The 287,741-nt window shown below is 46.7% G+C and overlaps 11 protein-coding genes across 18 annotated transcripts; 5 read left to right on the forward strand and 6 right to left on the reverse strand.

Annotated features, from left to right (window-relative positions):
- The first annotated feature begins 1,918 nt into the window (after positions 1-1,918).
- Positions 1,919-12,677, forward strand: nudt4a (nudix (nucleoside diphosphate linked moiety X)-type motif 4a). Of its 2 annotated transcripts, XM_056599463.1 has the most exons (6): positions 1,919-2,364; positions 7,719-7,829; positions 9,299-9,343; positions 9,509-9,596; positions 10,832-11,087; positions 12,155-12,677. In XM_056599463.1, the coding sequence occupies exons 1-5, from the start codon at positions 2,266-2,268 to the stop codon at positions 11,080-11,082; spliced, it is 594 nt and encodes a 197-aa protein (XP_056455438.1). In that variant the 5' UTR covers positions 1,919-2,265; the 3' UTR covers positions 11,083-11,087; positions 12,155-12,677. The 2 variants fall into 2 exon arrangements, with proteins under 2 accessions (XP_056455438.1, XP_056455437.1); XM_056599462.1 differs by lacking the exon at positions 12,155-12,677 and having other exon boundaries at positions 1,921-2,364; positions 10,832-11,540.
- Positions 12,678-12,941: 264 nt separating this feature from the next.
- On the forward strand, positions 12,942-46,254 carry eea1 (early endosome antigen 1). Its single transcript, XM_056599460.1, has 29 exons — positions 12,942-13,078; positions 14,485-14,568; positions 14,809-14,921; positions 20,430-20,484; positions 20,878-20,943; positions 21,847-21,877; positions 22,000-22,104; positions 22,367-22,488; positions 22,772-22,927; positions 23,543-23,659; positions 24,208-24,546; positions 25,807-25,956; positions 26,351-26,470; positions 26,739-26,942; positions 27,201-27,401; positions 35,769-35,882; positions 36,281-36,436; positions 36,618-36,757; positions 36,876-37,206; positions 37,481-37,582; positions 37,671-37,856; positions 38,106-38,288; positions 38,849-39,034; positions 39,600-39,731; positions 40,946-41,131; positions 41,240-41,478; positions 41,899-42,019; positions 42,201-42,299; positions 43,181-46,254. Exons 1-29 carry the CDS (start codon positions 13,055-13,057, stop codon positions 43,301-43,303), a joined length of 4,185 nt encoding a protein of 1,394 aa, XP_056455435.1. The 5' UTR covers positions 12,942-13,054; the 3' UTR covers positions 43,304-46,254.
- Positions 44,783-64,788, reverse strand: plekhg7 (pleckstrin homology domain containing, family G (with RhoGef domain) member 7). Its single transcript, XM_056599461.1, has 17 exons — positions 64,492-64,788; positions 62,378-63,264; positions 60,695-60,717; positions 59,160-59,278; positions 58,760-58,800; positions 58,359-58,460; positions 58,003-58,152; positions 57,558-57,653; positions 56,732-56,833; positions 54,449-54,562; positions 52,165-52,336; positions 47,997-48,112; positions 47,747-47,834; positions 47,435-47,514; positions 46,875-47,013; positions 46,561-46,658; positions 44,783-46,385 (listed from the first exon to the last, which is right to left on the reverse strand). Exons 2-17 carry the CDS (start codon positions 63,260-63,262, stop codon positions 46,275-46,277), a joined length of 2,436 nt encoding a protein of 811 aa, XP_056455436.1. The 5' UTR covers positions 63,263-63,264; positions 64,492-64,788; the 3' UTR covers positions 44,783-46,274.
- A 13,893-nt stretch (positions 64,789-78,681) lies between these two features.
- itpr2 (inositol 1,4,5-trisphosphate receptor, type 2) lies at positions 78,682-159,972 on the forward strand. Its single transcript, XM_056599035.1, has 57 exons — positions 78,682-79,061; positions 82,803-82,873; positions 83,460-83,578; positions 83,677-83,763; positions 85,728-85,886; positions 93,500-93,598; positions 94,462-94,545; positions 95,418-95,564; positions 96,459-96,554; positions 98,268-98,312; positions 99,892-100,043; positions 101,336-101,435; positions 102,521-102,681; positions 102,837-102,978; positions 103,378-103,536; positions 106,325-106,497; positions 106,825-106,944; positions 108,191-108,376; positions 109,676-109,927; positions 110,533-110,680; positions 110,773-110,920; positions 111,180-111,367; positions 111,684-111,807; positions 111,955-112,012; positions 112,729-112,894; positions 113,344-113,511; positions 114,639-114,719; positions 114,824-114,949; positions 116,195-116,317; positions 117,205-117,405; positions 117,606-117,857; positions 118,536-118,661; positions 118,831-118,959; positions 120,547-120,667; positions 120,956-121,137; positions 121,288-121,430; positions 121,909-122,017; positions 127,914-128,031; positions 128,829-129,016; positions 129,727-129,910; positions 131,769-132,025; positions 132,282-132,482; positions 132,753-132,863; positions 133,120-133,215; positions 133,587-133,706; positions 134,626-134,757; positions 140,316-140,508; positions 141,010-141,135; positions 142,600-142,775; positions 143,254-143,418; positions 144,015-144,198; positions 146,463-146,549; positions 148,911-149,035; positions 149,373-149,538; positions 151,515-151,675; positions 156,375-156,536; positions 157,817-159,972. Exons 1-57 carry the CDS (start codon positions 78,958-78,960, stop codon positions 157,913-157,915), a joined length of 8,100 nt encoding a protein of 2,699 aa, XP_056455010.1. The 5' UTR covers positions 78,682-78,957; the 3' UTR covers positions 157,916-159,972.
- A 1,859-nt stretch (positions 159,973-161,831) lies between these two features.
- sspn (sarcospan (Kras oncogene-associated gene)) lies at positions 161,832-166,233 on the reverse strand. Its single transcript, XM_056599036.1, has 3 exons — positions 165,666-166,233; positions 164,442-164,528; positions 161,832-162,412 (listed from the first exon to the last, which is right to left on the reverse strand). The coding sequence occupies exons 1-3, from the start codon at positions 165,906-165,908 to the stop codon at positions 162,050-162,052; spliced, it is 693 nt and encodes a 230-aa protein (XP_056455011.1). The 5' UTR covers positions 165,909-166,233; the 3' UTR covers positions 161,832-162,049.
- A 1,274-nt stretch (positions 166,234-167,507) lies between these two features.
- On the forward strand, positions 167,508-171,275 carry bhlhe41 (basic helix-loop-helix family, member e41). The gene is made up of 5 exons (XM_056599042.1): positions 167,508-167,646; positions 167,809-167,875; positions 168,115-168,222; positions 168,306-168,417; positions 168,561-171,275. Exons 1-5 carry the CDS (start codon positions 167,585-167,587, stop codon positions 169,622-169,624), a joined length of 1,413 nt encoding a protein of 470 aa, XP_056455017.1. The 5' UTR covers positions 167,508-167,584; the 3' UTR covers positions 169,625-171,275.
- A 679-nt stretch (positions 171,276-171,954) lies between these two features.
- LOC130388772 (ras association domain-containing protein 8) lies at positions 171,955-198,361 on the reverse strand. Of its 3 annotated transcripts, none has more exons than XM_056598286.1 (6): positions 198,103-198,361; positions 182,699-182,877; positions 177,987-178,765; positions 177,541-177,738; positions 177,275-177,458; positions 171,955-174,913 (listed from the first exon to the last, which is right to left on the reverse strand). In XM_056598286.1, the coding sequence occupies exons 2-6, from the start codon at positions 182,799-182,801 to the stop codon at positions 174,792-174,794; spliced, it is 1,386 nt and encodes a 461-aa protein (XP_056454261.1). In that variant the 5' UTR covers positions 182,802-182,877; positions 198,103-198,361; the 3' UTR covers positions 171,955-174,791. The 3 variants fall into 3 exon arrangements, with proteins under 3 accessions (XP_056454261.1, XP_056454260.1, XP_056454262.1); XM_056598285.1 differs by having other exon boundaries at positions 182,699-182,881; positions 198,103-198,359; XM_056598287.1 differs by lacking the exon at positions 198,103-198,361 and adding an exon at positions 183,102-190,860.
- Positions 198,362-215,188: 16,827 nt separating this feature from the next.
- Positions 215,189-225,407, forward strand: LOC130388771 (GTPase KRas). 3 transcript variants are annotated; one of them, XM_056598284.1, is made up of 7 exons: positions 215,189-215,443; positions 218,437-218,554; positions 219,197-219,375; positions 219,821-219,980; positions 220,998-221,113; position 221,866; positions 222,886-225,407. In XM_056598284.1, exons 2-7 carry the CDS (start codon positions 218,444-218,446, stop codon positions 223,000-223,002), a joined length of 684 nt encoding a protein of 227 aa, XP_056454259.1. In that variant the 5' UTR covers positions 215,189-215,443; positions 218,437-218,443; the 3' UTR covers positions 223,003-225,407. The 3 variants fall into 3 exon arrangements, with proteins under 3 accessions (XP_056454259.1, XP_056454257.1, XP_056454258.1); XM_056598282.1 differs by lacking the exon at position 221,866 and having other exon boundaries at positions 220,998-221,133; positions 222,886-222,976; XM_056598283.1 differs by lacking the exons at positions 220,998-221,113; position 221,866 and having other exon boundaries at positions 215,190-215,443; positions 222,886-225,404.
- A 6,317-nt stretch (positions 225,408-231,724) lies between these two features.
- Positions 231,725-259,391, reverse strand: ampd3b (adenosine monophosphate deaminase 3b). 3 transcript variants are annotated; one of them, XM_056598329.1, is made up of 16 exons: positions 256,936-257,207; positions 251,790-252,093; positions 249,581-249,794; positions 248,200-248,347; positions 247,476-247,641; positions 246,553-246,772; positions 245,320-245,449; positions 242,097-242,291; positions 241,032-241,163; positions 239,982-240,145; positions 239,171-239,297; positions 238,578-238,741; positions 237,695-237,815; positions 237,203-237,376; positions 236,108-236,218; positions 231,725-234,792 (listed from the first exon to the last, which is right to left on the reverse strand). In XM_056598329.1, the coding sequence occupies exons 3-16, from the start codon at positions 249,790-249,792 to the stop codon at positions 234,610-234,612; spliced, it is 2,247 nt and encodes a 748-aa protein (XP_056454304.1). In that variant the 5' UTR covers positions 249,793-249,794; positions 251,790-252,093; positions 256,936-257,207; the 3' UTR covers positions 231,725-234,609. The 3 variants fall into 3 exon arrangements, with proteins under 3 accessions (XP_056454304.1, XP_056454303.1, XP_056454305.1); XM_056598328.1 differs by lacking the exons at positions 251,790-252,093; positions 256,936-257,207 and adding an exon at positions 258,987-259,391; XM_056598330.1 differs by lacking the exon at positions 251,790-252,093 and having other exon boundaries at positions 256,936-257,208.
- A 2,001-nt stretch (positions 259,392-261,392) lies between these two features.
- On the reverse strand, positions 261,393-263,035 carry admb (adrenomedullin b). Its single transcript, XM_056598331.1, has 4 exons — positions 262,918-263,035; positions 262,375-262,533; positions 261,906-262,040; positions 261,393-261,806 (listed from the first exon to the last, which is right to left on the reverse strand). The coding sequence occupies exons 2-4, from the start codon at positions 262,479-262,481 to the stop codon at positions 261,572-261,574; spliced, it is 477 nt and encodes a 158-aa protein (XP_056454306.1). The 5' UTR covers positions 262,482-262,533; positions 262,918-263,035; the 3' UTR covers positions 261,393-261,571.
- Positions 263,036-275,822: 12,787 nt separating this feature from the next.
- Positions 275,823-280,898, reverse strand: LOC130389788 (intron Large complex component GCFC2-like). Its single transcript, XM_056599726.1, has 2 exons — positions 280,815-280,898; positions 275,823-277,478 (listed from the first exon to the last, which is right to left on the reverse strand). Exons 1-2 carry the CDS (start codon positions 280,896-280,898, stop codon positions 276,387-276,389), a joined length of 1,176 nt encoding a protein of 391 aa, XP_056455701.1. The 3' UTR covers positions 275,823-276,386.
- Between the last annotated feature and the right edge of the window lie 6,843 nt (positions 280,899-287,741).

The following is a 287,741-nucleotide window of genomic DNA, read 5'->3' on the forward strand; positions in this document are numbered from 1 at the left end:
CAATATTGTCTGAGTACTATGCCGAGAGGCATTTACAACATAAAGTATAAAATAGTCCTAACGGACTTGCATCAACTGGAGAATGTTCGATCGTAGCCGGCGGCTTCATTACAAGCAATGATCCATCTTGATCTGTGAAGTTGATGAATTGTCACTTTTAGGTTTTCTACCCAGTTACCAAAATAAGAAACATTTGGAATAGTATGCGCTGTGGCAAGCACACGGTTTGCATGTGTTACTTCGAAGGCAAAAAAAATCGAAAATACAAGAAAACACAAAAACCTACATTCAACCAGTGTGGGGTATGGCCCATGACTCTCTGAGGTGGTACTAGGTACCTCCAGGTACCCCCTCCATGCCAGGGCGCCCTGAATTTATGTTTATTAACAGCTCCTCCACCGGGGTCAAGACAATTTGAGGGCCAGATCCAGTCTGCCGACTGTCGGCCTTTTCACGATTGGCTTAAAAAAATGGCTTATTTAAATTTATACCAATACGATGGTGGGAAAAGCTTACCAGTTTGTATGTTTTTTATACTTCATTTTTATACTTGATCCTCTGACCGCTTGGAAGCAATCGGAGTACATATTGTTTTAGAAGAAAGGGGTTGTGTGGTAGGATCTTTAAGAATGCTTAACTGGGATATTTATATATTCATGGCTCAAATATTAAGGATCATGCTTTTGACGTGTAACTAACGCATTTACGCGGTCAGCGATCCGCTACCAGGCTTTGGTTCTCCGGGTTCCAGAGGTTTTAGCGTTCCCTTTTCTTGTGATAATGTCCTTCTCCTCGTCATAGCTCTCCAGGAGAACCTGGAGTTCCATTTCATTGAAATAAGCGGCCCGTTTCGCCATATCGATCAGGGTTTCCATGATCCATACATCACGTATTTTTAAGTTTGGCGTGGACGCGCACAACCCTGTGTTAACCAACCCCGAGTTGATTGAACTAATGCATAACCGCTGCTGTGGAACCGAAAACTCTGGGTTGGTCGGCACAGGGTCAATCAACCTAGAGTTCAGCGTTAACTCAGTGTTTGTTAAACCTCCGTTCGTGGAACACCCCTCAGCTGTCAGGGTTGCTAGGTGACAGGAGCAGCGCGTGGTCACGCAAGTGAAAGGGCGGTAACGGTTTGTTACGTAAACCAGAAATGCACCGTAGGCTAGACCGTCCCATTTCTTCGGCCTTCGGAGTGTCCTTCGCGGTCTACGAAGGCCGCATCCTTCGAAGGACGCGGTCTACGAAGGATGCGTCCTATGAATTGGGACACAGCCGGACGTTGGCCTGTTGCTTTAAATATTGCCACCGCAAAGGATTATGGGATACCAATATCTCCTTTCCTTTCGTAAAGGTTGCTCAGGACAGGAGTAACCTATGCTAAAGGATGGTTACAGGATGCATCGAGGCACCTTTCCTAAGCAATTTTAGAATTCAACCCACTTTTCCTCCAAGTACTTCTGGGTCATCTCGTTAGGAAAATACATTTCCAATGCAAAAAAGAGAATCGTAGAGTTGTCCCTGGTTTCACTTTGGCCCCTCACTGTGACCCATAGAGGGAGACCTGGTTCCACTGTGGCCCCTAGAGGGAGACCTGGTGCTGTTTCACTGTGTTCCCTAGATGGAGACCTGGTACTGTTTCACTGTGGCCCCTAGAGGGAGACCTGGTTCTGTTTCACTGTGGCTCCCCCTGGAGGGAACAGAGCCACACAGTATCAGTAATGTTACAGCGCTGCTTAACCATACCATCTCTACATGAAGTTATATAATACAGGCGCAAGGTTGAACACCTCTGCAACCATACTGGACAAGGAGATGACCACTTGTCAAGTTGTCATTGTGAATATAAGCTCTCATTCCTTTTTGCGGGGGGGCTCATTTCAGCCCTATGATCAGATCCATCATCTACGTCACGGAACTAACGCGCTGACGGGCGCGCGGACCACCTCTTCACCGCACTTCATAGCGCCTCGCCTGTCGTCTCCTCTTCAGTGTCACTACAGCCTCCTGTTGTTACTGAGCAACAACTAGAAGATCTATTCCGGAAACATTACAACCGGTCCTGCAGATGCAAACATGAGTCGTCTCCTAGGAATGAGTCGAGTGCAGGTGTCCCATACTGAGGGGTGAAGATCTGCATGGACGAGTTCCTGGGATGAACCGCACTCCCATCACTGATCAACACCTGAAACTGTTGGTTCTTGTTGTGGGCCGACGCGTTTCTATTCGTCTGGCAGCTGATTTGAATTCAAGACTTTGGGATTTATGATGAAGTTTAAGTCCAACCAAACCAGGACGTATGACGGAGAGGGCTTCAAAAGACGCGCCGCGTGTCTGTGCTTCAAGAACGAAGGAGAAGATGAGGTGAGCCCAGGTGCTGGAGACCTGGATATAGATCAGAATCAAGATGTAGCCCTGTTTCTAGATGTAGAACTGGATCTAGATGTAGCCCTATATGTAGAACTGGATCTAGATGGTTCTAGATGTAGACCTTCTCCTAGATCTAGCGTTGAAAGTTGAATGATACATCGTTAGGGGACCCATTTCATGAGCCTATAAAAAGTATCACATTGGTGTAATAAAAAAAGCATTGTGAATCGCTGAATGTGGATAAACGCCAGGTAGGGGAGACTGGGCTGGTTAGATCACTTTTCCATCTCAGTTAGTTTTCTCCGTCTAAAAAATGTTTAAATCTGTCAAAGTGTGATTAACTGCAAGCTTGGGATCTCAGCTAAATAACTAGTAAATACAATGTTGACAAATAACCCTTGGTTTTGAGTAACATATGAATAAAGTGGTGTTGTGCACTTGTGCCAACCTGCCCCAGCACGTGGTTGGTTGGCACATGTAAGCGGGGCTGGTTGGCTGACATTTAAGCTTGATCTAGATCAGGGGTCTCAAACTCGCGGCCCGGGGGCCAATTGAGGCCCGCGGGATGATATTTTGTGGCCCCCTACTTGACATCAAAGTTTAGTGTTAGTGCGGCCCGCGCGTCAAACACACATTTTTGCTGAGTGGCTTGCCACGCATTTTTATCACTTGTGATAGGGTGACCAGATTTTCACGGTTTTGCCGGGACAGTCCCATTTTTGAGTTGTGTGTCCTGAGTCCCGACAAAAGCCAAAGGTCGCTGAAATGTCCCGGTTTCCACTAACGGCTATGAAATGTCCCGTGTTGTCGGCGATTACATAGCCAACGGGATCTAATTATAGCCCGATCATTAACTTAGATTGGGTCAGTTGTGCTCTTTTTTTTTGTGGAATACTTGATGCGGCCCAGCCTGACCCAGACTCTACCTCCAGCGGCCCCTAGGTGAGTTTGAGACCCCTGATCTAGATGTTTGTTCTGCAGTAAGAAAAAACGCTTTTTGATTGTAATTTCGTTTTTTTTTAATTAAATCGCTTCAGCATACCCCAGGGATGCTTATTTGAGGGATTTATGGATTTTTTTATGCTTTCAAAAATGATAAGACGTCAAGAGAATACACTCCAAGCAATTTTTAAATGAATACCCTGATAATTCCTGATCACTAAATTAAGTTAATCGACTGCTACCACCATTGCTATTGCAGGACAAAGTCTGTCGAGGTACATTTCAGTATTGAACACTACAAGCACCAGAGTGCTTATGTGGGACAGGTGGAACCTAAAGCGTCACATCTCTGCCTGGTGACCACAGCCCGTCTCAATGGCACACCACATGACCCGGGGGCTTCTGGGGTGGGGTGACGAGTGCGAGGCTCTGTGCTTAACACCCACTGACCTACTGCAATTTATAGAAGCAGGGTGTAGGCCCAAGCTGTCCCCTGACAGATTGACTTTCTCACTGGCATCCAGCGGCTTCTTCCAAACCATTAGGTCAATGGTCGCTTGGATATCGTCGGATATTGGTGTCGAGAATATCTTGCATTTGAAAATAATATCCAAAATCGAGAGATAGGTGGTCAGAGATTAATAAAATATACTTGATTTGTTCTGCCTTATAATGGGGCCTGTAGGCAGGATGAACTCCTGGCCCAATGCTAGGAGGACTATATAATTGACTTGTCTAAAGATGTTGTAGACTACACAATGGGACAGGGGCCAAGCAATAGGCCTTCAATGAAATCCATGTACGAATCTTGATGTTGTTCGTCGTCGGCCTGCCAGCTTTACATTTTCCCTGATCAGCTCTGGGTCAGAGTGGTGACATGTCCTGCACAGGAGCTGTTGGTGTGATTCTCCTTCCTCAGACCCATATGTTTCTCTCTGCTCCCCTCTGGCAAAAAAATGGATTAAAGCTTTTGACTGTCTGATAAATTGCACCTTCGAGCCTGTACATCACTAGCCTTGTGAGGAAAAATGGGACATTTTGTTTATTTAATAATAAAAAGGCTGAATTTAAGAAGGACCTGTGAGGCCATAATTCGATATTAAAATGAATTGGTGTCGATGATCAAAGATAATTAATCCTGACTTAAAGAACACCCAGTTGACATCCTCCTCTCAATGTTTGTGTACCTCTGTGAAGGCTGTCTGCTTGAGATACTTCTACAGCTGCTGGTCCACAGGTGGTTTGTGTTTCGTGGACTGGTGTTTGGGTGTGTTACATGTTGTCTAGAGGCGGTGTGTGTTTCCTGGTATTTGGGTGTGTTACATGTTGTCTAGAGGCGGAGTGTGTTTCCTGGTATTTGGGTGTGTTACATGTTGTCTAGAGGCGGAGTGTGTTTCCTGGTGTTTGGGTGTGTTTCATGTTGTCTAGAGGCGGTGTGTGTTTCCTGGTGTTTGGGTGTGTTACATGTTGTCTAGAGGCGGTGTGTGTTTCCTGGTGTTTTGGTGGCTGGCCCTCTGGACTCTGTTAAGCTGTTTTGGTTTTCAAGCAGAAATGTAACTGCTGATCCAGTGTTTTTTGTTAAGCTTGTTTGGCTGGCTGGGTGTGCAGAAAAACATCCCGCACACACACAAACAATTCGTATTCACAAAGTGAATATGACTTGTTTGTGTGTGTGTGGAATGTTTTTTTGTCTCTGTGTGTAATTCTAAATAAGGACACTGGTTGTGATAGCATTTACCCGTTGTGTGTAGTTCTTCTGGCGACTCTGGCTACTTGTCTGTAATTTATTTGTAAATATTGACATTGTTTTGCTTAACAATTATTGTTGGCCTTGTTTGCTTGTTTTCCAGATTAATTATGAATTATGTTAGTAATAAGAGAAGTTGAGTAGTTTATTGACATATTAAAACCTTGACATAAGTCCTTGATTTATGTGAAGATGTTATGTGAAGATCTCCATATTCTCACTCACTCACTCAAACCTGTACAGTTCATGCAGTGTCGAAAGGGGGCGGGGTCCGGACTGAGCCGTGATCAGCCATACTCATCTTGCAGTACTCCTCCGTTGGGATGCTGAGACGTCTAAAAGGGTGCCAACAAGTTTGAGCTACACACGCCATCCGTTGATTGGTAGACAGAATCATCACTTCCGTGCGACAGGAGGATAACGGCGAAAGCTCAGTTTATTGAAGAAAATGTTCCGCAAATTTTGACGTCCTTCTTGGACGTCCTACATTGTTGCTCTTTGTTGTGTGACAACAAGAAAAAGTGTGAGGTTAGTTACTGCAGGCTGGGAACGATGTGTGTGGGTTTGCAATGTCGACACTAGACTGGTAGATCTCGGGAGGTTGGCTACTTGAAAAGTAGATCTTGGGTCCAAAAAGGTTGGGCACACCTGTAGAGGTTCATAGAGGGTGTAGTAGTTTGGTGGTAGTTGTACTGTGTAGAGGTACATAGAGGGTTGTAGTAGTAGTTTGAATAATGAAAGTATCGGTATTGGTATCAATATCGGCGATTCTGATCTGGTATTACTTGGTATTGGATCAAATCGGCCACCGCTAAACAAATCTACGAGTACAAACCAAACCTACGAGATTAAAATATGTACCCATTGTTGAAGGGATGAGTAGGATGGGATGTAAGCTAGTACCTTCATGAGTATAAACCTTTTGATGACAGATAGAAATGCCCTCCCACCGTGGTGTTGCACTCAATGTGTTGGAGAAGCTGAATCTCTCGGACATCAACATGAACGCAGAGCTGAACCATTTTCTAGATAGATTAAAACTAATACAGCGGTGGAGTGAGCCTCACTCAGTCTGTACAGACACGAGCTTGACTCCATTGACTGACCAACTAGTAGAAGCAGCATCATTTCTATTTAGCAAGGACTCTACCAATCCACATTATCAGTGGTCTATAACAGGGCTAGGGTTAAACTATATCACAGTCCGAACCAAGGGGAGTATTCGCGCCCACCTCAATAAGTGCGTGAAACAGTTCGTTTGCGCTCAAACTTGACTTTCGTAACAGTGTGACGCCAGTGGGTGCAGCTAACTTCTCGGGGGTGTGAATTTGCCAACACATGCGCAAAGCATTCGACCAATCGTAACAGAGTGGGCGTGCTGGCCAATCACAGCAGACTTAAAGCGACTTGATACAAAACAGACCGTTTTGCAGAAATGAAGCGTGTGAGTATAATAAGGGGTATTTCTAAAATACAGGTATGTAACCCTATTCTAGGACTACCCAAAATGCTATTATTATCCCTAAAAAAAGCATAATATGGTATCTTTAAATTAACTCTTATTTGTGTAATTACAAGACTTGCAAAAACTTTTGTTTGGGCTTGGAGGATCAGGCCAGTTATCTGAAGGTGTCGTTGTGCCGCAGGATCTCTCACGACCTGAACCTGCTCCCAGTGTCTCCAGCCACATCTCCAGACACCAGGACCTTAAAATGGCCTCCAAATCTCCTTCAGCTTTAACCAAACAAGACATCTCATTTAATTTGGTCAGACGGAAACTTTGGTCAAGGGTTACTGTTGATTTTTTTAATGTTCCTTTCTATTTTGCTGCTCTACTGGTGATATTTGCTGATATTTCCATCATATTGCCCACAGTGCCTGTCCCAAGTGGTTATGTCAGAGTTCCTCTTTGGAGTTATATCCCAATGTCTACTGCAGTCATGTGACCCCCAATAAAGCAGATCTAACACCATTATGTTTGCTCTGTAATCGTAATTATTTTATTTCCAATGTATTAAAAGTAGTTTGCTCTGTCAAAGAGAGCGAGGGTAGCTTCCGTTTACACCTTTCTTTTTATAAATGTTTGCATCTGTATGGTTCTATGTTGGGCAGGTTATGCTATGCATTCTACCTGGGGGAATGACACCATTGTACATGTGGAACTCAAGGTATTGAATGTTCATGTAAACAGCTTCACCTAGAATAACAAAAATATGGACAGTACCCAGAAGGGGAAATTGTTACATTGATGTTTAAACCAGCATATGTGTGATCTGCTGTTCTTCCTCTGCAGTACATACTGGACCTGGTCGATCTAAGGCTGATGAGGGGTGGAATGGGGGACAAATATTTTGTACTGCAGTTTTTTACTCATATATTAATTAATTCATGCAAACTCTGTATTCAAACGCACAATTGAATTCTATGTAAACGTTTTTCACCCACAAACACAAAGATGTCTAACTGCAAACCTGATGTGTAACTGCAAATTCAATCTATTGTTCAAATATTTTTTACAGATTCACACACTTGAATGCATTGACACAAAAGGTTTCCCCACATTTACATATGGTGTTACAATACTTTGACCCCAATCTGATTCCCTACATTGTCTGGGGTTGGCCTTCTCTCGGAACCTGAGGATCTTTTCTGCTCGCAGGTGCTGCTAGTGAGCAGCAGTCGGCACCCAGACCAATGGATCGTTCCAGGGGGGGGCATGGAGCCGGAGGAGGAGCCTGGCGGAGCCGCCGTCAGGGAGGTGTATGAGGAGGTGAGGAGGAGACAAACATGGAACATACAAAGATGATGGTCAAAACAATCAATATTTAGGTTTTGTTTGAACTACTACAGTTACCTGATATGAGATAATAGGTAAAATATATAACGATATGCATGTGTGTGTGGTTTAGTTCTTCTCTTGGGGACAGCAGTAGCTGGTGTACTCCAGAGTGTTTAGAGATGAGTGGGCTAAGAGGCCCCAGCTGGGACATCAGTGTGCTGACAGCTTTAAGTTATGGAGCTGACCTTTAGAAGGCCTGTCCAGTTATACAACGCCTATGTCCTCTTAATGACAGACGTCCCTGGGTAGGATTGTACTGCAAAAATGTACAGGTATTGTTTTAAGTTATATAAAAATTCAATTTCTTATATTTTTCCACACCTTGCTGAAAAGTCGGTACAAGAAACCTCCTCCCCAAGAATTGTTTTATACCTTGTTACTACTTGGTTAGTTACTGAGTAAGCCTTCATCACAGGTGTAATCCCAGACGTACATCGCAGCCACATCGAATGCTGCCAGCTGCCGCCCCATGCTGCGTTAAGAGAACAAGCCCGACCTGGAAACTGATTTTAATGCGTGGTTTTAATGTGAACATAAAAATGTATAATTTTGATTGGTTGAGAAATGTAAACCGTATAGTGCTCTTTGGCCAGACCAGATCCCCTGTTTACTTTGGATTGTTTACAGTCCAGTCGTTGCCTCCGATATGGCGGCCTTGTTGACGTACGAGCCAAAGGCCAACGTGTCTGTGTCTATATGTCTATATGTATGTCTATATTTGGTATAAAAGGTGAGGGAAAAGGGGTGAACACAGGTTTATCACATTACGTAAATTAGGGGCTGTTACATGCCTACAGTACAGACCAATAATTAACTTAACGAGCTGCCTACCGCCGTAGCTCATTAACCGTCTTTGTGATAAAGGCCTAAAGTCTCTGTGATAACCCTCTTTGTGATAAAGGCTGATACCTTGTTTAAAGACAAAGCTTACAAACTTTAGTATTAGCTCATGCTTGTTGGGAGTTAAGGTTTGGGAATTTTAGGCATCCTATATTATGACTTATTATATATGTTTAGTTGACTTATAATTTGTTATATTCGGTTGAATCATTATTATATTATTATATTATGTTAAAGATAACCTATCTTCTAATTTGAATGGTCTTGTGTAGCAGAGGAACCAGAGAATAGATCTAACCCAGACCTCATGGCCACGTTGCTGTTCTCGTTGATTTCGCCCATTGTAAATGCATCCCCGTGGCCGTCTGTCTGGTCATAACCTCATAACCTCCTGGTCACAACAAGCTGTGTTTTTCACATGATCAGACGATCCTTGGCACCCAAAAAGGGACTTAGGGTCCAAGAGGGGATCAGGAGCCCAGACGCCTTGAGGACAGAAACCTGAAACCCAACCGGGACTCTCTCTGTATAAACGTCTGTTTTTCTATCTCTCTACGCAGGCTGGGGTAAAGGGGAAGCTTGGAAGACTGCTGGGAGTTTTTGAGGTCAGTAAATCATTTTCAGTTATGGAAAGTATAAACTGGCATATAGTAAATCATATGGGGTCAATCAATGGGGTTCCAGGTAAAGAAATTTGCCTAAACCGTTCCATCTGCGCTCACACTGGGTGCAGATGACTCATACTGTAGTCCTCTGCTTGCTCTCATTAGCACAACCAGGACCGGAAGCACAGGACTTTCGTCTATGTTCTCACCATAACGGAGACGCTGGACGACTGGGAGGACTCCGTCACCATCGGTACGGCCTCTTGTCACCTCAACATTCAGATTCAGATTCAGCTTTATTGGCCAGGTTTGCGAACAAACGAGGAATTTGACTTCGGTCCCTTTGCTCTCTATGTACAACACTCAACATTTAACCTATTGTTAATATATAAAAAAGAAAAAACACAAAACACAAAACAGTACAAAAAAATAAATAATAATAAACATAAATAAACAGTTAAGTATACAGAATAACAATACAATAGATAATAATAATTATAATAATATAATAAAATAGTGGGTGGGGGCTAATTCTGAGCGTTCAACAGCGTGACGCTTGGGGAAAGAAGCTGACTTTGTGTCGGCTGGTTTTGGCAAACAGTGCCCTGTATCGCCTACCCGAGGGAAGGAGGTTGAACATTTTGTGACCAGGATGTGAGGGATCTAGGGCGATTCTTGTTGCCTTTTTCCTGACCCTGGACTGGTACAGGTCCTCGATGGTGGGAAGGTCAGCTGCAATGATCTTCTCCGCAGCCCGTATTGTCCGTTGCAGTCAATAGAGCTGTTGGTCTGAGATTATTTACATTTTTTTACCTAATGCCTATGAACTCAGCAAGTGAAGACTTTAAATATACCCATTCAACCATATAAATAGAGTTTAGCCTGTTGTGAGGGCAGCCATGTTGGCTGTAGACAGTTGTTGTGGTCACCCACACCCAGCAGCCCTGCCTAACCCTCTCTATAAGCTATGGGCTCTTAGTGTATTTTGTTTGTTTTCCATAACACTTACTCTAACAGGCTAACGCTAGTTCACTATCGTGTGGCAATTTATAGTTTAGTTGTCACCCTCAAGCAGACCCTTATTCAAATCACCACTTTTAAGGGGAAAGGATAATCCTGCTTTTGATGTCATGTAGCCTTTAAGTTAACCTGTCCTAGCACATTATATATTTATATATGATCGACATATGAAATATGTCTTGGTTTAATTATCCCAATACGAGCTTAACGGTGTGAAGGGCTTCAGTCTACTTTTCTGCCCATATTGTATTATTATAAGTTTTATTAAGTTTAATATATTATAATACCTTATTTATTCCATACTTTGAGTTAAGGTCTAGTTAGTAAAAAGGCTCCTGTGAATGTGGGGGTCTACTGTCTAGGTCTCTGGTGGTCAGGTCCCTTTGACTAGATCTTTTTCCAGCAACATGAAAATGTGAAGAGAAATGGAAATAGCTTTTGTCCTTGTTCACATTCTCGTTCTAACAGGAAGGAAGCGGAAGTGGTTCAAGATCGATGATGCCCTCCAAGTGCTGCAGAATCACAAACCTGTCCACGCAGAGTATTTGATCAGACTCACCACTGCGGCCTGTGGTGCCCCCTGCAGTCCGAGCTGTGCCGACAGAAATGGCAATAGCCCTGTATCCGCCCTGACCCACAACAGCAGCCCGCACCACGGCCTCTCCACGCATATAATCGATAAAACAGAAAGCCACCAAGCAGGACTTAACTGGACATAGCCTATGTAGGTCTTCAAATGCAAATATTGTCTCTTGAAAATATTTATTTACTATTTTGACTTTGGTTCAGTTCATCTAAAACAGGGGTGCCCAACCAGTCGATCGCGGTCTACCAGTAGATCGCCGACAGATCCCAAGTCGATCGCGAAGGGGTGAAGAAAAAAAAAAATAAAAAAAAAATTTTTTTTTTTTTTTTTTTTAATGAAATTAAATTTGCGCGGTAGCATATACGCGCGGTAGCGCATGTGCTGTTAACAGCAGTTGAAAGCCGTCAACAGTAGTTACACACTCCTAAACGTTGGCATGGCTGAGGGGAAACAAGCTAAGACCTACCATTTTCACCCTGAGTGGGAGGAAGATTATTGATTATCGTTGAGAAGGTGCCGTGCGCAGACGGAATGAAACCCCCATTGAAGTCCGTAGGTTCACGATACAACCCCCCCCCCCCCGGTCAACAATTGTTCTCTACCCCCCCCCCCCCCCCCCCCCCCCCCGGCTTGAAGGTAGGTTTGCTGGTAGATCTCGGGAGGTTGGCTACTTCAAAAGTAGATCTTGGGTCAAAAAAGGTTGGGCACCCCTGATCTAAAACCTTTCAATGTTTAATACAAACACACATACTATCACCTTTATTAGCTATTACAACACATTCTTCTTGGAAAAATCAAGTGTGTAGAAGAAAATGTGAAACTCGATATTGTTTTGTAAAGGTCCTATGTTTGAAGTGTAATGCAATATCATACAAAGCATTCAAATTCCTATGCAGTCGCTCTTCTGATAACTCACTGCCAGGTAGTGGCTACAAAGGGATGCATTGATACAATCAGAAAGGGTCTATATGAATGAATTTAGCAATGTAGTAAGTAAGTAAGTAAGTAAGTAAGTAAGTGAAATAACACTGTTTTTTTAAGACAGTAAAGGTTTAAAGTTAAAGATGTGTACACTATATGTGAACTTGCTGGATTTTTCTTGGAAACATAAATATATTTGAGATTTGTAGTTGAAATGATAGTAGGCTGATCTCTATGTCAGAGCTTTACCATTTCAGTTTGAATTTGAGTCGATACTTTTCTAGCTGCTTGAGCTGCTCCCCCCGCGACCCGACCCCGGATAAGCGGATGACGATGAGGATGATGAGGACTTTTCTAGTTCGATATGGAGCAGAACTATGGGGAAGAAAAATAGCTTCAGTTTTTTTAATGACCTAATTTTTGGTAAGAAAATTAATCGGGGAAAAAAGACCAAAGTTATAACAGAAATGTGCCTTTTGATTACAAAGTGCATTATTATGAAAAGCCAAGAAATACCTATTTATAGGTTAATTGTGGTTTAAAGTGCCTTTTACTCTGTATTTAAATGTGTTCTGATACATCACAACGTTTTATATTGAGAATATATTTAACCATACATTAACATTTTTGAAATATGAACCATGAAATGGTGTAAGGCCTGAGTTTACACATTCCAGAGGAGAACGTAATAAAGGATGGGATGACGTCACCGAGTTGCATTATTGTAATTTTGCTGGTTTTATTAAGTAGCCTATGATATAATTATAAACACATGTCAACAAAGCAATGCATCACATCATGGTCATTTAAATATTGATTTAGTAGAGGTAGTGGTAAACAGGTGATGTATATAATATTTATTCACGTATCATGCCTTTCCTCAACGTTTTCTTCTTTCATTTGGGTGAGCGCTGAGGGCTTGGTCCTCACCAGTCCTCCCAGTGCCCGCCCAGTCCTCCCCATCCTTCGATCGCTGCCCTTCCTGAGCCCGGTCAGGTGCTCGGTTCTCACCAGTACTCCCTGTCCCGCCCAGTCCTCCCAGTCCCGCCCATCGCTGCTCTTCCTCAACCAGGTCAGGTGCTCCGTTCTCACCAGTCCTCCCAGTCCCGCCCATCGCTGTTCAGCGGCGTTACTTCGCTCGTAGCAGATCGATTCGTTGTGTGTGGAGACGAAACATCGAGGCGATGTTCCGGAGGATCCTCCAGATGGTAGGACGAGCCCCGTCGAACTGGTTTTATGCACTGGTTTATTCTTAAACCAGTGACATTCCCTTGCCAGAGGGCCTAGGTTCTGGTCTGTACGTGGGCGCTCGTGTTCTGACCACCGCTGACGCGGGCGGGAGGAGCGGTCCTTCCATCCAGTGGAGCTCGGCTCCCGCCCCGCTCCGACGGACCGGCCGCTCCGAACGTGGAAAACGAGCGCTGTTTTTTTGTTTTTTTACTTAGCACCACATCTAGCACAATGCTAACTGTTATGAATGTCTGATTGTAGAATGATGTTGACTACGTAGAAACGTTGTAGAGATCCATATGGCCATTATCGAATAAGGACCAGGGCTAGACAGGCTTTTTGAATGGGCACAGTTTACTTTCATTTTGTTTCACTTCTGAGTTTCTTGGTTAATTCATTGTTTGCTAACGTTGCCTTTGCCATTAAGCAAGCCACAGGTTTATTACCGGGAATTGGACCCCCTGCTGTCCTTCCTCACAGACCGTCTTGGTGTATATTTTAAGGCAAACGGTGTCCTCGGGCAGTACTGGGATGCTGACAAAGCATTTCCACATAAACGAAAGCTTATGGCTGACAGACAATATTTGTGTAGCCCCTGACTCTCTTAGCCAAGAAGGGTGACTGTATCTCCGTGGTCCCTGACTCTTACCCATGGAGGTTTTTGCTGCAGACTGTATCTCCGTGGTCCCTGATTCTCCTACCCATGGAGGTTCACTGCAGACTGTAACTCTATGGTCCCCGGCATGGACTCTCTTACCCATGGGGCGAGGAGGTTTACTAGTGCCGACTGTATCTCTGTGGTCCCTGACATGGAGGTTTACTGCAGACTGTATCTCTGTGGTCCCTGACATGGAGGTTTACTGCAGTCTGTATCTCTGTGGTCCCTGACATGGAGGTTTACTGCAGACTGTATCTCTGTTGACCCTGACATGGACTCTCTTACCCATGGGCCCAGGTGGTTTGCCCACTGTAAACATCATTCACTGATGTTGAAACGTCCCCTTCATGGTTGATTATGTTTATGAAGACCCCGACATTATTAATGGCAAATAAATAGTAATGGAAAATAATACAAATGATATAACATTATAATTTACCATATAATAATTTATGAGAATTATGTCACTTAACTGGGAATGTACCTTAACCTAACTATTTCTATAATGGTTATGAGAAGGTTGAGGGTTTGAGTCTAACAAACCAATTGTATCAGTTGTAAAGGTTCAAATATTGGATTAGAAATAATGTATAAATTGTGGCAGGATGTTTTTGAACACACTACAAACATCAGGCATAAAAGCAGGACCGTACTCTGATCCTCTTGTCTGTTGAATGGATGACACACGGTGAGATCCTTCTTGTGGATCCTCTTCTTCTTCAACAGACTCCTGGCATAGGAGGCTCTCAGAACACTGAGTCCTCAGAGCAGCAGCCCGGAGCCAACCTCAACAACGAACAGACCTCCGAGGTAACCATGCATCCTGTTGATCACTGACCAATGACCAATCACCAATCACTGACCAATCACTCACCTGAAAGGCTTTCGGTGCTTATTGTTATGTTGTATGTAGATCCTTAACTTGAAAGTTAACGTGTGTGTGTGTGTGTGTGTGTGTGTGTGTGTGTGTGTGTGTGTGTGTGTGTGTGTGTGTGTGTGTGTGTGTGTGTGTGTGTGTGTGTGTGTGTGTGTGTGTGTGTGTGTGCGCAGGGCTTCATCTGTCCTCAGTGCATGAAGTCTCACAACTCGGCGGAGGAGCTGTTTAAGCACTATGACCTGTTCCACGATACTGGGGATCTGCCGTCTAACATGGCCCCCACTCGGTGAGACCCCCCGCCTCCCTCCCTGGGGAAGTCAGCCACCAGTTCAGGGGGTATTTATTAGGGCCCGCCGATTCATCGGCCTGCCGATTTAATCGGCCGATTATAGCCTTTTTGAAAATAATCAACATCTGCCGAAAAGACGCAGATTACAACCGATTTTTAAAAAAAAAAATTTTTAAATGTTATTGCGCTTAGTATCCTGCAGATTACGCTCCTACTCGCCTTGCTAACTAACAACTTTAGCTGGAGTAAAAATGAGGAGATTGAATTTTACCGTACAACATGAAGGCACGCTCGCTCAGGCAGCTGCGCGCTCACCTCACCAATGTACACAAGATGCGTTGTTTGAGCATGTTGTGCCTGTTTTTCTTTAGGTCCCAAGCCATGTTAATTTGTTATACTGTAGACTCTAACGGTGAGACCATACTGCTCAGCACGCACGTGTTAGTCACTGCTCACGAGCGCAGCACATTGGGAGTTAGTTATTTATTTTACATTTTACATTACACTAATTTTTGACTGTAAATGTATTCTAAAACACTCAAAGGTTCTGCATTCAATTCACATATTCGTCAAAAGTGTTTAAAGTATATTTAAGGTGTCAAAAACGTTGTTTTATATGCTTTTTTTTGTTTTGTTTTTAATCGGCCGATTAAATCGTAATCGTAATTTTTCTCTGAAAATAATCGGCATCGGCACTAAACAATCAATATCGGTCGGGCCCTAGTATTTATTGAGTGTGTCCCTCTGTGGCCCTCCTTCTTTGTCAAGGAGGATATGGTTAGCTGGGGTTCTTGGGTGGGCGACCCTATTGATATGCATGCTGCAGACCGCCGCTTAAAGGAGAAATCCGGTGTAAAATGGATCTGGGACATGTTTAGTACGATAACGAGTTGGAATGTTCGTTTGGGAGCAAAAAAGCGCATATAAACACGTTCTTCAGTTGGCTGTTTTTAGCAGATTCTACCAAAACTAAATAAAATAGTTTTGGTAGAATAAAATTGGAACGATGGGGCCATAAATGGTAAAAACTAAATAGTTATTTTAAACCACTTAAAAGGCTAGAAGTAGCCTGACACTTCTTTGGTAGTAGTTCACCCGTTGACGCCATCTTGTTTTTAAGACTCGATAAGTAGATTGAAGAAATCAGAGATTGTGCCATCCGTCAACAACACGCAAGCTCTGTGTTCGCCAATCTACTTATCGAGTCTTAAAAATAAGATGGTGTCGATGGGTGAACTACTGATTGTATTGTGTGTATAAAATGTCCTTTTTAATAAACAATCTGTACACTTACAAAGTTATCAATGCCTCGTTTTTTATGTTAAGACCCTTATTATACTACCAAAGAAGAGTCGGGCTACTTCTAGCCTTTTAAGTGGTTTAAAATAGCGATTTCGTTTTTACCATAATGCATGCCCCTATCGTTCCAAGTTTATAGCGTTTTGATAGAATCGGCTAAAAACGGAGGAATGCGTCTGTGCGCTTTCTTGCTCCAAAACGAACATTCCAACTCGTTATCATACCAAACATATCCCAAATACATTTTACACCAGATTTCTCCTTTAAGGCATCAAAAAGAGGGCCCCATAGTGGGCGTGGCCTAGGGAGGGCTGTCTCTGATGGATAAGAGAGACCTCTCCTCCTGATGGACATCCAGAGTGCTCATTCATTCTGCTCTAAACAAGTTTTCAGAAGCTCCCAAAACGTTGTCTTTGTTTAACCAGCACCAGTAAGTGCATTCAATCTTCCCAGGCTAGGTAGCTTTCTGCAATAGCGCCAAGAAACGAACAAATCCACCGGTTTGGATTCTGTGTTTAGGGGGAGGGGTCAGGACATTTAACGTGTGACCCCAGACGAAGAGCAGCACGGAGGGCCAGTACTGACCTGCTCTAAGAAGAGGCAGCACAGAGGGCCAGTAATGACCTGCTCTAAGAAGAGGCAGCACAGAGGGCCAGTAATGATCTGCTCTAAGAAGAGGCAGCACGGAGGGCCAGTAATGACCTGCTCTAAGAAGAGGCAGCACGGAGGGCCAGTAATGATCTGCTCTAAGAAGAGGCAGCACAGAGTAATTTATTGAAGTAATTTAATACTTAATCCACACAGGGGCAAATCGAGATCGCGATTTTATAAAATTTTATCGTGCAGGCCTAAATTCTACTCACGCAAACACACTTAGTTTGAGTTTGATTATTTGAACCTTCCCATGAATTTCGCATTAAATCTACGTCTTGACAGCCTATCAGCGATTCAGCGTCACTCCCTGAAGTCCAGAGTGAACCGCAACATGGAGGACAGGAGGAAGTGTTTGTTTCGGTTTGCGGACTCCCGGAGCTCTATAATATGTGTGTATCTATTATATATAGGCCTTTATATAATATATATAATGTCACGGCCAATAGCTGTGTGCGCCTCCGGATAATATTATGAACCCATATACGACGGCGTTTGGTTATCTAATGTCTCTGGTACTTCCACAACAAGTAAAGACTCAAGATGGTGGTAATCTCGGCCATTTTTGAGAATGAATTGGCGGTAAGCCCTTCCTCCACCAAAAGGTAAACCCCTCTTCCTCCAAGAGGTAAGCCCCTCCTCAGATATTCTTCAAAAACGTGAAATTCGCACAAACTTGCGTAAAACCTATCACGGACAACGCTGCGGTATGGTCCGTGCTGTGGAATTGATGGCGCTCTTGCACATTGGCTATTTCGTGCACTCAATTTAGCCTCACAAGCAGCTCAAACCTTATTTATTTACCCTGGCTGCCTGGTTAAAATGTGAAGTTGTTTATAATACTGAATATATGCATACATGGTTAATGTATGGGATTTGTTAACCTATTCATGGTTCTCTCTCTATCCCAGCGTGCTTCTCAGATCTTCAGATTTTATTTCCTTTCATTACATTCCTTGTTACAGAACATAGTTGAATCCTGTACAGAATCTGATACAAATAAGATATAATGTAAGCCTGACAGGCTGTTCAGCATGTTTGATAAAAAGTACATTCATGTAACTGCTTTGGGGTCAATTCTTAATGTAAACATTAATATTTTTAATAATGCACCATTTTAGAGGGTTCCTTGTACAATTGACAGGATTAGTTATATGAGAATATATTTAATTTCGAAGCAAAATTGGTATTGAATCGGATCGAATCTGCAATTAATCAATTCCTGACCTTGTGAATCTGAATCAAATTGATTTGGGAAATCAGTGGGGTTACCGAGCCCGAGTTGCTAGTTCAATCCCTGGCTCCTCTTACCTGAGTGTCGAGGTGTCCCTGAGCAAGACACCTCACCCTGACTGATAACGACGGGCTAGCTGTCGCCCTGCATGCTCGACTCACGTCGGTGTGTGAATGTGTGTATGAACCGTTAGAAATCGCTTTGGATAGAAGTGTCTTCAAAATGCCCTAAATGTAACAATCTGTAACAGTGTCGAGTTCATATGCTATAACGTAATGGAACAGCCTCGTGTTCAACCTACCTAAATTCTCCAAGGTGACCCCCTTTTCCGGCACCTCCACTGGCTCCCTGTAGTAGCTTGTATCGAATTCAACATGATGGTAGTGGCCAACAAGGCGGTCAATGGCATTGCCCCTGCCTAGCCTACCTCCAAGCGTTGGTCAAACCACACACCCCAGCTTGAGCGCTCCGCTCAACTACTTCAGCTAGGCGCTGGTACCGCCATCCGTAAGAGCAAACAAAAGCCGATCATCAAGCTCTTCTGTTTTGGCACCGCAGTGGTGGAACAAGCTCCCTGCCGAAAGTACGCACTTATCGTTTGTCGTACATCCTGGCACAAAAAAGAATCATCTCTGACAGCACTTTAAATTACAGGATCCTGTTACAATTTAATTAGGCAAGTACAGTGTAATGCACTGTGCCAATGTAACGGCGTGTAGTTAATATGTAATGTTATTAAAATAGTACTTGGCATAGTGTAGTGTCTTATTCTAGCTATCTTTGTTGCATACGGGGAATGGGTTAAACAAGCGATTGTAAGTGCTTGGCACTTGGTTCTATAAACATCCTTACTGTACAGACAGCGATATATTGTTTCTCCTTCGGACAAATGTACTTAATTTAAGTTGCTTTGGTTAAAAGTGTCTGCTTAATGTCCTATATGTTAATGTAAATAATGACACGGTGTGGTTGGGATAACTCGATTTTTCATATTTTCCTCACCTTTCCTGACTTTCTTAACATTAATCCTTAAACCTACCCTAGCCCTTTTTAGCCTATTCCTAACCCCCTAAATCCTAACACATTATTAATGTTTTAACATTAGTGATTAATTAATAACTAGTAACCTGCTATTCAGTAACATTGCATTAACATTTAGTAGACACTTTTATCCAAAGCGACCTACAAAAAGTAAAAATAATGTGAAACAATACCTTGCTGTCGGTACAGTAAGGATATTCATAGAACCAAGAGCCAAGCTCTTATTACATATTGACTACATACCGTCACGTTCTGTCACAGTGCATTACAGTGCACTTCCATGCCTAATTAAATTGTAACAGGACCCTGTAAGTGTTGTCAGAGACGATTAGAAAAAAACCCAACTAACAATCTAGAGCTGCTGATGTTTGCTGGAGCATTCATTATGGTATTTCAGTTATGTAGGTGAGACTTTCCTGGGATTTGAAATTAAATGAAGTCACACTTTGAAGTGTGAAGAGCCATTGTTATATAAAAAGGAGGCAGAGAGTGAGAGAGAGAGAGAGCGCGCGTCCGGCCATTGACCTTTCTTTGGTAAATACTGAAAAATCTTTAAATAAAACGGTTCACATTTCAGAACAAAGTGCCATGCTGTGTCGTTCTTTAACAGTCTCCCTCATCCCATTAAAAAAGAAAAGAAAAAAAAAGAACCGCCACTGGATTAACAAGTGCGCACTACCAGGTATAAATTCAAACGGAACTCATTGGGCTTTTTGGAGCATTAGTGCTGCTGCAACTACCGGCTGATGCATGCTTAGGCCACAGTCAGCTACTGAGGCTCGTGTCACCAGGTAGGCATCTCTGGTATCGCGACATCTCTGGTAGCTTACTCCCTTTTTGTATTAGCGTCACCTTTTCAATAAAGCTAAACCCTTTGAAACAAAAATACATTTGACATGTCTGTGTCCTTGCAACAGTGTAATTTAACTTGTTATAAGCAGTGTAAAGATGTCAGCTTAGCTCAGGAGGCAGAGCTGGTTCACTTAACCGGAAGGTATCAAACCCTGTGGTCGTTTTCTTTCTAGGAACTAACTTCCAGGCCAGGGCAGTTTGACTGTACTTACTGGTGTTGGATTAAACTGAGATAACATTTTGAGGGCTTCTGAAAACCGGTTTGGAACAGGATGAATGGCCGCTCTTGATGTCCATCTGTGGAGTTGTCTCACAACCGTCAGTGACGACCCTAGGCCATGAAGGCGGCCATCTTATGGCGGGCCTTTGGCTGAGGTCTGCACTACTGAGCATTAATATGTTTTTAATGCATTGTTTCCTCCTGGCAGGGAAGACCTGACCATGTTGAGGCAGGAGGTCCAAGACCTGCACGTCTCTCTCAAGGTGTGTAATTGGAACCGTCATGTGTTGAAACAGGAAGTGGAACTGTCCTGTTTGTTGAGACAGGAAGTGTAACCATCCTGTGCATTTAGACAGGAAGTGGAACCGTCTTGTGTGTTGAGAAAGGAAGTGGAACCGTCCTGTGCATTTAGACAGCAAGTGGAACCGTCCTGTGCATTGAGACAGGAAGTAGAACCGTCCTGTGCATTGAGAAAGGATGTGGAACCGTCCTGTGCGTTGAGACAGGAAGTAGAACCGTCCTGTGTGTTGAGATAGCCGTACGCTTTGCTAGTATATATGCTGCCTGGTAACAAAGTTTATTCTTATATGCTCAGTGCAAAGTGGTATGATTAAGTAGAATGATGTGTGTGTTTTGTGTCTGTCTGTGTGCGTCAGGAGGAAAGATGGTTTTCCGGGGAGCTCAAGAAGGAGTTGGACAAAGTACAAGGACACCTGAAGCAAGTAATTCCTTTAGGATACTACGTTATCCCTGTGAACCTCACCTCATTATCCATGTGAACTTCTTCATTATCCCTGTGAACCCCTCTACATTATCCCTGTGAACTACTTCATTATCCCTGTGAACAACTACTACATTATCCCTGTAAACCCCACTAGATTATCCCTGTGAACTACTACATTATCCCTGTAAACCCCACTAGATTATCCCTGTGAACTACTACATTATCCCTGTGAACTACTACATTATCCCTGTGAACCCTGCTACATTATCCCTTTAGGATACTAAATTATCCCTGTGAACTTCTTCATTATTCCTGTGAACCCCACTACATTATCCATGTGAACTACTACATTATCCCTCTGAACTACTACATTATCCCTGTGAACTTCTTCATTATCCCTGTGAACTACTACATTATCCTTGTGAACTTCTTCATTATCCCTGTGAACTACTACATTATCCCTTTGAACCCTACAGCTCACAGATTCTGAATACATGAGGTGATATTCACAATGAAGGAGAAGGTGTTATTGTGTCAAAAGCGTCTTATTGCTGGAATTACCAATCAAATGACTGAACGCAAAACCCTTTCCGTAACTCCATGAAGGCTCAGAGAGACATTCAAACTGAGTTGGTTTATGTACTTCACGTAAACATCTGTTAAGTGGAAAGGATCGGGATGCTGAAGAGCGCTTGTTGCTAAAGATGGGTGGTGGTTAATGATGAAGAGGAACAGGATGGCCTTACGTATAGTTAGATTCTAGATTCTGAAAGATGATCGTTCCAGAAGACGCAAAAGCACTGGTGTCTTTTCATGGGGATGTCGGTAGGATATCTATTGACAGTGGCCATGTCCTCTTTAAGACTGTCGATGCATTCCTATATTTGCTCTGGATCCACAGGGCGACGGACCAGACACCTCTGAGGACTCAGGTCGGTAGTGAAAACTAGAACCTAGAAAACATTAAAGCGCCAATCCGCTGTGTCGTCTGCTTCTAAACATTTATAGTAATAATAATAATAATAATAATACGACATGTATGCTCTTCTCTCAGCACTGGAGCAGAAGCTGAGCGAGGCGGAGACTGAGAAGTTCCACATCAAGCAGATGAGAGACCTGTTTGAGCAGAAGGCCGCCCAGCTGGCTACAGAGATAGTAGGTCAGTATGCCACTGAGCATTCTGGGAATTTTGCTTTCTGTTTCATAAAACAACAACTGTTTCCAGATGCCGGGAAGAAGACTTTTTTCATTCTCTGTTGCAATATACCTATGGAAGTTAGTTTAAGATTGGAATTGATAAAGTCAGCTGAGCTGGTCGTGATGGTAGTACAACAAAACAAGGAGCATAGGATGGAGGTTTTAGGTGGTTAGAATGTCAAGAGTGGGTAGTTAGCTGCTCACTGATCTGTCAAATCCACCAGACATAAAGTCCCGCTATGACGAGGAGAAGAGTCTGAGGGAGGCCGCTGACCAGCGGCTGGCCTCCCTGGGCCAGGACCTGGAGAGGCAGAGGCAGGACAATGACATACTCAGCACGGAACTGGTGAGCTACTGGTGTGTGTGTGTGTGTGTGTGTGTGTGTGTGTGTGTGTGTGTGTGTGTGTGTGTGTGTGTGTGTGTGTGTGTGTGTGTGTGTGTGTGTGTGTGTGTGTGTGTGTGTGTGTGTAAAAAACAAAAACAATGAGAACTTCTGTTCTCATACTTCTGCCTTCAAATGAGTTGTATCAAATGTATGTCCAAGTGTTGGTACTCCCTGCCTCCTAGTGTCCTTAAAGCCCGTAGACGTGGATCTCTGTTCACTCTGTCGCCCCTCTGTCGCCTCCTAGCTGCAGCGGCCGGGGGTGGAGGACGTGACGGTGCTGCAGAAGGAGCTGGTCCAGGTTCAGACGCTCATGGACTCCATGGCTCGTGAGCGGGAAGAGGAGTCGGAGCGCTACAAGCACCAGTACCAGGAGCTGGTGGAGAACCACGCCACTGCCGGGGTAAGGTCTCCTCAAGGCTAACGTCTCCTCAAGGCTAACGCTCCTCAAGGCTAACGCTCCTCAAGGCTAACGCTCCTCAAGGCTAACGTCTCCTCAAGGCTAACGCTCCTCCAGGTTCCATCGTTGTGATACCATTGGTCTCATAGTGTTCTCTCCCATGAGTCAGCCCCCTGACATTGACAATAATAAAGCGATTGACAGGTAATAAAAGGCAGTGGCCCAATAATCAAATCAACGCTGTCACTGGCTTTTGATATGCTGTTGAACCATGAGTAGTTCTCAACAAGCATCCTGAATGTTCAACCAAACCTTTTAGAAGGTGATCAATGAGCAGCACAGCTAGCCGTGTGCACAAAGCTTCATCACTACCAATATTGCTCGGCCTTCCATTCTTCGCTCATGGCTTAAAAATTTAGGAGGTTGAAAACGGTTATCTTTTTATCTTTGGCTTCTTCAGTTCACTCTGTGAACCAAGCTATTGTTGTATGGTGCAACGGAAGTCTGGCTGTTCTATCATTCTGCTTTGTGTTTGTTAGACCTAGAGGAACTTTATAATGAATCTTTGATGTGTTCCTCAGTGTCTCCTCCTTCTGACTTTATGTGTTCCCCATGCAGATTACCATCAGCCAGCTGAAGGCGGAGCTGGAGAAGGGCCCTCAGGAGGCGGCCGTCTACACTCAGCAGATCCACCAGCTGCAGAGCACCGTCAACAGCCTGCAGCAGCAGAGCCAGGTACTAACCCTAACCTTAACCACACACCCTGAGGCAGCAGAGCCAGGTACTAACCCTAACCTTAACCACACACCCTGAGGCAGCAGAGCCAGGTACTAACCCTAACCTTAACCACACACCCTGAGGCAGCAGAGCCAGGTACTAGCCCTAACCTTAACCACACACCCTGAGGCAGCAGAGCCAGGTACTAACCCTAACCTTAACCTCACACCCTGAGGCAGCAGAGCCAGGTACCATCCCTAACCCTAACCACACACCCTGCCCCACCACACAACCTGAGGTACCGCCCCCCCCCCCACACACACCCTTAGGTACCGCCCCCCCCCTCAGACAGCCTGTGTGTGTGTGTGTGTGTGTGTGTGTGTGTGTGTGTGTGTGTGTGTGTGTGTGTGTGTGTGTGTGTGTGTGTGTGTGTGTGTGTGTGTGTGTGTGTGTGTGTGTGAAGATATTAAGTGGACTTCGCCTTCAATAGTCAAATCTCGTTTTCATACGTGTGTAGCGTCCAGGTCCTCTAAACACAGGCTCTCTCCCTCTCCTCCACCCCACAGAGCCTCTCAGACAAGCTGTCTCGCAGGGAGAAGGAGCAGCAGCAGCTGGGGGAGACCCTGGCTGCAGAGCAGGCGTCCGGCAGGGCCCTCCACAGCAGCCTCCAGGCCCGCCTGCTGGAGCTGCAGGAGGCCCAGCTGCGGGCGGCGGCCGGGGAGGCCTCGCTGCAGAGGGCCCGGGCCGAGCTGGGGGAGACGGGGCAGGAGGTGGCCCGGCTGAAGCAGGAGGCGCTGGAGCTGCAGGTGAAGCACGGGGAGCTGAAGGCGGAGAGAAAGCAGCTGCTGCAGCAGAGGGAGGAGAAGGAGAGCCAAGGGGCTCAGCAGCAGACTGAGATCGGCCAGGTAAGGCTCGTCACTGAGCTTCTTGTATTCTGCAGTAGACACTGACTCTGTCAGGGATGGGTGCTGGTAAATCTATATCGGAAATGTACTAGTATTGATTCATCGTCCAGTTCTATAAAGTGACTGGTTTGATTTGAGTTAGAGTTTGTGTTGGCTACACAAGTAAACGGACCATGAAATTATTTTAGTCAAGTCAATGTATGTTATACCCATGAATATGACGATGTATTTGTTAAGATTTCGTGTCTGTGAATATTAAAATGTGAACCTCAGATCACCAGCTTGACACATAAAGCTGCAAAAATAAATTATTTTCTAATAAAGTTCTTGAAAGCAGGTCGCAGGCCCCCTGGGCTGGCAGATAGCTAACGGTAAAGTATCTGGTATGTCTACCAAATCATGTAGTTGAACATTATTCAGAAGCATGTGTTTCATGTCTCATCTCAATAGTCCAATGTGTTTCCCTTCCCTTGCTCTATCCAAGTTAGCGAGGCCCTCTGCAATCTTCTCTTTTCCCAATCCTGGTCTCGGCTGATATTCATAATGATGCTCAATAATTATATGTGTTGAGTGGTTTGGTGTAGATGAAGTGGTACATGAGGAGATGGGGGTGTAGATGAAGTGGTACATGAGGCGATGGGGTTGTAGATGAAGTGGTACATGAGGCGATGGGGGTGTAGATGAAGTGGTACATGAGGCGATGGGGTTGTAGATGAAGTGGTACATGAGGCGATGGGGGTGTAGATGAAGTGGTACATGAGGCGATGGGGGTGTAGATGAAGTGGTACATGAGGCGATGGGGGTGTAGATGAAGTGGTACATGAGGCGATGGGGGTGCTGAGGTAACAATAAACCGAGCTGGGGAAACCCTGCTCTACAGTGTGGTGCGCTAACCTCCTCTCCTGTCCTCTCCTCTCCTCTTCCTGTCCCCTCCTCTTCCCTCCTCCTCTTCTCTCCTCTCCTCTCCTCTCCTCTCCTCTCCTCTCCTCTCCTCTCCTCTCCTCTCCTCTCCTCTCCTCTCCTCTCCTCTTCCTCTCCTCTTCCTCTCCTCTCCTCTCCTCTCCTCTCCTCTCCTCTCCTCTCCTCTCCTCTCCTCTCCCTCTCCTCTCCTCTCCTCTTCCTCTTCCTCTCCTCTTCCTCTTCCTGTCCTCTCCTCTTCCTCTCCTCTTCCTGTCCTTTCCTCTCCTCTTCCTGTCCTGTCCTGTCCTGCCCTGTCCTCTTCCTCTCCTCTTCCTCTCTTCTCCTCTTCCTCTTCTGTAGTTGCATGCTAACCTCCTGGAGGCTGAGCGCCAGCTGGGGGAGCTGCAGGGCCGACTGAAGGAGCAGAGGCAGCTCTCTGGGGAGAAGCTCAAGGACCGCGAGCAGCAGGCCGCTGACCTCCAGCTCCAGCTGTCCCGTGCCGAGGAGCAGGTATTATATATCAGTGGACCGTTGTATTAAAGGTCCAGTGTGTAGACCCTCTTCAGTGGACCGTTGTATTAAAGTTCCAGTGTGTAGACCCTCTTCAGTGGACCGTTGTATTAAAGGTCCAGTGTGTGGACCCTCTTCAGTGGACCGTTGTATTAAAGGTCCAGTGTGTGGACCCTCTTCAGTGGACCGTTGTATTAAAGGTCCAGTGTGTGGACCCTCTTCAGTGGACCGTTGTATTAAAGGTCCAGTGTGTAGTAAGTGTCTGTCAAGTTAAAGGGATGCTCATTAAGTGTCTGTCCAGTTAAAGGGATGCTCATTAAGTGTCTGTCCAGTTAAAGGGATGCTCATTAAGTGTCTGTCCAGTTAAAGGGATGCTCATTAAGTGTCTGTCCAGTTAAAGGAGGCTGGCGTTAAGACCACGGATCTCCAGCACCTGCTGGACAAGGCCAGCAAGCAGCAGCAGGAGCTGCAGACCCAGCAGCAGAACACCACCTCCAAGCTGCGGGAGGCACAGGTAAGCTCCTCCCAGGTTCACTGTGTGTTCACCTGTGTTAACACAATGAGTCACATCTCAGGGAATGACCTCCAGCCTTTGCAGGATGCATTTAGTATTTATTCATAAGGTGCCAATTATAGTCATGAATTCAGACCCAGCCAAAGTGATGTTTGCATGTCAAACATCCCACAAACACCCATCACACAAAGTTTTGATGGGTGTCATGTTGCCTGGGTTACCACCCCTTCTCCGATGACCTCAACCTGAAGGACCTTGTGTTCTACAGAGCGACCTGGAGCAGGTGCTGCGTCAGCTCGGGGACAAGGACCAGAAGATCCAGAACGTGGAGGCGCTGCTGCAGAAGGGCCGGGACGGGGTGTCCCAGCTGGAGGCCGAGCGCGACGAGCTGTGTGCCAAGATCCAGGCAGGGCAGGGGGAGACGGCGCTGCTGGGGCAGATGAAGGAGAAGAACCTGGCTCTGCAGGAGCAGGTACAAACGCCCACGCCCACAGCCAGTGATGGATGAGGAATGATTAAGGAATGGATGAGCTGATCTCGCAAATAATTGTTTTGTCTTAACGACGCACAACCTCAGTTTTATCAATTATTATGCATAATTTCCTCACACATGGACGCCTCATTAATCAATGAGTTTGATGTCGCAAACAGGCACACAAATAGAACGGTACATTTTTGCATGTCAAAACCTTTAGCTACATATTTTCTATGTCTGCGCTGTGATTTCAAGGTTTCCCAGCTGACTGACAAGTTAAAGAACCAATCGGAGAGCCACAAGCAGGCTCGGGACAACCTCCACGAGCAGGTGCAGGAGCATAAGAGCCTGCTGCGGGCCGCCCAGGACGCCGCACACACCCTGGAGACCTTCGGGGGGGAGCTCAGCGCCCAGCTGGCCGAGAGCAAGGAGAAGGGGGCCCAGCTCAACACCCAGGTACCAGCTGCTCCTGTTGTTACCTGTTGTTACCTACAGGAGGTCTGGTTCCTCCTCCTGTTGTTACCTACAGGAGGTCTGGTTCCTCCTCCTCCTGTTGCCTACAGGAGGTCTGGTTCCTCCTCCTGTTGTTACCTACAGGAGGTCTGGTTCCTCCTGTTACCTACAGGAGGTCTGGTTCCTCCTCCTGTTGTTACCTACAGGAGGTCTGGTTCCTCCTGTTACCTACAGGAGGTCTGGTTCCTCCTCCTGTTGTTAGCTACGGGAGGTCTGGTTCCTCCTCCTGTTACCTACAGGAGGTCTGGTTCCTCGTCCTGTTGTTACCTACAGGAGGTCTGGTTCCTCCTCCTGTTGTTACCTACAGGAGGTCTGGTTCCTCCTCCTCCTCCTGTTGTTACCTACAGGAGGTCTTGTTCCTCCTCCTCCTGTTACCAGCTAGCATCAACCTGGTTGTGGTGTATTGATGACAGGTCAATTCAGGTGGTTATACATTAGGGCCCGACCGATATGGTTTTTTCAGGGCCGATACCGATATTTATGAAAATGGGAGGCCGATAACCGATATGTGCAACCGATAAATAGAAGAAAAAAATTCTCAAATAAATTAAAAATGGCACACACTGACTCGAACTTCCATTAAGTGTTTTTAATAGTAAACATTTTAAGTACAGGGAGCTGCCAGCAGCATTTGTAAAATAAAGCCGAAATAACTTAGACATAGAACTAGAATTGCAATCCCTGAAGGTATTGCGGTGTGAATGCTAACGCTGAAATGCTCCGCTCTACTGCTGAAGCTGCACGTTGAAAAATAAATACCCTGAATCTAGGACATCTGCTGAAAATGTTGAAGGTAGAATGAAGTCTGTAGAATGAACTATGAATGAGTTGAATGGTTTTGAAGTCATACTGCTAAAGTCTGCTAACGCTGAAATACTCCGCTCTACTGCTGAAGCTGAATGTTGAATCAATACCCTGAATCTAGGAAATCTGCTGAACATTTTGAAGGTAGAATAAAGTCTGTAGAATGAACTATGAATGAGTTGAATGGTTTTGAAGTCATACTGCTAAAGTCTGCTGACGCTGAAATGCTCCGCTCTACTGCTGAAGCTGCACGTTGAAGAATCGTTGCAATGAATCTAGGACATCTGCTGAACATTTTGAAGATAGAATGAAGCCTGTAGAATGAAGACGCTGAATCTAGGAAATCTGATGAACATTTTGAAGGTAGAATGAAGCCTGTAGAATGAACTATGAATGAGTTGAATGGTTTTGAAGTCATACTGCTAAAGTCTGCTAACGCTGAAATGCTCCACTCTACTGCTGAAGCTGAATGTTGAATCAATACCCTGAATCTAGGAAATCTGCTGAACATTTTGAAGGTAGAATAAAGTCTGTAGAATGAACTATGAATGAGTTGAATGGTTTTGAAGTCATACTGCTAAAGTCTGCTGACGCTGAAATGCTCCCCTCTACTGCTGAAGCTGCACGTTGAAGAATCGTTGCAATGAATCTAGGACATCTGCTGAACATTTTGAAGATAGAATGAAGCCTGTAGAATGAAGACGCTGAATCTGGGAAATCTGATGAACATTTTGAAGGTAGAATGAAGCCTGTAGAATCAATACCCTGAATCTAGGAAATCTGCTGAACATTTTGAAGGTAGAATGAAGTCTGTAGAATGAACTATGAATGAGTTGAATGGTTTTGAAGTCATACTGCTAAAGTCTGCTGACGCTGAAATGCTCCGCTCTACTGCTGAAGCTGAATGTTGAATCAATACCCTGAATCTAGGAAATCTGCTGAACATTTTGAAGGTAGAATGAAGCCTGTAGAATGAAGACGCTGAATCTAGGAAATCTGATGAACATTTTGAAGGTAGAATGAAGCCTGTAGAATGAAGACGCTGAATCTAGGAAATATAATAGCAAGATGGTACTAATGCAGCTGAACGTTTTAATGTTTGAATGCTAACCTCAGCGCTAACGCTAAGGTCAACTCAAATGTCAGCGCTAAAGGCGGCTGCATGCTTCAGCGTTGGTGTTACGTTGTTGCGCAAAATTTACTCAAAGCAATTCATGCTCCCTTTTAGGTTGCGCGTGTTGCGCGTGTTGCCAAGCAATTTACCGCCAGAACAGTAGGTGGAGTAATATGTGGAGGAAAGTTTTTCGTTGAAGACGACCTCGAGAATGACGTCTTTGTCTGTGGGAGTCGTTGGTTTGTTTATGTGCCAGATCGTGTTCTCCCCATACACAGTGAATGATGGCAACAGACAGAGGAACAGGGGTGATGAAGTTGTTGATCATTGGGGTTGTATAAATGTGCATATCTCTCTACATTTTAAAACGACATAATGTGTTGGCAGCAAAGTTAACTTCACTTCAGGTTAATGCTTTTGTATATGAGCCTGCCGGGTGATACTCCAGACAGGAAGTAGTAACCAGACCAGCAAACCAATCACAGCCTTGCAGGCTGGGCGGCTCGCGTAAAAGCTTACGTAAAAAATGACGCAAGTCTAGAAAAATCGCCCGACGCACGCAAGACGTGAGAAGTCGCGCAAGGGGGGCGCAAGGGCGCGCAAGGGCCTCTTGCGCTTGCGCTTACGCTTACGTAACCGAGCATAAACCAGCCTTAACGCTAACGTCAACGCTAACGTCAGCGCTTATGGTAACGTCAATCCTAACTTTAGCGCTAATGCTAACGTCAATGCTAATTCAGCGCTAATGCTAACGCTAACGTCAACGCTAACGTCAACGCTAACTTCAGTGCTAATGCTACCGTCAGGGATAACGTCAACTCCAACGTTAGCGCTAATGCTAACGTCAATGCTAATTCAGCGCTAATGCTAACGTCAGGGCTAACGGTAACGTCAACTCTAACGGTAACGTCAATGCTAACTCAGCGCTAATGCTAACTTCAGCGCTAATGCTAACTTCAGCGCTAATGCTAACTTCAGTGCTAATGCTAACGTCAGCGCTAATGGTACCGTCAATGCTAACTTTAGCGCTAATGCTAACGTCTGCGCTAACGTCAACGCTAAAGGCTGGTTTATGCTCGGTTACGTAAGCGTAAGCACAAGCGCAAGAGGCCCTTGCGCGCCCTTGCGCCCCCCCTTGCGCGACTTCTCACGTCTTGCGTGCGTCGGGCGATTTTTCTAGACTTGCGTCATTTTTTACGTAAGCTTTTACGCGAGCCGCGCAGCCTGCAAGGCTGTGATTGGTCTGCTCGTCTGGTTACTACTTCCTGTCTGGAGTATCACATTTCCTGTTTTCATACCGCCACCTACCACCCGATCTGGCACATAATTATGCGAACCCTTTATGCGAACCCTTCCACAGGGGCAAAGTGCTATTTTGATGCGCGACATCAAACAGCTGATGCGGGATTGTGAGCCATTTTAATGATCTTGTCACCCGATATTCGTTCTATTAGGCCTACTGGCCTTATTTGTTTTAGTGTTAGCCTATTTGAATTAATTACGTAATGTTTTGTGTTCACGTTCTATGTGAAACATAAGTGTTCATGTTCTGTGGGAAACATAAGTTCGGTAGCCTCTTTGAGTGAATGAAATTTGAAAGCGTGAGTGTGTAGTGAATGAAAAATGTGTGCGTGTATGGTGGGACTATTTTCTGTATTTGATAAATAAACCCCTTTTCTCTAATAATGCTGCCTACCATATAATTTATGTGGACATTATGCGCTATAGCTTAAATCCTTTGGCTATAGGCCTACACTTAAATAATTCATTCATCTGTCAAGGCAGTAGCTGTTGTATAAACATTTTATATGGATATGAATTAATGAGTTTGACGTAAACCAATTAGGTAACTTGTGTAACATGATAACTAATGAATCAAAAGTCATGCTTCCAAGTGACCAATGTATATATATTTATTGGTCAGTGCGCATACCCAATCGTAGCACATTGTACTGGTGGGGAAACACGCCAGCATCTGAAAAAAAATAATCTGCCAGCTGCTCCCTGACAAGGGCCGGTTTTGGTGAGAGTCGGGAAGATATCGGATGACTCGCGAAAGGAGATCATCAAACTTTGGCACATAAACAAACCAACGACTCCCACATACAAAGACGTCATTCTCGAGGTCGTCTTCAACGAAAAACTTTACTCCACATATTACTCCACCTACTGTTCTGGCGGTAAATTGCTTGGCAACGCGCGCAAAACGCGCAACCTAAAAGGGAGCATGAATTGCTTTGAGTAAATTTTGCGCAACAACGTAACACCAACGCTGAAGCATGCGGCCGCCTTGTTGCCAAGCAATTTACCGCCAGAACAGTAGGTGGAGTAATATGTGGAGGAAAGTTTTTCGTTGAAGACGACCTCGAGAATGACGTCTTTGTCTGTGGGAGTCGTTGGTTTGTTTATGTGCCAGATCGTGTTCTCCCCATACACAGTGAATGATGGCAACAGACAGAGGAACAGGGGTGATGAAGTTGTTGATCATTGGGGTTGTATAAATGTGCATATCTCTCTACATTTTAAAACGACATAATGTGTTGGCAGCAAAGTTAACTTCACTTCAGGTTAATGCTTTTGTATATGAGCCTGCCGGGTGATACTCCAGACAGGAAGTAGTAACCAGACCAGCAAACCAATCACAGCCTTGCAGGCTGGGCGGCTCGCGTAAAAGCTTACGTAAAAAATGACGCAAGTCTAGAAAAATCGCCCGACGCACGCAAGACGTGAGAAGTCGCGCAAGGGGGGCGCAAGGGCGCGCAAGGGCCTCTTGCGCTTGCGCTTACGCTTACGTAACCGAGCATAAACCAGCCTTTAACGTCAACACTAACGTCGGAGCTAACGTCAGCGCTAACGTCTGCGCTAACGTCAACTCTAACGTCACTGCTAACGTCCATTGTTGTAGTCCATGACAAAGACTACACTACCCTCCACCACACTGGCTTTAACCAGACTCCAGAATGGTGCGCTCGCCACTGATTGTCAACGAGCAACAGCTGTGGAAAACGGTTAACGAATCCGGAATAAAACTAAAACTGTGAATCTCAAAAAACGATAAATGATATCGAAATTATGTTTGAATATTATTGAAGAGACAAATGTGTAAATCTGTTTAATGCTTTGAATGATGGTAAACGGTTGAAATTTGACCAAGTTATGAAGGTTTGAATGTTGGAAGGGTTGAATCGAGTCAAGGATGAATCAGCCTCATTTGAATATCGACTGTTGGAGACCACTGATTGGTCAACGAGCTGTTGCCATGGCAAACGGTTAGAGTGAGAGCAACTGAAAACGAATCCGGAATTAAAACTAAAACTGTGAATCTGAAAAAACTATAAATGATATCGAAATTCTGTTTGAAGATTATTGAAGATACAAATGTGTAGATCTGTTTAATTCTTTGAATGATGGTAAACGGTTGAAATTTGACCAAGTTATGAAGGTTTGAATGTTGGAAGTGTTGAATCGGATGAAGGGTGAATCAGCGTTTTTTGAATTTTGAATGGGAGTGAATGGGGGAATTTTCGGTGAATAAAGTTGAATATCTCGGGAATTATGAATAATATCAATAAGAAAAATAATAGCACAATAGTACTAATGGAGCTGAACGTTTTAATGTTTGAATGATGTTTCTACGTTGAAGTATGTTGAAGGAGTTACTTGCAGAAAAACGGCGGAAGAACGAAAATAATAAAATTAAATATGTAGGATTTCAAAGCTGTGAATGCTACAGCATTCACACCAAAAATAAATATGTAGGATTTCAAAGCTGTGAATGCTAGCAGCATTCACACCAATTAAATATGTAGGATTTCAAAGCTGTGAATGCTATAGCATTCACACCAAATACGTAGGATTTCAAAGCTGTGAATGCTAGCAGCATTCACACCAAATATGTAGGATTTCAAAGCTGTGAATGCTACAGCATTCACACCAATAATAAAAATAAATATGTAGGATTTCAAAGCTGTGAATGCTACAGCATTCACACCAAATACGTAGGATTTCAAAGCTGTGAATGCTAGCAGCATTCACACCAAATATGTAGGATTTCAAAGCTGTGAATGCTAGTAGCATTCACACCAATAAAATTAAATTTGTAGGATTTCAAAGATGTGAATGCTTGTAGCATTCACACCAATACATTTATAGGATTTCAAAGCTGTGAATGCTACAGCATTCACACCAAAAATAAATATGTAGGATTTCAAAGCTGTGAATGCTAGCAGCATTCACACCAAAAATAAATATGTAGGATTTCAAAGCTGTGAATGCTAGCAGCATTCACACCAAATATGTAGGATTTCAAAGCTGTGAATGCTACAGCATTTACACCAATAAATATGTAGGATTTCAAAGCTGTGAATGCTACAGCATTCACACCAATAAATATGTAGGATTTCAAAGCTGTGAATGCTACAGCATTCATACCAATAATAGCATAAGCAGTTGCAATCTAATACAGACATATTTAGAAAATAAATATTTGATACAAACTAAATCTATTTTCAGACATTGTAAAAAAACAAACAAATAATAATTGTACATATAAATTGTAAATAATTTATAGTATGTCTCTATATAAAAATAATCAAAATCATATAGATAAGCCTGTATATTTCTGTAAATATACGGCACTAGTAGTTTACTTAAAGTAAAAAAAAAAAAATGCAAACTACAGCACGTATAACCACCTCCTGCTCCAAGAGTTTATTTTACGTCTAGTGGCTGTGCTGGGCTGCTTGTCTGCCTCTGGGTGGCGAGGTGAAACGAAAGCATTTAGGTATAATGTTTTCACGTCACAAATAAAGGCGAATTACAAAGAAGTATTTGGATCATTGTACCTAGCGCACATCAAATGCCAGCACTTTGAGATCACACCAGGCGTGATTAAATGGTCAAAGGGCCTGGGAACGCACAATAAAGAAGCTAATAGACTGAACGTACAATGTGCCTTTAGGGCCTGAGTCGCGTAGCATAGTGTTCATGAAGTTGTTTACCTAACACCAAGTTAGTTAGCGCAAGCCAAAATTAGCTACCAGAGATGCTGTCGTATCTCTGTAGCTACTTGCTGCCTGCTACTGCTAGCCTGTCTGTCTACCCGTAACAAGATGTTACACCAGTTTGAAACGCAGCGACTGGCGAAAACTTAATTCTATTTAACTTAATTTGAGGGACATTGCGACCAATCACCGTTGGTTCTACCGTGCTGGGTAACTTGTTAGGGAGCAAGGCTCTCACCAGAGCCGTAGATGGGAATGTATATAAGGCTCTGGCTGCAGATACTCGACCCTCTATGCTGGCTCTTACTCAGGCAGGCTATAAAGTAGCTAACAGGCTATCAAGTAGCTAGCAGGCTCTAAATGGTTCGTCTCGGGAACAAACACAAACACGTTTTATTTGGTCTTCATTGACCATGGCTTTCAGTCCACCTTTCGTGTAGAACTACAGACACGTTCACGTTTCCATGTGGGGTTTTAACAATAACTGTAGTAGGACTATACACCATGTTGAGACTGCTCTATGGACAACCTTTTCAGTGAGGAGTATTCGCTGTCATTCTGGTTGTCCTTGCGTGAGCTAAGGTTTGTGTCGTTATTACACAGATCAAATGGATCGGTTTCACAAATTAATAAACACCTTGTGGTGCCGTGCTTCTGCAACGTTGGTGTGTTTGTGACATATTGCAGGGGATATTGCTTTGTATATGCTTACCTCGAAGGAAATGTGTTTTCTCTGCTTTAAGTTGTATTCGCAGCAACGTCCTTAGCCCCACTTGGCCGTCTAGAAACCGCTCACGAGTCACAGGGAGCGTGAAGGCACCCCTCCCCGCTTGCAGCCTTGCGTGTTGATTGGTTGTATTCCGTGTGCCAAACAAATCAGATGCTGTGACGGGCGGGGCAACTTGGCAAGGCTCATGAATTCCAAGTGGCAAGAGCGGAAGGCGCGTTCAGAACGAAACGGCTGCAAAATTGGTTGTGAAAATTATATGAACTTATCGGTGGGAATTTATTGAAAGTATGGCCGATACCGATATCCCTAAAATGTTAAATATCGGCCCGATATATCGGTGCGGCCGATAATCGGTCGGGCCCTATTATACATATCAGTGAGGCGTAACCTGGTTAAGTGAAGGTGAGGTGACCCCCCCCCCCCCCCCCCCGTGCCTGTACTGGTGTTATTTGGTGGAATGATTCCTAGTGACTGTGTTATTTGGTGAAGTCATTCCCAGTGCCTGAACCAGTATTATTTGATGAAGTCATTCCCAGTGTCTGTGTTATTTGGTGAAGTCATTCCCAGTGCCTGTACCAGTGTTATTTGGTGTAGTCATTCCCAGTGCCTGTACCAGTGTTATTGGTGAAGTCATTCCCAGTGGTCCCGGTTGGTTTCAGCTCAAGGCGAAGACGGAGATGCTGCTGTCCTCCGAGGCGTCCAAGGCTGGCCAGCGGGCCGACCTGGAGAACCACCTGGAAACGGCCCAGAATGCACTTCAGGACAAGCAGCAGGTCAGCTCCTGGCCAATAGGGTCACTCTGAGAACCGCATGCTGTTTCATTGAATTGATGGGGTCGGTTCAGGGTTTGTGCTGTTTCAACCCTTTTTTCAACCCAACTGATAGCGTGTCCCAAGTACAGATGAACAGGCGGAGGTTCATCTCAATGTGCAGGAGCATTAGCTCCACTAGTCAGCCTGATACTCCTTCCAGATAAGGCAAACAGGAATCAACCTAGATTCCTGAAAAAGTGGCATCACTTCTCTTTCCTGGAGATGGCGATGGAGCCTGACAGAAACGGGGCAGACCAACAAATGTTGTCCTGTTTCCCCCCTTTCTCGCTTCTCACTTGTTGTACACACAAACAAACACACAAACAAACCAACAAACAAACACACACACACACTGGTAGGAGCTGGTGAAGGCCCAGCAGAAGGTGGAGGAGCAGGCTGGGAGGCTGCAGGAGAAGCAGGAGCAGGGCAGCCTGCTGGAGGCCGCTCTGAAGGAGACTAAAGAGCAGCTGTTCTCCTCGGAGCAGCGGCGGGAGCAGCAGGAGGTGCTCCACCAGGTGAGCCCCGATAACAGCGCCAGCAACCGACCACCTGTGGTCTGGTAGTAGTGGTGCATTTTATTAGAAAATAAATCTGTGAAGTAGTAGAATGAGGAACAGGGAGGTGAGGGTTGGACTGAATGACTCTATTCAAGTGTGTGTGTGTGTGTGTGTGTGTGTGTGTGTGTGTGTGTGTCAGAAGGTGCAGTCCGAGGTGGTGGAGTTGAAGGCGGCCCTTGAGCAGGGTCAACAGGAAGTTCAGCGGCTCCAGAAGGAGGGGTCAGAGGTCAGGAAGAGGTTGAAGGAGCTGGCGCACCAGATGGACTCCCAGGAAGCGAGGTGAGACTCATTCCACATCAATAACGTCATGTTGGATTACCAAGATGGCTGACTTGGCTAGAGGGGATTTGATAAACGATGACTGAATGTGTAACATCAAAAAGTTGTGTTGTTGAAGCTCTGCCAAGCTGCGAGACCAGCTGAAGAGCGTGAACGCAGACCTGAGTCACACTCGTCAGGAGCTGCAGACGTCTGAGAAGGAGCGATCCCTCCTGCAGCTCAGCCTGGACACACTGACCCAGGATGGGCAGGCACAGCGGGCAGACCTGGAGAGGAAAGCCAAAGGCTTGGCCGCAGACCTGCAGAAGGCCCAGCAGCAGAGAGACGCTCATGGGAAGGATCTTGTTTCGACGAAAGAGAGTCTGGGGAAGGTGAACAAGGCCATGAAGGAGACCCAAGGCCAGCTGGACAGCGAGAGGAGGGGCAGCAAGGCAGCGCTGGAGGAAAAGGTGAGCGTCGGGATCCCTCGAATGGTGCTATATAGGTCGCATTAACTAAGGAATCCTCGTGTTTTTAATAGTTGTATTGAAATGTTGTTCTGGTTGTTAGACCTATTGTTTATGTGTATTGTACATTTGTATTCCTTTTTTTTATTGTATGTGGTAATCTGGGCATCATTGAAAAAGAGAGCCTGCTCTCAACGGCCTTCCCTGAATAAAGAAAGGTTAAATATATATGTTGGTGCTGACCAATATATGATGCGTATACAATGATGTCACTCAGGAAAAGTCTCACGAGAAGACCAGAGTGGAGCTCCAGAAGAAAGTGGAGGTGATCACCAAGGAGAGCCAGGAGACCAAGGGGCAGGTGGACAGGATGAGAGAGGTGAGGTGACCCCACGCTCCACGGACTGGGTGGTGGTGTGGTGAAACGGTTCCTGAAGTGGTCCCTCTGCCTCTGCTCCCTGGTCCAGGCGGAGAAGGGGCTGAAGGCTCAGCTGGCTGCGCTCACTGAGCAGAGCTCCAAGAGCCTGCAGGAGAAGGAGAGGGGCCTCCAGCAGCTGCAGGCCCAGCTCCAGAAGACCCAGGCCTCCCTGGAACAGGAGAAGCAGAAGCTGGAGAGCCAGGTGTCTGAGCTACAGGAGACCATCACCAAGAAGGTATGCAGGGCTGAACGCAGCCATTCAGCAAAGGGCTGCATCTTTTTGTCTTCCATAAGATTAGTTATTTTATACCTAATGAGATCATATAAGCAGTTATTAAGTTTGGGTCGTGGATACAATGGATCCCTCCATAGTGACGTCAGCATGGCTTCATGGAGACATGAATGGGGCAGAGGGGTGTGCATAGTGGCTCCCCTCGTTGTCAGTGTTTGACGGCGTGTGTGCCTGGTGCTGCCCCCCCCCCAGGCGGAGGAGCTGGTCCGGCTGCAGGACCAGGCCTCAGGGCTGGGGCAGGAGCTGGGGGCGGAGAGGACGCGCAGCACCGGGCTCCAGGAGGCCTTGGAGCAGAGCCAGCAGGCCAGGAGCACGCTGCAGGAGCACGTCTACGGCAAGGAGTCGGAGGTGTCCGCCCTACGCCAGGACCTCAAGGTAGGGCCCTGAGGACGGCCTCAGGCCTCAGACCCACGCTCACCAGTCCTGTTCAAAGTGCTCTGATCAAAGTGAACAATGTACTGTGAAACATTAGGCCACACCCCCAGTCCGAGCGTCGACTGATCATAGGATCATCGATCATATATGTTGTCATATATGGGAGGAAGCAGACCGAGTCAGTTCCCCGCACCCAAAACAAACTTATAAGCTTTACATTGTGGCGGCCTAGCAGTGCTGTTGTTCGCGTCTTTCAGCCCCCCTGCCTTTTGCCGTGTCCGCTGTTACACACGATTTACCACACACCTCAATTCAACTGTTACAACCACGACTAAATGTCTTTCTATCGAAGAATCGAATCTTCAAAGATTAGAGGTCATCCCTATCAAATATAGAGAATATACATTTCGTGTATATTCTCAAAACAAAAGCTAAATAAATGTAAAGTGAATACTTAACTGTTCCCACATACATTAATCTGTACATGGAGAATCTGTTCCCCCCACTTTCATGTGAAAGGGTTAACGCGTGTCGTTGTGCTGCCTCCTGGTTGATGGCAGGTGTCAGAGGAGAAGCTCTGCTTGGCGCAGGAGGAGCAGGCTGCCAACCGGAGCCACCAGGCGGGCCTGGAGGGCAAGGTTCAGGACCTGAGTCAGAGCCACGCCTCCCTGGAGCAGGAGCTGGGCCGACGGGACCAGGCGCTCCAGCAGCAGGCCCAGGCCCTGAAGGAGCTGCAGAGACGACACGTAAAGGACTCGCCGTTAGACGGGCTCTACGGGGAGCCTTCTCAACATCATGGGCTCTCTTTAGCCAAAGAGAAATTAGTAGCACATATAAGCATGCCATAAATGACTGAAGGAATGAAGCCTGGCGTTCTTTTCTTTGACAGAGCCATGAGAAGTATCAGGGCAGGGGAGCACCTTCTTTTAAATTCAGGGCATTTAGCAGACGCTCCAAAGCGACTTACAATAAGTACATTTGTCTGAAGAAGAATTCCCCGTACACAACAAAGATGGCTTGGATAAGATGCTAAATTATGCTAAGTACTACTTTTAAGTGCCAGGACGTATAACATACAATAAGTGCGTAAGAGGAGGGGCTAGGCAGTGTCTAGGTGAACTCTTTCCGGGCAGTGGAGAACCTTCCAGTGAAGGTGGCCATGCAGGACCGACAGGGCCATGCAGGAGACAGGAGACCGGGCCATGCAGGAGACAGGAGACAGGGCAATAGAGGAGAGAGGGCCATGCAGGAGACGGGGCACTGCCATGAAATGCAGATGATGGTTGTCATCGATGTATGTCTCCCCCCTAGGGGGATGCTGAAGAGGAGTTGGGGAAGGAGAGGAGCCGGGCGGAGGAGCTGATGAAGGCCAAGAGCGCGATGGAGAGCACCAGCGCCCGGCTGACCTCTGAACTCAAGGTGTTCACTGAGAAGAGTGAGAAGGTCTGTGTCCTTTTTGCACCGTTGCTCTTCCTTATAATGAAGACTGAGTCTCCCAAAGCTCCCTTCATTGTCATTTACATCAATACATTTGAATTGACTCTTGAGAGATACTCATATGCCGCTTTTCCACCGCACATGTAGCTCGACTCGACACGACACGACTCGACACGACTCGACACGGTAGCAGCGCGGGTCCTTTTCCACCGCAAATAGTACCTCCGGGACGTGGGCGGGGTCGTCTGCGCAAAAGGGCCGTGACGTATTTTTGTACGCGACGCAAACAACACCTACGTAACCCACACATGGACAGAACCCACATAACAACAATGGAGAACATCGATGCGATGGTATTCGTGTTCGTATTATTAGCTGGCATGTTGAAGAAGTGGAATATGTTGGCTGCTATGGCTGTTACCGGCATGGTTGCCATGTCGCTCTTGTGACTTCGTCACACTCCCTGGCCAATCAGTGGCCGGCCGTCTGCCGACGTCACCTTTTAGCATCGGCTCAGCCGCTTGGAACCTAGAGCGAGGCGGTACTAGAAAAAGCAGCCACTTGAGGTACTAGATCGCGGTGGAAACGCAAAAAAGGCGAGCTGAGTCGAGTCGAGTCGAGTCGTGTCGAGCTGGTACCATGCAGTGGAAAAGCGGCAATAGATATCCATGCATGTATCAAGTCATCAGAATACATGCAGGTAACACGTTTCCTAGCGGCCATGTGAAGGCCAGAGTCTGTGTGTCCCGGGTTTCTTAGTCCATGAAGTGTTTTGGGTGCAGGGTTTCTTAGTCCATGCAGTGTACTGGGTGCAGGGTTTCTTAGTCCATGCAGTGTACTGGGTGCAGGGTTTCTTAGTCCATGCAGTGTACTGGGTGCAGGGTTTCCCGCAGAAATGTCAGTTCAGGGGTTGTGTCACGGGTTTGCCGTCACACAATTATCATTTATTTTTTCTGATGTCGTAGTCAAGGCGGCAGGCGTGTATTGCTTAGCCTAAGCTGTGAAGTGCTGTGGTGGGAAACCCTGGGGTGGATCGATGGACTGGTAACGTCTCCTGAATTGGGCATTTTGTGGTGTGCAGTAAAATTACCCCTTGTTGGTTCTAAATATTGTATACTATCCCGTCCCCCCGTCCTCCTCTGGGTCCCCCCGTCCTCCTCTGGGTCCCCCCGTCCTCCTCTGGGTCCCCCCGTCCTCCTCTGGGTCCCCGCGCCCTGCAGGAGCTGTCCGGGCTGCAGGAGGCCAAGGCGCTGCTGATTCAGCAGAAGCTGGAGGTGCAGGGCCAGCTGGAGGCAGAGCGGGCCGTGCTGCAGACGGAGCAGCAGGCCCACCAGGCCACCAGGGACAGCGTGGCCCAGCTGGACCAGCAGCTCCTCAGCCAGGCCACAGAGCTCCAGGCCCAGCTGGTGAGAGCCCAAAGGCACAGGAAACAAACCTCTTGGAAAACCAATGTTGTTTTCGTCGGACTGGATGAGCCCGCGTTGTTCATGATCCTCCCCCCCCCCCCCCTGCAGGCGGCGGAGCGGCGGGGCCGGGCGGAGCAGGCGAAGCAAGCGGAGGAGGCGCAGGGCAGGCTGGGGGTGCAGCTGGCGGCGCTGGGGGAGAACGTGGCCACGCTGAAGAGGGAGTGGCAGGGCAGCCAGCGGCGCTCGGCCGAGCTGGAGAAGCAGACGGACGAGCTGGGGGGGGAGATCGCCGTGCTGGAGGCCACGGTGCAGAACAACCAGGACGAGAGGCGCGCCCTGCTGGAGAGGTTAGGGGTCAAGGGTCAGGGGTCGCCACGGTGCAGAACAACCAGGACGAGAGGCGCGCCCTGCTGGAGATGTTAAGGCTTAGATGTGAAGAATTAGATGTTAGGTGTTAGGGGTTAGATTTGAGGGATTAGATGTCACGGTATTTGACAGCAGCGTTCAGCCAACAGGAGCCAGGGACAGTAGCTCTCCTTTATGTAACAAAGGGCTCGAGGAACAGGCTGGGTATCTCTAGATCTCCCTGTGTTCATCTCATCATGATGATAATATCTCTATAGATCTAGTTGTGTATGAAGAGACTGTCCAGCGTTCCAAAGGGTCCTGAAACAAAGACAGAGCCGTCGGTGAGGTCCCAACCTTTTGAGAAAACAAGCCAGTGGACCGAAGACACCTGATGGTGTCCTGCTGTGTGTGTGTGTCAGGTGTGTGAAGGGGGAGGGGGAGATGGAGAAGCTGCAGGCCAAGGCGCTGGAGATGAGGAGGAGGCTGGACGACACCACCGCCGCCATGCAGGAGCTGGGCCGAGAGAACCAGTCGCTGCAGGTCAGTCGCATGACCACGCGCGCGTCCTCTGACCGTCACGGCCATGTCTCAGTAAAGCCAGGATGAGGATGGGAGGGCTTGGGGCTTTATCTTCGTCCTCTCTACTCTATGCCGGTTCATGTAACATACAAACATGGGCTAGGCGACGTGGGTGGTGAAAGGCTTTCCTGTTGTGTTGCAGATCAAGCAGTCCCAGTCCCTGACCAGGAAGTGGGCCGAGGACCACGAGGTCACCCACTGCCTGGCCTGCGGGAAGGGCTTCTCAGTGACCATCAGGAGGGTAGGCACCGCATCGCACCGCGCCATGTGCAGAACGATGAGGAGATCGATGATGTATCAGTGTTTGTGTATTCCCTAATTTTATTATATAATTCAGTAATAATCTCAAAAGTGTTTGTGTTGTTGGTTTGATGACCTCAGTGCCCGGTCCCGTTCACACCCAACACGCTTCACTCTCCCCTTGCTGCCTGCAAGTGAAGCCCGGGGTTTGAAGGAGGGAAAAGTCCTATTGCATCCAAAATGCATCATTGTGCTCAGTAGCAGGAGATCTAACATTCGGCCCTCCTCTCTGCTCCGTCTCAGTCCCTGAGCCTGCGCTGTGGCGTGAGAACGCACAGCGTGCATACTGCGTTCACACCACTCAAAAAGTGCCACCCTTTACACTCACCCTCTACACTCACTGAGATGGGTCTCTGCACTCAGACTCAGTATGCTCCCAGAGCAGCCACTACTGTCACTCAGAATCCTAACTGCTCCTCGGGCCTCTGAGTCCGTGAGCATGCACAGGGTCGTGGAAACACAGAATCAGCCTTGTTGATCTGTTAGCTTCTGGGCGCTACTGGAGAAAGCTAGCTAGCCAGGGCAGTTAGTATGAGCTTACCTCGGTTGGAGAAAACGAAGTTAGAGCCTTAGAAGCTTCTGAACCCTGGTTTGGGACATAATGGAGGTCAATGGACCTGGTCTCCGCCGCAAGGGGAGGTGAGCTGAACACAATCTCAGCTGATTGACGTCTGGAAATAGACAATGTCAGCGATGAACCCGGGGTCCTAACAAACGCATACATCTACTTTTCCGATGCAGCCTTTAACCTCATGAAGTCAACTATTTAATCTTTCCTTCAGACAGTAACCATTGATATTAACATGCCCGTCTCTGCCCCAGCACCACTGCAGACACTGTGGAAACATCTACTGCGCCGAGTGCTCGTGCCGCAACGCCCTCACGCCCTCCTCCAAGAAGCCCGTCAGGGTCTGTGAGAGCTGCTTCGACGAGCTCCAGGGCTGAGCCCCCCGGGCCGAAGCCAGCGAGGAGCCCAGAGGATGTCTAACTTGCACTAATGAAAGGGAACAGATTGACTGAGTGGCAAGACCCCCTCATCCACCTCCTCTGGTGCTGAGGGGCCCGCGGTGGTGTAGGACGCCCCCTGAGGTGTGGTGGGACGGCCCCGGAGCCTGAGGGGGATGGAGGGGTATGAGGAAGGAGATGAACTCTGTCTGTTTTGTGTATTGTGCCTTTGGCTAGCGTCTGGTCTGTGTGAGAGCAGAGAAGGAGAGCTTCAGCGCACCGCTGTGCTTGTCTTTGATTTCTTTCTCATGTCCACACGTTGGAGCCATATCTCTGCTTGTCCTCATCCTTGTTTCCATCGCGGCCTGCCGTAAGTGTTTAATGTACAGAGGTTGTCAGCGAGGGGTTGGACATTGGAGGGTGTTGGTGAAGAGGGGTTCATATTGGAACGGTAAAAAGAATCTGAAAGTGAAGTCTGCCCTTCAAAGATGATTTAGTTTTGCCTTCTGCACTTGTTTTGTTTTTCCTGCTGATGCCAACACTGAGACCGAGGTGATTCATTTCAAAAGTGAATCAGTGTCGAAACGGATTTACTTTCACTTAATAACACTTAGTTTTACGGCGAGAGATTAATGCCTTTCTATTTTATACAGGAAATATATTTGCAATCATTTGAATGGTGGAAATATTTTTTAAGAATATTGGGTAAACAAACATTTACATTCAGTTTGCAAACCTCTGAATACTTAATAACAATTGAGCTTTTATTTATTTTTATCCAATGCAAGACATTATTTTCAATGCGACCATTAATGTAACCGTTAATAGCAGAGTAACAGTACAATTCCTAATTATAATGGGTCAAATTATTTTTTATTAAGGCTTAAAGTTCATCTCAAAATTCATCTCGCTTGTCTTTTCAAATGTTGAAAGTGGCAGCCTGACTCAGTTTATTTCATTTAAACATTTGATGGAGGCCTAAATGTATTCTTCACAAGTAAACCACAGTATTCAATTTTCTACTCCCGTGCTATCGATACCAAGCAGAAGCAGTACATTGTTGGGTTGTTCTCTGTGGATATGACCTGTAATCAGCCTTCATGTTGCTCACCTCTAAAGTCAGAGCAGTGGTCTTTAGGACAGAAAGAGATGTTTCATGAATGTGAATTCAGTGACCAAAGAATGTCTCAGTCTGGTGGTGGAAGATCAGCAGATGTCCTCGAGGGGTTTCACCCCAATGATTTTATTTGTGCAGAAATTTCCTATTATTTATTTTTTTTGGAGGGGGGTTTTATCTGTAAATTGTTTATTTTCTGAAAACATGCATTCATGTTTTTTTCCCCAATGTTAATAAAAAACAAATCAAGCCCCATTCAGCAGCACATATACACCATGCTCTCATTAAGTTAGTGTTATTTAAATACAAAAAATACATGAATCTATTACTATTAACTACATTGTTGAGCTCGCATAAGACAGAACTTGTGCAAACTCCTACTCGTCCTATTGATTAATATTAACACTCATATCATGGTGCTTCATTCTGAACAATGTGTTTGTGTCTGAACACGAATAACACATTGAATTATTTTATTTTCGCTACCCAACTCAAATCCAACTGTGTGTGTGTGTGTGAGACGTTGCTGTAGGACTGGTTATTGGTAGGAAAACAGGATGTTATAAATTAGGGAATGCCGTGTCGTCTGCTTCTTCGGATCCAATATGGCCGCCCCTTCACCGTGTCCGCTGGGTTGGTAAAGTATTGTACATTGTGACACGGAACACGAAATAATCCAATGCGGTCATTCATTTTTTCACAGAACGGGGTCCTGGTTGATCTGTAGTCGTCCAGCAGAACTGTGTTCACAGGTCACTTTTTAGCATTTTACCAATAATCGTCCGTGATGTACGTGATGCTTAACATCTTAATGCTAAAATTCCTCAGAATACAGATGTCCATCTCCTATTGCTGTAACCAGGGCAACCGTTCCCCATCGTGTTGAGTTGGCTGTTTCTACCTCAGATTGGATTCTAAACCTTGAAACATCACAGAACACGTTTCCGACTGCTTTGTGATGAGCAGGGAGGAGAGATGTCTTTGTGTCGTGTACTTCTGTTTCAGACACACTGCAGCGTGTGAAACCACGGCTAACTATGTTAATACACTTGATGGCCATTCATTCATTTAAAGGCTAACTGTAAAGTATCATAATATATTGAACAGCTCGCTATATATTAAATACATAACACTTGTGGTCCCAGAAGGGTGTCACCACGATATTGTACAGTCACCGCTAAAGACAAAGGGCCGAGAACGGCGCTCTCAGCGGGCCCGCAGTGTTGGGGACGCCGTCGGCTGGTGGACCCCCAGTAACCACTAGTCTGGGGGGTGCCTGTGTTCTGGGGTGCGAGCAGGCTCTTACGGGTTTGTCCCAGCCGGGTCTTACTGGTCTAGCAGGGTCTCACTTGTGTGTCCCAGCAGGGACTCACTGGTGTGTCCCAGCAGGGTCTTACTGGTCTTTTACTGGTTTGTCCCAGCAGACTCAGTGGATGTGCTGGTTGTTATTTATGTTCGGGTGTGCTTGTTTTCTTTTGTTGATATTCATGAAGTTAATAAAACATTCTATTTGTCACTTTGTTTCTTTCGTTACTGAGGAGACTAGAAATGAAGCAAAACAAAAACAAGGCAAGCAATTATTTTATAAAACAAATCTAGTTATAGAACCAGTATTTACAGGTCAGAACAAGTCTTCAGGGGCTCATGTTAACAGGTCTTCAGAGGCTCATGTTAACACAGGTCTTCAGAGGCTCATGTTAACACAGGTCTTCAGAGGCTCATGTTAACAGGTCTTCAGGGGCTCATGTTAACAGGTATTCAGGGGATCATGTTAACACAGGTCTTCAGGGGCTCATGTTAACACAGGTCTTCAGGGGCTCATGTTAACAGGTCTTCAGGGGCTGATTCTAGGGCTCATATCTGGGAGGACTCCAGCCACCGGGAGGCATTCTTGACCCGCGGCTGCTGAGAGTCCAGTTTCAGCAGTGCCGTCACAGCGCCCTCTATCTTGGACATCCACGCTTTCTGTAGAGCGCACAAAAATACAAGCTCTAGGCATCGTGTGTGTGTGTGTTTGTTCACATGGAGCCTGGATCGACTCTTAAGCTACAGTAGATTCAGTCTGAGATATTCTCTGCGATGCAGAGTTGAAAAGTTGGAGCGTGCAGCCCAGCGTGCAGTGGCCGGTCGGAGAGCTCACCTTGACGGCGTCGCAGGGCGCTTGGAGGATGAACGCTCCCATACACTGCTGGTAGCGGCTCTGATGCATGAGGATAAAGGAGTGAGGTAGTCCTGATGCTGGGAGGGGAGACAAAAATAAAATGGCATCAAAACGAACCCTATTTGCCGCTCACACTGAAACAGGTTGAACTGGAAGAACACCAGTTCACACCACCTTGATCCGCTCATCCAGCCTGTTGATAGACCTCTGCCTTTCATTGTTTTTACACAAGGCAAATGAATTAAAGGTTCCGTAATGAAACAAATCCGGTGGTCCCGGCCCCAGCAGCCCACCTGTAGCGTTGAGCTGGTCGATGTTCTTCATGTGCAGGCGGTCCAGAGAGACGGGCTGGTCCACCACGGTGAAGGTACAGCCCTCCTTCAGGAGCTGGTCCAGGTCCGGGCTCTGAGCCTGCTCAGGGGCGGCCGACCGCTGGAGACCAGGAGAGGGGGTTCAGCTTTACATCAGAGACCAGGAGAGGGGGTTCAGCTTAGAGACCAGGAGAGGGGGTTCAGCTTTACATCAGAGACCAGGAGAGGGGGTTCAGCTTTACATCAGAGACCAGGAGAGGGGGTTCAGCTTAGAGACCAGGAGAGGGGTTCAGCTTTACATCAGAGACCAGGAGAGGGGTTCAGCTTTACATTAGGGACCAGGAGAAGGGTTCAGCTTTACATTAGGGACCAGGAGAGGTGGTTCAGAGTGATGGAGCGACGGAGTCAGAGAGAGACCAGTGCTCGTTTGTCTCTCTCACCCCAGAGCCTCTGTCCGCTGCCTCCCTTGCTGACATTGGGCCATCATACCTTCCCCACACATTGAAATTCAAGTGACCTTATTTGAGTCTTTCTGAACATACCTTTTTGTTTCTCTTTATCTTGGTGATCAAGAGGAACTCATCAAACAGGAACAGATAAACGTCCACCATCTTGGTGTTCTCTGGTCATCATGCGGAATAAAAGATAATGAATGGACAGAACTCCCTATGTGCACATCTCTCTAGTTCTGCAGTCTCATCCCAACAAGACGAGTGCAATACGATTATAGTGCAGGTTTTACACAGCGAGGACGAGTGGGACTCGTTCTTGTATGTACATTGATCCGTGCTGGACGATCATAGCAAAAGATATCACTAGAATGACTTGAATTCCTTGAGGAGAACTGCACCAACCTGTGGCAATGAGTTTCCCATCATGCAACAGGCTTCGGTGATTGATAAGGTTATCCAAGGTGACAGTCTTCAGCAGGTGTTTCAAACTCTGGGCCACAAGAAATTCAAAGAGTCACTTTCAAGGATTACATTTCAAATCAATCCATCAAATCAACGACTAAAACCTTAATCAGTATTATTATTTACAAGAATGTAATACGATTTAGTCTCTGAACCCAGGTCCGTGGGAGGACGGGGTTCATGTACTGACCTCGGGTACAAACGCCCGCTTGTCTCTCTCCCACACCGGCAGCCACACCAGAGCGTCCCTCAACTGCTTCACCTGCTGGTAGTTGTCCAACCACTTCACCTCACCCTCCAAATTGCCTTCAGACACAGAGAGAGAGCACAAAGCTATTGGCAAACCTTTGACTTTGATCATCCTGTACAAAGAATAGAGATACTGCTATGAAAGATCATTTGGGCATGTCATGCATTGTATTCATTAGTAGGAAGTAAGTAGCGTTACAATGTTGTCCCACAAAGATGGGGTACAAACACACACACACCCCGTTACACACCACTGGGGAGACACACAGGGACACACACCCCGTTACACACCACTGGGGAGACACAGAGACACACACCCCGTTTCACACCACTGGGGAGACAGAGAAACACACACCATTACACACCACTGGGGAGACAGAGACACACACACCACTGGGGAGACAGAGACACACACACCCCGTTACACACCACTGGGGAGACAGAGACACACACACCCCGTTACACACCACTGGGGAGACAGAGACACACACCCCGTTACACACCACTGGGGAGACGCAGAGACACACACACCCCGTTACACACCACTGGGGAGACAGAGAAACACACACCGTTACACACCACTGGGGAGACAGAGACACACACACCACTGGGGAGACAGAGACACACACACCCCGTTACACACCACTGGGGAGACAGAGAAACACACACCGTTACACACCACTGGGGAGACAGAGACACACACACCACTGGGGAGACAGAGACACACACACCCCGTTACACACCACTGGGGAGACAGAGACACACACACCCCGTTACACACCACTGGGGAGACAGAGACACACACCCCGTTACACACCACTGGGGAGACGCAGAGACACACACACCCCGTTACACACCACTGGGGAGACGCACAGAGACACACACCCCGTTACACACCACTGGGGAGACACACAGAGACACACACCCCGTTACACACCACTGGGGAGACGCACAGAGACACACACACCCCGTTACACACCACTGGGGAGACACACAGAGACACACACCCCGTTACACACCACTGGGGAGACACACAGAGACACACACCCCGTTACACACCACTGGGGAGACACACAGAGACACACACCCCGTTAGACACCACTGGGGAGACACACAGACACACAGACCCCGTTATACACCACTGGGGGGATCACACAGAGACACACACCCCGTTACACAGCACTAGAGGAGACACACACACCCCGTTATCCACCGCTAGGAGACACACACACCCCGTTACACACCAGTGGGGGGACACACAGAGACACACACAACCCGTTAGACACCACTGGGGAGACACACAGAGACACAAACACCCCGTTACACACTGCTAGAGACACACACACCCTTACACACCACCAGAGGAGACACACACACCCGTAACACACAGCCAGAGGCAGTGTTGGGGGTAACGCGTTAGAACTAACGCGTTGAAGTACTCTTATTCGTTTTTTTCAGTAACGAGTAACCTAACGCGTTAGTTTTGCGAATTCAGTAATCAGTAACTCGTTAATTTCCAAAATAACCACTCGTTACTCCGTTACTTTAAGATTTTCCCTCGATAAGGAAAGTAAAGTCCCGGGTTTTCTGCATTTAGTCAGATGCTGCTGCCCTGCTCCTTGCATCTCGCTCTCTGTGTGTGTGTGTGTGTGTGTGTGTGTGTGCGCGCGCACCTGTGTGTGTAAGCTACGTGTGTTACGGCGGCAAGATGGACGAGAAGATAGCCTTAGATTCCTGGAGGTACGCTCATTATTTTGAGTTACAGAGCGAAAAGGACAAGAAGAACATAGTGTTCGTTTTGAGCACCTTCTTCTCCTACGTTTCAACCATTACTTTGGTGATAAATAGGCTAAAGGTAGCCTACGTGATTGTTATGAATGTAGGGCTATAGGGTCACACGAACATTTTCAGTTCTTCAATGTTTTTTTAGTGCCATGCACTGTTCTTTTGTGCAACGCATACGGTTAAATTGAGTTAAATTTCCAATTCTAAAAGGTTGCGTGCCTACCTGTTAAGCACTTTGTTAGGCGCCTGCACTTGTAAAGTGGATAAGCTATGTGTGACGCACTGTTCTTTTGTGCGCAGCCAATACGGTAAGCTACATTCTGTTAAAATAACTGCCTGTTACCGGAGAATGTTATTCATGGAAGCTGTTCAAATGATCAAAGGATGAATGCCTGTTAAATAAAACGTGCAATATGATGACTGTCTTTCCTGTCATTATGCTATAGGTTCATGATTGATTCATAAACAGTCAGCACTGTTGGTGCATCTAAAGGAGGATGTGTGTTGTTGTTGCGCTAGGCAGACACGCACGCACCCCAAACGCATTTTAATTGTTGGTAACGCACGAGTACTCTAACGCGTTTCTTTTATTTATAGGTAACGTAGTAACGTAACGGATTACTTTTAATTGATAGTAACAAAGTAACCTAACGGATTACTTTCAAAAGTAACGATACCCAACACTGGCCAGAGGAGACACACACACCGTTACACAACACTAGAGATACACACGCACCCAGTTACACACCACCAGAGGAGTCACACACAACGTTACTCCTTCCTCTCACCCCACCGGGGAGGAGAAACACACCCTACAAATTTTGTGTGTGTTGTAAATGAGCAGAACCCACATGAAGGAAAAGGGGAAGTGGGTGCTAGGTGATAAGGGCCCCCGTGGCGTACCACCCTACAGTTTGAGTCGGGGTACACGAAGAAGATCTCCAATCATATATTTGTATCTATTTCTTTTCCATGATTCCAAGGATCTTTCATTTCTCAGGTTGCATCAATCCACTGAGCTGTATTAAAGCAATATTTGGTTGAGGTTTTTTTACTAGTTGAGCCAATAAGCAGTCATACTGTAACAGTGGTTCTGTGGATAGTAGTGAGGCCTTCACCTTCTGATCCACTGTGGACAGAAGGGAAGGGACATTAATAACATGTTCATTAGTAGGAAGTAAGTAGCGTTACAATGTTGTCCCACAAAGATGGGTTTGAATGGATGCATGAATGAATGTTTAAATGTGTGAGATTTGTAAAGTGAGCGCCGGAGAGGAAACCAAAGATTAGTAACGGGTGTTGGACCCTGGCCGCCAGCCTCCAGCGGTGGGATGATGTAACCATTAACGTGGTGACTACGCCCGCGGGACATTGACCCGTGTACCCGTGCCACGGCTGGCACGTCCTCACAGCCCGTCCTATCTGCCACGCCCTATCTGCCACGCCCTTGGCTACGTGTTCCGAGACAGCGTTTCATCAAAAGTAAATAATAAAGAATCGGAATGTCCTGACATTCGCTGGAGCACAATCCACATGTCCCGGCTGTGGGTCCCTCCAGTTCCACAGTGAACCTCGGCTACATGCCTACAGGCTCACCAGGACAAATATAGCAACTTTAACCAAACCAGAGCTCCAGGTATGTCCTGTTGAGGGACCGCAGGATATGGCGGCGAGGGCGGACAGAGACAAGTTCAGCTTTCCTGTGCTCTGCAGTAGAATAACTGGTGCCAAGCCTGCTAGCCTAGCCTAGCAGCGCTAAGTACTGCCGTTAGATCAGACTGAGGAGGCTCCACAATAGGCTGAATGGACTCCTCACAAGGTTTGGACGTCCGGTCAGAAGTTTGTGTCAGAGTATATTAAAAAGATCTCAAATGATATATTTGTATCTATTATTTTTTATGGTTCTAAAGATTTTTTCTTTCTCAGTTAAAAAATGCACTGAGCTGTATTAAAGCAATGTTTGATTGAGAATCTTTAGAACAGGGCAGTGAATCAATACATAATGATATTGTGATTGACAGCTAAATATAACTGTTCTGACAGCACTCCTCCTCTTGAGCCCTTAGCTACTGACTGACTGCCTGCCCCCCCCTCCTCCCACACACACACTCCAGTGTGCACCAGAGACCATCACCACAAACAGGGGTTAAACCAGCACTACTAACCAATAGATCAAAGGACACAAGGGAAAAAAAAGCTTTCTCTGTATCTGAAGCGTAGATAAAAAGAAAACTGTTGCTGATGTTAGCTCTACTGCAGAGGTGAGCAGCAGTGTGGTGTCAGTGAGTAAAGGGATCCTGATTGTAATGACTGGGTGTGCTCACATATGGAGGTGTCCACCTGCTCGGCCACGGCCTGCAGGGCGGCGCCCTCCGCCCCGGCGCTCCTCTTGGCCATGTTGCGCAGCAGCAGGGGGTAGCGGGTCAGCCGCTGCATGGGAGCCACCAGAAGGTCCCGCAGCTGCAGCCGCCGGCACTGCTCCTTCCTCTCACACCACTGGGGAGACAGAGACACACACACCCCGTTACACACCACTGGGGAGTCAGAGACACACACACCCCGTTACACACCACTGGGGAGACAGAGACACACACACCCCGTTACACACCACTGGGGAGACAGAGACACACACACCCCGTTACACACCACTGGGGAGACAGAGACACACACACCCCGTTACACACCACTGGGGAGACAGAGACACACACACCCCGTTACACACCACTGGGGAGTCAGAGACACACACACCCCGTTACACACCACTGGGGAGACAGAGACACACACACCCCGTTACACACCACTGGGGAGACAGAGACACACACACCCCGTTACACACCACTGGGGAGACACACAGAGACACACACCCCGTTACACACCACTGGGGAGAAACAGAGACACACACCCCGTTACACACCACTGGGGAGACAGAGACACACACACCCCGTTACACACCACTGGGGAGACAGAGACACACACACCCCGTTACACACCACTGGGGAGACAGAGACACACACACCCCGTAACACACCACTGGGGAGACAGAGACACACACACCCCGTTACACACCACTGGGGAGACAGAGACACACACACCCCGTTACACACCACTGGGGAGACAGAGACACACACCCCGTTACACACCACTGGGGAGACGCAGAGACCCCGTTATCCACCGCTAGGAGACACACACACCCCGTTACACACCACTGGGGGGACACACAGAGACACACACAACCCGTTAGACACCACTGGGGAGACACACAGAGACACACACACCCCGTTACACACTGCTAGAGACACACACACCCTTACACACCACCAGAGGAGACACACACACCCGTAACACACAGCCAGAGGAGACACACACACCGTTACACAACACTAGAGACTAGAGATACACACGCACCCAGTTACACGCCACCAGAGGAGTCACACACAACGTTACTCCTTCCTCTCACCCCACCGGGGAGGAGAAACACACCCTACAAATTTTGTGTGTGTTGTAAATTAGCAGAACCCACATGAAGGAAAAGGGGAAGTGGGTGCTAGGTGATAAGGGCCCCCGTGGCGTACCACCCTACAGTTTGAGTCGGTGTACACGAAGAAGATCTCCAATCATATATTTGTATCTATTTCTTTTCCATGATTCCAAGGATCTTTCATTTCTCAGGTTGCATCAATCCACTGAGCTGTATTAAAGCAATATTTGGTTGAGGTTTTTTTACTAGTTGAGCCAATAAGCAGTCATACTGTAACAGTGGTTCTGTGGATAGTAGTGAGGCCTTCACCTTCTGATCCACTGTGGACAGAAGGGAAGGGAGATTAATAACATGTTCCCTGTTGTTTTCATGAGTTTACATACAATAGAGCTGTACGCACCCGTTTCCCCATTTCATGTTGGTTCCTCTCATTTGAAACACACACACACACACACACACACACACACACACACACACACACACACACACACACACACACACACACACACACACACACACACACACACACACACACACACACACACACACACGTATTGTACTTCCTCGTTGGAATCAGGGGGAGGGGGGAGAGTTAGTGTGTTAGGACTAGGAGACAGCAGTCAGCGACCGTGGGTGGAGGGGGGGTGAAGGTGTAGAAAGTAAACTGATTGTCAGGACGACAAACTAGAAAGAAGGAAAAGGGGGAACAATAGGGGTGCAGTCCTCTATTGACAGGCCGGGGTGCACAATGCCTCAGAGCGGCCGCATTCCAATGTGTGGTGAGTCCTGGCGACTAACAGGTCTGTTTAGGCACAGTTACCGTGTTGTTTGTTCCGCCCCTCTCTCACGCAACCTATCTCTCTTTCTCACGCACAAGTCAAGTCCCAGGTTCTGTTTAGTCGTTTTACCGGCCGGTATTAAATGATCATCTGGCCGCTTCATTTTGTAACCCTGGATTATTTTCCTAACAAATGGTTCAAATACAATCACCCATGGCTGGGAGGCAGGTGTTCATGTGACCCTGGTCCCATGCAGCACCCTTTGCCCTGTGGTGCCACCTGGTCTGATGTCATGGTAAACAGCAGCGACCCCCCTCTGGCTGACGGACCCACGGTCAGGCTGCTCTGTACCTTCAGATAACAGCCAAAGTCCTCCCTGGCCTTAAGGCAGTCCAGGTACTGCAGCGCAGCTGAGTAGTTGAGGCAGTACTTCTGCAGGCAGTGGCATACCCTCTCCTGGAAGGCCTGCAGACACACACACACACACACTGACGGTTAACTCTGCCCTCTGAGTCATCGGAGTAATGCAATGTCATCGGACTGTGTCATGTGATGAGTTGTCTGCAATTGATTGTTTAAAGGCGTCTAGGTGAATATGTGTTAGCACCATGCCGATGAGTGAAAGATAATGGATGATTACGCTTTGCTGGACATGTGTTTAATGCTCTAGGGGTTGTCTCTTGGATATCTGCTCTCCAGCAGTATTTTCGGTGAGTAGGTCATCTGAAGTCTGATCATGTTCACCTTAAAACACCATAAACCATCTGGTTAGGCCTTGTGGATCAAATCAGGGTGTTGTTGTGTGGTGGTGTGTTTGTCTCAGGGTGTAGTTGCGTGGTGTGTGTGTCTCAGGGTGTAGTTGCGTGGTGTGTGTGTCTCAGGGTGTGGTGGCGTGGTGTGTGTGTTTCAGGGTGTAGTTGTGTGGTGTGTGTCTCAGGGTGTAGTTGTGTGGTGTGTGTGTGTGTCTCAGGGTGTAGTTGTGTGGTGTGTGTCTCAGGGTGTAGTTGTGTGGTGTGTGTATGTCTCAGGGTGTGGTTGCGTGGTGTGTGTGTTTCAGGGTGTAGTTGTGTGGTGTGTGTGTGTCTCAGGGACTGGTTGTGTGGTGTGTGTGTCTCAGTTAGGTAATCGCGACACTCAAAGCCAAGAACCTGTCTCGCGGTGTGAGAAGGCAGAAGCGCGATACGCCCTTTCTAACTCTCCAGTCAAATTGTCAGATTGAAATTTGCTAATAATTTGTCTAAATACTAGTCTGCTGACACCGCCCCCTCTTATCGATGCCGTAAGTATGTGACGAGATGCCCTCTCTGTGATGACAGCTCTCCGTGGCTACGGAGGATTGCACTTCTCCAGAGCCGTCGAAGTCCTCATATGCGAAATGAACGACATTTATCCAGAGTGGGCCAAGAGCGAAAAAAATGGCCTGCGATATCCCTGTCTCTATTGTTTTGTGTGATTTGACCGGCAGTTGGTCTGCTTATAGGTCGGAATGAAGCGGCCACCGATTAATGACAGGATGGGTACTTTATTCTACCGGACTGGTTTGCTTCTTCACTAAACACACACGCTATAGCCCGCTCACTCTCCTCGCTCGTCCACTCACTCGCTGACGTCACTCACACACAAACATACGCACACTGCCATTCTCGCGCACACACATACGCTACTCGTAACACTATGCCTCGTTATTGCGACGTTCATGTTAGACGTTCATGTTTTTCCCCATCTATTGAAAGTTGGCTATTAAAGGCTATTAAACTTGATGCATTCTATACGGCCTGATTATGTCTTTATTTAAGCTACATAGCCTAATAAGAAGTGCTAATAGGATATTTGACTAAACCACCAAACTAGTTGAGGGTTTTTGCCTACATGCAAGCATCCTCCAACTGCAATCTTTGGTTATTTATTTATTCATTTAGCTATACTTTGATAGCATTCTTTCTGTTAAAATCTGATCAGTGTTCCAAATAATTTGATATTAAATGTTACATGTTAAATTCGTGGGATGTATCGAACCGTGGGTCAAAATTCGTGATAAAAACCGAATCGTGAGTTGGTGTATCGTTACAGCCCCAGTCTCAGGGTGTAGTTGTGTGGTGTGTGTGTGTCTCAGGGTGTAGTTGTGTGGTGTGTGTGTGTCTCAGGGTGTAGTTGTGTGGTGTGTGTGTCTTAGGGTGTAGTTGTGTGGTGTGTGTGTCTCAGGGTGTAGTTGTGTGGTGTGTGTGTGTCTCAGGGTGTAGTTGTGTGGTGGGTGTGTCTCAGGGTGTAGTTGCGTGGTGTGTGTGTCTCAGGGTGTAGTTGTGTGGTATGTGTGTGTCTCAGGGTGTAGTTGTGTGGTGTGTGTGTCTCAGGGTGTAGTTGCGTGGTGTGTGTGTCTCAGGGTGTAGTTGTGTGGTATGTGTGTGTCTCAGGGTGTAGTTGTGTGGTGTGTGTGTCGCAGGGTGTAGTTGTGTGGTGTGTGTGTGTCTCAAGGTGTAGTTGCGTGGTGTGTGTGTCTCAGGGTGTAGTTGTGTGGTATGTGTGTGTCTCAGGGTGTAGTTGTGTGGTGTGTGTGTCTCAGGGTGTAGTTGTGTGGTGTGTGTGTCGCAGGGTGTGTGTGTCGTGGCGTGCGTTGGCGTGTCAGCTGACACCCACCTGACTCAGCAGCTCGGGCAGACAGGCCCCGCCCCCCTCCGGAGGGAGCTCCCAGGTGTCCTTAACGACGCGCAGGAGACTCTTGAGGAAGCCAAAGCTCACCTGCAAACAGGCCAACCATCAAAACTGACAGCAGAGTAACCATAGTAACGCCAGGACCATCCCCCACCTCCGGCGTCACCAGCAGCATTCATCTGCTCAACCACAGGATTTTTATTTGCTTCATTCAGGATTTCAAGACTCAGCAGCGATTGGAGAAGTACTAAATAGCAATAAGTTCAGCTGGATTGATATGAAATTGGCCATGGAGATTAGAGAAGACATGATCAAATCAAAGTCATCTGACACACCCTGCGTCTTCCTTCTTCTGGGAACACTAAGGCATTATCTGCATAGCTCTTATCAGATAGAGCAGTGAGTAAGGGCTTTCAACTCCCAACTCCTATTTCCTTTCAACTCTTTCTTTAATAGTTAGTCTCCTCTCTTTATTTTGGGGAAACCAAAACAAACCCACAGACTAGTGTGATGGGGTATCTCTATGTTGTTCAGTTTTAATTAGTTTATCTTTCTTTTCTTTTTTCCATTTAGAAGTCTCATCTTTCCTAGACATCATATCTCATGAAGACGTTGCCACAACACTAGTCCAGCTTATCGTTAGAATAATTTGTCACACCTGTTCAACATGGGGCAGGTCGTTTCAGGCAGGTCATTAAGGCATTAGAATGTTCTACAAGTATGGATGTATCGGTGTGATTAATGAATGTAATGTGCGTGTGTGCGTGTTTGTGTCTGTGTGCGTTAGAGATGTGTGTGGATCCTGACTCACCAGACATAGCTCGTTGATGTTGGCAAACAGCCTCCAGGGGTCCAGGTCAACCAGACAATGTCTGGCCTGCAGGTTCTCCAGCGTGGCCAGGAACACCTGACCAACACACAAGTACCAATAAAGAAGCCTTTGACCCTCTCTGCTGCCATTCAATCACTAATACAGAAGAGGCCAAGGAGCTGCAAAACACAGCATGGCGTTTGGGTGGAGCCATTTCTCTTTCTCTTCCCCAACAATTCACAGGCAGACTGAGCAGCACAATGCAACTGGTGTTTGGTTGCATTCAGGCCTGTGAGGCCACTTTGTTTCATGGAAACACACACACACACACACACACACACACACACACACACACACACACACACACACACACACACACACACACACACACACACACACACACACACACACACACACACACACACACACACACACACACACACACCTCCTTTAGAACCATGAGCTGGTCCAGGAAGTAGACGGCCTCGCTGGTGAAGAGCTCCCACAGGGCCTCCAGTCGCCTGGTGCCCTGGGGGGCTGGGGGACGCTCCAGCTGGGGGGACTGGTCCTGCAGGAATTCCGCGAGGCACCAGTTCTGCAGTCCCACAGACGGACACACGGACATGGTGGGCGTGGACAGTTAGACCCTTCAGGTAACTAAGGTAACCCATTAACTTCAAATGGAATATGTCTAAATCCCACAACTGTAACCCCTTACTCATGTGTTTTATCAGAGCCCAATGTCCTCTTGAGTCATTTATATGATCTCCTAGCCCAACCCATCTGGTGTTCATGTCTCACCTTATATTTCTGAAACTCTGTGTTCCTCCAGTCTTGAATGTGTGCTGAGGACAGGTGGTTCTCGATGGTTGACACTGTGCTGATGGAGATCTTCCCTTTGGTCTGCACGGGCAAGCACAGGACATCCCTCGTCAGTTACTGTCAGCGAGCCGTCACAGTATGCGTTGGATAAAGAAATGTTTTCCTCTTTCAATCGCTGTTCCCACCATCAAACAGGCAGCTTGGAAGAACTCTAATTGACAACATGAGGGCCAGCTGAGAGGAAAAGAGGACAATTACTGTGCTTTGGTAAATGGGTCAGGGAACAACGTCCCTCCAAACAGAGGCCTCTGTAAACACCGCGGTGGATTCTAGCGGCTGCTGATGGCGGCCTTAAACGCCCTCATCAACAAACCCCTTACCGTGCTGCGCCGTACGAACGGCCATTTGGACTTCTTCGTGTCTGTGAAGTAAAGAAATAAAATACAGAAGAAATAAAGTTAATAAGACCAAGAAGTACAGACGACGGCCAAGTCTGCAAGGGAACACATACTTAAAAGGGAAAAAAAGCACTATTTCATAAACCAAACCCCATGGAAGTGAATCCAATGTGCTCAAATGTTTAGAAAAGCATTTTTGTTAATTATTTTAAGGTTGATAGGGAAATTCCCAGATGTAAACTTTAAGGCATTCAGCAGACGGTTTTATCCAAAGCAATGAGTACATTTGTCATAAGAAAGAACACTCAGTCGTACAAACACAGGAATGAGAATGTTTCATGGTTTACAGGGACATGTAACACAGGATTGGCCCCTGAGTTACCAGAGAGGGCGGAACCGTTCAGCCTGTCTGCGGATCCGTTAGACACAAACAGGTCGCCGGGGGACACGTCCAGACCGGGAATGCTGACCACCACCGAGCTCCGCCGCCGCTCCTGCAGCCTGGGGACCAAGACCACTGCAGGGTGAGGGGGTGTGTATGTGTGTGTGTGTGTGTGTGTGTGTATGTACGTGTATGTGTATATGTGTGTGTGTGTGTTTGTGTTTGTGTCAATCACAAGAGCTCATTATCATGCTGCTGCCTGATGCTATCTATTAACAGCTTGTTTGGTAAGTAAACACGAGGATGGCATACGTTCTGCATCTGAAGATAGCACAACATGAAGCTGGGAGGAATATAACTTTAAGGGACTCCTTTAACATTAAGGGCTAATACCATTAAGGGAATCCTTTGCAACACAGACAGACAATATTCAGGTTTCATCGTTGGAATAGCTGGAATAGCGTTGTGCCGTGGCTCGTGTTGACACTCGTCAGAGGAGATATTTGAGGTGTGTTTCCCTGTGATTACAGGACAACATGTTTGATTAGATGTGACAGGCAGGCAGCCTACTTAGTTAAAATCACTCTTTTATTGTTATCATATGACAGAACATCTCATACATGATCTATGGTGTTCAGGCTCGATACATGGTGTTTATAGACTGTGACTTCCAGTAGAAGGCCCTGGTCTTGGAGCAGCAGTCCCTCTAAGGTACAGACTACTGGAGGGAGACAGACCAGGGCGCGCGCTCTCTCTCTCTCTCTCTCTCTCTCTCTCTCTCTCTCTCTCTCTCTCTCTCTCTCTCTCTCTCTCTCTCTCTCTCTCTCTCTCTCTCTCTCCTCTCTCTCTCTCTCTCTCTCTCTCTCTCTCTCTCTCTCTCTCTCTCTCTCTCTCTCTCTCTCTCTCTCTCTCACACCCTCTCCCTCTCCCTCGTTCCATATATATATGTTGCTTTGTTCCCTCACAACATGGTGTGAGGGATGGTCATAACCGGTCCCCACCAATAGCCTTAGGGCCTGTTCCCCAGGTCCCATAGTGGACCAGGGCCAGGGTGGAGCTAGGGGACAATAGCTGCCTAATTATACAGTATTACTGGCCCTAATGAGGTTTGTCTTATCCATCCATAACCATGGGATTTTCATAACTGATCCATGCAAGCTTATGAACCAGTTATTAACAAAGAAGCCAATACAATGAATACACAATGGGGGGCTTGCTGAGATGAGAGGTCTCCCCACACACATAAAAACACACACACACACACATTACACTCGCACATTTTAATACATATGACAGTATTAAAATGTGCATGTTTGGTTGCATTTTTTTATGCATTGAGTTGCTCCTATGCAACATAATGCATAAGAGCACAGCACACGGTGAGACGATTGTTCGAGAGGGCCATAGTCTAGCTCTGAGCTTTATTAGCTGCACTCAAACTTTACAACTGGACTCCTGATATGCAAATAGGTTTTCTGGTAATGTGGAAGTGTGCACGGACATGGCACACATCAAAAACAACCCTGCTTACCCACCTAGTGCGATCGGGCTCCTGCTCCTGTAAAACAAAGAAAACAAGGTTAGTCATTGAAAGAAGGACTTTGAGCATGATTACACACGGAATAAACAGGATGCAAAATAAAAGTAGACAAAAGGTAAATTGACTGCATTTATATAGCAGTAAGGGTTAGGTGCCTTGCTCAGGGACACCTCGACACTCAACCGGGGATTGAACTAGCAACCTTGTGGTTACCAGCTAACCCACTCTACCTCCTGAGCTACATGCCCCCCACAAAGCAGGAGGCCTCAGCTCTATCAACTAGAGCTGGACCTATGAGACCTGGTCCTCAGCTCTATGAACTAGAGCTGATCCCATGAGACCTGGTCCTCAGCTCTATGAACAAGACCTGGTCCTCAGCTCTATGAACTAGACCTGGTCCTCAGCTCTATGAATTAGAGCTGGTCCTCAGCTCTATGAACTAGAGCTGGACCCATGGGACCTGGTCCTCAGCTCTATGAACTAGACCTGGTCCTCAGCTCTATGAATTAGAGCTGGTCCTCAGCTCTATGAACTAGAGCTGGACCTATGAGACCTGGTCCTCAGCTCTATGAACTAGACCTGGTCCTCAGCTCTATGAACTAGAGCTGGTCCTCAGCTCTATGAACTAGAGCTGGTCCTATGAGACCTGGTCCTCAGCTCTATGAACTAGAGCTGGTCCTATGAGACCTGGTCCTCAGCCCCGAGCTGGGGGCCTTGGGAGGGACGCTCTGTTCCACATCAGTTCGGAGCCACACTTTAGCCTCCATGACCCCCCCTCAACACCACCTCCAGTCACGGCTCTGGAACGGGCGGATCAGCGTGTGAGGGGGGGGGCCCTTGTGACTCTGGGCCCCGGGAGATCTGAGGGGATAATCAGGAGGACTCAACGAAAATGTGCTCCATTGAGGGCCTCGGGGGCCATGAATAGGGCCGGGCCCCCATTATCTTCCTCCATTGCTCACTGACCCCTCCATTATGAGGTGGCTGCTGACTGGGTGAATAGGGGATCCCTGGGAGGAGACTTCCCAAGGTTCTGTTGGGCGCTGAGGAACGGGGGGACACCTCTGAGCTGTCAGTGCACGTAACTGCTGATTCATCTGCTGTCACAACGCACATTGTACATTTACATTTAGGGCATTTAGCAGACGCTATTATCCAAAGCGACTTACAATTTGTACATTTGTCATAAGAAGTGAAACAATATATCGCTGTGTCGGTACAGTACAGATGCTTATAGAACCAAGTCCAAGAAATAACATTCGCTAGACTCACCCATACTCCGTATACAGCAGTGATAGCAGCTAATGCAGATGCATTGTACACACTCACTCCCAGATTCAGACTCAGACTCACACATAGAGCACGCACAGACACTCTCACACACACAGGCTGGAATACGGTAGAGTTCACTTCCTTATTCCCCAATAATAAGGAAGTGATTCTCCGATTAAGATCCCTGATTCATTGATCACCAGTCTGCCTGATTCTCCTCTGATCGGGACACGCCAAACCAACCCAACGGTTGCAGGAGTTACAAACACAAAGAGAGCGTATTCTAGTCGAGGTTTGGGTGCCACCACTACCCTTTAAGTCATTATAGCTACAATGAAGTAAAACGTATATACATTCTGCACATTATCCAGGTGTTTTACCACTTCCATTACTCATTAGCACTCACCTGTCCTTGATGACAGGGGAACTCAAAGTCGGTTGGATGTTGGCCTGGAGACCCCTCTCTGGACCAGCAGGTCCCACCTGGAGACCCCTGTCTGGACCAGCAGGTCCCACCTGGAGACCCCTCCCTGGGGCAGGAGGTCCCGCCTGGAGACCCCTCCCCGGGGCCGGAGGTCCTGTCCTCAAAGGTCTTGGACCTCTGGGAGCGGGTCCTCTGTCTGCCGGTGGAGGAAGAGGTGGAGGACCCAGCACCATTCTCAAGCTGGACGGCCCCGTCACAGAGGGGACTGGGGGCCAGAGAGGACACCATGTGCCTGGGGCCAGGAGACACGGGGCCGGCCGGGGGCTGGGGGTCTCTCGGGGCCGGGCCGGGCTCCTCCTGCGTGCTCTCCATCCGGACCCCAGGCTGGGACCGCCGGCTGCTGCGTATCCTCCTCAGGGTGGGGGAGGTGGAGATACGACCCAGTGCCTGCCGGTCGAACTGCAACAGGGGCCCTCCGAGGCCCTCGGCCTCCATCCCGGCCCCGTGCCTCAGCCTGGAGGGGGTCCGCTCAAGGTCGATGTGCATGACGACGGTGTGGCTGGTCTGGGCCTCCGCCTCCGACGTCAGCAGCTGCTCCGTCTGCGTCTGGGCGTTGGCTACAACCGCGTTGGGCAGCTCTGTTTCCCGCCACTCGATGTCACTCCAGTCCAGGTTATTTTCCACACGTTGGTCCGCATCGGTGAGGACGACTTGGTTCAGGGCGGACATGTTGACCCCAGGGTCATCATACAGTGGCCAGGACTGTAGAAAAGGCTCTCTGGTCAGATAGGGACTGCTCTGCTTGGCTGGCTTCAGTGTCAGATGGTTATCCCTGCAGCATTCCTCTGTGTCACCACCACCTGGCATCTCTGGGGGGGGGGGGGAGGCATTCATGATAACATGTCTCAAGAAGTGAAGGAAGGCTAAGGTTGTTTTTTCTCACAGGTCTTGATCAGGGTTTGATCGGGTTTAGCCCAGCTCGTGACTTACAGCAATTGCACAAAGTAGCTGTGCCAAGCCATGGCTTATTTTACATTGAAACGTATGTGGATGAGGGTGTGCAACCAAGACGCCGTATTGTAATCGGAAAGTCTAAATGTAGTCTATGTCTTAAAGGATAAAGAGTCATCCGAATTTATAACAATTAGTCTAATTTATTTGAGTAATAAGCATACAATAACATACAACAAACATACAATAATCCGAGGCCTCAGAAGGGAGTTCTCTCCGCATCTTTCTATTAGCTTCAAAAGGAGAAGTCCAATGCATCGGCCAAAGCAAGGGCTTTTTATACAGTGGTAGACAGGTCCCCAATAAATCGATCGTATTGGTTAATCAGATGGTAGTAAACAATAGATGAAACTCCTCATGTTGGGTGGTGGGCAAATCCATATGTTGTTTCCTTTTCATCATCTAAGCCGCGTCTCCTATTCCTTGCACTGTCTAGCCACCCTACCTGTTCCCAGTGTTACCTAACCTAACGTTAACCTTTGACCCTGGGGTAAACCGGTCACAAGGGAGCAGGGATCCCTTATGCATTCTGCTACTTAATGAGAACACAGGATCTCTGTCCTTTAGAATAACATTACTTATTTTGATCATTGACACCTGTAATGTTGGGATACGTATTGGTGTCTCCTCATTTTGAGCCCTTGGTCCCCGACCACCGCAAGGGAGTCAGGGGACTCACACCCAACAAATGGCAGTTAGAGAAACGATATTGGAAAATATAATTTCCCCTTTACAGCTCCTTATATTGTGCCATTCGATTAAAGATTGACGGATGGATGTGGGAAATACACAATCGGCGTGAAATACACCCGACACTCGGATCATTGGTCGGACCTGGGATTTGTATTCTAAGACATTAATCTGCAAAAATCAGATTTAAACATCTTAAATAGACTCGTTAGCAGTTTAACGGTCAGGTCGTCCCCAAAACAACTCGAAAGGTAACTTTATTTGCACCGTGAAGCGTTGGAGAGAGCCGAGGGGGAACAGAACCATTGGAATTCAAAGCGTGACGACTAGCAGTTAAAAGTAGTTTGTGTTCACAATCAGTTAATGAATTCCAAACGAGCTAAGCGTTGACTTACAGGTGTCTGAGCCTCCTTCCCACCACGGGTCTCTCTCCGTCTCCAGGCTCGGGGCTTGTTGCAGGAAAACGTGAGCGTCGCGGAGTCCGGGGGGAGAAGAGCTGGAGAGGGCTGTGAGCCGAGGAGGAGCACTCCTCCTGCAGCGCGCTGCTATCCTCAGAGGAACATCACAGTGGACCTCGCTAGGAACAAGGACAGAGTCTTCAACAAGTACGAGCCTCTGGTGAATACCGCGTGCGGATCGTGAACTGAGTGATGTTGTGGTGCGAGGACCGCCTCCTCCGAACCGAAAGTCCTCTCTGCTGCTCACGTGTACGCGCACTGCGAGGCGCGCGCCAGCATATTATTATTAATAAATATTTAGTCCTGCGTAGTGGCATGGTCAAGTAGCCTATTGCTTTTGCCTTAACTACAACCAAGTCCTGCACAGCTGGGGTTGAATTATGTGATGAATAAAGACCTTATTCTGGGGTCAGTAATATATATATATGATGCAGATCCTTCAGTAACTGCTCATTTTAGCTCATTTGGTTCTATGGTTATGTTTAGTTGATGGTTAAGTTTAGCTGTTAGGTTAGACATGGTGACGTTAGGGAAGGTTAAGTTTGGACATTTATGGATATGGTTATGTTAAGGAATAGGGTTATAGATATTTAAGCTAGGGTTTTAGCATGGGTTAGTTTTGTTATTGTTAGATTAAGTAAAGTTTAGGTATTAGGTAAGCTACGTGTTGTGCTTCATCACATTTTAATGATTTATTCTTAATTTATAGTATTATTATATTATTAAAGGCCGTGTTGCAGGGTTTATTTTCCAACGAATTTCCTTGTTGGTATTTAAGATTTAAACTGTTATTTATTGTATTTAATGTTGTTAGGTATCACAAAAACAGAAACGTTATACGAAATATAGGTACTATTTTGGCGGTTTGCTATTGATCTCACTATTTCCCCCAGAATGCATGCATGACGTCACGTTGGGGAGACACGGACCAAAGCCGCATTGAGACCCTTGAGAGTAGAGACTAGTAAGAGAGTGTTCAGCAGATTATACAGATACATAGATAAATACATAGATATTATATATAGTTAGTATATGCTACACGAGAAACCTCCTAAAATGGCGTAATTTGATTGGTTCGCTATCTCGGGATATTGGGCAATATCCCATGATTGATATCTCAAACTCGATATTGTTTTCATCGAAAAATGTCAGCTGATACCAAAAATAAACCTTCGGTTCGGGGGCTATTCCACTTCCACCTTTCTTGGGCCATAATTGTTGACTAATAGCCTAGATAGATAAATAGCCTTAGTCAAGTCTTTCTATACCATAACTTACACGCTGGGAATTCATTTAGCGTTGATTCGGCTCACACAGTATAAGCCTACAACGACACACCAGACAAGGGAGACAAGGTCTGACCCTGATAAATACATCAAATTAAAATATAGACTATGCGTTGATATGATAGACAGATAGAAAGATTAATTTAATATTGTGATATTATTTGCACCTTGCGGAGCCTAGCCAATCCTTTGCACGTATGCAAATTAGCCATGTGCGCCGCGGCCTAACACAATAAAGACAAGTCATACTAAAAACAGATAGTAAGCGAAAGCCGAACCAGACTGTATCAATCACATACTTTGGGTCCATTCTAATTTATGGTAAGAGGCTAGTATTTAAATCTTTGCAGTGACTGAATGTTGATGATAAAACGGATTGTTTTGCATAAAATGAGTGTGTGCGACTGTGCGTGTGTCCTTTTCGGCTTCGGCATACTGCATGGTTATGAAGGCCTTGTGGTTAGTTGTGGTCTTAGTGAAGCAGCCTAGCCTTGGAGTTGGATAAGTTGAAGCGATTGTGTAGTACGGGCTAGCGACATTGTGATGAGCACCCCCGCCTTGGTGATGTTTGGCTTGTTGTGGGCTTTGCTTTCAGCATCCGCCGGGTTGGACGGTGTTTGTTTCTCCCTGTGCTTGGTATATGTGTTCCCATGTAGCCTACTATCTGTCCGGCTCGTATTTCGCGGTCTTATGATGATGGCTTGAATAATGTCCACGACTCACCACCCAATCGGAAGTTGCAGGCACTCATTTGCTAAGTTGCACTGCTTGCTGTCCCGATAGGGCTAAGTAGCCTTCAATAGCTAGCATTATGCCTTTCTATTTTCTAGATCTTCTGATAAGTTTACCGGTATACGACATAATCGCTGTCACTAGATATAAAGAAAACCTTGACTTTCAATGCTTTTCACTGACATTAAAAATAAATAAAAGTGTCGTTATTGTTTGTATGCACTGCTGTTCATTGACTAGCTCCAGTGCTCGTTGCTGGTTGCTAAATGATAGCAACTCTCCACTCATTCTTCTCTGACCATGCATTTAATTGGCTTTGACAGACCATCAGTTCTCGGCAACTCCTCATTCGTCCTCTCACGTCTGACAGGTTCGAAATTATACTGCTGTGGGCCATCATACGTGTTATTGCTTTGTGGTTCTTGCCACCTCTTAGACGCCATAGTTCTAGTACTAGGCTGAGGCTACCTTCCACCACGTCTCCCCCAACGTGACGTCATCGCCGATGGCGTTAGAAAACACCCGTACTACTGCCAAAAACGCCAAAAACTGGACTTTAACACTATTTGAGACATTTTATAAATGATACACATATTTTGAGTGCTTTATGTACCCATTAATCAAAACTTCCGGTTAACCTGCACGTAGGCCTTTAACTAGGGTCCTGAGACCGCGCACGGTGAAATCTCGCCCTCTGGTGGCTATTTTCCCAATATTAGGCCTACCTGAACTTAAATTCACCACTCAGTGGTTTGTTTGGTTTGCCACAAATCATCATACAAACAATTATATAAATACAAATATATATATAAATGGTGAATCAGATGAAGGGTTCAGGTGATAACATTTTCATGATTGGGTTCACATATCCTAAGTCTGGGCTTTGTCTTGTCATTATACTGATGCACTGGCATTGCATGGTTCAAAAACATCATACTGGGCCTCTCACACACACGCACGCACGTACGTACGTATGTACGTATGTACGTATGTACGTATGTATGTATGTACGTATGTATGTATGTATGTATGTATGTATGTATTGTATGTATGTATAATAATACTAATAGTTTACTGTATAAAAAAGCCCACTTTGGCCAATGCATTGGACTTCTCCTTTTGAAGCTAATAGAAAGACGCGGAGAGAACTCCCATCTGAGGTCTCTGATTATTGTAGGCCTATGTGTGTTGTATGATATTGTATGCTTATAACTCGAATAATTTTGAGTATTTGTACACAGACACAGGTCGATGACTGATCATCCCTGCGGGCTACGGAGAGGTGATGGTGGGGCACGCAAGGGGCTCCAGGAGAGTGGGCGATCCACTCACGTTTTAACACGGCGGGAAAAAAACATTGAGGAAATAGTGTTTCGTTTGATGTTGGCTAAAATAACAAAAAATCATTATAATTATAAAATGGCAAAGGAAAAGGATAAATACATTTAAGGGAAATCTGTTTTTTTATTTTTCTAATGAGTCGTATCAACTTGATGTGATGCGCATCAGCACAGGACATCGTGTGGAGGATAAATTATTATTATTATTATTTCAATCAGTCGTACTAACTTTTCGGTGAAATGCATACGTATTGGTAAAAGTGTTTTACTTTGAGCATCAACTTTTACGTGATATGCAACAGGTAGCACACCAGGACATTACGCCTAGGATTAAACTGGGTTTCATCCCAACACGGAGGGGCGTGTCAGGTACATAGAGGTGTATCAAAGTGTGGGTAACATCATATAGGCCTACGAACGATACAATAAAAGATAAGGTCATCCGATTTAAATAGTTATGCTGAGTAAAACGAATTGGGTAGAATAATAAAGAAAATTGTGATTATGGGTAAGGGTCAAAGCAGAAGTGCCTAATATTGAAAATGCACATTTTTATATTATGAAAAATAAAATAATAATGATGAAAAAAATATGGTGAAACGGCAACAAGGTCAATTGCCGAAGGGGAAGAATTGGGTTGGCCAAAGGGAAGCCGGCTCAGTCTCAGTACTGCCCTCAACCCAAAATCTCAACCATTCGCCTCGATGTTGCGCAATCACGCGCAGCATAGCGTTAAATGGTCCCTATGGCGACACATTAGTGCCATAATTCACTAATGTGATAAAAGATGCATTCGGGCGTATTATATTATTCCACACGCGTAGATATTAACTGCGAGCGCGCAAATGATCTCTGCGCGCGCGCAAATGACCTCTGTGCGCGCAAAACAGCCTCTCGCGCGCGCAAATTACCTCAGCGCGCGCAAAACAGCCTCTCGCGCGTAACAGCCTCTCGCGAAAGATGTTTTTACACTCGCTCGAATTTAATTTTGGCACTATGGGGGAGGGAACCAAGGCAGGGCGGGCTTTCCTATGATTGGCCGTTTCTGAAGCGCGATATTTGATTGACAGCCCTCCTCAGCCTTCCTCTCATTCAATTCTGAATTGTACAGTAAATGGCTGAAACGATACGTATTGTAACTCTAGATTCTATGAGTATATAGGCACAGCCTTTTAAGGCTATTGCTGGGTTATCCCTAGGCGTGAGCCGTAGCACTGAAAAATGTGTAATCCCCGACCACCAACAGCGTGGGCCTCAATTACGTCCGAGTGCGGCGTGCCTCAACGACGTCCGCATTTCGCAGATAGAGTCGGGCGCCGGCGGACGTTCTGCTCCCAATAAACAGCTTTTCTTCAGCTATTTAAAGGACAATGAGGCCGACACTTAAAAGGCTGCGCCTATACTCATAGAATCTGGAGTTACAATACGTAACTATCGTTTCAGCCATTTACTGAACAATTCATTTACTGAACAATTCAGATTCCCTCCCCCATAGTGCCAAAATTAAATTCGAGCGAGCATAAAAACATCTTTCGCGAGAGGCTGTTACGCGCGAGAGGCTGTTTTGCGCGCGCTGGGGTAATTTGCGCGCGCGAGAGGCTGTTTTGCACGCGCAGAGGTAATTTGTGCGCGCGCAGAGATCATTTGCGCGCTCGCAGTTAATATCTACGCGTGTGGAATAATATAATACGCCCGAATGCATCTTTTATCACATTAGTGAATTATGGCACTAATGTGTCGCCATAGGTCCCATTAGTCATTGTATTGAGGGGTAAGGGGTGAGCAAACATCCTAGGCAAGATGGCGGTCGAAAAGATGCGACAGCATCGAAAACCACAAATGTAAGTGTTTTCCATGATAATAATCATTAAATAAATTATGATGAACATCGCATTATCAATATGCCGTTTCAATGTTGTATAAGCATTTTATTTAGGCTATAACAAGCACAACCACCCAAACTCCCGGAGCAGAGCTCCCGGACTCATGCCGGCCGGCGCAGGGATTTTGTTCAACAAAATGGGACAATTACATCCATGGTACAGGGACTCCTGGTTGAAGTTAAGCTTTTGCCAAGAAATTCAATACTTAGTTTTAAAAATGCTTATTAGCCTGTAGAATGGTGCATCAATGTGATGTGTGAATATCTATCGAGATATCTATTTAGATATCAGTTATTATATATTGTACCTAACACGTGGCCATATCACCCAGTTCTACCATATAATTCCTTCTTATTCGTTCTGTTTTCTTTCAGGAGATCATTGGGGCCACTGCCATCACAGAGCCCACCCCTCCACCTCAAGCACCTCTTCTGCATTGCCCTAAGCCCCCCAACCCCCAGGCAGAAAAAAGATTAACCATCCACTGACTTCAAACCAACCGTTAATTAACCGATAAAATGTTATGGTTGATGCCTTTTGCAGTGTGCAATATTAGTTCCATTATAGCACTGGTTCTTGTTTGTATGATATCCATGTTTTACATGGATGGCATGTGAGCTCAAACTGCTGGGACGCATTGGGGGCGAATCGGGGCTGTCGCCAGGGCCAGGACATTAGCGATCTGAAAATTGATTATTATGCTAAAAGTGAAACCCAGTTTTACCAACAACTACTTTTTCACCTAATAGTTAGTATGACTATTCTAGTAACAAACGTCACACTAATACGGACGCAAAGCTTGAGAGCAAACAAGCTGTTTCACTCACTTATTGAGGGGCGTTCCCGGTGGGAGTGAATACTCCCCTTGGCTCGGACTGTACGAGGCATCTCGAACGCACCATTACATTTTTGTAGCTTAACAGACGTAAAACATGTATACGTCATATAAGAGTAAAGCAAAGGGAAAACCCGAAAACGCTTATCATCCCAAGTTATTAATAGCCTAGGAATATTTTATTCTATTATATACAATAAGTATGCCATTTATGAGCGAATAAATTAAACAAACACGTATGTTTCGTTTCAAGCTTTTATTGAATAAATATGTCAACCACTGCGCACAGCATTTTGGGCTGCAGGCTGTAATAACATAACATAACTCTATATCAACAACGCCTTGTTATTATAGTATCACATTCAAACGTAGGCTGTAATAACATAACATGACTATATCAACAACTCTTTGTTCTTATAGTATCACATTCAAACATGCCTGGCTTTATACTGTTTTTCCACAACTTTTCTTATTTTTTCTTAATTTCTTTGCGTGCGTGCGTGCGTTGGTCCAGCGGCCATCTACACGTGTGGTCACCTGGTAGCTCATTCTGAACCAATCTCCTACGATCAGCTTTGGGAGGTCCCTGGCGGTCCTGTCGTAGGTCGATTTCCCCATCCGCCGTTTCCACCGCAACTTCTCAGTCACTCCGACCACCACATGTGGCTGCAGCAGTCTGTCTGCACCTGCAGCAAGGTTTTGAGCTTCTGTGACATTAAGCATTGAGCGGGGCTGCTGTCCAACCACTCTGTGGGTGTGATGCGCCAGTGGAGGATGGCCATCCATGCATCTGTGCCCTCTGCTTTTGCCTGCTTGCAGATTGATTTCACTTTTTTTACAGCCGCTTTGGCCTTTCCGTTTGATTTTGGATGACGGGGGAAGGACGTGATATGGGTAATAGCCCAGTTTGTTAACTTCCTGAATTGTTCACACGCGAACTGTGGGCCATTATCAGTGATCACTTTATCACTCTGCAGCTTGTGATAAGTGTGTCGACTGATGGTGTAGGTCTGACAGCTGGTCGATTTCGTAATAGTGGTCTACAAGGATGAGAAATTCTTTGCCTTCATAGGAGTAGATGTCCATGCTCACCGTTTGCCATGGACGTGTAGGTAACAACTGCGACATCATGGCTTCCTTCTGCTGATTCCTTGCATACTCATTGCATGCGGAGCAGTTGGCCACAAAGTCTTTGATTTCAGCTCTCATGCTCGGCCAGAAGAGTGTGGCTAGAGTATATCCGCTTGAGTAGCACATCATTTTGCACATTCAGCTCATCCCGGAAGGGCCAGTAGTCCCGCACTGCCAGGGGGGTGTCCTCCTTGAAGTCAGGCCACCCGTCCAGGATCATGTCTTCAGCTCTTGAGCTCTTCAGCTTCCTGTGTGCTGTGCTATTTAACAGAATCTGAATGAAGTGACATTCAGGTGCTGGGCTTGGTCCAGCTGTGGGTACTCTGTCTCGTAGTAAACAATGCATGACGCCCATGTGGGGTGTCTGGCCCCTGGTGCGGCAGAGTAGCTCGACTTACTGTCACTGACTTACATTTCTGGCCCAGGCTTGTACACCACATCGAGGTTGTAACACTGCAGCTGCATCAGCATTCCTTGGAGACGTTTCGGTGCACTCAGTAGTAGGAATGGGCAACGATCGTCGAATAGTCTGAGTCACGTTGAATATCGAATAATGAATTAGACTATCGTCATTTATTACATTGCTCTTCTCAATGCTGTTGAACGCTCCATTCACTTGCATGGCCCTTCACAACTTCAGGTGGTGAATAATTTTTGATAATTCACCATTGCTAAGCATACAATGACTGCTGTCAAGTTGTTTTTCTGACGTATCACTCCGCAAGTAGTCCGGTAACTTGTCAACCCCAGCGTCCTCGGTTGCTAAGCGACATCAACGTCTTTGGCAGACAATTTCTCTGTTGAACAACACTACGAATGCTGGTAACAAATAAATTGTAAAAAGTATTTTTTTTGTTTTGGCAAGTACCCGTGTAATAAGCGGGATAATGTATAGAACGTTGCTGGTCATTTACATTATCTCTTACAGAAACAAGCACTAGAAAGGCAGACGTGTTCCTCTAACACATAAGATTGAACCAGAGGGTATTGCTTAAGCACGAAAACCTCCACATACACATTTATGTTTATTCTACCATATAATAAACAGAAGAAGAGCGTCTGTCTTGCGACCGTTACCGGCGTGGCGTGCCGTGAACGATGCAGAGTAAAAGTTCTGTATGGAAGTCGTTAAAATAAACGTTAACGAAGTACAGTGCAAATCATGTCGAGGAAAGCTGGCATATCACGGATCGACCACAACCATGCACAACCACCTAAGATCAAAGTACCCTAGCACTACCAGGGGTCCATCTACAAGTCAGCGGTTGGCTTGCGGTTGGTTAACTTGCGGTTGGTCACAAGTTATTTTATTTGCTTTTAGTTTTCTTGGTTGTTATTTAGAAAAAATTCCTGTAAATATTTTTTTCTGAGATTGGCTAACTTTTTGGTTAGACCACGCACGTTGGATGCTAGGCTGGCAGAGAAAAATGCTCTCTTGCTCTCCAAGATGATCGCGAAAGACATGCTACTAGGGCTGTACAATATGGACTAAAATGTATATCACGGTATGATTTGAGGAATAGACGGTAACGGTATTATATCACGGTATGTTAATTGTATCTTCTAATATTTCGATATAAATGCCTCTGAAGGGGTAAAATACTGGAAAGGCAGCAAAGCCGCATAAATTTTTTTTAAATGTGAGCGGGCATGTAACGCGTACCTGGGATCGAGTGTTTTGACCATCTCTTTAAAGACCCTTTCTATCGACATTTTGAAAGGGAACCATGTCCTTAGACAGGTAAACAGTAACAACGTTTGTCATCTCGTTCCACCACTGGCATTTTGTTGTAAGGACTGGCTTACAAAATGCCTGCGGAAGCATTGTCTGATTGCAGAGACGGCTTCACGCTACAGCGTCTGTCTTGTACGTTGTGGAATGAGAGCTTGTGAAGGGGACTATTGCGCAAGCACGCAGGAGCGCTTGCTGCGCACCTGCGTACTTGCGCAATAGCATACTGCCTGAGAAGGCAGTATCGCTGTCAAGCTGTCCCTGGGAAAAGTAACGTGCCGAATTGAAAAAGGAACTATGTTTCGTTACCATATTTTCAGTAGTTGCTCGTAACTTTACTTTTTACATGAAAAAGTAGTTAGGGAACTGTATTAACGCTTACCTGGGTAACTTTGTTGCGCGTTACACACTACATTGTCTACTGGTCACGAAAAAACACCGGTCCCGAAGGTAACGTCAAAATCCATACCGTAGCGCAAATTCACACCGGTATACCTTCAGCACCGTTTATACCGTACACCCCTACATGCTACCCATCCGTTTCATTGGGTTCTAGTACACCATCTAGAAAGACAGTCACTTCTAGACTCAAAAATGTATATGATGATGGTGCAAGCGATCTACACACCCAAATAGCAAGTGCCAAGAAAGTGTCACTGACGACAGATGCGTGGACAGCACTGACAACCGAGTCCAATCTCACAATCACCACTCACTACATAAATGAGAGGTGCACAGTGCTGTTCTTCAGACCAAAGCCATGTCAGAATGGCATACGGCTGAAAATCTTTCAATTGTGCTCACAAACGTGGCGGATCACTGGGATCTATGTGGGAAAGTGTCTGCATGCCTGCATGACAATGCCAGCAATATGGTTCTAGCCAACACTGGCCTTGAATTGGACTCTCAGCCTTGTTTCGCGCACACTCTACAACTGGCCATAAACGACGGCTTCAAACTGCAGCAAATAAACCACATTGTTTCATCTGGCACTCTGGATACACATTTATCAGACAGGACAGTCACTAAACTATCAGATGCACGTACCCTTGAACAGACCGATGATAGCTGGACAGTAATGGAAGAGCTCTTACCTGTGTTGCACTCTCTCAAATGTGCCACCACTGCCTTGTGCGAATAGTCTGGAGTATCCATCTCAATGATTTACCCTTTGACGGCAACTTAACTGCCCAAACACCTCAAAGAAACTCCTGGAGAATCCCCCAAAGTCACAAGGTTAAAAAAGGAATTGCGATTTTCACCTGCAGATATCCGCAATGCTCGCAAGGTTGCATACATCGCGTCCTTCTTGGACTTGAGACACAAACACCTCAGGTTTGCTAAAGATGAGATCCGACACGCTGTGCAGGCCACGGTGTGTGACCTCCTCTCCAGCCACGATAGCGATGATGAGATAGGTCTAGCAGGCGCAGCTGCATCAAATGAAACCGAACCGTCAGCTAAAAAAACAAGGAGTGATTGCCTGTCTGCATCTGCAATTGCGGTACTGTTTGGCGAAGATTACAGAAAGGAAACAGTGCCACACACAACCAAGCGAAATAATTACTGCCAGGATATATGCCCTCCTCTCCACATCGACCCCATGACCTGGTGGAAAACCAATGACTGCAAATATCCCCGCCTGGCAAAATTGCAAACACATACTTGGGTGTGACTGCTACGTCAGTGCCATCAGAGCGAGTGATCTCCACAGCTGGACTAATTGTCAACAGATTGCGCACCCATCTTCATCCTGAACATGTGGATATGCTCATTTTTGAACAAAAATATCGCATAGATAGTGCTAGCTAGACTATGAACACTTACTTTCGTTATTAAAACTATTTGTAAAAGAAAAGTTAACGTTTACGCTATATTGCCAACAACTGTGTTCCGCTAACCTACGCCTAAAATCATAATTGCGTAGCACATTTTCGTATGAACAATTAATTTTGATACAGAACGAAACAATGGATGTAAATAAACATTTATAAATAGAGATTTTTTTATTTTCACCGTCATGCAGGCTGTAATGTAAAATAAATAAATAGCGATCTGTTTTCGGCGCATGTAGGCCTATCTGCCTAAGCCCACGTTTATATAATTTGGATGATGAGTGTTGATGGCGCAGTTGTTTTAATAAACAGATTGATTTAATGTTTAATGTTTCCGAGGTGCTTGTGTGCATGCGTGGGGGGGTTCTTGGTTGACCGATTTCAAATATGATTCTAATACTTCTCAGTGAATATCGAATAGTATTTTTGCCAGAGATGCACATCCCTACTCAGTTTCTTTGCCATATAAATATTGGTGGAATCTTTGGCATGCAAGGACTATGCTCAAACACTTTATCTCGATTTGAGCATAGCTCTGCTCCGTTTACATCAGGGCTCTCGAGGCAAAAGCCACAGGCTGCCCCCCTTGCAGCATGCAGCATCCCAGCCCATTCATGCTGGCAACACTCTGGACAGTGACAGGCTCTGTGTCTTTGTCCAGGAACCTGCGGAGTGGCTCACAGACCTCCGAGAGCTTTGGCAGGAATTTTGTGAGGTATGTCAAAAACCCAAGGAAGCGCTGCACAGCTTTTGCATCCGTAGGAGTCGGCATCTCCAACACAGCCCGTGTTTTCTCTGTGTCGATCTTCAGTCCTTCCAAGGACAGCATGTGTCCGTGGAAGTGGACCGCTTTAAGTTTGAACTGCAGCTTGCGCTCGCTCAGTCTCAGCTTCACAGCTGTATATCGCTCCATGAGAGCACGCAGGTTGTTGTCATGGTCCCGTTCTGCAACCTCCTCCGCGTTGCCTCACCCAGCCACCAGGATGTCATCGGCTATTGGTTCAATGCCAGCCAGGCCTGCTAGCAGTTCATGCTGTTTGCGTTGGTAGATCTCTGGTGCTACAGAGACACCGAATGGGAGTTTGAGCCACCTCAATGTGGCCCCACGGTGTCCAGAAGATCTGGCGGCTGCCTTCCTCATCGAGCCTGCACTGTAGTAAGGCGCTGCGAGCATCCACCAGTATAGAAATACAAGCCTTGGGTAGCTTGTACAACACATCCTCCAGCGTTGGTATGTGATATTGATACCTCAGCAATGCTCGCTTAAGGGGTTTGGGTCGATCCACAGTCTTTTTTTTTCTGGTTTTGCGACAAGTCACCACGTTACTTATCCACGCCGTGGGCTCGCTCACTGGTGTGATATTGCCTGCATATGTGCCTGTCTAGCTCTTCCTTGACCTTCCCCCTCAACGCTACCAGAACATTTTGAGGTGCACATTGTACAGGAGTATATTGTACATTTTGCTCAAAGTGTATTTCATCTGGGACTGACCCGATTGGGTCCATGAAGATGTCAGTGTAGTTGGTTAGAAGCTGCTCTTTAGTGAGGGGCTGTCACGCCGCGTCCTGCTGGAGAAGACTGACAATCTCCCCATCGGCATAACTGGAAATCTACACATGCCCCGACTTATAATGGTTTTCACCTCTTTCGATGCTGTTATCCTCCCCTTGGAATAAAGTGGAAGAGATCAGTGGAGCAGAGAGATCTCCATGTGACATGGCAGACTCAGTAGGGGGGGGCAGGGAGGCGACCGCCCCCCCCCCCCCCTGCCTCCATGGTTGAAAAAGTGCCCTCAAGAGTGGCGAATATGAGAGAAAGTGCCTTATTAGCTGCCCTTTACATTTGAAATAAAATATTTGGTGCCCTCTGGTGCCCCTTCATACAATAAATTATGAAGATGAGCCCTCTAGAACAAGAAAATTCGATAAAGTGCCTCAATGAGTGCCCTCTTGATGCCCTTACATTGCCTCCATGGTTGAAAAAGTGCCCTCTAGAGTGGTGAATACGAGAGAAAGTGCCATACATGATGCATCATAGCTTTTGGCACGCTGGTTGGGCCCCCTGTTGTGCAGAATGTGCCCTTTTTATTTTTCCGCCCCTGCCCTACAAACAGTCGGAGTCCGCCACTGGCCATGTCGTCTGTACCAGGGTGGTGGTGACGTATAACATTCGCGTCGAGAGCAGTTATGAGCTGTAGTTCACAAAGCGGCCTCAGACACAACATTATCAAACTTCTTTCCATATTTATTTTGTTTTCTTTGCATGAAAAATTATCATATAAATCAACAAACAACATATGTGTAATCCAGGGCATATAAAGACTGGGAAGAGAAAATAATTACTATCGCTCAATTGAAACCCATTCATATTTTACGATCTCAAAGGTCCCATGGGGGTCTATGGGTCTACCGGAAATGGCGGACTTACGAGCTCTATACTCAACATAACAAATATTCACACGTATGTTTAGTTCAGAAGACCTCCTTCTGAGGCCATCGTTTGTTAGAAGCAGACCATGTCCATTTTAAGGACCCCCAACCCAGAGCCCAACCATGCCCCGGCGCTATATGACGCCCTAGGCGAGATTTCCGAGGGGGGGGGGGGGCGGGGGGGGCTTCAGTGATGGTTTCAATAACAATTCAATAGCTGTGGTTCCCCCGTTCCCCCCATTCTACGTTACATTTCGAAACGTGTTTGGCCAGCATGTTTTATTTCGCTTGCTTCATTACAATTCATTCATTCATTAATTAAGGCCGCCACCAGGGGGCGCCCCCAACGCCTTTGTCGCCCCCAACGCTTTTGCCGCCCTAGCGACCGCCTAGTTCGCCTATGCATGGCACCGGCCCTGCCCCCAACATACAGCCTTAACACGACACTATTGAACATGGTGGTATAATATCTATTTTATCCTGTATTGTCTTGAAGTTATAATCATATAAATATGACATGTCATCAAACCAAAAATGATACAATTATCACAGCATCCTTAACTTTTGACGTTGCCACTCTCGTCTCCCCTTTCAGATCGTCGTGATCTTTAACGTGTTGAGATGGTGTCGCTGTTAGATCACAGACACCAGTAACATGGTGCCGAGTGGGTTTCCATATTTGGTTATTAGACCCATTTACTAGATCCTACATCCTGTCATGCACTACTCCGGTTAGTGCCCCCCCAACACACACACACACACACACACACACACACACACACACACACACACACACACACACACACACACACACACACACACACAATTCGCTGAAGTTATAAAGGTTATCCACAAAAGTAGTTGAATGCAGAATAAAGTAAATAAGCTTCCTGAGTGACTGAGTGTGACCGTGTCGTGAAGTCTGACAGCCAGTCTCCTCCCCCCGACATACAGGAAGAGCTGCGAGTAGAACACGAAGTAGAACCAGTCCAAAACAACGCGTTCTGACCAAACTACACCCCCCTTTGTGTTGTCCTCCACACCGCCGTCCGGGAGCAGGACGGGTCGGGTCTCCATGTATGCATGCGGGATATACTGTCAAAATCCGTTTTAGAAGGAGGATTACCAAACTGGAGACGGTTTAACTCGTGGGCTGCCTCACCAAAATCTGGACTGCCCAGTTAAATGGAAAGTCTTAAATGAACTGTGCCATGTCGGAACACAGGTCCAGCTTCCTCCACATCGGAGACATCGTGTCTCTGTACGCCGAGGGCTCGGTGCATGGCTTCATCAGCACTCTGGGGTAGGTCCTTCAGCGACCACTTTACACCGAGAGGTGGGCTGCTTTATCGGCGGACTATTTCATATTATTATAGGCCTACTATACTGGCGGGTGTATGTATATATATATACATACACCCGCCATAGTATAGTATAATATTATTATAATAATAGATATATGGCCTGTCGTAGTTTGCTCAAGGGGGAACTGCTCAGAGAGGTTCTGGCAAGGCCCTGTCAAGACCTTCTACCAAACGGTTAATGCTCAGCAGTTCCACTGGTAACTGTTAGGAAGTGCTCTGGGGTTACACTGGGATGCAAATGACGCAGGAATGCAAATCATTTGGGGTTTAAGTCACTTATGACTGCCACCCGGAGAGTAAAGTTAAGTGGTGTTTGACAACTCTTCAGCTCGTCTTCTAATTGGAAGAAAGGTCATCTGCTGCCCACAGGAGGAGTCATTATCAATAGCCTGTTAAAAACCTTTTACTTATTTTTTATTCCACTTTCAATATAAAATTACAAACACTCACTTCACGTGAATTCTAATCGTAGATATGAATATGTACATGTTGGTTTATTGTTTATCATATGAGATCACTCAGAGAAAGTAGGTCATTACATGTCGTTAAGTTAAATCCTTTATGCAAAATCGAAGCCTTTAAACACAAGGTGTGTTATCCCTTTTTTAACATTCACTAACTAAGCTAAGTTAATCAGAAACGGCCAAGGTGACCTGTCTTCTCAGTTCTCCCTTCAAAACGGTTCTGTGGCCTCAGACAGTGCAAGGTGGAACCAGGTCCAAGGTGGAACAAGGTCCTGGTGCCCTGCCCACTGGTCCTCCAGAGAGCTGGAGATCTTGTTGGCTTTTATTCAAACTGCTCGACCCTATGCCAGTCCTGTCATAGTTGTCTGCTCTAGTAGTAGCATGAGTAGACATGAACTGCCGGACCTGTTCTGTGGAAAATACAACAGGATTGCAACACAGGGCTGATGCCAATGTTTTGAGGCCAGAGAGGCCACACAGGTTTTAAAATGCTAAGTGCATAGCACCTCGCTGCATGTGGGCAGCTCCATGGATGGCTTTCTTATCGTATCATCAGCCACTGGTGAGCTGATGATGTTTGATATGTAGAACTTTAAAGGAACCTTTAACGTGGCCGACTGGTCGCTAAAGCCTACAAGGGCTCACAAACCCTGGCAGAGAACAGATAGTATTTAGCACCCAGAGACAACATACTACCCTTTTTAAGCTTCTATCAGCACAGTGTAATGCAACCTCGGCTGCACACACACTGCACAAAGCCCATGTTTGCTTAGGATAATTCCAAATCTGCACGTCTTGAGCTGTGAACACTTCAGGTTTGCTTTTCTAAGGGGACAAACACGCTCCTTATAATAATAATAATAATAATAATACATTTAATTTAGAGGCGCCTTTCAAGACACCCAAGGTCTGGTCTGGTCAGGATATGCTGATATTATATCTTTTGTTTTTGTGATTTGTGTTTTTGATGTGGACATGCGAATGGGGAATGATGGGTTTACAATTCTATGGAAATAATGTCTACACAAATTAATAACATGCTTCCGGACTACCTTTTATAATCCTTTCAACTACATAGAGATGAAACGTTCACACATAATGAAACAAAATAAATTATAAAAGTAAACAACACTATTTTTCAAATTTGACAAATGTAACAGTGCAGCCAATCCATTAGTATTTGCTGGTCCACAGGTCGGTTGTACTGTGTATTGGAAGCCACCGATCAGCTGGAGCTCAACACTATATCCAGGGAGGAGGGGGGCCTTTTCGGACCCCCACCACGTAATGGTGCTATGTTCGTACTGTGGTTGTGTGTGAGAATGACGTAAAATACTGCCCTAAGTAATTAGCGCTTGGGAGACTAGAGGGAAATATCTATTCATAGACACTATTGTCTCGTCCCCAAATATATATTAATATTGATAGACTGATTGATAGCCTTGACATCCTCCAAACATGAAAGTAAGTCAAGCATTTCAAAACTATGATTGGTTTTGATCCATTGACAAATGCCTCATATCTATATTTAACCTTCTCACAGTGTTTTGTTGGGTAATGACTTGCTGCTAGTTTATGTTTAACTCTGTTCCTGTTTGAGGGCTGCTGGTTGGCAGGTGAAAACAAACCAAGATAGTTTCTGTTATTTTTTTCTCTTTTCTCCGTCTTGGCTGGGATGTGAGAATTTGTGGTTAATTATTTATGAGCTCTAATGACTTCTACCTGCCTTTCCTGTTAGCCTTCCTGTTTAGGAGTTTCACACTCAGTGGTACTTCCTATTGGATCCTAGTGTTGCTGACTGATAGGTTTCTCAGCCCGTGAGTGGTCTAAGGTCCTGCGGGCGTCATGGCACACAAGGAAGCGAGAAGCATTCTGACGCCTTCCAGCTGTGTATGAATTGGGGAAATTGTGTGATGAGTCACCTCCTTGTTTTTTGCCTAATGAATGGAATGGCCTATGCATGTCCCGCTGCTGTGCTCCAACACTGGGTGTAATGGTTTCTTTGTGACACAGCTGACAATTGCCAATTGTCAGATAGTAAAGAGTTAAGCTTGTCTCTGTGAAAGTACCTGTGTGGTTCTTGTTCATGAAAAACACGACTGAGAGATTGAGATTGATTTTAATACCAAAGAACTCATAAGAACGGCTAACAAAACCATAATATGCCTCCCATCTTCTACTGTTTTAGATGTTTGTTTCGGTGGTTTCAGGAGGCATGTGCAAAGCATACTCTAGTACTACACGGCTATGAGAACCTTTTCGATACACGACTTCCGAACAGTCACCATGAGGCTTTCAGTTGGCGCAGAACCTTAAGGTTTACGTCTTTACTATTTAACATAGCTGGATCACATCCATGGCTAACATAAAGTGTACAATAGACGTGTACCTTGTGAATTCTCTCTGGTTCCTGGCTCCTTGAGGGACAGTCCAAAAGGCCAGAGTGGTGGAAACCTTATCAAGCAGATGCCAGTGTGTAGTTATCATGTACACACAGAAGCTCCCATGTCTTCCTGTAGTGACAAGGCTTCCCGTCTCAGATCCACGTACCACTCAGAGGTTAAACCCTTCTAATGCTCACTGCTATATAAGCTTCATGGGAAGGTTGAATATATCACTTGAAGAAAAAATGTAAATATATGTTGATCTATTGAACCTGGAGGGGTAGGTTCAATAGATCGCTTGAAAAAAATAAATCTGAAGATATATCTAGCATGGAAATCGACGCATATGCCTGGGTGTCTCGTTGATATCCTCCAAAAAGCAGAGAGAACTCCTCCCCATGAGAGACCACCTCCCCAAGGCCTCCAGGCCAACAGAGGGGGCCTGGAGGTCTAAGAGCCCTTTATTTATAAGGGATGGGGACAATGTTTTGTACCAAGTCTGGTGTTGTACATCACTGGCCATAGTTTTCTCTTTTTTTTATATTTAAATTTGAAAGAATATCTTTTTTGTTGGTATTGAGCCAAGTCTCCAGTTCAGAGAAATGTATTCATGTTCAACAGAAATGACCCAGTTTCACCGTATCCCTGTCAAACCAGACATATAAAGTGTGTGTGTGTGTGTGTGTGTGTGTGTGTGTGTGTGTGTGTGTGTGTGTGTGTGTGTGTGTGTGTGTGTGTGTGTGTGTGTGTGTGTGTGTGTGTGTGTGTGTGTGTGTGTGTGTGTGTGTTGAAATGGGAGGTGAAGTATTCTAAATGTTTTTCTTCTCTCCAGGTTGGTGGACGACCGTTGTGTGGTCCAACCAGAGGCCGGAGACCTGGCCAACCCACCCAAGAAATTCAGAGGTGTGCTTGCATGTGCGGCCTCTTACTCAAATTATTGTATACACACTCCAATGGAAGGAGTATACTGTATACACACTCCGCCATAGGTCACCATTGGACACTTTTTGTGTCCAATGGTGACCTATGTTCTACCAAAGTGAGGTTCCTTTCTTGTGTGTAACCTTCTAGTCCTTCTAGGAACTCTTTCATATATGTCCTCCTCGTATGCTGCACCCCCCCGCCCCCAGACTCATCAGAGAGGAACGTTCATAGAGTTTTGGGGAGTCTGGAAAAATCACAGGATATTCCTCCTGTTTTATTTTAGTAAAAGCGAAATGCATTGATTATTATGTTGATGGACATATAAGGCATGTTACAACGTTTTAAACCAAAGAAAACGACTCTATACACTATAATAAAGATGTCATTAATAAATTATGATGATATGTATGATCACTTTAATTTTCCTAAGGTAGTTTATGGGTGGTTTCTTGTTACCGTTTCATACTTGTCTTTGTTGCTTTCCTTTATGATTCATGTGAAGCCCTTTGTGGCTCTGAGGTCTCCACGTTGACACAGCCAATGACACACAGCCTTCTCTCCCCAGACTGCCTCTTCAAGGTGTGTCCCATGAACAGGTACTCGGCCCAGAAGCAGTTCTGGAAGGCCAAGCAGGGGAAGCAAGGGAACACCAACACACAGGGAGAGCTCTTCAAGAAGCTACAGGTGTCCCACCGCCCTGAAAACACTTCATGATTACACCTTCAATACAAGAAGTGTTCTTCTATGTTCATATGAAAAAATAATGTTGTTCCATTACCCAGCATGCAGCAGAGTTGGAGCAGAAGCAGAACGATTCGGAGAACAAGAAGCTCCTGGGGGAAGTGGTTAAATACAGTAGTGTTGTTCAGGTACTTGTTCAGGTTCAGGTACTATTATCTCAAACATGTCACCTCCTCCACTTCTACTCCTTTTTTGTTTCTGTTGACCAAGGTTGTGTCTCTCAAAGCCAAAGCTTGACATCTAGATGTAGTACTGCTGTACATTTAAAAGAAACACTACCTGCCTTTAAACAACGTATACTTTCTTATGTATGGAGTTACAGTACATTAGGCTGTCTACGGTCGGCAGAATACATGAAGGAGGTGTAAACATTTCAATCACAAGGCAAAACACCACCATAATAATGATATTAATTCCACAAGAGTGAAGTATGTTATTGATATCCAAGAATATTCCCTATGAAAGGTATATTAATACATATATGACGCACAAGGCTTTTGTAGGAAAGATGCCTTGTATGTCAATATTTTGCATGGAAGTACCTCAAATGCACAGTGATACAGTGAACAGTATCCAATCCGGTCAGTAGCTGGTGACATCTGATGCTCAGAATGTCTAACTCTGATGTGTTGTCATAAAGAGTGTTATCAGTTCCATCGTTACACCACAAAGTACTTGATGGTATGATGTTCAAGTGTACAGCGTTGATAAAACCCTTTTATAAGACATTCTACATATATCTCTTGGATAAATAAAACCTTGAAAAAACAACCAACCTTGGACTGATTAAAGTGAGCTGGTCCCTGGTATTTAAAGGGAACTGGTCCCTGGTATTTAAAGTGAACTGGTACCTGGTATTTAAAGTGAACTGGTACCTGGTATTTAAAGTGAACTGGTCCCTTGTATTGGAAGTGAACTGGTCTCTGGTATTTAAAGTATACTGGTACCTGGTATTTAAAGTGAACTGGTCCCTGGTATTGGAAATTAACTGGTACCTGGTATTTAAAGTGTACTGGTCCCTGATATTGAAAGTGAACTTTCCCTGCTATTGGAAGTGAACTGGTCCCTGGTATTTAAAGTGAACTGGTCCCTGCTATTGGAAGTGAACTGGTCCCTGCTATTGGAAGTGAACTGGTATTGGAAGTAGAGATTTTTGTATGGTCACTGGTCCCTGCGGTTGTAATTGGTATTGAAAGGTCACTGGTTCCTGGTGTTGTAACTGGTATTTCAAGGTCCCTGGTGTTGTGACTGGCATTGTAAGGTCAATGGTGTTGTAACTGGTATTGAACGGTCACTGGTGTTGTAACTGGTATTGAAAGGTCACTGGTGTTGTAACTGGTATTGAAAGGTCACTGGTTCCTGGTGTTGTAACTGGTATTGCAAGGTCCCTGGTGTTGTGACTGGCATTGTAAGGTCCCTGGTGTTGTAACTGGTATTGTATGGTCATTGGTTCCTGGTGTTGTAACTGGTATTGTAAGGTTCCTGGGGTTGTAACTGGTATTGTAAGGACCCTGGTGTTGTTACTGGTATTGAAAGGTCACTGGTTCCTGGTGTTGTAACTGGTATTGTAAGGTCCCTGGTTTTGTAACTGGTATTGTAAGGTCCCTGGTGTTGTAACTGGTATTGAAAGGTCACTGGTGCCTGGTGTTGTAACTGGTATTGTAAGGTCCCTGGTGTTGTAACTGGTATTGTAAGGTTCCTTGGGTTGTAACTGGTATTGTAAGGTCCCTGGTATTGTAACTGGTATTGTATGGTCACTGCTTCCTGGTGTATTTTAAGGTCACTGGTTTTGTAACTGGTATTGAAAGGTTCCTGGTGTTGTAACTGGTATTGTAAGGTCCCTGGTGTTGTAACTGATATTGTTTGGTCATTGGTTCCTGGTGTTGTAACTGGTATTGTAAGGTTCCTGGGGTTGTAAGTGGTATTTTAAGGCCTATCCCTGGGGTTGTATTGTATGGTCACTGGTTCCTGGTGTTGTAACTGGTATTTTAAGGTTACTTGTGTTGTAACTGGTATTTTGAGGTTACTGGTGTTGTAACTGGTATTGTAAGGTTCCTGATGTTGTCATTTTAAGGTAACTGGTGTTTTTCAGCTGCTGCACATCAAGTCCAACAAGTACCTGACGGTGAACAAGCGGCTCCCGGCGCTGCTGGAGAAGAACGCCATGCGGGTGTCCCTGGACCCGGCGGGCAACGAGGGCTCCTGGTTCTACATCCAGCCCTTCTGGAAGCTCCGCAGCGAGGGCGACAACGTAGGTACCGGGGGTCCCAGGGGTGACCATCACTGCGAGGAACGTACACTCAATCGGGACGGGCTCTGGGACACAGGTATTTTTTGGATTTTCTGGAGCCATAAAGGTTGGACACTGGTGGTAAAATGCTACTACTACTACAACATCATAATAATAATAATAATATACACACATATTCAATGATTGGATTATTTTTAATTGAATGTGGCCCAGTCAGCAAGACTAGGGACATAAAGGATTTCTGGCCTCGTATCTTTAACCCAGGACTACAAAGATGTAGCTTAGCATCGGATACGGATCGCAGACTGCAGTCAGTCTGAACCGTTCAGTTGGCCTTAGATTTCCAAGGGGCATCACCAAGGGGCGCAGACCACAATGCCTCTGGAGGCCATTGAATAGGCATACAACCAATCAGAGCAAGGGTACTGGTGACGTAGCACTGAGCCACGAAGCTAAGCTTTAAGTGTGGTTGTATGGTCTTCTTTTAGTGAAAATATACCATCCAGTTCGTTGAACACTGTCTCGATAGCGGAATAAACCAAACATTCTGCATCAGCAGAAGCCATCTTTGTTGTGGAAATGCCTCTAACTGCGCTCCTACACGTCATCGTTTTCATCCAGCCTCCTTTCAGATAAACGGTTGTGATTGGTCGGCCTTTCTCATACCGGGCAGTCATGTTTTTGTATGGGAGGGGAGCCAGACCTTATCTGCAGAGCAAATGGAACGATAGTTACGTATGTAACTACGGTTCTATGAATTCCGGATGACCGCCAGAGGCGGTGCTTTAGCACTGGATGTTCCATCTCGCGCATGCGCAGGTCGAGTAATTATACCAAAAAAGTCACCTGTGACACCTGGGTGACCCGAGAAAGTCTATATATTCCGGAGTCACCCGAGGTTCTGTTCCAACTGGATCTTCTCGCGGAATCTGAGAAGTCTGAGTGACAGAGAACTCTGGCGGTCATCCGGAATTCATAGAACCGTAGTTACATACGTAACTATCGTTCTATTTCATTCCTACTGACCGCCAGAGGCGGTGCTTTAGCACTGGATGACTAATACCAAAAAGGTCACGAAGAGTGCTCACCAATCAAGGGCTCGAAACCGTCTACAAGACAGCCGTCGCCACAGGATGAGGAGCAGCGACATTAACCCTGTAGTATCGGGCAAACGTACATGATGAGGACCATGTAGCCGCGGAGCAAATGTCCTGAAGTGGAACCCCCTTCAAGGCAGCCCATGATGTAGCCATACTCCTGGTAGAGTGGCACTTAACGGCCAAGGGCACAGGGAGCCCCTGTGCCCTATAGGCATTCAAGACCACATCCACAACCCAGTGGGAGAGTCTCTGTTTCGACAGGGCAGCCCCCTTCCTGCAGCCCCCGTAACAGACAAAGAGGTTATCCGTCTTACGCAAGCTGGTTGTCGCTTCAACATATGCCCTAAGCGCCCGCACCGGGCACAACAGGTCTGACACTCTTTCTGCACCCCCTGGAGAGCCTGGGGGATTGAAAGCAGCCAACTCGATTGACTGGTTTACATGATGGGGAGACAATCGTTTGGGTAGGAAGGATGGGTTCGGCCAGAGCACCACTCCTGACCCATCTGCGTGCCAGCGCAAACACGCCTGGCTCACTGACAAGGCATGGAGTTCACCGACCCGTTTTGCAGTTGCAATGGCAAGGAGAAATGCCGTCTTCATGGACAGCCGCGTCAGGTCTGCCTGACTTAGTGGCTCAAATGGGGGTAGACATAAGGACCTCAGAGGTACTTGCAGGTCCCATGATGGTGCCCTCAGGGATCACGGCGGTTGAAGCCTCTGGGCTCCCTTCAGAAACTGCCTGATTAGGTAGTGGGACCCTACCGTCTGGTTATCCACCCTTGCGTGTGTGGCTGAGATCGCGGCCATATAAACACGCAGGGTAGACGCAGCTCTTCTGTTGTCCAACACAGACTGCAGAAAGTGTAGTATCACTACCACTGAGCAAGTCTCCGGGACTTCGCCCCGCGCCACGCACCACTGTGAAAACAACTTCCACCTGTTTGCATAGAGCAACCGAGTGGAGGGTGCCCTTGAACTAAAAATAGTACAGACCACTGACTGGTCGCAAGACGTCAGTAGTGGGTCCTGGCTCTCAGGGGCCACACGCACAGCCGCAGGCGGCCCGGATTCGTGTGCCATATGCGTCCGCCTACCTGAGACGGTCCTGTCTCTCTGGGAGGCACCAAGGCTCTCCGTTGAGGAGTTTCAGTAACAGTGGGAACCATGGCCTTCCTGGCCAATATGGAGCCACCAGAAGTAGGCTGTGACAGCCTACTTCTGGTGGCTCCATATTGGGGGAAATGCAGAATTGGGGGAAATGCATAAAGCAGGCTGTCTGGCCAAGCATGAGCCAGAGCGTCCTGCCCTAGGGGACTGGTTCTCTCCGTCAAGGAGAACCAAAGGGGACAGTGGGTGGTCTCTTCGGAAGCAAAGAGATCCGCCACTGCCCTGCCATTCCTGTCCCAAATCATCCCCACCACCTCCGGATGGGGTCTCCACTCTCCGGGGGGTGGCCCTTGGCGAGAGAGAAGGTCTGCCGCTGTGTTCCGGACACCTGGAACATGGACAGCCCTCAGGCTTAGAAAATGGGGGAACGCCCACGGAAGGAGCCTTTGCGTGACCCGCAGGCTCTGCCTCGATCTGGTGCCCCCCTGATGGTTGACGTGGTAGACTGTGGAGGTGTTGTCTGTCCGGACAAGAACATGTCGGTCCCTCAGAACTGGAAGGAAGTGCCTGAGAGCTAAGAACACCGCAAGGAGTTCCAGCACATTTATATGCTCCACTCTCTGCTGGGCATCCCACTGGCCTCCGACAGTCCTGCACTGCCATACTGCACCCCAGCCGGAAAGGGAGGCGTCCGTCTCCACAACCTCCCGCCGGGAAGCTATCCTCCCTAAGGGCGACCCCGCAATCAGGTATGCCCTCTCTCTCCAGGGTCTGAGGGCCCGAAGGCACCGCCCAGACACCCTGACCATCATGTGTCTCTGCCACTTGGGGTCCAAGTGGAGACCATTCACCCATATCTGAAGGGGATGCAATTCCAGAAGGCCTAGTGGGACCACCATGGATGCTGAGGTCAGCATACCTATCAGTCGAAGGAAGAGGCTGTATTCCAGCAACTTCCCCCGCCTGAAGTGCTGTAGCAGCTGCAGAATGGTAGCTACGCGCTTTGGAGAGAGGCAGGCTCGCATGGCCACCGAGTCGAGCACCTGCCCCAGATAGCTCACAACCCGACATGCTGTAAGGTTGCTCTTGGTAAAGTTGACCATAAGGCCAAGCCGGTCCACATGGCTGAGGAGCATGGCTGTGTCCCTGACCGCCTGCTCCCGAGTTGGGGAAATGACTAACCAGTCGTCCAGGTATGGCAGTATCGCCATACCTGTGGCCTGTAATGGTGACAGGGCTGCTGCTACACACCGTGTAAATATACGCGGGGCCAGAGACAGCCCGAACGGAAGAACCCTGAACTGGTACACCTTGCCCAGAAAAGCAAAGCGGAGGAACCGCCTGTGACGTTGGGTAATAGGGACGTGAAAGTAAGCGTCTTTCAGGTCTATTGATACGAACCAGTCCCCCTGAGCGATAGCCTGGAGGACGTCCGTAACACGCAGCATGTGGAAGGGAAGAACCTTGAGGAACTGATTCAGCCCTCTCAAGTCCAGAATGGGGCGAAACCCGCCATCCTTCTTCGGTACCAGAAAGTAGGTTGAGTAGAACCCATAGAGCTGTTCTTGTGGTTCTACTACTTCGATAGCACCCTTCCCAAAGAGGGTGGCTACTTCCTGTCTCAGGACCAGGGATCTGTCGGGATTGGTGACCACGGTAACCCTGATCCCGCTGAAAGTTGGGGGCCGGCGTCGGAATTGTAGTGTGTACCCGTTGGATAGCGTGGACACTATCCAAGGGTCTGTGGTCTGCTCTTGCCAGTAGCTCAAGTGCTGCTGAGAAAAGCGTCCGACGACCGGCCCTTGGACTTCAGTACCTACCCCCCCTGCCCCTAGGGGCCCTGGGGGGGCGGCGACTGGGCGCCGAACCTCTTGGCGCCTGAAATGCCACCCGTGGCGCAGAGCTACGGCGCTGGTCAGCCCGTGCTGAGAAGTGCTGGCCCCTCGATTGTCCACCTGAACGTGGTTAGGCACGGGCTATAGGCACGGGGTACCGCAGAGGCCCCCGGCCTAGAATGAGGCAGAGGTGCACGCCGTAAGCTAGCAAACTGCTGGCTAGCCTGGCAAACCTGTACACTTCGCTCCAGGGCCTGAAGAGCAGCTGGCCCAAATGTCTGGCCTGGGACCACTGGAAGAGAACGGAGGGTCCGTCGACACACCTCCGAAAGTGGTGACTGCGCCAGCCAAACCTGGCGGCGCGCTAATGTAACAGTTGACATTAACCTGCCTAGCTCCCTAGTCATGTAAGCAAAAGTTTGCAGTGAAGCATCACTGAGGGTCTGTGCTGAAGGATCAGCACCTGACCCACGTATAGTTTGAGACAGCGCCAGAACGATGTGAGAAAGCGAATTCCCAAGACGTCCCACACGGGCAGCAATGTTGTAACTCCTGGTAAGGAGTTCATCTGTAATCCGGCACTGGGGCCGAGGGCAGCGCGCATCGGTTCTCAGAGCCTCGTCCGGGGAGACAACCAGGGACGCTATAGCAGGCTCAATCGGAGCTAACCGGTCCAAGCCATAAGAATCGGCATTGGCCATAGTTGCCAGACCTCTGCTATCACTAGTGTGATGGGAGAGAGCCCTTGAATCTGGCCAGCATCTATGAAGCTCTGCGATGTATGGCTCAGAGGGGGGCAAGGAGAAAACGGAAGGTTGAGCGGCCTGTGGAAAAAAGGCGTTCACAGGTGCAGATGAAACAGGAGCTTCATCCAACCCCAGTCTTGCCAGGGCCATTCGCACGGCTGGTCTAACAGTGTCACAGCCGGACACTGACCCTCTAGCCGAGCCGCCCAGAGACCCTTGAGAGAACGCCTGAGAGGCAAGGGCCGCTTGCTCTTCCTCCTCTGCAAAGAGGCTACAGGACGCAGCTGTAGACAGCATGTCATCCTCTGTATAAGTGGGTTGCGCAGCCGCAGGGGCCGCGGCTGGTACACCCTGAGCTGGTTGGAGGTTCTGTAGGAGGGCTTTAATCTGAGCAACCTCATCCGAGAGCTTATCCACTTGGTTCCCCAAGTTTTCGACCTTACGGGACTTCCCGGGGGGTCCCCCAGCTGCCGAGGCACGGCGTCTGGTGCCACTAGGACCAAGACCCGAAGGGGGCAACCCTGGTCTGCCCTCCACCTCAGCCAACCTAGCTAGCCTCAGTGCATGAGGCATGAAACTACAGTTCATGCACGGGTTATCTGACACTGCTTCCCTGAGGTGTTCAACCCCGAGACACGCAGGGCACTGGTCATGGCCATCCTCCGCCTGCAGGGAGGCCATGCAGGCGACACAACTATGGGCGCTGAGCATGTCGGCAAATTAATTGCAAGCAAATTAATCAGTAGGCAAGGCAATCGAGCTTCAGGCGAGAGCACCCGAGCAACGACGCGACACCCCGACAATAACAGTGACGGCAAGCTACAGGCGAGAGCACCCGAGCGACGCGACACCCCGACAATAACAGTGACGGCAAGCCTTGGAAACCCAAGCAGCCCACTGGAGAGCAAATTAACACAGGCTAGGCAATCGAGCTTTAGGCGAGAGCACCCGAGCAATGACGCGACACCCCGGCAACAACACAGTGACGGCGAGCCTTGGTAATCCAAGCAGCCCACCGGAGAGCAATCAGCGCAGGCTAGGCAATCAAGCTACAGGCGAGAGCACCCGAGCAATATTGCGCCCGACAATAGAGTGACGGCGCCAGGAAAATACAGTGACGGCTTTTGGAAACCCAAGCCACTCACTGGCGATTAATCAAAGAGCGCAACTGGCTAAATAAATACAGTGACGGCGGCTTGGACCCCAAGCCGCGCACTGGCGCATACAAATGAGCAACCGGGCTTAGGCGAACGCACCCGAGAAACGGTGCGAGACCGAAAGAATAACACAGCGACTGAAAAACTAGCCGCCAATTAATGCTCTAAGCAAATTAAAGCAAAGAGTAGAAAGGTGAAATCAGCTGCTGCGCTAGCCGACGGATAGTCGACTACGCGTAGCCTACACACTTTACTCACCCCTGCCGAAATCAAACAAATTGCAAGTCGCAGCCCTTGGTGGACGAATTTAAATCGAGGCACCAACCCTTGGGTTTCAAGGCTACTTGCGACAAGCTAATATGGTATCTCTCACAACAAACAATGTTTGTGTGTCCTGCTAGTACGCTACCGTGAGAAAATAGAAGGAACAGAACCTCGGGTGACTCCGGAATATATAGACTTTCTCGGGTCACCCAGGTGTCACAGGTGACTTTTTTGGTATAATTACTCGACCTGCGCATGCGCGAGATGGAACACCCAGTGCTAAAGCACCGCCTCTGGCGGTCAGTAGGAATGAAATAGAACATGAGCTTTTGAGATTGGGCTTGTTCAGGCTTACAAAGACATGGTTGGTACAGGAGTTTTTACAAGCAAACATTTCTTGTGATTGTTCCCGTTATATAAACCACCCCGTTATAAACACCCTGAAGACTTTAGATTGGTTCTACCTTTTTTAATTCATTGTTTCAACCCAGTTACAAAATAGACCTGGGAGATGTTACTCTAGTTGAGGCTTTAGAGGTTGGCTGTGAGTCTTCGGACCACAGTTGGTAATCTTCCGTGTAGGAATCCTGTTCCCCAATTGTCTCCCCAAGACCATGCCTGTCTTCCTATGATAATGCTCTATTAAATCAAATATTTGCCGTCTGTAAGTGTCCGACAAGAAATAACTTTTAATCTGGAACCAATGTTTAATCCCCTCCTCCACCGATGGAAATAAAGTGTTTTGGTTTATACATACAGCACAGTTTAGTTTAGTTTTTCCTGCCCTATTAACATTTGTGATTTTTGTCCTTCTCTTTTGCTTTAGCTTCCTTTTAATGAAGGTATTGCTCTTGTGTGTGCATGTGTTTTTTGTGTTTTCTCTGACATAGGCATTAGAATTTTGAAAGCATGTTTTTTTGTTGCATGCAGTTGTTTAGGCTTTCGTGAGAACCATTAACTGTAATTCCTTCTAGCTAAGTTTTCATCACATTTACTATAGTGTGGAATGGATTGGCTCAACATTTAGAGCTGCGCTATGCTTGTTTGTGGCTGCATGGATGCTATATGAATTGACGAAAGAGTATTCCGATTGGTGGACAGAAGAAGGAAGAAGCTGCGATGCAGCAACACCACTGGCTGGTCCTGTCTTGGCGTTGACTCACGTTGTACTAACAGACCTGTTGGAACACCTTGAGGTGTTGGAACACCTTGGGGTGTTCCAACAGGTCCTCGCACCAAGGCACTGAGTGAAGCACTGAGGGATGCAGTTTGTTGTGTTGTTGGTAGTATGCATAAGGTAGATTGATCTCCTTGCATGGGCACATTGTCGTGAGTTCAAAGTGTTGCAATGATGTCCAGTTCCTTTTCATGGGTGTAAAAGGTTCTGTGCTTTGAGGGCAGGTGGTGGTTGGAGACAAGGTGGTGTTGATGCCCGTTAACGCAGGACAACCCCTCCACGCCAGCAACATCGAGCTGCTGGACAACACTGGCTACAAGGAGGTAGGCCTGCACCGGCTATCAACACACAATACCTGAACCAGCATTGTCGACAAAGACAGGGCTGGAAAACATATAATGCATAATTTCTTTACTAATAAGATGGATGCATTTATAAAATGTTGCGGTATTTAAAGATTTTGTGTGGTTCTCTTTGGCGATAGGCAATAGTTGTTCCCATAGAGCTCATGGGTGAAGCTGGCGTCACCCACTTGGTAACATCAGCATACGACAGGGCTTTCATCACGGGCCATAGGCTCGTCACCATGTTACCTCATGTGGCCTTAGGTAGTGTCTAAACAGATTCACATGAAGATCCTCCACATTACCGCTCTAAGCTTTGGCGCCAGACTTAAATAGTTGTCTCTAATCTTTCACTGTCATGACAACCTCATTGTTTTATATTGTTAATGGCTTATTTTCCTCATCATTTATCATTATTCCAATCAAAATTAATTTTCAAAACATAACTCGTAACCCATTCTTTTTAGTCTTGTAAACGACCAGATCCTGCTCTTCCTTAGTTCAGCGGTTCTCAACTGGTTCAGGCCCCCTGTGTGTCATTGGTCACTAAGTCCCAGGCCAAAAATATAGATATTATTTTACCAATATTGCATTAATCAACAATGCCTTAATGTACTGTTAAAAACATCAAGCAAACAAAGAGCTGCACCAAGAGGTTCTCAGCTCAATGAAACGGTAAGCATTGAAACAACAATTTGAATTGAGGCTTGGCATATGGTCTGACCCTCACTTTAAGCCCTTCTGACCCACTAAGGGTCGCGTCCAACCAGTTGAGAATCCAAGATCCAGCCCATAATAATCCCTGTTTTCTCTTCATTGTGTCCTCTGCGTGTGTCCCCTAGGTTAATGCCGTCAACTGCAACACCAGCTGGAAGGTGGCCTTGTTCATGAAGTTCAGCGATTACAGAGAGGACGTGCTGAAGGGGGTAAGTGGTACTGCGCCCTGCCATCTTCATGTTATTAAAGATCCCATATCATGCTTTTTTAGGGTTACTAATTGCATTTGGGGGTACTACTAGAATAGGGTAACATGCCTGTATGTTAAAAATACCCCTTATTATTCTCACATCATTAATTTCTGCAAAACCAAATCAGCTGTCTTGTCTCATGTCCCTGTAAGGCCCCCCTCCCGAGTAGCAGTCTACTGTGATTGGTCAGCACACCTTTTCTGTTGCGATTGGTCGAACGCTTTGCGTCTGTGTCAGCAAATTCAACCCCGAGAAGTAGTAAACATTGCGGGTAGCCGGGAGGCGGGACTTCTGCACTTTAGCCCCACCCACTGCACAGTCTGACATCGCACTGATGCAGGAATAAAGTTTTTGCGCAAACAAAATGGTTCACACACTTATTGAGGGGCCTTCTCGGTGGGCACGAATACTCCCCCTGGTTCGGACTTAGATTCTTCTAGCTAAGCATTCTTAAATCATAAACATGAACACGTAAACGTAAATATAGGTCATATCACAGTCTAAAGAGGCTGAGAACAATCAAAGCATACAATTAAAAAACCTTCAAGTGCCGCACAACCTAATTCAACCACTTAAGAGAATGCAAAGTAGCCATAGGATACAGAGGCATAACGTTGGTTATCTGTATCTTTTTTATTTCATTTTGTGATTGTGCAGTTCCAGTAAATACATTTTATCCCAGAGCTTTCTGAAGTTCACCACTATGTCTATATCTCTAAATCCTCCCCACTATGGTCCCACTCAGTAAAGTGTGCTCTAAACGGCTGCTGCTCCACATCACACATCAGAGCAGGCATTGAACACGTTGATGAGTCGTGCTGTGGTCTCAGGGAGACGTGGTGAGGCTGTTCCACGCCGAGCAGGAGAAGTTCCTCACGGGAGACGAGTACAAGAAGAAGCAGCACGTCTTTCTTCGCACCACCCTGCGTCAGTCCGCCACCTCTGCCACCAGCTCCAAAGCCCTCTGGGAGATAGAGGTACCCAGACCAACACTACACCCAGGCTACACCCAACACCTCTCAGACACTAAACCAACGCTACACCCAACACCCCTCAGACCCCACTACACCACCGCCTCACCAAACGCCTCTCAATGTCTTCATCAACAAAAGAATAGTTCTGTTTAACAATGTTTATCGAACAAGTATTTGGTAATCGTGTATGGGGGTCAAATTGGGAAATTAATGCATAGTTGTTTTAAATGTTGTCTTAATACTATTGACTTAGATTGCCCTGTTGTATTAAATGTAAAATAACATCATCCTTTCCCTTTCCATACTTCTAGCTATCTTGGATTCTTACTAGTCTGCTGATAGTGACGCTAGTGTAGTGTGTGCAGAATGAGGCATCAGACATTCCTGTACATTAAGACCCCTGTTTCTTCCAAGCCTGTGTTTCATATCACCCTGTTCCTCCCATAAGGTAGTTCTTTATCCCTCTGTTGGTCCCATAAGGTAGGGCATTATCCCTCTGTTGGTCCCATAAGGTAGTTCATTATCACTCTGTTGGTCCCATAAGGTAGTTCATTATCACTCTGTTGGTCCCATAAGGTAGGGCATTATCACCTCTGTTGGTCCCATAAGGTAGTTCATTATCACTCTGTTGGTCCCATAAGGTAGGGCATTATCACCCTGTTGGTCCCATAAGGTAGGGCATTATCACTCTGTTGGTCCCATAAGGTAGGGCATTATCACTCTGTTGGTCCCATAAGGTAGTTCATTATCACTCTGTTGGTCCCATAAGGTAGTTCATTATCACCCTGTTGGTCCCATAAGGTAGGGCATTATCCCTCTGTTGGTCCCATAAGGTAGGGCATTATCTCTCTGTTCCTCCCTACAGGTAGTGCATTATCTCTCTGTTCCTCCCTACAGGTAGTGCATTATGACCCGTGTCGTGGAGGAGCTGGACAGTGGAACAGCCTCTTCCGTTTTAAACACTTGGCAACAGGGAACTACCTTGCTGCTGAGGTAATGAGTGTTTGTGTGTGTTTATAGGTGTGTTTTTGTGTGTGTATGTGTAGTCCACAGAACACACCTTCTTTTGTATTTGTGTTTATGGTCCAAGGAGTGGCGGCTAAGTTTGTTAAATATGTGGTATTATTTCAATCCTGACATTGATTTGATGAGTTATTTTAAAACAAATGTTCAGTTTAATGTGTAGATCTCTTTTTATTTATTTTAAATTATTTTAAATAGGAAGTAAAGTCAAGTGTTTTTAGCTGGAATTCAACAAATCAACGGCTATCCAGAATGAGCGCCACGTAGCTCCGCAAACAGCCACACACCATCCACCCACACACCAACACATCCACACAAACACATCCACACACACATACACAGACATCCACCCACACATCCACCCACACATCCACACACACAGACATCCACCCACACATCCACACACACAGACATCCACCCACACACATCCACCCACACATCCACCCACACATCCACACAGACATCCACCCACACATCCACACACACAGCCACACACTTAGCCACACACACAGACATACATCCACCAACACACATCCACCCACACATCCACACACACACATCCACACACACACACATCCACACACACACATCCACGCACACATCCACACACATCCACACACACATCCACACACACCCATCCATCCACACATTCACACTCCACACACATCCACACTCAACAAACATCCACATCCACACGTCCATAGACACTTATTAGCGTTTTACGCATCGAAGAAGCTTAATTTCTCCACACACACCACCCAAACAGAACTCCACACACACACCACCCAGACAGAGCTCCAAACGTCAACTCACACCGCGCCTCGGCTGTCTCTTGGTCGGGAAACTACGCCTGCGTTCTGAGCACAGTGGAACGTCACATTGTGTTTTGGGGAGACTGGCACAAACATAGTGTTTGTTGTCTCTAAATTACGGTCAGATTTTAGTAATCACATTTAAATAGCATTGATTACTTTGTTGACAATCATGTAGGACATATAACCACATTAAAAGTATTTTGGTTAAACTTGCCCTCCATAAAAAATTCAACATTAATTTAATGTCAGCTGAACTATAATAAAGTAAGTGTGGTTGCAGTAGGTGGCAGTATTCACATCTTTATGAAGCACCATTCATTTTCTAGAGTCTCCATTCAGGAGTTGGGCTTCCATGGGTTCAGATGTTAAACAGGCTGCAGGGATGTCAGGCTGCTGAAGACAGTCTAGCATTAACGCTTAGGAATGACTATCTCCGTCCCCCATCGCTGACAGCCCCATTGGGCTGTCAGCAATAAAGGCCCCTTCTGCCTCATCACCACGACTACCGTATTGAGTCGATTTGGCATGAAATGTCAGTGGAATTAAACCATCGGCTTATAGGTGCTCACAACTTTGCCCTGCAAGGACTATAGCTATAAGAAAATAACCTGCTTTACCTACTGACCTACCTTCCAAATCAGCACGGCCGGAAGTTCAGTGATAAACACATTGTTTAGTTAATTAAGTGTTTCGACTTCGACAGCAGCTGTCAAGGAGAAAACACCAAGTAGAAATTGCAAGCTACAAGCCTACAACTTTTGGCAAAACATATCGTTTTTGGGCAATTAATAGCACACCTTTTGATCTAAATCACGAACTGCAAAGCCCTGCACCCTTTAATGAGTCCTTTGCTGTGTTGTCGATACAGGGGAACCCAGATTTCAAAGATGAACCCGTGGAGACCAAGGGAGAGGTGAGTCAATCAATCAACCCTTTATTTAACCAGGTAGAAATTCATTGAGATTAAAATCTCTTTTACGAAAATGACCTGGCCAAGATGGCCAGGTGGCAGCACCATGACCACACTCAGCACCAATCAATGTACAGTACAAGATTAGAGTCACCACAAGAACGTTTCAAACATCACATACTGGATTCTTAAGGGTCACCAATGTTCTGGAAGGTTTGCAGTGCTCTCCAACGGGTCTATTTGATGTTAAAAAATAAAGGCTGTTCAAAGCAGGACTGCTCCGAGTTGGTAGTTTGACAGAATCTGGTTGCAGTCCGTCTGACTGGGCTCTGACGGTCTCTTCCCACAAGGAGATAGAAACAGCTGGGGAGCAGAAGCAGCGGTAGTTTGTTTCTACAGTCTTTCAGGCCTCCTTGTTCTGTGGTTATGCAATCCTTGCAACACACACGCACGCACACGCACACACACGCACACGCGCACACACACAGGAACATACGCACGTACACAAACACAAAGAGGAATACACAGGAACACCAACACACGCACAGAGGCACACACACGAACGCACCAAGGTTCACACACACGCACGCACACAGGAACATGAAGAGAGGAACACACTAAAGCACAAACCGTCTGCCAAACTGGCTGAACCCTGAATCCATATCCAGACTTTTCTCTCGGCTCCTAGCTACCTTCCTCATTTGTATTCTGCCACTGTATGACACACACACACACACACACACACACACACACACACACACACACACACACACACACACACACACACACACACACACACACACACACACACACACACACACACACACACACACACACTAAAGCTCCTCTCAGACCCACCACATGCTTTTGCATGCACATGCAGCAACTCAGACACACAAGGGGGCCTTACATAACGTCTGGTGGCTGGGTGCCCTCTGAGGGGGAGACGTGCTGTCTGATTTCTCCTCCTTTCAGCCTGCCGCTACTGAGCCTGGGGCTGAGTCAGGGGGAGGAGGAGGGGAGGGGAGAGAGAGGAGTGGGGAGGATGGGAGAGAGGAATGGGGAGGGGAGGATGGGCGAGGAGAAGAGAATGGGAGAACAGGAGAGTGAAGAGGGGCTGTGGGAGGAGAGCATGGGGAGGAGAGTTGATTGCCGTGTGTCAGGGACCTCGGTGAATGCACAGAGGTTGGGGAGAAATTAAGCCCCACCATTAGTATCTGTTATCCTCCACAACGCATACAGCAGCCCACGCCACCTCACCTTCTGCAGCGCGGAGCGCAGCACGGTGTCTGGCACAGCAGGCAGAGGAGGAAGGGCTCTGGGCTGTGTGGCCACAATACCCTGTATAGACTCCTGGATACCTCTCTCTTCATGAAGGAATGAACATCAGGGTGTGTGTGCGTGTGCGTGTGCGTGTAAAAAGCATAATACCATTATTAATAGTCTTATTAATGTGGAATAAAAATGAAGCTCAAATATTTGAAGTAGCAGGTCTGCATGTATAATGGAATAATATCTGGCGTTGCACAATGCCAAATGACTGTGATCTTCCCCTCCACCCTGGCTCCTGCTTCTGCACCAGAGCGAGACGGAGACGCTGTTCTCCAAGAGGAAGCGCCAGGCGGCCGACAAGATCAACTTCGTGCTCGTCTCCGTGCCGCACGGCAACGACATCGCCTCGCTGTTTGAGCTGGACGCCACCACACTGCAGAGGGCTGACTGTCTGGTGCCCAGGTCAGCACACACACACACTGACACACTCACTCACTCACTCACTCACTCACTCACTCACTCACTCACTCACTCACTCACTCATTCACAGACAAACTCACTCACTCACTCACTCATTCACAGACACACTCACTCATTCACAGACAAACTCACTCACTCACTCACTCATTCACAGACACACTCACTCATTCACAGACAAACTCACTCACTCACTCACTCACTCACTCACTCACTCACTCACTCACTCACTCACTCACTCACTCACTCACTCACTCACTCACTCACTCACTCACTCACTCACTCACTCACTCACTCACTCACTCACAGACAAACTCACTCACTCACTCACTCACAGACACACTCACTCACTCACAGACACACTCACTCACTCACTCACTCACTCATTCACAGACACACTCACTCATTCACAGACAAACTCACTCACTCACTCACTTACTCACAGACACACTCATTCACTCACTCACTCACTCACTCACTCACTCACTCACTCACTCACTCACTCACTCACTCACTCACTCACTCACTCACTCACTCACTCACTCACAGACACACTCACACACTCACTCATTCACAGACACACTCACTCACTCACTCATTCACAGACACACTCACTCAGGCCCGCCGCTCTCTATACGCAGAGTACGCAGAGTGTGTATGGTACCAAATACCAAAAATTAAGGTTTGTAAAAAAATAAATATATATTACATTATTGAATTAAAAAATATATATAAATTAGTTATGACGAGGCCCACAGTTGTTTTTTCTTAATTGTATAACCTATCACTCAATTTCGGCAGATTAGATGTTTTTACCTAATATATAAAAAGAGTCTCCACCCCCCCCGCTCGCGTAGGGCACTGAAACGGCCAGTAGCGGCCCTGCACTCACTCATTCACAGACACGCTCACTCACTCACTCACTCATTCACAGACAAACTCACTCATTCACAGACACGCTCACTCACCCAATCAATCACTCACTCACTCACTCATTCACAGACACACTCACTCATTCACAGACACACTCATTCACTCATTCACAGACACACTCACTCACTCATTCACAGACACGCTCACTCACTCACTCATTCACAGACACACTCACTCATTCACAGACACACTCACTCAATCACTCACTCACTCACTCTGTCACTCACTCACTCACTCTCTCACTAGCTGGGCGGATGGGTATATTTAATGTAGATATTTTTTGCAATATTCCAAACTGTGTGTGTGTTGTGTGACGTTGGGTGTGGGTCTGTTGTGATGAGCAGGAACTCCTATGTGAGGCTGAGGCACCTGTGCACCAACACCTGGGTGACCAGCACCAACTTCCCCATCGACACTGAGGAGGAGCGGCCGGTCATGCTCAAGGTCAGCCGCACGCCAACACAAACACAACACAAACACAACACAACCTGATGTGTTTGTTTTGAACGTCAACATTAGGAGACGCAAACGCAAGTTCGTCATGGCAGTCTTGCTATGGGTAAAAACTAGAGCTGTCAAGCGATTAAAATATTAAATCGTGATTAATCGCATTAATGTCATAAGTTAACTCACGATTAATCGCAATTATTCACAAATTATTTTTCTATGCTAAATATCCCTTGATTTTTTTGTCCCATAATTCTTCTCATTTTAATTCTCTTATCAACATGGTGAAGTGCATCGGCTTGCCTTGTGCAAATGATTTTTTATTGATAACAACATTGGCATATACTGATCAAAACAGGACGATACAAAAAAAGAGCCTATAGTGCAATTAAACGACTGCTTTGAACAAATGTCATTTGAACAGAGCAGTCAGGCTACTGCATCTTTGTTTTGAGCCAAAAAAATAATACTTTTTTTAAATATAATAATTGCGTTAATCGCGCGATAAAAAATTTAACGCCGTTAAAATTGGTTTGCGTTAACGCCGTTAATAACGCGTTTAACTGACAGCTCTAGTAAAATCATATGTACACACTCACTCACTCACATACACACACTTGCAAAGACTTGCACACAGTTAGGATTATAAATCCTTATTATAATGCATAAACATTGATATGTATTGTTTCATGTCTTTTACTTACATTGGACCCTTAACTACTGCTGCATTCATCATGAACACATATTCACTCATTCATGCATGTACATGTACAGACTAAAGCTTTTGATTGATATAATATCTACATATTTTGGTTGATTTTTTATTGATGCATACATATGTTCAATCATACACTCGTCAGATTTCCAATTCAGATATCTAGGGTCCGCATAGATTTTTCTATATTTATATTATCTATATTTGTATGCATATTATCTTGGTTTGGTTCTGTACTCATCTCACTGGTGTTGCTGCTATGACACCTGAATTTCCCTCCCAGGATTAATACCAGTATATCTCATCTTACCCTATCTCATCTCATCTTGTCGATGGTTTGTGCTTTGACTCTATCCTGATGCCGTAGATCGGCACCTGCTCCACCAAAGAGGACAAGGAGGCGTTTGCCATCGTGTCCGTGCCGCTGTCCGAGGTCCGAGACCTGGACTTTGCCAACGATGCCAACCATGTGCTGGAGTCCACTGTCCGCAAGCTACAGTATGGAAACATCGCTCAGAACGAACGCAGGTACGCTGGCACACCACCGGCAACACAACCAGCGGCAACACAACCCCCGGCAACACAACCCCCGGCAACACAACCACCAAGTATCAAATCCCCCATCAGTTCAAGCCTCTCATCTGGGGCCTTGTTCATGCCCTTCTTCTCCCTGTGGATTCCAGGTTTGTGACGAAGCTCTTGGAGGACCTAGTGTTCTTTGTCTGTGAAGCGGTGAACAACGGCCAAGACGTTCTGTCGGTGGCCATCTCCAGACCCAACCGGGAGCGGCAGAAACTCATGAGGGAGCAAAACATACTCGCTCAGGTCTGTCGCTATACACACACATACACACCCACAAGTGCACGCACATGCACGCACGCATTATTATCCTGCAACTAATATATTGGGTGTGCCAGTAGTCATGACTGCCTTATTAATGAGTGTAACAGATGTAATGAGAGCAGGGTTATCAGAGATGAAGCTGATCAGTGTTGTTGGCGATGCACTGGCCAGACGGATTGTGCTGAAAGGATTACAGACTGCTTAGCATTTAACTCCAATTAGATTACCTCCAATGGGGAATGCTTAATAAAGTATAAAGTGTGTGTGTGTGTGTGTGTGTGTGTGTGTGTGTGTGTGTGTGTGTGTGTGTGTGTGTGTGTGTGTGTGTGTGTGTGTGTGTGTGTGTGTGTGTGTGTGTGTGTGTCCTTTCCCGTGCTCCAGATCTTCGGCATCCTGAAGGCCCCGTTCACAGACCTGGGCGACGGGCCCATGCTGAAGCTGGAGGACTTGGGGGACCAGCGCTACGCTCACTTCAAGTACATGCTGAGACTCTGCTACCGGGTGCTGCGCCACTCGCAGCAGGACTACCGCAAGAACCAGGCAAGACCCCCCAAGCTGGGCCTCACTAAGCCTGGGCCTAACAGCTGAGTCTTTGTTAAGACCAGTCTTTCAAAGGGACTTCAAGTCCCAATTTCACCAATCAAACCGGTCAAAGCCTGTTCCTGACTACGGCTGAGTGATGCACGTTCATGTGAATGCTCAGGCACGGCGCCTAGCATTGTGCGTTGCTAGGATACATTGTTAACTATTTCCCGCTGTTTTGCTCCTCCATAGCTCAACGTTAGGCTGAACAGGACCAGGTAAAAGGCAACTGGACCATGAGATCCTAAAGGAGATAGAGCAGCCAGCACAGGAACACACCAACCGCCAAGCAGTCCAACCTCAGAGCAAACAGTCCAACCTTAGAACAAACAAACAGTCCAACCTTGGAACAAACAAACAGTCCAACCTTAGAACGTATAAACAGTCCAACCTTAGAACAAACAAACAGTCCAACCTTAGAACAAACAAACAGTCCAACCTCAGAACAAACAGTCCAACCTCAGAACAAACAAACAGTCCAACCTCAGAACAAACAGTCCAACCTTAGAACAAACAAACAGTCCAACCTCAGAACAAACAAACAGTCCAACCTCAGAACAAACAAACAGTCCAACCTCAGAACAAACAAACAGTCCAACCTCAGAACAAACAAGCTGTCAACGTGTGGATAAATCCCAGATCTTTAATACCGCTTCTGTCTCTGGCTTTCATCAGCTGCAGCACTGTTGACAGACTGCGTTGTGACTGCAGCCATGAGACCAATTAGATCTTCCTATCTCCTCCCTCGCTCCTCCTTGCTATACATCCTAAATCGATTGCTTCTGTCTGTATTTACTTCGCTCGTCTAAACAAGCTTGTTGTAAGTCGATGAGATGCAGCGCTGTAGAGCAGAGTTGCTAGTGTAGAAACGGCCCATATTGTGTCTTCAGCCTGCTGCTGACGAGCCCAGATACACCCGACCCTGCTGAAGTCCAGGCCTCAGCCCTGTTGGACCAATCAGCCCTGATAATCAATTAGAGTACATCTCAGCCAGTCATAACCATTTCAGGCTTTCAATCAAGTGTGTCTTGTGGCACCTGCATTTAGTAAAAGAGCAGCTTGGTTTGAGGGGTGATCCTTACTGTACGTCCACACCAGGAGCGACCATAGCGTCAAAGACGCTTTGGTCGCTCACAAAGTTTCGCTGCGAATTTTTCTGTTCGCTTTGGTCGCTCAAGTCGCTCATGATGACGTACAATTCAATTATGCAGACGCATTTAAAGGAGCCGTATGCGTTTAGTAGGCCATACAGACAGCCATATCAAATAGTGAACTCTCCCATACACCTTGGCCATATTGCCGAGACGGTTTTGCATGTTCGATAAAGTGCTTCGACAACAAGTAGGACAGTGATTCCCCCCAATATACAAAAAATCCTAAAATGTAGGCTAATTACAACCGAGAACAAAAAACCCTGCGTGCTGTAGTAGTTAAAATATGTTTCACTGATCTGGATCTGCAAATCATGATCTGCACTCATTCGTCGCATTCAAAACAAATAGACATTAGCGCACATGGCTAATTTGCATACGTGCACAGGAATGGTTGGCTCCGCAAGGCAAATAATGGAACATATATCTATCTAGGCCTTTCTGTCTATCTATCTATCAACGCGTGTCTAGTTTTAATGTGATGTATTGTGTGTATGTCCAGTCAGACTTGTTCTGTGTGGTCTTGTAGGCTACTGTCCTGTGTGGGACGAACCACCTAAATGGATTCCTGACGATTTGTGTCGTTTGGTATTAATAAAGACTTGACTATCTATCTATCTAGACTATTTAATTAAAAAATATTCACCTCGGGCTCCGTGAGTGGTGGGGAATGGAGGGAGAAATTACAAGGGATATATCTCTTGTCTTTTGTCCCTCTGTTCCCCACTATTCACGGAGCCTGAGGTGTGAGCCTCGTCTTGTGGATTAGTTTGTTTATGTGACGATTTCAAAAACTTTTTTGGTTTTGTTTAAAGCATGCTACACGCGATTGGTTGGTTAGATTGGTGGCATGTAGAGCAAATTATAATGATTCCCGCTTAAATACGAACGTTCTAGATGTAGCCTATAAATACTCCCGCTTATCATCACTTGATATCCAAACCACTATGGCGTTTCGATCTCTGAACTGAAAAAGGGTGGGTTCGTACAACACCGGGTGCCCAGTTACAGCCGCGATTAATACTTCAGCCGACATTTTGTTCAGTGAGTGAATAAAGGTAGGTAGGAACCAAAGTGCCTGCCGATGTTCCCTGGGATCCACGCAAGCGAAGAGCGTCTACATTCCGATTGGCTGTCAGTGTTTGGCCGCTGAAGCGAATAATAGTCATTTGCATGAAGTTAAAAAGTTTTCAACTTCTTTTTGACGCTCTGGTCGCTCAACTTTGGTCGCTTTGGTCGCTTTGGTCGCTCTTGCCCATAGAAAGTGAATGACTTCCGGCGATTTGGTCGCTCAATTTGCTTCTGGTGTGGACGGACAGTTAGTTTGATCCTTATTACTGCTTGGTGACTACTGAGAGGTTCACCAAGAAACGTCGTCCATCCGTCATGGAGCTGCTCAGGGCAGATGGTCAGTGCTGTGTCTTCAGGGGCCGCTGGAGCCTGACCAGGGGCCCCCAACACCCCTGTTCAGCACAGTATCGCCCTACTCCCAGCATCTCAATGGATAGTGTGTTTCCTCTGTGAACCTGCTCAAACATCTGAGGCCATGATGGTTCATTCCGAAGTGCTCACCAAGCTGTCAACTCCCCCCTCAGGAATACATTGCCAAGAAGTTCTCCATCATGCAGTCCCAGATAGGCTACGAGATCCTGGCCGAGGACACCATCACTGCCCTGCTGCACAACAACCGCAAGCTCCTGGAGAAGCATATCACCGCCAAGGAGATCGAGACCTTCGTGAACCTCCTGAGGCGCAATCGAGAGCCCAGGTCTGAGAGCTGTACCTCCCTCTCAAAGGAGAACCCTCTTTAAGTCATGCTGGGGTTAGCCTTTCCTCTAACATTCAAACGGAGGGGAACCATGGCAACGATACAAGTCTGTCGGAAAGACAAGAGGCCAGTACATAGTATTAAATACGTGAAATGTCAATACGTCCAATGCGCATGGACAAGCTTCAGACCAGACGCCTCTTTCTGAGCTCTTGTTTAAAACATCCCAAACAGTGTCTTTTATTTGTTTCATCAGAGATCCTTCTGGTTTATGTGGTCAGATCCACAGGATGGAGAACGTGTCCATGATTTTGCCTGTTTCCCCAGGTTCCTGGACTACCTCTCTGACCTGTGCGTGTCCAATAACACCGCCATCCCCGTCACCCAGGAGCTCATCTGTAAATTCATGCTGAACCCCAACAACGCAGACATCCTCATCCAGACCAAGTCAGTCCGAACTCGCGCTTCTCCACTGGGATTTTGCAAAGACGGCTGCTATCAATTCCTTACAAGCAGTTGCAATTCTTTGCAGTCTGTCCAGAGATGTTATGCTGAGAATGAGCAATGTTGAGTTCTCCATTATTTAATGCACAAAAAAAGTTTCAGGTGGACATCTCTTAAAATTTCACCCTTCTTTCGCACTCCTCCTCCCCCCTCTTCACCCTCTTCTTCCTTTGTTAATTTCCTTCTCCTTCCTCCTCCTCCCGTTGTTCTCCCTCTTCCTCTTTGTCTTCATCTTCATCGTGCTCTGTGTTTTCTTCCTGTTTTTCTTCTTCTTGTTCTTCCTCTTGGTCTCCTTCTCCTCTCCTCCCTCTCCCTCCCCCTCTCTCCTCCCTCTCTTCTCCTCCCTCTCCTCTCCTCCCTCTCCTCTCCTCCCTCTGCTCTCCTCCCTCTCTTCTCCTCTCCTCCCCTCCTCTCCTCTCCTCCCTCTCCCTTCTCCTCTCCCTCTCCTCCCTCTCCTCCCCTCCTCTCCTCCCCTCCTCTCCCTCTCTCCTCCCTCTTCCTCTCCTCCCTCTCCCTCCCCTCTCTCCTCCCTCTCTCCCTCTCCTCTCCTCCCCTCCTCTCCTCCCTCTCCTCCCCTCCGCTCCCTTCTCCTCTCCCTCTCTCCTCCCCCCTCTCCCTCTCCTTCTCTCCTCTCCTCTCCTCCCTCTCTCCCTTCTCCTCTCCCTCTCCTCTACCACTCTCCTCCCTCTCTCCTCTCCTCCCCTCCTCCTCTCCTCTCCCTCTCTCCTCCCTCTCTCCCTCACCTCCCCTCCTCTCCTCCCTCTCTCCTCCCTCTCCTCTCCTCCCCTCCTCCCTCTCTCCTCCCTCTCCTCTCCTCCCCTCCTCTCCCTCTCCCCCTCCCTCTCTCCTCCCTCTCCCTCTCTCCTCTCCTCTCCTCTCCTCACTCTCCCTCTCTCCTCTCTCTCTCCCTCTCCTCTCCTCCTCTCCTCTCCTCTCCTCTCCTCTCCTCCCCTCCCCTCCTCTCCTCCCCTCCTCTCCTATCTCTCCTCTCCTCCTCTCCTATCTCTCCTCTCCTCCTCTCCTCTCATCCTCCCCTCCTCTCCTCCTCCTCTCCTACCTCCTCCCTCTCCTCCCCCTCACCTCTCCTCCCTCTCCCTCTCTCCTCTCTCTCTCCCTCTCCTCCCCTCCTCCCCTCTCCTCTCCTCCTCTCCTCCCTCTCCTCCCCTCCTCTCCTCCCCTGGTGCTGCAGACTGATACCCAACACGGAGAACAGTCTGGAGTCGTCCCTGCTACCCGTGGAGGAGCTGGAGGAGGAGGAGGTGTGGCTCTACTGGATCGACGGCCACAAGGAGCCTCACGGCAAGTCCATCCGCCACCTGGCCCAGGACTCCAAGGGCCACAACAAGATGGACACCGACATCATCACCTACTACCGGTGAGCCTGGGATACGGCCTGCTCATGAAGAATCAGGGAGCATTACTCAGTCAAACTATCTGCATAGATAGACCGATAGATAGAAACATATTTTTACATGTTTGTTTTTTTAAGTAAAGTGTGTGTGTGTGTGTGTGTGTGTGTGTGTGTGTGTGTGTGTGTGTGTGTGTGTGTGTGTGTGTGTGTGTGTGTGTGTGTGTGTGTGTGTGTGTGTGTGTGTGTGTGTATGACTTGTATATATACAAAGATACATATTTATATTAATAGTATACCTTTACCACAAATAGTCTACTAATGTTAAGAGATCTGAACAAACATACAAGTATGTTTGTTTCACAGGACTAGCATGAGGACGACAATGAGGATGAAGACAAAAGACTAGCCTTGTGTGTAACTGAATAGACTTAGAAACAGGGCAGGTTTAGCCGCGTTGGTCAACATTTTGGTGTATGTGTGTGTGTGTGCGTGGCTTTTTGTAAAGGATCACTGCACCCCCCCTTCCCCATGCTGAGAGGTGATCAGTCAGTATTGTCAGCATTCCACTGCAGATAAGAACCTGTTCTGCAGCATCACCAGACAACACACTCTCCCTTCGAACCGTCTCTACTCCCTCCCTCCTTTCACGCTGACCACAACCTGCCTTCACCCCACATGACCTCTTCCCGCCTCACCTCAGTGTAACACTGGCTCCCTCTGCCTCTGCTGGCCCTGACCGCTCCACGCGACGGTACCCTGTCATGGTTCTGAACTCCAACCAGGAGAATAATGTTGAGGCTTTGTTTCTCTGACGATGGTGGATACTGCTGGCATGTCCTCAGTTAATCCAAATCTTATTCCAATTGTTAACTAGTGGTCAGGAGATTGGGCCCAATGTTTCTCTCTCCGGTGCTTTCCTCCCCGGTGGGTTGAGGGGACTTGTCCTTTGGGTGGATTAGGTTGGGCATGTCCTACAATGTGGGTCTGTGAGGACATTTGAAGAGTTGATTGAGTGTGTGATTCAGGGAAATCATCTGACCTGACTCCTACTTAACCCTCCACAGGTACCATCTGACCTGACTCCTACTTTACCCTCCACGGGTACAATCTGACCTGACTCCTACTTAACCCTCCACGGGTACCATCTGACCTGACTCCTACTTAACCCTCCACAGGTACCATCTGACCTGACTCCTACTTTACCCTCCACGGGTACAATCTGACCTGACTCCTACTTAACCCTCCACGGGTACCATCTGACCTGACTCCTACTTAACCCTCCACAGGTACCATCTGACCTGACTCTTACTTAACCCTCCACAGGTACCAGCTGAACCTGTTTGCCAAGATGTGTCTGGACCGCCAGTACCTGGCCATCAACCAGGTGTCCAGCCAGCTGCCCGTGGAGCTCATCCTGCGCTGCATGTTCGACGACTGCCTGCCCTACAACCTGCGCGCCTCCTTCTGCCGCCTCATGCTGCACATGCACGTGGACCGGGACCCACAGGAGGCCGTGGTGCCCGTCCGCTACGCCCGCCTCTGGACCGAGATCCCCTCCAAGATCACCATCCACGAGTGAGTTGGAGCAGACCACCTAGACCGCTTGTAACCCCCCACCTGTCCCTAACAGCTCCTAGACCACTTGTAACCCCCCACCTGTCAGCTCCTAGACCACTTGTAACCCCCCACCTGTCCCTAACAGCTCCTAGACCACTTGTAGCCCCCCACCTGTCCCTAACAGCTCCTAGAACACTTGTAACCCCCCACCTGTCCCTAACAGCTCCTAGACCACTTGTAACCCCCCACCTGTCCCTAACATCTCCTAGACCACTTGTAGCCCCCCACCTGTGCCTAACAGCTCCTAGACCACTTGTAGCCTCCCACCTGTCCCTAACAGCTCCTAGACCACTTGTAGTCCCCCACCTGTCCCTAACAGCTCCTAGACCACTTGTAACCCCCCACCTGTCCCTAACAGCTCCTAGACCACTTGTAACCCCCCACCTATCCCTGGCAGCTCCCCAGCAGTAAACCCCAGCTGGGGTTTCCATGCTTCTGTGATTCGGGCGGTTCCAGCTTCTCAGGGGTTCCGGTCCAGCGGTGCGACCGCAGGCTGAAACATTGTGATGGATCTGTGGGCTCGTTACACTCATATGGGAACACCCTGTGTGTGTGTGTGTCAGGTATGAGTATGACGCCACCGACTCCCCCCGGGAGGAGATGAAGAGGAAGTTCTCCCCCACCATGGAGTTCGTGGAGGAGTACCTGCGGGACGTGGTCAGCCAGCCCTTCCCGTTCGGGGACAACGAGAAGAACGAGCTCACCTTGGAGGTCAGCCTGCAGCCTCCTCCAGTCTTCTGTGGACTCTTTGGTTTTAATGTATTTGGACTGCAACCTCCAGTGTTTCACTCCCCGTCTCCCAGGTGGTGAACCTGGCACGGAACCTGGTCTACTTTGGTTTCTACAGCTTCAGTGAGCTGCTGCGGCTCACGCGCACCCTGCTGGCCATCCTGGACATCGTCCAGTACCCCCTGGCCTACGTCAACAAGCTCAACAAGAGCCCCGAGGCCGGTCGGTCCTTCAGCCTCTCTTAGAGCTCCTCTTCCTCAGCATGTCAGCCTGTTAGAAGGCTCTAAAAGACTTTATGTGGTTTATCAAGTACAAATACAAAACTTTTATTTTTGCTTAATGCTTCAGTAATTGAAGCCTCAGAAACGTAAACATCTGATTGATGGGTCATCATCCTTCATAGCAGCGGTCCCCTCTGGAGACGCAGATGAATGGAGGGTTTCCCCAGTCCCAGAAACGTCTCTTCATGTTGTTTCTTCAGGCAACAACGTCCTGCGCACCATCCACGGCGTGGGGGAGATGATGACCCAGATGGTGATGAGTCGGGGTCTCCCCAACAGCCTGCCCGACAGCCCCCCCTCTCTGCGGCTGGGGAAGGGCCACCTCTGCCCTGACAACGAGGACGTGATGGTGATGGACACCAAGCTGAGGATCATCGAGATCCTGCAGGTCAGGGCTCCCTGCGCTCGTGGTTGTTGTGTTGTTGTTGTTGTTGTGATGTTGTTTACCCCCCCACCACCAGGAGGAGGAGGAGATACTGTACGTCCTTTTACATTATTAACTACCTCCTCATTATTTTCGTCTTATTATCTTTTGAGTGCCATGATTCAAATGTTAATTGGTTAGTATTTGAATTGCAGGTTTGTTCTTCAGTGATTCTGCATTGTAGCACATACTGCAGACACTGCTGGGATTCCTGGTTAACCCCTATCACGCTGGTCAACGCCGGTTCAATAGGGTTTGTTCATCTCTTTTCGCGTTGCAGTTCATCCTGAGTGTGCGGCTGGACTACAGGATCAGCTACCTGCTGTCCGTCTATAAGAAGGAGTTTGACAAGGAGAGCGTGTCTGAGAGCTCCCTCTCCATGAATGACATTCCCATCATCTCCGGTACTGCCTGCCATGTTGTTTCTCTCTGTTCTCCTCCTGTCAAGCCAGAATGATTTATGATTCGGTTCCCTGTTCAATACAGGAGACTTTAGTGGTTACTGTGAGGTTTACTGGACTGTGAACAACATATCTCTGTTCTCCTCCCAGCGTCTGAGCCCGACATCGACGAGATCGCCTCTAAAGCGGAGGCCATGTTCGCTGGGAGGTACGTAGAGGGGGGGTGGAGAAGGGGAGGAAGAGGAGGGCTGGAGGAAGAGGAGGGGTGGAGGAAGAGGAGAGGGGTAGAGCTACATAGAGGAGGTGGGAGGAGGAATGGTGGAGGAAGAGTAGGGGAACCCTAAATTCAAAACGTTCTTGTTTTTTAAAACTTGATAGTAAAACAATATATAGGTGTATATTTTTGTTATATTTTACTAACTCTAGGAAATTGGCTTGCCAAATAATTTATTTTGGAATAAAAACTAACTGTGATCGGTCCTTTTAACGGGGTGATACCAGCGGTTTAAGTATGGGTAATGATGAGTGTGACGGTGTCACCATACCCTAGATCCTGTCCTGGGGAACGCATGCCTCCTGTCCCTAGCATCCTACAACCACCTGAACACAACGTACATAGGCATTCAGACATAGGCATGATCTAATGAACATACGCTCACATGAACTAATCTGTGATATCAAATAATAACAAATATATAAATATCCATTTAATAGCTATACTAGATATAACGGAGAAAGTACCAATCAATGAACTATCAATATTGCTTTTTGGAGAATGAGTTTTGATACTGTTCTTCAAAGTGTGTGTGTGTGTGTGTGTGTGTGTGTGTGTGTGTGTGTGTGTGTGTGTGTGTGTGTGTGTGTGTGTGTGTGTGTGTGTGTGTGTGTGTGTGTGTGTGTGTGTGTGTGTGTGTGTGAGAGAAGCTCTGAGCGCAGCACGGTGGAGCTGGATGACGAAGGGGGCCGCACCTTCCTGCGGGTCCTGATCCACCTCATCATGCAGGACTACCCCCCGCTGGTGTCCGGCTCGCTACAGCTCATCTTCAAACACTTCAGCCAGAGGGCGGAGGTGCTGCAGGCCTTCAAACAGGTCTGAGGCTGCTCAGCTCAAACACTCAGTGGGCCACGGTCTGAGGCCTTCAAACAGTACTGAGGGCCTTCAAACTGGTCTGAGGCTTCAAACTGGTCTGAGGCCTTCAAACTGGTCTGACATTATCGGCTTGTGGATCTAATGGTAGCTTTAGTATTGATTTAAAATCTTTAAGTTTGATATTATTTTATTATTTCACTCGGTTAGCAACATGGGTGCAAGCTGCTATCACTGTTCATTATTTATTTGTTGTGTAGAACAGTATGAGTCGGTTATTAAAATTTGACTTTTGCCAGGCACGAGTTAAACCCGTGTGTGTGTGTGTGTGTGTGTGTGTGTGTGTGTGTGTGTGTGTGTGTGTGTGTGTGTGTGTGTGTGTGTGTGTGTGTGTGTGTGTGTGTGTGTGTGTGTGTGTGTGTGTGTGTGTGTGTGTGCCTGCATGTTCTCAGGTCCAGCTGCTGGTGTCTGAACAGGACGTGGAGAATTACAAGCAGATCAAGACCGACCTGGACCAGCTGAGGCTGACGGTGGAGAAGTCGGAGCTGTGGGTGGAGAAGAGTGGGGGCTACAGCGGAGACGACCAGGCCAGCCGCCAGGCCATGGAGCTGATCAACGAGGTGACATCACCATGGAAACACTCACTTGGTCTCCAGGTAGACGTGTATAGTTGGATTGGCTACAAACATGCAAGGGAGAAGCCTGGAGGTCCATAGACCAGAGCCTGGAGGTCCACAGACCAGAGCCTGGAGGTCCATAGACCAGAGCCTGGAGGTCCATAGACCAGAGCCTGGAGCTCCATAGACCAGAGCCTGGAGCTCCATAGACAAGAGGCTTGAGCTCCATAGCCTGGAGCCGAGAGTTCCATAGCCTGAAGCCTGGAGGTCCATAGACCAGAGCCTGGAGGTCCATAGACCAGAGCCTGGAGGTCCATAGCCTGGAGCCGGGAGTTCCATAGCCTGGAGCCTGGAGGTCCATAGACCAGAGCTCCAGGCTCAGTAGATATTAGGATGCAATTTGAAGGATGCTGAGAGACAAAAATGAATTTACTATGTTTAAAACAGGGTATCAAACCACTAGGATTCCTCATCCCTCATACAGTATGATCTCTGGGATTATTAGGCCCACCAGTTTGGACCAAGCCCTGCCACCGATGCTATTCTTCAATTTATTGTCAGTTTAAGAGACATTTCATGTACTGAGTTTATGTCAGACTGACGGAACATTCCCAATAATATTGCATAGATTTGCTTTTGCTGTCTCTCGCAAGGGTTCATTTAAATGAATCGATTAGCCTAATCTCTTTAGCTCAAAAGAGCGCTCATTATTCAGATTGGTCTCTTGAAGTGTGCACATCAGACAGTATTTCACCAATGGTTCCCTGAGTCACTCACATTGAAACTCGTGTGAAATATTGTCCGTTATCCAGTGTTTTGAAAAAGACTAATCTTAAAGATATCTGTCCTTCTTCAACAAGGTCGTATTTCAGGGTTTGCGAGCAAATCTCCCCAAACCTAGTGAAGGGGGGGGGGGGGGGGGGGATACTGAAGGTGGTCTCAAGGCTGGTCCCTTTTTCGGGGATACTTAAAGTGGTCTCAAGTCTGGTCCCTTTGTCACAGGGACATTTTTGCACGAAAACGAAAAATATGCTGATATTATGATAACGGCAAATGTTATCATACTATGGGAATAAGTGAAAGCACATGGTGTTGTTGTGTGAACTACATTCAGTGTTTCTGTTTGTCAGATCATTAGCCCAGTGCAGGACGGAGACATCAAGCCTCACATTGATGGCAATAAAGCAAACAACTATAACATCGTCAAAGAGGTGAGATCCTTCGGTCCATCCGTCTAGTAATCTCCATTAATTCGTTCATCGATGCGTTTGATTGACAAACGTTTGCGTGTTTGCGTGTGTGCATGTGTGTTCAGATCCTCCTGCGGCTCAGCAAGCTGTGTTACCCCGGGAAGAAGAGCCGGATCCAGCAGCAGAGGCTGCTGAAGAACATGGGTGCCCACACCGTGGTGCTGGACCTGCTGCAGATCCCCTACGAGACGGTGAGTCCCTGTAGACCAGCAGACGCTCCAGCACCACGGCACCCAGCTGGGGCAGGGGGTGATCCTGGTCCTTCATGGGTTCATTTAGAGGCCTTCGTCCCACATGTGTGATAGTGGTTTATAATCCGATGAAAGAAAGAATGGTTGTGTTTTGGTGACCCTAGAGTGGGTCCATCCCAGAACGCTTTTAATTAAATCAAAAAAAAATGTTTTGGGCTAAGAGTTCTAAGAAGGAGAGTGAGTGTTTCCCCATGGTTACCGCACACGTGTGATACTTTTTAGTACCGTTTTTTTTGTAGGAGCATGATAAAGAGTGATGTTGTGTATGTACAGCACCACGCGTAACTTGGCTCTTTGCTGGCGTTTCCACCGAGCGGTGCGTGCGGTAGATGCGGCTCGTGTATCCACCGCCGACAGTACCCTTATGGTATTTAAAATTACCTTTACTTGGATGCTATCACAACAAACTTCATTACTGGGCACATGGCTACTGTTTGCTTTTGTAGACCATTACTTCATTTTGGACGATGACAGGATGACAGTACAGGACACCTTCCACAATACAGGCCAGTACAGGACACCGTACACAATACAGGCCAGTACAGGACACCTTACACAAAACAGGCCAGTATAGAACACCGTACACAATACAGGCCAGTACAGGACACCGTACACAATACAGGCGAGTACAGGACACCTTCCACAATACAGGCCATTACAGAACACCTTCCACAATACAGGCCAGTACAGGACACCTTCCACAATACAGGCCATTACAGAACACCTTCCACAATACAGGCCAGTACAGGACACCTTCCACAATACAGGCCATTACAGAACACCTTCCACAATACAGGCCAGTACAGGAAACCTTCCACAATACAGGCCATTACAGGACACCTTCCACAATCCAGGCCATTACAGGACACTTCTTCCACAATACAGGCCAGTAAAGGCCACCCTTGTCACTGGAAAGCGGGTGTGAGGGGGGGATTCAGTTGGTTGCGATCTGTAACCTCTCCGCCAGACGCTACACAATTTTACTCACTGGACCTTCAACTTTGACTGGAGTGCACAAACTGGTTATTGGAGATAGGCCTTTGTGTGAAGAGAGAAAAACCGATTGAATATTCTCTTTGTACAAAGGGCTTAAGGTTACATTTGTGGAAACTTTAGATGCCCTGAAAAGTGTTTTATTTCTGTCCTTGTCCCCTTACTGTTGTGTTTGGTTCTATCGCTGCCCAGAGTGACGGGAAGATGAATGAGATCATGACCCTGGCCCACGCCTTCCTGCAGAACTTCTGTCGAGGGAACACCCAGAACCAAATCCTGCTGCACAAACACCTCAACCTGTTCCTCACTCCAGGGGTACGTACCTCAGTCAGCTGACCCTCACCCATACACCAGACCCTGACCCAGTCACCTGACCCTGACCCAGTCACCTGACCCTCACCCAGTCACCTGACCCGGACCCTCAACCATTCACCAGACCCTCACCCAGTCACCTGACCCTCACCCGGTCACCTGACCCTCACCCGGTCACCTGACCCTGACCCAGTCACCTGACCCTCACCCAGTCATCTGACCCTCACCCAGTCACCTGACCCTCACCCAGTCACCTGACCCTCACCCAGTCACCTGACCCTCACCCAGTCACCTGACCCTGACCCTCACCCAGTCATCTGACCCTCACCCAGTCACCTGACCCTGACCCTCACCCAGTCACCTGACCCTGACCCAGTCACCTGACCCTGACTCTCACCCAGTCACCTGACCCTGACCCTCACCCAGTCACCTGACCTTCACACAGTCACCTGACCCTGACCCTAACCCAGTCACCTGACCCTGACCCTAACCCAGTCACCTGACCCTGACCCTCACCCAGTCACCTGACCCTGACCCTCATCCAGTCACCTGACCCTGACCCTCACCCAGTCACCTGACCCTTAACCTCACCCTCATCAAACCTCATTCATCTGGTTGAGGGTGAGGGTAAGGTCATGTTCACCTGAGCCTCCCCTGGCCTTCAGTCCCTTTTAAATTAGTGAATTAAGTGGATTCACCCAAAACAAAACTAACTACTTTAAGATTATTGTTCATTATAACAGAACTCTTTTTTCTATTATTACAATTAAATAAACCAAATTATTTGCATTTTATTTCCCATTCTATTATCGATGCATTTCTTCTTCTTTCCATTGTCGTATTATCTATTAAGCCCCGCATGCCCTCTGTGTGCCCTCTCTCCTGGTCAGCTGCTGGAGGCGGAGACCATGCGCCACATCTTCATGAACAACTTCCAGCTGTGTAACGACATCAGCGACCGCGTGGTGCACCACTTCGTCCACTCCATCGAGACCCACGGCCGCCATGTCCAGTTCCTCCGGTTCCTCCAGACCATCGTGAAGGCGGACGGGAAGTACGTCAAGAAGTGCCAAGACAAGGTCATGACGGAGGTGAGAGCTCTTGTTCATTGGAAGGGATTCCTCTGGGAAGTCAAGAGGGAAAGGCCATGATTGGTCTGAATTGGGCTGGGATCGGTCTTAACTTTTAGCTAGCTCACCAGATGAAAAGGCCCTTTCTGAGAAATACAAATCCTATCTTTAATGGTACCTCCAGCCCCAGTAACCTGCCTCTCTTCCCTCCCTGATCCCAGCTGGTGAACGGCGGGGAGGACGTGCTGGTCTTCTACAACGACCGCTCCTCCTTCCCACTGCTGCTGCAGATGATGGGGTGCGAGCGGGAGCGCTCGGACGAGGGCGGGGCGCTGGCCTACCACAACACACTGGTGGAGCTGCTGGCCGCCTGCACCGAGGGCAAGAACGTCTACACGGAGCTCAAGTGCAACTCCCTGCTGCCGCTGGACGACATCGTCAAGGTGGTCAACGACGTGCACTGCATCCCGGAGGTAAGGTGGGCCAGGGGTTACCGGGAGGTTGACCCGCTGGTCTACACACAGCGTCTGGAGGGGTCAGGGGGGCTGGCTGTGGAGCAGCATCCAGGGCGGACCTCACTGCCAGCCACCATGCTGCAGCAGCTCTGGTGTTTGGTGCATTGAGGTTCAGGACGATAGTCATGGGCCCAAAGTCCTTCATATTTAATACCTAATCACTTTTGAATGACATAATCGTCGACCACAAACCTTGGAAAAATACATTATCAAGAAGAAATGGCGATCCTAACTGAAGAAAGAAAAACATCCTTGGCTTTGTATTACGAGAGGGAATTTACTTAGAAGGGCGACGGGTCAATCGGCCACCACACCCCTCCAGCTAGAGAACTGATCTGTGTGTTTGAATCTCCCTGTCTTGTCTACCACTTTGATGGCATGAAACAAGAGCTGGCAGGGCTCCACTATTGAGTAATATTATGTAGAAAGACACGTCATCTAGTGTTGGACTAGAGAATGAGTGAATACAGTCACAGGTCACTGGTCACAGGTCATTAGCAGGCAGGGTTGGCCGAGTGCTCTGGCTCATGGAGGCTCACAGGTGCGGTCCTCTGAAGACATCGGGGACAAACCTGGGCACAGCTATATGACTGCTTGGTGGTGATGTGTGTGTGATCCTCTCTGTCTGTTCCCCAGGTCAAGACAGCCTATGTGAACTTTGTGAACCACTGCTATGTGGACACGGAGGTGGAGATGAAGGAGATCTACACATCGAACCACATCTGGAAGCTCTTCGACAACTTCCTGGTGGACATGGCCAGTGTAAGTCATCAATAAAATTATGTTTACCTCTTCAGGTCGCCCTTCTTTGTATTCCCCAACTCGTACTTGGTTAAAATCATATTTAGTAAGCTAGTTAGTACGTTGTCATTTTAAAGGAGGATTCTTCTTAAAGTTCAGTTGACCGGAGCTTTCCATTGTTATTCTACAGGTGTGCAACAGCACCACTGAACGCAGCCATGCCGACTTAGCCCTGGAGAAGTATGTCACAGAGTCGGTCATGGCAATCGTCAAAGGGTTCTTTGGCTCCCAGTTCTCCGTCAACAACTCTAACCTGCAGGTACGGAGAACCCATTAACCATACACCAGCCATCCCAGTAAGACTGTTGGTTTAGAACCCATCAACCACACCAGTCCCCCCCAGTATGACTGTTGGTTTAGAACCCATAAACCACACCAGTCCCCCCCAGTAAGACTGTTGGTTTAGGACCCACACACACACACACACACACACACACACACACACACACACACACACACACACACACACACACACACACACACACACACACACACACACACACACACACACACAGGGCCCTATTTTAACGGTCTGAAACGCAAGTGGGAAGCGCAAAGCGCAAGTAGCTTTGTGGGTGGTTCTACAGCGCTATCGCTATTTTACAGGCGAATAAATGACACTTGCGTCGTGGTGCAAGTGTCAAAAGGGTTGGTCTGAAGCAGCCTAGTTAACCGTAGGTGTGGTTTGGGCTTAACGTCCAACAAACCAATGAGAGTGCCAGCTCCCATCCCCTTTAAGAGCCATGAGCGCATTTGAATCGGACGAGTTGATATTCTGACAGCGCGTCTGCAGTCTCCGATGAGACAAATGCACATGAATTTCAAACTGCAAATGGCTCAGTTTACTGCCAAATAATATGGCCTAATTCACACAGGGAATAAGGGGTTTTCTTCCACAACTTCAGAAATACTGAGTCCTCAAATAAATTTCGGCAAAGAAAACGTATATGATATAACATGTGATATGCGGTAACTGTGGTTCTATTTGATGATATGCGCAATACATTATAAACATTGTTCCTTATCAGTATTGTATGCTATCCTAATATGCATGTGTCCCCGCGGTAATAGACATTGCCATTGATTGTATTATGCGTTACGTGTTTAGTTTGCGTGTGTTTAAACAGAGCACACACGCGCGCATTCATTCATTCTTTACACTCACTCGCGGTAAAACAATGTTTTTCACGATCAAATACTCATCAATCCTAAAAGTTATGGGCATGTAGGCCTACACGATGTCTCTGTCAAGAAAATATGTGTTTGCTGTACGGTGTTTGCAGATGCATTGATTTAAAAGTACAACTTATTACCGCTGCATCAGCTGTTCTTTCCCAAATAATTTACCAAGAATGTGCGGCTAGGTAGATGGGAGAAGCAAAGTGTATGCGCGAGGTGCACAAGCAATCCGTATGCATCGCATGCGCATGTATGCATGCGCCCTTAAAATAGCATCTGAACAACGCGCCACTGACTTTAAACCAGGTATTTCCTGGTCAGTAGCGCAATGGTATTCAGAAACGGCAAAATACCGTTTGCGCCAGAACATGCCTCCTCCTTCCACCGAACCGCCCCTTGGGGCGCATGATCAATCCCTAATTTACCGGCGAGTGGCGGTGGTGGGAAAAGAACGCTCTGCGCCAGTTGTAAACTAGCAACGACACATACGCCAGTGACTAAGTCACTTGCGCCGGATGCAAGATGGGGCCCACAGTCAGTTTTGAACCCATGAACCACACAAGGGTCACCCCTGTTAGGCTGTTGGTTTGGTTTGGGCTGGTAGTCAGAGACGGAAGCAGTGCTCAAAGTGTCTTTCTTTCTTCCTTTTTCTTTCTCTCTGCCACAGACCAACCAGCCGGTGTTCATCCAGCTGCTCCAGTCTGCCTTCAGGATCTACAACTGTACCTGGATCAACTCTGCTCAGAAGGCCAACATCGAGAGCTGCATCAAGACTCTAGCGGATGTCGGTGTGTTTGCTGTGCTTTCTCTTCGTCGAACATTTCTGCACAAATATATATCCCGGTCATTTCATAATTAAATAAAAGATAGTTGATGTTGAGGGTTGTAACCTACTGGATGTGACTGGGACAGACTACTGGGGTCAGTGTTCTCCCAATGTCCTCAGCCTAGCCTGTTCATAGGGCTGTCCTCCTGACCCCTACCTGACCCCTACCAGACGCAGCTCTTTAAGCACCTGGATTAGCCCTAGTGTACAGTAGCATACAGTGACTGGAAGCTATGGTCCTCGCCCCCAGCCAAGGCCCGGGCCATCGCCATCCCGGTGGACCTGGACAGCCAGGTGAACACCCTGTCCCTCAAGGTCCACAGCAACATGGTGCAGAGGGCCGCCAAGGACTGGAGGATCAGTGCCCGCACACGGCCCCGCAAGGAGACCTTTGGAGGCCCCGACTACAAGATCATCATCGAGAAGCTGCAGGTGGACATAAAGTTACATTTGTGTGTGTGCGTGTCTATATATATATATATATATAAAAAGTATGATGACTTAATGGCTAGTTTTGGAGGTTTGATTTGCTGCTGATTGTGACGGTGTTTGACTGTGTGTGTGTGTGTTGCTGCCCCCCAGAATGTGGTGACCTGTCTGGAGGAGCAGTTCAGCCCCAAGGTGCAGGCCGAGTTCTCGGTCCTGGTTGACGTGCTCCACAGCCCCGAGCTGCTGTTCCCAGAAGCTGCTCGACTGCGCTGTGAGAGCGGAGCCTTCATGTCCAAGTGAGCCGACCCTCCACCACCTTTACTGGAGCCATAACCTAAACCACAGCTAATATACATCCTCACATAGCCGCAGGACCCGCTAGCTGCTTCTATATCAGGCACTCCACAACCTTTACTGGAACCGTTACTCAAACCACAGCTAATATACATCTTCATATAGCTGCAACACCAGCTAGCCCCTCCTATGTCAGGGCCTCTCTGAGCTAGTGTCTGCTCTCTGAAGGCCGCGAGGTGGTGTTGCCTCTGCGGTATGACCGCTCAATATTGCAGAAAGTCACGACTACATCTCTAGATGAGAACCGAGAAAGCTGCATAGGGCTGTGAATTCAACAGGGCACTTAGTGGAACTGGATTTGTTCTTATCCTGCAGCGGAATCCACACTTCTCCAATAAAGTCATCAGAATAAAAACACTATTTTCCCCAGTGCATGGGAGAGCTAGTTTAGTGAGCACGGTGCTGTGGTCCGTCCTGCAGGTTGATCAAGCACACCAACAAGCTGATGGACAAGGAGGAGAAGCTGTGCATCAAGATCCTGCAGACGCTCCGGGAGATGCTGGACAAGAAGGAGAGCTTCCACGAGGCGGTGAGGACTTCTCTAGAGGATATTTGTACTGGAGTGATTGTTTATGACCAGGGGTCATAGCGGTGATGAAAGAATCGATAAATCGTATTGTTTAAAGCTTTCCCTATTGGTCTCATTGCGTCCCTAGGCCCCGCCCAGCCTCTGTCACATTGCTCTGCTGTCATGCACGTGCAACAGTTTCATTCAATTGTTGATCAATCAATCTGCCAACTTCTAAAATCAACCAGACATTCATGTCCGTATTTGGGACCCATCTCTTCATAGTATAAATGTCAGATTGTTTTCGTTGATAACCAGAAACCTGTGGTTCGGTACCGCTGATATTGCATCAAAACACTCAGACAATAGTGGTTTATTAATAGTAAAGCAGCATAAATTAACGTTGCCATAACCCTATTTGTCACATGTCTATGCTGCATGTGTATAGGCAGCGATACTTTAACCCTTGAGTGAGAGCTAATACGGTCAGAGCAAACTATGAACATAATGATTTAGTATCGGTAATAGATAAACCTGACCATAAACAAAAAAAATTTCAACCATTTGCAAATTCTGGTAATGTCAGTTAGATTTTATGGGTCCCACTTCATATCAATGCAGCTCAGCTGGAGTTTGCGGAGGGCTTGGATCTGTTCTGTCAGGCCCGTATCCTATCAATGTCCCACATGCCCTGAGTCCCCCACACAGGAACCTCTCAAGCTGTCACGTCCACCAGTCTGATAATTACAATCTGCCTGTCTGTACATCTTGTACTGCCGCCGTCTGGATTATCAAGGCTCTCAAAGTGTCCGTCCGTGTTGTGCTGCGGCTGAAACACATGCGCAGTCTGGCTGGTCCAGAGACTCTCCTCATTAGTATTCTGGAGGCCTTTGTCTGTTACGTAAGGGCAGAGAAGCCACTTCAGGACACCCTCTCCACCGAGAGAGGGAGAGGGAGGGAGGGAGAGAGAGCCAGTAGGCATAGCACCAGCAAATCAATAAGGGGAGCCAGCCAGGGGAGGGAGGAGGGGGGTGGGGGAGGGAGGTTTCAGGGTGGGCACGTGTAGAAACCTCACCTGTGGGCAGGAGGGGTGGGGTATGCTGCACACTGAAATGCATGTGCTGCTGCTTCCCTCCTGGATGGTTATATTTCTTTATCAACTTTATGCTTTTACAGAGAGTCATAAGAGTCATAATCCTCAAATCACATCCCGACAAAAGAGCCACCGTCACACACGGCACATACACACGAACATGCCCACACGGAGAGACTCTGCTGCAGAGGTTGCTCTCTAGGCTACAAGGAGTGGCTGGACCAGAGAGGGTTGGAGAGGGAGAGAATGGTAGGCTGAAAGGGTGGGAGAGAGGGTGGGGGTGTGAGGGGGAGCCATGTGAGTAGCCATGTGAGTTGGGGGGGGGGGGGTGGAGTTTGGGCTGGGGGGTGAACAACTGAAGAGAGAGGTGTCTGCCTGCTCAATGAGGAAGAGGAAGACGGGGGGGGGGGGGCTTATGTAACAGCCTGCAGTGGCTGAGCCTGCGTCACATGGACCGTCACGTTTTCCTCCCTCCCTCCCTCCCTCCGTGTTTCTCTCACTTCTGGCATCCTCTTTTGCCACCCTTTGTGCTCTGTCTCACTCTGTCACACCATCTCTCTCGCTCGCTCTCTCGCTCTCTCGCTCTCTCGCACTCTCTCTCGCTCACACTCTCTCTCTCTTCCTCCTGTGTCTCTCTCTCCTGTGTGTCTCTCTCTCTCCCTCCTCTGTGTGTCTCTCTCTTCCTACTGTGTCTCTCTCTCTCCCTCCTGTGTCTCTCTCTCTCCCTCCTGTGTCTCTCCCTCCTGTGTCTCTCCCCCCTGTGTGTCTCTCGCTCTCCCCCCTGTGTGTGTGTCTCTCTCTCTCTTCCTCCTGTGTCTCTCCCTCCTGTGTGTCTCTCTCTTCCTCCTGTGTCTCTCCCTCCTGTGTGTCTCTCTCTTCCTCCTGTGTCTCTCTCCTGTGTCTCTCCCTCCTGTGTCTCTCCCCCCTGTGTGTCTCTCGCTCTCCCCCCTGTGTGTCTCTCTCTCTCTTCCTCCTGTGTCTCTCCCTCCTGTGTGTCTCTCTCTTCCTCCTGTGTCTCTCCCTCCTGTGTGTCTCTCTCTTCCTCCTGTGTCTCTCTCCTGTGTGTCTCTCTCTTCCTCCTGTGTCTCTCCCTCCTGTGTCTCTCTCTTCCTCCTGTGTCTCTCTCCTGTGTCTCTCTCTCTCCCTTCTGTGTCTCTCTCCTGTGTGTCTCTCTCTCTCCCTCCTGTGTCTCTCCCTCCTCTGTGTGTCTCTCTTCCTCCTGTGTCTCTCTCTCCTGTGTGTCTCTCTCTCTCCCTCCTGTGTCTCTCTCTCCTGTGTGTCTCTCTCTCTTCCTCCTGTGTGTCTCTCTCTTCCTCCTGTGTCTCTCTCCTGTGTCTCTCTCTCTCCCTCCTGTGTCTCTCTCTCTCCCTCCTGTGTCTCTCTCCTGTGTGTCTCTCTCTCTCCCTCCTGTGTGTCTGGTGTTCATCGTGGTGCTGCACTCGTCTGCAGGAGGTTCCACCCTAAGAGCTGTCCCTTATGTTGGGGGGGCCCTCGCTGCGGTGTGGGAGACATCTGTTGTCTGGAGCAGGTCTAACCTTGTGTTGTTGTCTTCCGTCAGCACTGACTGATGTTGTTCTGAGGGGAGAAGAGGGAAACTACTGCAAAGGCCCTCATACACATGCACGTGTTCCAACCCACACACACTCACACGTACGTGTGTATGAGTAGTTTCCCTCTCCTCTTAGCTCTATCTTTTCTTTCTTGGTATCTGCTTCTCCCTCATCCCTCTTTTCCCCTATCTGGTTTCCCAGGCAGTTTAGCCTCCTCTGTCCGAGGCTAACCAGATTTAGAGATGACCACACTGCTAAACAAGTCATACAAACGCACACAAACACACACGCACACCATTGTTCCAGAGTGGGATAGTGTCCCCACAAAGGGCACGGATGGGCAGGCCCTCCCCTTCCTCAACAGAGTTACCAGAAGCCCATTACTAAAGAGAATGCATGCATGGCTGGACGGACACACACACACACACACACACACACACACACACACACACACACACACACACACACACACACACACACACACATACACACACCCCAACCAACCACAATGCACACAATACACACAGACATACATGATGCGACGGACAGAGCATGTTTGTGTGCGACCAGGTGGTCTCTGGGCAGCCTGCAGACACACAAGGTGAGACCTGAGAAGGTCTCGGGTTGGAGGCTCACATGGTCAGCCATGAAAGAGGGGTTTGTGTCTCCAGAGGCTTCACGCCTCCTTGTGCTGGGAGTGAAAAGACGAGCATGTGCAGGAGACCCATGATGAGGGGCGGGCCAGCCTGCCCGCTGCATGGGGAGCACTGTGGATTCTGAAGTGTGACTCATGTTGGGTTGTTTATCTTGTTCATGGTGACGGTGCCGACAGTCTCGTGACACCCAGCCCCCTGCCTGCACCATCTTCCCAGAGTCATTGTGAACTAGTAAATAAGTCTCTGTCCCCTGCCTAGCAACCACTCAGGCTCCTCCCCTCGCTGAGGGCATGTTGAGGGCAAAATGTCCAATATTGCTGTTTTTACTTCTATCCCCCCTGAAAACTCACTCACTCACTCACTCACTCACTCACTCACTCACTCTGTTGCTTACTGTTCTTGCTGATGGAGGAAAATGCAGAGTGTTGCGGTGCGGGAGAGGTGGGGTGTCTGTGAGGGGGGAGCTGGGTGAGCAGCGTCTGTGGTGCACCCCTCCACTTGGACACAGAGCCGCAGTGTGGCGTGCCTGTGCACATTTTAAAACGGCTGTGTGTTTGTTTTCAGTCTCTCCCACACCCTCCACCCTCCAGACTCCATTGTAAAGCAAACTCGTGTCTCTGACTTCACATGACCTCGAGTGACACATGACCTCTAGCGTTGCAACACCTCCGGCGTCACCTGACCTCTAGTGCCGCATCAAATTGAGCGTCACATGACCTCTAGCGTCGCATGACCTCCTGAATGGTCATGTGACACTGTAATGATTGACACCTAAGTAGACAGATGAGTCACTGGCTCCTCTCGTCCTCCATCACTACAGTCTGTTGATGATGGCTCCTGTTAATGTGCAATGTGATGAGTTAGTTGTGGTGCCTGTGTGAGTGCGATGAGAGGAGTAAGCGTCTGGAGCAGAACAGGTGAAGGAAAGAGATCAGTTGTTCTAAGCAGACACGAGTCAGCCCTGACTGCTGATGAGTGTCAGCAGTCCCGGGAAGCCCCAGACGTGCCTGCGTGCGTGCATGTGCACTGGGGCTGGGGCTGTGGGAGTGTGTGTGTGTGCGCGCACACACACACACACACACACACACACACACACACACACACACACACACACACACACACACACACACACACACACACACACACACACACACACACGCACACAAGGACACAGACAAAAACACACAGGCACACGCTCACGGGAACGCAAGCACACCACAGGGGTTGTGGTTAATAGCCTCTATGTTAAGCTCTGCCCTCTGTGCGTGTGTGTGTGTTTCCTACCATGGTTCCATTAATGCTCTGAACTCGCTTGATCGCTTGAATAGATCTACTCCATCAAGCCTGACCTCATCTGCTGCCATTACAAATAATCAATACATCCATCATCACATATACGATCATCAATACATATATGATGACCCTTCCATCCATCATCAATACTTAAATATATATGATGATCAATTGAACCATCATTAATTTATATGATGATCAATACATCCATCATCAATATCTCAGTCTATCAGCCCCACCAACAGGTGACTGATCATCAGGTGTCTTTCGCAGTTCCCATGGATACGAAGGCGGTCCACCCCCCGGTGGTCCTCCTGGTTGAACTCTGTTCTCTTGCGGTCACGTAACCAGTAGTGCTGTTCTAGCTGTCGTTAGCTGATCATAACAATGGCAGCTCTATGGATCAGGTCGTCCTGTTCATCTGCACACGCTGCCAGAGAAACATGACAAAGTGGGGGAACTAACACAGGGAAACAACTGCCTAGGTTTGCCTACGTGAGAGAACAATGCTGTCAGGTCAAATGATCCTCCATTTACATCAGTGGTGAAGTTTGTACTTCAGGTTGTCACTGTTACATCGTCGCAAGTCAAAAGCTTATCATCTGTTCTCTAGTGTGTGTGTGTGTGTGTGTGTGTGTGTGTGTGTGTGTGTGTGTGTGTGTGTGTGTGTGTGTGTGTGTGTGTGTGTGTGTGTGTGTGTGTGTGTGTGTGTGTGTGTGTGTGTGTGTGTGTTATACATTAGCTTAAGACTGCAGTACAGGATCAAAGAAGGCATGAGTAGTCTTTTGGGGTACAGTATTGATTATTCAGTATTACTGCCCACTGTGTCTGGCTTTAGCTTCCATAGGAACGCAGGATAAAGACAAAAGAAGGATTATTGACTGATTATATAGAAGGTGGTCATATTGAGCCAATGAAGAAATCTCAATGAAGCATTGAGAACACTTAAGAACACTTAGAATAAGGGTCCATTAATTAACCTTTGATTAACATTAATTACCCTCAGCATTACTACAATTTATTATATAGCATGCAGGGTTAGTGGTTTAGGAATAGGGTTAACCCTATTAAATATTGAATAGATTAATATCTTAGTTAACAAAAAAACATTGACATCATTACTAAATGATTACTACACCATTAGTGACCCAATAATCGACTGTTAGCTAATGCTTATTATTCCGTATCCTTATTGTAACATGTTGCCGATACTATGTTACATACATGATTACTTTTGAGTGAAAAGGTCTGATCCTTTCCGCCTGGTTCAGAGGCAGACGCTACAACAGCACAACAGTAACATCAAGTGTTGTGTTGTTCCTCAGGGAAGTGCGTTGAGAAGGAGTCTTCTGACACGCTACTTTGGGAGCCAGAAGTGTCTCCTGTCGGAGTTCGGCAGTGGAACCAGCCCGTCGGGGGGCTTTGTGAAGCCGGCGTCTGGAGGTAAGGAGAGCAGCAGGAACGTCTGGAGGTGAGGCGGGCAGCATGAGCCCCCTCGCTGCCAGGGGCCAACAGAGCAGAGAGCTGATGGTTCCTCCGTCACCCTAGTAGCTACAGCGACGGCAAAGCAATGCACATCCTCTTTCATCTGATACATCATGTAGTTGCATTGTTTCTGAACAGAAACACCTCAAGCCTGTGAGATAAAAACAAGGCAGGGCAACGGGCATAAGCTCCCAGCCCTGCTCCACCAAAACCAGCCTCTGTCCACAAGAGATAGACAGGGGGTGCGTGTAGCCTGGAGCCCTGGTGTTTACAGGGTCGTCGCATTCCCCCACATTCTGCACCAGAACATCACAACAAACCCCTTGTACCTGAGAGCTGACTGGATCCTGCTAAGCACCCTTAATCATAATTACTTATAGTAATTACTAAGTTTTCCAATGTCCAGTTGAAGACTGTTCTAATAACATATGTGCTGAAATGTAATCATTTCTACCAATGATTACTTACTTTTATATAAGTCCAGGTGAAGACTTGTCTAATAATATTCTGTAATAAACCTGTACAAATTGTTGAAATATGAATATTTGTTTGTGTGCTCAATCTGAAATAGTTGCATGCTATAAAGTAAAATTATCTAACTAATAATGGCAAATTAATGTGATTTTAAGTTGTGAAACAAACAAACAGACATTTTGTTCCTCCATTTGTTAAGTGGTCGTTCACTCCCCTTTGCTCATCACATAGAAGATTTGACCAACGTACTAAAACATCATGAACCCCACCCTTCTGTCAAGTTGGGTTCCCCGTGCTAGACTCTGACAAGCCGGGGAGCAGCATGGTGGAGATCCAGTGCCTGCTCGACAGCGTGGGGGCCTCGGAGCTCGTCATCGACCTCATCGTCAACACCAAGAACGACCGCGTGTTCGAGGAGAGCATTCAGTTCGGCATCGCCCTGCTGAAGGGAGGGAACACAAAGATACAGGTCATTAAGGGGCAGCAGCACACGGCTACAGGTCATTAAGGGGCAGTAGCACACAGATACAGGTCATTAAGGGGCAGCAGCACACGGCTACAGGTCATTAAGGGGCAGTAGCACACAGATACAGGTCATTGAGGGGCAGTAGCGCACAGATACAGGTCACTAAGGGGCAGGAACACACAGATACAGGTCACTAAGGGGCAGGAACACACAGATACAGGTCAGATACAGGTCATTATGGAGCTGGAACACGCAGATACAGGTCATTTAGGGGCAGGAACACACAGATACAGGTCAGTTAGAGGTCATTAAGGGGCGGGAACACACAGATACAGGTCAGTTAGAGGTCATTAAGGGGCGGGAACACACAGATACAGGATAGATAGAGGTCATAAAGGGGCGGGAACACACAGATACAGGTCAGATAGAGGTCATTAAGAGGCAGGAACACACAGTTACAGGTAATTAAGGGGCGGGAACACACAGATACAGGTCATTAGGGTCATTGATTGGAGCGAAATGCACACGCATAAAGATGCGCGCACATATACACATGCAGATACACACTAATATTAATAATCAATGCACTTTACATAATGACACAGACGTATGCAGTCATACACCCCAACTTCTATTATCTCAATTGTAAGTCTGATGGTAGTTTTCGAACAACGGTAATTGAGTGTAATTTGAGTTTTCCTTCGTTGGCACAGAATTCCTTCTACCACCAGCTGTTCAAGCAGAAGAAGTCTGAGCGGTTCTTCAAGGTGTTCTACGACCGCATGCGTCTGGCCCAGCAGGAGATCCGCGCCACTGTGTCGGTCAACATGTTTGAGCTGAGCACCAGGAAGAGGGACGATGACGGAAGCGACGCCACTGCTCTCCACCTGAAGAAAGGTACCTACCCTACACCTGGTCCCAGATCAGCTCTGTACACGGCTGATCCTAGATCAGCTCTATACACGGTTAACCCTAGGTCAGCTCTATACACGGCTGACCCTAGATCAGCTCTGTAAATGCCTGACTGAAGCCCTTCCCAGTTGTAAATTCTGTTTAAATCCAGACAGAAATCAATAAATCAAAAAGTCTGAAGTCTTATTTTTTAACCGTCATGTACCTGAGGCTATCAACAGCCTGTAATAAGCCGATGGAATCATTTAACTTGGCCCAAATCAAATGAATGGATTTCCTACATGTATACCCACCTACCCGGCTATCTCTGTAAATTTCCTCATTGAGCTGACTGGACCCTTCCACAATGCAGAGCTGCTGCTGAAGATAGCGAGCTAGTCATGTGTTCTGGGGGATTGAGTTTGGAGGTCTAAAAGGAGGGGTTGGATCTTTTCAGATGGAGACTGTAAATCTAGGTTAATGGTTAGCATGGTTCACCAAAGTCCCGACCCTAACTTTAAGTAAAAAATGTTTTGTAGTACTATTTCCTTCTTTTCATCCTATTGATATAATGAGTCGATCATTTGGTGATGGGGTCAATGGGGATACATGAAGGTGACCTTTTAGGTCTCGTTAGGCCCAAAAGGTCACCTTAAAGGTAAGCCTTAGAGATGTCTAGATTACTTTTGGACTACATTGTGATTTCTTGGTGAGTTAAAACATCCAGGAGCTGATAAGGTACTTCATGTAACATTAACACAGCACGTTTAAAAGGTGAACTGCATTCAAGCTTCAGTATATTGGAAAGTGTTGGAGGGTAGTCGCTGCCCACTCCCTGTTCTGCAGACTCAAACCTCAGACCGGTAGCCAGGTTACGGACACTGACTGCACACGGGTGCAGGCGCAGCCCAGGTTTCTTTGAGATAAACGCAATTATTCTGACAATGTACGTTGATCTTCTAATCTACGTTTGCAATTTATGTATTATTTTTTCACGTTGCATCTGTGGTGAAATCCTTCCAGGCTCTAAGCTGTCTCCATCTTTCCAATGCAGCTCCACCATTTACCCGTTTTTAGCACAGCTCTGGTAGGTGAGCTTCTTATTTTTTTAGCTGGGTAGGCTCGGATACGAGCACCGCTTCATTCCATGGTGTAGCACACTGTGGGAGACAATCTCCTTCATATCGCTTCCATCTGGAATTGAAATTCCTAACGGTGAACAAACTGGCTGTAGTATGTTGTCAGCCAGTATTCTGACTGAAGTATGTTCCCTCAGTGTGGGAGGACAACGTCATTTTATTATTAAGTACAGTACATTTGGTACATATAGCTCCTTTTAAAGGTGAGACCAAAGCAAATGGGGTTAAATGCTTCAAACTGTCGAAAATTATGTTTTCAGGCCTTAACAAAGAACTACAAAGATTATCACCATCTAATCACTTCTTACTGCATGTGTGGTCGTTTTTTGTAGTATTTTCTTTCCAAAAGACGGAGGCTTTGCCCCGGGACAAAGGCCTACTTACTATTCAGTGTTGGGATACACACGTGACGCTAATCCTCCAATGTCTCATTATTCCATGTAAAGCTCTCCGGTCTAGCCCTTCTGTGTTTGTCGGTGGCTTCATGTGTCACCAAACCAACCCCAAGCATATGAAAAGGACTTTGTATCGAGACATTCATTTCTTTAAAAATTATAGTAATAGTAATTAATAAAATGTGTGTTTGTGTGTGTGTGTGTGTGTGTGTGTGTGTGTGTGTGTTGTGTGTGTGTGTGTGTGTGTGTGTGTGTGTGTGTGTGTGTGTGTGTGTGTGTGTGTGTGTGTGTGTGTGTGTGTGTGTGTGTGTGTGCGCGCGCGCTGAGCAGCAGGGAATAGCTCTGGCCTCCAAATGAGGGAGAATATGCGAGGGCAGCTGAAGGAGGCCTCGTCCGCCACCTCCAAGGCCTTCTGTGCCTTCAGGAAGGAGCTGGACCCCGAGCTGGAGTGCCTGAACCAGGGCAGCGAGGGGTCCACCGCCGGGGAGGCCCTGGAGGACACTCAGATGAGCCAGGCCATCGCCATCATGAAACCCATCCTGAGATACATGCAGCTGCTCTGTGAGAACCACAACACCAACCTGCAGGTGAGGAGCCGTCCTGGTAACCTTACCGGGGGGGCAGGGGAGAATCTGTTGTTTGTTTTGGTGAGGATCAGGTTTGTTGATTGGTCACATAGTGCGCCATCAGGGGCTTTACACAACCGCGTACTGAGTGGATTGCAAAATCATAAAGCATGAAACCGCATGACATTCAAGGGAAGCTTTAAAATATGATCAATGAATGGGTCACCGCATTCACAGGTCAGGCAAACTGTTTCTTTTTTATTTTCCTCCTTTGAAGAACTTCCTGCGCAACCAAAACAACAAGACCAACTACAACCTGGTGTGTGAGACACTGCAGTTCCTGGACTGCATTTGCGGCAGCACAACCGGGGGCCTGGGCCTGCTGGGGCTGTACATCAACGAGGGGAACGTGGACCTGGTGCGCCAGACCCTGGAGACCATCACAGAGTACTGCCAAGGGCCCTGCCACGAGAACCAGGTGATGAGTCAGGAACCAGCTCCTCCAAACGCCATTCAAAGTCACCACAGAAACCCAATAGAAGAGGTTTAATGGTTCCTCGGGCATTATGAGCTCCAGAGGAGAGGAGGATGGATGTGTGGATGTTGTTTGTTGATGTCCTTCAACGCTACTGAGCTCTTTTATTGTTTTGAGCCTCGCTAAATGGCGTCGTTCACCCCTCATTGTCCCACCATTACAGCTCTTCTTCAAGTGTCTTACGGTGCTCCTGTCTTTCATTTTTTTCTCTAGTCCTGTATTGCCAAGCATGAGTCCAACGGCATCGACATAATCATTGCACTGATTGTAAACCCCATCAACCCCTTGGGAAAGCACCGGCTGGACCTGGTGATGGAGCTAAAGGTGAGCAGCTAGCCTTTGCCTTTGCTTGATAACCTGGTAGTGTTCATTTGGATGGGCAAAACAATACTAATACTAATACATATTTTATTATCAAGGCATTGGTTGATGCTTCAATACTACCAAAACTACCAATACTAGGCACAATGTGAATTCCTCTTATTTAGCTTTAAATGCTTTGAACAACTGATTAGATAATACAGTGTTGATCTATGCAGTGTCCGCCCATCAGAGCTCAAATGGTTCTGTCCTGTTACAGAACAACGCCTCCAAGCTGCTGCTGGCCATCATGGAGAGCCGTCACGACAGTGAGAATGCAGAGAAGATCCTGTACAAGATGAGGCCTAATGAACTGGTGCGTGTGGTTTCCCGTCTTAGCTAGTGTGCGTAGCAGGTAGATAAATGTTTCTGTTACAAAAGCCTTCTGTAATTATTTTCTACGGAACAAGTCATAAAGGTCAACCCAAGACAATGCAGGTCATCAGTGAGTCCACTTGTTCCACCTGTCTGCCTGCTTGTATTTCCTCATGGGGCACCTTGGAAAGTAGGCTTCTACAAGTAGCCTTCAATAACTAATAGATAAATGAGCACGGCTTTGGTCATGGAGCTTTTAAAAAGTGGACGGGGCTTTTGTAGGTCTGGTAGAATCGAGTACACCTCAGTTCATCCAGGTGGCGTACTTGCCTCCGTGAAGCCCAATCCTCAAACTGTACCGACGGTTGGCAGGTGGACGTGATGAAGGAGGCCTATGCCCAGGGCGTGGAGGCCGAGTTGGACGGGGAAGTTTTCGGAGACCAGATCAAGCCCAAAGACGTTGGACATAATATCTACATCTTGGCCCACCAGGTACTCCACATCTCGCCACACTCGCCTGCTGGTCTCTAAACCTTAGAGACCAGCAGGTCTCTGTCCTGATGGTCTCTAACCCCAGTAGATCTCTTACTGCCCTGCTGGTCTCTAAACTCTAGTAGATCTCTTACTACTGGTCTCTAACCCCTAGTAGATCTCTTACTGCCCTGCTTGTCTCTAACCCCTAGTAGATCTCTTACTGCCCTGCTGGTCCTCTAAACCCTAGTAGATCTCTTACTGCCCTGCTGGTCTCTAAACCCTAGTAGATCTCTTACTGCCCTGCTGGTCTCTAAACCCTAGTAGATCTCTTACTACTGGTCTCTAAACCCTAGTAGATCTCTTACTGCCCTGCTGGTCTCTAAACCCTAGTAGATCTCTTACTACTGGTCTCTAAACCCTAGTAGATCTCTTACTGCCCTGCTGGTCTCTAAACCCTAGTAGATCTCTTCCTGCTAGTCTCCAACCCCTACTAGATCTCTCCCTGCTTGTCTCTAACCCCTAGTAGATCTCTTACTGCCCTGCTGGTCTCTAAACCCTAGTAGATCTCTTCCTGCTGGTCTCTAAACCCTAGTAGATCTCTTCCTGCTGGTCCGCTAAACCCTGGCCGATCTAAAACAGCTTAAAAGAACACCATTGATGTGGAGTCAACTATGAACAAAATAGATTTGTAAGATCTATTTTAACTAGATTTGACATAACTTCTTTCCCAATATCAGGTTAGATAAAGTATTTAATTTTTATCTTGCACATAAATTGGTTTACTCTGTTGCCATTATTTGATGTAATGGCAGTCTGTTAATATGTAGATAATGTAAAGATAAATAAATAAAAGGTTCAAGAGTCAGTGGATGACCAGGAGGTCAGCAGGTCCTCTGAGGTCCTGGCCGTGGGGTCATGTTGTTCCTGGTTCCTCCAGCTGTCGCGCCACAGTAAGGAGATGCAGCTGCTTCTGAGGGAGGGGACCGCCGTCCCGCTGGGGGTGGAGCCAGAGGAGGATTACGAGGGCGACGCCCTCCGCTACTACGCCAATCACACGGCCCAGATAGAGGTACAGCGACCAGCATCCAATCAGGTCCACTCCAAAGCTCAAGTTCAACGTTAATCGTTGTCATTGTTTTTAAAGCGCTTAACAAGACTACGTTAACATCTAATCACAAACCATAGACAACAAGGAAGAGAATTCTAACTTTTTCCAGTTAAAGCCAGCGTATGATTGAAATCATCTTTGTTTTTCAAAGCTCAAATCGAGAGTTACGTATGTAACTACGGTTCTATGAATTCTGGATGACCGCCAGAGGCAGTGCTTAACACTGGATGTTATCCATCGCGCATGCGCAGGTCGAGTATTTAATATCAACAAAGTCACACGTGACCGGTGATGACGCCGGCCGCCCGTCTATATAAGGCCACGTCACTCTCCAAGATGTCCCTTCAGAATCTTCTCGCAAGATTCCGAGTGACAGAGAACTCTGGCGGTCATCCAGAATTCATAGAACCGTAGTTACATACGTAACTCTCGTTCTATTTCATTCTTACTGACCGCCAGAGGCAGTGCTTAACACTGGATGACTATTACCAACGTAGTCACGAGGAATCCTGTACCCACCTATTAGGAAGGGCCTGAGGGTCCTGAATAACAGCTGCAGCCACTGCGTGGTGAGCAGCTACATTGACCCTGTAAAATCGGGGAAAGGTGCACGCTGAAGCCCAGGAGGCCGCGGCACAAATCTCACCTAGAGGCACTCCTCGTAGTGCTGCCGAGGAGGTGGAGACACTCCTGGTGGAATGGCCTCTGATCTTAAGAGGCAAAGGCAGTCCTCTTGACTTGTATGCCTCCTCAATTACCTCCACCACCCACTTGGAAAGCCTCTGTCTGGACAGCGCTTGCCCCTTCCTCGGGCCCCCATAGCAGACAAACAGGCCATCAGACTGGCGAAAACCAGCAGTTTCCTGTATGTAACATCTCAAGGCTCTCACCGGGCAGAGTAGTTCTGCTGAACTAGCTTCCTCATCCGGTGGGTGTGAGGGGCCATAAGCTGCTAGCTCTATGACCTGATTATAGTGGGCCGAAGACAGCCTCTTTGGAAAAAAAGAGGGTTAGGCCACAGTGCCACCCCTTGTGCCCGTCTGAGTTCCAGCGTATACACTGTTCACTCCCTGACAACGCATGAAGCTCGCTCACACGCTTGGCTGACACGATCGCTAGAAGAAAGGCCACCTTCGCCGACAGCCATTTCAGTGGCGCCTGGTCCGGTGCTCAAACCGGGGGGAGACGGAGGGCTCCAATGTACCAGAGGTAGGTCCCATGAGGGAACCTTGACAGCCCGTGGGGGGTTCCTCCGCTGGGCTCCTTTTTAAGAAATCGGGTCACCAAAGAATGAGACCCCACCGTCTGGCTATAAACCTTAATGTGCCTGGATGAAATGGCAGCCACATAGACTCTTAAAGTGGAAGCAGATAGCTTCCTTTCCAATAAGGACTGCAAAAAACGCAGTATCATTGGCACTGAGGAACACTCCGGTACCTCTTTCTGTAGCCTCACACCACTTTGCAAATATCCTTCCACCTGTTAGCATAAAGTGCCCTGGTGGAGGGAGCTCTTGAGTCCTATGATGGTTTGAACTACCTCCTGGTCACATTCCATTATAAGTGGATCAGGCCCTCAAGGGCCAAACCCATAGCTGCAGGCACTCTGGTCTGGGGTGCCAGATATGGCCCCCCAGCTGTGAGAGCAGGTCCCGCCTCTTCGGCAGGCACCATGGATCTCCGTCTAGCAGCCTGTACATTACTGGAACAAGGTCTCCCTGGCCAGTTTGGGGGCAACCAGCAGGAGTCTGTGGTTCCCCTTCTGAACTCTGTGTGGAGTTAACCCTATCAGTGGAAATGGCGGGAAGGCATAAAGAGCTGACGTGGCCATGGATGTGCCAAGGCATCCTGTCCCATCGGACTAGTCTCTGACGGAGAGAACCAGAGAGGGCAATGTGTTGTGGACTCTGAAGCAAACAGGTCTACCAACGCTGTGCCGTATTTGCTCCATAATTGCCATCTACTACCTCTGGATGGAGTCGCCACTCCCCCGACGGAGGTTTCTGGCGTGAAAGAAAGTCTGCCACCGTATTCTGTGGCCCTGGAAGGTACATAGCCCTGAGGCTGGAAAAGTAAGGGAGAGCCCATACAAGAAGTTGCTGTGCAACTTGTAATGACCTTGTGCCCCCTCGGTGGTTCACATTGTAGACAGCTGACTTGTTGTCGCATCGTACCAGAACATGTCTGCCCCTCAAATATGGCAGGAATTGGTGGAGCGCTAAATAAATAGCATGGAGCTCGAGCACATTTATGTGCTGTGTCCTGTGCTGTGCACTCCAGAGCCCTCTCACCGCCCTGTGCTGCCACACTGCCCCCCAGCCAGAGAGCGAAGCATCGGTCACAACCACTTCGCGGCGTGAGGGGATCGAACCTAGTGCGACACCTTTGGCAAAATATGCTCTGCGTCTCCAGGGTTGTAATGCCAGGAGGCATTGACTGGACACCCTGACCTTCCTGGATCCGTGCAACTTTGGATCTAAGTGGAGGCCATTGGTCCAAACTTGGAACGGCCGCAAGTGAAGGAGGCCCAGTGGCACTATTGACGTTACTGACGTCAACATTCCCAATAGCCTGAGAAAAAGGCTGTACCTTACCCTCCTGTTCTCCCGAAAATGCAGGAGGATCTGGAGTATGGCCTCTACTCGCCGTGGAGACGGGAAGGCAAGCATTTGGACGGAGTCCAGGGTTATGCCAAGGAACAGTACCTGTTGGCTGGGTATAAGACAACTTTTTCCGTAGTTGACTGTAAGACCCAACCTTTCCACATGGCCTAGGAGGGCTGTGGTGTCCTGCTCTGCCTGTTGCCGGGTTGGAGCGCAAATAAGCCAATCGTCCAGATAAGGGAGGATTTGTATTCCGGTGGCTTGCATTGGTGCGAGCGCTGCCCGCATGCACCTTGTGAAGATCCGTGGGGCTAGGGATAACCCGAATGGGAGGACCCTGTACTGGTAGGCCCGCCCTTCGAATGCAAAGCGCAGGTATGGCCTGTGATGTGGTGCTATCGGAACGTGAAAATATGCATCCTTTAGATCTATTGATGTGAACCAGCTTTGCCGTGCGACGGCCTGGAGCACTTCCGCTGTCTTTAGCATGTGAAAGGGCAATACTTTCAGAAAACTGTTTAGCCCTCGTAAGTCCAGTATAGGGCGAAACCCACCCTCTTTTTTTGGAACTAAAAAGTACACTGAGTAAAACCCACCTTGCTGTGTCTGAGGATCTATGATCTCGATGGCCTTCTTCTCCAGGAGGGTGGATACCTCCTGGCTGAGGGCCTGTCGCCTTGTGGGATCGCTGACTGTAGTCACTCTGATCCCCCTGAAAACTGGGGGCCGGCGTCGGAATTGGAGATTGTACCCTTGGGAAAGCGTGGTCACCACCCAAGGGTCTGTAGTGCAACTTCCCCAGCAGATTAGGTGCTGCTGGGTGAAGCGCCCGACGCCCGGCCATGAGCCGTCAGTACCTGCCCCCACGCCCTCTTGGGGGCCTGGAGGGGGGAAACTCCGACCCCCGACCCCTCTGTGCCTGTGCTGCTGGCCTCGGTGTTGATAGGGTCGCTCAGGAGCTGGTGAGGTCCTGGGATAACCACTAGGATGCCCTAGCAGCAGAGGACGATTGGTGCCATAACCTTGTGGAGGCTGCTGCCTCGGTAGGGATGCAGCTCCCCGAAGGCTAGCAAACTGCTGCCGTGTCTGGTTAGCCTGGATGCCACGATCCAAGGCCTGTTGTGCTGCTGGGCCAAACAGCTCTCCCGGAACTACGGGGAGAGTGCGAAGGGTCCTCCGGCATGGCTCTGATAATGGGGACTGGGCCAGCCATACCTGGCGGCGGGCCAGCGTAAGCGACGCCATCAGCCTACCAAGCTCTCTGGTCATGAAGGCAAATGCCTGCAAAGACGTGTCACTTAGACTCTGCACTGAAGCATCTACACTGGATGATTGCAAGGACTGAGACAGGGCCAATATCAAATGGGACAAGGAGTTCCCGATACGGCCCATACGTGCCGCTGTGTCATAGCACTTTGTTAACAGGTCATCAGTGATGCGACACTGTGGCCTGGGACAGCGAGCATTCGGCCTCAACACCTCCTCTGGTGCCACAATGAGGGAGGCAATGGTCGGCTCTACGGCTGGCATTCGGTCAAGTCCATGCTTGCTGGCATTCTGCATTGAAGCCAAGGCCCTGCTGTCACTGGTGTGATGAGATAGAGATCTGGGGTCTGGCCAGCATCTGTGAAGCTCCTCAATATATGGCTGGGAGGGAGGCACAGAAAAAACTTGTGGCGGGACATGCCTAAAGAATGCACTAGCTGGGGCGATATCTGCTGGAGCCTCATCCAACCCTAAGCGTGCCAGTGCCATTCGGACCACTGGCTTAACCGTGGCCGGGGAAGCTTCTGAGCCTGCCCTAGACCCACTCCCTACATGTTGGGAGCCGCCTTCAGAAGCCTGGGTAAAGCCTGGCATTCATCATGTCCATCTAGGGCTAACAGTGGAGCCATGCAAGTGCGACAACCATGTGAGCCTAACATGTTGGGGGAAATAAGCTATCAAAAAATAGTATTTTCCCAGAGTAAAGTAGTTACTAATAGGCGAAAGCACCCAACAGTAATAATTTAACAAAAGTGCAGCAAACTGCTCAACGTAAGAAACTCAAACTAAAACAGAGGTCTGTTTTTTTTTTTTTTTTTTTTTAATTAATTAATTTTTCTTATTTACCCATTAGCCTCGACCGTAATGGGGAGCTTCTGCTCTTTAATTCAAAATAAGGGAGTACACGCTCTAACGAGCGAAAACACTCTGGGAGCCTTTAATGAACTTAAACGAAAGTTGCCACAAAAGGCAGCAGACGCCGGTAATCGCAATCTCCGATGCAGCGAGGCAAACAAAACAAAACGTAAGCTTAAGCGGGTGCCGAAAACAGGATCCCCTTATCTTACTTAACTTTAAGCTAACACAGAGAGAATACTTACCTTAGCAGCCTACAGCTGATGAAGACGCTGTGTTAGTCTAGCGTGAGCCGAGCTCACCGGCGAAAACACCGGTATGCGGCATTCAAAACATAGCCGTGCGTGACTAATCGCAGCCCTTGGAGGACGAATTCGCGGCTCCAACCATGCGGTTGCAGGGCTACCAGCAAAGAGTCACCGGCTTATATTGCTTTTATTCAAGCTTATCTCTTACTCTTAACCTGTATTCGCTACTGCGAGAAGATACAAGGGACATCTTGGAGAGTGACGTGGCCTTATATAGACGGGCGGCCCGACGTCATCCCCGGTCACGTGTGACTTTGTTGATATTAAATACTCGACCTGCGCATGCGCGATGGATAACATCCAGTGTTAAGCACTGCCTCTGGCGGTCAGTAAGAATGAAATAGAACTTAAAGGTTTCCTTCTTCCAAGGTGGGCTATGAGGGGAGTTTGACGTTGTTCATTCAGCAGTTGGCACCTAACGCGCCTCCCCTCTAAAGAAGGCCTCCACCGTTGGTCACTAACGGAGAAGTCTCCCTCATCCCATCTAGATTGTGCGTCACGACCGCAGCATGGAGCAGCTTGTGTTCCCCGTCCCCAACATCTGTGAGTACCTGACCTTGGAGTCCCAGGTGAGGGTGTTCTCCACCACCGAGAGGGACGACCAGGGCAGCAAGGTCAACCACTTCTTCCAGCAGTTCGACCACCTCTACAATGAGATGAGCTGGCAGAAGAAGATCCGCAGTAAGATACGCAACCAAAATGCTATTTTCGGGTTAATGAATGAATATGAGATGATGGGAGGTAAATTCTCAAGATAAAAGTATTTTCTTCAAGTATAATTATTTACAATTTCAAAAACAAATTATATTAACTAAAAAGATCATGGACAATATGGACATCTTTGAGAAGAGGGTATTGAAACCAAACAACCAAACTATAGCCCCTACCCCTCTGCTCTCCCCTTCCTGTGTTTCCTGCCATTTCACAGACAGAGGAACGATCCCCTGATACGTCAGAAATCTAAATTGGCTCATGCAGAGGCAGTCTACCTGATGTTCTCTTCATTCACTGATTAATAGCACATGGTTATTCCAATTCTCCAATATTAACTGTTCAATCTTACACCTAGTAGTTTTTAGGCGCCCAGCCCTTTTTCTAATCCAATTCTTTATTTGGCTTCACTGGATGTGTATTTCTATGTGCGTTCCCTGTGCTCTGCTTATGTTTTTTCTCTCTCCGCAGAGAACAAGGCCCTGTTCTGGTTCTCCCGACACATCTCTCTGTGGGGCAGTATCTCCTTCTACCTGGCCTGCCTGCTCAACATCGCCGTGGCGGTCTTCTACCCTTTCGGGGATGACGGAGATGAGGGTGAGAAGGGTATCTTTTCGCTGGCAGTGTGGTTCATATTATATAAGGTGTGCTGGAGGCCTAGTGGCGGTTCAGAGGTTGATCCCTGCTGGTTGTGATGGAGGAGTCTTCCGAGGGCTCTGACAGCGAGGGGCTCTATTAGAGCTGTCTGGCTGTCTGCCGGAGACCAGGTCACAGGTAGTTAAAGCTGTCTGGCTGTCTGCCGGAGACCAGGTCACAGGTAGCGCTGGTGCTGCCTGGAATTCCAACAACGTCGTCCTTCAGTGAACCCTGCTCTCGCTTCCTCCGATACCGAGGAGAACACCACTGGAAATCTCAACCTTATTTTAGGTTTGCAATCTTGTGATCAAAAGAGATGTTCTTCTTGCATTCTCTCTCTATATTTTGACAAAGTCATGGATTGCGTTGAAGCCTTATTGCAATGGCTGATTCCAAAGTCCAAAAGAAACAGCCCAGATTTGTTATATTTCATTGATATATAAAAGCAAAGATCTTAACTGTTGAGATTTGTCAAGCCCTTAGATGTGTGTGTGTGTGTGTGTGTGTGTGTGTGTGTGTGTGTGTGTGTGTGTGTGTGTGTGTGTGTGTGTGTGTGTGGTGTGTGTGTTGTGTGTGTGGTGTGTGTGTGGGTTTGTGTGTGCGTGTGTGTCTGTTTAAAAGCAGAGGCTTTTGGCATTTTACCAAAGTAATACAGTGACATGCCACTCGATATCGTCCTGGACTTTGTTTACAAATAATATCTTGATAATAACTTAAGTGGGCTCTTATTGTCGTAAAGTGGATGTTAGAATGACATTTAACAGTTATTTCTTTGTGAAATTATCAAAGAAATGCTTCTACCTCCTTGACCAACCTTTGTTCCTCAACAAACTGCCATATTACCCCCATCAGGTTAATATGGCAGTTTGTGTATTGGGTCCAAATCATTTGGCTGGTTTCATGTTTGTGTTTGTGATGGTTGATGATTCATGTGTTCATGCCCCCCTCCCCCCGGTCATGGTTCATGTGTTCATGGCTGCCCCCCTCCCCCCGGTCATGGTTCTTGTGTTCATGCCCCCCTCCCCCCGGTCATGGTTCATGTGTTCATGCCCTCCTCCCCAGTGACGGTTCATGTGTTCATGCCCCCCTCCCCCCGGTCATGGTTCATGTGTTCATGCCCTCCTCCCCGGTCATGGTTCATGTGTTCATGCCCTCCTGCCCCAGTGATGGTTCATGTGTTCATGCCCTCCTCCCCGGTCATGGTTCATGTGTTCATGCCCTCCTCCCCGGTCATGGTTCATGTGTTCATGCCCTCCTGCCCCAGTGATGGTTCATGTGTTCATGCCCTCCCACCCGGTCATGGTTCATGTGTTCATGCCCTCCTGCCCCAGTGACGGTTCATGTGTTCATGCCCTCCTCCCCCCGGTCATGGTTCATGTGTTCATGCCCCCCACCCAGTGACGGTTCATGTGTTCCCGTCTCCAGGCACCCTGCCCCCGTTCTGGAACGTGCTGCTGTGGGTGGCGGTGGGGGTGTTCACCAGCCTGCTGCCTGTCCTCCCCAAGCCCTGGGGCATCCTGTTCTTCCTGGTGTCCCTCATCCTGCGCTCCATCTACACCCTGGGCCTGGGCCCCGCTCTGCTGCTGCTGGGGGCCGCCAACGTAAGTGTGGAGAGACGCCCGGCTGCCAACAAGATGTGAGGTATAGGTAAAGGGGCGGCGGCCTGCCTGGCTATTAGCTATCCAACTGATAGTCCGCCGTCATGCACATGTCAGGAAGCTTTGGAGCAGCCTTTCTGCTATTTTCCTTGGAAACTGATAGATTTTTGCAGGCTGGTAGTTAACACAGTATGTGCCGAAGTACTCTCTTATAGTTGAAAAATGTCACATTTCGCAGTTCGTAGTCGAGTCTTCCTTTGAGTATCTTCTGCTGGTCGTGAGCATCATGCAGATTAAAAGGACAGGCAGAAGGTTCAAAGGGCTGAATCTGGAACTTCATGGAAACAATTAGATGTATGTCCAATAACAGAAAATGCATAACATGCAGGAAGTGGCCTTTAAATGAACAGCAGTGTGTTTGTGAATTGGCCTAATTGATTACATGTTGTCTCCCTTATTCTGGTGTCCATCTGTCCCTCAGCTGTTCAACAAGGTGGTGTTCCTGGTGAGCTTCATGGGGAACCAGGGTACGTTCACCCGGGGCTACCAGGCCGTGGTGATGGACATGCTCTTCATCTACCATCTGGGCTACGCCGTCATCTGCGTGCTGGGCCTCTTTGCTCACGAGTTCTTTTACAGCTTCCTGGTCAGTAAACGTCCACGGACTGACATTTTCTGTCTTTTAATCAAGTTGGTGTTCTTAAAGACGTTTTTTGATTGACCAGCCTTTTCTTTATTCATGACGTTCATAACATATTAAACCGAATATAATTACCGTGATGCAGCATTGATGCTCCAGTCAGTGTTGCCAAATTCGGCGAGAGATCTGGCCCAATCTGGCAACACTGGCCTCAGTGATTCTATAAACGATGTTAACTTGTTGTTCTTTAGAATCTCAGTGAAAATGAATATGTTGAGTTGTACCGTGCCTCTCCTACCAGCTGTTAGACCTGGTGTTGAGTTGTACCGTGCCTCTCCTACCAGCTGTTTGACCTGGTGTTGAGTTGTACCGTGCCTCTCCTACCAGCTGTTAGACCTGGTGTTGAGTTGTACCGTGCCTCTCCTACCAGCTGTTTGACCTGGTGTTGAGTTGTACCGTGCCTCTCCTACCAGCTGTTTGACCTGGTGTTGAGTTGTACCGTGCCTCTCCTACCAGCTGTTTGACCTGGTGTTGAGTTGTACCGTGCCTCTCCTACCAGCTGTTTGACCTGGTGTTGAGTTGTACCGTGCCTCTCCTACCAGCTGTTTGACCTGGTGATCCGCGAGGAGACGCTGCTCAATGTCATCAAGAGTGTGACGCGCAACGGCCGCTCCATCATCCTCACCGCCGTGCTCGCCATCTTCCTCGTGTACTTCTTCTCCATCATCGGCTTCCTCTTCCTCAAAGACGACTTCCGCATGGAGGTCGACCGCCTCCCAGCTCAAGGTCAGAACCGCCACAGGGAAACGCTGACACCGCCGTACACTTGTAGACGTCCCCTGGAGGACACGCCAACACCGCCGTATTAAGTTTGAGCAACAAAGTGCAAAGACATTTCGGGAGGCTCAAGGCGGAGCCGTTATATTTAAAAACAAAACGTCTTACCTGGGCGAGTGTCGCTGCGGTGTGTACGTGTGCGTGTGTGTTCTTACCTGGGCACGTGTGTCGATGGCGGAGCCGTTATGTTTAAAAACATAACGTCTTACCTCGGCGAGTGTGTCAATGCCTTTGTCTTGACGTGCGGTGTGTGCGTGTGCGTGCGTGTGTGTGTGTGTGTGTGTGTGAGCTGCAGGCTGCTTGGCACATGCACACATGAGTAACTGGTGCGACAGGCCTGCTATTATAGTAGTAAGATGTCCGCCTACCAGAGAGGGTTAAGCTTCTTTGACACTTGCAGTTTAACGCCATGAGGAGTGGCACATTTCACACACAATCAGTGATAACACTCACACAACAACGGTACCAAACAAGCATCACAAACTCGTGTGTGACATAACCATGGGGATGACACAACCCCCTCTTACCGAGAGCTCTCAGCCTGTATCAATGTTTTTTGACTCTCATAGTGTTTGAATTTGAACTGAAACAGGGGGTTTTCTTACACTGTAAGCCCATTGCTCATGGAGCAAAACTTCAGGTTTTGGTAGAGGGACCGAAAACAGAAATTGAATCTTTCTGGTTGTTTGTTTAAAACACAACTCTATTTAAGACCTGAACATTTCCAAACTTGATTGGTGTCTATCCCAACACGGCCACAGGCTGGGTTCCCTGAACTGAGCCTGAACCATCGATGAGGAGTGGGAAACTGATACGGGCCCAGGAGAGGGCCCCCCTCTAGCAGAACACAAAGAACGGCTAATAAACAGCAGGCGTTCATGATGACTATTTCTTTAATATGAAGATAGTCCTAGACATAAGGTATCATCATCATACGTAGTCCGAATGTCCCGGCAGCCAGCATTGTGATAACGAGATCCTTGAAGAGGTCCCTGGGGGCCCGACGGCCAGAACCAGTACATTAGCACCTGTTGCAACCCCCCCCCCCCCCATCCCTGTCTTTCAGCCGGGGGAAGCGGCCCCTCGGGGGTTATGCAACGGGCTGATCCCTGTCTGCTGACGCACGCACGCACGCACGCATGAGTGGCCGCCTGAGACAGAACTCATACTTGGTCTTACCCACACTATTATAATTAAGCAATAGATCACGCCAGGCTGTGGTATGTGCTCATTATACCACTGTTAAGGGGCGTGGTCCGGCCCCGACGCGCAGCGGACGACAACAACGGCAGTAACCACAACAAATCCTGTGAAGCCATATCCCCACAGAGCTCCCCCGCTAAGGCCCGCCCCCATCTCCCAAACCCTGTGATGCTACAATATTATATTATAAAGATATCTATATATTATATCATCTTATATTATTTAGATATAGAGCTCCTGGACTCACGCCGGAGTTCCCGGAGGTTTGTAGATTAGAATATTTGATAGAACTGGTGATATTATGAAACCCAATCAGGAACTGAGGTATCAAACTCACTTTGTTTCAGTCAAACTCTCTCACACACACTACTATTCTCTCTCACATACACTGCTATATTCTCTTGCATGAACAACTATACTCCCTCACATACACTACTATACTTAAGCAATAGATCACGACAGGCTGTGGTATGTGCTCATTATACCACTGTTAAGGGGCGTTGTCCGGCCCCGACGCGCAGCGGGGGTCGGACAACACACACACACACACACACACAATGCAGTATCACACACACACACACACACACACACACACACACACACACACACACACACACACACACACACACACACACACACACACACACACACAATGCAGTATCAGGCCTCCTGTGCTGGTGGTCCCTCCCTGCTCCCCGGGGGGTCCTCAGTTTGAGCAGATCTGACCTGCCGCTGCAACATGTTCACATGAGCATGCTCACACTCCCCAGTCCAATGGCTCTGTGCCGGGGCCTTTCTGTTTGACCACACTATGTACCTAGACTAGTAGGCAGATCCCTTCTGGTATCAGGTATGAGGTGTGAGTCAATCTGATGCATCCTTCTACAGGTCTGTCTCTCAGTCCGTCAAAATGTCACGTGAAAACATAATACTCACGCCAAGTGATCTTGTGTCTGCAAATGCTACATCAAAGTGTTCAAACATCAAACATCAGACTCTGTTCTCCCCAGCTCAAGGGTCTCTGTGGGGGGCCGGCCGGGCCGGGGACTCCTGTGCCACGGAGAAGTGCCCGGAACCAAAGCCTCCATCTGCCCTAGGTTGGTCTTTACTCACTACCTGGTCCTCATACTTACTACCTGGTCTCCAAACTCACTACCTGCTCTCCATACTCACTACCTGGTCCTCATACTCACTACCTGGTCCTCATACTTACTACCTGCTCTCCATACTCACTACCTGGTCTCCATACTCACTGCCTGGTCTTCACTGCCTGGTCTCCATACTCACTACCTGGTCTCCATACTCACTACCTGCTCTCCATACTCACTACCTGGTCCTCATACTCACTACCTGGTCCTCATACTTACTACCTGCTCTCCATACTCACTACCTGGTCTCCATACTCACTACCTGGTCTTCACTGCCTGGTCTCCATACTCACTACCTGGTCCTCATACTTACTACCTGGTCTTCACTACCTGGTCTCCATACTCACTACCTGGTCCTCATACTTACTACCTGGTCCTCATACTTACTACCTGGTCCTCATACTCACTACCTGCTCTCCATACTCACCACCTGCTCTCCATACTCACTACCTGCTCTCCATACTCACTACCTGGTCTTCATACTCACTACCTGGTCCTCATACTTACTACCTGGTCCTCATACTTACTACCTGGTCCTCGTACTTACTACCTGGTCTTCATACTCACTACCTGGTCTTCACTACCTGGTCTTCTTACTCACTACCTGGTCCTCATACTCACTACCTGGTCTTCTTACTCACTACCTGGTCTTCAGGACCTGCTCTCGGTCTGCAGCGTGCTGTCATTGGTCACCTGGAGTGGCCGGGGCATGGCGCAGATCCACACACACCCCTCCATGCACACACTAGGGGATCGGACCTGTCAGGCCAGACCCATCGTTGTCTGAGTGTCGATAAATAACATTATTATTTTATATAAGCAGCTCGATGATGCCTTTATGTGTCTTTGGGTTAAACGTTTCAAATGAATCTGCTAGCCAGGACATCCTGTCAGTAGGAGAGCGTCTCCTCCAGACAACCGCCACTCCCAGTAGGATGACCAATTTACTATAATATAGAATAAATATATAATATTTGTTCATATAAAACATCTTTGAAACCAAACAGTGGCTGACCACTCGGTTCTGTCTGATACGCATTGTGGTCACATATAATCAGGAGAAATCAATAAGGGAAATGAATAAAGGACTTGAGAAGATATGACATTTAAAATACATGTAAACGATGCGTTTCAACTTATAGACCAAATGCAGCAAGGTTCAATGTAGCAGAAAGCAAAAGTTGCCTCCGGCATACGGATGGAGAGAACCCTTCTCCCAGCGACAGTGTGGTCTGACCACTGCGGCTCAAGAACTAATTTTCCTGCAAGTGTGTATCCCTCTAGACAGGCCATCTAGAATGTGCTCTACTTAAGAAATTTAATTATGAATTAAGAAATTATAGGATATTGCCACGGCCATTACATTAAGGGGTTATGAGACAAACAATAAGGACATTTATTTAAAGCAGAATATAACACAGCAATTTGCCGACAGAATACTGAGTCAAATCCCCCATAAAACATCACTTCCACATGTTTGGTGGTTCCTTCTTAAAGCCAAGCCAATTAAAGCACACAAACACATCCAAGGACACAAATACAGCTACACGCACGCATTCAAGCACACATACATACAGCTCCGGGTTGCTTACATTCTTTCAGGGATGGATAAGGCAGGGACAGTGACTCATACTCACACTCTGTCTCAGTTCTTTATCCCCCTGAGTCAGGGCCGTCCACTTGCTGGCTCTGTACTGTTCACTATAGCTGCTCCTATAGTGTCTACTGGGGTTCACTATAGCTGCTCCTATAGTGTCTACTGGGGCTCACTATAGCTGCTCCTATAGTGTCTACTGGGGTTCACTATAGCTGCTCCTATAGTGTCTACTGGGGTTCACTATTATGCTGATTAACAACCAAATTTCAAATAATTCCAATAAAATTAAAGAATATCAATGAATGATTGAAGATGTTTAATTTGCCTTATGGAGGACAGTGGAGTTCAAATAGTTTCAAGGATTCGGACAACAAAATAAAAGTGTGAAATAGAACTAACAAAAAACCTAATCAAATAAATAAATTTAAATAAATATAGAAAATGTGACGAAATAAAGAAAATGAATTAACAAAATCATTTGTCTTCTGAAATGATTAAAAGAACAAGTGACGGCAGCTGTGGTAAAATATGTTCATTGAAGCGCAGTGATCTAGTGTGTTGGTACTCCTGTAGAACTGACGGTGTCCTGATAAACCTCCTCTCTCTGTTGATATGTTCACTGAAGCGCAGTGATCTAGTGTGTTGGTACTCCTGTAGAACTGACGGTGTCCTGATAAACCTCCTCTCTCTGTTGTTCTCCACCTGGCTGGCAGCCGAGCAGGAGGACGGGACGGAGCGCGTCTGCGACACGCTGCTCATGTGCATCATCACGGTCCTGAACCAGGGGCTGAGGAACGGGGGCGGGGTGGGGGACATCCTCAGGAGGCCCTCCAAAGAGGTGAGACCCCCCTCCTAACCAACGGCCCGGGTGTGTGTCGAGGGGGCAGGGGTGCTAGTGTATTCCACTGTGCGATGGATGTTGGTGAGTGAGGCGGTGGATGTTATGGAGTGGCGAGTGTGGAAACATTTCTAGCCAACCCTACTCATGGACGTTGAGCCGTTAGTTCGTTTTTGTGTTTTGTATTTTTATATTCTTATATCCCTCTGCCTCAAAATAACAGAGTAAACCTGTATAAGGGCAAAGTGTCACAGTAATGAAGCCCTTTCCTATTGCAGCAGTATGTAAATACTGAGAAGCCTCCCGTCATCGTTGTATGTCTATCTCCGACCTCCAGGAGCCGCTGTTTGCCGCCCGCGTGGTGTATGACCTGCTCTTCTTCTTCATCGTCATAATCATTGTCCTCAACCTCATCTTCGGCGTGATCATCGACACATTCGCTGACCTGAGGAGCGAGAAACAGCGCAAGGAAGAGATCCTCAAGACAACCTGCTTCATCTGCGGTGCGTTTACAGAGAAACACAACCATGACCTCTTCACATAACGTATCAAACCTTATCAATGAGCTCAAACCTTATCTATGGTGAGGTCAAACCTTATCAATGAGCTCAAACCTTATCCATGGTGAGGTCAAACCTTATCAATGAGCTCAAACCTTATCCATGGTGAGGTCAAACCTTATCAATGAGCTCAAACCTTATCCATGGTGAGGTCAAACCTTATCAATGACCTCAAACCTTATCAATGGTGATGTCAAACCTTATCAATGAGTTCAAACCTTATCCATGGTGATGTCAAACCTTATCAATGAGCTCAAACCTTATCCATGGTGAGGTCTAACCTTATCAATGTGCTCAAACCTTATCCATGGTGAGGTCAAACCTTATCAATGAGCTCAAACCTTATCCATGGTGAGGTCAAACCTTATCAATGAGCTCAAACCTTATCCATGGTGAGGTCAAACCTTATCAATGAGCTCAAACCTTATCCATGGTGAGGTCAAACCTTATCAATGACCTCAAACCTTATCAATGGTGATGTCAAACCTTATCAATGAGCTCAAACCTTATCCATGGTGATGTCAAACCTTATCAATGAGCTCAAACCTTATCCATGGTGAGGTCTAACCTTATCAATGTGCTCAAACCTTATCCATGGTGAGGTCAAACCTTATCAATGACCTCAAACCTTATCCATGGTGAGGTCAAACCTTATCAATGAGCTCAAACCTTATCCATGGTGAGGTCAAACCTTATCAATGAGCTCAAACCTTATCCATGGTGATGTCAAACCTTATCAATGAGCTCAAACCTTATCCATGGGGAGATCAAACCTTACCCATGGGGAGGTCATGTTATTTTGGCTCTTATATTACCCTCATCTCGAACATCAGGTTGTCAGTGATGACGTTCTCTCAAGGTGTTCTGTTGTTAGGAGGTCTTTTAGCCATTGACACCCACAAGTGTGGCAAGCAGAACATACTGGTCTGTTTTCTTCTCCACGGAGGTTATGTTATATGTTGATCTCCAGGCTGGGGTAAATTGAACCCTTGCGTGAAACGTCGAGACTGAAGGAGCAGGCTCGGTTTGTGGCCACTGGGATCACTTTAAAGCAACAGCCTGTTAGGCTTCTGTATGGTAGTCGCAACCAAGGGGATTCTTAGCTAATATAATTAGTGAGTTGTAATAATCTGTTCTGTTTAAAATGCTGGGGTAACATGCTCCATGATGAATAACGGCTCACAGACTTTCATCCTTTTTTTAGAGCAGATCTTTCGATTTCAATGACTCGTCAACAGGGGTTGGATACTGCTCCAATGAAGCTTATATTATAATAAAGCTTATATTGTCCGTATCCTCATCAGACAGAGACAAAGGGCCCAGGCTCACTGGCTTCATGTTAACAGACTCATTACTTCTAGTGATCCTATTTTGTTGCACTGCTTAATTGACCATATGCTGCTGATCTATTCCTGGTTGAAGGTGTGTTTTATATGTTATGTTATAAAGCAGAACCATTGTTATTCTTATCTTTCCATGTGCAGGAAAGCTATCCTGGCTTTGTTTTATTTTAGTATATTGTACGATAGCCAATTGCCATTAATTTTTTCAAAGTACTACCGTACTTTACCATAGCTTCAGGGTGAACTGTAACACAAGCCTACTTTCGTACCGCAAGTTTAGTGAACCGTTCATCCCTAGTGTTCACCCCTCTTGGAAAAGCCCCAACAAGGCATGCATTTACCTCCCTGCTTGTGGAAGAATGATGATAATCATCATAATCACAACATGCATTCTAATTCCAAGTAACTCCATCCATAAGCACCACCTTGCTCTGACGCCTCCTCCCGGGTTTACCTAATGAAGAACAGGATTCCTTTTCAACCAACAGGTGGTCCTGATGTAGTTCTGAACCTACCATGTGTTCCTCTCCTCTGCCCCTCCCTCTTCTCCTCTGGTCCTCTCCTCCGGTACCCCAGGCCTGGAGCGGGACAAGTTTGACAACAAGACTGTGTCGTTCGAGGAGCACATCAAGGCGGAGCACAACATGTGGCACTACCTCTACTTCCTGGTCCTGGTGCGCGTCAAGGACCCCACCGAGTACACGGGCCCCGAGAGCTACGTGGCGTACATGATCAAGGTCAGTGGCCCCGGGGCCTGGGGGAGGGGACCGGGGGGGCCCTCAGGGTACGCACGCACGCACGCACACTGAGGTGTACATTATGTTGGTGGCCCCTTTATGGATGGCTGGCTCTCCCTGGTGTTTGTGTGTTAGACCTCAAGGTGGTTCTATATGCTTAAGGTACTTATGCACACTACATTCCAACTCTTACGAGTATCACATTCTGATTCCTATGATATTACATTATCAGAACAATGTAATATTACATCTGCATCGGAGGTGGGGACAGCCAGCGAGGTTAAGGTAAGTGAAGGAGGTTTCCCTAAAGACGTCATGGTGTTGTTTGCAGCTAGGGTCCATCATGGTATCAATACCTGAGACAAGAAGGACTACTTTACACTATATATTGTATTGTGTCATGTATAGTTGCAGTGGAACATGTCGGGATATTCATGCCTGAGCTACATTTCAGCCTGCATGCGTGTTCACTTCAGTAGTAGATGTGATCAGGCATTACTTGGTTCCACATCATATGCATGTTATGACTGGTGAGTCTGCGGTGGGTGTTGTGGCCTTCTGTTGGAGATTCTAGAGATACAAGATACAGACATTGAGATATTTGGTTGTTGGGACTGTAAACATACTGACCAGTCGTGAACCGTTGTGAACAGGTTTGTTACAGGGGCTGCGTGAGTGGGCCACACCCTGACGACACGGAGTGAATGTCTGACCTGCAGTAGGCTAGGGCTAGAAGTCCTTCAGACTCCAGCCTTAATAACTTAATTAAATCAAACTGTTCCACCTGACCTCGGAAATACAGATTTTGTGGAGATGCTCTAGCCATTGAGATCCTAACCGAATGAAGTCAAATTGCCGCTTTTCCACTGCATGGTACCAGCTCGACACGACTCGACTCGACCGACTCGACTCAGCTCGCCTTTTTTGCGTTTCCACCGCGAATCTAGTACCTCAAGTGGCTGCTTTTTCTAGTACCGCCTCGCTCTAGGTTCCAAGCGGCTGAGCCGATGCTAAAAGGTGACGTCGGCAGACGGCCGGCCACTGATTGGGCCAGAGAGTGTGACAAAGTCACGAGAGCGACATGGCAACCATGCTGGTAACGATAGAACAGCCATAGTAGCGCCGCAGCCAACATATTCCACTTCTTCAACATGCCAGCTAATATACGAACACGAATACCATCGCATCGATGTTCTCCATTGTTGTTATGTGGGTTCTGTCCATGTGTGGGTTACGTAGGTGTTGTTTGCGTCGCGTACAAAAATACGTCACGGCCCTTTCGCGCAGACGACCCCGCCCACGTCCCGGAGGTACTATTTGCGGTGGAAAAGCACCCGCGCTGCTACCGTGTCGAGTCGTGTCGAGTCGTGTCGAGTCGTGTCGTGTCGAGTCGAGCTACATGTGCGGTGGAAAAGCGGCAGTGTATTTGGTTCATGTCATTAAATTAATTCAGTGAAATGATTCCCATTGAGCGTTCAACGAGCCACACATCAGACGCTCTGCTTGAGCTGCACCACCGGGGGTCATGACGCACTGTCCAGGTGGAAACGAGACGGATGGAAACCATCTGTATGAGGCAGAGAGATGCATGTGCAAACACACACACACACACACTCCATAAATGTGTGTGGCTGGAAGGTCGACCTCAAACCGTACTTGGTCTGTGGGTTTGTGTGTGTGTTCAGTTGCATGCGTGTGTGATGACAGATCTACATGGCTAGCAGGTACTGCTAAACCTTTCCAGGGAGGCAACTAAAGACCCTTAACAATGCAGAAATATGATCAAATAATACTCCATAAGCATGGCTTCGCATCCCCTCTCCCAGTACATCTCCTGGAGAGTCACCTCTCCTTCTGAGATTCCGTAGTTTATAAGTCAGTAATGTTTTTGTATTTAGCTTAGATCATAACAGTCTTTCTCTCTACACATGATTCATTGCAGCTGGGAAACGCTAACCTTCAGGGCTGCGACTTTAGCCTAAGCAAAGTCCTTATTATTTATTTGCACACAGAGTGCAATTAGGTTTATGTAACACACTGCACAACACTGTTTGTGTCTCGAGAAGGAAAGCTGAAGAGGCATCACTTCTTCCAGTGAGACTATCTGTAGTCTTTATCTTTATCTTTAGTCTTCGCTGCACTAATTTGCGGATGCAGAGATGAGTTCCCTCCATGCCGTTTTATTTCTCATTGCTGTGAACGACACTCACACTGCCCCCCCCTGCCCCCAGGCTGTCCTCGTGCCTTAAGACTGCTCCAGAGTCGGTTAATGAAGAATTAGTATTGAGCATTGGAGCACCGTGTCTACTGAAAGAACAGCCTGATATAGCGTCTGTCCCTCTGTCTGTCTCCTATTAAACCTCCATTGCTTATCCACTCCTCCATTATAGAACGGTTGAAGATGAGAAGATGTTTGTGTTTGTTTGAGAAGACTTGAGCTCTTTTTATAGACAGACAGATGCATCTAGACAGACACACCTAGACAGACATATGGACAGAGACATATAAGGGGCAGGCACACTCACACTTAAAATTGGGCTTTGTGCAATTGAAGTCTACGGTAATCCCAGTGAATATATAGTGACCAGTAGTAAATTGTGTGTGTGTGTGTGTGTGTGTGTGTGTGTGTGTGTGTGTGTGTGTGTGTGTGTGTGTGTTGTGTGTGTGTGTGTGTGTGTGTGTGTGTGTGTGTGTGTGTGTGTGTGTGTGTGTGTGTGTGTGAGAGACCCATGGATCCCTTGAGCAGTCAGCAGACGTGGTGGTGGTAGATCCGTGTACAGGCCTGCGATCATGCAGGAGCATTATGTGATCTGTGTGGCGAATTGCCCCCTTACCCAGGATCACAGACCCCCTTGTTATGGCCCTTATCATCCACTTCTTCCTCAAGTCAACTGATGCCTGGGGGTTGGGAAGTGACAGAATGGTCTGTCAGAATGCTTCTGCGTATTCCTCTTAATCCATCAGTAATGGTCCAGGGAAACAGATCCATTGGCCTTCCTGTTTGGTTTTGTGGTGCGTCGCCTTGCCCTGGAGCTAACACGTACACAAAGACACACACACGCACACACAGACACACATACACAAAGTCACACACACACAAAGAGGCAGACTCAGGCGGGCCTGTGGTGTGAACGCTGTAGGAGCACAGTCATGGTTTTAAACTACAATTTTCTCCTTCATTCATTTTCTTAATTTGCCCTCAAGTTTTAGCAGGCCCCTCCGAAGAGAGAGCTCTGATAGGTCTCCTCCTTTTATTTCTCATTTGCTTGCTTCCGAAAGCCAGGTTCTACTCTTATTTGTCTCCGTAGCTCACGTACAAGGGCCCCAGCCCCGTTGGCCCCTGTGTACGTCAGGCTCCTGGACAACAGGGGCCAACAGGGCCCTAGCCCTGGAGCCTGACGTACACAGGGGCCGCGCTGTTGAGACTTTTTTTAAACAAATGGTCCTCAGGCTCCCTGTGTCCTCCACACAGGAGAGAAAATGTTGTGCCATAGCGCACGCACATACACACACGCACGCACGCGTAGCCTGTCTAGTTTTGTTTTAGAGAGGTTCTGGTTGAGCCCCTTCCTATTCTGCTTCCCCTCCCAGACAGCTGATTACAAAACATCCTCACTTCACAGTCCAGGCCAGCGCCGTGTCTGCCTCAAACTGGAACCACATTAACGTTAACACGCACACTAACAAACAGGGGAAAACCTCTATACATAATATATCTCCAACCAAATATGTATGGTGGCTCAAACATGTCTGTGCAGATGCGGGCAACACCCACGCTGGGATAAAAACAGACAGACGCACAGACCTGCTGTTATGTAATAACAGCAGGTCTGTGCGTCTGCGTCTGTACATAGGGCCGGTCCACAAGGCCGGTCCACGGGGCCAGTCCATCTGGGTGACTCTCCAGGAGATGTACTGGGAGAGAGGATGGGAAGCCATGCTTATGGAGTATTATTTTATCATATTTCTGCATGTAAAGGGTCTTTAGGCTCTTTCCTCTTCCTGCCTTTGTTTCCTCCTTCAGTCCGATCATGACTCACGGTCCTCAGAGTGGGTGTTAGTGGAAGCGTCTGGGTTTAGTATTAGTGTGTAATTGTAGTAATTGTCTATATCTGGGAGGACAGCTGCCCTGGATATTCTTCTATTTTTAGGCTGCTTTAATTCTTAAATTGATGTGAATAAATGAATTGTCCTTCAATAACAATGCTACCACGAAGAGACAATAAACATTAAGTCATTTGCTCACCCATCTCCACTAGAATCTCCTTGTGTATTTACACCTTTCCCTTCCCCACTCTGAAACTCTGCATGCTGGGGTCGGTCTGCTTCGAACGAGAACCGGGAGAGTCTTTACAGGGGGGGCACCAGACCGCTTACACTAAACAAAAACTAGGCCATCAAGAAGTGCACCATAAAACATGGTATGGTTGAGTTAAAACACAACTGTGTCCTCTTGGATGATATTAAAATCCTCTAGATTTAGTAGCACTGGCCTGTACCATTTTTTGGGGAGATGTGCCACCCCCACCCAGGCATGGAACCCCAACCCGGACACGCCACCCCCACCCGGACATGCCACTGTGATGCCAGCTCTTCTTGCGCTTTAGGTGTATGTGTTTAGGAGTGCGTGTGTTTAGGTGTGTGTGTGTTTAGGTGTATGTGTTTAGATGTGTGTCTTCATCCTCTTGTGTCTTCCAAGGAGAACAACCTGGATTGGTTCCCACGGATGCGAGCCATGTCGTTGGTGAGCAGTGAAAGCGACGGGGAGCAGAACGAGATGCGCGGCCTGCAGGAGAAGCTGGTTGGGACCATCACCCTGGTGCTGCAGCTCTCAGGGCAGCTGGCGGAGCTCAAGGAGCAGGTAGGCGCCCTCAGAGGAACCCTCTCAGTCTGAGCCCCGCCCACAACGGCCGCAAAGGATCTGCAGAATGGGAGATGATGCATAAGGTGCCAAGTCAGCTGGTTAAATATAGGACCCCCCCTGGACAAAATGTAACTGAGTTGGTTTCCTTTAGTGAGTTGGTTTCCTTTAGTGAGTTGGTTTCCTTTAGTGAGTCTGTTTCCTTTAGTGAGTTGGTTTCCTTTAGTGTGGTGGTTTCCTTTAGTGTGGTGGTTTCCTTTAGTGAGTTGGTTTGCTTTAGTGAGGTGGTTTGCTTTAGTGAGTTTGTTTCCTTTAGTGAGTTGGTATCCTTTAGTGAGTTGGTTCCCTTTTGTGAGGTGGTTTGCTTTAGTGAGTTGGTTTGCTTTATTGAGGTGGTTTGCTTTAGTGAGGTGGTTTGCTTTAGTGAGTTTGTTTCCTTGAGTGAGTTGGTTTCCTTGAGTGAGTTTGTTTCCTTGAGTGAGTTGGTTTCCTTTAGTGAGTTGGTTTGCTTTAGTGTGTTGGTTTCCTTTAGTGAGTTAGTTTCCTTTAGTGCTGTGCTGCCCTCTTAGCAGGTCTTCCTCACAGACATCTTTAATCTCTTTTAAATCTTTAAAAGAGATTATATTGCCCCTACAGCGCCCCCTCCTTTTGCCCCTACATATTGCCCCTACATATTGCCCCTGCAGCGTCCCCTCCTCTTGACTGACTCTCAGGAGTATAGTGACTAGAGGGCTATAGTGACTGAAGGGCTGTTTTGGATGACTTGCGTATTTCTCTCTGCCTGCAGTAACACGAGGCGTCACCTGCCTCTCCTGCATGTGATTCCAGTCACACACCAATTGTTCCCTTTTCACATGGAAGTGCAGCAAAACAAAACTAGCAAACAGGAGTTCTCCAGAGTGTGACCATCACATGCCCATAAGACTGCGGTACAGCAGTGAGGGCCCACAGCCCCAGTAGGTAATCCTCTTCTGGTTCCACCGGATCCACCATCTTGGCTATTCGCTAGCTGAGCTTCTGCCTTCAGTTCCCCACTAAGCTAGCGTTTGGAACCAAGATGGCTGCTAGATGAAGAGCACATGGATGTTCCTCTGGGGGAGGGGTTCCTCAGTCGGCAGTAGTCAGATCCCCAGATATCTCACAGCACGTGGTGGGATAATATTGCCGTCTGGCTGCTTAGCAGAACACTGATGGTTGCTTTAGGACCTGTGTGTGGGTGTGGTTTAATCCAATGGATTGATTGATTGAATGGACTTGATCCTCTCCCTCTACCTCCACAGATGACCGAACAGAGGAAGAACAAGCAGAGGATGGGCTTCCTGGGCACTCCTCAGGGCACCACCAACAACAACCATCACCACCACATCCCGGCCCACTGAGGGGGGAAGGGGTCAAGGCCACGGAGGAAGGCACCACTTTAGACCCTGGTCTGTCTCGGCCTACAGGGGAGGTTGACTTGTAGACAAAGCCCAGGTTATGCTGCAGCCAGGCGTAAACCTACATTGTGACCGCTCTCGTGTAAGGGATCAGAAACCACTGACCCAACAAATACTTTTTACGTTCACTTGGAACTAACGTATGTGAGATGTGCCTAAGGGCCGTTGCTGTGAACATTCATTCCTTCAACGTGTTTTGAGATGCGTTCAAGACCGCAGGAGTGGCACGGAAGCACTCTGATCTCTCTCATGCTTCTCGGCAAGCGAGCTCCATGGTGCAGACACATCCGTCAGTGTGTTGGTGGGCCAGGGGTTCCAGGGGGGGGTTAAGGGGTCCAGAGGGGGGTTAAGAGGTCGAGGGAGGGATTAAGTTGTTAGGTAGGGGTTAAGTTAAGGGGACTGGTCCTGCTCCAGCAGCCCTCCATGAGGGAGGATCCTGTTGAGCCCCTCTGTCTGGCTGTCCGCCTGCGCTGCCTGTCTGTCTGCCCTGTCTGTCTGTCCGTCTGCCCTGTCTGTCTGTCCGTCTGCCCTGTCTGTCTGTCTGTCCTCTCTGTCTGTCCCGTCTGTCTGCCCTGTCGGTCTGTCTCTCTGTCTGTCCTGTTTGTCTGCCCTGTCCGTCTGCCTTTATAAGTGCTTGGTGTCAGGATGCTGAGATGCTGATCAGTTGTGGAAAATGGAGATTAAACCGGAGTTTGAGGATTTTATCATAAAGAATGTTTTGTGTTTTTCTTTAGTATTCTGCCTTGCGCTTTAAAATTAACAATCGGTCTCTACTGTTTGGGAGTTGACTTTCCTAAATAATAATAATGATAATAAATACAGATGTTTAACAAAAAACTGGAGATGATCATGATGCCTTTACTGAACCAATTTATTTTACTTTTTATAGACTTTTACAAAGCATATGAAACGCCTGAACATATGCATTAAAGTATCTTATCATGTGTGGAACTTACTTGAAAGGCCTTTCTGTGGTAAATCAAATAGTTGGTACAAACGGTATGATTTTGTGTTCTTAATTACAGCAGACATACTTGTGAAGAGCGATACTGTAAAGATTAAATGCTTTGTTTGCTCATCTGGTGTACATCAACCTGATGTTCTTCTGCCCAGAGACATGGTGGAATCTTGTACAGCCAAATAGCTTAGTTAGCCCATGTTGCCTTCTGTAGAACAAAGTATATCATAGTCTGTTTTTATGTTCTCAAATGCTCTATTGTAATAAAGAAAACATTTGACATACAAAACTACTCGTCCAATTAGTGCTTGGAGAACGACAACAAACAAAAGTTTGGATGTACATTATGAGATTAGGCTGGCTTTGCCTGTTTTGTTAATAATGCAAATAACCTCAAATGACTTTCTCCCATTTATTACCTATTAGCCGTGATTACTTAAGGTTAACCTTTTTGTATTGAGTCATGTTCAGCATGTTAACAAACGGAAGAGAATGGTCTTGTTCTGCTCAGACAAGAACAAGAATGGTCTTGTTCTTTTCTGGGGTTCGTTTTGTATGATCCTGGTACTTTCAAGTGTGGATGAGAAATTAGTTATGAAGGAAACGTCATGATTTTCCAACCTGGAACCTACCTTCTGATTATTTTGGGTTGAAGGGACTGATGCAATGCAAGTTGATGAAATGGGTCCAGTATCTAGTGAAAATGGGCTGTGATTTTCTCCTTTGGAGCAGTAGCGACCATCAATGTTCACATCCTCTAGAGGTGACGTTTTTTGCCTCTGCTCAATTATATCACATCATGGAAATTATTTTACAGAGAAATAAAACGCGTTTCTTAATTTCACCTGTTGTATTGTGTCTCGTTCGAGGAGTCTTGTAAGAACTGAGGTCTTGCAAGAGCTGAGATCTTGTCTTGTAAGGGTTGACTTGTTGCTGGAAGAGAGCAGTGAAACGAGACCTCGAGGGACAACAAAATCCTACACCTAAAATGATGTCAACTTGTAGGAAAATAGGGTCCAGGTTGAAAAGTCCAGGTACATTTAAAGGACAAAGGTTTTCCTTCGTGTGTGTGTGTGTGTGTGTGTGTGTGTGTGTGTGTGTGTGTGTGTGTGTGTGTGTGTGTGTGTGTGTGTGTGTGTGTGTGTGTGTGTGTGTGTGTGTGTGTGTGTGTGTGTATATAGTAAGTTCCCCTTGTGACAGCTGGCATGTGACTTTCAGTGTCTGACTGTGAGACTCAAAGGTCACATGATTCGCCGTCGCTCCACCCCTGCAGCCAACAGGAAACACAGTGCTGTGTGGAGCCACGCCGTGTGGCGGCGTGTTACACCTCACCTTTAGCAGAGACCACTCGCACGTCCCAGCACAAATGCTGTCTGTTGTAAATGCAGGTCACACATGCCTTTCTCTTCGTCATGAACAAGCGAGCCCGTTGTCAGTTCTTAGGCAACGACATAGGCCCCGAGTTCCACTTCATTCAAGTACCTGCCTCAACTCTAAAGTAGATGTGGAACATCTCATGAGTCCAGCAATGTGAATGCACAGAGCGGTGGGACGGACTCTAGACGGGGGTCTCTAGACTAGTCTCTAGACTGGTCTCGGGGCTCTCTAGACGGGTCTCAAGGGTCTCTAGCCTGGTCTCTAGACTGGTCTCGGGGGTCTCTAGACGGGTCTCAAGGGTCTCTAGCCTGGTCTCTAGACTGGTCACAGGGGACTGTAGACGGTTCTCTAGACGGTTCTCTAGACGGGTCTCAAGGGTCTCTAGACGGGTCTCTAGACGGGTCTCAAGGGTCTCTAGACGGGGGTCTCTAGACGAGTGTCTCTAGGCTGGTCTCTAGACTGGTCAAAGGGGTCTCTAGACGGTTCTCTAGACGGGTCTCTAGACGGGTCTCTAGGGTCTCTAGACGGGGGTCTCTAGACTGGTCACAGGGGTCGCTAGACGGTTCTCTAGACGGGTCTCAAGGGACTCTAGACGGGTCTCTAGATAGGTCTCTAGGGTCTCTAGACGGGGGTCTCTAGAATGGTCACAGGGGTCTCTAGACGGTTCTCTAGACGGGTCTCAAGGGTCTCTAGACGGGTCTCAAGGGACTCTAGACGGTTCTCTAGACGGGTCTCTAGACGGGGGTCTCTAGACAGTTTTCTAGACGGGTCTCTAGATGGGTCTCGGGGGGTCTCTAGACGGGGGTCTCTAGATGGGTCTCGGGGGTCTCTAGACGGGGGTCTCTAGACGGGTCTGAAGCTGAATTTCTCATTTGATCGCATCCAACTTCTGCTTGTTTGAATAAACCTGGGGTGAATGTGTGTGTGAGCAGAACAGTCCGGCTGTCAGTCTGGGTACTCCTTCTTAAACTCTACCCCCCTGTGTAGTCCGAGTCCTCTTTGCCCTTTGACACAGAAGCCCTCCAACAACAAACTGGCTTCAGGAGTCTTCTGAATGCAGCCTCTGGAGCTCATGAAACCAAGCTCGAACCTTGGCAGGCGCCGTTAGGGTCATGTTTACAGGGTTAGGGTTCACAATTGTTGTGATGTTTCTTTGGTGAGCTGTGTCACACTGTTCAAACCCTCGGCACCCTCTCTTTCCCACCCAGCACCTCTCAATTGAACATGAGCAGGAGACGCAGAGCTGTTGAGATGTGATTGTCCCTCAAACTACAGGCTGATTTACTTTCAACCCAATTAAGATAATTATGAATATAATAACATTGAGATTGAAAACATTGACATTATCTGTTCATCATGAGGGTCGGTTGAACAGAGAAAGTTTACGAGCCATCACTAGTTGCGTCGTTAAAAACAGACAAGCAGTTTTATACGTGGAAGATGAAGCCTATTTAAGGTATATTATTGAACATATTAATTACCATCCGCTATCCCTCTTTAATGTAAAAAATACAATAGCCATGATATTTCACAAAAAGGCGCTTTATTTACACAATTGTTTCCATCCTTTCTCCTGTAAAGGTGAGCTTCACAATATATGCAATGGTATCAAAGCTACTGATATACTAAAGCATTGCTCCAATCTGTAGTAAAATACAACTCAATCCAAACCAATAAGCATTGAACCAGCTCCAAGGGGACCCCCCCCCCCCCCCCACCCTCACCCCATCCAGGGCAGGACGTTAGACCTTCTGCCACTGCTGGGCGTCAGAGGAGCCGGCCTGCACGCCAGAGAAGAAGACCTGGTAGCGGTGCTTCCACATGATGAAGGTCCCGGCCACGCAAACCACCGCCTGCAGCATGTTCAGCACGATCTGGACCAGGAAGTAGGCTGGGAGCGTCCCCGTGACCACCGCACACTCGCCCACCTCCTGGTAGCTGAAGGTGCGGGCGATGGGGTCTTCGGGGTCCAGGGTGCACACGCAGTCCCCCTGGCCCACCGGCCTGCAGTGGAGGCTGCTGGCCTGGGCGTAGTGGTGGGCAGCGAACGCTATGACCAGCACGGAGACGACCAGGCCGACGGCACACAGGATCAGGTAGAGCAGCTGTGGGGAGGAAGGGTTACTCAGTAGGCTGATGGCCGCTGCTTATGGGAGTGGTCACAGGAAGGATTCAGTACCTGCTCTTCTACAAGCCCATACCTCCAACACCCTCTTCTGCTTAAAGAGGAAATTGTGAAATTGTGTAATAACATTGAGGTGTTCGATCCCATTGTTTTGTTGTGTAGCCCAGCAGACCGCTGATGGGACCCGACCCGAGACCGTGGCCCTAGTCTGACCCCATAACCCCCTGCGTGTGACAAATTAAAAAGACAAGCGGGTATTTATGCAATCACACAATCCCCATTGCACCAAACACATTTAACCTTCTACTTAAGGACTTTCTAGCCAAAAGGACATTTTCTGAATATTTGATGGCTGGCTGGTGATCATATTTCTAAACATTAAATCCACTGATATGGTTAAACTGCTGGTATTAATCAATAAATGCACGAGGAGCAGACCTTTACACCCATAAACATTTAGCAATTACCAATTTATATATTTTGGAAGGTGGAGAAGGTAAAGAGAAACTGTGCGACACTGATTGGATTATTAAGATGCGTGTATACACCTTACTACTACTACTTCTACTACTACTACTACTACTCTTCGTCCTCTATGGGACATAAGGCTTCAATGAGCACTCTCCATTCCACTCGGCCCCTGGCAGTATGTTGGGCCTCTCCCCAGGACAGGTTTATCTGTTTCAGCTCTTGTGTCACAGTTCTGCGACAGGTGGTTTTTGGCCTCCCAGGTTTTCTTTTGCCTGGTGGGGTCCATCTTAAGGCGACCTTTGGTCCTGCTTCATCCTCAACACATGTCCTAGCCATCTCAGGCGTAATCTCCTTGGTGATGCTCCGGCTTCCCATTTGTTTTCTCATTAGGCCAAAAGATCTGGCATATTCGTCGGAGGCATCCATTATGGAACACTTCCACTCTCCTCATGTCTGTTTTGACCACCCGCCAGCTCTCTGAACCGTGCAACAGATACAACTTTACATTGGATTTGAATAGGAGCATCTTTGTTTTAATGCTGTATTGTTTTGATCTCCAGATGGGACGGAGTTGGCGGAAGGCACCCTGAGCCTTTCCCAGCCTTGCTTTGATGTATTTTGATGCCCCGCTGTCCTTGCTGATTAGACTGCCCAGATAGGTTAAAACTTCCACAAACTCAAGTGGTTCCTCATTAACAAGGATGGGTGCTGTGGGGATGGAGTGGACACACATCCCTTCTGTTTTGGAAGTGTTGATACTGAGCCCAACTTTTCTGGCAAAGTTATGTCAATGGCTGTCTCCATCAGGTTAAGAAGGACTCTGCAGAACACCTTGCTTGGAAGAGATAGAAGGGTAATTCCACTCCAGTTTTCGCAGTTCTTAGTGTTGCCTTTCTTGACAATAATACCTTTGGACCAGTCTTCAGGGATGGTGTCAGTGTTTAAAATGTTCTGAAATATTCTATGTTAAATTTATAACTGTCTGACCAGTTCTGTGTGACTGAGTTCTTGAGGCATTTAAAATGGGATAATGGAATACAGGCACACTTGGCAATTCTATTATCGAACAGTGCCCTCGTGAAGGTTCTTGGGTTTGAATGGCTGTATGGTAACCACTACTAAACCTGTCCTGCTGCTTCCACTTGGCTCCATGAAAAACAATAATGGGCTTAAATGAACTGTCTTCAAATGCATCTGCACGCATTGCACAGCCAATACGGTGACACGTTAAAGTCCCATATGGACATCGGTACTGATAGTCTGTCTGGACAAGAGGGAATCTTTATAAACATATGTTGCCTAAGAGCGCCGTATCGCTGGTGCCTGATCAAAATCTAGATGGCTCTCCCTGCAGAGACACATGGAGGCGGTAGTCATGCCAACGCTATAGCAAACCAAAGCAGCCAAGCGGTGCGTCCTGTACAATATGTTTTTCCTTCCTTTTCCTTTTTTCAGCAATCCATCCTGATAAACATTCAACCGAGAGCCACATGTGGTTGGTTAACCGGCCCCTCGTCCCAGGATGTGGTGATGGTTACCTTGGCAATGAACTGCTTGGTGGTCCTCTCCTCTGGCACATAGGTGATGCAGTACAGGACGAAGCCCACCATGGAGGTTAAACACAGCTGTACACAAGACAGCAGAAGGTTCATTCTGTTATTGACCACTGTGGTGTCTCTGTAACATGCTGTTGCTGCCATTAAAGCCTCTAATGGAGTAGGACTATTGAGCATTAAATTGTCATCTGATTACATTAGGACACTATGGCAAACCGGGATGGAATAATATGCATACTCATTGTAAGACACAAGGTATGCTGTCTCTGTTTCCCCCCACAAACACACGCACACAAACACACACACACACACGCACACGCGCACGCGCACGCGCACGCGCGCACACACACACACACACACACACACACACACACCACACACACACACACACACACACACACACCACACACACACACACACACACACACACACACACACACACACACACACACACAAACACACACACACGCGCTTCTATCTCTGGTGGAATTGGAGTCTTGTGACCACCGTGCCCTCTTTCATTCTGTTCTACGGCCCTGGACTATAAGAAGAGTTCTGTCACTCTCCATCTGAATCCCATGAGCATCTCAGTCCACTACAGTTTCTGCACATGTTTGTTTTGTCCATGTTGATATAATGTAAATCATATATATATATATTTATTTGTGAGTGCAATGTTTTTATTTATTTTCACGGAAGAATACTGGAGCATATAATTATTGTATCGTATAGATAAAGTCCACAAGTGTATGAAGCAAATCTCTCACTGCTGTTGTGAAGAGTATGAATTGGTAACTATTTTTTTATGTTGATTTTTTTAGCAGATTTGATTATCACACTAAGAAAGTCTAAAACACTCAGTAGATCGAGCCAACACCACAGACTGCAGTGTAGGTTCAAGCGACTGGGAGTTGACGGATATTTGAAAAGGCACACAGCCAACAGAATGAAACAAGGAGCAGAGGAGCCAAACTCTCCCAGCTGTCCCCAGAACAGCGATCTACAGAGTTACCATGCAACCTTCTCACCCAGCCACAACGTACACGGAGTCAGTCAGTTTAGGTCTAATTTCCTTTACGTGGCTATTGGTTGTGCCTCTCCACACCCGCGCACACACACACACACACACACACACACACACACACACACACACACACACACACACACAGATCAGAGTGTGTGGCGATGTGTTGAGGAGGAGCTTACGATGATCCCGGCCCAGTGGGGGGTCTCCCTGGCGCTGAGGGAGCTGCAGGCGGCCAGCGTCAGGAAGGCCACCACGGCGGTGCTCAGGCCCAGCAGCAGCTGCAGCGCCGCCACCAGGAGGGGGAAGCGGCAGCCGCAGCAGGGGGGCGACTCGGCCGTCCCAGGACGCTCCTCCTTTTTCTGGAAGATGGGCCTCTTGTCCTTCTTGTTGTCGTCCGACGAGCCCCTCTCCCCCTGGCCCATGTTCGATGTCTGACCCTGGCGCTGAAGTCTTCAAACTACAGCCTCCACGCCCACTCTGTTCCCCTCTCTCTCCTTACTGTGACCTGCTGTTGGGGGTTATGTTGTGGGTCCTCTGGTTCCTTCTCTTGTTGTTGTTGTCTCTTGTTGTTTTGTGTGTGTTGGTGAGTGTGTCTCAGACCCAGACGCCCTTGTCTGTTTCTGCTGCCGCTCTCTCCGACTCTCTCCCACACTCGGACTCAGAGGCTGTTGGGGCCAGGAAAAGAATGGTGAACTAATAGGGAAAACATTTGGCTTGGATTTCCTGAGCAGCTCCAGTGCCACATATAGCAGAGCAGGGGGGGTGCTGGGGCAGGAGGAGGAGAGGGGGGACACAGAGGGGTACTCCGACATACCAGGGCCTGCGCTCTGGAACAAGAAGCTTTAGTTCTGCATAGAGTTGATCCACAGGTACGGGGTGAAGACCTCCTAAAGCAGTGGGGACTGTTCCTACGGTCAGGACATTGGAACAACACGGAGAAGAACACGCTGCAGGCCACGGGAAGTCACATGATTTAGAAAAAGAAGTAATCTATGATCATGAGACTTGAAGAGATATTACGCTTTTTAATCCGCTATGAAGATAATAGAAAGGCGTGGAAATGGCTGAAAAAGGCTGACTTATTGTGGCAGATTGTTTTTTAAAGTAGGCCTATATATATATAAAAAAGGATATTTCACAAATACGTGAACAAAACATCCACATATGAATATTGTAAATATTTAAAGTACATTATTTTAGCAACATATGATATATTAAAAAAATGATAAAAGTAAAAGGTATTCAGAGGTCATCAGACAGGAGGTCAACCATGAAGAGGGGTTCATGTGATGAAGAGGGTTTATGTGATGAAGAGGGTTTATGTGATGAAGATGATTCATGGGATGAAGATGATTCGTTTGATGAAGATGGTTCATGTGATACCTGAAAGGGATTCATGTGAGGATTGAGGATGATTGATGTGATAGCCTACTTCATTTGATAATTGAAGAGGATTCATACCTGCATGCGTGCGTGGAGACTTGATACCTGACAGACTTCATGCGCTCGGTGGGTGAACAGGGAACTGCCGCGCACGTGTCTGAGCCACACGGCGGGCGTCATGGTTACTGACGACGCGTTCTGAAGGGGAGCTGCCGGCCGTGTTCTGAGGGGAAACCATCCAGCTCCTAAAACATCAGACTCACATACTTAGGATTGTATATGATAAACTCGTATTCAAAATACTGGTTTTAATACCCAGGTGAAAACTTATCCTTTGCCTTAAAATTTTCCTGCACGCTTACTTTTCCTACACTTTCTCCTCGAATGAAATCAGAACGACTTGAGCTGAATGAGATAGTGGTGCATCTATAGGGTGGAGTAATCCCAGTGGTGGTGGTGGTGGTGGTGCTGTTAGTGCTGCTGTTAGTGCTGGTGGTGCTGCTGCTGCACCGTGCAAGCGACGCGCTGCACGTGAGTTGGAATCTATTCCTGCCGGGGTCGCGCGTGCGCTCTAGCCACCGCGCGGCTCCGCCAAGCGGCGTGAGGGAGGAAGCGGCCGTCAGTGTGAATCACGGAGCCGCGGGAGGAGGTCGCTGTACGCAATATCTCCGACACAGGCTAGATCTGGATCAGAGACAATCCACCATCACAACTTATGGATGACAGGATCCTGCGACTGGAGGAAAGACAGTTCATGGAGCACACCGACTTCTTAGGGTTGGTGACGATTTGTCTATTTATACACTTGATATCACTTTAGTGTGTGTGTGTGTGTGTGTGTGTGTGTGTGTGTGTGTGTGTGTGTGTGTGTGTGTGTGTGTGTGTGTGTGTGTGTGTTTGTGTGTTTTCATATACTAATGGAACGCCTTGTCTCCTCAGGATGGAGTACCCCTCTCTCTACATCTGCAAGTCGAAGAGGGCGATGAAGCGGGAGGATGGCGGGAAGGTGCGCTATGGATCTGCACCCTATTCTGTGTGATGGGTGCTCCTCTCTTACTCCGCTCTGTGTGATGGGTGCTCCTCTCTCACTCCGCTCTGTGTGATGGGTGCTCCTCTCTCACTCCGCTCTGTGTGATGGGTGCTCCTCTCTCACTCCGCTCTGTGTGATGGGTGCTCCTCTCTCACTCCGATTTGTGTGATGGGTGCTCCTCTCTCACTCCTCTAACTCCGCTCTGTGATTGACAGGATGCCTATAAGTTGCCCCACCGGCTGATCGAGAAGAAGCGGAGGGACCGGATCAACGAGTGCATCGGCCAGCTGAAGGACCTGCTGCCGGACCACCTCAAGCTGGCGGTGAGGAGCTTCTCTCTGCTAAATCATCTGGACTCCGGTTACCTGTCTATATTAACTAAAACATGAATGTAATATCCCTGTAGACCCTGGGCCATCTGGAGAAGGCGGTGGTTCTGGAGTTAACGCTGAAACATCTGAACGCATTGACTGCAGTCACAGAGCAGCAGCACCACAAGATCATCGCCTTACAGAGCGGTGAGCTGTGTGTGTGTGTGTGTGTGTGTGTGTGTGTGTGTGTGTGTGTGTGTGTGTGTGTGTGTGTGTGTGTGTGTGTGTGTGTGTGTGTGTGTGTGTGTGTGTGTGCAGTCCCTCTAACGTCGTGCATCGTGTCCAAATAGGTGATCAACCGATGAAGTCTTCGATCCATGCCGATCTGGATGCTTTCCAATCCGGGTTTCAAGCGTGCGCCAAAGAAGTTCTGCATTACCTGAATAAGTTCGAGAACTGGTCGAGCCGCGAGCAGAGATGCACGCAGCTCGTCTGCCATCTGCATGCGGTGCTGGCGCAGCTCCCGCCCGCCGGAGGAGCGCCGCCCAGGGGTGGCACGCAACCGGAGCTGGACGCGCACAGAGTCGACGGACAGGGCGACGCACAGGCCGACGGACAGGCCGACGCACAGACCGACGCACAGGCCGATGGACAGGCCCACTGCGTGCCCGTCATCCAGAGGACCGGGGAGCTGAACGAGAACGACACGGACACGGACAGCGGGTACGGGGGGGAGGCGGACAAAAACCACGGCGCCAATAAAGGATGCGAGCGCGCGGCGAAGGCGCAGGGGGGACACCGTGCGGTTAAGATCAAACAGGAGTTTGGAGACGATCGGGTGGCCAAAAAAACCAAGACAAGCTTTTCTGTGAACGGGCTGGTCGGGGCAGACCCCTCCAGACCGGACCTGGCGCTCATGAGTTCACTGATGGGACTACCTGGCGTGGGACAGCATGCGCCGTTCTGCGTGCCTTTCTACTTCATCAACCCGTCCGCCGCCGCGTCCTACATGCCTTTTTTCGATAAAAGCAACCTTGACAAATACGCGTACCCAGCGGCGGCGGCAGCGGCAGCCGCGGCCGCTCTGACAGCCCCGTTCCCTTGGCTCTACCCCGGGATACCCGGGATACCCGCTGGGCACGCCGCTGCGGCAGCAGCCGCGACCGCGGCGGCGTGCGCGGGTATCCCGGGTCTGTCTGCAGAGAAGCGTGCCAACCCGGGGAGCTTCTCCCTCTCCCGGGACCCTCAGTCCCCCGACAGGGAGGCGGAGTTGTGCTCACCTGACGACGGAGAGGAGGGTCACGAGAGCGAGGATGATGAGGGTCGTGATGACTGTGGTGATGAGGATGATGATGATGATGATGTTGATGATGATGATGTAAGAGACATGTCCAATGAGACCAAACTCACATAATCCTTTACGCGCGGTCTCTGTGCTTGTACAACTGGCACCTTTGTTTGTGAAGCCTGTTAATCTGTGCGTTCTGCTTAAAGAAGTGATCTATTCTTGTTGTTATTAAGCTTATTTTAAGCGACTACTTTTAAGATACATTTTCACAGTGGAATTTATCATATCTTCAGAAAGCAGGGGACATTTATGATAGCGCGTGCCTTTTGCACCTATTAATCATTTTTAATGATAATCGACAATGATTGATTTACCAATAATGTCTGTAATTTTCCTTGGGGCACATTGTACTTATTTTGCTTTCTTGGACTATGAAACATTTTGGCTTAAACGCCGCCAGACCTCAGACTGAACCGAGCTTAACAACTGTCCCTGGATCTGTCCCCTTATCTTTTCTTTCATCCATGTCCCTGGATCTGTCCTTTCACCTTGTCCCTGAATCTGTCTTTTATATCCATAACCCTGATCTGTCCCCTGATCTGTCCTTGATGACTATGTCCCCGGATCTGTCTCTGTCCCTGTCCATTGTCGGTGGCGCTGCAGCTGCCCTTCTACACGGCCCTCCTAATGAGATTCTTATCGACTGGAAACTTGTTTTATTCATGAAAATGTAAATATGATGCAGTATGGAAAGTGTTAAGAAAGTGTCAGGCCAGAGTATACCTCACGCTGCCCTAGGGGCCTCCTGTTCTGATACGCCCCACAGCTCAGAGAGATGGACATGGGTTTTCTTTAAAGATCTAGGCGTAACTTTCAAGGTTAGGCCAGACGTTCAAAGTAGAGTCTCCATGACCAGCAGAGAGCTGAACCTTTCTCCACAGACTGCAGTGAGCTATACCTCCATGAAGCAGGACAGCGGATAGCACTTTAAACAACCTTTTATATTGAATGTACATGTATTTTCCCAGCGGTTGAGGTTTGTATGTTGGACGAACTTTAATCTTTGAGAGGTGAATTGCACTTTTCTCTGCCTTTGAATACCTCCCAGCCCCCTTCAAATCAAAGTACTTTTATATATCAACACTATATAAATGTATATTTAAGTCTTGTTTATAGAAAACAATTGTTTAAACCTTGTCTTTCTGTATGAGAAGTTACTAATTGCGTCTCTGGCTGATGAGCGGGGGCCAAAAGTGTTCTGGCCTCTAGAGGAACACCTCGGAGTATGGGAGACAGAGGACTCCCGGGTTATGATCAAAATATCCACAGCATTGCTGCAAATATGAATGTTATTATGACCTGTTCCCTGAACATTTTGCCCATGTTTCCTTGAAGGCCTCTCCTCTCGTGAGGCGCTCATTAAGTTCTCCTGAAATTAGATGAGGGTTTATCTCATGGTCATGTCATCGCTTCTGTATTCTGTTCTTTTTCTTCCTTTCTGCCTCAAATCTGCCCTATCCTCAATTGTTCTATAACGTGTTATTGTGTATTGTAAATAGCTTTTTGTGAAGACATCATGGACTATATACGTACTCTAAGTCCATGTTTAGAAGTATATGGATTTTTGAAACAGATTTGTCTTAGTATCTGCTGCACACTTTGGTTTATTCCCTACACATGAGTTGTTCTAAATTATTGCTAATGAATTATAAAATAAATATGAAAACCAAACTTTCGTTATGCCTTATTTTGTCATATTTTATGTCATCTTAACTCTCAGCACCCTTCATTAGCACCCTTATCTTAACTCTCAGCATCCTTCATTAACGCCATTACTTAACTCTCAGCACCCTTCATAAGGACCCTTATCTTAACTGTCAGGACCCTTCACTAACACCCTTATCTTAATTGTCAGCACCCTTCACTAACACCCTTACCTTAACTATTAAGACCCTTCATTAACACCCTTACCTTAACTATTAGGACCCTTCACTAACACCCTTAACTTAACAATTAGGACCCTTCAATAACACCCCTATCTTAACTATTAGCACCCTTCACTAACACCCCTATCTTAACTATCAGCACCCTTCACTAACACCCTTACCTTAACTATTAGGACCCTTCATTAACACCCTTACCTTGGTTACCATTGGTTTTCATTTTCCTATTTGAATGAGAAAGTGCACCCATGGTTTGAATGAATGTTTACATGAACATTAGGTATTTAATGTGTCTTAATGTGTGTTAGGGGTTAAATGGGTGATGTGGTTCATTAAAGTTTGATTGATAGGATTAATCCTATGTGGCAGCTTATTGAGTACTGTAATGTAAGATGTCTTGTTACAGTCTAGAACAGCATCCATTGCCTTCTGCGTTTTCATGAGAATGCATGTGGAGCCAAATAGTGACAGATACTTAAGAAGCACATTTCATATACTTTAATCAGTCAAAGGAACACGTTGAAGAATGTACAGTAAGCCAAGGTTTTATGCAGGTTGTCATGTGACCGAGGGAGGAAGGATTACTCTCATTCTCCCACAGTTCAACACAAAGGGATTGAGCTCTTGGCTCATCTCATCCTTAATGGGGATCATTCAGGATGGATTTTACCCTCAACTGGTTTACCCTTTGATGTTTTTAATCACCCTGCTTTAAGTTTCCAAGATTTCTTCTTTAAGGAATGATATCCATCACATGAAAGAATGAATCAACTTACTTCTTCAAGTTTAACTTTTGTTTATCTCTAGAGAAAAGTGTTTTATATATCCATTAATGACTAAAAGTTGAATATTGTGGCAAACATTCACAACACTGCATCTATGTCAACATGCAATTGGACAGAGCCATTTACAGCTATCATTTTCATAATCATGTTTTAAATTACAAAAAATATGTACTCCAGATTTGGTTTGAACGTGTTAAGCTCGCCACCGTCTCTGGGTCTGTGATCACTGGTGAAAGGGTTCCCTCTACTGGTGAACCAGGAAAGAAAGTGCTCTTGAAACATAAACGCATTTGTTGATGACAACATTTTTATTAAACCATGCCTCGTTACATCAGCAGGCACTCAGCCAATCACCGGTCAACACTTTGCTGGACATTAAGGCAGAAGAAACAAGAGTTGTACATTTTGACATCATACAGGAGGAGAGCACAAGTCGTGGAGCAGACCCCCATGGCAGGGCCACACTGGGGTGCCCCATCCGGACCCCCAATGTGGTGCCCCATCCGGACCCCCACGGCAGGGCCACACTGTGGTGCCCCACCCGGACCCCCACGGCGGGGCATCCCTGTGGTGCCCCGTCCGGAGGGACCAGAGTGTTACGCTACGATGACATCAAGGTGTAGTATATGTCAATTCAGTGTGGCAGCACTTATCATAGGAACAATCTTAACCAGTTGGAAAGGGACGTCATAAGCTGGCTAACCTTTGTGGAGTGCAAGGCTGTGAACGGATTCTTCTGAATAATACTGCTGTGAGATCATTCCTTTGTTTGTATGCTTTATGTCATCGCTTACTTACATTTTGGAAACAATCATGTATCTGATACAAGCATCTGTGATAGACATGTGCTTTGTCTATATATATGAAGTACAACGGTTTTCACTCTCTACATTGAAAATAAGGCACTTGTGTTTATACTTAATAGCTGCTTAGTCACTTCTTAAAACCACACACACACACACACACACACACACACACACACACACACACACACCTTCAGGTTTAACATCTAACGTTGAAGGTACAGTTGCTCTAGGAACATCCAAATATGGCCACATCAACAACACATGCAACAAGCCCATATAGTCTTTGGCGAACCATCTTCACAGATTAACAAGAATAAAAATGGCTAAAATAAACCATAGAGTTATCTTCAAAAATAATAACACAGTTTAATTGCAGGAGATACTAAAGACATTGTATAGCTATACATTTCATTGTAAATGCATTGCTTCATAACATAGTATTTGGCTAAATAAATGTGAATGTGGATAAAACTTGGATAAAAAAAGTAAACAAGAATTCTGGTACTTCAATTGGAAATAATAGTTTTCCTCAGTAACCAAACTATTTGCCATTTGTGCATAGGTAACTGGTCCTAGTCAATAATGTCCTTGGTGGCATCGCTCCTTCTACAATACAGAAACATCCTGGTTGGCTTGCTACCGCTTGCTATTCGCGGATAGGTTTAGATTGACCATGCAGGCGTGGCCCCGTGCCGGCCGTTCAGCAGGCACACCAGGGGGCCAGTGGCGGTTCTACATTGAACCCCCCCGGGGGAGACCCCCTTCGAGCAGCCCCCAAACTTATATTTCGCAATTGCAAGAAATTCGAGGCCTACTTGACGCGTGCCGTCCATATGGGCAGGTGGGGCGGCAAACTATTTGCAAAAGCATGCTCCCAAAAAATAGTTAGTAAATCATTGCTCTGAGTAATTTTAATAATGTGATTGTCACATTAACTATCTATAGTTTCTGTAGGCTTTCCGACTATTTTTGGTCTGTTGACATCAAATTTCGGATAATGCTGGGCGGCGATTGTAAATGAGTTTAAAGTCTCATGCAATGTTGGGGCAGGGCAGCTCAGCGATTGCGTTCCTCCGTATGGTTAACGCATAACCCTGCAGGCTTCAATAAGGATTTCAATCCGCGGACAGTGGATCCCCCGTTCCCCCCCATGTCTGTTCCATTTGGGAAGACGCAGAGGTGACATGTCCCCCGCACCCCCTTCTCCTTCTCACACAGCTGCTGTGCACGGCACCTTCTCAGCAAGCAGGGCCGCCTGCAAACGGAGGGGGCACCAATATGCCAATTCCCAACACAGTGATATGATAGATCATAGGAAACCGCTTTGCGGCGCATGATAATATGTTTTTTAGTGCTTGTGTCATGAAATAATGCTGTTTCGACCGTGCCTAAAACCGCCACTGGGAACTACGGCGTGTGGAAAAGTTTGGAAAGCCGGCGCAACTCCAGAACACACACTTCCAAGAGATACACATTCATGCTGCGGTCAAAGCAATGCAGAGCACTGCCGTCTCATCGTCATGCGGTTGTTTTCTAACCCCCCTGCGGAGGAGCTTTCATATAACATCAGCCTACCCTTCATCAGCTGAGCCTGTTCCAGGTCCCAGTGGGTAGGGGCATGAGGGGCTGAGGGAGCAGATCGGTGCATAGGAGAGGGACTGAGGTATGTTGGACCAAGAGTCTCGTAAGGGGTTCTGGCATTGGGGGAGTTGAGAAGAGACGCGGGCGGATGCTGTTCCCACCCACTGCGGGCCGGGCCTCAGACATAGATCCCTTCGGGGTTCAGACCAGACTTCAGAGGGCTGTGCAGGACCCGGAGGCGACCGGGTACCGGGTGGGAGTACAGGGGACGCTTCAGGGAACCACAGAGAGCTCCCAACTCTGGAACAAAGAGGGGAAATGATTGTTGTTTAATGACACATGTCGATGTTTCAATCTAGGATTCGGAAAATGAAACATGGACAGATAAGACTGCCTGTCAGTCTAACTCCCTACCCGGTCCCTTGCTCTGTCACTGCTCTCAGTACGCTGACTGGAGTCAGGCGTGTGTTTTAGGGTGCCTTTGAGGTGGGGGGGGGAGGGGATATTTTCATTTGGATACTTAAAAAATTTAGTTCAATCTGTCTGCAAATGTCTCTTTCAATGAAATGTCACACCACAAGGGGTCAGCATTGTGCTGTGAACAGCAACCAGTTCCCTCAGCTCCATAAAAACAAGGACCAAAGCTGTGGCTGATGAACACATTCATTAAGAGGACACCATCTTAGAAGTCTTGGCATCTAAAAAGGACTTGAGTGTGGTTTGATTTGTATATTTCTACCCTTGTGGGTAAGGAATATGAACAGAATTTAGTTTTTAACCCAACTAGAGTTTTTGCACGAGCATTGCGCATGCTCAACCTCTAGTTGTTGTCAACAGGGGTAATTGTTCAATGGAAAGTGTAGAATACTATGCATGCACATTTTTTTTTAAATAGCTGTTACTGTTATTCAGGGCTGATAAGTGCATTGACATTTTAACTACTATTGGTTAGTTGAAAATAATAATCATCATTGAGATTATACATCTCTTCCAGTGTCCTGGCCAAGACAGGCAGCCGTAGCCTACAGTCACACATAGCATAGCCTACACACAAAACATAAGAAAAATAAAACAACTAAAATAGTCCGCAGGGGGGATATCAATATCGCAAGACAGGTTCAAGGGGGGAATAATATAAAGTTTGAGGAACAAAGTGTAAAGACATTTCTGGAGGCTCAAGGAGCAGAGTAAAGTGTAGTCTTGTGGTGGACTCTATAGACATAATTCACCATAGCCTACTGTGTTATTGACATGTTGTCGTTGCGTTATAGGGACACTGTCTCTTTAAGATCTCGTCACTTGTGTGTTGATATGCCGGTCGGCGCGATGTTTGAATTTAACGTTTTTTATATGACAAAATGAACGACCTGCCGTTGCTTGTCGTGGTGAGAAATTGTCTCTTTCCTTATTTTATCGCAATTTATATAGTCTATAGACAGAACGTCCTACCTGGGAGTTTGTCGACGGCCGAGCCGTTATGTTTAAAAACATAACGTCTTACCTGCGAGTGTGCCAATGGCGGAGCCATTGAACGTCTTACCTGTGTGTGTGTGTGTGTGTGTGTGTGTGTGTGTGTGTGTGTGTGTGTGTGTGTGTGTGTGTGTGTGTGTGTGTGTGTGCGCTTCCGTGTATGTGTCGCTACCTTTGTGATGACGTGCGGTGTATGCGCGTGCTTGTGTGTGTGTCTGCTTGTGTGTGCGCATGTGTGTGCGCTTCAGTGTATGTTCGCGCGCATGTGCGTGCTTGCGTGTGTGTTCTTACCTGCGCGTGTGCCGATGGCGGAGCCGTTAAACGCCTTACCTGTGCGAGTGTGTGTGTAGTGTGTGCGCATGTGTGTGCGTTTCCATGTATGTTCTTGCGCATGTGAGTGCCTACGGTGTATATATGCGTTCGCATTTGTGACCAATAATAGCCCATCTAAACGGTGGCAATTTCCACTGCACCCTAAGCACTGTGAGCTCAGGAAACATCATTCCACTGAGATAACAAAGGGCTATTTCATTGAATCAATGACATCCAGTCTTGGATAGAGGAAGTGTTGTTCATACTGTTTCCTTGATTTAAAAGGCTTTTAATATTGTCAATCATACTGTTATTCTTTACAAACGGGTAAGTCTATTTCATTTCAAGAGTCCTACCTAAATTCAAGAGAACATTGCACAAGAGTTAATGACATAAGCTCATCTTAATCTGACTGAACCATTGGTATATCCAAGTTAAAGAGAGGTAATACTTATTGTTGAGCACTCAGTGACCACCACACTTACTGTGCTAAACGCTAGTCCAAGTCAAAGGTGACCTCGCTTTCACCATTAAACTCTCTTTATAAACCATCTGGGAAGAGTCTCAATAGGAGAGACCAAGGATTTCCATCCCTGGATCACCATTGAACAGGAGAATTGGTTTGACTTTTCTTGCAGATATGTCCCTGATGTATAAATAAATTCATGATCTTGCACCACCATCACATCAACTATTCCTGTCATTGTGCAGGGATAATGCAGGGATAATGTGTGCGTTTGTGAACATGGCTTATTGTGTTGTGTTAGTTAATTAGTGTTGATAGGTTCTGCCCATGGGACTGCAGAAGTAGGCGAGCAGTCCCTGGGGGTTTGGCCCAAACCGGTAAATAAACAAACAATAACAATGTAAATAGATCACCGATGCTGTGGCCGGGGGCCGGGGGGTCGGGCGGGTCGCCGGGGCCCGGCGGGCTCCCGGGGGCCGGTGGGTCCCCGGGCTCCGCTGGCAGCACGGTGACCTTGGTGCCCGTCTGCTGGATGAACTGCTGCAGGTTGACCTGCCGCAGCTCCTTGGTGAGCTGCTCCAGGTCCTGCTGCATGTCCTGATAACACAGGGGGGTAAGGGTTAGTCCTACCTACCTCCTCCCCTTCACACCCATACCCCCGTGTGTCCACGCTCCTCACCTGGAGCCTCCTGCTGCTCTGGCCCAGAGAGCGGTCCACCGCGCGGCAGCTGCTCTCCAGCTGGAGGGCCTGGCGGTCCTGGGCCTTGAGGTCGGCGCGGGCCCTGAGGGCCTGGGCCCGGGCCTCGGCCTCGCTCAGCCTCTGGCTCTCCTGCCGCTCCCGCTGCTGCCTCTCCTCCTCCAGGCCGGCTTCAACACACTGACACCAAAGAGTCATTAAAGACAGGACACAAACCAACGTTGATCCAGTAACTGAGTGAAGTGTCTGTTTCTACTGAATATGCTCTCCTTATCCATGTAGTCATCGCTCTTTAAAATGGAGGGCTAATGAATTTCCATTGAACCATGCGCCTCTGATGTTAATGTATTGTTATTATTATTATATGACTATGCTGTGTCAAAAACCGGAGCTCCTCCTCCACCACCCCCAGCTCCTCCCCCACTCACCCCCACCAGCCCCATCTTCTCCCCCACGTCCCGCTCACAGCCCAGCAGCCGCCGCCGCAGCTCCTGCAGCCGCTCCTCCAGCTGCCGCTCGTTCTCCAGCTCAATCTGCAGCTCGCTCGCCCAGAAGTCCTCCTCCTCCACCTCCACCTTGTTCTTCCTCAGACGTCTCTCCAGCCTCAGGATCTCCTCCGTCAGCCCTCCTCCACCGTCTCTGTCCCCGCCGTGGCCCCCTCGCTCCCCCCAGCCCTGGAGCTCCGCCTCGTGGGAGGCCAGCCTCTGCTCCAGCCGGCCCAGCGTCTCCCCCTGGAGCCCCACCAGCCGCACCAGCTCCTCCACGCGGCAGGCCCAGAGGGCCCCCAGGGGCCCGGCCGTCTGCGGCTGGCCCCCGCCGCCGCCGGCCCCCAGGAGGAGCCTCCTCTTGGCCTCCGCCTCCCCGGGCCTGCCTCCACTCAGGATGTCTCTCAGGCCCCTGGGGCCCCCGCTGAAGGTCAGCGACTTGCGGCGCGGCTCGCGGCGGCGCATGGAGCGCTCGTTGGGGGGGCGGAGCTTAGCCAGCGGCGGGAGGCTCTGGCGGAGCGGCCCCCGCTCGGGGCCCCTCAGAGGGGGGCCTTCTGAGGGGCCCCGCTCTGTGAGGGAGGGCCCTGTGCGGAGCAGGATGAGCTGGACGTCCCCGGCATACTGGCCCCAGGTGTTGAGGGAGGACACGGGGCTCTCGTGGGGGGCCAGCAGGCGCTCGGAGTCCCTCCACTTCTCCACTAGAGTGTATCTCCCAGTGCGGCCTGGAGGAAACACACCATCAGTACCCTCCCACGGAGTGTGTGTGTGTGTGTGCGTGCGTGCGTGCGTGCGTGCGTGCGTGCGTGCGTGTGTGCGTGTGTGTGTGTGGGGGGGGGGTCCTGCTAGATGAGCAGGAAACACACACACACACAATTGCAATTTATGTATTTGATTATAAGGAGGTGGCCGTACACAACCTCTACTTCAAGAGCCCACGATACACGTCGGTGAAGTAATTTAAACGCTTAAAAATAGGAACACTTTAAAAGACCAGCTAATCCTTCTAATCCTGTAGCTGCTTTTCAGTGGATCCATGTAGCTCGTAACATTCTAAAAAATAACAAGATGGGGGGGAAGGAGGCTAGGAGAGGACAACCCTGTCTGGTGGGGGAGGAGGAGTGAGTCACACCTCCCTTGGACGCTACGTGGGAGGAAGTGAGGTCACTACAGTCTGCTGCACAGCTTCCTTGACTCTCAGAGCACAGGGAAGAGGAGAGGGGGCTCAGAGATCCTGGCAGACTCATCACCCAGCACACGAGGCCTCCCTCCCCTAGGTGAAGACTGGGATCCACCACCATGTGGGGCTCCTCTCTCCACAATAACAGTAACCAGGCTGCTATTTTTGGAGGTCTGCACCACATTTAGATCGCAGTAATAAAGCATTATTATAGCATTAACAAAGGGGGAAGGGTTCGATTTATGGTTAGAGGGTTACCGATAAGATAACACAAACCCTAGCTAGCCTTAGTTAACACAAACACAAAAATTATTACTTGTAAATCAGGTGACTTATTTAACTGTTAACTATTAGTTAACGATTATTACTGCATTAACCCATTAATGGTTAATCATTGGTTGATAAATGTAGCTTACTTTAAAATGTTACAGATTAAAAAGATGATATTTTATAAGCTTGACAAATGGAAACATAAATTGGGGCCTTTGGGTTTGAGCATCAAAGACATTCTGGTGAATTTGTATGCAATTGTGGTGGAAATGTCTTGTAAAGGAAAGAAAACTTAAAGGAAAACCCCCCTATTGGTTACTACACAATGTCCCATCCCAATCCACCAACAACTTGCAAGGCTTCAGGTCTTTTAAATTAAAAAAAAAAGTACTATCTAAATACTAGTACGAATGCAGCGGAGGCTTCTCCAGCGAGGAGAGGGAGGAAGATCCTCCTTAACATTGTTGAGAATAAAAAATGTAGATTGCCCAGACTACTCATTAATTAATGCCCTTAAATATGACTACCTTAATGCCTTTGTTTATGTAATGTTCGTTTCCCTGTGTAAAGGGACATTAGCACCCCCTATCGCCTATTCAAAATTACTTCAGGGAGGACGTTCCTCCCTCATCCTCCATTGACTCACATTCATTACCCCGAAAGTGTTGGCGGCCGTGGGTGTGACTAGCTCAGGAATCTGGATCCCGCCTACGTCTGTTCATAGCGCATGGCTGCGCTATGAACCAATAAGCATGAAACTGGCTGTGCTATGAACCAATCAGCAGGAGCCCTGGCTGTGCTATGAACCAATCAGCAGGAGCCCTGGCTGCGGAGCAGCCTGGAGGGAGGGGTTATGGCGTGTTCCTCAATCCTCGGACACCAGACTTCAAAGTCGAAAGTCGAAGATCTCCCAGCTTTCTTGCGGCATTTCTCGGAGGCACGCCCCCTCTGAATTCTGAGAGTAGACCGAGAGCAGTGATGACACTCTGAACAATATGGCTGCGCAGGTGAAGAGATTTATTGTCTATGTATTTGTAACACATTGGTCATTTTAAGGTCGATTTTAAATGCTCTTACACACTTGATTACATTGCTATTTTATTGCAGTCACCAATTTATACATTGCATGGTCTTGCTGTGCGTGCAATACAACGTAAAGTTGTGTTGTTTGTTTTCGGGTTGGTTTGCTAAAGAGGCTAATGTAGCTAACAATAAACAACGACTAGCCAATTTCATGACAAAATCACAAAGACGAACAGGAACGCTATAATTACTCCGAGATCGGAAATGACGAACTCGGAAGGCTGGCGTCCGAGGATTCAGGAACATACCATTATCCCCTCAAGTCTAGGCTACAAGAACCAACAAACCCGCTCAGTCGTATGCCTAGTTTCCGACGAGTGGTGCGCTACTGTTCGTTGCGTGACAGTGCGGCTCTGTTCGGTTATATTGGCGTGTCCGTAGTGCCGTGTTCTTTTGGAAAAAAGTCTGCCGAATCAGGATCGCTTTAACTGACTTTATTTGGTAATGTTTTTGACTAGTCTCTAGGAAGCAAAAGCAGGGGAATTGTATGAGCACGCGTGGAGTAGTGGATACACTTAGTAGGGCTTCTGAAGGATGCGTTACCTGGAGCGTTCTAGCCCCCTGGCCTGGGCTATGTTGTGACTTATCTTATCTACTGGTCAGGCGTGGACTCAGTTATGTGCTCAGATTGGCTAAGCATGGTGCTGAACTCCCGCCCCCCTGGATACCCGTATGTGTCTTTATGCTGTCCCTTGCGGCTATGTGTTGGGATTGCAATTTGTTTGTGGCTATGTGCGGGAATTACACTTGTTCTTGTGGCCTTGAGCGTCTGGGTCTCTTGAACATCTTGACCACTCGTATCTCTAGAATTGACACATGATGAATGGCCTCCTTTATGAGCTGGACGCCTCCCTAGTCTCCGGATCCCTCCTTAGCGTGAGAAAGAAGCCACTTTCAATTGGCAAGGGCATATGTGGCCTGTTGGTATGAATGTGTGAATTATGTTACAGTAGCCCGCGGCCGGGCTGCCCGCGGCCGGGCTGCCCGCGGCCGGGCTGCGGAGCCCGCAAGGAGGATTGACCTGATCTATAAATTAAGTCCCTCAATCTTAATCGGCTTAACACCATGACCAACATTCTGAAACATCCATTAACATCCACTTTTTGCCTCAAACAATGTTAGGCTTACAGCCTATGCAAATAGTTGTGAAATAATGTTCTTGTTGCTCTTTTAATTGATTGTTACTCTGACCGTTCTGTTTGATATTGTGGAAAGGATGTTAGTGAATGATTCAGAGCATGATGCATTTCAAACGGCATCACTTCTGGTCTTGTGTCTTATTTTTTCTTAAAACAATTGTAGCTGAAACATAGCCAAATTACAACCAATAGCTTCAGTCATTGAGGGCAAAAATAGGCCCAATGCTAGGCCCAGATTTTTTAATTTAGTTTTACAAATCAAGAGGCTTGATTTGACTAATTGGCTTTGCATCCTTTCCTTCTGCCCTTCGTCACTGGTGGATTTGTATCATTACACATAATTATCCCTCCCTGCTATTTTGCAGTTCCCCAAAACACCCTGACACAACTTGAGCCTCACATAGTTATGCCACCCACCATACACCATTAACAGTGCAAGCAGGCCAATGGCAACCAAGCACGCATTCCTTCCTCCCTCACTTTATAAACCACCAGCCGCCACTGTACGAATGGAAATACATTTACCGTGAGATCACGTTCTCACTTGCTGTGTGTGTATGTGTATGTGTTTCCGTGTCTCTGTTCTAGTGCTACCACTTTGTACAGCTGACAACAGCTCACAATAAATAATATTATTTTTAAGAATAAATGTGCCTGCTGCATGAGATGTGCGTAGCTGAAAAGGGCCGCAGGCCTACGCTGTGTATGTTGTTATTTTTGATAACATCTGTCATAATGACGGTACTTGGGGAGTCAAATATTTTCTGTATATATATAGACAAACGGTTAATGGCATCAGCGCAATCCTGCTTTGGAAACATGATGCTCCCAGTTATCAACGCTACAATTATTCATCACACTGCCCATTACAAATTCAATATTTCTAATTGAACAATTATTTTAAGTTCCAATTTGTGTTCAAACTATCTCCCAACAGAGCAGATACAAAGATCAGGAGGAGCAGGACGTGGAGCAGGTGGTCCTACCTATGGCCTGGGCGAGGGCGATGACCACGTCGTGGCAGGAGGTGGCCTCGGTGACCCCGCAGACCACCCTCTGCACCCCGTCCACCCAAACCTTCAGCTCCATGTCACCAGTCCATGACGGGGCCCATGGTTGGATGGCTCCTCTGATGGCGGCCAAGGGGACTGGTCCTGTCAGCTACCTTACTGGGAGAGGAAAACAGGAAACGCCGGGTCAGGATTCCAGTAAGGGCTCTCCAAGGACGGTGATTGGTCGTCTCTGCCGTGATATCACATCCTTTATGAAGAGAATAAATGCAAGCTAAGCTGATGCGTCACGTAACACGCTAACGGTTATTTTATAAACTAAAACATTTGAATAAAGCATAACATTATTTCGCTTAATAAGAATAAGGAGAATATTAACTTTGGAATGGTCCTGCTTAGCATGGGGGAAACAGCCGGACTTAACACCGTTTCTCTGTTCTCTTCCTGAGAATAGTGTTAGGTATGTCTGGGGTGCTTACAGGAAGACCTTCCAACCGGGACTCTGAGGTCAAGTTCCTGCTTTTGTTTCACAAACCACATGAGAGCAGAAGAGAGAGAGCAGCTTGATGACGTTATCAAAAAGCAGGAAAAGGACAGGAAATGTGCAGGGGAGAGAAAAAAGGCTGTTAAAGTTAATACCAAGGGGGTGGAGGGCAAAAGAAAAGCTAGCACATCGAAGATTAAAATATGCACTTCACACAGAGCAATCATACAAGGGACTAGACAAAACAAAGGGAGCAATTTAGTTTTCAATCAGTGCATAAAGGACTATTTTAAATATTAAGTTGGTACACTGGTCAGTATTTTTCATTGGACTCACTCTAGCAAAGCGGATCACTGGTTAGACATTTTCAGATTGATATCAGAGCATGGTAAAGAAAACACTGCAGGAAAAGGAAATTTTCATTCCGTAGGATTGCACATTATGCGTCATTAAGCGGTTTGCCTGGGACATTTCCTCCAAATGGTCCATGGGGTTAGTCTGTTTGGACCAAAACCCAGACAGGGTCAAACATGGCACAGCTGAAGCAACATAGGACCGCTTTCAAACACACGTTCACAACACTATCCAACATAACCTACATACTCTAGACTGGGACCCGAAGGACATTGAGACTTCAACACTGAAGCAGAAGGCTTCTGAAGCCTAGAAGATGGCTTGCTGGTACACAACTGTGTCATGGGAACGTGTAAACACATAAGGGGTAGCTGCTAGGAAGGAGTTGATCATTCTTGGCATATTTACAGCTGGTTCCAAAGTGATTTTGTCTTTCATCCCGATTGCCCTTAAATGGAAGAAAGTATTGGGATTCGGAGGAAGCAGCCTCACGTGTACCACAACACAGACATGGCAACACTGCAGTGACCCACAACCCTCTCTCCTTGACGTCTTATTACTTACAAGCCAAGGTAGTTTAGTCTTAAAAAAAATTATGTTGTACTGTAATACAATTCTCAGGCACTTTACAGTATTTAGGAACACTAGATTACCCTGCAAATATCTTCTTTTTCATTTTTTTTATGTTACTGTCTTGGAACTGGCTCAATGCTGGCTCAATGCATGCTTTTACAGAAGGGATTTATTTATTTTAACATTATTTTAACAACCAAACCGCCAGGCATCAATACATTTTAAGGTAAGTAAAAAACAAACAAGTGAAAGTTAAAAGTGCTAAAAGATAAAGGTGTAGATAAGAGTCACAAGTGCAGCAGAAGAGAGCCCACTTTTAAAACTGAAAAGAAAAGTCTCCTTCCTCTCAACTCCCTCCCTCCTGACGTTCTCCACTATTTAGAAGTGTTGCATTTCCCGCACATGTGATTGATAATCAAGACAGATACTCTGAACCAACCAAGGAAGGAATGGCTTGAATGGTCAGATATGGGCCATGTTTGGCTCATAAAGAGGAAGGCACAGTGAACTCAAAACAGATATTCTCAGTCCAATTCCCTCACTGATAGCTGACAAGTGGCTAGCCATTTCCAGCCTGTTGTCAATATGACCCCAAAAAGACCCATGAGAAAAACCACCAATGGACAAGAAGGTTTCCATCTGTGGAAAGAAATGGCTGACTTTCCTTTCCATTGAAATGGAAATGCAATATTTCAAGAGAGTTAAGACAATTGACAACTGTGTTTTCATAAGCCAGAAATTATGCTCTCTTTTTTTTCAGAATCTTTGCTCATTGAATGCATATTATGTTTAGGTTGTTTGTTAATGCAAACGTTTTTATCTTTGGTATTGTGGTTTCAGAAATCAGTAAAACACGATTACATTATGGCAGTTGTGCAAGAAATAGATCTGGGAGTAAAAATGGAAACTGATGTTGAATTTATGAAAGATTAGTCCTAGAACTAACATATAAATGGATAATATTAAATTGCCATGGAATGAGCCTTGAAGCACCCCATAGTTAAAGGTATAATATGTACAAAAGTACTTTACTAAATGATTAAATGACCATGTACTCATCAGAGAATAAGGAAACAGGCATATTCAAAATACTGGGTTCTCCAATAACAGTGCTTGTTTTGGCCTGTGCGTTATTAGGAACACTAATAACGCACAGGCCAACCCACTCAATATTCTGAGTGCCCTGGGTTGCCAGATTGAAACATTTTGCCACACAAACAAAGCGTGTTGCAGCCATGGAAGCAAGACAACAGGATCAACTGAGATTGTACAAGATTCTCCCCAACCTAAGGGCAGATCCTCTTTTAAAGAAAACAACATGAGAAGAGTTGTGCTAGAACGTGGGTAAATCTTTGGGTTAAAGTAAAAGACAAGATTATCTATTTGGTGGTTTTAGATTTACAGGAAGTGATGTAATCCCCCACTGAGAGACCATCAAAAGAAAAGAAAAAACACAATTTATGGGGGCCTAGAATTAATAGGGAGTCAGATAAAGACGACTGGTCTCTTAAATATGAATAAGGGCATTATGGTCTAATCAATGAAAACTTTGGAGGCTTTAGTACTACAGGAAGTGACACCAATATAAGGTGATCTAGGGCTCAAGGAGACTTGGAGAGAGCGAGAGACCTGGGTTCTCTTTCATATGAAAGTAGGCTTTTAAAAACATTCATATGAAAGAAGGGCACCATTTAACGCTCCGTCTCCTGATGGCTCAGCCAACGGCCTGCTTCCGAGATTTGGAACAGATTCCCAAACCTATTGATCCAATGCATGGATCAATAGTTGCATACATGAGAATCAGACCTCTATCTAATTTGAAGAAAAAGTTACAAGCTAAATACACAAAAACATGTTTAAAGCCACGGGCCCCATTGAACTTTGCCCCTTACATACAAAGGAAGTTGTCCACATGCCAGCATTGTGGTTTCTATCTTAATCCTCCAACTTTAAACCGCCGGCCAATCTTTGCCCATTTCCTCTAATGCTTCCTTTATCTTCATGATCTTTCCAGATGGCTGAACATCAAAAAAATCATGCACAGGTACCCCTGGGTCCCAGGTATGACACATCCATGATGAGATATCTACCTCTTGCAGAAACAAAGTTAGCCAAAACAGCCATTTATTTGACTGGGTTGGAGCATAGAAACACGGCAGCTCACCGGATTGGTAACCAGGTGCATTGCTGCTACGGCGGCAATGCACCTGGTCTTTCGGAAGTCCAGAACAGAAGATGTACGTCATCCCTGCCGCACTCTTAAATCTAAGTTTTGTATTGAAAGCGCATCATCAAACCTTTATAACACAGATATAACACAGAACCAGGGTCTCCCCATGTCAAGTCCTGTGGCACGCCAGGCCTCAGTTGTGAGGAGGTTGTTTTAAGATTTCCAGTGATGGTGTGGGGAGGCTCTGTGGGAAACATCGATGGTTGAAGGTTAACCAGTGACATCTGTTGTTTACGCGAACGCACTTCAGCATGTCTGAGATTAACAACAGAGCACAAGTAGACTCTGTCTGAACGGAGGTTCGCCTCCTGCCTATTATGTAACCATAAATTATCTATGTATATATGTAACCATTCATCAAATATCAACTGGAACATCTCTCTAAATAACATTAACCACTCACAGATATGACCGTGTTGGTTGCTTGTTATCAAAAGTAAAACGTGTACTCGAGTAAACCTCAAGCAAAAATAATCATTTTGACGTAACTTCATCTTCTAAATACATTTTATATTTTGTTGATATGTATTTTGTTTTTAATCAGGATATATAATTAAATATTAATTAAAGGATTGTTTGCCAACATTTAGTGGTTGGTAGGCGGAGTTCCCCGGAGTTAACAAGTTTTAAAATAATGAGTGCCTGCCAAGAGCGTTCCAACAACAGAACTATAAGTATATAGCAGAATGGTGCCACTCTATATAGACAGCAGCTCCCCCCTCAGAGGACCAGCATTCAATATATCTCCACAATTGGCCAATTAGTACCTTGCCCTAAACAATGTAATTTTCAAGCAAGAGGACAATACAAGGAGCAGGGTTTGCAAAGAAACTGAACCTGTGTTTCCACAACACACCAAAGATTGAACAATTTCTCCTCAATACGTGAGTAGCTCAATACGAGATGGTGGATCCAAATGACAAAAACACATAAAATCAGAGGAAGTTCCACTGATGAGAAAAAGTCATGTCAATGTGTAAAGTTACTTAACTCAATGCAATTTATGCAACAAGAAAGGACCTTTTGAGAGGACATGCAGATAATAGAAAAGTTCATAGAACAATCTCAACAGCCAAAACACTATTGAGGAAGAAAGAGACTCTGATTAGGAAGATTAAGAATTGTCCTATGACGTTGGCATCGTCTCCATCAGCCTTTTCAGAGGTAGAGCCAATTAGGTTTTGGCACCCAGAAACCAGACACTGGTGCTGTGGTCACAAGGTTGAAAGAAATGGGACCTTCTCAAGAAGATCTTTACCAAGCCAGCCACATCTTGGAGGTGTAACAGGTGCAGATGTGTGCTCATGGTGAGCTAGCTGACAATTCAGGATAACTGCAGCGGATGCTTAGTATGGAAGTGGTCCACATTATGGATGAGAATGCAGTCAACTACAGATCTCTGAAGTTCAAGTGGGAGCGACATCTTCCACTAGGCAAGAGAACAGCTAATCCTGTTACAGACCTGAAAGGGATATTCCAGGCTGAAATGTTTGATGGCAATCTTGGTGTTTTTGAGGGAGAAGTAGACCTGAAGCTTTCACCAGACGCCAAACCGATTCAATCAAGCTGCAGAGCCCATCACCGATGTTCTGCTATCCCAATTCCCTCCAGGCAACATCCAGTTCTCCATGCCATCACCACCAGAGCATGCTGATCCTGAATGTAGAACTGCAGACGTTCCATCAATGACCCCTCCATCTCCAGGTCTGACTCCGCTCAAGATGGCTGACGCACAAACATCTCCAGCCAAAACAAGATCTGGTCGTAAATCAAAGCTCAAATTAAGAAAGTCAAGAGCAGGTGCTGAGGACCTAGCTCCAACGCAAGGCATGTCCTGGGACCTGTCTCCATTAGTCGTCCACTTTTACATATGAATTTGCACTAGTGCCAAGTGTGTGTGGTAGCATTATCCTGACATGACATTTTTCAGTATTATTTCTGTGCATTCATCTTGAATGCCAACATTTTGGTTTCTCATTAATCATTATGAAATGCATAAGTTATTTTGAAGGATACATTTGTTGAACAGTTTGTAATTAATTGTCACATCTTGCCCCCTTTGTTGATTGTTTCACTCCCTGTCCTTATCTTTCTCGTATATCTGATTGTCCTCACTCGCCTTAATTGTGTTCACTCTTCCCTCATTAACATTCCCCTCCTAGTGAGTTTAGTCAGTGTGTTTCCCATCGTTTTTCCCTGGTTTTCTGATTCCTGTCCGTTTACTCCCGACTACATCTTTGCCTTCTCCCTGCCGGATTGTTTGCCTGATTGTCAAAAGATTCCCTGTGTACTGACCTGTCTACTAGTAATGGCCATTCTTTCTACACAGAGTTCTACCTTTGAGTCGTGCCTTTGAGTCCTATGACTCCATTCCAATTTTTAAATGTTCAGATTTGCTTGGAATCGCACACTTCTTTTCAGATTTTTTAATATTTTATAGGCCTACTTAAGATATTCTACTTAAAAATATTTTTCTTTACAAATGAAGTCAATGGAGGGACGGCTCCGCCGTCCACCCATTCAGCCATGGTTGAGTAGGAATTTGGGGGAAAGAAACTTTGGCTTTGATGCCCTGAAGTAAATGAACCGCGACAAGGAGGAGAAAGGGATTGTTGCCCGCGAATGTCTCCCGCCGGAGCCCCGCTGCCCGCCACCGCGAGGCACCATCGCCGCGAGGCAATAGAATATTTACAGAACACGGCCAAAGGCTGTGTGCGCCTCGCCATTGCGATACATCCACTGTAAACAGAGCGCATGGTACCGTGGCCGCAAGCTGCTCAGGGCCATATCCCCACCCTCCTCCTTGACCCGCCTCTCTCCTCCTCATTTGCATTAAAGCTACAGACACTGAAATGTCACGACTGGCTCGTAGTAGCTGTAATTCTGCAACACGGCTGAATTTCAGGACACTTCAAATACTGTGTTAGGGGCCCACTAATATCTATAATAAAGCATTCATAAAGTAGCATGCCATGGGACCTTTAAATGGTGTGCATCTTTACATTCAGGCATGAAAACGGGTCAGGGGTGAAAAAGGTGAGAAGGATATTATCCCTCTAGGGGGGTCCGGGGTATCCATGCAACTAACGATTATTTTAATAATCGATTAATCGATGAATCGGATAGAAAAAAATAAAAATAAAATTGGAATTGCCGCATCTTTATTCAAAAACGGAATTATTACTTCAAATTCACAGTGCAGACTGAAATGTAAAAACACCAGGTTATTGCTCCAACGTCCCGGAACTATTAAAAGTAATATTAAATAATAAAAAGATTAAGAAAACATAACTGGGATAACACAAAAAAGAAACATACAATGTATGATATACTTTTATATGTATATAAGGGATGTCCATGGTTAACCGGTCAAACCTATTGATACCATTTTCGAGACTCCTTGAAATAGAACTTGTCATATTGCTTTAATTGCTGATAAGATGATGATAGTTCAAGATAGGACATTAAACAGGTCATAATTAATTCTATCTTTACTATCTATTTTATATTACTGGGAAAACAAGTCTTCACCAAAATCTCTTTTTTTTTTTCTGCTGCATTTGAACGCATCAATCGTATTTCTGAGCCGACCTGAACACATCACATTTGACACTGTTTGTGACCATTGGTTAGTTGTTTTTATAAGCTAACTATCTCTATATCCTGCCGATTTTAACATGGATTTAAAAACGGCTTTACTATTTTTAACTGACGGGACTTTCTACACCGTCCGGTTGTGTGATTACTACCGCTGCTTTGAATGACTGTTGATGCACGCGGTGCCGACTCCGAGCCCGTCTGCACAACGTCTGCAGCAGCAGCAGCTGACAGAATTTTCGGTTGGACCACTAGACGGATACTGAGTTGAAGGAGTTTTTTTTAACCTAGAGACAGTGAAGGTACAACACTTTTATGTAGGCCTACAGTCCAGTTTTAAGATATGACAAATACAAGCTGTGGTAGCTCACACTGAAGCTCGCTGTGGGCGTGCATGCACCGTGAACCAACCTTGCGGCGGCTGGCTGTAAACAGTGCTGCGCCTATGAGTAACTTATTAATCGCGCGACACAACGACATTTAGTAATCGATTTTTTTCGATTTTATCGATTCGTTGTTGCAGCCCTAGTTAAAATAGTAATTTCAATCACTCGTATTACTGCAATACCTTACTGCGTCCGTATCTCTGCCTATGTACACAAATATATTGTATTCGTGTGCAGCACTTTGGTCAACTACTGTTGTTTTAAATGTGCTATAAATAAACTTGACTTGACTTGACTATGGCCTATAGCCTACTTATTTTGGAGCGCCTGGTCCTCTGCCAATGCTACCGCGACAACAGCTTTCCGGGTCCATGTTTTCCTCCAACGACCGAGCTAAATAATAAAACGCTTTAAGTGTGGGCGTGGCGTCAGATCCGAGATCCGAGTCGGTTCGCAGAGAATACTCGAACGCAGCATAAGTACAGCACTTTACGGAGGACTATAAACTGGCCGGCCTCTGAACCTACCCCCACCCCCCCCCCCATAAATATCTTTTCATCGAATCTACACGATTCACGGAGGTCACCTATTTTGGTTTCAAAACGGCGAATTTCGCCGAAAGGTGAGTGATTTTCATGCCCGACATTGTCAACTCCATTTAGACTGTTCAAATCCCTTCACTTGATTTAAGCTTTACGTCTCAAACTATTTTGCCCTTCTAAAACATATTTTCTACCTCATTTTGCACTAAAGCAGTAGTATACTACTACTATAACATGTAGTAGTATAAGTGATGAAGGAAATACAGAAGAAATCTAGTTTCCACCAATTTAAAATTATTGGAAGTGAGTTTTCCAATGCATTTCAAACCAGAGCTTCCATAACCTGCTTTTTACTCTAGTAAAGCAGCTGGATACACTTCTCAGAGCGTCTGAACATTTTGAAATTGAACACGTAGCAGTGTTAAATGTTAAGTGCTGTCTGCCTGCTGGAGAGCAGTGTGTCTCCCGGCAGGTACAATACCAGCTGGAACTCTCAGCGGGAATATCTGGTGAATATCCAATATCTTTCATACGCAAAGAAAGTCTTTCAAACTACATAAAGTGCTTCTGAGTTGCATGATTATTCACATACATAACCACAGCAGCGCTATGCTGCTTTACTCCTCACTTTCCATTTTGATGTTGGGCGCTCCTGGCCCTTATATTTTATTGATGAAAGCACATACTTACAACAACAAATGTGCCTAAACCAAGCAGCCAATGCGGGGTCAGCCCTTTAAATAACACCAACTTACAATGTACCTACTGCATCGTATTACAAATTGACCACAATATCTTTCATGGCAAATAAATAAGTTGTAAAATATTAAACGGCAACTTCTCAAGGTAGACCAAAAGTAGATGAATCCCACTGTTCATTACCCTTCTCCGGCCTCCACCCCAACATCTGACAGAGCCACAGCCAGAGCAACAGGTTTGTAACATACCATAGCAATCTGTTGGTACAGAGGGGCACTGGAAAATGGGCCCTCTTCATGAGTGTGAATGCAAGTGTGATGACATTAACATTGATAATAAACAATGTTACTCTGACTTGCATATAAGATATGTTTAACCAGAATAAATAATTCATAACGCATAATTCACAAACAATTAAAACCCAACCATTCTTTCGATTTTTATTGCCTACGAACCAAGCCATTTGTTGTGCTGGAGGTTGTTGCCAGGCCAGCCCAGCGATAGAGGGAAGCATGCCATCTGCAGCTCTACAAACCCCCTTCCTTCCCTTTGGCCGTGCCAGTGTTTGGAGGTGTGCCCACCCCCCTGTTCCCTTGATCCATCATTGGATTGGGAAGGCAAGGAGATTGAGGAAGTGAGGGACAGGATTCTGCCGATGAAATTATACATTTATAGTGAAAAATACAATGCAATCAAAATGGTTGATTTGGTCTTTTGAGTGACTGTGGAGGACAAGGACGTATTCCAGCCTGCCACAATTTTGAGATGGAGGGGGAGTCGCAGGCTCCGTGTCTATTGACTTCCTCCGCTAAATACTTAAAGAGCCCATGCCATTAAAATCACATTTTTCCTATTGTTTGTTAAATAACATAGGTCTGAATAAGTTTGTGAGCTGTGGTAAGTTTGAAATCTATGCAGTTTGTCTGCTGAATGCAATAGGCAATGAAAGGAAAAAGGCAGAAGAAATGAGCCGATCTGGATAAGGTGACACTGTGACGTAGCGTTGTCAAATTATTATTCATTGCCCTGCCCACTTGGTTGGTTCGTAACCACCCATAAGAATTCTGAAGGAGTCGTGATTGAGCTAGTGCTAAATGCTAATACGTGTACGGTAGTTGCTTAGTTCGTAGTAACAGGCTAGTTACAGAATTTTGAATGCAATGGCAGAACGACATCGAACTACATGAACTGCGACATGCTGCCTGCCGCCGGTTGCCGCGAGGCACTACCGCCGCGAAGCACCACCGCCCGGCAGCGGGCAGCCGGGCGTTGGTGCCTCGCGCCGGCAGCAGGCAGCAGGCAGCAGGCAGCAGGCAGCAGGCAGCAGGCAGCGCAGCACGGTTCTGTACTACAGATTGATGTGGAAGTGGAAGAACCAGAGACGTCGGAGAACCCGACGAAGTCCTTTTTGATTCATTATATCGTCTGGACGTGCACACAGCTTTTGGCCGTGATAATATGTATTATTTGATATAGATATCTATGTATTATATGATATTATTTAGATATAGAGCTCCAGGACTGTAACGCAAGTGTTGTACACTTCCTTGTTATTTGGATAACCGTTCTGCTGTTGGTGTGATGGCGCATAACACGTCGGACTCTCGTCTCTGGTATTTCTACAACTAGACCTGTAGTGGGGGTTATCTCAGCCATGGTTGAGAATGAATTGGGGGAAAGGAACTTTGGCTTTGACTCCCTGAAGTCATGAACCACGACATGGAGGAGAAAGGGATTGTTGACCGCGGTCGTCTCCCGCTGGAGCCTCGCTGCCGATGGACCACCGCCTCGGCTTCAGGATGCAGTGATTAGCGCTGACCGCTGCCGAGGCGGCGGGAAGCAGGGCTCAAGCGGGATACATTCGCGGCCAACAATCCCTTTCTCCTCCATGTCGTGGTTCATGTAGCCTACTTCAGGGAGTCAAAGCCAAAGTTCCTTTCCCCCAATTCATTCTCATCCATGGCTGAGAAAACCCCCACTACGAGTCTCGTTGTAGAAATACCAGAGACGAGAGTCCGACGTGTTATGCGCCATCACACCAACAGCAGAACGGTTATCCAAATAACAAGGAAGTGTACAACACTTGCGTTACAGTCCTGGAGCTCTGCTCTATATCTAAATAATATCATATAATACATAGATATCTATATCAAATAATACATATTATCACGGCCAAAAGCTGTGTGCGCGTCCAGACGATATAATGAATCACAAAGGACTTCGTCGGTCGGGTTCTCCGACGTCTCTGGTTCTTCCACTTCCAGATCAATCTGAAGTAGACGCGGTCGTTTGAGATTCATAATAACCTATCGTCTGGAGGCTCACACAGCTTTTGGCCGTGATAATATATATTATATATTATATGATATAGATATCTATGTATAATATGGGTTTCTAAGAGCCATTGCGATACATCCACCGTAAACAGAGCGCATGGTACCGTGGCTACAAGCTGCTCAGGGCCAGGTGATAATATATATTATATATTATATGATATAGACATCTATGGATAATATGGGTTTCTACGAGCCATTGCGATACATCCACCGTAAACAGAGCGCATGGTACTGTCAGTGGCTACAAGCTGCTCAGGGCCACACCCCCACCCCCCTCCTTGACCTGCCTTGACACGCCCACCGAAACAGCGCGTTTGAGGGAAGCTCAATGTGCGACTGTTTCGGAGTGACTGTAACTCTGCACCACGGCTGAATTTCGGGGACGTCTTTGAATACTGTGTTTGTGGCCCACTAATACCTATATTAAAGCATCATAAAATAGAATGGCATGGGATCTTTAAGAACAGTAGGCCTCCACCACCGTGCTGCGGGCCACACATTCACCAGGATTTCTTCTTCAGTAAATAACAATAATGTTGGATTATTTATACTAAATATATGTATATCTGCATTACGAGTGTCGTACTTGAGAAGTACACAAAACTGCAGCATGCTGGCGAATAAGAGTAAAACAAGCAGCCATTGAATACAATGGAGACTTTATGCTATTATGTCGGAGGGGAAGTAGGAACAAAGATCAGAGCAGGGCGACCAGCGGAGCACTCACAAACGCTAATTAACACTTCTCCAAGCAAGTACATTCCATTGTTCATTACAATGAAAGACCAATGGAGTCTATACTTTGAAAATGACAACAAGACTTTGGGGCGGAGACAAGTCTGAGCCAACACAACCCAGGACAATGCTCTTCTTCTCCTGAAGACATCAGGTAGCTCTTTACTCACTGGTGGTAGATAGTAAGGATTGGTAATAGTACTTCAGACTCCTTAGTATCCATTTCAAAACAATGTTTAATTCCAAATGTACTTCCTGTGTAGCGCACCATTTTATTACTAAGAGTTTATACTGTTCAGTAACTGGTACCAGACCACTTCTGATCTCAGGCCTACCACGGACACAGGCTGATCCCAGCACTCACGGAAACAAGGAGTAGACCAAGAAGAAAATACAGAAATTAAGTCGGGAGAAGGGGAAAACCCAAAGGGTATGAGAATCCCCCGCAGCTGAGACACTCCTGCCTAAAATGCAAAACAACACGACCAACTGCATGCTTTTATAAAGCTCCACAGTAAAGAGCTGCTGCCTTGATCCTGAAGTTTTGAAACTGATAACAACAATCAGGCTCTGCATTCTCGGGCAGAGAACAACAGCCTGTGACTCTCAGAGATACGAGAGCTAGGGGTCCATGGGGCTGGGGTATTTTGTCTGGGTTAACAAGTCACTCCATTTGATCATGATGCATTGCCCCCATATAAGGAGTAATATCATAGAAGCTGTTCATACTGACATATGTGGGATGCAATACAATTTCTAAACACAATAATTATTGACGCAAAAAATATATTATTTTCACTGATTCAACCAAACTTAAGAGGCGTGTTATTGATTGTGATGCATCGTCTTATTCTCCTCATGATTCTGGGGGAGCCCATTCCATTATGATGAGAACAAGTCATGCTTACCATTTAAACAATAATGATTAATGGATGTTATGATGTTTACTGAATATTATGAGTTGGCATTTGCAACATTAAATGGGGAAACTCGTAAAATTACGTTTTTTTCTTTGAGGTTCCTTGTATTGTGTACATTTGTGTGCATCATGTAGCCTAGTAGAACCTACAAATGTTACACAACGGTTACAGAGGTTCAAAGATGCACAAAGAAGCCATAGTAGGGCTGTTTGATAGGACGATATATCGATATATCGAAGATAGATATCGGGACACGAGAGAAAAAATAAAAGTCTATAGATAGATATTAGCCTTGATTGTTTCTATCGCTATTTTACTTAACGGCAGTGTTTTACGGCATTCAGACCCTGCTTTATGTTTACTAGACTTGCTCGACAGATACAAAAAAAACGACAAATCAACTTTGTAATGGTCAAAAGTATTTTTCTTTTCACTTGTACTATGTACTGCCGCTACCCTATAGCAAAGTATGTACTGTTGCACACAGTTTGAATACAATTGGGACAAACTACAGGTGATGTCACTGATCAGTGCACCGGTAGTTCAGCCATGTGTCTTCTGCTGCAGAGGACTGTGGGGCACAAGAGCCAAAAACCATGCTGGCTTGCATACTGCAAAATGAGACCAGATGTAGTTCAATATCCTGATAGTGCAAGTTCCATACTTGTATTGGGACATAGGCCTACTATATATTCTTGCATACTAAATAGTATGGTTGTATGGGCATTGAAACGTAGGGGGAGTCTTTAGACAGCCGGTGATCTTGATGATCGGGTCTAATTGAGAGGGTAGGTATACTGGCTGTTTGTTGGCTGTCCATCTGAGAATTGTTAAACCTGAAACAGTGTTTTTATATCTGGTTCTGATTTTGTATGTTGCTATTGTTCTTATTTATTTATTGCTTACTGGCTGCAGTACTTGAGATTGATGAAACCTATGAACCTTTATGATGCCTTTGTTTATTGGCAGCACAATTGGAAATTTCTAAAACTAGAAACTGAGTGTTTACTTTTATTTTTTATCATTTCATAACCTTTTTATTTAATCTTTTTCTCATTTGTGACAGTAATGCTCAAGTAGTCACTTAAAAATAAAAAGAGTCTTTAATTTGTGATTATCAAGAGGCAGCGATGATGCATGTCGTGGTTTTTGGTCGATTTTACTTATTAAAGAGTTTACAGAAAACGTACTATATCGTGATATTTATCGTTATCGAGATATGAAATGACCAATATTGCAAAATAATATTTTGTCCATATCGCACAGCCCTATGCCAGAGTAACAGCCATAGTCTGTAGGTACTACTGGCAATATGTAGCCAGATGTAGATGGACGGGAAGCTGGAAGATGTGTTATGCAGTAGCTTTGAATCTAGGATAAAATCCCAAATCATAGGATTTAATTGAGATTGCATGTCTAGAAAGCCTTCAGCCCCGCAGCATACTGAGTCCCCTGGTGCAGCTGCCTGCTTTTAAACCAGCAGGCTCCTGAACCCAGAGCAGCTCCTCTCCGGCCCAGAGGTCAGCGCTGGCAGAACCGTGAACATCTGGACGGCAGGTTTCAGCCATATTAATGCCGCCTTTGTTCCCATGCCATATTAATCTCTCAGGGCTTCACGGCCAGCAGGGGAATAACAGTACAACCGAAACATGTTATAGTTGCTTTGGTTTGAGGTAGGCCATATTCATAAAGCATGCATTTAATTAGGCTATTTAAATATCACATTACATTGAAAATACACCGCATGCATCCATAGCCTAGCTTTTGGAAGATGGTTTTCTTTAAATATATGACTGTCGCTCCACTAGCCTAATATTCAGTGATTTGGCCTCTGAATAAAATGACCTGGACCATATGATCATGACTAAAACTAAAGCTGGACTCAGAAAAGTGATTGAGTGGCCGACATCTGAGTCAACATGCCAACTAAACTACTAACTTTCATAAATAATGTTCAACTTTAAGGGTTTCCTCTGTATTTTCACCTTCAACGATTTGATTTTCCATTGTCTTTGTGAGGTATTTAAATAATGACATAGAAACCCCAACCAGAAGTTCTCTAAGTCTCAACCAAACCAAAGCTTGATTATGAGAGGATTCAGACGTGCAGACTTCATCACAATGATGCAGATGTTAATCAGGCTTGTTAAGGTCGACCCGATCAACAACATACACTTCCATCCAGACATACCGCTGAACTATGAGCCTCCTGGCTCTTGATGTTCCGTTATATCTCTCCCAATGTAATGAAGGCTGAGCTTCGGCTAATTCCTGGATCAGAGGAGCCTGATAGTTGTCCTAATATAAACAGGATGTATAGATGTAAAGTCTATAGCATGACGGACCGATCCGAGTCCGCTTCAGCCTTCGTATTCAGCCTGAAGTTTATGGAAAAATCTGTGATGAAGGAATTCCGCCAATGTCTTCCTCTCCTCCATTGCCCACTTCACCACCAAACGCGACAAAGTAACATCTTACCTGCGGTACAAGAACAAAATAATAAATTAGATCAAAGATGTATTACCGTTCGGTTCGTCTCCGGAAAGTTTTAAGTTGTCCTGTGCTGCAGCCCTTGCGGTGTTTCCATTATACTGCGGAAAACGACCCTCTCCCCATTCCTGGTGAATCCATGACAGAGGAACTGGGACACCGCAAGGAATGCTGGACTATTTAAAGCTGCAATAGGCTCGGTCTGCTGCTTGAGGAGGAGAGATGGGTTAAAAGCTGCAATAGGCTCCAGCTCCATGAGGAGAAGAGATGGGGTTTAAAGCTGCAATAGGCTCTGCAGTCTCTTGATGAGTAGTGATGGGGTTTAAAGCTAATAGACTCCAGGCTCCTTGAGGAGGAGTGATGGGGTTTAAATCTGCAATAGGCTCCAGTCTCTTGCTTGAGGAGGAGAGATGGGGTTTAAAGCTGCAATAGGCTTCAGTCTGCAGCTTGAGAAGGAGAGATGGGGTTTGAAGCTGCCATAAGCTCCGGTCTGAGAGATGGGGTTGGAAACCCCATCTCTCAGACTCTCATTAAAAATAAATAGATCTAAATTGATATAAGAGACAGTTAAGATTAACAGATGTTGTGTTTTGTCTAAAAATAATAATCTTTACATTTGGGTTGGGAATAAAAATGAATAATTTGCTCTTTATTTGCTCATTGAAGTAAATGAATCAGGCACATTAATTAAAATCATGAGGCAAAAATGCAGTACCAGAGAAACAATGGTTCAAGTTCCAACCACAAATTAGGCCTTGTCTAGGCCTACATTAGAGTTTATTTCTAACAGATCGACAGATTAATTTGACCCGCAATTTAGTGCATGACTGATTTAGTGATGAACTGTATTATAGCCGCAATGAATTTCAAGGAGAATGATATATATATATGTATAAATATATGTGTGTAAATGAAGAGGCATCGTTGAAACTCCTTTCCAGCACACACCTATTATATATGTACAGAAGCCTATAAATATAACATTCTCCTTGAATTTAATTGCGGCTGTGACACAGTTCATCCCAAAATCAGTGTATATATATATATATATATATATATATATATATATATATAATAGTTGTGGACTGGAAAGAAGTTTCAAAGATGCTGTCACATTTGTAAACAGTTCACAGTATTTCAGAATGCTTCTAACTGGACATGCGCTACCACGCTGTGGTGGGTATGGTGTATGGCATGCATTTGTCATCGTGCATGAACAGGCTTGGAGGAAAGGGTAGAAATGTTTTGGCGCGTTCACATCGCTGGAATTATGGGGGAAACATTTTCGCAACGTCGGAAAGTTTTCGTGAACGACACCTCATGACGCTGTTATGATTCTACTTCCATTCGGCAACTGGGGCCAGATTTATAGGCGCGTTCACTCTCCTGGCGATAGGCCTCCACACACCGGCGCCGCAGCGCAGCGTCGCGTATTTTACGCGCGTCAAAAGCACGCCCCTAGCACCAACAGGAGGCGGCGCGACGGCCGCGCTGCAGTATAAAATCAGGAAGTCACCTGTCAATCAACCGCAGCAAAGACACGAAACGCAATGGGTGAGTAGCCTATTGTAGCCTAGTTTATTTATTTTCCATCTTTTTGGCTGAATAATTGGAAAAATGTAGGCTAATCTGCGCAGTGAAAGTATGTTTTCAAGCATCAGATCAACTTAGTTTGTAGGGCACTTTATCGTTTTATTTACTGTCATTTCTTATTTATTTTATATTTTGCAATTATTCATCTACTGCATCAACAATCTCAATAACTGCAGGACCTTCTATTAAGCCTTTTTAGTATATAGTGCAGTCACCTTTTTGGTGACTGCACCTTTTTGGTGACTGCAGTCATTGTTATTGTGTGTATTTATTGTATTGAGCTCCTGGATGGCTTTATTGATCCCCATTGGGACCAATACAGTATCTATCTATCTATCCATCTATCTATCCTTAACATAGCCACACATTTACATGTATGCAGCCAGTAGTTATCCATTTTATTTGAGCAAGCTCTTTTACATTTTATTGAGTTTTTTTTATTTCAACAGAACAAATAACTGTTGCCAGACAGAGGGGGGCTGCCCTTCTTCTCCTGCAAGGAGCAAGGAGAAGACGAAGGGTTTGGGTGCACCCCATCAATGAACAGAGACAAGAACAGGGGGTATGCCACAATCTGGTCCAGGAGCTCCGTGCAGATCCTGAGAGGCACGCCAATATTTCAATTCGCCACTAAGTGTGCAATGGCAGAACCATATGGTGCAGCTTATATGATGACCTATAATCTAGTTATTATCCCTCTCTGGTATACTCTTTTGCATATATACTTTTTTTTTATCCCTCGGGATAAATACAGTGATGTTATTGCTGTGCTGGATTCAGTAGCCAGTGTATTTTATTTGAGTGCTCGAGACACTTAATGTTATTTTTCCCTAAATCCAGAGAGACAGTTAATACATGATCTGATACCAGAGAGACAGTTAATACATGACAATGCATTTTTGAGCTTGCCTGTGTTTCCTTTTACTTATCTATTTTATTGTATGAGAATGTTTCTATGTGAAGCACTTTGAGTCTGCTTCATGTATTAAAAGTGCTATATGAATGAAGTTGCCTTGCCTTAAATAAAAAAATATATATTACAAGTAATCTGGTTTCTACCTACATGGTGTGATTATATGTGACTTGATTTCGTCTATTTCCCATTATGGTTAATGGTTTGGGTACTTAGTCCACCATTGTTGATTTCTCACCTGAAGATCCAATCTCCAGAGCTATGGCTCGCCAGGCAATGACCTTTTTGGAGTTGTCTTTGTAATGACGAGAACTTTGGTCATACAATTCGACATATTTTTCCACCTCGACGACCAGTCTCTCATCGTCCATTCTCGTAATTGTTTATCACAAACGAAAGAGGGCGACATCCAGTGGTGAGGGGTAGATATGGAGGTGCCTACGGGACCCGGGATGTACAAACCAGCTTTTACAAAGCGCTTTTTCAGGGGCGGCGACGCTCGGGAATAGAACATTGGCTCGAAGAGTAGTTGGGCGGCGCGGCGCGGAACGCTGCCGCGCGGCTAGTCGGCGCCGGTGTGTGCTAGTACACCCGGAATAATGGGGGCAGACTTTTTGACGCGCCGCAGCGCAGCGTCGCGTATTTTACGCGCGTCAAAAGCACGCCCCTAGCACCAACAGGAGGCGGCGCGACGGCCGCGCTGCAGTATAAAATCAGGAAGTCACCTGTCAATCAACCGCAGCAAAGACACGAAACGCAATGGGTGAGTAGCCTATTGTAGCCTAGTTTATTTATTTTCCATCTTTTTGGCTGAATAATTGGAAAAATGTATAATCTGCGCAGTGAAAGTATGTTTTCAAGCATCAGATCAACTTAGTTTGTAGGGCACTTTATCGTTTTATTTACTGTCATTTCTTATTTATTTTATATTTTGCCATTATTCATCTACTGCATCAACAATCTCAATAACTGCAGGACCTTCTATTAAGCCTTTTTAGTATATAGTGCAGTCACCTTTTAAGGCCAATTGTTATTGTGTGTATTTATTGTATTGAGCTCCTGGATGGCTTTATTGATCCCCATTGGGACCAATACAGTATCTATCTATCTATCCATCTACATAGCCACACATTTACATGTATGCAGCCAGTAGTTATCCATTTTAATTGAGCAAGCTCTTTTACATTTTATTGAGGTTTTTTTTATTTCAACAGAATAAATAACTGTTGCCAGACAGAGGGGGGCTGCCCTTCTTCTCCTGCGCTGTAGGCGGGCAAGGAGAAGACGAAGGGTTTGGGTGCACCCCATCACTGAACAGAGACAAGAACAGGGGGTATGCCACAATCTGGTCCAGCTGGTCGTCGAGGTGGAAAAATACGTCGAATTGTATGACCAAAGTTCCCGTCATTACAAAGACAACTCCAAAAAGGTCATTGCCTGGCGAGCCATAGCTCTGGAGATTGGATCTTCAGGTGAGAAATCAACAATGGTGGACTAAGTACCCAAACCATTAACCATAATGGGAAATAGACGAAATCAAGTCACATATAATCACACCATGTAGGTAGAAACCAATACAACTAATACAGCAATAACATCACTGTATTTATCCCGAGGGATAAAAAAAAAGTATATATATGCAAAAGAGTATACCAGAGAGGGATAATAACTAGATTATAGGTCATCATATAGGCTGCACCATATGGTTCTGCCATTGCACACTTAGTAGCGAATTGAAATATTGGCGTGCCTCTCAGGATCTGCACGGAGCTCCTGGACCAGATTGTGGCATACCCCCTGTTCTTGTCTCCGTTCATTGATGGGGTGCACCCAAACCCTTCGTCTTCTCCTTGCTCCTTGCAGGAGAAGAAGGGCAGCCACCCTCTGTCTGGCAACAGTTATTTGTTCTGTTGAAATAAAAAAACCTCAATAAAATGTAAAAGAGCTTGCTCAATTAAAATGGCTAACTACTGGCTGCATACATGTAAATGTGTGGCTATGTTAAGGATAGATAGATGGATAGATAGATAGATACTGTATTGGTCCCAATGGGGATCAATAAAGCCATCCAGGAGCTCAATACAATAAATACACACAATAACAATTGGCCTTAAAAGGTGACTGCACTATATACTAAAAAGGCTTAATAGAAGGTCCTGCAGATATCGAGATTGTTGATGCAGTAGATGAATAATTGCAAAATATAAAATAAATAAGAAATGACAGTAAATAAAACGATAAAGTGCCCTACAAACTAAGTTGATCTGATGCTTGAAAACATACTTTCACTGCGCAGATTAGCCTACATTTTTCCAACTATTCAGCCAAAAAGATGGAAAATAAATAAACTAGGCTACAATAGGCTACTCACCCATTGCGTTTCGTGTCTTTGCTGCGGTTGATTGACAGGTGACTTCCTGATTTTATACTGCAGCGCGGCCGTCGCGCCGCCTCCTGTTGGTGCTAGGGGCGTGCTTTTGACGCGCGTAAAATACGCGACGCTGCGCTGCGGCGCCGGTGTGTGGAGGCCTTTACGAGACGGCCCGCCATTGATGACGCTCACGCTTGGCGGCCGAAGCGTCGCGTCGCGTAGCCTTTTGGACACGTATGCGTAGCGATGCGTCGACTATGTATGGCGAGTGGATAGTGCCAGGATTCCCTCGACGACCAGTCTCTCATCGTCCATTCTCGTAATTGTTTATCACAAACGAAAGAGGGCGACATCCAGTGGTGAGGGGTAGATATGGAGGTGCCTACGGGACCCGGGATGTACAAACCAGCTTTTACATAGCGCTTTTTCAGGGGCGGCGACGCTCGGGAATAGAACATTGTCTCGAAGAGTAGTTGGGCGGCGCGGCGCGGAACGCTACCGCGCGGCTAGTCGGCGCCGGTGTGTGCTAGTACACCCGGAATAATGGGGGCAGACTTTTTGACGCGACGCTGCGGCGCCGGTGTGTGGAGGCCTTTAGGGCCCTTGTTCCCGACAGCGAACGTTCATTTGCAATGCGTTGGGAATCTAAAAGTTCTTCAAAGCAGGGGTTTTTTATCCAATAAAAAAAAGTCTAAACTAAACAGTACTTAAAGGTTGGGTACGGAATTCGCTTTTTTGGCCATTTTTGCTAAATTACTTGAAATCCTTATCATAACCCGCTTACAGCCACTGAGTTAGAAGTAGGCCTACTGACATGAAAATTAAACAAGTCAATCATCTGTGGAACGGGCAGGGCTCGAAAAACTACAGCCAATCATTTGGATTGCCACCTCGTTGCATTGGACAGTAAGTACGTCAATCAACGGTCGTACTGCACTCCCCCTCCCCCGCACCCCGCGCGCGACCCCTTCGTGCAGTACTCGTGACCCAGAGCTCGTGACCCAGAGCAAGCTCCTGTTTGTTGTTATCCTGCGGTAGCTACTGGAACTAGTTAATCCACATTTGGACCTAGCAGTAGAAGACAATTTCCATGGCAGACAAGACGCCACCATCCCCACCACCACCACCACCACCAGCAAAGAGAAGGAAAACTCTTTTTCAGAGAGTAATTGATAATAAAAACGCTGAAAGAGAAAAACTGAAATCAAGAATAATCCTAGGCGCTGCTTTCGAACGTTGGCGGCAACTGAAGGACGAGAAGGGTCTAAAAACCGATGCTTGTGTGGCGGTTGACCTAGTTTCAAAGTTTATACCGTTTATACTCGGTAATACCGGTGTTGAGACGAGTGTATTACTCGGTGTGAAAATGTCCACACCGCGGCAACCCTAGTGAAAACCAGGACTTCCAATACAATTATATGAAACAAACATACATTTTCTAAAAATAGTAATGATTTATGTGACCGTTTAATGTTTATAACATCTGGTGCAACCATAGCCGCGAGAACGTATTCTCAGCAGGGGGTGCTTGAAAAAAAAAACCGGGGCTGCACTAGACTAGCAACTCATTGATAAAAAAGATATATAGCAGCGCAGCTCAATTACACCAGTGCATGCGCGCACAGTTGAAAATCGATCGTTGTGTTCACTTCCTTCACACCATGGTTCACATCCAGCTGCTCACAGAACAAGTTTAGCGCACCACCGCTACCCTCACACTTTTTCATATAACCTTTTTTCAGCACTAGGACATATGAGCATTAAATAAATGCTGCGTCTCAACATGCCTTGGACAGCAGCGAGGATGACTCGCTTTGCCACGGGCCGAAACAGTTCGGAGCGACCACAGCCAGAGCGAACACAGCGGGGCAGAGGAGTGTCAGGAAGTCTTTGGTGTACACATCAGTACGGCCTATTTGCACTACTGTTTAGTGGCAATGAAGTGTTTTATTCTATGCCTTTTTATTTTCGTATATTATTTCAATTAATACAATTTATTTATTCATGAAATCAAGATCTGGTCTTCAAATCTTTTTTCCAAATATAGGTCGTCTTACAATCGGGTTTGTGTTTATATTCGGACCAATACGGTACAGCGGGCGCTCACATGACGTTAAGCATTTCCTGGTGCATAATGTGACGCTTCAGAACCTAAAATCCCGTTTCTCCCCGTTGACACGACACATAACCGGCGTTTTCAGAAATCTCCACTTTGGCCGGAGTTTTTAGAAATGATCGTTTTCTGTGATAAGACAGGGCCTCGGACAGGGGGTGTTGCAGCACCCCAAGCACCCCTACTTCCCGCGGTACTGGGTGCAACTTACAGCTGAATGTAGTGCCATGTTGTTAAACGAAAACCTACGCTAGCCTGGCTCGCTCTCGCGCATCTCTGTTCGCGCTCGTGCATGATTGCGCGTCCAGGTACTTGGAATGGGTGGAGTCAGAGTCAGCGTTGAAGGAGAGGGGGTAGGACCATTTGAGTTGTGTATTTTCAAAATCTGCTGGCGTTTCGCAAATCGCGTACCCAACCTTTAATAGGATCAGTTGCAAGTTTGAACGCATTTTCCTTGGAGCCCATCACTTACTATCCTTTTGCTTTTATTTATGAGAACCACACTGTATGGAAGTCTACACTTTCCCTTATCTACAGATGGTTTACCAGTAGGCCTGCACAATGTTTAAAATTGAGCAAAGTCGATGCCAACAGACGGTCACAACATCAATCAATAGTAAAGTATGTGATATGATGGTTGATTCTTTTAGACTGACTAAAACGTTCATGTTCCGCCTATTCATGCACGTCACTTTTAACCATACGTCACCAACTGGGCAACTCTGTTATCAGAATTTGGTCCGAGTTGCCGAACGGTAGTAGCATCATAACAGCGTCATGAGGTGTCATTCACGCAAACCTTCCGACGTCGCGAAAATGTTTTCCCCATAATTTCCAGCGATGTGAACGCACCATGAATAAAATAGTTGCCCAGTTTGTGACGTATGGTTTACTAGTGACGCGCATGAACATGGCGGAACATGAACGTTTTACTCGGTATAAAATAATCAACCATCATATCACGTACTTTACTGTTGATTGACGTTGTGACCGTCTCTTGGCATCGACTTTGCTCAGTTGTTAATGTTGTGTGAACCATTTGTATATGGGCAAGTGTTACCTTCCATACAGTGGCAATACTGTAGGTACTGTAATCAAAAGTATATTAGGCGAGACTGGTTTTTATCGGATAGAAAAACCCTGCTGTGAAGAACTTTTAGATTACCATCGCAGTGCACACAAACGGTCGCTGTCGGGAACTCGCGTAAAGGCCTGATTCTACCGGAGGCGTACGCGCCGCGGGACGGCTGCGCCGCGGTCACCGCTGCTGATCGCTTCCACTCTAATCAATGAGACCATTTCCACCGGGCGCGCCGCGGAACGTTTCAGCAGCGTCCAAGGAGCGGCATGCCGCGGCGCGACCCTGATTGATTGACTGCTGACCTGGTGCATACGGTCATGACGTAATAATGTTGATGTGAAGTGACATGAGCTGAGTATTGTGTTTTATTTTGAAAATTGACCGGATGCTCTATGGCTTTTACTTTTCACTTCCTGCCCGGCTCGACCTGCTCTGTCGAAATTGACGCGGTTTAGCAGCGGCTCGCGGCAAAAATAGAATTGGACGGAAAGATAGCGCCGCGGCGCAGCACGCCGCTCCTGGGACGCTGCTGAAACGTTCCGCGGCGCGCCCGGTGGAAATTGTCTCATTGATTAGAGTGGAAGCGATCAGCAGCGGTGACTGCGGCGCAGCCGTCCCGCGGCGCGTACGCCTCCGGTGGAATCGAGCCTTTAGGTGTTACTTGGCCAACGGGAATATTTTAGGCCACTTGAATCCCAATACGCATGTGAAAAAAAAAGAGGCTAAACTTATGTTGAAATCAACTGCCCCCAGTAGTCTTTCTTAAATGTTAAGTCTGCATTTTTATTTCTTACGGTGTATATTGTGTGCTTAAAAACCAGCAATAAATGAATTTGTTTCGATTCAAATAATATGTTTCTGGAATTGGTATCCATTATTATCAATAGAATTTTCTTCTGCTTTACCGCTTCTCTCATGCATCTTCGCGTGGAGTCTGTGAACTTTGTCGGTGGCATGTTGCTTTAAATATTGCCGCCGTAAAGGATTATGGGATACCACTATCTCCTTTCCTTTCGTAAAGGATGCTCAGAAGTAACCTATGCTAAAGGAGGGTTAAAGGTTGCATCAAGGCTCCTTTTCTAAGCATTATTAGAATTCGAACCACCTTTCCTCCAAGTACTTCCATCTCGTTAGGAAAGGAAATTTCCTATGCAAAAAAGAGAATTTGTAGAGGCCCCAGCCTTCCGAGTTGTATTTTCATTTCCGGTCTCGGAGCATTGTCATTCCCGTTCGTCTTTGTGATTGTGTCATGAAATTGGCAAGTCGTTGTTTATTGTTAACTACATTAGCCTATTTAGTAAACCAGCTCGAAAACAGACAACACAACTTTGCATTGTATTGCACACACAGCAAGACCATACAATGCATAAATTGGTGAGTGGAATAAAGTAGCAATATAATCATACAAAGGCGTACGAACGATAGTTATGTTATTATAACTCTAGTTCTATGATTTTAGGCGTAGCCGTCTAGGCTTCGCCTTATGGGCTTGTCCCGTGAAAATGTCAAACTATGCACCAATCAGCGTGGGCACCGCCCACATTTCCCACGGTATCGTGTCTATATAAGGCGGTGTATACCGTCGCTCATCCTCCACGCTTTTCTTTCAGCATTTGGAGGGTACAGCAGGTGGGAAACTAGACGGCTACGCCTACAATCATAGAACTAGAGTTATAATAACATAACTATCGTTCTATTTCATGTAGGCTACGCCGTCTAGGCTTCGCCTTATGGGCTAAGGTGAAGCTGCGAGCGGAGCCCGATCAATGTACTCCTGCTGGACCCCAGTCAAAACGACTTAAGTCATCAGAGCACATTAAGACTCAAAAAGCCAAGGAAGTGTAAAACACAACAGCTTAATAAAAAACTAATTCCTCCTAGATCAAGCAAGGCAATGATCAAGAGAGAAAAAAGTGAGTCTGTATAGACTCCGGCTCAAATCCTTGCTTCATGGAACCCATGAAAAGGAAAAGAAAAACCAGAGCAACACGGTTTCCATTAGGTCCGCTACCACCGGGGGCGGAGCTACGGAATCCGGCTCTCCAATAAGGGGTCTCTCTCGGCCATTTCTTATTTGAAAGAAACGGCGGGAGTGCCATACTGGCAAACAAAACCACCTGACAATTGGCGGGCCAATAGAAAAAAAAACCAGCCTGTTTTTCATTTGAAAAACGGTGGGAGAGTAAGACTGGTAGTCAAGCCCAACTCGCCAGCCGGCGAGAGGAAATCCAACCACGCCGCTTTAAAGAACATGTCTATATTCTTTAGCCGTAAAAGGGGTCCCGGACTCCAGCACAGAGTTGCCGAGTGAACCCCTGGACATGTCTACCATGTAAAAACGGACAAAGGGGCCGGGGGAAGACCAAGACGCAGCCACGCAGATGTCTTCCACCGAAACACCCTTGAGTAGAGCCGTTGAAGCGGCCACGCTCCAGGTGGAGTGAGCTTTAACGCCCAACGGTGGCGCCAAGCCCTGCCGAGAGTAGGCTAAGCAAACACCCTCACATACCCAGCGAAAAAAACGCTGTTTAGAGAGAGCGCGGCCCCTGTTAGTGTCGCTATAACACACAAACAACTGTTGTGTGGAGCGGAACGCGGCCGAGCGATTCACGTATATAGCCAATGCCCGAACCGGGCACAGGAGATGCAACTCCGCCTCCGCCTCACTAGAATGAGGCGGGGGTGAAAAGCCTTAAGCACAATATCCCTAGACCGAAAATAACTATTAATGTTCTTCGGGAGGAACGCAGGATTAGGTCTGGGCAACGCGAAGGAGCTGTCCTCGTTTAGCAACAAGCAACAAGCAACAAGCAAGAGCAGTTAGCTCACCGGCCCGCTTGGCAGAAACCAAGGCCAACAAGAGCGCCGTCTTAAAGGACAGGGTATCCAAAGGGGCCTGAGAAAGAGGCTCGAAAGGAGCGCAACACGGTGGGGAGATCCCAGCGTGGTGTAACCACACGTGAAAACAGGACTAACCCGTCTAGCCCCACGCAAGAAACTCTTGACCAGTGGATGGCTGAAGATCGGTCCACCATCACAGCCTGCATGGCCAGCCGAAACGGCTGCCGCATAGACCTTGATAGTGAGGCCAAACCTTTCTCCAATAAGTTTTGCAGAAACGAAAGCACGCTTCCCACTTCACATTGAGATGGGACAGCGTGGTTCCTCTAACACCAATTAGAGAAGGCGCACCACTTCGCCGCATAGAGGGAATAAGTAGAAGGCGCACGAGCACTCTGAATAGTGTTGATAACCGTCTCAGGCAAACCTTTGCCCTGCAGGATCAACCTCTCAGGAGCCAAACCAACAGCCGTCCCGAGACATCGGGCGGGTGGTGCACCGTCCCGTGGGCCTGTGAAAGCGCATCCGGCCTGAACGGTACCGGCCACGGCGCCGACCGCGAGAGCGCGGCCAGCTCTGGAAACCACAGAGCTGATCGGTTCTCCGGGGCCACTAATATCAGGGACAGTCTCTCCTGTCTGACCCGTTCCAGAAGAGGAAGGATCAGCTGGAGCGGGGGAAACGCATACAAGAGAGCCCGCGGCCAAGGTGTGTGTGCCAACGCATCTACCCCCAACGGGGGGAGATCCCGAGACATGAGGTCCGCCCAAAAGTTCTGGGCACCCGCGATATGCAGGGCTCTCAGACTGAGGAGATACTGATGAGCCCAAAGCCAGAGCTCGACCGCCTTTCGGTGGAGAGCAGGGGAGCGGACTCCCCCCTGTCTGTTGATGTACGCCGCCGTCGACTCGCTGTCTGTCCTGATCAGAACGTGGCAGCCGCGCACCAGGTGAAAGAAATGCAACAGCACTTTCCTCACAGCGTCGAGCTCCAACACATTTATGTGTGCTGCAGGGGGTGTGCCTCTCTCACTCGTCTCCGACCGAGTTAAGAGGCACGTTCCTCCCCAACCCGTCAACGAGGCGTCCGTGAAGACCACTACGTAGGACGCCACCCTGCCCAGGGGAACACCCCTGAGAAGGGCGGAGGGTCTTTTCCAATATTCCAGGTCTGGCGACACCGAACGGGGAACGAGGAGCACCCTGAGCTTGTGTCACCTGGGGTCCAACCGTTGGCAAGCAAACCACCGCTGGAGTCTGCGCATAAAAAGCAGACCCAGGGGGACCACGGGGTGGGCAGCTGCCATCAGCCCTAACAGGCGCATGGTGGACAGTGCGGTCACGTTTCTGCGAACGCGAAAACGGGAGAGCGCCGACAGGATGGCGTCCCGCCGAGGAGGCGAAAGCATCGCAGTCATGGTGGCTGAGTCTAGGCAAAGCCCTGAGTAGACTGTCTGCCGGCTGGGGAGCGGGGAGCTCTTCTCCCAGTTGATGGCAAAACCCAGGAAGGAGAGATGGTTTATCACCAACATGGTGTCCCTTCTCGCGGTCTCCTCTGAGTTGCTCAGAATAAGCAGGTCGTCTAGGTAGAAGAGAATCCTCTTTCCCTGACGCCTGAGAGGTTCCAACGCCGTCTCCACACACTTTGAGAAGGTGCGCGGAGCCAGGGAGACACTGGTATGCCTGTGTGCCTGCCGAACAGGGACGTGGAAGTAAGCATCCTTGAGATCCAGGGATGTGAACCAATCGCCCTCTCTCACACACCGGAACAACGCTCTGACAGTGAGCATTCTGAACTTCCTTGTGGGAACGAATCTGTTGAACACGCGAAGATCCAGAATAGGTCTCTTTTCCCCTGGAAACCAGGAAGTAGCAGGAATAAAACCCTAGGTGAGACTCGTGGGGGGGGAACGACAGTGATGGCCCCCTTCACCAAGAGACGTGCCACCTCTGATGCCAGAGCCGTGCCCGCAGCCGGGTCCCGTAGCGTCGTCTCCATCAACCCCATAAAGGGTGGGGGACGACGCTTGAACTGTATGGGATGGCCCCATCTCAACGTGGTGTCCAACCACGATGGCAGAACGCACCGCTCTTGCCAACACGCATAGCGGTCGGAGAGAGGGCGAGCCGACAGCTGAGGAAGACCGTCCAGGAATAACCCGTATTCCTCGGCCCCTACCGCCTCCACACTGCGTGTGAACCAAGGGGGGCATCCCATGAAAGGGAGGAGGCTCAGCGAGCGTAGGAGACGTACCAGAACCAGCCGCTGTAAAAACAACAAGCTGTCTAGACGTCGCGCTCGTGCCCGCTGAACAGGGAGCGAGCCGTCCGGCCACCGCACCTGTGCGCATGCGCTGTCCGCAGGCTGTAGCCACAGCGCGCGGACCCGTCTCCTCACCTCCCAAAAACTGTTGAAGGGAGGTAGAGGGGATAATGTGGGGAACCAGGACACCGGTACAAGCGGCCGTATCCACGGGCTCGTGCAACGAGTCTCTGATCCGTCTACGAGGCTCCAAGCGACGCCACTCCTTAGAAGCAGGTGAACCAGAGGCCATGTGAACACGCCGTCCGACCGCCACCCTACAGCCACCGGGCTGAGGGGGGGAAAGAGGCAACATGGAGGAACGCACCACAAGCGTAGGACGCAGGTGGCCTAAGGAATAACAGCCTGTCCGTGAGAATCGTTCCCGGTTCGGGCCGATTATCACAGGCTCCTCCCACCAGCAGGCCGGGAGGAAGCGGGGTCCAGGCCGGTCCCAGCGTTCCGGGGGGCCATCTCCATGATCAGAACGCCTAACAGGGACGTGGAAGTAAGCATCCTTGAGATCCAGGGATGTGAACCAATCGCCCTCTCTCACACACCGGAGCAACGCTCCGACAGTGAGCATTCTGAATTTCCTCGCGGCAACGAATTTGTTGAACACGCGAAGATCCAGAATAGGTCTCTTTTCCCCTGACTTCTTGGAAACCGGGGTAGCGGTAGCGGGAATAAAACCCTAGGTGAGACTCGTGGGGGGAAACGACAGTGACGGCCCCCTTCACCAAGAGACGGGCCACCTCGTCTGCCAGAGCCGTGCTCGTAGCCGGGTCCCATAGCGTGGTCTCCACCAACCCCATAAAGGGTGGGGGACGACGATTGAACTGTATGGGATGGCCCCATCTCAACGTGTTGTCCAACCACGATTGTAGAACGCACCGCCGACAATCTGTCTCTGGAAGCGGTCGGGGGGCAGCGGCTTTTCGTTAGGGCGCCATCCGGCGCCCGGATAGAGAAGCGCTGCCAGGGGAGGCTCCAGGCGAGGGATCCCCCTCGCCTGAGTATCGGCCCACCCCTCCACGTTGGTGAAATCCGTGAAGGATTTTCACCGGGGCCTTCAGGGTCCCCACCGGCAGCAGTGAATAGGTGCTGCACAGGCGGGAACAGGGGGCACTGGGTAGCCCGCCGGGAAGAAGATGGGGTGCGAAAGCACTCGCCCTGCATATCATCAGATACGGGGACGAGAGGCGGGGTCAGCATGAGAATCCCCTTGATGGCCCCCGCCTATCCCATTATCTCCAGAAGAGATCGGCCATCCGGCGCGGTTTCCCACGTTGGACGACGGTGGCGGTTGTAACCCGGGAGCGGGAAAAACCGGACGGCGAGTCACCGAAGACGTCGTCCATGGAGGCGTCGTCGTCGGCGTCGATGATGCCGTCGTCGTCGTCCAGATCAGGGCCGGCGTTGAACAGGTTGATGGCGTCAGCGAGGTCCACCGCAGGAGAAAAGAAGAGATGCCTGGAGAGGATCCCCTCTTCAGGCAGCTCCCGGCAGGCGACACAGGAGACAGGGGCCGCCATAGCAGCCGCGGCGTGGTCGGCGCAGAGGCACCGAAAGCACGCCAAGTGCCCGTCACCCGGTGCCAGGGAGGCGGGACAGGAGGCGCATAGGGGTCCTGAAAAGGACCTAGCTCCAGGAGCGCTCTCAGGTGGCCCTGAAGAGGGCCGTTTGTCCAAGGCCTCGCCCGAGCCGCTGCCACCGGCTTGGGAGATCCGTTCTGTCAAAGTCATCTTAATGTATTCTCGATTTTCCGCTGATAAGCACAAATGCTGAAAGAAAAGGGAGGATGAGCGACGGTATACACCGCCTTATATAGACACGATACCGTGGGAAATGTGGGCAGTGCCCACGCTGATTGGTGCATAGTTTGACATTTTCAGGGGACAAGCCCATAAGGCGAAGCCTAGACGGCGTAGCCTACATGAAATAGAACTTGAAACTGATCCTACTAATGGCGCGTTCACATCTCTGGGAATTATGGGGGAAAACATTTTCACGCAGTCTGAAAGTTCTCGTGAATGACACCTCATGACGCTGGTTTGATTCTACTTCCGTTCGGCCACTGGGGCCAGATTTTGATAACAGAGTATCCCAGTTTGTGACCTATGGTTTACAAACATGGACTTTGCGGAATATGAAAGTTTTACTCAATATAAAATAATCACCATCATATCACATACTTCACTGCACTGCAACTCGGAAGGCTGCCGTCCGACGATTTAGGAACACACCATCAATTCTGTTTAGTTCTGACCGTTTTTTATCGAAAAAAAAAAACCTGCTTTGAAGAACATTTAGATTCCGAACACAGTGCCCATGAACAGTCGCTGTCGGGAACACGGGTAAGCATGAGCGACATCACCGAGGAGGCATCTCGTTCTTACCAGGAGGACAATGACCCAGGCTCCGCAGTATAAAGGCGCGTACACTGTCCTGGTGATAACGAGATGGCTCGCCAGTGATGACGCTCACGCTTATGCGTGGTCCCGACAGCGGCCGTTCATGTGCACTGCATTGGGAATCTAAGAGTTCTTCACAGCAGGGGTTTTTAATCCAATAAAAAACAGTCAGAACTAAACAGAACTTAGTAGGTTCAGTTTCATGTTTGCATGCCTTTATTTCCTTGATGCCTATCACCTCCTATCCTCTTGCTTTTAATTATGAGAAGCACATACAGTATTGCCACTGTATGGAAGGCAACACTTCCCCTTATCCTAGAGCTGGTTGACCAGTACACAACGTTTAAAACTGAGCAGAGTCATGCCAACAGATGTTACAACGTCAATCAATAGTAAAGTATGTGATATGATGGTTGATTCTTTTATATTGAGCAAAACGTTCATGTTCTGCCATGTTCACTAGTAAACCATACATCACCAACTGGGCAACTCTCTTATCAAAATTTGGCCCGAGTTGCCGAACGGAAGTAGAATCATAACAGCGTCATGGGGTGTCGTTCACGCGAACTTTCCGACGTCGCGAAAATGTTTTCCCCATAATTTCCAGCTTTGAACGCAGTCAACTGTACCGGATCTTTCGTCACAGGGTGCGGGACACCGGGACTTCCTGTTGACCAGTTAGACAACTTCGAAATTGTTGACCCTTTGTAGTTTATTTTTAATATTTTTCAAAAGACACAAATCACACTGTGATCTAATGGTTTAGATAGGTTTGGAAATCCCATTTAACGTAAGAATTACACTGAGTGACTGTAATATTAATGTTCGAGAGAGTAAATGTTTTCATTGTCACCTATTTAAATCCCATTTTGCAACTCTTCAGCACCCTGTAGCTGTGGGTGGGGCCGACATCAGGAATGGACCGACGGATTGTTTCCTGGATGACGTCCTCAGCCCGTTGGTTATATTTAGAGCCTATATAAAGAGAGGCGCCCCCTGCGCTCGAACACACTCTGCAGGCAGAGAGCTGCATGCAGAGGGCTGGGCCCTGCTCTGACACCACCTTTCCGGCATGTTACACTGGTTCACAAGCAATAGTTTCCCCATTTGTTTTATAATGTTTTCAGACATATGATGATATATTTGTTATTATTTACGACTTAGTATATTTTAGGAACGAATGGTCGAATCACAAGCCATGCGTTACTACATCTAGGATCACCCTGACCGTAGACCCTAAAAAAACGACTTGAAGTTTAATTTTATTTTCATATCACCATTAGCATTGCATTTATATTGTATTTATATTGTATTTATGTGGGCCTCTGAAGGCTCCAACGAAACAGGGCTGTGTGGAAGTGTTGCCAGATTGGGCCAGATTTCCCGCCCAATCTGCCAACACTGGCTGCAGCGCGCCTCAGCCAGTGTTGCCAGATCGGGCAGGAAATCTGGTCCAATCTGGCAACACTGCTGTGTGGACGCTGGCTGCGGTGCATTGTGGGTAGCAGAGCTCCACCCGTCTCCTCCGCCCGGACTCCACCTCGACGTCAGGCCGATCGCCCGGCCCAATGGAAAGTTACACCGATTAATATCCAAACCTTCCTATATTCCTGTTTTCCTACCACCCGGCCGTGCGGAGGTGAATGAGGGGATCGGGGCGGACAGGACCCTCGGAGCGGGACTGAAGACGGAGGATCATCCGCCTGATCGTCGGTCGACACTGCGGACGCGGAACTGCTCAGCTAAAGGTAAAGCGACGCTAATGGCCCGGGTGGGGAACAAACGGGAGACCAGTACGGGAATCACACAGTGAGAATAAGATCCGCCGTTAGATATTTAAACTAGTGGGGTTACGTTTGAACCCTGAACGTTTGCGGATCGGTATCGAGTGAAAGAACTGTTCTGAACGCAAACTACGCCCAACACTACCCCGCCGTGTGGCCCTGACGCCTCCAGCAGCCCGGAGCCCCACCGCTGTTCCCCGTCTACACCCGGTGCAGGGGTGGGGGGGGGGAGGGTCTGGACCGCTGCTGGTCTCCGTCTACAACAGGTATGGGGGGGGGGGGGGGGGGTCTGGACCGTCTTCACCCGGTGCAGGGGGGGGGGGTGGGGGGCTGGACCGCTGCACCGGTGCACCGCTGCTGGTATCCGTCTACACCCAGTACAGGCGGGACCCTGGACCGCAGCGGACACCTCATGTCAACATTCTTGTGCTATATTGTTATTGAGATGAAATGGCCGTAGATTTGGGTAATCTCGGTCACTTCTGCCACTGGGCTGCTATGAGCTGCTAGGCTAACCAGTGGTGCTGCTCCGCGACCGACACAAGGGCCACACGGCTCTCGGTGGGCGGCTAACCAGTGGTGCTGCTCCCCGACCGACACAAGGGCCACACGGCTCCTGGAGGCCGAGCGTTAAACCACCAAATAGAAGCACACTCGGTTCTTCCTTTAAATAATGGATGTTATTTGCTTGTCAACAGTAGTAGGGTCATAAGTGGGAAAGTTGTATGGCCGATTGAAATCCAGTGTGATCTGCCTGCATTGTGTTCCGCAGTAGGCTGTTGGACCACACTGTTCACTACTGGATACACTTGATGCTCCATAAAAAACATCAAATCTTGCTACTTTCTGCTACACACAATGCGTGTTTCTATATAGGGACTCTTCAAAGTGGTTTAAAATGTTGAAACCCACAGTCAAGTGTCAATCTAGCTCAGCATGACGGCTATTTGGAGACCGTTTATTGACATCTCTAATGGGAACTGTTTTTGCTTTATCTTTGTTATGTCCAAACAGATACGAGCCTGTTATAGACAACGGCACACGTTGAAACGGCTATTCCTTGTTTCCCAGGACTAGACTACTTCCTTTAGTGTAGACCAGAAGGAGTTGGTTCATCCTTCTTCGTTTTTTCGTCAATTTATTTTATTTATTTTGTTGCAGTTCTCAAATATTGTCTGGTTTTAAGTCAATCACTTGTCTCTGTCTCCAGGATAACATGCTAAGGGAACTCCTCCTTGACCCTAGGGCTATCCACACAAGTATGCAATGTACTGGAAGGTTGGCCTGACACTAATGATTGTTTTCAAAGCTGACGCCCATTTTCTCGTCTTTTTTTTTTTTTGCCTTAATGATTTGTTATGGATTTATGCCTGGCTAAAGTTTTCATTGTTTAGACAGAATATGCCATTCATATAATTTCAGGAGAAACCGTAATGCTAGCTTTGAGGCACAGTATTCAATAGTTTGGTCCGGACCAGAAAATGTGTATTTATTACTTTCCCTTATAATCGGGCACTGGTGGTTTATGATCTTTCAGCACACCCTCATTAAAGCTCATCCTAGTTTTCTTGAGGATACATTTTCAAACAAATAACGTTTTCTGAGCCTTTGGTAATTAATCCACACATTCTTCACAATAAATGGCAGAACCAAGTACAGGAAGGAGATATTTATTTATTTATTCATCTTCAAGGAGTGGGAGTTTCCAAAGATGGCCTGCCTCCACATTCATTCCAGTATGACTTCAATATTCAAATCAATTTATATTAAAACCACATTTAGTGCACATCGTTTTGTTTTTATATTTATCTATAATTATCACGATATATATTTATTAATAAAGAGTGCTCAATTTAAAGCTTTAAGAGTAATGCCCCTAGCCCTATTATGATAGCGCCACCTCACTCTTAGGGAGTGCTCACCTTTCGGACAGAGGAGGAGGTGGGGGGTTTTCCCGTTGTGCTGAGGACTCGCAGACATATTTTGCACCTGATGCTAGTCTGAGCTCGGTCAGACGTCTGGGAGCTTTTTCCACGTAACCAAAGTGGTAGGACCTTTCTTAGGTAAACTTTCTTCATCTTTGGCCCAAGTTTCTTGCTTTGTTTCACCCTTGCTCATTCTATCCTGAGCAGTAGAGGAGAGCGGGTCATTCTGAGTTGTTGTGAGTGGGAGGGGCTGGAACATGCATCAACTAGCCCGTCAGGGGCACCCTTCTCGCTGATAAAATCACATGAACGGCGCTCTGTGATTTTGTTACAGGGATTCCCTCAGTGTGTGGGGCGCTGTCTGCATACATCCTCACACACTGACACAGCCTCTTGATTTCTATGGAACGCGCATTCCCCGACTCAGTTGGGGATTGATGTATTTTTTAAATGTATATCAAATATCAGCAATGTATTTAAAACCCATCACTTGTAGTGCTGGACGATAAATCAATTATTTATATTTGATTTATCTTCCAGCATTACGAGTTACACAAATATATCCTCTAGTTCGGTCATGCATAACAACACACTATTAACTAGCATAACATGATGCGCAATAATGAACAATTAGGGTTATCATTAACAAGATAACCCTAATTACCACAGTCTTCAAACATCTCCTGGTGGAGATTTGTTTTTATTGCATTGCTGTATTTGTAGAACTACTGTTTTGTCTATAAATATTGTCTAGACCCAGTAGGCCATCATACCTCCACCTTCTACTAACGGCTTCTTACCATCCATCCCTAATGTTTAGGTTTTTAACCTGAAGCATACTGACTCCTGCTCATTGTGTAACATTGGACCATCCTTTACTGCGCACAGCTCCGCCTGCTAGTCTTTTTCTAGCTGGCAAACCCTTTGGAAAACCTCCTCTTTGAAGTTAAATAGTACCAAAAAACCTCTCTATATATCTGTCTCTATTGCTATCTATATGTTTAATAAAACGGTATTCCTGCTATTCCCCAGGTGAATCATGACCGAGTATAAGCTGGTGGTAGTGGGGGCTGGAGGCGTAGGCAAGAGCGCATTGACCATCCAGCTCATCCAGAACCATTTTGTGGACGAGTATGACCCAACTATCGAGGTAAAGTCCATTTCACAACGTCGACGTACATTACCTTCATATTAACCTCTTGGTCCCAGTACACTTGCAGAGTAGGTAGAGTAACAACCCTGTATCTCTACCCCCCAACAGGAAGGAAAATAGGGAGAATGTTGAAGGAACTTGTACCAGTGACCACAGTGAATTGCTAGGAGTGAAATAGAGGCAGAGTGTCAGGCATATTATGTAAATTGACTTTCAATTAAATCACATTTATGTTAAAGCTAAAAACAAAGTGTGTAGATGTCATGATGGACTGTCTCTTGAGGGCAAGTAGGATTATTTGAGTCCCTAAAAATGTATTGTTTTCTAATTAGAGTCGCTTAAGAGGTAATTTACTGTCAGTTTAAGTCCTTTGGCCTATTTTCTCCAGGGACAATGCAACAGTATTTGGGTGTTTGGAAATTTGTGATCTGAATACAATGTATCTTGTGTATGCGTTATTGGAAGATCAACCAGTGTATAACTATTTAAGATGATCTGGAGTCAACATAATGAAATACATTTTATTACATTTCTAGCACCCTGATAATTTGAATTAATCCAAATTAAAAATGGACAGGAATCTTGATCATATGTCTCAGAGGCAGTGGTTGACCCTGCCCGTCCTCCTCTTGTCTCCAGGACTCGTACAGAAAGCAGGTGGTGATAGACGGGGAGACGTGTCTACTGGACATCCTGGACACAGCGGGCCAGGAGGAGTACAGCGCCATGCGGGATCAGTACATGAGGACCGGCGAGGGCTTCCTCTGTGTCTTCGCCATCAACAACACCAAGTCCTTTGAGGACATCCACCACTATAGGTGAGTCCTTACCCCGTCCTCATGAGTTACTAAAGGGATCCACACTATAGGTGAGTCCTTACCCCGTCCTCATGAGTTACTAAAGGGATCCATACTATAGGTGAGTCCTTACCCCGTCCTCATGAGTTACTAAAGGGATCCACAAAAGTGTTTATTGATTTATTTTATTTTTGTTCCGTGATTTATTTAGTCTGAACTAAATATGAGGAGAATATATTTCACAAGAAGCAGTTACGATGCATATAATAAATGAATATGAGACTCGATAAACTGAGCAGAAGGGAACATTATCCATTATTAAAGAAGCATTTAAATAACACAATCAAATGCTAACGGATGTAATAATATGACTATGGAATTATTAAATACTGTCTCAATGCATGAGCCTCTCCTGTGCGTCCACCTTAATAACCCTGGATGATAAAAGCTGCCCTCCTGTCTCCAGAGAGCAGATCAAGAGGGTGAAGGACTCCGAGGACGTGCCCATGGTCTTGGTGGGCAACAAGTGTGACCTCCCATCCCGGACGGTGGACACCAAGCAGGCCCAGGACCTGGCCCGCAGCTACGTCATCCCCTTCATCGAGACCTCTGCCAAGACCAGACAGGTGGGGGTCCTGGGAGCATGGCCTGGACACAACGTGCTCCCTGTGTATCTATAGAGACGTAGATCATATTACCTGGACCCTTCATGGTTTCAAATGCCTCCGCCGCCCTCCTTGGTACTAACTGACCTGCCGTCTTCTCATGATGACATTTGGTCTGTGAAGCATGCAAACACTGGTCTGGTCACGGCTGGTGTCGTCGCCTCAGCTCTTCATAATGATGGTGCTACACATTGATCTAGAGTGGTATTCTTCTTGCGGTGCCTGTATTTTGTGTTTCAGTGGCTCTCTGGGCCCTTCTGATGTTCTGCCTCTCGGACCACGCGCTGTTCTGTACTTCCTCTTTGGATTGATTATAAATGGGCGATGAGGGTTTCGTTGCATGCTACCCTATCATGCTCATGGAAATTAATTAATCATGGCCTAAAATGGATTACGATTCTTGATTAATCAACAATAATCATTAAGATTGGGTCATGGAACCTGCACGACGGGACATGTATTATTGGTCATTGTTATCGTGGTATTAATTATTCTGGTGTGTGTGTGTGTGTGGCGTTGTGTATCTGGTGCCGGAATTCACGACATTTATTCATGACCTTTCCTGGACCTTTATCAATGAGGGCAATCAGACTCTGTTGGGCGCCAGCTCCAGTGATTCCTGTCCGTGCCGATCTGTCTCTCTCCTTGTGGCGGGCTTGTTGTTGACTTTCCAGAAGGCGTTTCTGTCCCGGCATACGTTTGCGTGTCCACCCCCCTCCCCAACGACATGGTTATCAGACCACACTGAAGCCACCAACTCCCATTTAACATGTCCTACTCCTACAACGGTTGAGTACAAGCCAAAGGTCCTCCTGGTCCTAATGTAACACCCATGTTAATCTATCAGACCAACCCGGGCCTTATCATACTGAATGTGTGTGGCTTGTGTACACACAAACCTTTTGCTTTGTAAACCATTGGTGCTTGTGTGCCCCCTGTGTACCATAACATTGAGGGAGGTTGTGTCTCGCAATGCAGAGAGTGGAGGATGCCTTTTACACTCTGGTGCGGGAGATCAGGCTGCACCGACTCAGTAAGCTCTGCAAGGAAGAAAAGACGCCGCGCTGTGTCAAGCTTAAAAAGTGTGTTGTGATGTAAAAAAAACAAAACAGGGGTAAGTTCAGCCCTCCTCTGCCAGGTGTGTGTGTTTGATTTCTAGAGGTCAGTCAATGAGAGGCTGGGGCATTATGCTTACTTGCTAGTTGGGGCGGGGCTGTCTAGATGCTTACTAACCAGGAAAAAGGGATGGTTGGTCTCCTCCTTTCCTCTTCTGGTAGTCTTCTTGTGTTTCGTGGTTGATCATTCTCCCCCCCCCCAATCAACATGCTGGACAATCTGGGAGAGGTTAATGTCGTGATGTTGTGCGTTCCTTGGCCTGTGCGGTCATCTTGAGTGGGGCGCTGAGGGGTCCCTGCCGGGTCAGGTAATGAGCGGCTCCTGGATGGTGGGATCACACTGGGCAGAAAGCTGTGTGCTTGGCTTTTTCTTCTAATGCTCCAGACATCTGTCGCTCAAATCAAAGTGTTCCTGGTTCTCTGGGTCTTTTGCACCTGTGTTCTGCGCCCCCCCACCCCCCTTGTCTTCAGAGTCCTTTCCCTTGCAATGGGTTCTTTCCGTGTCTTTTCCCTGTGTCAATAAAATAATCATAAACCATCGAGCTATGGGACAGAACACTAATGGCGTGATTTCCATCTTCAGATATGCAACATTAATTGTCACCAAACCTATAGCGCAACTTCTGATGGGGAGGCATGCGATTTAAATCAGGATGACATCACAATCTGGAGACATCTTTTTCGTGGTCACCATGGTAACTGAATATGTTGTAGGATATAGGGGTAGTGAGGGTCTGTACACAGTCCTCTTGGTGCATCCGAGTGCCAACCTACATTCATACACCTGTAAATATCAAGATCTTGGAATATGTATTGATTATTCACCTCAATAGAAGAAAATATTTCCCTGCACTGCAGTACTTGAATATAGGTTGTTTTTGGATAACATCATGGTGTGCAGTTGTATTGTAACAGGTTTTTTTGGGTACCAACAGACTGATTTAAGATAATACCTACTTAAAATTATGCTGGATTATGCTGCATATTCCTGTTGTTAATGTTAATGCCTGATGCAATTTAGTTATTTTATCTTTGTTTATTGGTTGATTCTTTACATATCTGCTGTGGAAGGACCTTCACTCTCTGCCTTACTCATTAAAGATAGGGTAGGCAATATATTTTATTGCCTGCCCTTTTTTATTATTTTCATATTTTTGGAAATTCTCTTAACATCCCGTACATAAATTGTACGTGCTGACACAAATAATCCAAAATTCCAGTATCTGTGGCTCACAGACCTGAAATAAGCCTGTCAAATAGCATTTGCATTGCGCCCGATCGAGATGCCTACCCGTCGGTGTACCTTCCTACACTGCTAGCTGTGTGCACCCTGCCCAAACCCTCATCCTCAACAAGGCTAGCCAACCTAATGCTAGAGCTAGCCAACTAGTCCCTGGTTCAGGGGAGTATGGAGGCCTGGGTTTTATTTATATGGCATAGTTTAAAGATCTAGCTGCCTCTCGATGGTTTCTCCCAGAGATCGACCCTAGCTTTAATCGTACCATCTAAACACATAGTTTACGGGTCGATGTTGAAGTGTAATTCTCAATCCTAGATTGAAATATGGCACGGATTTGATTTTCTATTGTTAAATGGCTTCCTCTCTACTTCTGTTTCAAATTGCATTATATTTGAGGTTCTGTTTCCAGAATATAACCCAAACAGCACCTCAGCCAGGTGGTGGTGACCTGCTCTTGGGAGCCCCTGGCGTGCTGCACCTGTAACAATGCGTCTGTGTTTGTGTTTCCCAGGGCGTGGACGATGCCTTTTACACATTAGTGCGAGAAATCCGGAAACACAAGGAGAAGATGAGTAAGGACGGCAAGAAGAAGAAAAAGAAGTCAAAGACAAAGTGTACTCTAATGTAAAGGAACACGCCAACCTCCCCCGCACGCTTCAAGACAGACTGGAGAGAAAACAAGTTGAACATTTTAAGTAATACATTTGTACATTACACTAAATTATTACTCTATTTCTTAGTGCCCACCGTACTGAATTCTAAAATGAGCTAGATTCAGCTGCAGTTATTTTATTTTATTTGTTTTGCTACTAGGTAACCAGTAAGCTTGATCTGACCTTCCGTCTAGAACCAGGTGCCCCGTGCACTGGTCAGGAGGTCTTACCTGCTAGGAGGAAACTCTACTGAGGTGGGAGGAACTGATCTGAGTTTATGTCACTACTCCTTTTGGATCAATGTGTTAAGTAGCAACTTGTTTTACTCTTCATCAGGCCATGACCTACAGACGTTTGGTGATTCCTTCAGATCCTACGGGATGCCAAAGAATAAATTTAAATTCCCATTGAATTAGAAAAAAAAGAACACATGGAAAATGGACCAGCACTTACCTGGATAAATCCAGATGTACTAGCCACTGTGTAATATCCCATTCCTCTTTGAACTTCTAGATATGACTTGATAATGTCATTAAAGTTATGTTGTGGATCAAAGTATGCATGAGAACTCCTACTCTTCCCAGAATGTTTTAACACCCTAATTATCTCCTAATTACTTTGAAATTCATCTGCCTTTTGTATTGTGTGGGTAGTGATCTATTGCCTACAGAAGATGTTGTCCTTGCATGCATCGTGTCCTTAATGCCCTTAGAAATACTCGTTGCTAATACTGTATAATAGAGGCGACAGAGCCAGGAATGTGGAACTGTGACCATAGTGGAAATATGTCACTTTCAAGTGATCATTACTTTTGCATTTCTGAGAACCAAAACCACCAGAATAGTTGGGTTTTAATAAATGTATGATCTAATGAAACCGCTGTAAGTAGACCTACCAGACACATGCTTTTATATTCTCTTGCTTCTTAGCTCATTTCTGTGAGATTTGTTAAATTTCCACATTAGCCTTTTAAAATACTTCCTTCCACTCATTTCCCCCCAAATTCTTGTAGATAATTAGCTTAGTCTGGTGTCATGGAGGACGTTCAATATGTTGGTGAAATTGAGCTTCCTCCTGTTGTTTGGCCTTATCAGGTTTTTGATTTACTTGCTCATCTTCTCAAATTGTTTGCTGGGCTGCCTTTCAAACAAGTTATTGTCCAGTGAAATAATTAACCATAATCACTCGCGTAACATGTGAAATGAAGTGATGTAACTGAAGCTATTTTTGGTAAATGGGCACAAATTGCCATTCATTTAGTTTTGAGACATTCAAATTTGGAGGGGAAAAAATTAACGTTCTCCTTGAAATCTTCTCTTTTCTCTGCAAATCGTAAACCTTCTGCTGGGAATTCTACATCTTTCAAAACTTTAGCATTAGTTGATGTGGGCGTTGGAAAATCAGAGGAACATTCACTGTCGGGCTTAATACGGTTTGTGTGGAGGAGAGACATGGAATATGATTAATGGATTTTAACCCACTGTATTACATATTGCTCATGAAGTAGATAACTGTTAATGCGATTGAATTCTAGAATCCACTTGTTCACAATACTGTTTCCTGAAAAATAGTTTTACTGAAAATGTTAATGTCCCTCTTATTGCGTGCCAACCGCTGATTTTTTGGAAATGTATCATTTATACCTTGATCGTATTTTAACAACCTTTGTATAGTTGTGATACTGAAAGGTGCATATTTTGTAAATTGTGCTTAATTTCTTTGGTGTGTCTAAATGAATGTTGCTTTAATGGAGCCCGGCTCCTGTCGGTGTATGTGATTAGGGAGTGCGACTGGGTCCTCTGGGAGTGGGTGAATGGATCACGACTCCACGCCCGTTGTGGGTGATGTCGTGCTGATCGATCTCAAATGAGTCTATTTTTTTGCCATGAATCTCTCCACTCCTATTTAATGTGTAATAAAGAACACAAATAAAGAGGAGCTTATGTTGGTTGTTGTTCATGTTTAGTAGTTCTTTAAGAAGCATTAACGATTCATGTTGGATAATATTCATTCACTTCAACAGCAGAAGCCTGTACGCAAACATTACTTCTATCAGGGAATACTTGGATACATTTTCACAACCATTCAATATCATCGCAATATCTGAAACCTGGATCAATAAGGACAGAGAACTGGACTTTGACATGGATGGTTATGAACTTAGTTATATAAATAGACAAAATAAAGGAGGAGGATGAGTAGACAATGACATATGTGGACAAGACATTAAACTTCAAGGTGCTGGACAGTATTACAATAGTAGTGGATAATGTTTTGGAATGCATATCAATAGAAATCTGCAAAGAAAAAAGTAAAAATCTGATCATTAGTTGTTTTTATAGGGCACCTGGCTCTAATATTGAGGTTTTTAAAGACTGGATGGAAGACATTTTCGTTTCACTCAAGAGAATAATATCGAACCATCATAAAATGATGGTTCGATATTAATAAATTAACGTTAAACTTGAGCAAAACAAAATGTATGTTATTTGGAATCTGCAGAACAAATGAACAAATAAAGATACCGATTGATGGCGTAGACATTGAATGAGTTAGTCAAATAAAATTCCTCGGTGTAACATTTGATGAGAAACTAAACTGGAAATCTCACATAAAACATACACTCCAAGATGTCAAGAAGCATTGCAGTAATTATTTAAAGCTAAACAAGTTCTGGATCATAAATCACTACACATCCTCTATTGTTCACTGGTTTCACCTTATTTTAGTTACTGTGTAGAGGTTTGCGGCAATAATTACAAAAGTACATTACATTCACTGCTTATTCTGCAGAAAAGAGCTATACGGACCACTTTCAATGCTGGTAGGGATCACACAAACTTATTATTCATACAGTCAAAAATACTCAAATTAACTTGAATTTCAAATAGCACAATTAATGTTTAAAGCAAAAAATAACAAACCGGCAAATATTCAAAAAATGTTTGCTCAAAGAGAAGGGAGTTATTTTTTGCGGGGATAATGAGCGCGGGGAGACCAGTTTCCTTCGTCCCTTTGTTGGGAACTCGTTTATTTTGTAAAGCAAACATAAGACATGCTCCAAACTAAATAGTAACGGTCGATCCATGGGCTTCCTGGTTCCGTCGAGGTTGAGCACAGTCTCCGGATCTCTCTCTCTCTCTCACAGTAACACCTCTCTCCTACTGCAACACAAAGCAGGCACATAAATACACATTCCCTGATTGGACCTGCTCGCAACAAGGGTCCAACCCCCCCAGCCGATCTGGTGTGTTCCCAACCGTCCCCTACCTCCCCCTGCAGGCCAGACATTGCACGTCCCCCCCCACATACCCCCACCGCCCGACACAGGCCGGGGCATATCCGGCCGCCAACCTTCTCCCCCCCCCTCCCGGAACGGGAGAGGAAGTATGCCACGGCCATCTGTGCCCCGGGCCTGTGCACGACCCGAAAGTTGAAGGGCTGCAACGCGTGATACCACTGGGTGATCCTCGCGTTGACGTCCTTCATGCGGTGGAGCCACTGGAGGGGGGCGTGGTCGGAGTAAAGGGTGAACGCGCGCCCCAGCAGGTAGTAGCGAAGGGCGCCGACCGCCCATCGGATGGCGAGACACTCCTTTTCGACTGTGCTGTACCGACCCTCCCGATCCGATAGTTTTCTGCTCAGGTACAGCACCGGGCGGTCGACCCCTTCCACCTGCTGGGTCAGGACCGCGCCCAACCCCCTATCCGATGCGTCCCGTCTGCAGGGAAAAAGGGAGATCAAAGTCAGGAGCACACAGGACCGACTTTCCACAGAGGGCTGTTTTAATAGCCTCAAACGAAACCTGACATGGCTCCGACCACTGGACTGTATCTGGGGCCCTCATACGGGTGAGGTCGGTCAAGGGGCTGGCCAGGTCGGAGAAGTGTGGTACAAACTGCCGGTAGTACCCTGCTAGCCCCAAGAACCGCCTCACCTCTTTCTTGGTCCTGGGCCGAGGGGAGGCGGCGACTGCTGCGGTCTTCGCGACCCGTTGCCGGACCATCCCCCCCCCCAGGTGGTACCCCAGATACTGGATCTCCCTCCGCCCGATCACGCACTTCTTCGGGTTGGCTGTGATCCCGCCCGTCTCAGCGACTGAAGAACGGCCGCCACCTGCCGCATATGCTGCTCCCACGTTCCACTATAGATGACGATGTCATCAATGTAGGCAGCAGCATATGCGGCGTGGGGCCGTAACACCCGGTCCACCAGCCGCTGAAACGTGGCCGGTGCCCCGAACAACCCGAACGGAAGCACCTTAAACTGGTACAAACCGAGCGGAGTGGAGAACGCCGTTTTTCCCCGGGCTGCTGGAGACAGCGGAATCTGCCAGTAGCCCTTCGTGCAGTCCAGGATCGTGTAATAGGTGGCCATGCAAAGCCGGTCCACAGGTTCGTCGAACCGAGGCATTGGGTAGGCGTCAAACTTCGACACCGCATTCACTCTACTGTAGTCTACACAGAACCGGACAGACCCGTCCGGCTTCCCCACAAGCAGGACGGGTCTGCACCATTCACTGTGAGACTCCTCGACCACGCCCAACTCCAACATGGTTGCCAATTCACGCCGCACCACATCTTGTTTGTCGACGGGTAGCCTGTAGGGGCGTGTCCGCACCGTTAACCCGGGCTGCGTCTCGATGTTGTGAGTAATTAGCGGGGTGCGACCGGGCAGGGGCGAAAAGACGTCGGCGAACCGGAGTTGCAGACCGGCAACGTCCCGCGCCTGACTCCCCGAGAGACCCTCGCCCTGACCAACAGGGGGGGGTGGGGCCTGGGCTAGGGACGTCCGGCCCGAGCTCTTCCCTCTCCGGTAACGTTGACGCAAACGCGACAGGGACCGCATCGTTCCAGCTCTTTAGGAGGTTGATGTGATAGACCTGCTTGTTTTCGCCCCGGTCCGACCGCGCTACCTCGTAATCCACGTCCCCAACCCGCCGTGTGACCACAAAGGGCCCTTGCCACTTCGCGAGTAATTTGTTGCTAGAGGTGGGCAATAGTACGAGGACCTTTTCCCCCGGGGTGAGATCGCGTAATCTAGTCGTACAGGCGTCTCTGACTCTCCTGGGCTCGGTGTGACAGTACTCACGTGACAATACCCCTAGTGAGTGAAGCTTTGCACGCAAGTCCATGACGTACTGGATTTCGTTCTTGCTGTCACTGGACCCCTCCTCCCAGTTATCTTTAATGAGGTCCAGGACGCCCCTGGGCTTACGCCCATAAAGCAACTCAAATGGGGAAAACCCTGTGGAAGCCTGGGGCACTTCCCACACTGCAAACAACAGAGGGTCTAGCCATTGATGCCAATTCCGAGCATCCTCGTGTACGAATTTACGGATCATGGACTTTAAAGTCCGGTTAAACCTCTCACACAAGCCGTCCGTAGCTGGGTGATAGACGCTTGTGCGGATGGCTTTGACCCTCAATAACCCGTAAAGTTCCCTAATCGTGCGTGACATGAAATTGGTGCCCTGGTCAGTGAGAATCTCCTTCGGGATTCCCACCCGCGATATGACCTGAAACCACGCCTGCGCAACACTCGGAGATGTTGCGCAACGGAATTGCTTCCGGGTACCGGATTGCGTAGTCGATCAGGACTAACACAAATCGATACCCGTGTGCGGAACGTTCTAATGGCCCGATAATGTCCATGCCGACGCGATCGAAAGGGGCTTCCACCAGGGGAAGGGGCCGTAAGGGAGCCCTGGGGGCGGCCGGGGGATTCACCAGTTGGCACTCGGGGCAGGATGCGCACCACCTGCGCACCTCTGCCCGAATCCCCGGCCAATAGAACCGGGCCATTATCCGGTTAAGTGTTTTGTCGTACCCTAAGTGGCCCGCCATTGGGTTATAATGCGCCGCCTGGAAAACCATTTCCCGGCGGCTCCTGGGTACCAGCAACTGGGTGACAACCTCCTCACTCTGGGTGTCACGACTCACCCGATAAAGCCTATCCCTAACCACTATAAAGTGTGGGTAAGTCAGCGTTGCGTCTGGCCGGACCTTACTCCCATCAATTACTATCACCTGGTCGTAGGCTGAGCTCAGTGTGGCGTCACGAGACTGCTCGAGGGGGAAATCCTCCACCGGTGGGAACCTCGGCGCTGGGACCTCGGGTTGGGGATCCCCCGCCTCCCCCGATCCCTGAGCAGCGTCGGCCTCCCCCGCCTCGGCGCAGAACACAGCAAACGACTTACATGTCCCTACCGGTCGTGCTCGCACCCCCATAGTCCCCCTAACCCTGCGTTCACACCAAAAGATGCATTTGCTGCCCGAACGCGTTGACGCCTGAGTTTTGCGGCGCGTCAAATCAAGTTTTGCGGCGCGTCAAAGGTTTGCGGCGCGTCAAAGGTTGAAATATTTCAACTCGAGCAGCATTTGACGCGCCGCAAAATACGTGAACGCGCCCTTCGCCCGTGCCCGGCAGTGGGCACGCCGCGCCGCAAATCAGATTTTGACGCGCCGCAAATCAAGTTTTGCTGCCCATTTTCTCGGCAGCAAATGCTGCGGCAGCAAAGCAGCAACGCGTCTCTACATTCACTTTGAATGGGATCACGACGCGCGTCAACTTTTTACATCTTTTGGTGTGAACGCAGGGTAACAGCCTGTGGAAACCCAGCCCAATCCAACCCAAGGATCAGGGGATGCGTGAGGCTCGAACAAACCGCCGCCTTAACACTATGCTTTCTCCCCCCACAACGAATTTCGATAGGGACCAAAGGATACTCGTGCACATCCCCGTGTATACACCTCACCACAAGGCTCGACGCCTCCACCAATGCCTCGGACCGCACCAGACGCTGGTGGATCATGGTCTGCATGCAGCCTGAGTCCAACAGCGCCTGGTGCGTACCCCGCTGAATCCTCACCGGGATTCGGTACGCCTCACCGGGACCGTGGGGAGGAGACGGGGCACCGATGACGCGGACGACCTGACCCACCTCCATCATAGGGCATTCCCGCCGGAGGTGGCCAGGCCGCCTGCACCGTCAGCACCCCTCCCCTGCCGTCTGAGCTCCTGTCTGTGGAGTGGGGGGGGAAGCAACTCATGTGCCCGCTCTGGACCGGGCTCCCCCCCTCTCGGCCTTGGTGCCGGTGTTGCTCTGTCCCGCCGCAGGGCCGCCGCACCGGCCCGTGGGCCTGCTACCGGCGGTCGCTGGCTCGCCGTTGGTGGAGGCAGGTAGCTCTCTGCTAGGACGACCGCAGCGGAGACACTCTCGGGCCGGTGATATCGGACCCAGGCGGATGTCCTCGCCGGCAGCCCCTCCACAAATCTCTCCATGGCGACCTGCTCCACCACCTCCTCCGCTGTATTCCGGTCTGGAACCAGCCATCTCCTGGCCTGGTCCCTTAGCTGTTGGGCGAAGGCGAAGGGCCGGTCCCCCTCGCCGAAGGCCAGCGCCCGGAACCGCCGCCGATGTTCCTCCGGGTAGAGGCCCAGCCGATGGCTCGGGTGATGGCGTCATAGTCCCGCTGAGCCCCGACCAGCAGACTGTGGGTGGCTAGCTGCGCCTCGCCCGTCAGGCGCGGTAGGAGACGGTGCGCCCACTCCTGGCGAGGCCACCCCGAGACCTCGGCCACCCCCTGGAAGGTCCCCAGAAAGGCCTCTGCGTCGTCCGTCTCCCCCATTTTCGGGATGTGAATGTTGGGAGTAGCCTCCCGGGGTCCCTCGCCGCGTCCGCTGGAGTTGAGGAGCTCCCGGAGCATGGCCCGATCGGCGGCCAAGGATTGGACCAGTTCCGTAAGCACCTCGTTCTGCGCGTGGTGTAACTGGCTTTGTCGCTCCGCCATCTGGGCCAAGTGCCCGAGCACGTTTCCCAATGGGGACTGGTCCATTTTCAATGCGCTCGCCCCACTTTGGGCTCCACTGTAGCAGGTTAATGAGCGCGGGGAGACCAGTTTCCTTCGTCCCTTAGTTGGGAACTTGTTTATTTTGTAAAGCAAACATAAGACATGCTCCAAACTAAATCATAACGGTCGATCCATGCGCTTCCTGGTTCCATCGAGGTTGAGCACAGTCTCCGGATCTCTCTCTCTCACAGGTAACACCTCTCACAGGTAACATCTCACTCCTACTGCAACACAAAGCAGGCACATAAATACACATTCCCTGATTGGACCTGATCGCGGGCACCTGCTCGCAACCAGGTCCAACCCCCCCAGCCGATCCGGTGTGTTCCCAACCGTCCCCTACCTCCCCCTGCAGGCCAGACGTCGCACGTCGTCCCCCACAGATAAGTTTAAAAAAGAATAAATATATATAGTAATATAGATATTAATAATAAAAATGAAATTGTTATTAATAATAATTATTATGACTAAGGAAGCTTAATTACAATGAGTTACGGAGAAGGGGTGGGATTTAATAAGTGTAAACTTCTTCCCACTCCTTTTTGAACATGTTACAATTGTCAAGTGTTTTTCATTCAGGTATCTATTTATGCTTTCTATTTTGTGCAACATCATTATTTTTTGTATGACATTTTTGTTTTTCTTAACATTTTTTAAATACATTTTCAATCAATCAATCAATACAGTTCATACTGGCAAGTGAACTTCATCAGTTAAAGGTGCAGCAATTTCAGTATTTTTTTCAATTGACACTGCTCAACAGGCTATATTCATTACTACGTACTAACGTGTATACTACGCAATACTGGATACTCAGCCTGAAGTCAATGCTACAATACTAGATACTGAATTCTATACCACTTACTTAATATTCTACTAGTCAAGACTACAATACTGGGTACAGTAGTCAACACTACAATACTAGGAGCCGAAGACTACCACTCAATCCAATGTACCAGCAAGCACTTCAATGTGGTGAAGCCGTGAACTCTGTTTTCCCTCTCACTCCCATTAACTGTTACAACATAAATACCTCGCCTCAATTCATCTCAAATGTATTATAACCAGCATGGTATTTATTAACTGATTGCACTTTATATTTATGTCATATTTGACACATTATACACTTTTAAGAGTCAGTTCTCCATTTATAAACATGCACTTTGCATATTTTATACATATTTATATAAATGTGTGTATTTGTAGACACCTGTGCTTGTGTGTATTGTCTGCCAGGTAGCAATGCTGTGTTTTCGTTTGTTTTTTGTTTGGACATGGCCCTGTCATTTGTAATGCTGCTGCTATGTGCCCTCAATTGCCCCCTGGGGACAAATAAAGTTTTTTTGAATTTGAATTTGAATTTGAATTTCAATGCTGGTACTAGAGTCTAAACTACTCAATGTTGGGTAGGCCTACTACAGGCTACACTAATCACTAATGGGTACTAGAGTCTACAGACATCCTATACATAGATGCAGAATTGGCTGCTGGGACGTGAGAAATGCGGTCAGAGGGGAGATTGGAACAGAGGATGTATTTCTGCTTGGGGAACACAGTTTGGCATCGACAACCACCATTCGGACTTGCTCATTGGTTGTGTCTGTGTTTCATAAGATAATGCCTCACGGTTGCACCACATTGCCAAACTCGCCTCTCTTGAACTTCAGAAAGGATGTACGAGAAAGAAGCTATGCAAAACAGTCCTCTTTCAGGGTTTTAATCCCACACAGATATTGACATTTTTTACATTCACATTGCCTTGCGTACACTACATTGGTCAGTCTGGATTTCCCTTACTGCTTTTTTATTTTATTTTGAATTTCACTCCTAATTCATGATAATCAGGCCTAATGCGATAGATTTATTTTCCATGATAATCATTTTTTAATTTATTCTCTTATTTTGCAAACAGGGTAAATGGTCAGTCTGCATTTACCCTGGCTGCTTTTTGTTGTATTTTGACTCGTCCTGTATCAATTCCCAACTGCAAACTCTAGTCCATTCCATCCATCCATCCACAAATAAACATTCCATCAGCAGATTTGTATCATGACGCATTCTCATTTTAGTCAAAGTATAAGACAAAACTTTCTTAACAGTATAATTGTAACCATGATATAAATTGAGTCATTCAAGTAACAATTTTCAAATGCTAACATTGTTGGGTAAGACAGAATTTGGTTTTATCTGAATCCAGTGAAACAGTTTTAGCTGATATAAAAACTTTCAGGTGTTTATATATGTTGTTTAAGTATTTGGCAGACGCTTATATATAAAACAATCAATATAAACATAATAATTTAAGGAAAGAATGTTGATGATAAAAGTAAATACAAAATATCAATACAAAGCCCCTAGACAGAATAAACTTTGCTGCTGCAGCAACAGTCAGAGGTACAGTCTATAAGCAGTCCCTCCAGAAAAACGCGATTATGTGATCGCATAATTTCTACGCATAATCATACAAAGTCCGCATATTTATGCGGACATTTATTGCTGATTTCCGCGCAAAATATGTGGGGCTTGCATGATTTCATAATCCCCGCATTTTCGTTGCAAAAAAGTCACATATATTTGTGACTTGTAGCACATATATAGTTGAAAAATGTTGCGTTTACTTCACACAAGAGCAGCCATTTCCCCCTGTTGCCATTGGAATGTTATGAAGTGACGTTATAACGCGACGTCATCAAAAAGCTGCATTTTTTGCATTTTCCCGCATTTTTCGCAAGTTCCCGCAATTTTTGCATGTTCCCGCAATTTTTATGGCATAAATTGCATAAATATGCCGCATATTTCATCGCATTTTACAAGAAAACGTGCCGCATAATCAAGGATTTTTGACCGCAACAATCACAAAAATGCCGCATTTTTCTGGAGGGACTGTATAAGGTAAGATATATAGATATCTAATGTATTCAAATTCATAAATTGTTTAGCCTAAAGTAATCATATATTGTTGCTTCAACTTAAAAATAGCTGACCGTTATTTTCCCCTTCTCTGGTTCCCAGTTTTGATCTCGGACGTCTGGTCACTTGTAGCATATAAGAATATTCTATTACTGTTAAGCCAACTATGAATAATAAAACACGCTAAACCATGTGTCCTTTATCATAGCTACACGTATGACGAAAAAACGCGTGAAAATCGGTCTATGGACAAGAAGTCCAAAAAGACCCATATGGAACCTTAGTCCTGCTCAAACTAAGGCCTAAGAACGCCAGCACAGGTACATATTCGTATTGTGAGCAGCAGAGTCACAATTGTTGCGACTCTATGCTGCTGAATCAGTTAGTACCCTTCAGGTACGGAAGTTTCCGGTATTGTTACTGTGAGCACAAATAGAAAACCCAACTTTTTCAAATAACGCTATGCTTTATTAATCATAGTTTCAAATAAAAAATACAGCTCAGTTAAGGATGGAGGATGTTGAACTTTAGGTGGCAGCAAACTCAAACAGAAATAGTGCAGTGTCAACTGCTCATATTGACCAGTTGAAGTCCACTGGTCTCAACTTGTAGGCTGTTCTGTTGGAACATCCTGCATCTGAAAGTCTCACTTGTGTTGTCAAAAATATATTGATTTTGAAAAAGTTCTGAAATGGTCAATCAAAATAAATCACATAATAAATCATGGCGCTTAATAAAGCAGGAGCATTAAGCCAGTGCCGACGTCAATTCACTACGTCAGGTGACCTGTATGCACTGGTAGAATGTGAAAGGCGGACATCACTGGTCCGGGATGGGTGTAGTGGCAGCATCCATCTTCATGGCGTCCACCAGGAAGCTGAGCTCGTTGCACAGCGTCTCGTAGCGGTACGCCAGCCGGATCTGGGCCACGTTGGTCCGCCGGATGTCGTTGCCCTGGTGGCCGTCCTGCAGGTAATTTGGACCCAGGAAGTGCTGTTTCTCCTGGGGGGGGGAGAGGTTGTTAATCAGCTAGACTAGCGTTATGCTAGCTAAAGGTGTAATCCTCAACGGCTCCTCCGGCAAAGTGCCCTACGTCCAGCCCTACGCCATACACCCCCTGGGGGTACTTATTAATATATACTTATATCCAAAAGTGAGCCCTAAGGACTAAGGACTCACAGACTTAATTGATCTCAGGTGCTAAGTGAGTGAGTGTGTGAGGCCACATGGGCTCAGATAGGTATATATGGGATTGGGACAGCACTTCACGAGAGCACATGTTACCTTGACAACGTTTAATGTCAAAGATGTTTTGGATGGACGCTCGTTTTGATGTTTTTTTGTAAATGCAATGAAAACAATCGGCTACAGCAATTTATTGATATTAGAAAATATAATTTTTACTTTTAAATACTTCAGTATAAAGGATGCATTGAATACTGTAGGTGATTATTGGCCTACACATACTAATCATAAGTCAGAACGGGCTACATTTGGCTGAATTATAAAAGGTATAAGTAGTAATATGAAGAGCCATTTGGGAGCCAAAAGAGCAGGCTCTTGTTGGTGAGCTGATCCAAATGATCCGGCTCACTAAAACAACGCTTTGAACTGTGGGTGATTCCCTTAGGTGAAGTCTGCACTGATGCGGACTAACGGAAAGGGCTCGGTAAGTGTGGACTCAAACCCTCACGCCCTCCCAGCTAGCTAGACTAGCCTTCTGGACTAGTGTTTTGCTGGCTTAACTTGTGTCCTGCTAGCAAGACTTGTCAAGCTAGCTAGACTAAGGGTGCATCCGAATACTAAGTATATACTATTTCTGTTGAGTGTCTACTACTTGACAATGTAGTACGTTCGACAGCTATGCGTACAACGCCTCCAAACACCACCGAAACGCCCCCGGATGTTTGGAGATTACATATTTCCCCTCAGATGCCGGCAAAATTAAAGTCATCTGTGATAATTTACTTTAGCTGCCTGGAGCTGCTGCTGGTGCCGGGTCAGCCATCTATCTATCTTTTTTTATTTTTTCACCGCAGCGTTCTTCTTCTTCGGTTACCAGACTCCGGCTGAATTGTGGGATAGCGTAGTGACCTACCGTTGTATACTGTGGCGGTGGTACGCATTCTGAAACTTTTTGCCTACTACACAATGTGTACTGAGCATTCTGACGCGTTTTTGACGTACTACAAAATGCCTACTATATACCAGTCAAGTATGAGTATTCGCATGCAGCCTAGTGTTATACTAGTTAGACTAGTGGGGTGTTAGCTACACTAGCAGGATAATAGTATCATACTAGGTAGGGGTACTGTACCTTGTGTGAGAGGCCACTCTGCAGGACACTGTTCCTTGCTATCTCACACACATCACAAGTGCTTAGCTTCCACAGCTGGGCGGCGATGGCGTACTCTTCCATCAATGCTTCCTAAGGAGTAAGGACACGACAATTGGAAATAAGGAATGCAAAAACAAAAGATACTAATAATAGAAGGTAAAATTATAAATATATCACTGCTATCCATATTATTAAAAATATTAAATTAATACATTTTCTGATGCTGCTCAACGCACACCTTGATAACCCATAATAACATAATTAGAAGCAAATTAAGGATATATGTTCATCACTTCAGAATTCATTCCATTCTGACGCTATGACGTCACTCTGACTTCTTGAATTAGAGTGCGATTAACAAAGTTGTTTTCTTTAGCGCCATTGACGGTGAAAATACCTAACGTTATTTTCCCAATTTACAACTAATGAGTCGTCTACTCGGACAGCTGTAGACAACGCTATGGGTCTGTGGTGAATATGACCGTGGGGTTATCCGTGGAGAAAATAATCATGAATAACATATTAAAAATAATAAGCCTGTTAAACGTTGTTTTAATGTTATAACGTTAGCCTATGTTTAAGCTTGGGGGCTGGCATGAACCACCAGAATAGAACATGATAGTAAGATAGATCAATATTGAAATATCATAGCAATAAATGATCTCTCTACTGGTTTACTGTTCTCTCTGGTTCCCCGGAAGTTAGAAGGTAAAGAACGACCATCAAATGAAACAGTATTACCTACTTACATTTCTCTGTAGGGATCCTTTCCATAATGATGGATGAATATAACTGAGCCAAATTAAGCACTTTTAGAGGACGGATTATGGCTGCAGTGTTCCTACTCAATGCCCTACCAATTTTTTTAAATGTAGCCCACATTATTAATATAGACCCAAAATTATTAAAAGGAAAATCCAGGTTGAACAATTTTCAAGTAAAATACCAAAATCCTCATTCTCTTGGTTAATTGGCATGTAGAGTTGCATGATAAAAAACAGTGATGGTATTAATGGGTTGGGTAAATGGATGATGCATCATTAGATGGCCGGTACTCAGGCTGGGAGGGCTGACCTTGGTGTAGTGGAACAGCAAGGGATCGTCAGTGGACAGGGACACACACAAGCCTTTGTGGAGGAACTCGCGCAGAGGGTTCTTGGAGTACTCCAGGAACAGGCCGTTGTTGCTCAGAGGGGACATAGCGATGGGCACCTGGCAGAGGTAGTAGAGGTACTGGAGCACTGGACTCTGAAGAGGACAAGAGGACACTTCATTTGAAGGTTATTCTTGAATGTGTTACTGATGCATTTATATGAATACCAGAGGTTTAAGGTCGACCATTTAGATCCCACCTCCACTGCTTGATGAACATGTTTTCTTTTAAACTTTGATATCCAAAAGTCATTACTTTCATGAAAATGTTGTGCCAACCAACATTTTTACAGATCCAATGCCTATCCAAAAGTATAAACACCAGAGACCAACTCATCGAAACAATTCCTGGCTCTTTAGAAATAACCATTCACACTTCAACTGGCTCCGCCAGCAGTCAGGGTTCTGGCCCACCTTCTTTAGGTTGAGGCCGTGGGAGATGTTGTCTGCGGTGAGGAAGGCGGACACTAGGTGGGTGATGGATCCAGCCTCGCCACAGTGGGGCCGGAACTGGAAGGTGTTCAGGCCTCTTTCCCTTCAGACACGAGACAGAGTACTTCACTAAGTAGGACTGACCTTCACATCTTCGTTTGATGAAGGTCAGACTCTGAGTCCTTTCATACAACAATTAAAGGTGTACCTTTCAGGCTCAAACGGTGTTGGACGTTTGTCAATAAAGTTTGAAGACCAAAAACGCTCTTGTTTATCTATCTGATGAATTAGCGGTTTCCGCTCTTACAAAGTTATCTTTGAATATGGTTTGTCACTAGCCTGGCTCCGCCCGCCTACGTGCTACGCTCAGTTTTAATTTCCCTTCAGTACTACGTCTGGATTTGCGGTATATTCGTGGGTTTTCTCCGGCCAAATTTTGCCAGTCCAATCAGAGAAAAGATGGAGTGGCTGAGAAAAATGACGTTGAGGGCGTAAGCTAGTTTCAGTTGTAGTAAAATGTTAGCGATTGGTTATGGCAGATTCAGAGTGGCACTGGGAAGACTCAATTGTTTTAAACTCCAACCGACACCCGCCTTCAAGTGAGTTAACGTTTTTCAATGTAGAGTGGCCCGACTCTCTGTGCAAATGAAAAAAAGTACGAGAGTCTGGTAGGACCAGGCTAGTTTGACACTAGTTCCCTCCCTCAATTTCTGCAATTTTTGATTAGTAATTGAATAAACCCTAATACAGCATGGAGACATTCCAGTTCATTCATCGTTAAAGAGCCTGTTAGCATGTGCCTGTGCTACTACTGTTGCTATGTATGCACCCATCCATTAGACGGGGGGGACTTAGGAGGACTTACTTGCGCAGGTTGTTGAGCACCATGATGTTGGCGTACATGTGGAAGAGGTAGTAGCTGTAGGGGGGGTTCTCCTCGGAGGTCCAGCTCTCAGGCTTGGGACTACTGAAGGAGAACATGTGGTCGCTGTGTTTGGACTCGTCGTCCACACTGTCGAACCCCGTCAGCTGCAGCAGGACAGGACCGTGTTAACAGTTCAACAGATCCTCCTCCAAGGGAACAGAACATTAAGGAGGGGGGGGGCTTCATGAACCGATGTGTAATGAGTTCACAATGTACAGTAGCTACGGGAACGGCCATATGGGAGCAGGGTAGTCTAGTTGTGGTACTCCACTACCAGTTGAACGGTTCTGGGTTCAAATCCCATTTCCACAGCATACCTGTAGGCATCATTGAACAAGATGTCTAACCCCTACCTGTCAACTGAATGACCAAATAGTGTAATTAAATAATCCAAATAATCCAACCTTCCCAGACCTGGGAGCCATCAGGTCTGGGAAAGTTCATTCAAAGATCAGTTTTTCAATATTCAATAAAAATAATTTTAGATGAACCCATATTTCGGCAAATGTATTGAATCCTCTTGCACGACTTACGTATTTTAAAAACAAGTGCACTTCCTTGTTCTTCTGTGGGTTGACTGTGGCCTCAAACAGTGGGAGGAAGATATTCTCCAACATCTTGGCAAAGTTTGGTATGATCTTCTTGGCCCTGAAAATATCACTGAAAGACAAATACGGTAACATTTTTTGTTTTATCAACATTTCTCACTTTGAGATGTAAATCATTTCCCTACCTGCCACAGTTAGTACAAAAAGCTCTGCTTGCTGAACATTTAGCTGACTTAAGATTACTTTATTGATAGGTAAAGGTTAGCCCCTTGTTCGCCACTATTAACAAAATGTCTCAAAAAAATGTGTTCTTAGAACCAAACACTGGGTTTCATAAAACCTACATTTTGTGAAACACCTCAGAAGGAGGTTCAGCATTATGGACCATCTGGAACAGCGTAACTAGCAAGTAATTATGTCCAGTTTACACCCAATGCTGACAATGCTAACCGATGGGAAAGAAACATAACAGTATATTGTACGTTAACCTAAAACAATACTTCTGTTTAGCGAGTCATTCATGGATGTTTTTCCAAAGTGATCTACAGTGAACTGAGCTCAGTTCCATGTCATTAAGAGCTTCTTGCTGAAGGACACCTCCAGAAGGCCTGGCGGATCAGATGGATCATCATCCCGTTGGGCCAGACTACCCTAACCACTATACTAATATCAGGACCCCCTTGGTGGGGTGGGGGGGACCTTCAAAACCTTCACAATAATCCAACCTTCAAAGTCAAACCCACACATAAATGCATGTATACATCTCATAGTTATAGTGATGGTACGAGGAGCTCACTAGATGCGGGGGACCTGGATCATCCATTGCAGGTTGGGGGAGTGGAGGCGTTGCTGGACGAACCAGGAGGCCAGGGTCCGCCACTCGTCTGGAGAGCGTCCGTAGATGGAGAGGCGTGGCTCGGCGTGCTGGTATTTGCTCTCCTCCAGCCCGTGAGCCACTTCCTGTTGGAGGATACCAGGCAGTCCATTAATGGGGAGACATGGGGGAATCCCTTCTGATGCTGCTGCTACCCCACGTCTGCTCCCACAAGCAGCACTGCACTGAGTCACATGCTGCCATGGATACAGATGTCTTCTATATATTTTATGGCTCTTTATTGATATTTTTAATCTGTAAAAATAAAATATTAGACCACTGTCTAGTACTTGCTGCTGTGTAACCCAAATATGTATGTCTGGAATAAATAAAAAATCGGTTTATTATTAATTCCAAATCAAACGATAAACTTCAGAAGGAATTCTATTTTCGGATTTATAATTTTATAAGTGTTTTTCTGGCACTGGCAGGCTGGATATTTGGACACATAATACAATTAGACGTTTCTACATGCCACTAAGCTTATATTGGTGCATAAAGACTGATTATAACTAACACAAAGCTGGCTCGCGCACTTTGTTAGTTTGTCACAGTCACATTTCACTTATGTTTTATCTTCTGGATCTTAAATCTCACCCTAACGAACGTGAGGTATTTGGGAAGTGAAAGCAATGCTTAGTTTAAATATGTTAACAATTATTGTTAATAAAGTCTACATCAAATGTCTGTAATGAAATGGACAGCATGGATCTTTTTGCATATTGCTACCACTATTAAAGTGTGTATAGATATATTTTCTGCATTGTTCCTTGTTGTTCTTACTTTAACTTTAATTGTGTATCTCTTATTCATTTAGTGTCAACTAATGTCTTTCTGCTGGGATACCCAAATTTCCCGTCTCGGATTAATAAAGTACCCTATCATCTTGTATTTATGGCATATGAGGGTCTGTTACCCTCTGAAGGCAATTTCACCCTGTTGTTCATATTTGCGGAATGATTGATACTGTACCTTAATCAGGCGTGCAAAGTATTCTCCATTGATATAGTTGTCTGTCTTCAGGTAGATTTCTCTCAGCTCGCTGGCCCCTACAGGGTTGTATTTGGAGTTGAACTTGTCAAAGCGGTGAAATGTTTGTCTTCCCTAGGGATTGGGAAGATGTGTGAGCTGTGCAATCAGCCAGAAAACATCAAATCACTCTGACTCTGAAGACCTTGCATGAAGCCCAATCAAATTACATCAACAGATTAAATGTGTCTACAACACATTCTGTGCACCTGTGCCAGGAAATGCTGTGTGTTCTGTACTTACTTTTTAGTTCAAATGTATAATTAAATGTTATAAACCATTAATTAAGTCATTCATGAATTAAATATTGAATATTGAATAGTATATTGAATAGTATTGTAATGGAATGGCCACATTAAACAGATACTTATAAAACAGGCTTCAATGGAGTCTATTTGAGTTCAGTTAAAATGCTCTTTGTTGTGGTACTTTCTTCTTGTTCAATTACTTTGTCTGTAGCCTTGTCTTATTATCTAGTCTGAATCAGACTTATTTAACTCATCATTTAACACATCAGTAGGTAGACCGTTGCTCTCTACGTTTCTCTTCTACATAATCAATGGTGACATGTCCATTGATTGTGGTGGTGGTCTTTATAATGAGTTGTATTGATGAAATAAATTACCCAGATAGGTCATCGTGTTCATCGAGCTGACCGACCATCTGACGGCCTTCGTGCTGCCCAACTATCCGACCAACCATCTGACCAACCATCTGACCAACCATCCAACCGACCATTCAACCGACTATCCAACCGACCATCTGACTGACCATCTGACCAACCATCTGACCGACCATCTGACCAACCATCTGACCGACCATCTGACCAACCATCCAACCGACCATCTGACCGACCATCCAACCGACCATCTGACCAACCATCTGCCCAACCGTCCAACCGACCATCCAACCAACCATCTGACCAACCATCCTACCGACCATCGTGCTGACCGACCATCTGACCAACCATCCAACCGACCATCTAGATAAGTAGGGAGCGTTTCTTACGGCGTGCACGTCCAGGGAGTCCACGGTGAGGTCGTAGGGGTCCATGGCCAGGTTCTGGAACACCTGGCCCAGGGTCAGCTTCTCCCCGCCCCTCTCCAGCACCACGCGCTCCGCCTCCGTCTTATACGTTGTCTGGATGAACTTCAGCAGATGTTTCTGGTTCATGCAGGCAGCTGCGTGGATGTGTGTGTCAACCTGGTTGAGAAGTGCATCCACACACACACACAAACAATGATGTCCGTGAGGTGCAGCAGATCTCTGGAGAACAAGCTTTATCCATAAAACATAGTTGAGAAGAATGTGCTTAATGTGCTGACGATTTTGTTGAGTTTTTGCTCTTGATACTGTGGAACTCTTGCTGTTCTTGCACAATCTTGTGACTCGATATCCCAAGGCTTTAATATTTTCTGCTAATTAAATGGATTCGGTCCACTCATTGTCACGTGAAGAACACATGTTTATAGTGGAATGTGCACTAATGGGAATAACATACCAAACAAAACGACCAGCTTGGAGCCAAACAGGAAGATGCAATCATCTAAGCAACACGCCAAGACACGTTTTTCAAGTTTCATTTCCAGCACTACCCTAGATGACCATGTCCAAGGAATAAGTTCAGTTGCTTTGCAGGAAGCTGAACAGTAATATCCCCTGACAGGCATCCGCCCGCAACTCAAACAAGGCTTGGAAAGGGAGGAGACAAGGCAGGCTCTTATCACACAAGGACCCAATGCAGGGAGCACTGAGGCTGGAGCCGGGGGCTGGAGCCAGGGCCTGGAGCCCGGGGCTGGAGTACTGAGGCTGGAGCCTGGATCTGGAGCCTGGAGCTGCAGCCTGGAGCTGGAGCACTGAGGCTGGAGCACTGAGGCTGGAGCCTGAGGCTGGAGGCTGGAGCCTAAGGCTGGAGCACTGAGGCTAGAGCACTAAAAATCATCCAAAAATGTTCGACAAAAGTTTGATATTATGAGATAGCAAGCAACTGACAGTGTGTTACTTTCTGTGTAGTTACCCTTTTCATGAGCCAGATAAACAGACTACTAGGCCAGTTTAGCTAACACACAAAAGAGTATTAGTCATTGTCATGAATGATTGTTTTTACTTATGATCATTATTGCTACTACAGTTTCCGACTTTTTCTCAACCTCTAGTTGTAATTAAACCCATAGCTATAATGTGGAAACCCCAGTCGATAATGTAACAAATTTCTGAGCGCATAATATAATAACAATTTGCCTATAATTTTACAATGTATAACATTTTTGGTTCACCTGTTACTTAATGAAGCTAGCATAATCATTTTCACCTTACGTTATGAAGCAAGCATAACATTTTTCTACTTATAAGTCGTTTCACCCATGTCCTCAGCATTTTCGCTGCATTTGTATATCAAGAGATTCGATCCTGAGGGTGATTCACACTTGATGGAGATTCCTGCTTTATATGCGGACATCGATGTCGTTTAGATATCAGTAGAATCAACAGGGGGTTTAGGGGGATGGGCTTGCAAGTAGCGGGATATGGCGTAGGGTCTAAGTTCGCAAGAGATAAGTGCGGCCGCTGACACTGTAGTTTGTTTTGGTTTGACCACAGACAACATGGAGGCAGAATGGGCAGAACTTATCGCAATCATCTTAAATGTTGATAAAATTATGCATCTTATATTCCGTTGCATCCACAAAATCCGAAGCATCGATCGATGAAAGATTGGAGCATGAGTTGGAGACAAATAGAAGAAACGACGAAGAGGAAAGGCATCACAAACGACTGCGTTACCGTAGAAAGAGCGTCTATTTTTGCTTAAATTTACATATAACAAACACTGGGACAAATATAGTAGATTTCTGTGTTTAACTTGGAAAACAGAGAGTGGAAGGACGTCAACCTATAATGTTCAGCTAACTGTTGTCAATAATAATAATAATAAAAATAACATTTTTTATATACGCGTGCAGCTGTGAACTCATGTATTGTAATTTATTGTATGATGTGTACTTTTAGGATTATGATAAGACCTATTTTTTAGCGTTCACCCAAAATGACTCTTAAAACCAGTGCCAGCATTTAAATATCTTTTAACCATTCACTGAACAAAAGGCAACAGGCTGACTATCATTTAGGGGGCCACTCAGTGAAATGCAGGAGTGTCATCACGTCATCATGCGACTTTCTACTCCTCATTCACATATAAGGTAATTTACATTTCTTACGGAGAAAATACTACCTCTGCGGTATAATTGTTCAGGAGATTTTCAGGGAACAAATGTCAGGATATGTTGTTCGTTATAGGACGCTGTCTCTTTAAGAGATCGCGCGACTTGTTTGTTGATATGCCGGTCGGCGCGATGCTTTAACTTAAAGGGGTAGTTCGGAATTTTGGATAAGGGCCCAATTCCCAAGTTAGCCTGGGTGTTCTTTATCATTGGAGACAGTTTTCAACACATTTCATTCAGTCCTTCTAGTTGCAGAGTTTGCTTGTGCTAGTCTAGCGCACGGCAACGGGCAATACTAGCCTGCTAATAAAACAGTCTTACCCACTCCACAGTACACCCGAGGCAAATCCACTATAACGCCAGATGGTCGATGTAATTGTCTGTGTTGATAGAATAATGTTAGAAATAAAACCAACCTTGCATTGCATTGCATTTTGAGGGATTTGCTGTGTCTCAGCAACAGTGTAATATTCCTGGTAGTAGGCTACGGGGGGCCTGCCCGTAATTCCGACACCTCATTGTTCCGACGTCTCAATGGTCTGAAATATTTCCCATTAGATCGAAATGCCACTATCTGATAAAATAAACGACCTGCCGTTGCTTTGTCGACGTGAGAAAGTGTCTCTTCACTTCCTTTATCGCCATTTCTACAGTCTATAGAGAGAACGACTTTACTGGGAGAGTTTGTCAACGGCGGGTCCGTTAAAAAGATATCAATATCGCAAGACATTGTGGGATGCTCAAGGAGATGGGTAATATTGAAAAATAAATACAGTTTTTTCTACGTGTATGTGGTGTATGAGGTGTGTGTGTGGGCGTGAGTGTGTGCGTGTGTGTGTGAGCTGCGGGCTGCTTGGCACATGCGCACTTGACCAAGTGTGCAGTAACTTGACAGGCCTGCTATTATATATTAGTAAGATAAGATATTCACAGGCCAACATTTAGCAGGGGGTGTTTGATGTTGGGCTCTATTCATGTGGGTATGTGTTTCAGGGAGTGGTGGAGGTTCAGACCTTTCTGACGTTGTAAAAGTCTCTGTGTGGGACCTTCTTCAGCTCCTTCAGTTCAGCCATCTCATTCAGCATCTCATGGAGATGGAACTTAGACTCCAAGAAGTTCAGCCTTCTGTGGCAGTAGGTCTTTCTGCCCGGCGGCGGTTTTGAGATCGGGTAGAGGGAAAACAGTAACAGTAACAGTAAGGAACCAATGTACTGGTGAGGAGATTGAACTGGGAACGCCCTGTCTCCTCCACCTCCTCGTCTCCTCTATAACGCATGGGTTCTCCTCCTCATCTCCTCTATAACGTATGGGTTCTCCTCCTCATCTCCTCTATAACGTATGGGTTCTCCTCCTCATCTCCTCTATAACGCATGGGTTCTCCTCCTCATCTCCTCTATAACGTATGGGTTCTCCCCTCTTCTCCTCTATAACGTAGGGGTTCTCCTCCTCTTCTCCAACTATAATGTATGGGTTCTCCCCTCTTCTCCTCTATAACGTATGGGTTCTCCCCTCTTCTCCTCTATAACGTATGGGTTCTCCCCTCTTCTCCTCTATAACGTATGGGTTCTCCTCATCTCCTCTATAACGTATGGGTTCTCCTCATCTCCTCTATAACGTATGGGTTCTTCTCCTCTTTTCCTCTATATCGTATGTGTTCTCCTCTATAACGTAACTCCTCTTTTCCTCTATATCGTATGGGTTCTCCTCATCTCCTCTACAACGTATGGGTTCTCCCCTCTTCTCCTCTATAATGTAGGGGTTCTCCTCCTCTTCTCCAACTATAATGTATGGGTTCTCCCCTCTTCTCCTCTATAACGTATGGGTTCTCCTCATCTCCTCTATGACGTATGGGTTCTCCTAATCTCCTCTATAACGTATGGGTTCTCCCCTCTTCTCCTCTATAACGTATGGGTTCTCCTCCTCTTCTCCTCTATATCGTATGTGTTCTCCTCATCTCCTAACGTATGGATTCTCCTCATCTCCTCTATAACGTATGGGTTCTCCTCATCTCCTCTATAACGTATGTGTTCTCCTCTTCTCCTCTATAACGTATGTGTTCTCCTCATCTCCTCTATAACGTATGTGTTCTCCTCTTCTCCTCTATAACGTATGTGTTCTCCTCTTCTCCTCTATAACGTATGGGTCCTCCAGGTCATCTCCTCTATAACGTATGGGTTCTCCTCCTCATCTCTTCTAGAACGTTTGAGTTCTCCTCATCTCTTCTAGAACGTTTGAGTTTTCCTTACGTGGGTCCGTCCACGATCATGGCGAGGACCTGGCCCATGTCCACAGAGAAGGTCTCCAGGTCGGGGTAGGGGAGGTCCCGGGGCTGCTGCTGCTCCAGGGCCTCTGGGCTGCTGTACACACGCACGATGCCGTCCGTCATCTGCAGCAGGTAGCCCAGGTCCTCTGGGAGGTCCTCCAGGGAGTAGGGGTCCTGGCCCGGCCCCGGGCAGGGGCTGACGTCTGCTCAAACGCAGCGTTAGAGTTAAGAGGCAGATGGAATCCCCCCTTAAAGTGCATGTGACCCCAAATCCTCCTCTTTTTATTTTAAACAGCCTCATATGTCGTCTGTTATCTTCAACAGAGTAAGCTTTGCTATTTTATCCCTCTCACTAAAATAACAATGCAGAAAACACAAAGCTCCGTATGGGGAAAGGTTAGAGGTGATGTTTGCGATCAAGAGTGTCAAGCTCATAGAATTTAACGCACAGTGCAGTTCATACAGAATATTACTCATTATAACCTTCATACCCAACAATGGGTGCAAGCTTAAAAGAAGGATTTGCTGGGGGCCATGATGGGTGTGTACTCCCCCACCTCTGATATCTCCGCCCAAAGCTATTCCTCTTCAAATTAAATTAACAGGTTCTCGCACACTTTAAACATCTTAGCAGAACTGATCCAATGTCTGCTGCACTTAGATACAGCCTGATGAAGATCTTCCTCAGGTCAAATCGTATGAAAGGATGCCTTCCTGATTACTCCACACTCACACACACACACACACACACACACACACACACACACACACACACACAGACACACACACACACACACACACACACACACACACACACACACACACACACACACACACACACACACACACACACACGCACACAACCAAAACCACACACATGCACACATGCACACACACACACCCCACCTGGCAGGACTTCGTCCTCCTGGCTCCAGGTGCGGTCCTCTGCGCTACGGAGGAAGTGCGCTGTGGTCCGTGAGAAGCGGTGGAAGGCCAGCCTGGAGTACTTCTCCCTGATCAGGAGAGCTTTCAGCAGGCTTTTGGAGGCCTGCTCATAGTCCTCCACCGTGATCTGGACGAGGGTGGACCACAACACACGCTTTTAGAACATGTCTCAAACACCTGCACACAAAGACGGAGCCTTTCTGGAGACAATCCATGGGATTGCCTCTGGGCCCAGCTTGTCAAAGAGCATGACCCTGGCTCAGCTGACCTCTGACCCCTGAGCTCGGTACTCAGCTGACCTGTGACCCCTGAGCTCGGTACTCAGCTGACCTCTGACCCCTGAGCTCGGTACTCAGCTGACCTCTGATCCCTGAGCTCGGTACTCAGCTGACCTCTGACCCCTGAGCTCGGTACTCAGCTGACCTCTGACCCCTGAGCTCGGTACTCAGTTGGCCTGTGACCCCTGAGCTCGGTACTCAACTGACCTCTGACCCCTGAGCTCAGTACTCAGCTGACCCATGACCCCTGAGCTCGGTACTCAGCTGGCCTGTGACCCCTGAGCTCGGTACTCAGCTGACCTCTGACCCCTGAGCTCGGTACTCAGCTGACCTGTGACCCCTGAGCTCGGTACTCTTAGTATGCTTAGTATTATAGTATGATAGTATAGTATAGAGGTCCAGTTTACCCCCGCACAGTAATCCCCACTGATGGTCACTCTCTGGTAGTCTGGGAGGTCCTCTGGGGGCGGGGCCTGGCCAGTGGCCGGGCCGGGGAGGTGCGGCTCCGATTGTAAGAACAGAGACTGAGAACGCTTCATCTTAAAGCTCTTCATTCTGGAGGAACATGAGAGCAGAGCAAGACAAAGGAAGGTTACCATGCTGGTCTGATGGAGCTGGATTCTCAGGCATTATACATCATGGATGTATCATAAAAACAATGCAATTCCCAGTGCTGCCGTCCATGATAAGATGGTACCATAAAGGACCCTGCACTCAGGGCACTCATTGACGTTTCAGATAAAGGAAATCAAACAACAGCGCAGGGTATTCAAATGAAGCTGCAGCATAGGATGAGGTTGTAAAAGTAGGCTGTATCCCTGTGTTCGTAAACATTGGTTTCTTCAAGTCTTTTTATATGATTATCGCCCACATTCATGGTGGCAGAATTGCAATGTCCAACCGGCGGCATGTGTCCACAGATACTGTCAGTAGAAAATGTCTTATCCCCGGTCTGTCAATAGATAATGTCTCATGTCTGTCAGTAGTTAAGGTCTTATTCCCGGTGTGTCGTTAAGGTCTTATCCCCGGTGTGTCAGTAGTTAAGGTCTTATCCCCGGTGTGTCAGTAGTTAAGGTCTTATCCCCGGTGTGTCAGTAGTTCAGGTCTTATCCCCGGTGTGTCAGTAGTTAAGGTCTTATCCCCGGTGCGTAAGTAGTTAAGGTCTTATCCCCGGTGCGTCAGTAGTTAAGGTCTTATCCCGGTGTGTCAGTAGTTAAGGTCTTATCCCCGGTGCGTCAGTAGTTAAGGTCTTATCCCGGTGTGTCAGTAGTTAAGGTCTTATCCCCGGTGTGTCAGTAGTTAAGGTCTTATCCCCGGTGGGTAAGTAGTTCAGGTCTTATCCCCGGTGTGTCAGTAGTTAAGGTCTTATCCCCGGTGTGTCAGTAGTTAAGGTCTTATCCCCGGTGTGTCAGTAGTTAAGGTCTTATCCCCGGTGTGTCAGTAGTTAAAGTCTTATCCCCGGTGCGTCAGTAGTTCAGGTCTTATCCCCGGTGTGTCAGTAGTTAAGGTCTTATCCCCGGTGCGTCAGTAGTTCAGGTCTTATCCCCGGTGTGTCAGTAGTTAAGGTCTTATCCCCGGTGCGTCAGTAGTTAAGGTCTTATCCCCGGTGTGTCAGTAGTTAAGGTCTTATCCCCGGTGCGTCAGTAGTTAAGGTCTTATCCCCGGTGCGTCAGTAGTTAAGGTCTTATCCCCGGTGTGTCCGTAGTTAAGGTCTTATCCCCGGTGCGTCAGTAGTTCAGGTCTTATCCCCGGTGCGTCAGTAGTTAAGGTCATATTCCCAGTCCAGACCTCCTGGCCGACTCCTCGGACCGCTGCTCCTTCAGGCCCTTCTGCATCTCCCTCTCGCGCTCCTCCTGCAGGCCGATGGGGCAGTCCTCGGGGACGGTGAACAGGGCCAGGGCATCCCGGTTGTTCTCCTCCTTCAGGGCGCAGGCGTACACCCTCTCGGCCAGCTGCCGCAGGCCCTCGTCCATCTCGCTCTTTGGGAATAGCTTCAGCATCTCTGAGACAGAAAGAGAAGAGAAACAAACAAACCATGAACATTATATTGATATTAAGACTTTAAAATATCATTTTAATTATCGTGATAACGTAAGGCTTTATTTTCCATTATTTTATGTCCAGTTGCAGCACATTAATTTCGTTGTTGTTGTTGCTATTCAGATTTCTTGATAGTACCATGATAGGTTCCATGGTCTTTGCGGTCACTTTAGTCACAAAGCAATGACTTTCTGCTAGCAGAACCTCTGGGGCAGAGGGGCGGAGCCTGGGACCAGGTCAGCAGAGCCCCGCCTTGTTCCTGTTCCGCTAGAGGGACCTTCTACCCAATAACAGTTAGAGGCTCTAATGTGTCTGCCCTGGCCAGTCAACACAGTGACCATATGGAGCCTCTAAACACACTTTACAGTTAGCTCCTGCTGGCAGAGGTTGTTGTCCCCAACTACGCTCTCACAGATCCTGCCTCCTGAACAACGAGGCAACGTGAAGCTAAACGCTCAGCTCACAAGACCTCAGCTGGTCTGCCATCACATTAAACATTATCCTCCAACTTCTGATTTGTGAGGCGATAGGGATTCAATAACGCATTACATTAGAAGTACCAGACCCTGAATTCCTCCTCATACCTGCACAGACACAAACACACACACACACACACACACACACACACACACACACACACACACACACACACACACACACACACACACACACACACACACACACACACACACACACACACACACACACACAGACAGACACACACTATTGTAGTGTGTAACGTTGGTTCAATAAAGATAAGTTGAATAAATACTGTGGCTCTCAGCCTAACAGGAAGTCGATTCAAATCGGGGGCAATCTTCCTCAAACATCTCAAAACAAGCCGGGCCCTCAAAGGATTACTTTGTTAAATACATAGCAGCTTATTTACATATAGGACATGGCAGTGTTTATTCAACAAAACCTAGTTTTAATATTCTGTTTAATTCTAATAACATGATCTATGTATTGTTAAGGAGTGCCATCCTTTTTGGAGTTAATCTGCCTTGAAACCCGAAGGAGTGACAATCCATAATGGATGTGATGGTGAGTCATGTTCACTCGCTGAGCTAGGTAGCCTAGCCTCATCTGAAGACTGAGACAGGAATCAACACGCTGCATAGCCAGCATATTTGGTGTCAAGTGGCACAGATTCCCAGCCACTTGAGAAGCCACAACAACAACTCTGCCCCACAAATGAATGCTACAAGTGCTACATTTTCTACATGTGCTACATGTGTACATGTGCTTCCTTCCTGACACTCGTTCTATGCTCCATGTTCTGGTGCCTGCTTTCCTAAGAGGTCTTTACGGTACAGTGTGCTCAGCTCACTGACCCACTAGGCTATCTAACCAAATAACATGCACGCACGCACACACACACACACACACACACACACACACACACACACACACACACACACACACACACACACACACACACACACACACACACACACATACATACATACATACATACATACATACATACATACATACATACATACATACATACATACATACATACATACATACATTCATACATACATTCATACATACATACATACATACATACATACATACATACATACATACATACATACACACACACAGACTCACAGGCTACATGTTTTCACTGCAGCTTTCAGTTTTGCTCAGATTTCTTTAAAATGATGTAGTTATTATAATAAGCATATTTTGCAGTTTCCTCCCCATTGCTAACATAACATCCTCTGGGACCAGAGTTTTCCCTGCATAATTTTCCTTGAATGAACATGATGGCTGAAAGAGTACAAATTCAAAAACGTCAGGTAGCGGACCACAAAGAAACATATCACTAAGGCCATGAACATCTCAAGATAACGGTAGTAACAGCCTGGTTGTTTCATCAGCCTGGTTGTGACATCATTACACAACTGGTTGAGGAACAAACAGGAAGTGAAGGTATCTAGTCCCTTACCTTCCACAGTAACCAGGGCAAGATCTTCAAACCCAACTCTCCCTGAGTACCAAGAGAACCACAGACCCTGTGTGGACTAAGGCTGAGACCTCCTTCGTCTCTCAACGTATTTTTGCTTTCTTATTGCTAGATCTCAAGGTCTGCGCTGTCAGAGCAGGTCTGCACTGTACAGTCGCTCTGTATTAAAGTGCCCTGAGAACAGCATGGCTGGGAGGAACCCGTCTGGCTGGTTTGAAGGGCGTTGCCCGGGGGCATCGGGGCGGTTTGTAAAGACTGGGAACGCTTCAGTTCAGGGCTCTTCATTCTGGAGGAACATGAAAGCAGAGCAACACAAAGCAAGGTTACCATGCTGGTCTGATGGAGCTGGAATGTCAGGCATTATACACCATGGATGTATCATAAGAACACTGCAAGGTCAGAGGTTTAGTCCCAGTGCGGTCGTCCATGATAAGATGGTACCATAAAGGACCATGCACTCAGGGCACTCATTGACGTTTCAGATAAAAGCATCAAACAACAGCGCAGGATATTCAAAGGAAGCTGCAGCATAGAATGAGGTTGTATATGCACATGAGTTTCCCTGTCTACTGAAAAGCATTCAACTTGCATGGTGTCCCTGGCCACATCCACTAAACTGGTCTGGTCACGCCCACTAAACTAGTCTGGACACTGTGGTATTATGGAATAATAGTGTAAGGAATGCCTTTATTTTGTAGCAACCGGATGGACGGCGGTACCGGGGACGGGGTTATCTGGAGTCCCGTGCATGCACACTAGTCTACGACTGCTGTACAGAGTTGATAATAAAGACGGACTCTGATAGCGTCGTTGTACGAGCCTCATTATAATAATAACACGACATGGTGTCAGAACTGTGCAGCTTGTAAGCAGAGAGAAAGTAAAAGACGAAGAAGAGGAAAGTGTATCGTTTTGGCGGATGAATGGGTGACGAGCCGGCAGCTATGGCGCAACCTACACCAACTGCTACGTTCACAATACAACCTCCAGAGCCATTAGATTTTACCAAGTCTCAAGATTGGGAACGTTGGATTAGGAGATTCTTCCGCTTTCGGCTTGCAAGCAACATAAACGCGACTTCGGAAGAAAACCAGGTGAAAACGTTAGTTTATTGCATGGGCGATGAAGCTGAAGATGTGCTAAATGGGATAACGCTAACTGCGGATGAGAGGAAGATGTAATCTACGAAAGAGCCGAGTTCAATCAGCGTGTGCAACTGCCAGGAGAAACACTGCTCTATACGGACTAGCTGAACACTGCAAATATGGACAGTTACAGAACGAGCTGATCCGCGACAGGTTAGTGGTCGGGCTGAGAAACGTCTCATTGTCAGAGAAGCTACAGTTAGACAGAGACCTAACCCTTGAAACTGCTATAACGAAGACAAGGCAGTCTGAAGAAGTAAGACGACAGCAGTTTGACAAATGAAAATGGCGGGGCAAGCAAGTGCTCTAATGTCGATGATGTGCATGCTAAAAGCTACAGAAAACTCAAATTTCCCTCAAAGCCTCAGTCACAAGCACAAACACCAGGCAAAAATAAACCTACTGCATGGCCACAGTCAGGCTCAAAGGCCTGTAATAGATGTGGAAAAATGACCTCGCATGGAATATTGGAATGCCCTACTAAAGATGCTGGGTGTCACAACTGTGGCAAAAATTGACATTATGGCAAGGTGTGCAGAAACAGTGCTAAATCTCTGAATGATGTCACTACAGAGGAAGAAGAGAGCTTTTTCCTGGGCGCCGTGGATGCTGGAAAAGACCCGTGTCTCAGCTACAACTGAGACAAAAACAAGTCTGCTTTAAAATAGACACTGGTGCTGATGTCACCGCCCTGCCAGCCGAGGTGTACCATGACATTACAGGGGGGCATGATGTGAAGCAACTGGCAGTGTTGACACGCTCTTTGTTTGGGCCAGGTGGCAATGTACTCTCTGTCCTAGGTGTAGCCAGAGAAACGCTGCGCAGAGGCAAAAAGACAGCCATAGAGGACATTTATGTTGTAAAGGACCTGCACACTGCACTGTTGGGAAGGCCTGCCATAGAAAAGGCTGTGCCCTTCTCTCTCCACCCACCACTCAGAGTACCTCCACAGCTTATGGGAAAGGTGAAGGAGGAGATAGACCGTATGGAGAAGATGGGCGTAATCACCAAGATTCAGGAGCCGACTGATTGGTGTGCCGGGATGGTGGTGGTGCCGAAAAAAGCAAGGAATGTTCGCATTTATGTGGATTTCACAAAAATGAATGAATCAATATGTAGAGAAAAGTTTATCCTGCATTCTGTCGAACAAACTCTGGGCATGCCAGCTGGCGCAACAGTATTCAGCAAATTAGATGCCAACATGGGCTTTTGGCAAGTACCATTTACAAAAGAGTCTGCCAAATACACCACCTTCATCACGCCTTTTGGGCGCTACTATTTTAACCGTCTAGCCTTCGGCATAGCATATCATCCTGGGAAGACCATTCGAGCTGGAAACTGACCATAAGCCGTTGGTGAGTCTGCTGGGAGGGAATGCTTTGGATGACCTCCCACCAATAATCCAAACATTTAGGATGAGACTCATGAGGTACAACTATACAGTCAATCATGTCCCTGGCAAAAGCCTGTCGACGGCCGACACATTATCTCTTGCTCCTCTGAGAGCCGCAAGAGCACACACGGATACAAGCCTACTAGAGGTCACCAACATGTATGTAGACTGTCATCAGCAACATTCCTGTCATTGGAGATTGTCTTTGCAGCCTACGTGACCACCTGAAGGCAGACAGCACATGCTCTGCACTGATGGAGTACTGCACAGACGGCTGGCCTGACAAAAGCCAACTGCAGGGAGTGCTGAGACATTACTGGGCTGATAGAGCAGTGCTGACTGTGCACGATGGACTGCTGCTGCGGGGCACGCGGCTCGTCATCCCATCGGCCTTACAAGGTGATGTGCTGCAGAGGCTGCATGAGGGACACCTGGGGGTGACAAAGTGCAGGGGCCGGGCCAAACAGACGGTATGGTGGCCAGAACTCAGCAGCCAGCTGAATGACATGGTGCTGAAATGTAGGACCTGCATTCAAGAGAGAAGGAACGTCAAAGAGCCGCTGATGCCAACAGAGTTGCCAGACAGGCATTGGCCAACCTTGGGAGCTGACCTTTTCACGCTGAAAGGCAAGACCTATCTACTGGTCGTGGATTATTTCTCAAGGTATGTGGAAGTTGCGCTGCTGTCACCCACAAGGTCCACAGATGTGGTGGTGCACCTGAAATGTTTTCTGGTCATGGAATTTGTGAATTTCTTAAAAGTGACAATGGGCCCCAGTTCTCAGTTAACCACTTTAAAGCCTTTGCAGCTGAGTATTGCTCTGTGCACATCAGGAGCAGCCCCAAGTTTCCTCAGAGGGGAGGCAGAACGTGCTGTGCATACCGTGAAAAACCTGCTAACAAAGGCATCAGACCCATATCTTGCAATGCTGGCCTACAGAGCAACCCCTCTACAGAACGGCTATAGCCCAGACGAGCTGTTGATGGGGCACCGCCTCCGCACTACAGTTCCTGCACTTCCAACCCTGCTGAATCCAGTTTTGCCTGACTTCAATGCGCTGGAGGCCAAAGAAAGGTAAAAGAGGAGGAACGACGCAAGATCCTTCGACAAGAGACACAGAGCGAGAAACCTGGAGCCACTCGTACCTGGGGAGGATGTGTGGATCACTGATGAACGAGTCCAGGGCACATTGCTATCTACACACAGCACCCCTCGCTCTTATATCGTCCAGGTGCCTCAGGGCACACTGAGGAGGAACCAGCATCAATTGGTGCCACTGCAGACCAACAGTGGGGTAGTCGACGCTGATGAGCAACCGGTCGGGAGAGGATCACCTGCACCAGAGCCAGCTCCACCAGTGACAACATCACCCAGCAGAGAGGGCCCCACCACAGAGACTGTGCGGACCAGGTGTGGGAGAGAGGTTAGAAAGCCGCAGAGACTTGATTGGTGATTTATTGAATTGTTTTCTACAGTAAAAAAAAGAAATAAAAAGAGAGTGAAATGTGATTGCTAAATTGTTCTACTTTACTGTTTACATTTACCTGAAACCTGAGAGTTTACATTTTGAGAACACAGCCTGCTAAAGTAATAGTTCACAGTATGGTAATGTGTAAGTTATTTTATTCATATTTTGCATGCTTGAAACAGGGACAGATCAGGGACAGATCTTCGAGCAAAAGGGCCGAATAAACCCCTTAATACCTGCAGAGACAAAGGTAGTCCACACTTTGTTCTCAAAGAAAGAGAGATGTGGTATTACGGAATAATAGTGTAAGGAATGCCTTTATTTTGTAGTAACGTCGTTACCGGGTCGGGTTAGCTGGAGTCCCGTGCATGCACACTAGTCTACGACTGCTGTACAGAGTTGATAATAAAGACAGACTCCGATTACGTTGTTGTACGATCCTCATTATAATAATAACAGACACGTCACTGGCTGTAAGCCTGTTGCATGACGCGGCCGTAACCCTATGTTGGTAAACCTTTTGTGGATAAACATATCCAGCATATTTGGTGTCAAGTGGCACAGATTCTCAGCCACTTGAGAAGCCACAACAACAACTCTGCCCCACAGATGATGCTGTCAACATGTGCCGCTGCACCCCTGAAACATGTTCCATGGTCCATGGTCCATGTTCCATGGTCCCTGACACATGCTCCATGGTCCATACTCCAATTTCTAGTTCCTGCGCTCCTAGCAGGCCTTTGAGGCACGGTATGCTCAGCTCACTGACACACTATGCATTCTAACGAAACACGCACGCAAGCACACACATACACATACACACACACACACACACACACACACACACACACACACACACACACACACACACACACACAGGCTACTGGTTTTCACTGCAGCTTTAAGTTTTGTTTAGATTTACTTGATAAAGTTATAATATTGAACAAATGTGATAGCTGAACGTGAATGAACATTATGGCTGCGCAAGTATGAATGCAGATACATCAAGTAGCGGACCACGAAGAAATGTATAACTAAAGCCATGAACATGTATATTTATGGTACAGCCTGGTCTACTCAACTGGTTGAGTAACAGGAAGTGATGGTATCTAGTCTCTTACCTTCCACAGTAACCAGGGCAAGATCATCAAATCTAACCCCCCCCCAGTACCAACTGAACCACAGGTCCTTTGTTGATCAACGCTGAGACTTCCTCTGTCGCTCACTGTTCTCCAAGTCTGCACTTAACCCTCGCTCTGTGGAAACCGCCAGACTAGAGTGGAGCCTCTTCAAAGCTCTGACTGCTCTGTGTTAAGGAATTCAATGGTGTCCTCTGCCCAAGTGCTAATCTTCTGGTGTGTGCGTGTGTGTGTGTGTGTGTGTGTGTGTGTGTGTGTGTGTGTGTGTGTGTGTGTGTGTGTGTGTGTGTGTGTGTGTGTGTGTGTGTGTGTGTGTGTGTGTGTGTGTGTGTGTGTGTGTGTGTGTGTGTGTGTGTGTGTGATGCAGTTGTTGTTGTCTTGAAGGCCTGCCCTTCTTATTCCCTGTTCTATTTTAGGGGTGTTGAGATCACCATGGCAATCCAGACTCAATCAAATATGTATAATATATATATTATATAATATACCATTAATATATTCATCATCAAGATGTTGTGATCGAACCGCAGTGAATGTGCTGCCTGACTTCCCAAGGCCAGTTAACAGTCCTGAAGCAGGACTGTTAACTAACTAACTAACTAACTAACTACTAACTAACTACTAGCTATGACTACTTCTCTGTATGTGTGGCTTGATTCTGAAACAAAAGTGTAACTCTATTTCTCCCCTGGTTTGAATCTTTAGGATTGTTTTAATGAATTGTTCAGGGGCGGTGAACAGCAGCTGTTAACAGATCTTCTATTAATATCATCAGTGTACTGTAAACAGGGGTTGATGAGAGTCTGTCCATGGAAAACATATCTAGGGTATGATGCTTGTTGCTATTTCAAAAACCAGAAACTGTTACCATTCGCAAATTACCAAAGACATTAAAGGTCCCATGACATGCTATTTTATGTATTCTTTAATATAGGTATTAGTGGGCAACTAACACAGTATTCAAAGACGTTCCCGAAATTCAGCCGTGGTGCAGAGTTACAGCCACTCCGAGCCAGTCGCACATTGAGCTTTACACCAAAAGCAGAACGGTTATCCAAATAACAAGGAAGTGTACAACACTTGCGTTACAGTCCTGGAGCTCTATATCTGAATAATATCATATAATACATAGATATCTATATCATATAATACATATTATCACGGCCAAAAGCTGTGTGCGCCTCCAGACGATATTATGAATCACAAACGACTTTGTCGGGTTCTGCGACGTCTCTGGTTCTTCCACTTTCACATCAACCTGTAGTAGACTGAACCGCGCGCTGCCTGCTGCCGGCTGCCCGCTGCCGGGCGATGGTGCCTCGCGGCAACCGGCGGCATGTCGCAGTTCATGTACTTCAGCGAGTCAAAGCCAAAGTTCCTTTCCCCCAATTCCTTCTCAACCATGGCTCGGATAACCCCCACGACAGTCTCGTTGTGGAAATACAAGAGACGTCAAAGAACCGACAAGAAACACTTGCGTTACAGTGTGTGTATTCACACACACACATATGTGGCGCTCGCACGGTCGTGTCTCATTGGCGGGCCAACGTCTCTGGGCGGGCCAGGCAGAGTAAGGGGAGGAGCTTAGATGCTTTATGACGTCCTAAATAAAGACATTCCAAATCAGCGCGCTTGAGCCTCCGTTTTTTCAAACAGCTAGTGCTCGTTTTACACCAAACGCAAGTTTTAGCCACTGGGGGACCATAGGCAGGCTAGGGGAACTCATATTTATGTTAGAAAACCTCATAAAGTGAGATTTTCATGTCATGGGACCTTTAACACATTACTATTTTTGCAGCTATTTATCACAAGTTCAATCCTAGAGGTTTCAGCAGGCCAAGCCTTTTACATACCCCACTGAGCACTAACATGCAGTGAAGAAATCCCAAACGTTCAGTTTGTTGAGAAAGAAAACCTTCTAGAAAGGTTTAGAAGAACGGTCATAGACCTGTTGAGGTGTTGAGAAACATGATGAAAAAACAAACACAAAACATGAAGTCATGAAGTCCGGCTGGTAAAGTCTTCCTTGTACTCACCGTGTGTGGGGTAGCTGGCCATGACAAGAGTCAAATGTGAGGAGGTGAAGGGTCTTACTATAGTGGCCGTAAGCAATCCAATGTGAGGAGGTGAAGGGTCTTACTATCGTGTCCGTAAGCAGTCCAATGTGAGGAGGTGAAGGGTCTTACTATAGTTTCCGTAAGCAGTCCAATGTGAGGAGGTGAAGGCTCTATCTATAGGGAACCTTACACAGCTGCCAACTTCTGCTTCCTTCCGCACCACAGCCACAGCCACAGCTTAACTGCTGTTAGTCTGCTGGTTGAGGCCCATGAGATATCACTAAAGAAAGGTAATGAACAAATTTTTCTTGGCAAACAGCCAGACAGTAGAATGAGGGCACCAGGAAGTGAGTTTACTTCTGGGACCCGGAGGAGAGGGGGAGTAGCACAGCAGAACTATTTATAAACAAACCACATTCCACCAGCGACCTTCCAAGTGTTTTACAAGATCCCTTGTCATTTGGGCGTGGGAACTGAAGAATTACCAGTCAGAAGAGCCACCTGGGGCCTGATAAAGTCTGCCCATTAGATAAACACCGGACTTCACAGTCAAACGGTGGTTGGTTTGCATAGCGTTACCGTGTAGAGATACAGGGCAACAAAAGAGTAAAGTAGAGTTATGTTTATGAGGAACCACTCTGCCACCAGCCGGGCAGTCAAAGAAACTTCCACTCAGATAAATAATATAATAAATATAACAATATCTAAAACTTTTTAACAACCAAAGCCAATGAGGAGTCTTCCTCTTAATGTAGGTCTAATATTAGTTATATTTATACATAAATATAACTTATATTAGACCTACATTAAGAGGAAGACTCTTCTTAATGTAGGTCTAATATTAGTTATATTTATGTATAAATATAAATTATATTAGACCTACATTAAGAGGAAGACTAAATATATATAACTAACATATATGTTAGTTATATATGTTTACAATGTGCCTCATGTGGTTGTCTTTCCACTAAAGGTTGTCATGGAAACCTAATTGGTAGGAACATATTATAAAAGGTTTCTGTTTAATTGATCTACTGTAATCTGATTGAATCTAGATTACATTTTAAAACTGAATCACCAAATCACATAATTCAGGTTCATGAATGCACACAAAAAGCACCTATTGATAACAACATGACAACACAACTCAAGCACCTTTTGATAACAACATGATAACACAACTCTTCACCTGTTGATAACAACATGACAACACAACTCAAGCCCCTGTTCACAGTAAATAACATGCCAGTGAATTCACATTATTCACAAAAGACTATAGGTTGTAAGGCAATACGACAAATGTATGCTAAATATGACATGTTATTATGACACCTGCTAGGCCCTGCTCCTATTATATTACTACCACCACCTCCTATGAGCGCTACGACCCCTCGTCTACCCAGTATCTCAGTTCTGACTCACCTCCTGTTGTGAGTGTCACCTGGAGCCTCAGACAGTCAGTTTACGTGTACTGATTATTATTTGTGTAAAATGCATTACAGATTACAATGTACTATCACGCCTATTGGTGTACATATTATGTTGAATACATTGAACATATCATGCGTTGCAACATGTAATAGGGTCCGTTGAGAAGATAGGGGGCAGCAGAGCAGTTTCATCAGCTCACCGCCAGATGACTGAGACGTTTGCACGCCACCGACACTAGACTTCTGATGGTCTCCAATGGTCCACCACTCTAATCATTTCATATCATCAAATGATGATACGGTCCATTTCACATTTCGAAAAAAAGGCCGTTAAGCATCAGGGTGAAAGTAATCCTGATTACTGAACAGCATAAATAGTCACAATGTTTGAATAAATGACACAAGGTTCATGTATTTGAAAATATAGATTTTAATTACAGCAGTCATATATTTTGTACTTAAAATGGTTACATGTCAGTTAAACAATTACACAATGACATTGTTTTAAATAGTTTAACATACAAATGTATATGTACTTCATCTGAATGTAAGATTGTATAAAAATATATATACCTATATATATATATCTACAGCCTGTTTTTAACCTCATACATTTCCATATATACAAATGTGAAGCCTTTATAGCGGAACACATTTATAAATCCTTTAAAAACGCCTCAAATAAACACATATTCTCTCATATCTCATCACATCACTTCATAATTGAGTATAACTGTGTGCAATTTATGAAGAATGAAAGAATCCAGGGTTTGATTTGGCCCCTGAAGCCCCCCCCCTCCCTCCATGGCCCCTGAAGCCCCCCCCTCCCCCCATGGCCCCTGAAGCCCCCCCCCCCCTCCATGGCCCCTGAAGCCCGTCTCCCCCCCCCCCCCCCCCCTCCATGGCCCCTGAAGCCCCCCTCCATGGCCCCTTCAGCTACAAAGCTCTGGTGGGATGTGAGACTGTGTTGGTGCAAAAGATCGCCTTCCAGTGCGGAAAAAGGTTCATCGACGTGATCCCCAAGCTCTTCTTATTGGTTTCACATCGGCTGATATATTTCGGGTACAAACCGCTGCGTGAACCTTCCTTAATCAGCCGCAAGTCTGTTAGTAACCTACCCGACGGAAGTCTTCCCTATGACGATGAACGGACAACCGTGCGTCCCGGAGCTCCACTAAGGGGTCCGTCCTTCAGGGACCGCCGGCGACGTCCATAGCCATGGGGCCTGATCTTATCACCGGGGGCAGTGGGGTCGATCGTCTTGTCGTTGAACTGGTGGACCCGGAAAATGAGGTCGTGCACCGTGCACGTTATCAGATAACATCCAGAGTTTTTGTTCGCTGATGACCTTGAAGATCTGTCAGTCAAACTGCGCACAAAAGAGGGAATGACATTAAAAATAATAATACTGACCAATTTACCATTTTGGGAAAACTATCTTAAAAAATCTGTCCGTTCCTCCCCTCACCTCTGCTGAAGTGCGAGGGCCTTTGGGCCCTCCTCGGGCCTAGCCTCAGAATGAGACGGGGGGGCGGCTTCGCTGGCCCTCGCACAGCTGTGGCACAGCTCCCTCTTCACGCGGCCCTGCAGCCATACTGCCAACCTGCCAGAGGGGGCGCACCTTCAACACCCATCAACACTGTCTGCCATTATATCACCGGAGAGTACATCAGAAATCCATTTATTCCCTTCCTCCCTCTCTGTTAAAAGAGGGCTGCTTGGTTCCAGTGAAACTGAATAGAAACGTTCCCCTGTTGCTCTCAAACACAAACCCTACCTCAAATACACACACTCTCACTCTATCTTTCTCTCACTGACACAAAAACGCAACAGAACCACTTCTTTCCCTCCCTCTCACACACAAACACAAGCTAAAGAAAACCTCAGGACTACAAGAGGACAAAACTTTCATTCATGATTCATTCATCTGGACTCACCTCCGTTTCAGAGTGGCGCCGGCGGCAACTGTGTCCGTGTTCCTCTCCAGAGCGAGGAAGGAGGAGAAGACGCAGCAGCAGATGACGGCGTGCAGGGAGGACCTCATCCTGGCAGAGCGGTGGCAGGAGGACAGAGCACCAAGGTGGGCTCTAAACCGCCTGCAGAGCCACAAGACGAGAGAGTGAACTAGAGTCTGAAGAGAGCACCTCCAGCTACGGTGGAGGCAGGGTGAGGCCAGGGTCCAGGGAGAGGATCAACACTATGAACAACCCATAAGCAGTCCAGTTTAAACATAAATATGTATAATCCATTGCTTATTATGTTTGGATCCATCTGCCCCCATTAAAACAATGACATTAAGGCTTAACAAACAAATCAACTATAATCAAACCATAAAATACAATGATTAGAATACAACTAATACTGTTCATTCAGTTTCACATTCGGACAGATTTATACCATAACAAAAAAAAAAATATTCTGGAAGTTACTGTAAACGTAGTTACGGTTCGAATAAGGACTACAAGAGATGTCAGTCTCACCTTTGAAGAAGTCGTCGGGAGATGCCTCTGCAGAGTGGCTCGGCCAGGAGAGGAGATGAGGAGAGGGGATAAGGAGAGGAGATGGAGCGTCTCTGAAGCCCATGCTGCCGTGAGAGGCTTTATAGACAGAGGGCGGGAGCAAGTACCTGGATGCCAGACCCACTGGGAGGGGCTCCCACACGGTCCACCACTGGGCCATCTCCATGTTCTCATCTGGCCTCTTGCAAATCACACTTATGGATTTTGAATTTGAGTAATGAGAATTACACTATTCTCAAACGCAAAATGTTCATATTATTAATTATTCAACAATGTTTTGAAATCTTGGAGTTGATTTGACCTCTGACCTGACAGCTGCTGTGAATGTACATCCCCTAAATCATGAGTCAAACCATCAGATAACAATCGTGTTTGATTCTACGAAAATACAGATGACCATTTACTCTCGTAAGATGCTATTTTATAGCAAAACCACATGAAAACCCTCCTGCAGTTTTCACGGCCAGGGGGCTGTTGAAAAGTTCCATGTATGCGTCAACCAGACAACCAGAATACTGTGTAGACATGTTTGTGAATAACTTTAATACGGGATGACCATTAAAATCCAAGCTCACTTAGTCCCCTGTGCCCCGAAAAGGACCAACAGTATTTCAATTGGCTTTTAGATAAGTACCGTTGTTATGGCAACTGCACGAAACCCCGATGCATTGACAAGCATGGAATACTTTAATGCCTTTCATCCAGACGCCGTAGTGCTGTACGTGTTCAATTACCTTGAATTTTACTTTATAGTAGAAAGTAGAAGAGATGACCCCAAGAACAGTCTACCAAGAACAAGGTTTAATAAATGCAGTGCAACATGCAGAATGTGCTATTAAAAATAATTAGTTAATGGATGCTAATATGGTTGACCTTACGCCGAAAGGGGAAGACAACCTTTATAACCATTGGCCCTAATACGACCAGAAGCAGCTTGTGGATGTAGAAACCAATGACTCAACATGTTGTGAGTCGATTGGTCAGCCAGTATCAATCCAGGGATTCTAGAGACATTTTCATGCAATGGGACATCAGCCATTTTATAAACCTGTCCTTAAGTTGCAGGAGGTGGATGAGGCATCTTGCTCTACAGGTATCTATCTATCTGCTATCCACTCGACCACTTGTTTTTTTCAACCTATGGTATGTGGATCACTTGTGTTACGTGAGGTTATTGCACTTGCCATGTGGAATTGTATTCTTGAAATGCACAGTTGTACAATAATAGAAAAAGTAATGTAGATAATTGAAAATAACTATATTTTAGATATTGTTCGGTAAATATATTATGGCTTGATATTACCTCAAAAGTAGTTTGGCTTTTTTCATTCCAACATATGTTTTCCGTTGTAATGTTTTTCATTGATGTTCGTGTGTTTGTTAAATAAACACTCTGGGAGCATAAGCAGCATTGCTGACTTTCTTTCCACTGATTCTCACCGGCCGTGAGACTCTTGCAGTAATACTTCTGTACAAAGAGGGCGCTGGCTCTCTTTTCTCAGACACTGCAAGTGTTTCTATTTATTTTTTACCCTTTTCCTAAGAGGTCCGCGAAAGGTCTTGATGACAATTTAGCAGTGGCGTCTTTGCATTAGGGGCCAGTGGGGCACGGCCCCACCAGAGAACGCTGCCGTGCAGGGCACGATTATACTTTTTTTTCTTTTTTCAAAAATGTCATTGAGCATAAGTTAATAATACAATTGTTAATAATTAATTACATGTCCGCAGTTTTAATTTGATGAACGCAATTGTTGTAGTGTAGTAGTTGTGTGTGAAATAGTTCGTTGCTCCGTCTCGTCTGTTCCGCTCGGTGGGGCCCAGCCGAGATGGCCCTGTCTGCTGCAGTGTAGAAAACTGGTGCTGTTGCGCGAGCAAGCGCGTGCGCAGCGCCCGCTTCTGTTTCGGCGGTGGGGCCAGAAGTTTTGGGCCCCAAAGCTCTTCTCATTGGCTGATTTGTAGAAAGGGCGGGGTTTACGGCGGGAGACGATCAGATCTTGCTAGCTAGCTAACGTAGTTACTGTTACAGTTACAGTTACAGTAAATAACAACAAATGGACGTTTCATTCATTAAATGATGAATCGTGTTGAGTATCTGTCTCATGTGAGATTTAGCACTTGAACAGAAGTTGGAGATAAAACGTTTGGGACCACATCGCCCGACGGATTTAATCATTATTCAAGAGGGAAAGGACAAGAATAGATCGTTCAACCAGGAGTGGTTCAAGCGGAAAAAAATGCTTGTGTTTCAACTCAGCCACACAAAGGAGACCAGACAGCACTGTCCTTAAAGCACAGGTAATTACCATTTTAGCCCAAACTTACTTAAATTTTCACCCAGGATTATCCAGGTCTGAATATGCAACCACTCTATCAGGCTAGATTCATTGTTAATTGTACAGTATGGTGGCCTGCAAACTTAATACAACTTAAATACTTCTTCTTTTTTTGGTATATTGTGAGTGGTGGCTTTGTATATTGATTGCTGTGTAAAGGGTGTGCGCCGTTGTGTTTTTATTGTTGCCACGTTGTTGTTTTCTTGAGTTTTGATATTGTGAGATCTTGAACGCTGCCATTTGGTGGTGCTATTGCTATAATAGCCTAATATATGTCGCCAGATTCGCGTTTGAGTGATGGCATTATTCAGCTGCAATCTTGGTCCCCTCTGTCACTTGCTACTGTTTTTGTTGTGATGGTAGTAATATGTGGTATTTCTGGATTGCGTTATAATATTTTCCTGCATGGGCCCCACCAGAGTTTCCAAACCAAAATCGCCACTGCAATTTAGTTGTACACATACAGTCCAAGTTCAGAAATCACTTCACTACACTATAGTTAGGTCCCTACAAAGCAAAACCTACAACAAATATAAAGTATACAATTCAGGCCTACAGTGAAGAGTGAAGATCCTCTTATGAGATTATGTTCACTTTGCGACTGCTGGAAAACCATTCCAATGGTAGGCCTACATTTTATTCTATTTTGTTGTACAAGATAATCATGACAAATGAATACCGCTTGAAAATGTTTTGAAGCGTGAAAGCATCAATAAATTAAATGGAAAACAACGTTTTTCAGAAGACTACTAAAATGATCAACATGGGGAGTTGTAGACATACAAGAAGTAATGCAAGCAAACCCCATTGACGGGCAACAGAAGTAAGTAAGTAGGGTTATAGTCAACCAAAGACATTCTTAGTAGACTGGAATTCGACAAACTATGTGACTAAAGTAAGTAAATTGGGCACAATGCACTCTCCTCTACCTGCTAGCCTAAATATCACGTAAGTGCCGTTTGGAGGTTGGCTTCAGATCCACTCCTGGGCCCCGTTTCCCGAAAGCATCGTTAGCCTAAGTGGATCGTGAAGTGCGTCGCACGAGCATCGTACATTTTTCACACCGTTTCCCGAAAGCATCGTTGGTAACGAACGCCCCTGAAAACGGTAGTAGCTAACGAGGACTCCAGGGTACTCGTACGATGCTAAGACCAGCGGGTGTCGGAGAATTTCTGCAGGCGTTTTTTGTTGCGATTGTTTGCATTAAGCACTGTGGGCGCTTCGGTGAGGCTGTGATGAAGTTCACTATTTATTGGACCGTGTCTAGACAGTACAACAAAAATCCCTGACCATAGTTAATTGTGTTTGCAGTCTACAATCAGACGTGCAATCATTATTGCATGCAGGTGTCTTCATTCATAAAAAAATTAAAATCTTTGGGAGTTTGCAATAATACTAATTATTCTAAAGAGGTCTAGATTTCGTGCGCAGCCCCGCCTTCTCCAGTGAACCAAGAAAGTCCGCCCCTTGACGAACGGGGGATTTGACCCCCTCGGTTTTACACAGGAAACTTGAGATAAGAAGGTGAAATCGCCGGGCATGCCAAACTGCGACCGAACCGGCTTGGCAGTGTAAAAAGACCTTGATCCTGATCCTGCCCAACAATATGGGCAGGATCTAGACCAACCTCTCCTAATCGGGTCAGCAATAGCCATGTGTCAATGCCTATAGCCTCTGCGTTTGAATGATAATAAATGAATGGAACGTTGCATTTTTAATGTCTACAAATATTCTAGACTAGAGAGTGTGCGCCAATCAATGAAACCGGAATAAGATAAAGTCGGCTCTCTTTGCTGCGCAAAGCAGATTTCAGAAATCAGCACATTAAAGAGCCCATGCCATTAAAATCAAATTTTTCCTATTGTTTGTTAAATAACATAGGTCTGAATAAGTTTGTGAGCTGTGGTAAGTTTGAAATCTATGCAGTTTGTCTGCTGAATGCAATAGGCAATGAAAGGAAAAAGGCAGAAGAAATGAGCCGATCTGATTAAGGTGACACTGTGACGTAGCGTTGTCAAATTATTATTCATGGCCCTGCCCACTTGGTTGGTTCGTAACCACCCACAAGAATTCTGAAGGAGTCGTGATTGAGCTAGTGCTAAATGCTAATACGTGTACGGTAGTTGCTTAGTTCGTAGTAACAGGCTAGTTACAGAATTTTGAATGCAATGGCAGAACGACATCGAACTACATGAACTGCGACATGCTGCCTGCCGCCGGTTGCCGCGAGGCACCACCGCCGCGAAGCACCACAGCCCGGCAGCGGGCAGCCGGGCGGTGGTGCCTCGCGCCGGCAGCAGGCAGCAGGCAGCGCACGGTTCTGTCTACTACAGATTGATGTGGAAGTGGAAGAACCAGAGACGTCGGAGAACCCGACGAAGTCCTTTGTGATTCATTATATCGTCTGGACGTGCACACAGCTTTTGGCCGTGATAATATGTATTATTTGATATAGATATCTATGTATTATATGATATTATTTAGATATAGAGCTCCAGGACTGTAACGCAAGTGTTGTACACTTCCTTGTTATTTGGATAACCGTTGGATAACCTGCTGTTGGTGTGATGGCGCATCACACGTCGGACTCTCGTCTATGGTATTTCTACAACTAGACCCGTAGTGGGGTTATCTCAGCCATGGTTGAGAATGAATTGGGGGAAAGGAACTTTGGCTTTGACTCCCTGAAGTCATGAACCACGACATGGAGGAGAAAGGGATTGTTGACCGCGGTCGTCTCCCGCCGGAGCCTCGCTGCCGATGGACAATCCGCCTCGGCATCAGGATGCGGTGATTAGCGCTGACCGCTGCCAAGGCGGCGGGAAGCAGGGCTCAAGCGGGATACATTCGCGGCCAACAATCCCTTTCTCCTCCATGTCGTGGTTCATGTAGCCTACTTCAGGGAGTCAAAGCCAAAGTTCCTTTCCCCCAATTCATTCTCAACCATGGCTGAGAAAACCCCCACTACAAGTCTCGTTGTAGAAATACCAGAGACGAGAGTCCGACGTGTTATGCGCCATCACACCAACAGCAGAACGGTTATCCAAATAACAAGGAAGTGTACAACACTTGCGTTACAGTCCTGGAGCTCTGCTCTATATCTAAATAATATCATATAATACATAGATATCTATATCAAATAATACATATTATCACGGCCAAAAGCTGTGTGCGCGTCCAGACGATATAATGAATCACAAAGGACTTCGTCGGGTTCTCCGACGTCTCTGGTTCTACCACTTCCACATCAATCTGAAGTAGACGCGGTCATTTGAGATTCATAATAACCTATCGTCTGGAGGCTCACACAGCTTTTGGCCGTGATAATATATATTATATATTATATGATATAGATATCTATGTATAATATGGGTTTCTAAGAGCCATTGCGATACATCCACCGTAAACAGAGCGCATGGTACCGTGGCTACAAGCTGCTCAGGGCCAGGTGATAATATATATTATATATTATATGATATAGATATCTATGTATAATATGGGTTTCTACGAGCCATTGCGATACATCCACCGTAAACAGAGCGCATGGTACTGTCAGTGGCTACAAGCTGCTCAGGGCCACACCCCCACCCCCCTCCTTGACCTGCCTTGACACGCCCACCGTATACAGAGCGCATGGTAGTGGCTACAAGCTGCTCAGGGCCACACCCCCACCCCCCTCCTTGACCTGCCTTGACACGCCCACCAAAACAGCGCGTTTGGGGGAAGCTCAATGTGCGACTGTTTCAGAGTGACTGTAACTCTGCACCACGGCTGAATTTCGGGGACGTCTTTGAATACTGTGTTTGTGGCCCACTAATACCTTTATTAAAGCATCATAAAATAGAATGGCATGGGATCTTTAAGATAAATGTAGTTGTCACACAAGCTATTTTTGATTTTTGTATTATGGAATTATTTCAGGGGGGCAAATGCCGTGAAAAAATTTACGCACAGGGCATTTAGGATTAGGACTGATATCGGCCTAGGCCTAATCAATTGTGTTTTGATATCTTTAGCATTCATATTATTGCAGTCTATTCTTTTCGTAGGCTACTCTGCTGTTGGCCTTGATGGGGAGATATTTTAACGCTTTTTAACCCCATTTTCCTGCAACATTCCTGCTTCTCCCCCTCCTACGGAGCTCATTTCAGCACCGTGTCATTAGACAGTTCCAATCCTACGAACGTCGTGAGTGCAGTGAACACACGTTCATGTTAAGACGAGTTTCGGGAAACGCTCCAAAGAAATTGACGATGGATCGCAAGATCCATCGTGAGAATGATCGTACGAGCGTGGATCCATCGTTATCGGGAAACGGGGCCCTGGTCCAAGTCTTTTTTAGTTTTGGATTGGGTCCCACTGGATGACGCTACGATGCGGGTCAGGTCTGGTAGTCTGACTCATTTATATTCGAAGCCTATTGTGCGTTAATCACCATAGTTGACAGGAAAAACAGGAAAAATAGGCAGTTTGTCGTCCTTTTTAACCAAATGCTGCCACACCAACGACTTATTAGACAACATGCTGTAAAATAGTTCTTAGCCGAGTAAATGCTCAGTTAGTAGAATAGTTTGACCATCTTAGTATTATGACTAACTAAATTACGGAGCCTTGAATATTATTTTTATTCATATTGAATGTTATTTCTAACAAAATATAGCCATCACTCAAAAAAAAAATACATCGGTCGGCATGTATCCCTCATATATTTTTTGTTTTGTAGACCATCCCTGCGTTCCAAAACCCTTGCTACTATACTATTTAGTATGCCAGAAAAAGATTTAGCATGTCCCAATACTTATTATGGAAAATGCAGTATACCAAAAATACCTGGATTTTTTACCACATCCGGTCGCATTTCGCAGTATGCAGCCAGCATGCTATAGGCTCTTCAAAGCCACAATCCTCTGCAGCAGAGGACACGTCACATCGACTGAGCCCTCGAAGGTTGATGAGTGATGTACAGGTATTCTGATCAGCGACATCAGCTCTTATTTGACTCAATTGTATTCGTAATGTGTGCAACAGTACGTACTTTGCTGTGGCGGCTGATGTTTTTTTATTTATTTTTTATCCTTTTTTATTGCAGAGTAAGATAGACAGGAAGTTATAGTAGAGAGAGGGGAAGAGATGCAGCAAAGGACCATGTTCAGGAATCGAACCCGGGTCGCTGCGGTAAGAACTGAGCCTTTAATGGTACGCGGTCTGCCCGCTGAGCCACCGGGGCGGCCCTGCGGCTGATGGGTTTTAAAGTGAAGGAGGAAGGACTGCACACTTGGTTGCCATTGCCCTGCTTGCACTGTTGGTGGTGTATGATGGCATAAGTATATGAGACTCTAGTTGTTTCAGGGTGTTTTGGGGAACTACAAAATAGCAGGGAGGGATAATTATGTGAATAAAATTGATACAAATCCACTATACAGCATTATACTTTGAAAGCTTGTAGACAGCATGTGTTGGACTGTAGGACAGAAGAAAAGGGTGCAAAGCCAATAGGTCAAATCAGGCCTACTCTTGACTTGTAAAACTAAATAAAAACATCTGGGCCTATTTTTGCCCTCAATGACTGAAGCTATTGGTGGTCATTTGGTTATGTTTATTTTCTGCTACAATTGTTTTAAGACAAAATGAAGATACAAGACCAAAAGTGATGATTCATGCTCTGAATCATTCACTAACATCCTTTCCACAATATTAAACAGAACGGTCAGAGTAACAAACAATTAAAAGAACAACAAGAACATTATTTCACAACTATTTACATATGCTGCAAGCCTAATATTGTTTGAGGCAAATGGATGTTAATAGATGTTTCAGAATGTTGGTCATTGTGTTAAGACAATTAAGATTACGGGAATTCATTCATAGATCAAGTCAATCCTCCTCGCTGTTTGTGTTGCTAAGATATCAGTGACCTGGACATACCAAATACCTTTTTTTTTTTAAAGTGATTTCAGAATTACGGCTTGTGTAGCTCAACGTTTTCGGCACCCTTTCAGACGGCATGGTAACCCGGACCGCATCGCTCTGTGGAAACGCCAATACAAGCAAACAGAGCAGCACCGTACCGCAACGAACAGTAGCGAACCACTCGGTGGAAACGAGGCATACGACAGAGCGGGTTTGTGCTTCTCATATATATATTCTCATATTCTTCGCGATACAGACCCTTAGCTAGTCTCACCCACTCAGTGGAGGAATTTCCTTCTCTCAGGCATTTATTCCCATGTTATTCACCGGCCGTCAACACTGCCGGGGAAATGAAAGGGGGTCGATGGAAGCTGAGGAAGGAACGTCCTCAAGCAGTCATTTTCAATAGTTGATAGGGGGTGCTAACGTCCCTTTACCCAGGGAAACAAACATTACAGTAGTCATATTTAAGGGCCTTGATTCATTAAGGTAGTCTGGGTAATCTACATTTTTTATTCTCAACAATGTTAAGGAGGATCTTCCTCCCTCCCTGGAGAAGCCTCCACTTTGTAAAGGTAGCTGCAGTACGCAATACAAGTAAACAGAAAAAGTATGCAGGTTGGAAAGCAGCCTATAGATAAATGTAGCAAATCAATGCATGGGCCTTTAGAAAGCACACGTCTCCAACTCACCTGAAATGGGGAACTTGAATCAGTCGCCGTTTTATGCAGTGGCTCAGGGTTCCAAAGGCGCCCAGGGCGGGTCTAACGGCCAAGTTCCTAGGGGCCACTCACACTCTTAGGGGCCTCTAATGGATTTAGATGAAGTTATTGCAATGCCATTTATTTCAACACCGTTCCATTTGCTAATTTTGGAAAACAGTCATGCTCCTTTGTCGAAAAACGGAAACAGAAAAATATTTTTTTTTCGTCAAAGGAAATACAAATCTTGAAATAATTTGACTGGAAATCCACTCTATTGCCCTTAAACTAGTGTTTTTTAATCCCCATTTGCTCTATGCTAAGTTCTTAAAGGTTGGGTAGGTGATTTGCGAAACGCCAGCAGATTTTGAAAATACACAACTCAAATGGTCCTACCCCCTCTCCTTCAACGCTGGGTGTGTTCGAAACCGCGTACTTGCTTACTACTCCTACTAACTATGACGTCAAATTGAGTAAGCGAGAACTTAGTAAGCGAGTTTAGGTAAGCGAGTAGTATCCGAATGTCTTCTACTTCCGGAAAGATTTTGAGTAAGCATCGCTAGCTTACTAGACGTACTCAACTGCCCCAGAATGCACTGCGTCTATTCAAAAGAACAGTGGAAGCAATGGCGCTAAACGGGGAGCCGCAGCAGCAGTGCTTTTAATAATTGTTTAATAATTGTTTTAACATATCACCGCAAATCCTTAGGTTGAAGGTGTACTGTGACGTTAAATGTGACGTTTATATATTTATTTATAATATTTATTAACGGCGCCCGGCCGGTAGGTTATTGACACGTCATTTGATTCACGTCATCTGAGGTGGTTAAGTAAGGACGGTCTTCTGAACGTCGATTACTCAAATGGATTACTCAATCATTATTTAAGGATTCGAGAAGTAAGCCAAATATTTAGTAGGTAGTAAGCAGTAAGCAAGTAGGCGGTTTCGAACACACCCTCTGACTCCACCCATTCCAAGTACATGGACGCGCAATCATGCACGAGCGCGAACAGAGATGCGCGAGAGCGAGCCAGGCTAGCGTATGTTTTCGTTTAACAACATGGCACTACATTCAGCTGTAAGTTGCACCCAGTACCGCGGGAAGTAGGGGTGCTGGGGGTGCTGCAACACCCCCTGTCCGAGGCCCTGTCTTATCACAGAAAACGATCATTTCTAAAAACTCCGGCCAAAGTGGAGATTTCTGAAAATGCCGGTTATGTGTTGTCGTGTCAACGGGGAGAAACGGGATTTTAGGTTCTGAAGCGTCACATTATTCACCAGGAAATGCTTAACGTCATGTGAGCGCCCGCTGTACCGTATTGGTCCGAATATAAACACAAACCCCATTGTAAGACGACCTATATTTGGAAAAAAGATTTGAAGACCAGATCCAGTTTTTATGAATAAATAAATTGTATTCATTGAAATAATATACGAAAATAAAAAGGCATCGAATAAAACACTGCATTGCCACTAAACAGTAGTGCAAATAGGCCGTACTGATGTGTACACCAAAGACTATTCCTGACACTCCTCTGCCCCGCTGTGTTCGCTCTGGCTGTGGTCGCTCCGAACTGTTTCGGCCCGTGGCAAAGCGAGTCATCCTCGCTGCTGTCCAAGGCATTTTGAGACGCAGCATTTATTTAATGCTCATATGACCTAGTGCTGAAAAAAGGTTATATGAAAAAGTGTGAGGGTAGCGGTGGTGCGCTAAACTTGTTCTGTGAGCAGCTGGATGTGAACGATCGATTTTCAACTGTGCGCGCATGCACTGGTGTAATTGAGCTGCGCTGCTATACATCTTTTTTTATCAATGTAACGAGTTGCGAGTCTAGTGCAGGCTGAGTTTTTTTTCTCCCAGCACCCCCTGCTGAGAATATGTTCTCGCGGCTATGGTTGCACCAGATGATATAAACATTAAACGGTCACATAAATCATTACTATTTTTAGAAAATGTATGTTTGTTTCATATAATTGTATTGGAAGTCCTGGTTTTCACTAGGGTTGCCGCGGTGTGGACATTTTCAAACCGAGTAATACACTCGTCTCCACACCGGTATTACCGAGTATAAACGGTATAAACTTTGAAACTAGGTCAACCGCCACACAAGCATCGGTTTTTAGACCCTTCTCGTCCTTCAGTTGCCGCCAACGTTCGAAAGCAGCGCCTAGGATTATTCTTGATTTCAGTTTTTCTCTTTCAGCGTTTTTATTATCAATTACTCTCTGAAAAAGAGTTTTCCTTCTCTTTGCTGGTGGTGGTGGTGGGGATGATGGCGTCTTGTCTGCCATGGAAATTGTCTTCTACTGCAAGGTCCAAATGTGGATTAACTAGTTCCAGTAGCTACCGCAGGATAACAACAAACAGGAGCTTGCTCTGGGTCACGAGCTCTGGGTCACGAGTACTGCACGAAGGGGTCGCGCGCGGGGCGCGGGGGAGGGGGAGTGCAGTACGACCGTTTGATTGACGTACTTACTGTCCAATGCAACTCGGTGGCAATGGAAATGATTGGCTGGAGTTTTTCGAGCCCTGCCCGTTCCACAGATGATTGACTTGTTTAATTTTCATGTCAGTACTTCTAACTCAGTGGCTGTAAGCGGGTTATGATAAGGATTTCAAGTAATTTTGCAAAAATGGCCAAAAAAGCGAATCACCTACCCAACCTTTAATAAAGCACACAACACAATTGCCCCTGATTTTCTCATGAAATAACTGCTTCTAATATCGAGATGCACTGTAAGTGACAGCCTAATGTGAAATATTGATGAATAGAGCACGGTTATTAGGAGCATATTTGTTTACATTTGTGTTAAATCTCGGCTAATCAAATATTGAAGAAAATTATTTCTTACATCCGTGTATCCATCAATTTAATTCAGACAAAAACGGAAAATATATCCGGTATCTGCGGCTGTCGCAAACCTGCAATAAAGCCATCCAATCAATTCAGTTACCCTTAATGGAATGATTTTATGGACTACCTGTCTCTCTACCTACCCGGCTATTTAGTGACACTAGATGTCACTAAATCCTACACAAGACACCTTTAAGTTAAGGTGCTTTAGTTAAGATTCGAGAGTTGTAAAGAGACATTTTGGGTTGCATTTCACAAAAATGTGATTAACAGGCAAGAGTATTCCCTGAACAAATCCCAGAAAGGGATCGAAAAAAAAGGATATTGTAATCAGAAATTAGCCGGGAGCAGGTGCAGTCAACTCAAAACAGACATTCTTGCAACACACAAATAGCTGAGCGATGGTTTGGCCATTTGTAACAAATAATACTTAAAGCACCTTCAGGAAAATAATTTGTATGATTGAAAATGATGAATGACTAGACTAGTCAGTTAAACAGATGCATTAAAATAATAATCAATGTTTTGCCAGGCAGTTACAATAATGTAGCTGTAGTGTTTAGTGCATGATGGGGTTGAAGAGTCAACCATCTCATCCAACATACATCATTATTGTCATGTTCATGAGCTGTACTTCTTCAGGAATGTGCTGAAATGCGGCTTGTTTTGATACATTTCACAAGACCAAGCAGACATTCTAAGTTTGTTAGTTCTTTAGAACCTGTTAGTCACGTTCTTGGACGATGCTGCTGATAAACATGGAGGCTTCAATGGCAGCAGCTAGCCAAAGTTTGGTTTAGGTTCCTCTGCTTCTTGCTTCTTTGAATTGAATGATCAAGATGTAGTGCATCATTAATGTTGTTTACATTCTTTCCCTATCAAAAATAAGGTCTACTTCAGTTGGTATCTCCGCTAATGTCAATATACATATTGGAATTCCAGCAATAAAGAGCTTTCAACTATTGTCTGTTCCATGATGTCCTCATCTACCAAGGACTTGTACCGTGTCTGGTCTAGCTAGATAGCTTGAAGGTCAAGAGTGTTGTGACATGCTGGCTCCATGCATGCACATAAACCGGGGAGACCACGCTATTTTCACAATAATAAGTAATTTATTATATAATAAACATAACAATAAGAAGTGTGATGCAAGTCAGTATAAATGTAAGTAACCAAAAAGGTAATGTAAATATCAGTCCATGTGAATACAAAGGAAGACAAAGGAAAGCCAATGCTGGGAGGAGGGAAAAGCCACGTCTGCTGTCTGGGCAGGCTCTTTATACTGCCACCAGTCCATCCCACACCTGCCGACAATCTCCTAATCAGGAGGGAGAGGAACACAGGCATACACAGCAGGGGCGGGGTCAAAGACCCAACTGGGTCGTCACATCCCCCCCCTTAAAACAGAAGCCCACCTAAATGGGATTCTGTTCCAAAGAAACAACCACATAAAATAATCGATCAAAATAAAAACAATAACCAATCAATCCAAAACATCAAAACCCAACTACCCCCAGTTATCTCCCCCCAAGACTCCTGTCCCACAGCAAAACCGGGCCCGGAAAAGCACTTTAAGAGGGACAGGGGAGGAGAGAAATAACCCCATGCCTATATGTATGAAACCAACCACCTACTCCATCAACTCCGGAGCGCGGGACAAAGCATCTGCCATAACGTTGTCCACGCCCCGTATGTGGCGAATCTGAATATTGTAGGGCTGCTGCAGGTGAGCAGCCCGCTCTCTGACACTCTTCCTCCGGTCTGCCAACAGTGACTCCATCTGGTCTGCCAGGAGAGTGTGCAGCTCCAGCTCCAACAAGTTGATCGCTCGGTGCACCTCCTTCAGCGACTCCAGATTTCCCTCAAGCCTCCGTTTCAGGCCTCCGACAGGCGGCAGGCTCTCTGGGTAGTTGAAGCCGGCCTTCTTCTGCCTGTGTTGGTTTCTCCTCCGGCTTCTGCTGCTGCTGCTGTAGTTGCTGGCTTCACTGCCTGAAGGACTCTGTTCACCTGGACGTCTTTTGAGTCCCTTGAAAATCTGAGTCTCCTCCCAAAGTTTCTGCTCCTCTTCCTCAGAGTCAGATTTACTTTCATCGCTGCTTCCTAGTTTCTCCGCAATCCTCTCTCGAACGCTCTTCGCACGCGGGGCAAACTCAATCCTTCGCTCGCAATCATCCGGTTCGTCGTCGTCGCGGTCGCTGTCCCTGCTGCGGCGGTCAGGGGTGCTGCCAGCAGAGCTCCGGCCATCCCTACCCAGGGAAATGAAGTCTTTCTGGGATCTTGCTTCTTGACGTTGCCTCCTGGCCGTTTTGATGGTTTTCGCACTGGGGATTATAACTGGTTTGTAAGCAGAGTGATTAGAGGCTGGCGAGGAGGACAAACTTGAGAGCGATGATGTAGAACCATCACTATTATCTTCTTCATCAGGTGTGGGAAGGGAGGCTGGACTCGAAGAATCCTGCCTGGGTGAACCAGACGGCAGGGGAGCCCGTTGCACTGGACGGCTTCTGTGGGTATTCTTCGCTGATGATCCTTCTTTTCTTTTGGCTTGAAAAACGATTGCTTTGTCGGATGACTTCCTTAGCTTAAACTCCGCTCCTTCAGCGTCTTTGTCCTCTGAGAAACTAAGCACAGCGCTTGCTTTCTGTTTCTGCCCAGTAGAATGTCTGCTGTCAAGAGCATCTTCTCCTTCGCTCTGATCCGACTTTGGTGGGGTCGTTTCTCGCTTTTAACTGCACGATATACCGCGGCCTTGTGAACTTTGAGACGGCTCGATGGTCACTATTGGTAGTGCTGGCCCACTTGGCCAGACACGATCTCCTGCCAATTTGTTGCCCAAAATGATATGCACTCCCAGTACAGGCAACGCAGGGCACACGCCGACAACAACATTCCCCTTCACCAGATCAGAACTTAGTTCGATATGGTGGAGGGGAACTGACATAGTCTGCATTCCCATGCCTCGAATTAGCACAACATTCCCCGTGCTCGACACCCCTGAGAATGGCAAAACGGACTCAACAACAAAAGTTTCAGTAGCACCAGTATCCCGCAAAATCTTTACCGGCCTCTTCTCTGAACTACCTACAAGTGAAACAAATCCGTCCGTAATAAACGGTCCGTAGCCTTCACCTACGTGCCCGATGGCGGATTCAGAAAAACACTGACCTTCCCCAGGAAGATCCAACACCCCACAGCCTGAACCCCCTTTCGAGGCAGTACCCTCCGTAGGGTCTTTGTTCACCTGCTCAACGTTGGGTGTGGGGTTTGACTGCCGAACATTCGCCACGCATCCAACCCCATTAGCGGAGGATGGCCCGCTGAAATTTGACTTGGTTGGAAGTCTATTCCGTAGTGACGGACAGTACCTCTTCCAATGACCACTTTCACCACAATAATGGCACCTTTCATTGTCAGCCTTATTCCTATATGAGGAATCCTGTCTAAACACAACCTGACCACTATCTTTCCCATGGTACCGAGTGGTCCGACGCACATCCCGATCGTGAATGACAGGTCTATGAGTTAAAGCATACTCGTCCGAGAGTACGGCAGCCTCCGCGGCCGTCTTAACCTTGTGCTCATTTATAAAGGCAGCCAGATGCTCTGGTACAATGTTTTTAAACTGCTCCAATACCACCAAATCACTCAGTTGTTCCAAGGTTACTACATTGACTGCGGAACACCATCGGTTAAAATAACCAACAAGGTCTCTGGCCACCTCAGAGTATGTTTGCCGGTCACCTTTTCTCCAATTTCTAAAATGCTGTCTGTAAAACTCTGGCACTTGTTCGTAAGCCCGCAATACTGCTGCCTTCACCGACTTGTAACACCTACGCTCAACCACTGACAACGCCACATATACGTCTTGGGCGCGCCCCTCGAGAACTGCTTGTAGAAGCAAAGTGCGCTCCGCATCTTCCCACTCCCGCTGATCGGCAATCCCCTCAAAGAGGGAGAAGAAAATGTCTGGGTCTCGGTCGTTAAATCTTGGTAAAAACCTAATCATATTAGAGAGGTTTCCCTCTGCGCCCGATCTTGACTCCCCAGCTTCAGTACCCCGCATTTTCCCCTCTGCAATTAATCTAAACTTCTCTCTCTGAAGTTCAGACTCGGTTCTCAGTCTCTCGATATCCGTGTCTCGTTTCAGCTTCTCGATTTCCAAAGCAACCTCACGGTCAAGACGTCTCCGCTCTAAATCAGCTTCACGGTCACGGTCTAGATGCCTCTGCTCCGCCTCGAAACGCCTGAGCGCCATTTTTTGTTCGAAACTCAAATCCTTGTCCCCAGAACGCGAATCTTCATCCGAGTCGTTTGGTGTAGAGGGCTCAGTCTGAGTTTCTTATAATAGACTTCTCTACCAAAGCCGATCTTATCAATTCCTGTAGTTCCTCTTTTCCTAAATCCTTCCCCAGACCCTCCAATCCATAATGCTCAGCCACCTCCCACAATTGTCGCTTGGTACACTTATAAACTTTAGCCTCCGATGGGGCCTCAACAAAAGCTTCCATGTCCCTTTTAAGCAATGCTTGTCAAATGCTTACCAAATAATTGCTTATGTTGCTCTAAACCGGATGAAAGAACAAGGCTACAGCGCACCGAACAGCCAACCAATTGAACACAGGTGTAACAAATTTCCCACCAGACCGGAGCAGCCCCGCATCTAACTGTAGAACACAGCCCTACCTACTTCTAAGCTAGTCTTCGGTGTGCCCATAGCAATTTGGTTACAAGCAACCCCAGCGCGTCCGACACAACAAAAATAACAAACAAAAACAACAAAGGCAAAACAATAAACAGCGGTAAGCGCTCTACTCCTAACGCGAGGACTATCAGTTGCTCCAGCGGATCTAATCTACCAGCCTTCCATGGTAACCGCCACACCTGCACCCAATTGAAGCTACACCTAGCCTCCTAATTGGCTCTTCTCCTCCCCAGCAAATCAACCAAATAACCAATTAATCCAAAATCTCAATTTATCATTTAACCAACTCAACTAATTTAGCGCGGGTCTCCCCCAATTCCATTTAATGCCACTGCCCAGGCAATTCCTACCCGTCAGTACAAACAAAAAGCCAATTTGACAAAAATTGCCAATCCAAAACAAGTGGAGGAAAATTTTCTTTACCTTACCCACTTCCAGAAACAGATCCCGGACAAGCCCCCATATGTGACATGCTGGCTCCATGCATGCACATAAACCGGGGAGACCACGCTATTTTCACAATAATAAGTAATTTATTATATAATAAACATAACAATAAGGAGTGTGGTGCAAGTCAGTATAAATGTAAATAACCAAAAAGGTAATGTAAATATCAGTCCATGTGAATACAAAGGAAGACAAAGGAAAGCCAATGCTGGGAGGAGGGAGAAGCCACGTCTGCTGTCTGGGCAGGCTCTTTATACTGCCACCGGTCCATCCCACACCTGCCGACAATCTCCTAATCAGGAGGGAGAGGAACACAGGCATACACAGCAGGGGCGGGGTCAAAGACCCAACTGGGTCGTCACAGTGTACAATTCAGAAGCAACTAGCAAGTTTATTTTATTTTTTCAAAAATAATAATTTGTGTTAATTGCGCGTTAAAATAATTAACGCTGTTAAAATTGGTTTGCGTTAACGCCGTTAATAACGCGTTTAACTGACAGCTCTAATATATATATATATTTATATATATATACGTGTGTGTATATACATGCATACATGCACATATACATATACATATATATGCATTCATACTCATAGACACATACATATACAAACATACACACATATATACATGCATACATAAACACACACACATGCATATGCAAACACGTACACATACACATACATCAGGCCCTGTTGTACAGCCTAATGGCTGCCAGCAAAAAGGAGCACTTGAAGCGCTCCGTCTTGCACCTTGGGGGAATTTAATCTTTGGCTAAAGGTGCTCCTAATCTGCCACAGCTCAACATAGAGGCAATGGGAGGGGATACCTTAAATGGACTTGAATTTCTCCAACACTACCTCTAGACTGTCGAGTTCTAGTCCCACAACAGAGCTGGCATTCCTCACCAGCTTGTTGAGTCTGCTGGACTCCCCAGCCTTGATGCCTCCTCCCCAGCACGCCCCAGCAAAGAACAGCGTGCTGGCTACCATAGACATCTAGCCTGCCTCACACGTCAAAGGACCTGAGCATCCTGAGTAAGAAGAGTCTGCTCTGACTCTTCAGGTAGAGGGCCTCTGTGTTGTCTTTCCAGTCCAGTTCATTGTTTATGCGTACTCCGAGGACCCTGCACGAGTCCACTTGCTCTATTTCAACTCCCTTAATGGCAATGGGGATTGGCTGCTTCCTGCTCCGGCAGAAGTCCACCACCAGCTCCTTGGTCTTGCCGATGGTGAGCTCGAGGTGGTTCTCCTCGGACCATCTGACAAAGCCCTCCACCACACATCTGTACTCATCCTCCCCGTCCATCTGACAAAACCCTCCACCACACATCTGTACTCGACCTCCCCGTCCATCTGACAAAGTCCTCCACCACACATCTGTACTCGTCCTCCCCGTCCTCAAGGATGCATGCCAGCATGGAGGAGTCCTCTGAGAGAAGCTGGAAGATAAGGTGAAAGGTAGGGTGAGGGTTAGTGTTAGGACCGGCATGCAGATTTTTCATAATGCTTTACCCAAATACACAAAATACGCAGTTTAGTATAGCTTTAAATAGCTGCCGTGACTGCTGTGCTGCCTGTCCCCAGACATCTCAAGTCCCATTCAAGTTATTTCAGAGTAAAATGAATCCAAGTGGGACAGACCTAACATATATATATATGTATATATATATATATATATATATATATATATATATATATATATATATATGACTGGGGATAGGATAGGTTAATTCACAGGTGGTAAACAATTTATGTTTTTAAACCGTTTATTCTCTTGCCAGAGGGACTATATCTAGGAGGACTAAGCTACTTTATTTTGAGATGCCCCTGGAATCCCAATGTTTGTTTCGAGAGTAAAGCAAGCAAGCAAAAAAACAAAAAAAAAACAAGTTGGTCTTTTTTCTTTTCTCTTTTTTCCCAAAAATTTGATTATGGGCTAATTAAAAAAGATCCGGGGCTCTAGCCCTGAATAAAACAGCCTAGTGGGACCGGCTATGTAGCTATAAAGGGTTAGGGTTAGGACCCACTATGTAGCTATAAAGTGCTCATTCTTAAGTTAACAAAACAGAATTCTTATTTAAGGCGATTACACACTGATTAATATTATATTCAATTTCAGCCAAGCCTGCACAGCTAAATGCAACCAAATTGTACGCACTGTAGATTTAAAAACAAAGCCTTTGTGGGTTTTGCACAATGGTAACATATTTATTATCTAAAAAAATTCTGCCGGCAACACAATTAACTTGTTGCCTATAGCAACAGAATATTCAAATGTTTATGGTTTACAAAGAAGCTGCCTGTCCTATTTTAACCTGTTCAGTACAAGGAAACTCACTCTGTTACTCTGTAAACAATGGAAAGTCACCGCCACTGCGCGGCTGTGAGTGGAAAAACCCCAGGCTGACTGTTGGCCCCCTCCAGGGGGACCTCTGGAAGGCTGAGCACTGGCCCCTCCAGGGGGACCACTGGAAGGCTGAGCACCGGCCCCCTCCAGGGGGACCACTGGAAGGCTGAGCACTGGCCCCTCCAGGGGGACCACTGGAAGGCTGAGCACCGGCCCCCTCCAGGGGGACCACTGGAAGGCTGAGCACCGGCCCCCTCCAGGGGGACCACTGGAAGGCTGAGCGCTGCCCCCTCCAGGGGGACCACTGGAAGGCTGAGCACCGGCCCCCTCCAGGGGGACCACTGAAAGGCTGAGCACCGGCCCCCTCCAGGGGGACCACTGGAAGGCTGAGCGCTGCCCCCTCCAGGGGGACCACTGGAAGGCTGAGCACCGGCCCCCTCCAGGGGGACCACTGGAAGGCTGAGCACTGGCCCCCTCCAGGGGGACCACTGGAAGGCTGAGCACCGGCCCCCTCCAGGGGGACCACTGGAAGGCTGAGCACTGGCCCCCTCCAGGGGGACCACTGGAAGGCTGAGCGTTGGACCTCTGCTACAGGTTGGCCCCTCCCGGGGTTCCCAGTGGTTTGTCCCGCTGCCTCCAAGGATGGAGGCTCTGAACCGCGGTACGTTGTGAATGTGTCGAGTTGTTTGCATTGTGTGTGTGTGTGTGTGTGTGTGTGTGTGTGTGTGTGTGTGTGTGTGTGTGTGTGTGTGTGTGCGTGGGGTGTGTGTGTGTGTGTGTGTGTGTTTGATGAACCACCCAAAGGGACCGACAGAATATATTAGGGATCAAAAAACACTTACTATAATATTATAGTAACATTATAAGTGGCCATGTGACTCAATTTTCTAAAGTAAAAAAATGTAAATAATAATTTGCTGCTTTACTTTTAGGGCCTAGCTCACGTTAAATGTTAAATGTTAAAGAAATCAAATGTACCAAAAGCTATTGCAGAGGATTGTATTAATATTCTGCAACAAACTAAAGTAAGACGGTGTGTTTATGACCTCAGGGTAAGTAATTCTGCATGTTGTCCAAATTCCCTGAAAGTAAAACCGTACATGATTAATTCATGTGTCAGATCTGGGTTGAATTAATACGTGACAGTGCATTCGAGTATGGTTTTAAATTGCATCAAATCATGGACTGTGTTAATTTCTTCAGTAGCTTTCTGTTAGGTATTTGACAGCTAGAAGAGAAATATTACTTGCCAGTAATGTTTGCATGTTATTTATTTTGAATGTGATTAATTGTCTTAGTTTGTTATTTACAGTTTGGAGAATGGCAAATTCATCCCAGTAACACTGGCAAAACGTATGTTAAGCAGTCAAACAAACATGATTTCCATCCACCCCCTCCAATCGCGATGGATAAACTATATCTTATTGTAATCTGTTTAAATATTTCTTTATTCAAAACTTTTTATTTCCCCCTGATATTTGGCCTCTCTTTATTCTACAATTTTACCATAGAAACGCTATTTCTGTTTCTCGCCAGTGTTAAAATAAGCAAGAGGGTTGAATTGCTCTTGCTAAAGCAAATAGCATTAAGGATGAAGAATAGAGATGGCCAGTAAATATCAGAGTCCACCCAGACAAGGGTGATGGCCAGAGTAGACGTACCACCTGTGTGCTGCAGGTAGGGACATCCTAGTAGACCGTACCACCTGTGTGCTGCAGGTAGGGACATCCTAGCAGACCGTACCACCTGTGTGCTGCAGGTAGGGACATCCTACAGAGTAGACCGTACCACCTGTGTGCTGCAGTTAGGGACATCCTACAGAGTAGACTGTACCACCAGTATGCTGCAGGTAGGGACATCCTAGTAGACCGTACCACCTGTGTGCTGCAGGTAGGGACATCCTACAGAGTAGACCGTACCACCTGTATGCTGCAGGTATGATCATAGACTCACTTCAAATCCAGGTTTATTGGACATATTCAACTCATTTACATTTAGGGCATTTAGAAGACGCTTTTATCCAATTCGCATTCAACATTAAAAAGATTGATTATTAATCCATTTGACGTATATTCTAGGTTGGTGAAAAAGGTTACCACAATACATGACAAATATGATTGCCTCCCTTCATGGCCTCGGGAGGTCTGAGTCCCAGCTGAAGGCAGTGGGTTAGATCCCCACTGGTGTCTGAGCCCCAGGCATTGGGTTAGAAACCCACTGGTGTCTTGAGTCCCAGCTGAAGGCATTGGGTTAGATCACTGATGTCCAAAACATACAGGCGTCCCAGCACGTTGCCCAGACCTGCTGCTGGAAGTCTGCTTAATGAATAGGGAATTGACATTGTTATTACAACAGAAGCGTTTATTCAAAGCAACTTGCATTAAAGTTTGGCCACCATTACAACAATACAAGTCAGTGCATTACAATTCAGGAGTACAAGTAGGGCCAGATGCAGTAGTCCCTGCCAGGTGTGTCAGGGCAGGGACGTACTGAGGACTGCAGTAAGATCCACTGCAGGGTTCCGTCCCTAGTACTTTCATCATTGGTGTAACAAACGCAGGTACTTGTGTGTACTGACATCTCAAAAGTAGAAAAAAACAAAGAGTATATTTTGTGTATCTGGATGGGGGAGGTCCTGTGATTTATATGAATTAATCCATGAAACACAAACTCATGGTAAAAAACTCAGTCCATCTCATCTTCACCGCGGAAACGATCCATCACACAACATCATCGATGATAATGTTCAGTTCCACAATAATTGACCCAGAATCTTTTCATTATTTTGTATTTCATTTTTTGGTCAGACATAAATTAAATATGACATCTCTAAAAATGTATGAGATATTCCAAAATATTTGACTTAAATCCAGCAACAGCATATGGGAGCATCCATCATGCCAAGACTGAAATGGCTCAGAGAGAGAACCGCGTTTCAGCCTCACCTCTAACTTTGTGTTTGTTAATAATGGAGAAGCTGATCCATCTCTTCTGAGCCCCAGGTTATATTGTCTGAGGACCAATCACGACTCCATGATGGAGAAGGCACTCAGTGCTGGTCCAAGAACCTTTAGTTTGTTCAACAACAATCTCCGACCTGCCGCATGTACCTACAGGAGATGCCACCCGACCAAGGCGGCCACAGGGTGGTTAGTTCAGAACACTTCCCCGTAGGCTGAACAAATGACCCCCACATGGGGCCCATAAAGACCTCAGGCTGCTCGCATGGCAACGAAGGACAGGTCTTCATGTTGCAATCTGAAAACAAGCGGCCTCAGCGTCGGTCTTCATCACCACCTGCTCCTCGTGCAGGCTGCTGGGGGCCCCATTCACTTACACTCAGGTTTATAAATAGCCCCTTTTGGCTGGACTCCATGTTCTATAGTGCACTGAAAACATGTGTGATATTTCAGAGTGGAGCCCCCCCCTCACCCAGAGGGCTGCTGACCTCCCCTGGAATCTGTTTGTAACGGCCTACTTTAATGTCCCCCCCCCCCCCCCCAAAAGAAGAATCCAACTTGCTTTGGCAGCCAGGAATGTACCAATAATACTCTTCCTCACCGAATTAATCTTGTGAAGTTATACTTCAGCTTGAATTCTCACGAATGCAGGTTATTTGTTCTTCGTGAGAATCGTGACACATAATACATCATACTGTGTCAACAACTGACATTCAACATTTTTGATAGTTTGGTCAGTGGAAAAATGTTGATTGACACAAAATATTCTTCCCCATTAGTGACATCTGCCATGTTAAAACATAATTCACAAAAATGGAAAAGCAACGAAGTGAACATGGATTCCCATCTGTCATAGAGGTCAAGGTTGGATGTGTCGTCTGCATCAACTCTGGTCCCAGCGCATCCCTTCAATCGAACAAAGAAAGATTTGTTTAGTAAGTTCTCTACCCTAGAAGGTACAGAGAGCTAAGTGGTTGTTCTAAGCTTGGACTTCCTGTAGACATGATGCCTAACCCTTAATAACATGTGAAACATTTGACTTTATGTCACTTTGAATAAAACCTTTTGAATGACAATAATGAAAATAATGAGATAACAATGAATCTGCAGTGGTACAGACTACAGAGGACATGTATTAACCTGTGAACACGTTCCAATCAAACTGTTTTCAGTGAAGTTAATTCAGATTTATATATTTTCACTTGATACTACCTGGGTCATGACCCACTAGAGGTGGAGGGAGGGGTTTCTACCTGGGTCATGCCCCACTAGACAGGCCTTGAGGAGTATCGCTGTTGGATCCACGCTGAGATGGTTCCGCCGTGGCCCGCTGACTCCGGTACTGAGCGGATCGATCTGCTCTGCCTAATTAACCGATAAACACAGCTGGCAGCGGGCCAATCACAAACTCAGAACACTTAAGATGAAGTCAGGCTCAGGGGAAGCGGGATAACCTAATGCTGGCAGACGTGTGCTCACTGTCCATGGGGGTTGGATTTTCTTTCCTCCAGAAACACTTGTGTTTCATATTTGCGCCTTGCCACACATTCCTTTGTGTTTGCGGGGGAGTGAGCGGATCAGAGGCCCCTTGTCACGTACACCATTCCACAGAGAGAATGCAAGCACATTCTAGACTCTCCCTGGACACGCTCCACCATAGCCCCGCTTTCATCTTGCTACACTTGAAGTTTGTGTGTCTATATGCGTGCAGGACAATGCGTGCATCTTTACGAACGCAATTGGTCACTCGTCTGTGTCACACCTGTGCGACTGTAAAACCAAACCTGATTGATGAAATGCATGAGAGTGGCCCGCGTCTCAACTTTATCTCATCTCTTCGTTTTAAGACTATTTATATCTGAGGAGCTTTTGGAACTAATCAGGCTGTGCTCCCCTCCCGTGGCCCCGGGCTGCCTGTGGCGCACTGTATGCTTCCACGCGCTGATTAGAGACAGATCTTTCCGTCCTGTATTCTGCCTCACCACGGCACCTTTGAACCTCACAGGCTATCTAGAAGCCTTCACCGCTTGTTGTGAGTCAGTTTTGTAAACGTAGTCGTTCAAAACGACTACGTTTAACAGCCAGGGCAGGCTAATGACACACCTGAATGATGGCTGACTGCGTCGCCGGCAGGTATGTGGTAGGAGGGGGAAGACGACTTGGAGTGATACTATACACAGCATGGTGCACAGCGCCGTTAGTTTGACTTTTGTTGTTTTATGAGGCGGAGAGGAACATGTGTTGCCGTGGTCCATCCCCGCGCCTCATTGGGGACGATCCTCAGTAACACTGAACGTTGCAGCGAGAGGCTATTTTGGTAACTTTCATTATTGAGGTCGCTGCAGCTAGACCGAGCCGGAAGCACCTCTGGGCTCATCAGTAGGGGAGGTGGGGGTAGGGGCCTGTTCTTTACCGAACTCTGTTCTTTACGGAACGCTGTTCTTTACGGAACGCTGTTCTTTACCGAACTCTGTTCTTTACGGAACGCTGTTCTTTACCCAACGCTGTTCTTTACCGAACTCTGTT

The sequence above is a fragment of the Gadus chalcogrammus genome, chromosome 9 (assembly GCF_026213295.1).
Source record: "Gadus chalcogrammus isolate NIFS_2021 chromosome 9, NIFS_Gcha_1.0, whole genome shotgun sequence".
Taxonomy (NCBI): domain Eukaryota; kingdom Metazoa; phylum Chordata; class Actinopteri; order Gadiformes; family Gadidae; genus Gadus; species Gadus chalcogrammus.

Bases quoted from the DNA above. Each gene is read 5' to 3' on its own strand.
- nudt4a (XM_056599463.1), top strand. From the start codon at position 2,266: ATGATGAAGTTTAAGTCCAACCAAACCAGGACGTATGACGGAGAGGGC. The intron at 7,830-9,298 runs GTGAGGAGGAGA...CTCTCTACGCAG, and splicing joins TCAGGGAGGTGTATGAGGAG to GCTGGGGTAAAGGGGAAGCT. The intron at 9,344-9,508 runs GTCAGTAAATCA...TGCTCTCATTAG, and splicing joins GACTGCTGGGAGTTTTTGAG to CACAACCAGGACCGGAAGCA.
- eea1 (XM_056599460.1), top strand. From the start codon at position 13,055: ATGTTCCGGAGGATCCTCCAGATG. The intron at 22,928-23,542 runs GTAAGGTCTCCT...TTCCCCATGCAG, and splicing joins AGAACCACGCCACTGCCGGG to ATTACCATCAGCCAGCTGAA. The intron at 39,732-40,945 runs GTCTGTGTCCTT...CGCGCCCTGCAG, and splicing joins TCACTGAGAAGAGTGAGAAG to GAGCTGTCCGGGCTGCAGGA.
- plekhg7 (XM_056599461.1), bottom strand. From the start codon at position 63,262: ATGCCAGGTGGTGGTGACACAGAGGAATGCTGCAGGGATAACCATCTG. The intron at 47,515-47,746 runs GTTGGTGCAGTT...CATGATGACCAG, and splicing joins TGGGAAACTCATTGCCACAG to AGAACACCAAGATGGTGGAC. The intron at 47,014-47,434 runs GTATGTTCAGAA...CCTGGTCTCCAG, and splicing joins AGATAAAGAGAAACAAAAAG to CGGTCGGCCGCCCCTGAGCA.
- itpr2 (XM_056599035.1), top strand. From the start codon at position 78,958: ATGAACTGTGCCATGTCGGAACACAGGTCCAGCTTCCTCCACATCGGA. The intron at 118,662-118,830 runs GTAAGTCATCAA...GTTATTCTACAG, and splicing joins TCCTGGTGGACATGGCCAGT to GTGTGCAACAGCACCACTGA. The intron at 149,539-151,514 runs GTGCGTTTACAG...CCGGTACCCCAG, and splicing joins GACAACCTGCTTCATCTGCG to GCCTGGAGCGGGACAAGTTT.
- sspn (XM_056599036.1), bottom strand. From the start codon at position 165,908: ATGGGCCAGGGGGAGAGGGGCTCGTCGGACGACAACAAGAAGGACAAG. The intron at 164,529-165,665 runs GTAAGCTCCTCC...TCTTGTGTACAG, and splicing joins CCCACTGGGCCGGGATCATC to CTGTGTTTAACCTCCATGGT. The intron at 162,413-164,441 runs GTAACCATCACC...TCCTCCCCACAG, and splicing joins CCAAGCAGTTCATTGCCAAG to CTGCTCTACCTGATCCTGTG.
- bhlhe41 (XM_056599042.1), top strand. From the start codon at position 167,585: ATGGATGACAGGATCCTGCGACTGGAGGAAAGACAGTTCATGGAGCAC. The intron at 167,876-168,114 runs GTGCGCTATGGA...TGTGATTGACAG, and splicing joins AGCGGGAGGATGGCGGGAAG to GATGCCTATAAGTTGCCCCA. The intron at 168,223-168,305 runs GTGAGGAGCTTC...ATATCCCTGTAG, and splicing joins CGGACCACCTCAAGCTGGCG to ACCCTGGGCCATCTGGAGAA.
- LOC130388772 (XM_056598286.1), bottom strand. From the start codon at position 182,801: ATGGAGCTGAAGGTTTGGGTGGACGGGGTGCAGAGGGTGGTCTGCGGG. The intron at 178,766-182,698 runs GTAGGACCACCT...TGTTTCCTCCAG, and splicing joins CGCCCTCGCCCAGGCCATAG to GCCGCACTGGGAGATACACT. The intron at 174,914-177,274 runs GTGATCTATTTA...TCTTTGTTCCAG, and splicing joins GGCCCCCGGCCACAGCATCG to AGTTGGGAGCTCTCTGTGGT.
- LOC130388771 (XM_056598284.1), top strand. From the start codon at position 218,444: ATGACCGAGTATAAGCTGGTGGTAGTGGGGGCTGGAGGCGTAGGCAAG. The intron at 218,555-219,196 runs GTAAAGTCCATT...TCTTGTCTCCAG, and splicing joins AGTATGACCCAACTATCGAG to GACTCGTACAGAAAGCAGGT. The intron at 219,376-219,820 runs GTGAGTCCTTAC...TCCTGTCTCCAG, and splicing joins GAGGACATCCACCACTATAG to AGAGCAGATCAAGAGGGTGA.
- ampd3b (XM_056598328.1), bottom strand. From the start codon at position 259,008: ATGGCCAGCTACCCCACACACG. The intron at 239,298-239,981 runs GTGAGCTCCTCG...TTTGTCTTTCAG, and splicing joins ATCCAGGTCCCCCGCATCTA to TGATATTTTCAGGGCCAAGA. The intron at 237,816-238,577 runs GTAAGTCCTCCT...TCGTGTCTGAAG, and splicing joins GTGCTCAACAACCTGCGCAA to GGAAAGAGGCCTGAACACCT.
- admb (XM_056598331.1), bottom strand. From the start codon at position 262,481: ATGAGGTCCTCCCTGCACGCCGTCATCTGCTGCTGCGTCTTCTCCTCC. The intron at 262,041-262,374 runs GTGAGTCCAGAT...CCCCTCTGGCAG, and splicing joins GGCGCCACTCTGAAACGGAG to GTTGGCAGTATGGCTGCAGG. The intron at 261,807-261,905 runs GTGAGGGGAGGA...TTTTGTGCGCAG, and splicing joins GCCCTCGCACTTCAGCAGAG to TTTGACTGACAGATCTTCAA.
- LOC130389788 (XM_056599726.1), bottom strand. From the start codon at position 280,898: ATGGTAGCCAGCACGCTGTTCTTTGCTGGGGCGTGCTGGGGAGGAGGC. The intron at 277,479-280,814 runs GTGAGGAATGCC...TGCAGTTAAAAG, and splicing joins CCAGCAGACTCAACAAGCTG to CGAGAAACGACCCCACCAAA.